This window comes from Dendropsophus ebraccatus, chromosome 13, assembly GCF_027789765.1.
Source record: "Dendropsophus ebraccatus isolate aDenEbr1 chromosome 13, aDenEbr1.pat, whole genome shotgun sequence".
Lineage (NCBI taxonomy): Eukaryota > Metazoa > Chordata > Amphibia > Anura > Hylidae > Dendropsophus > Dendropsophus ebraccatus.
The window spans coordinates 68,323,918-68,612,275 of NC_091466.1; the positions used below are offsets into that span (position 1 = coordinate 68,323,918).

General features: G+C 45.1%; 12 protein-coding genes and 1 pseudogene across 30 annotated transcripts; 7 read left to right on the top strand and 6 right to left on the bottom strand.

Moving 5' to 3' along the window:
- Positions 1-4,412: 4,412 nt before the first annotated feature.
- Positions 4,413-9,093, bottom strand: LOC138771117 (uncharacterized). Of its 2 annotated transcripts, none has more exons than XM_069950585.1 (6): positions 8,933-9,093; positions 7,149-7,219; positions 6,865-6,921; positions 6,659-6,721; positions 4,974-5,486; positions 4,413-4,492 (listed from the first exon to the last, which is right to left on the bottom strand). In XM_069950585.1, the coding sequence occupies exons 1-6, from the start codon at positions 9,003-9,005 to the stop codon at positions 4,487-4,489; spliced, it is 783 nt and encodes a 260-aa protein (XP_069806686.1). In that variant the 5' UTR covers positions 9,006-9,093; the 3' UTR covers positions 4,413-4,486. The 2 variants fall into 2 exon arrangements, with proteins under 2 accessions (XP_069806686.1, XP_069806685.1); XM_069950584.1 differs by having other exon boundaries at positions 4,413-4,495.
- Positions 9,094-13,800: 4,707 nt separating this feature from the next.
- Positions 13,801-19,620, bottom strand: LOC138771204 (heat shock protein HSP 90-alpha). The gene is made up of 10 exons (XM_069950758.1): positions 19,514-19,620; positions 19,260-19,425; positions 17,609-17,773; positions 17,141-17,507; positions 16,607-17,052; positions 15,762-15,927; positions 15,332-15,670; positions 14,684-14,952; positions 14,180-14,513; positions 13,801-14,064 (listed from the first exon to the last, which is right to left on the bottom strand). The coding sequence occupies exons 3-10, from the start codon at positions 17,771-17,773 to the stop codon at positions 13,955-13,957; spliced, it is 2,196 nt and encodes a 731-aa protein (XP_069806859.1). The 5' UTR covers positions 19,260-19,425; positions 19,514-19,620; the 3' UTR covers positions 13,801-13,954.
- LOC138771205 (heat shock protein HSP 90-alpha-like) lies at positions 19,182-29,617 on the top strand. Of its 2 annotated transcripts, none has more exons than XM_069950761.1 (11): positions 19,182-19,515; positions 24,955-25,105; positions 25,840-26,206; positions 26,305-26,438; positions 26,537-26,857; positions 27,012-27,177; positions 27,809-27,999; positions 28,113-28,260; positions 28,359-28,627; positions 28,712-29,045; positions 29,211-29,617. In XM_069950761.1, exons 2-11 carry the CDS (start codon positions 24,956-24,958, stop codon positions 29,318-29,320), a joined length of 2,190 nt encoding a protein of 729 aa, XP_069806862.1. In that variant the 5' UTR covers positions 19,182-19,515; position 24,955; the 3' UTR covers positions 29,321-29,617. The 2 variants fall into 2 exon arrangements, with proteins under 2 accessions (XP_069806862.1, XP_069806861.1); XM_069950760.1 differs by lacking the exon at positions 19,182-19,515 and adding an exon at positions 22,577-24,106.
- Positions 29,618-36,429: 6,812 nt separating this feature from the next.
- LOC138771540 (heat shock protein HSP 90-alpha-like) lies at positions 36,430-41,412 on the bottom strand. Of its 2 annotated transcripts, XM_069951347.1 has the most exons (11): positions 41,234-41,412; positions 40,345-40,492; positions 39,591-39,957; positions 39,348-39,481; positions 38,623-38,931; positions 38,313-38,478; positions 38,010-38,200; positions 37,716-37,863; positions 37,360-37,628; positions 36,935-37,268; positions 36,430-36,594 (listed from the first exon to the last, which is right to left on the bottom strand). In XM_069951347.1, exons 2-11 carry the CDS (start codon positions 40,489-40,491, stop codon positions 36,485-36,487), a joined length of 2,175 nt encoding a protein of 724 aa, XP_069807448.1. In that variant the 5' UTR covers position 40,492; positions 41,234-41,412; the 3' UTR covers positions 36,430-36,484. The 2 variants fall into 2 exon arrangements, with proteins under 2 accessions (XP_069807448.1, XP_069807446.1); XM_069951345.1 differs by lacking the exon at positions 41,234-41,412 and having other exon boundaries at positions 40,345-40,570.
- Positions 41,413-49,693: 8,281 nt separating this feature from the next.
- WDR20 (WD repeat domain 20) lies at positions 49,694-78,941 on the top strand. Its single transcript, XM_069949799.1, has 4 exons — positions 49,694-50,042; positions 65,574-65,756; positions 68,805-70,082; positions 77,812-78,941. The coding sequence occupies exons 1-4, from the start codon at positions 49,794-49,796 to the stop codon at positions 77,863-77,865; spliced, it is 1,764 nt and encodes a 587-aa protein (XP_069805900.1). The 5' UTR covers positions 49,694-49,793; the 3' UTR covers positions 77,866-78,941.
- Positions 78,942-81,233: 2,292 nt separating this feature from the next.
- Positions 81,234-101,098, bottom strand: MOK (MOK protein kinase). 2 transcript variants are annotated; one of them, XM_069949450.1, is made up of 12 exons: positions 100,862-101,098; positions 96,889-97,003; positions 93,381-93,470; positions 92,812-92,882; positions 87,895-87,973; positions 87,210-87,258; positions 86,551-86,729; positions 85,485-85,586; positions 83,845-84,018; positions 83,664-83,772; positions 81,682-81,876; positions 81,234-81,595 (listed from the first exon to the last, which is right to left on the bottom strand). In XM_069949450.1, the coding sequence occupies exons 1-12, from the start codon at positions 100,866-100,868 to the stop codon at positions 81,515-81,517; spliced, it is 1,251 nt and encodes a 416-aa protein (XP_069805551.1). In that variant the 5' UTR covers positions 100,869-101,098; the 3' UTR covers positions 81,234-81,514. The 2 variants fall into 2 exon arrangements, with proteins under 2 accessions (XP_069805551.1, XP_069805550.1); XM_069949449.1 differs by having other exon boundaries at positions 81,682-81,879.
- A 19,619-nt stretch (positions 101,099-120,717) lies between these two features.
- On the bottom strand, positions 120,718-207,678 carry LOC138770946 (alpha-1-antiproteinase-like). 10 transcript variants are annotated; one of them, XM_069950283.1, is made up of 6 exons: positions 207,364-207,678; positions 169,273-169,312; positions 128,747-129,456; positions 126,589-126,844; positions 124,696-124,843; positions 120,718-120,916 (listed from the first exon to the last, which is right to left on the bottom strand). In XM_069950283.1, exons 1-6 carry the CDS (start codon positions 207,464-207,466, stop codon positions 120,734-120,736), a joined length of 1,440 nt encoding a protein of 479 aa, XP_069806384.1. In that variant the 5' UTR covers positions 207,467-207,678; the 3' UTR covers positions 120,718-120,733. The 10 variants fall into 10 exon arrangements, with proteins under 10 accessions (XP_069806384.1, XP_069806386.1, XP_069806387.1 ...); XM_069950285.1 differs by having other exon boundaries at positions 169,160-169,312; positions 207,364-207,677; XM_069950286.1 differs by having other exon boundaries at positions 169,160-169,312; positions 207,333-207,677.
- On the top strand, positions 153,608-165,319 carry SOCS4 (suppressor of cytokine signaling 4). 2 transcript variants are annotated; one of them, XM_069950296.1, is made up of 2 exons: positions 153,608-153,743; positions 161,455-165,319. In XM_069950296.1, exon 2 carries the CDS (start codon positions 161,510-161,512, stop codon positions 162,791-162,793), a length of 1,284 nt encoding a protein of 427 aa, XP_069806397.1. In that variant the 5' UTR covers positions 153,608-153,743; positions 161,455-161,509; the 3' UTR covers positions 162,794-165,319. The 2 variants fall into 2 exon arrangements, with proteins under 2 accessions (XP_069806397.1, XP_069806398.1); XM_069950297.1 differs by lacking the exon at positions 153,608-153,743 and adding an exon at positions 157,241-157,331.
- LOC138770950 (MAPK-interacting and spindle-stabilizing protein-like) lies at positions 183,273-195,050 on the top strand. 2 transcript variants are annotated; one of them, XM_069950298.1, is made up of 4 exons: positions 183,273-183,357; positions 191,191-191,218; positions 191,967-193,158; positions 194,782-194,872. In XM_069950298.1, exons 2-3 carry the CDS (start codon positions 191,195-191,197, stop codon positions 193,110-193,112), a joined length of 1,170 nt encoding a protein of 389 aa, XP_069806399.1. In that variant the 5' UTR covers positions 183,273-183,357; positions 191,191-191,194; the 3' UTR covers positions 193,113-193,158; positions 194,782-194,872. The 2 variants fall into 2 exon arrangements, with proteins under 2 accessions (XP_069806399.1, XP_069806400.1); XM_069950299.1 differs by lacking the exons at positions 183,273-183,357; positions 191,191-191,218 and having other exon boundaries at positions 192,016-193,158; positions 194,782-195,050.
- Positions 207,505-230,861, top strand: ERO1A (endoplasmic reticulum oxidoreductase 1 alpha). Of its 2 annotated transcripts, XM_069950294.1 has the most exons (16): positions 207,505-207,792; positions 210,693-210,812; positions 211,785-211,868; positions 212,760-212,798; positions 217,430-217,512; positions 218,101-218,174; positions 219,684-219,804; positions 223,165-223,211; positions 224,321-224,332; positions 224,982-225,008; positions 225,769-225,861; positions 227,435-227,681; positions 228,277-228,346; positions 229,327-229,413; positions 229,783-229,916; positions 230,639-230,861. In XM_069950294.1, the coding sequence occupies exons 1-16, from the start codon at positions 207,664-207,666 to the stop codon at positions 230,694-230,696; spliced, it is 1,425 nt and encodes a 474-aa protein (XP_069806395.1). In that variant the 5' UTR covers positions 207,505-207,663; the 3' UTR covers positions 230,697-230,861. The 2 variants fall into 2 exon arrangements, with proteins under 2 accessions (XP_069806395.1, XP_069806396.1); XM_069950295.1 differs by lacking the exon at positions 224,321-224,332 and having other exon boundaries at positions 207,506-207,792.
- Positions 221,360-221,478, top strand: LOC138771603 (U2 spliceosomal RNA; annotated as a pseudogene).
- Positions 230,862-234,805: 3,944 nt separating the features above from the next.
- Positions 234,806-248,293, bottom strand: GPR137C (G protein-coupled receptor 137C). Of its 2 annotated transcripts, XM_069951197.1 has the most exons (7): positions 247,717-248,290; positions 243,951-243,994; positions 242,934-243,156; positions 241,907-242,056; positions 241,599-241,724; positions 241,404-241,528; positions 234,806-239,942 (listed from the first exon to the last, which is right to left on the bottom strand). In XM_069951197.1, exons 1-7 carry the CDS (start codon positions 248,032-248,034, stop codon positions 239,801-239,803), a joined length of 1,128 nt encoding a protein of 375 aa, XP_069807298.1. In that variant the 5' UTR covers positions 248,035-248,290; the 3' UTR covers positions 234,806-239,800. The 2 variants fall into 2 exon arrangements, with proteins under 2 accessions (XP_069807298.1, XP_069807299.1); XM_069951198.1 differs by lacking the exon at positions 241,907-242,056 and having other exon boundaries at positions 247,717-248,293.
- A 107-nt stretch (positions 248,294-248,400) lies between these two features.
- On the top strand, positions 248,401-282,056 carry TXNDC16 (thioredoxin domain containing 16). Of its 2 annotated transcripts, none has more exons than XM_069951194.1 (21): positions 248,401-248,536; positions 248,965-249,029; positions 252,274-252,470; positions 253,006-253,088; positions 253,246-253,307; positions 254,721-254,795; positions 255,131-255,252; positions 256,081-256,171; positions 256,605-256,761; positions 257,643-257,809; positions 258,060-258,117; positions 258,200-258,311; positions 259,766-259,912; positions 261,010-261,069; positions 266,177-266,345; positions 267,900-268,036; positions 269,341-269,422; positions 273,019-273,157; positions 275,169-275,329; positions 277,352-277,542; positions 281,004-282,056. In XM_069951194.1, exons 3-21 carry the CDS (start codon positions 252,317-252,319, stop codon positions 281,255-281,257), a joined length of 2,421 nt encoding a protein of 806 aa, XP_069807295.1. In that variant the 5' UTR covers positions 248,401-248,536; positions 248,965-249,029; positions 252,274-252,316; the 3' UTR covers positions 281,258-282,056. The 2 variants fall into 2 exon arrangements, with proteins under 2 accessions (XP_069807295.1, XP_069807297.1); XM_069951196.1 differs by having other exon boundaries at positions 248,968-249,029.
- The last annotated feature ends 6,302 nt before the right edge of the window (positions 282,057-288,358 follow it).

A 288,358-nucleotide genomic window follows, 5' to 3' on the forward strand; every position in this document is an offset into this window, starting at 1 on the left:
TTTATTTATTCAGGCCATTATCGCCCAGCCCTACTTTAAGGAGACCCCATCAGCCCCTACCGTAGCCATACACTGTATACGTCTTTTCATTAAAGTTTAATTTAAAAAAAAAAAATATATATATCTCTTATTACTTTGTAAAATTTTTAAGAAAATGTAATTTTATTTTTTCCCCTTTTTATATTGACTGGCAGCAGTAAGGGGCATGCCAATGGCTGTGCCAGGGCTTCTGCAGCGCTGCAATTCCCAACACTGTCACATACCGCGATGGCGGCTTCATGCAGCTGCACAGATACTGAGCCTCCCCTGATGTTTCTAGAATACATGTAGCATCTTAATAGACATTACACTTGAGGAAGCTAACGTGTTTTATATAGACATCAGGGGAGGCCCTGTCTCAGAATGCAGAAGCCCTAGCGATATCTAACTGTGCCAAGACTTTACGCCAAGTGTTGAGAATAAAAACTGCAAGATGTCAGGATTTTTCTGTAAAATGGAAAATTAGAAAAACATCAATAGAGATGACGAATTTACATTAATAAGGAAGCAAAGTGCTCAGTTATCCGCTCCTCCACAGGTGCTGGAAAAAAGCGGGATCCAGTCCTGGGGTCGTCGGTGGCCTCTGTCTGCTGCACTGGCCACCTTGTCTGGGCAAAGGAAGACCGGTGGGCAGAAAGAAATCCCCCCCCCCCTAGTGTAAGTTAGTCCAAACCTAGAAGTATCAGAATTTGATTACCAGTGGCTGACAACGAATCTGTGTTTTCCAAGACTCCCTAGGGCTGCATCCAACTTCTTCAGGGACAGGTAATTAAATGCAGAGACTTCCAATTGTGGACAAATTTGAGTATGCTCTACTGTACAGAACTATGCTATCTCCAGAGGGAAAAAAGATAATGAAAGCCAAGCAAAAGAGTCCAAGAAACTTTAAACCAGCCAAAGCGTAAAAGGAAGTAGTGTATCATCTCTTAGTAAATGCGCAAAAAAGTGCTTGATTACTTAACTAGACCATAGGGCAATGTTCTCCAGTTAAGGCATAATACAAAACTACAACTCCCAGCATGCCTTAACAGCCAAAGGCAGCAGCTGGAATACCACAGGTAGGGGAATACTAAGTTGCATACACACAGGGCAGATATTTTTGTCCAGATTTGCTTCAACTATAAATTTTATTGAGGGTTTAAACAAAGCAACCACTTTGAGCACATAGGACAGCGGCCAGTGATTGCCTTTGTGATATCACATGATCTTCCAGGTCCTCTTATACTTTCAATAACTGATGGCTAATCATCATTAGGATGTGTTCTCTCTCTCCCTCCTGCTACCCGTCCTCCCCACACACGGTAAGGGTAAGCTGCAACAGGAAAACTGTCACTGCGGCTTATCTCTGCTGAAACAAAGGGGTAAGGTGGTGATTTAGCTTCACAGTAACCCCTGTGTACACCAAAATTACCTGTAGTCAGTGGATGTTTGTGAGAAGCCCATACACCTTTGATTGGCGACATCCACCGTGACTGGCCAGTTCCTCCGTCTAAGGTGTACGATGACTTTTGAGGGGCAGTGTTACCGAAAGAGCACAGGGGAGCTGCTGACGAGACACCATGTGAACATGCTCTAAAGGGTCACCTTAACAAGCATTTCACATGTTCAGACTGTCACTGATCACTGGAATGAACAGGGAGAAGCGTTCTTCCAACCCCTTCTCTCTGCAAGAAACAGATTCTATAGTATGTTTATGGAGCCCACCCTACGCAAAGAGAACAGAGATGAGAAGTGAAAAACAGCCGGGTTTTTCTCTTGTGACCCCGAGTCTGGATTCACATGTTAAATAACCATATACACTCACCGGCCACTTTATTAGGTACACCATGCTAGTAACGGGTTGGACCCCCTTTTGCCTTCAGAACTGCCTCAATTCTTGGTGGTATAGATACAACAAGGTGCTGGAAGCTTCCTCAGAGATTTTGGTCCATATTCACATGATGACATCACACAGTTGCCGCAGATTTGTCGGCTGCACATCCATGATGCCAATCTCTCGTTCCACCACATCCCAAAGATGCTCTATTGGATTGAGATCTGGTGACTGTGGAGGCCATTTGAGTACAGTGAACTCATTGTCATGTTCAAGAAACCAGTCTGAGATGATTCTAGCTTTATGACATGGCGCATTATCCTGCTGAAAGTAGCCATCAGATGTTGGGTACATTGTGGTCATAAAGGGATGGACATGGTCAGCAACAATACTCAGGTAGGCTGTGGCGTTGCAACGATGCTCAATTGGTACCAAGGGGCCCAAAGAGTGCCAAGAAAATATTCCCCACACCATGACACCACCACCACCAGCCTGAACCGTTGATTACAAGGCAGGATGGATCCATGCTTTCATGTTGTTGACGCCAAATTCTGACCCTACCATCCGAATGTCGCAGCAGAAATCGAGACTCATCAGACCAGGCAACGTTTTTCCAATTTTCTACTGTCCAATTTCGATGAGCTTGTGCAAATTGTAGCCTCAGTTTCCTGTTCTTAGCTGAAAGGAGTGGCACCCGGTGTGGTCTTCTGCTGCTGTAGCCCATCTGCCTCAAAGTTGGAGGTACTGTGCATTCAGAGATGCTCTTCTGCCTACCTTGGTGGTAACGGTTGGCTATTTGAGTCACTGTTGCCTTTCTATCAGCTCGAACCAATCTGCCCATTCTCCTCTGGCATCAACAAGGCATTTCCGCCCACAGAACTGCCGCTCACTGGATGTTTTTTCTTTTTCGGACCATTCTCTGTAAACCCTAGAGAGGGTTGTGCGTGAAAATCCCAGTAGATCAGCAGTTTCTGAAATACTCAGACCAGCCCTTCTGGCACCAACAACCATGCAACGTTCAAAGGCACTCAAATCACCTTTCTTCCCCATACTGATGCTCGGTTTGAACTGCAGGAGATTGTCTTGACCATGTCTACATGCCTAAATGCACTGAGTTGCCGCCATGTGATTGGCTGATTAGAAATTAAGTGGTAATGTGCCGTTGGACAGGTGTACCCAATAAAGTGGGCGGTGAGTGTATATGCAAGCTCTTCATTACTGTACTGACACAGCCGTTCAGTAGCAAAGAGCTTTAAAGGGGTACTCCAGTGAAAAGTTTTTCCCAGTAATTGAAACGTATTACAAAGTTATATAACTTTGTAATATGCTTCAATTACCTATCTGTCCCCCTTCCCTATCTTTCTCCCCCTCAATCCCCCACCAGGAAGTGAACAAAAAAATGACACCAACTGGAGCTTTAGGGACCTGCAAACTGTGGGAAATTCAAACTGAGACAGACTCAGGAGGGAAAGTAAGTGACAAAACTTATGATTTATTTTTTTTTTTTTTTTAAATCAGCTCCATAGTACCCCTTTAACTGTTTTGGAGCACACTGCATCATAATAAAAGATGCAGGGAGTTCCAACAGTTCAATCCGTGACAGTCTGCTTATGGATTTCAGATACAGAACGTGTGAACACAGAAGAGAGTATTTTAATTTTTTTTTACCAATTTCTTAACCCCTAGGAAAATTATTCCAGAAATTGGGAACTCCTTTAAGTGATGGACTTATTATATCCCATAAAAATAATACAGCTTGCAAAGGTGTCCCCTGCAGCAAGCAGACTTGCCTTGGTCCCCATCCACTTTTTCCGATCATCCACCGACAGATGACATTGATGGAAAATCCCTGCCAGGGGTGGAACTACCACCATTGCTGCTGCTGTGGGCCCCCTGAGATTATTTGTAGCACATAGCGGCCAAGTGGGCCTCCCGGGTGCCTTGGATCCGGTCTTGTAACCACAAGCACTCGCAGTTAAAGAAGACCAGTCACCCCGGCTGAGCCCCTTACACTTACCCCTTCCTTTAAGTCCCTGTCCCGTTGCCGAGAAATCCCATGTGATGGCGGGAGCTCATCACATGGCTTCCAGCAAGCTCAGCCAATCGTGACGCGCTCTAGCCAATGAAAAGGCTGCTGGTGCGCAAGTGCACCAGCAGCCTTTTCCTCTCCCATTCAGACGCCGAGGAGGAAGAAGACCTGACCCCGACCCCGCCCCCGCCCAGGAGAAGAGGACGGGGATCGACAGTAAATGGGTATGTATAGTTTATTTAACTTCCGGGGGGTGGGGGAAGGGGGCCAGACCGCTTATTTACACACATTACAAAGTTATATAACTTTGTAATGTGTGTTAAATAACCTAAAAAATATATGTTCCTTCTATATGTTCCTGTATGAGGTGATATAGTTCTTTGTACAGTGGGTTTCATAATGATTAGATAACTGATGGCTGAATGACCTCCATTAAACCATAGGATTCTATAGTGATCTCAGGTTCACTTACACTATAAGTGGACCCAAGTCTTGCATTGTTTAGCCCTATAAGGACAACCACATGACTAAGTCTCATATACTTTTATTGCTTGAAATACGGCATCAGCGTCAATCCCCAGAGGACGTCTCACTGGTCACGGCCTCTACGTCTGCTGGGGGAAGGAAAAAACTCAAGTCAAGGATTCGGAAACACGATCTGATGGCAGGATAACAAGTAGGTGGCGAGACGGAATAAACCAGAGTCACAAAAAATGTGCAAATAAGACTCAATGCTGACTGTAAGCGGGAAAGTGCCAAAAGTGATGAGAACTGGCAAAAAAAAACAGTGGGGGTCACTGGTATTACTATCAAAGCTTGCTGGGAGTTGTACTTTTGTTACCAGGTGACGTTCTCTCAAATACTGGCTACAGTATCAACTTGAATTTGGTTAAGTTGCAATACCACACCAAGCCTATAAACAAGAGGGGCGCTGTAGTATGTGCCTGCTGTGTTCCTATTCTCTATACATAAGCATAGTGAGAGTAGTGGTGACTGGGGGGCCCTGTATTAGGATGACCACAGACAGGAATATACCAATGCATCACATAGGGGTCACTCCTGTTAGAAAAGACTAAAGGTTTTTCATCCTACCATGTATTCTGTGACACGCGGCTTCTTCCTTCTCATCTTCTCACCCTCAGTTCTTATCCCCCCTTTACGTTTGATCAGCGAGGTCTCGAACATACTGAAGTCTGTGTTCTCTTCAGAGGTCAAGCTGGTCGGTAAGACCGGTGAGGAGGACATCTCAACTCTGGAGTCCAGACCGATCAGCAGGAAGCGGCCGGCCACCACAGCGGCATCCTCGGTCACCATACCGGAGTCCATAGACAGGTCAGATGAGCCGGTGACGCTTGCCATGCTCTTGTTCGATTTCTCTGAAACATCTAGACTGTACCAAGACGTCTTCACCTTCTCTAGAGAGTCACTACAGGGGTTCGAGTCTTCGCATTGTGAGTCCCTTATGGGGTTTAACCCGCAGTCCATCCCCAGAGAATCGTCCCTGACAGAACAGGGGTCCCGGGGGTCATCACCCACAAACTTTAGGTCACACTCACTGCTGGAGTGTACGGTGTCCTCAGAGTCTCCATCATATGGATCCATGAACTACAGAGAAGCAGATATGTGTATAATATAATGTCTAATATCAGACACAGCAGCTTGCTATCTAATGCATCTCAATCTGATTAGCAAGAGAAAAGTGATGTAGCAGAGCCGATACAAACCTAAATTACTGATCCTGTACTGATCCTGTATTATACTCCAGAGCTGCACTCACTATTCTGCTGGTGGGGTCACTGTGTACATACATAACATTACTGATCCTGTACTGATCCTGAGTTACATCCTGTGTTATACCCCAGAGCTGCACTCACTATTCTGCTGGTGGGGTCACTGTGTACATACAGTATATAACTCAGGATAAGTAATGTAATGTATGTACACAGTGACCCCACCAGCAGAATAGTGAGTGCAGCTCTGGGGTATAATACAGTATATAACTCAGGATCAGTAATGTAATGTATTATACCCCAGAGCTGCACTCACTATTCTGCTGGTGGGGTCACTGTGTACATAGGATCAGTAATGTAATGTATGTACACAGTGACCCCACCAGCAGAATAGTGAGTGCAGCTCTGGGGTATAATACATTACATTACTGATCCTGAGTTATATACTGTATTATACCCCAGAGCTGCACTCACTATTCTGCTGGTGGGGTCACTGTGTACATACATTACATTACTGATCCTGAGTTACATCCTGTATTATACCCCAGAGCTGCACTCACTATTCTGCCGGTGGGGTCACTGTGTACATACATTACATTACTTATCCTGTACTGATCCTGAGTTACATCCTGTATTATACCCCAGAGCTGCACTCACTTTTCTGCTGGTGGGATCACTGTGTACATACATTACATTACTTATCCTGTATTATATTCCAGAGCTGCACTCACTATTCTGCTGGTGGGGTCACTGTGTACATACATTAGATTACTTATCCTGTACTGATCCTGAGTTACATCCTGTATTATATTCCAGAGCTGCACTCACTATTCTGCTGGTAGGGTCACTGTGTACATACATTACTGATCCTGAGTTACATCCTGTATTATACTCCAGAGCTGCACTCACTATTCTGCTGGTAGGGTCACTGTGTACATACATTACTGATCCTGTACTGATCCTGAGTTACATCCTGTGTTATATTCCAGAGCTGCACTCACTATTCTGCTGGTGGGATCACTGTGTACATATATACTGTATCAGTACCTGCATTTTCTGGAAATCTGTTGTCCTTAGAGCCACAGGAGATGACACATTGGTTCCACAACCCTAAACACAAAACAGTAAAATATCAAGGAACGAAATAATAATAATAATAATAATAATAATAATAATCTGTAATATTCTCAGTCTCCCCCTATATCTATAGGTATAGGCAGTATCCATCTGACAGATGATGGGGGGCCCCGTACCTCATTGTTGTTGTTGTCCGATTCGGAGTCCGTGCTGGATTCTACTTTGCATTTACTCTTAAGACACAAAAGAAAAGAAACCTATTACGAGGCTATAACCCGGACAGTGACACACAGCGAATCAGACCTAAGTAAGATCCCCCTATTGGTGGCTGCATGGAAACCAACAGCAGCAACAACTGACAGTCACTAGCAGCTTGCTGACTGTTTCCAGACCGCTATATGAGTGGTCCAGCACACTGCGGAGGGTAGTAGCTCTCCTTCCTCTGATCCCCATCACTTACCATGTACTTGGAGGCCAATCGCTCAACATAATCGGAATTTCTCCCAGAATCCATCACCACATCAGCCGCCCCTGGGGAGAGCGGAGACCTATGACAACCGTGGGTTTGGCCCATATTTGCTCCATCACTTAAAGGGTTCATCTGGGTAAATCTGCCTACAGGGAGGATACGCGGCCACGGGGAGTATACATGGCTACATGGGACATACCTGACTACAGGGAGTATACATGGCTACATGGGGCATACCTGACTACAGGGAGTATACATGGCTACAGGGAGTATACGCGGCCACGGGGAGTATACATAGATACATGGGACATACCTGACTACAGGGAGTATACATGGCTACATGGGGCATACCTGACTACAGGGAGTATACATGGCTACAGGGAGTATACATAGATACATGGGGCATACCTGACTACAGGGAGTATACATGGCTACAGGGAGTATACATAGATACATGGGGCATACCTGACTACAGGGAGTATACATGGCTACAGGGAGTATACATAGATACATGGGGCATACCTGACTACAGGGAGTATACATGGCTACAGGGAGTATACATAGATACATGGGGCATACCTGACTACAGGGAGTATACACGGCTACGGGGAGTATACATAGATACATGAGACATACCTGACCACAGGGAGTATACGCAGCCACGGGGAGTATACATGGCTACAGGGAGTACATGGGGTTTCCGCCCACGGGGGGGGTGGGTCAGCCCGACTACAGTGCTTCAGCCCGGGCCTGATGGTACAGTCACTTTAAAGCAGCTCTGTACCCACAATCTGACCCCCCAAACCCCTTGTACCTTCGGATAGCTGCTTTTAATCCAAGATCTGTCCTGGGGTCCGCTCGGCAGGTGATGCAGTTATCGTCCTTAAAAATAACTTTTAAACTTGCAGCCCTGTGTCCTACGGGAGTATCTGTGCCCTAACTTTGTGCCACCCCTCCATCCCTCCTCCCCACCCTCTTCAGCATTAGGAATGCCACTGGAACACTTTCTCCATGCTGAACACTGCACAGGTCCTTAAAGGGCTTATCCAGCGCTACAAAAACATGGCCACTTTTCCCCTACTCTTGTCTCCAGTTCAGGTGCGGTTTGCAATTAAGCTCCATTTACTTCAATGGAACTAAGCCTTAAAACCCCACCCAAACTGGAGACAAGAGTAGGGGGAAAGTGGCCATGTTTTTGTAGCGCTGGATAACCCCTTTAACGATCCAGCCCATGTGCCGGGCTAAACATGTGGGGAAATAAGGGCAATCTGCCTGGAGCATTCCTAATGATGAAGGGGGTGGAGAGGAGGGACAGAGAGGGTGTGCGAAGTTAGTTCACAGATACTCCCTTAGGGCACGGGGCTTCAAGTTTAAAAGTTGTTTTATAGGACAATAACTGCATCACCTGCCGAACGGACCCCAGGACAGATCTTGGATTAAAAGCAGCTATCCGAAGGTACAAGTGGTTTGGGGGGGTCAGATTGTGGGTACATAGTCACTATAATGTGCCTGCCTAACAGGATCACACAGGACATAACCCATTACCTGATTTTCCTTGTATTTTTAACCCTCAATATACACAGTGTGAACACAGGCTAAGTGTCAATCACGTGACTAATCTTTACTAATGTATAGGGGGAGGGGTGTGTACATATTTTCACCAGGACTCTCTGAAGCCCCCTACTCACTATATATACAGGCATTATCTCCCGCAGACTGCAGGAAGCGTTACCGCCGATGCTGCAGAGAGCACCTGTCCTCCTGCTATGCGGTACCTTCTCCTGCAGCAGCAGCCGCCCCCCTCGTGGTCCCCGGGGCTCCTCGGCCCCTCTGCCGTCTTCTGGGCATCTTGCAGCGGTTCCTCACTCCTGCGACTTCCTGAAGACACGCCCACTCACGCAGCGCGGGGGAAACTGTCTGCCGGGGGCGGGGCTATGAGCGTGACGTCAGGAGTGTCTGCTGTGGGGTAACGAGGACGGGTCAGGACACCTCCATATACAATGAATACAGCAGTATGTGGGAAGCCCTATATAGCAGGGATGGGGAAACAGCTGCCCTCCAACATGTAGCAGAACTACAATTCCCAGCATGCCTACACAGCCTCCTTCCCTGCTTTAAAGGGTCATTATAGGTTGTCACCTGGCCTCCACAGTTGGGCCTAGAGAGGCAGCTCATGCCTGGCATCCAGTTGCTAAGGCAACCACCCAGTGGTGGGAACTTGCTGGTTTTGGAATCTTCCAGCATGAGCTGCATCTCTCTACACAGCACTGTAGAGAGCATGGTCACATGACCCCTTAAAGGGGACCAGCACGATTGTACTGATATGGTTCCCTGCAGCACAGTATAGACCTACTGTGCAGCTGGCAGAGCATACCCCTGCCACAGTAGCTTCATTAAGGGGTAAAAGATGTTTTATTACTCCAGGAGAGGGGCGGCAACTAGTCATGTGGGCAGGGAGCCGTCTGTGACTAGTCATGGCTGTCTGCTTGTCAGCACGCAGTGCGGGAATGATTGACAGGCAGAAAACTGCGACTTCCCGCCCAGATGCCTAGTTGCCGCCCCTCTCCCGGCATTATAAAAAAAACTTTTTCCCCTTTACAGAGCTGCGGCTGGTATGCTCCGCCAGCTGCACTGTAGATCTATATTGTGCTGCAGGGAACCATATCAGCACAGTCATGCCCACTGGTTCCCTTTAAGCCATTTGGCTGCACAATCCACGGGCAGCATTCCCAGCCTGTGTGACTATACTCCTAGACATGGAGACTGACGGCTCAGCCAGAATAAGCTCATCCACAGGGCACCATGGTCAGTCCACCATGTGACCACAGCAGACACCAGTATGTTTTATGTGGTTTTTTTTGCTCTCGGTTCAAATCCCCATGAGAAAGTATCTGATTTTGGTGTATTTCTATAAGATTGGTCAGAAGAACACGACCTTTTTGGTTTGATCTGACAAAGTGTTAGGCGGGTGATATGTCTCCTCAAGGAAGAGATGGCGACCAAAGGCAGCAGAGTTGTGCTGTGGTGTTGGCTGCAGAAGCCTCACTAATATGGAGTCCTGGGTTCCTATCCCTTTTCTGCCACTTTTTGAAAGAAAAAAAAATTCTTTCATATCAACTGGTGCCAAAAATGTATTTACTTCTATTAAAGTGACTGTACCACCAGGCCAAGGCTGAAGCAGTGGAGGCGGCCGACCCACCCTTAGTGGGAGGAAACCCTAGCCCCCTCTATGATAGGGTTCCACTGATTCTAATGGAGTCACGCCATGGTGGGGCTGGGGTTTCTTCCCACTAAGGGTGGGTCGGCCCGCCTCCAGTTCTTCAGCCTGGGCCTGGTGGTACAGACACTTTAAAAAAACAAAACCTCATTTTCCAGTACTTACCAGCTGCTGTATGTCTTGCAGGAAGTGGTGTATTCTTTCATCTCTGACACATTGCTCTCTGCTGCCACCTCTGTCCATGTCAGGAACTGTCCAGAGCAGGAGAGGTTTCCTATGGGGATTTGCTGCTTCTCTGGACAGTTGCTGACATGGACAGAGGTGGCAGCAGAGAGCACTGTGTCAGACTGGAGAGAATACACCACTTCCTGCAGGACATACAGCAGCTGATACATACTGGAAGACAGGATTTTTTTTTTTTATCAAATCTCTTTTTATTGACCAGTTGATTTGATTTTTTTTGTGTTAACCCCTTGAACTTGGTCTATTGCATTGTTCAAAGGAAACCTGCTCCCTTTGTCATGATAGTATGCTGCTTCGGCTTGATCTAGATGCCATTAGGTTCATGTAGTCCAGTTTGAGCACAGATAGTGAGTGATATGTTAGATGTGGGTTCTAGTCCCTGGTGATTTATAATCACATTATGGACTTGTATCATAAGACCAGTGGCAAACACACAACCATTGAATGGTTAGTGACCAGTCTGCCAGTTCTAATCCCAGTCTTCTACTTTTCTGAAATCGCTCACAACAATCTTCTTAAGGGGACGTTCACACTTACCAGATCCGCAGCGTATTTTCTGCTGCGGATCCGCAGCAGGTTTCATTTAAATAACTGAACACAGCATCAAATCTGCACCATCAAATCTGCTGCGGACCCTGTAGGTGTGAACGCACCCTAAGGGTGCGTTCACACCTACAGGATCCGCAGCAGATCTGACGATGCAGATTTGATGCTGTGTTCAGTTATTTAAATGAAATCTGCTGCGGATCCAGATCCAGTAAGTTTGAACGCCCCCTAAAGGAGTTATCCAGCAATACAAAAGCATGGCCACCTTCTTCCAGAGACAGCACCACTCTAGTCTCCAGTTTGCAATTATGCTCCATTCACTTAAATGGATCCGAGTTACAAAACCTGGACCCAAACTGGAGACAAGAGTGGTGCTGTCTCTGGAAGAAAGGGGACATGTTTATGTAGCACTGGATAATCCCTGGATAATACTGCTGTCATGGCTTGAGACAACATGTTTTGTTTTGCTTAGTGTCGCCTCCTAGTGGCACCAGCCTATACCCACTGTGTCTGTGTCCCCCAATGACACGAGCGAGAAAAGACATTTAAAGGGGTTGCCCCGCAAAAAGTTTTCTTTCAAATCAACTGGTCAGAAAGTTTTATAGATTTGTAATTTACTTTATAAAAAAATATCAAGTCTTCCCATACTTATTAGCTGCTGTATATCCTGCAGGAAATGTTGTTTTAATTTTCAGTCTGACAAGGTGCTCTCTGCTGACATCTCTGGCCGAGACAGGAACTGTTCAGAGCAGGAGAGGTTTTCTATGGGGATTGATATAAAACAGAGACCTGTCTCGGCCAGAGAGCACTGTCAGACTGAAAATAAAACATATCCTGCATGACATACAGCAGCTAATAAGTACAGGAAGACTTGAGATTTTTTGATAGAATTACAAATCTATATAACTTTCTGCTACCAGTTGATTTGAAAGAAAAAGATTTAATGGATAACCCCTTTAAGGTGATGGTCCCTGGTTAGACTTGGTACCAGCTTCCTAGAGTAGTTGCCGCATGTGGCAGTCGGCTTGGCTACATAAATAACACAGATTTGAGGAAGGACAGGGGTACCAAACAGTGTCTCTCCAGCTGTTGCATAACTACAACTCCCATCAAGCCTGGACAGCCAAAGCATGGGGGTTGTAGTCTTGTACAGCTGGAGAGCCTGGGTTCTCTATCCCTGGTCTACAAGATGTTTTTGCAAAGTACAGAGTTGAATATCCTTGAAGACAACTGATGGCTTCTAGTAATATCTGTATTTTACCCCTCAGTGTTCTCCACCATTATTGTGCCTAATCTTCAGAGGTTTATAGGCCTTTGTTTAGTATTTGATGACACTGAGAATTATTCCCCATATCCCCAGTTCTGGCTGTGGTGCAGTGCAATAAGTAGCTCACATACAGTGCAGGGAAGTATATGGGAGACCAGGGTTCCCATCCGGATTTCCTATAACAAATGCGTGTCGCTCCAGGTTTCGTGAAACCAAACTTGCTTGGCTCATCTGTAATTCTATGACATTGTTGGTGTTACTGTCTGGGTGTATGCCTCTCAACTTTACACCTATTCTATAGTCGCCCCCTGCTGGCTACACATTGTCAAGACATGCTGGGAGAGGATTCTAGTCTGTAAAGAACAGATATAAAAAGTGCCCTATTTTCCGATGCACTTTTACTTCTGGGGTCAGGGGTGAGCTAAACGCCAACCGTAATGAACCCTGTCCATGAAAGTAGTAGCAATGGTCACCTCTCCACTTGAATATACTTCTCCTAGTGGAACCCCATTATAAAGATGTGTTTTGAGTTCTAGCGGCATCTGTTACAATCTGAGTCAGATTGTGGGTACAGAGTCGCTTAATATTTTCCAAATGTCATGAATGATAAGGTTTTTGGGGTTCTGTCAACTTTCATGTTCATACATAATGGATGGAAGTTACACCTTCCAGTGTCACCTTATCCCACCATTAGGGCTCCCTTGTATTTTGTCGGAGATGGTGTCCTGAAAATTACCTTTAGGGTGCGTTTACATGTACTGGATCTCAGCAGATTTGAACTTGCAGATTCAAAGCAAATTTGCTGCAGATCCTGTAGGTGTGAACACACCCTTAAAAAGGTAAATCACTTGGGGGGTGAAGGGCGCGATCAAAGGGTGTAATATTTAGACTGGTGCAAACTGTTCTCAGCAGCTAATTACAGATCCTCTTTCCTTCAGAGCTGAAAGCAAAGCTGTGATTGGTTGGTTGGTTTGGGCAGCTTACACCACTCTAAATTTTACACCCTTTGATGAATGATCTCCTTGGGGACCACAGCAGGTTATACTGAAAAATATCCCACAGGTGAGCGGTTCTCTTATGACGCACCACCAGAGGAGGACTGCACACCTGAAGGATCTTTTCAGCCTATCCTGCCGCAGTGCAAAACTGATAGGTACACGTCACTTCCCAATGTAAGTGCTGCATGCTAAGCAGGGCTGTAGACCCAGCAAAGTGCTGACACCTAGTGGTCATGTGATGTGCATTTTTACCACAAACAGTTTCTGGGTGGCAGCCTTATTGTAAAAACTACAGTTTATATTGGGGCACCCAAACACCCCCTTTTTCCTCAATGACATGAAGGTACTGTACACAACCAGTAGGAGGCAATGTTTCATTTTATTCTCATAGAACAATGTAATATTAACAAAAACATACAACATCCAAAAAAATAAATATTTTAGACATAATGCAGGCTGCAGGAATGCTGCACAAAGTACAAAAACCTAACCGGTTAAGATTAGAACTGGAACGTATTCAACTGATTCAGTCAACCTCTTCCATCCTTGAGGAGTCTTCATCTCCTTCCAGGGGTGGCATCTCTTCAGTAGCGGGGGCTGTCAGGTCTTCAGTGGCTACATCGTCCTCATCGATGCCTGTAGAATCAGAGGTAATGGTTACTGTACCGTCAGCACTTGCATACTGTTTGCAGAACAGACGTAAACCCGTTATATATTCTGGCGTTCATGGCGTTCATGTAACACAACTCACCTAAGCCAAGCTTGATCATCCTGTAGATGCGGTTGGCATGTGTCTGGGGGTCTTCCAGGCTGAAGCCTGAGGACAGGAGGGCAGTCTCGTACAGAAGAATAACCAGATCCTTCACAGACTTGTCATTCTTGTCAGCATCTGCCTTCTGCCTCAGTGTTTCAATAATGGAATGGTCGGGGTTAATTTCTAAGTGCTTTTTAGCTGCCATGTAGCCCATTGTGGAGTTGTCCCTCAGTGCTTGGGCCTTCATGATTCTTTCCATGTTGGCGGTCCAGCCGTATGTACTTGTTACAATACAGCAGGGTGATGTTACTAACCTATTGGACACTACAACCTGAAAGAAACGGAATAAGTAAATATTATAGCCTATGACACTATACTATGGAACCTAAAATTCTGATGTTAAGCAATCTACTGTTACAAGCCTGGATAACCACTTTTATATTATAGAGGGAAGAACTAGACTATGGGATTCCCACACCACCATCCATAGCAGACACAAACCTTTTCTACTTTCTTTTCCAGGATGTCTTTCATAATCTTGCACAGATTCTCAAACTTGGATTTCTTTTCCTCTTGCTTCTTTTTCTCTTCTTCATCTTCTGGAAGCTCCAGCCCTTCCTTAGTGACAGATACTAGAGTCTTGCCTTCAAACTCTTTCAGCTGCTGGACACAGTATTCGTCAATGGGCTCGATCATGTAGATGACTTCAAGGCCGTGCTTCCTGAGCCGCTCTACGAAGGCCGAGTGAGCAACCTGTTCTTTTGTTTCACCTGTAGAGAGAACGGAAAGTCAGTCATGCTGCAAATACCCTTACATCCAATACCATATGTCACTACAAGACTAATGACTAAAGACTACAAGACCATAGTTCTACAAGACTAATGAATATGCACGTGTGCTTTCTGCCAATTTGAAGTTAGCAGCGGGTAAATAATCAGATCACGCTATGCCAATTTCCAAGTGAGCCAACTCCTTGATGACACTTATCCAAACTCATATAAGTCTAAGACCACTGCCTCAAGTCCGAGCCTAAAACACTAACTTAGTGATTTACACTAAAATCAATATAAGATCTAGGGTCAGGATCTGTCTAAGAAAAGGACACCAGCAGACGTGTCCGCAGATCTGTACACCATTATATCCACACACCTGTGATGTAGTAGATGTGTTTCTGGTTCTCCTTCATCCTAGTGCAGTAGTCTTTCAGCGACACCATTTCGTCTCCAGATGCAGACGTGTAATATCGCAGGAGTTCGGATAGTTTGTTGCGGTTCTGGGAGTCCTCGTGAATGCCGAGCTTAATGTTCTTGGAGAATTGTTCATAGAATTTCTTGTAGTTTTCCTTGTCTTCTGATAATTCTGTGAAAAGTTCGAGACACTTCTTCACCAGGTTCTTTCGGATGACCTTCAGGATCTTGCTCTGCTGTAGCATTTCTCTGGAGATGTTCAGTGGGAGATCTTCTGAGTCCACAACACCTCTGATGAAGTCTGTAAAAGTTGAAATTTATATGTTAAGTTTTAAGTTGGAAGACAACGTAACCACTTGCATTACATAACAGAAGAGGCAGCTTTTACTTACTAAGATACTCTGGGATCAGCTCCTCACAGTTGTCCATGATAAAGACTCTGCGCACATACAGCTTAATGTTGTTCTTTTTCTTTCTGTTCTCAAACAAGTCAAAAGGCGCCCTCCTGGGCACGAAGAGCAGAGCTCTGAACTCCAGCTGGCCTTCCACGGAGAAGTGCTGCGGACAGAATCACAAAGGTCAGGGTTGCAGTTTTCACCAAGTGCTAAAGCCCAGAGCTGAATGAGCTGTATCCTCAAGAGGACAGGTGACAGATGGATGATCACTGATAACTAGAGATGAGCGAACCTCGAGCATGCTCGAGTCGATCCGAACACGAACTTTCGGCATTTGATTAGCGGTGGCTGCTGAACTTGGATAAAGCCCTAAGGCTATGTGGAAAACATGGATATAGTCATTGGCTGTATCCATGTTTTCCAGACAACCTTAGAGCTTTATCCAAGTTCAGCAGCACCGGCTAATCAAATGCCGAACGTTCGGGTTCGGATGGACTCGAACCCGAACCTGGTTCGCTCATCTCTACTGATAACCCAACATCTCCGCCATCTATGGAAGCCCTATAAACAATGTGTGGCAGTGCACACATGGCTACAACTCCATTCCAACAGACTCGGGATCACTGGGAGTATAATACTGTCAGCCTGTAGATGAAGGAGTTGTGCCAACACCACATTCCCCATTGAGCTTCAACTTCTATTATTAATAGACTATAGAGCCCCCTGAGATTACTACCTTTTCTAGATTCACACACCACAATAAACACTTACTATCCGTGGTGTCCATGTAAACCTGCTGTAGACAATGGCTCTGAAATGACTGTATACTGCATTGCTTTTACCTTAACAGCCAAATGATCCTCCCAGTCATTGGTAAGACTCTTGTAGAACTCTCCATATTCCTCATTTGAGATGTCATCAGGGTTGCGGGTCCAGATTGGTTTGGTCTTGTTCAGTTCTTCTTGGTCAATGTATTTTTCCTTAATCTTCTTTTTCTTCTTCTTGTCTCCTTCCTTCTTATCTTCCTCCTCATCAGAGCCCACATCTTCTATCTCTGGCTTCTCCTCCGTCTTTTCCTCCTCCTCCTCTTTCTTCTCTTCCTTTTCTTCCTCTGCTTCATCATCGCTGACTTCCTTATCACGCTCCTTCTCGACAAAGAGTGTAATGGGGTAACCGATGAACTGGGAATGTTTCTTTACAATCTCCTTAATCCGCCTTTCCTCCAAGTATTCAGATTGGTCCTCCTTTAGATGCAGGATAACTTTGGTACCTCGACCTAGGGGCTCACCTGCAAATATTGCATAGTTAAGAATTGGAAATATACACTAGATCATATTCCAATTGATATCCGCTTAGTAAAGATTGTGTATACTTACTGCTGTCTACTCTGACAGTGAAGGAACCTCCGGCTGAAGACTCCCAGGCGTACTGCTCATCATCATTGTGTTTGGTGATCACAGTCACTTTCTCAGCTACCAGGTAGGCAGAGTAGAAGCCAACACCAAACTGACCAATCATAGAAATATCTGCTCCGGCCTGCAGAGCCTCCATGAACGCCTTGGTTCCGGACTTGGCGATGGTGCCCAGGTTGTTGATCAGATCAGCTTTGGTCATACCAATGCCAGTATCAATAATAGTCAGAGTGCGATCCTGTTTGTTAGGGATCAGATCAATCTTCAGCTCTTTACCAGAATCCAGTTTGCTGGGGTCCGTGAGACTCTCATAGCGGATTTTATCCAAAGCCTACAATAAGATATGCACTTTAGAATATGCCACATATAGAAATCCTAGTTAGTTATGTAACGCACAGGTTAAAATAAACAACTAAAATAATAGACACTTACATCTGAAGAGTTAGAAATCAATTCTCTCAGGAAAATCTCTTTGTTGGAATAGAAAGTGTTGATGATCAAGGACATAAGCTGAGCGATCTCAGCCTGAAAGGCGAATGTCTCCACATCCTCCTCCATTTGTTGGTCCTGTGCTGCAGACTGCGCTTCTTCTGGCATCTGTGAAGAGTAAGATGTACAATTAGTACAACCAGGAGACAGAAAGATGGATGCCCAGACAGGTAATAGAGCTCCTATGGATCGATCCTATGATGCTTCCTCCCTCCTCACTGCAGCAAGACAAGGATCTTTCTAGATGCAACCATACAAATGAGGTTAGGTCGCCATCTAAAGGCCACTCTTATGTACTGCAAGCTTCTAGAAACTACCACCGGAGACAACAGCCCTCCCCCACAATCCTATAGGAGTTAATGCAGATAATTTCAGGAAGGTTCTGGATGCCATTGATACCGTCCTCTACCTTGAAGACTACGTTGTTGACTTGTGAAGATAACAAGTAACGACTCATATGTTATAGTATTCTTCCAGTCTCACAAATGGCTACAAAGACAATGAAGAACCCTGCGTCAAGTGCACCGCAGCCCTATAGTGGTCTCTTGTCAGCCGTGACTGCAGGACATGACCAAGGGCCATTTAAAGGACCATTCATTTTGGCATTCTAGACCAGACTAATCAATATCAGACACTGAAAACGGCACATAGACTATAGTGAGGATCCTGATTGCCTTTACAGGGATCCCGGAGCCCATAACTGGGTCAGAATGAATGACAATGCTCAGTATATATATATATTAGTTATAAACAGGCATCAAAAACATATATATATATTAATTATAGTATATAGGATCACATATACACTGTATACTCCCATATATAAACTACAACTCCCATTCATTACCTTTATTCCCTTACCCAGCTGCTGCAAAACTACAACTCCCATCATGACCTGATAGTCAGTGGTGTATCACAGGACTTGTGGTATTACAGCTGCTGGAAAGCCACCAGCAGGAAGAACATACACAGGCCATGATGGGAGTTGTAGTTTTACAGCAACTAGAGCCGGGATAAGGAACCTTTGGCCGTCCAGCTGTAGCAAAAACTACAATTCCCATCATGCCTGGACAGCCAAAGGCTGTCCAGGCATGATGGGAGTTGTAGTTTTGCAACAGCTGGAGGGCTGGAGGTTCCCCATCCTTACACTATAGAGCCAATGGTTCGAAAGACACTGCATTCAGGCTGTCAGGCCATGATGGGAGTTGTAGTTCAGCAGCAGATCAAACACGAGAAGACACATTGACAGTTTCTGACCTACAGCACTACAAGTCCCAGCACAACCCCAATATCAAGCTATACTGAGCAATCACCGCCCACTACATCTCCCAGCAGACTCAATTGAAATAGCAGGATAATATATTACAATGGCAACATGCTGGGACTTGTAGTTCTTCAAAAAACAGCCACAGGATACAGCACTACCATACACAACACACTGCTGTACATTCAAAACAATGGTTGCCCATAGCAACCGTGCTGCCGCAAAGTAGAGTAGGATGTCACCGGTTGCCATGGGTAACAGCAGTCGGATTTATGATTATCCATGACGTATTATCAGGCCTCGTTCATATTATAAACCATGGCCGCTTACCCTGTTTGGTCCTCAGTCTCTATATGCTGCCGCTCTCCGAGAAGTCAGCAATTACTAGTCTGCCAGTGACAGAACTCACCGCCTCTTATATAAACCACCGCCCCCCTCAACAGGCCCCGCCCACAGCTTCCAGAAACGTCTCGAACCTTCACTGACTTTTCCCGGGCTGGAAAAAAAAAGAAGAGCCGTTACAACTCGCAGCCAATCAAAGGGCGGCCCGTGCGCAAGCGCAAAGAGCGCTCCATCCAGCATACCGGTACTTTTCGTTAGGCGAGGGGGCGGAGCTTTCATGACGCGACAGAAACGGTGGAAAACACTAGAAGATGCTGCGACCATGTGCTTGTTACCCTGGCAACAGGGGAAGCATTATGGCGCAGTGCTGTATATGATATGTGGAGAATAAATTATAATAAAGAGGAAATAAAATGGCTGCTTTGACCCCAATTAAAATTAAGCTAGAACTATATGGGGAGGGACATAAAGGTGACATATTGACTGTCAATGGGAAACCTGAGAGGTGACCATGACACCACTGTCACTATGATTCTAGTCACACATTGAGGGAGATTTATCAAACATGGTGTAAAGTGAGACTGGCTCAGTTGCCCCTAGCAACCAATCAGATTCCACCTTTCATTCCTCACAGACTCTTTGGAAAATGAAAGGTGGAATCTGATTGGTTGCTAGGGGCAACTGGGCCAGTTTCACTTTACATTATGCTTGATAAATCTCCCCCATAGTTCATTGGAAATCACATGCGACTGTAACCTGCATGCATATCGTATATATTGTTGCAATTTCCTGTCGCATGGCTCGGTCTACAACATGGTGAAAGGGAATGGAGCCGCACTGCAACTCCTCCAGTGACGCCACTGGTGTTATGGCCCTATTACACTAAACGATTATCGGTCGTACTTGGCCGGTTGCTAAATGTTTGGTGTATAAGGTCATGTTAAAAGACTACAATCAGCCGATATGCACAATGATATGCTAATCGTGGTCTCTCAACACATCGAAACGGACCAAAGTGCAGCGACAGTCTGCTGCGCGTCGCACCGTACATCGCCTGGACGATCCTTAGATTACTGTTCCCCGCAAGCACAGACCTGACAGGTTGGCGCTGGCTTCCTCCTCAATATCGTGCCATGTAATACGCCCTTTAGGCTGGGTTCACACTGCGCTTTTGCCAGTCCGTTTAACGCATACATTTTATGGAGAAAAATGGATGCAGCAATGGTTGCGGTTGTATGCCACCCATCGGGATCCGTTCTCCATTGATTTGCAATATTTAAAAAAAAAGAAAAGAAACGGATCAAAGCGGCTCCATTTTGTTTTTCCATTTTTTAGCATACATAAAAAGGTGGTTGATGGATATGGTGAAACGGATGGAAAAACCCAGTGTGAACCTAACCTTACTGGTAGCGTTCACGTATATTTTCTGATCACCACATTAAACCATTCACCTTAAGTGTGACAGGACCATCATCTATATGTTTGGTTGTATATGCACGCTCACCATGGCCGAGTGTGTATGTGATTTCAGCAAGAGAGAACAAGAAACTGTTGTCAGACTCTTCCTATAGTCACATGTTGAAATTCATTATGTCTGACCTCTCTTTTCTCCGATATCTCTTGTCAGAGAAGAGTCAAGAGTCATAAGGTCAGGGTTGCTCTAAAATCCATGTACCTGATGGTTTAATGTGTATGAATACGTTTGTCAGTGTTCCCAATTTGGGACAACACTTTACTCTGGGCCACAGAAGGGCATTCCCACTGGCAGAACTTACCCAATTGTGGCAAGTGTATATCGTCACTAACGCTTTATGATGGTTATAGTGGGTGGAGGTCTGACCCCTGGATCCCCTAATCATCCTGAATAATGCTGCGTTTACACAGAACGATTATCGTTCTAATTTTCACGATGACGATCGCATTTGAGCGATAATCGTACGTGTAAACACAGCGAACGATCAAGCGACGAGCGAGAAATCATTCATTTTGATCTTTCAACATGATCTCAAATTGTAGTTGGTCGTTCACTGAAAATTCGCAGATCGCTTCGTGTAAACAGTATTTCACCGATTCACCCTATGTGTAAGATGGGCTGAAGTGATCTTAAAACGATCGCAATAACGATTTTTTCAAACGATATATTGTTCCGTCTAAACACTGATCGTAATAAAAAACACATCTTTATTTCAAAATCGTTAATTGTTCGATTGGCCGAATTATCGTTCCGTGTAAACGCAGCATAGACAGCACTGCGGACCCTTCACTTGCAGTTTTAGGGTGGGTTCAGACTGAGGAATTCTCGCGGAAAATGTCCGCGGAATTCCGTCAGCTGTCCGCCCGCACATCTGGGCGCCTTTCCGCTGGCCCCATATACACCATTCTATGGGCCGGCGTATTCCGCTATACGCTGAAAGAAGTGTCATGTCACTTCTTTCAGCGGATCGCGGAATACGCCGGCCCATAGAATGGTGTCTATGGAGCCGGTGGAAAGGCGCGTGCCCGTGCGGGCGGACAGCTGACGGAATTCCGCAGACATTTTCCGCGAGAATTCCTCAGTCTGAACCCGCCCTTATTGCAGTACCGATGCAGTACGGCACCATTTTCACTGAAATAAAGGTCCGTTCACACAGGTGGAAATTCAAAACGGAACCCCTGCCACGGACTCCGCTTTGAAACCCGCCTGCCTCACTGTCTCAATGTGATGTATTGCGCCTCCGCTCTCCACTCATAGAAATGACATGCCAATTCTTTGAGGGGAGAGCGTCAGAAAGCGGAAGCGCACAAGACATCACATTGACACACTGAGGCAGGCGGGACTCCGAGCGTAGTCTGCGGTGGGGGTTCTGCTCGGATTTTCCATCTGTGAATGGGCCCTTAGATTGGCGCTCTTTAGTGCCCATGTAATATATATACACACATATATGTATACTGGTCCAATATTTCTTCGACCATGATGTTACTAATAAGGATTAATCAGCACAATTATTAGCGAGCACCACACAGTGCCTGGTTTCGGACGCACCTTTTTGCATTGGTGCCCAGGATATTCATGTTACAACTACTGCCATGCCTTCAGGTTATAAGAAACAATAAAAAAAAAAATTTAGCGGTCGGATTGTAAGTAATAATGGGTAGGACTATGGCCGCCTCTAATGGTGCGTTTACACAGACAGATTTATCTGGCAGATTTTGGAAGCCAAAGCCAGGAATGGATTTGAAAAGAGGAAAAATCTCAGGTTTTTCCTTTATGACATGTTCCCTATTTATACGCTGTTCCTGGCTTTGGCTTCAAAAATCTGTCAGATAAATCTGTCTGTGTAAACACACCATAACCCTCCAGGTGTAACAGATAGTTAAACTCTTGCCCTCTCCCTGCAGCACAGATGGCCGTCGAGCTGACTGTTAACCCTTCATTAGCATTTCTTTAGCTGCCATTGTCATGGATCTTGCTCAGCAAAGGTGAAAACAAAACCAGTGAGGAGGCAAGGACTGATCTGTGGGCGGGAGGCAGCCATTACACTGGAATCCTTCTAGAAAAGTCTTCTGTCCTAACCCATATACTTCCTATAGTCAGCCTTCTCATACTTTGCCTAGTTATATAGTGATAAATCCCCATATACAGCAAGGGGAAAGCTGAGTGACAACACTATGGAGCCAGAATAGTGACCACAGACCTGATACTACATGATAGATACATGATCACATGATTACATGATCAGTTCATCCTTATTACCCAGCTTTCTCCAAGCCGCTATATCTGCCTAGGTCCCCAATTCTCACATTATAAAATCATACCTCCCAAATGTCCCTCTTTTGGAGGGACAGTCCCTACTTTTGAGCCAAGTCCTTCTGTCCCTCTTTCAATTAGATTTGCAACATATGTTGTATCCTAAAAATTGTTATGTTAGTTTGCCATTCAGGAGACAGGAAAAGCTGGGTTATAATTACTGGGAAGCTGTAAATAGTAAATATACTGTACGCTAGACCATCACTTGCATGTCTATATAGCTCCAATAGTCTCTATATTCCACAAACCTGGCTGGAGGTCCTGCTACTCCTCCATCATACATGGGATGATGGGGTAGTTGTGAAAACCCACTACAGACCAGACCACCTCTCCTCTATGTGCACCCATGCTAGTCCTCTTAGGGTACAAACACACAGCGTATACGCAGCAGATACGCAGCAGATTTGATGCTGTGTTCAGTTATTTAGATCTAATTTGCAGTGTATTTGCTGCGTATCGCAGCAGTAAATATGCAGCGTATACGCCGTGTGTGTTTGTACCCTAACTTATAATTTTCCCATATAAAGGATGGATTGATATGACAAGGGGTCATCCCATGCATTTATATTACTGTATGACCCAGAAAACATGCACATTCCCTGCAGGCAGTAAATAATGCATGCTTAATGGTGGGAAATGTGCATCTGATGCAGGATTATACACACTAATATACTGTAATCCCCTGATGTCATGGAGGCAGAACATCCACAGTTTTTCACTGCAGGACAAGCTCCCTCCCCCATGTCTGATGACACAATGCAAGTCTGGAAGCTTCTTCCCTCTTCTAGAATGCAGACTTTTCCAGAAGGCGGTTTCTCGGGCTATAAGAGCAGCCGGGGACACAGTGCAAGGTAGACACTACCCAGAGGCAAAGGAGGACGGAACTACATCCCACAGACCAGGAGAGATCACAGCCCCATCCCCCTGCCTACAGTGCGGAGAAGAGAGTTGGGAGCGGACGCAAGTGAGAGCCGGAGTTTGCAGAGTAGAGAGCGGACGCAGCGCAGTCTTCGGGGTTCAGAGCGGACAGAACATATACAGAGAGCAGGTAAGGGGAGAGGGCATCTGAGGGTTTGGGGAGGGGGACAGTCACTGCACCTACTGATTCTTCTACCCTATCTGCATATAGCTACAATATAGTACCCATTATAATAGGTAAAAAAGTTGAATAAACATAAAGTAGGTATACATAACAGCAAGTATACAAAGTACCGGGTCTAAGCTAATAGTTACAATAAATGGAAATATTATTCCAACAGTAACAATGATTTTCCTGTGTATGTCCATTAGCAATGAATAGTGTCATTCTATCATTATATATATATATATATATATATATATAGTATACTTTGTCTGAATGGTGGTGTAATATTTTGCAATTACTTTTGAGGTCCCCTATGACACTGAGGACTTAGGATGCTGGGTATTATATTAATAATATATTGATGTTGCACATTATAGTATTGACAGTCCTGACTGATAGCTTTGTAGATTGTCTGAAAGAATCTAGAAGGTTCTGTAGTTACTGTTATTGCTAATACGTATAGATCTCATTGGATTATTGTTTGTTGGATGGATTCAGTGAATGTACGCCAGATCATCGGGTGCCCTAATGCTGAGACCCTAGCTCTGGGTGAACCCGGCAGCAAATGTTTAATTTCCCAGCAGCACCGTAAGAAAATGTTACTCAGTCCTCATTGAAATCAATAGACTGTGTAACGCACGGACATGCCGGAAAGATGCTGTGTCATTGAGTGATTTGTTGTAACCTAAAGGCTTGCTGCTGAGACATGCGGTATATGAGAGTCATGGGATGAATAGCAGCAGGCTTCAGAATGGGTGGTGGTCACAGATCCCGTCACCATGACAAGGTTTAATTCCCGTCTTCCTTTCCAGGATGCCTGAAGACACCAGAGTCATGGAGGAGGAGGAGGTGGAGACTTTTGCTTTCCAAGCTGAGATTGCTCAGCTGATGTCCCTGATTATTAACACCTTCTATTCCAACAAGGAGATCTTCCTGCGAGAACTCATCTCCAACTCATCTGATGTAAGTCTGAATGAGAAGAACTTTATTTAGGATACCTGTTATAATCCTCCTGGTATGCTTCTGCATCAAAAGCCCCGAACCATCGAATGATGTCTGTGGAGCGGAGCGTCATCCAGGCCATTCATCTATAATTCACTATAATTCCTCACAGGTTGGGAGGAGTCTTATATAACATGGCTAAATGCAAGTCTTATTCCTATGAGTCACTACCATTATTGCATATTCCAATAATAGCGAGCGGTGGCGTATATTGCTAGGGTACGCCTTTACTTGCTGTATGGTCTGTAATTATATGAATGAAGCTGAGCGGCAGTACTTGGTACCTGGTGCACGAGAAAAATCACGGGGTGGTTACATAGTTTCTTTATTTTAGGCATCAGTGGGGGTTCCACTGGTAGGACCTTTAAATATACTAAGCAGCCCCCCCTAAAGTTTCACTGTGTATGAGTGAACTTTGAGTACATTCAGGTTTGTCCCAACCCAAACTCTTGTCAGTTGATTACCAGTGGCTTAAGAAGTTGGATGCAGCCTTAGGGAGTCCTGAAAAACATATATACGGACATAGCCTATGCTTGTATCCATGTTTTCCAGGCAGCCTTAGGGCTGCATCCAACTTCTTCAGCCACCAGTAATCAAGAGTTTTGAGGTTCGCTCATTTCTGTTCTTAAACTATATATGGTGTTTGTTTGCTAAAGCAATTGTTAGTTAATACTTGGCTTATTCCAAATTTGCAGGCTCTGGATAAAATCCGCTATGAGAGTCTCACAGATCCCAGCAAACTGGACTCTGGCAAAGAGCTAAAGATAAGCCTGTTCCCCAACAAGCAGGATCGCACTTTGACTATTATTGACACTGGCATCGGTATGACCAAAGCTGATCTGATCAACAACCTGGGCACCATCGCCAAGTCCGGAACCAAGGCGTTTATGGAGGCTCTGCAGGCCGGAGCAGATATTTCTATGATCGGTCAGTTTGGTGTTGGTTTCTACTCGGCCTACCTGGTAGCTGATAAAGTGAGGGTGATCACCAAACACAATGATGATGAGCAGTACGCCTGGGAGTCTTCAGCCGGAGGATCCTTCACTATCAGATCCGATAACAGTAAGTCCTCCAAATTCAGGGATCTGTGAACGTTCCTTTACGATACAACTTAATATTGATGCTTGTATACTGAGAACATCTTCACTTTTATCTTTAAGGTGAGCCCTTTGGCCGTGGTACAAAAATTATTCTACACATGAAAGAAGATCAGACTGAGTACTTGGAGGAAAAAAGGATCAAGGAAATTGTGAAGAAGCATTCCCAGTTCATTGGTTATCCCATCACTTTGTTTGTAAGTAATGTCTCTAAGTATGCTACCTGGTTTTACTGTCCACAAGGCCCTAAATGCATTAGACTCTTCCTGACTTTGGACTCTCTCGTGTTGTTCAGGTTGAGAAGCAACGTGACAAAGAAATCAGTGATGATGAAGCCGAGGAAGAGAAAGAGAAAGATAAGGAGAAGGAGAAGGAGATCAATGAGAAGGATGAGACTCCTAAGATTGAGGACATGGGATCTGATGAGGAAGAGGATGAGAAAAAAGGAGATAAGAAAAAGAAAACCAAGAAGATCAAAGAAAACTATATTGACCAAGAAGAGCTGAATAAGACCAAACCTATCTGGACCCGCAACCCTGATGACATTACCAATGATGAGTATGGCGAATTCTACAAGAGTCTTACCAATGACTGGGAGGACCATCTGGCTGTAAAGGCAAGTTGAGATATTTTCCCATTAACAAGTCTATTCAAGCTGTTTCTTCTATTCTAAGCTACTTTAGTATCCAGAGGTGAATGTAGACCATTTTGGATATCCAACAAGTTATCTTCTAAAAATGCTAATGTGATTTCCATTTTTTTGTTTCTAGCATTTCTCTGTGGAAGGCCAGCTGGAGTTCAGAGCTCTGCTCTTTGTGCCCAGACGGGCACCCTTTGACTTGTTTGAAAACAAGAAGAAGAAGAACAACATCAAGCTGTATGTGCGCAGAGTCTTCATCATGGACAACTGCGAGGAGCTTATCCCAGAGTATCTGAGTAAGTGGAATACACTAACAATTGGAGCTCCAAACACAAATTAGGACTGGATAGATAGTCACAATACATAGGGGAGAGAAGATGTATAGTGTCACTGGGTTGGAGAAGTAGAAGTCACACTCAGGCTCTGATATGTGAGGGGGCCCAAGGAGACACAAGAGAAGGCTATATAATATCCAAAAATTTTTGAAGGGATATTTATTAGGCCAGGGCTACATGACAACTTTGGCTGTGATATAAGATGCAATGTGTGTTTTGTCTGACAGTGGATAAAGTTGCATTGTAACTCGCAGATGGCTGTGACAAGGACTAAAAGCCCTTTGCAGATACAGCAATTTGCAGGTTGCAGAGTAACATAGCTCCCTATGGCCATAATGTAGGTCTATATAAGGGTTTTAATATATGTTTAGTCCTAACCTAGGGGAACACACATTTGTTTATTTTTTTTCTTCTCATAGTTGCTATTATAATTCTGCCATGTCATCTACTAAATGCTGTCAGGAAGGAACACATCTTAGGAAGTCTTTCAAATGAGCAGGAATTGGAACAGTCTCAGAGTCACATAAGATAGACTGATAATTCTAAGTGTTTCTTTCTCGTGAGAATTGACCGTGCATTGCATATTCCACAGATTTCATAAAAGGAGTGGTGGACTCGGAGGACTTACCTCTCAATATCTCCCGTGAGATGCTGCAGCAGAGTAAAATCCTCAAAGTCATCCGCAAGAACCTGGTAAAGAAGTGTCTGGAACTATTCTGTGAGCTGGCTGAGGACAAGGAGAACTACAAGAAGTTCTATGAGCACTTCTCTAAGAATCTCAAGGTACGTAGGAAAGGAGATAGAGTGATGTACAGTAAAATGCTGTATATCAGTAGTTAGGTCAAGATGGCTATGCTGTAGACTCCTTGTCTAATATCAAATCTTCTACACTACAGCTTGGAATCCATGAAGACTCCACAAACCGTAAGAAGCTTTCTGAGCTCCTACGTTATTACTCCTCTGCTTCAGGAGATGAGATGATCTCTTTGGGCGAATACGTATCTCGCATGAAGGAAAATCAGAAACACATCTACTACATCACAGGTAAGAGCGGATATACTGGGGTCTAATATGAGACCATCAAATGTTGTCTGACATCTTCTGTGCTTCCTTACTGATCACTTTGGTCTTGTTCATTGCAGGAGAAACCAAGGAGCAAGTGGTTCATTCAGCCTTCGTGGAAAGACTCCGGAAACACGGCCTAGAAGTGATCTACATGACCGAACCCATCGATGAGTATTGTATCCAGCAGCTTAAGGAGTTTGAGGGAAAGACTTTGGTCTCGGTGACTAAGGAAGGTTTGGAGCTTCCTGAAGATGAAGAAGAGAAGAAGAAGCAGGAGGAGATTAAGGCCAAGTTTGAGAACCTCTGCAAGATCATGAAAGACATATTGGATAAGAAGGTGGAAAAGGTACATCTTCCTCGTCTTTTGGTTTTGTTCATAAGTAAACTTTTTGCCAAATTTTGTGTCTTACACCAATGTCTATTATCATAGGTGGTCATCTCAAATAGACTGGTTGAGTCCCCTTGCTGCATCGTGACTAGCACCTATGGGTGGTCCGCAAACATGGAGCGCATCATGAAGGCTCAGGCTCTCCGGGACAACGCTACAATGGGCTACATGGCAGCTAAGAAGCATCTAGAGATTAACCCCGACCATTCCATTATTGAAACACTGAGGCAGAAAGCAGATGCTGACAAGAATGACAAATCTGTGAAGGATTTGGTTATTTTGCTCTTCGAGACTGCCCTCCTGTCATCCGGCTTCAGCCTGGAAGACCCCCAGACACATTCCAACCGCATCTACAGGATGATCAAGCTTGGCTTAGGTAAGTGCATGGTTCTCTTCCCAACATAATACAACAAACAATGGAAATAATGTGTGGATGTGTCAGAAGGGGTGGCTAGAAAGGTCCACGTACCTACATAATATGTACCTTGTCAATTTCTTAAGTTAATACATTAGAATTAATCATAGTAATTATGGTCCATAGGAATTGATGAAGATGTTCCTGAAGAGGAGACCACAAACCCAGTGGTGGAAGAAATGCCTCCTCTAGAGGGCGACAACGAGGATGCTTCCAGAATGGAAGAAGTGGACTAGGACCATGGACTCTATGAAGAGCAATGATATCCAGAGATGTAAATAGCTGTGTACAATCTTTCCTAAAGAAGGAACTTTGTGAGGCAATGTTTGCTTCTCATAGGCTTCACCTCTGCAGAGCGTTTTTCTAATATATTATTTATTTTAGGTTTATATTGTTCGTATTTTGCACCCAGCTGGTTCTGTTCTACTACCGATAGGTAATATGTTCAGGGAACATATACTTTTTGCGTCCAGCCAAATCTGCATTGATTTATTATATGAACAGAATTTAATTTGCACATTTTTAAATAAAACATTCCCTTTTTTTAATAAATATTTTTGTACGTTGTGGTTATTTAATCTTTTAGGTTCAATATTTTTTGGGATTAAAATAAAAGACAGTGAGCATATTATTGCTATATCATTGAGCCGGGGAGTGATTGGGAGGCAACCTAAACACTATAGACACGTTACTGCATTTTGCAACGGTTTGCACAAAATTATTATGAAAAAACATGATTTTGCGCAAATTGGGCAGATTATGGTAATCGTAATGCTTCTCAGGGCTTAAGAGACCAGGGATGGGGGAACCTGTGTCTTGGTGTTGCAAAACTACGATTCCCATCATGCCTGGACAGCCAAAGGTCCAGGCATGATGGGAATTGTAGTTATGCAACAGCTGAGGGGCCAAAGATAACCCATTCCTTCCATAGACACAAACATAGACCTGTGATACGTACTTCAATCTCCAATATGGCCCTCTGTCTCCTATATACAGGTCTATATGCACACACACACCCAGTCTGCTGCTCCTGTCCCTCTTTTACGGCCCTATTTCCCCCACCCTCCTAGTTTTCCCCATTTCCCTCTCCCTCTCTATCTGTAAGGACCTATCAACATCACAGGTCTATAGAAAAAAAAAGACACATTTGGTCAGCTCTCCTAGAACTTCATTCACACTAGCATAACTTCCAAATCACGGGTAATGAGGGTCCAGTCTCCCCCAATCCCATACCTCCCAACTTTAGGTGAGAGGAAAGAGGGACATAGACACGCCCCTAACCCCACGGAAAGACACGCCCCTAACCCACCCAAAGACACGCCCCTAAACCACAAGACACGCCCCTAAATCAGTTATAAACGCAACGTTTTGGCAAGACGATCGCCATTTTCACACTTCAAAATGGTGATTGACTCGCCGAAACGTAGCGTTTGTGACTGTTTGCTGTGCTGCACTATTTGTTAATGCTTTGCATGTTGATGGAATAAACACTTCTTTATCTATCTATCTATCTATCTCCTATCTATCTATCTGTCTTTCTATCTATCTATCTCCTATCTATCTCCTACCTATCTGTCTGTCTATCTATTATCTATGTCCTGTCTGTCTATCTATCTATCTCTCTATCTATCTCTCTATCTATCTATCTCCTATCTATAGAGATAGTAGATAGATAGATAGGAGATAGACAGACAGGTAGGAAATAGATAGATGGATAGATAGGAGAAAGATAGATAGATAGGAGATAGATAGATAGATAGATAGACAGGTAGGAGATAGATAGATAGACAGGTAGGAGATAGATAGATAGATAGACAGGTAGGTAGGTAGGTAGTCTATCTATCTATCTAAGTAAAGCCCCCCCTGTGTACCAGAAAAATAGAAAAGCATACTCACATGGCAGCACAGCAGTGGATTTCTCCCCAGTAGTGGCTATTTGTACACCTCACACACAGCTCCCAGCCCCCGCAGCTCCTATCTCCAGTCCCGCGGCCCCTGCACTCTCTTCTCTCCTGCTTGTCCCGGACATGTGACCTCATCAGCAGCGAGGAGAAGATAAGCAGGGGAGAAGATGAATGCCAGTGCCGCGGGGCTGGAGATAAGAGCTTCGGGGGCTGTGCGGTATGTGAGCTGCCTGCTCAGGGCTTTGAAAGGGACAGAGAATGTGACATGTCAGCGGCCACTGACTGATACTGAAGGCCGCAGCTGCTGAGTGTCAGATGGCCTTCGGTGTCAGTCAGTGGTCAGTGTGTGGCAGCAGCGGCACCCCCCTCCCACATGTAACTGCGGCACCCCCCAGGGACCCCTCACTATGTCCAACCCCTTCCCTGTCAGCTAGCCTCTCCCCACCATCCCTGGAATAAAGACGTACTCACTGCAGTTTTGTTCTTCAGCCCTCCATCAGCGTCTCCTTCCTCTCGGCTCTGCTGGTGACGTCACTCTCCTGCTCCGCGCCGGAACGCAGGGGGTGAGAGAGACCTCTTGTGACTGGAAGCAGAATGCAGCTTCCGGCCACTAGAGCGACCAGTGCACAGCCCCGCATCTGCGAGCGCTCACCAAGAGCAGTCGCAGTTAAAGGGACAGGTATGTTTTAGGAAGCGGGACACTTGGGGCCCGTTCCGGGACAGCGGGACAGGACACCGAAATCGGGACTGTCCCGCTGGATCCGGGACGGTTGGGAGGTATGCCAATCCTGATCTGACCCAGTGGTCAAAGAATAAATAGCTTCACCGACGTATTGGGACCACCGTAGGACAAATAATACTTAACTTTTATTGTAATCTTTAAAAAACACAGTCCACAAGACAAACGCATAATATTGTGCTCTATATACAGTGATGTTTTTCTCTGGGCACTCAACCGATGACAGGGGAGGATTCTCCACCAGTCTATTAATACAAAAGAGGTAAAAAGGAGGGGGTAAGGGGATGAGGTGCTCCCTATGCTTAAGATATCCGTTTACTCTCCCTGCCTTTTGGGGTGCCCACCTCCTTAGCAGGGTGGCCCCAACCACGAGGACGGTCCCTTACCTATTCAAGTGCCCAGGAAAAAAACAAAAAAGAAGAGAAGAAGAAAACAGAAAAAGTGATGTAGTGACAATAATTGTGTACTAAACACCTAAAAAAACACTTAAAATTCAGCAGTGATAGATACAAATGTTAAGAACGGTACTAGTTTGCTTCCTCTTTTGTATTAATAGACTGGTGGGGAATCCTCCCCTGTCATCGGTTGAGTGCCCAGAGAAAATCATCACTGTATATAGAGCATATAGAGTTGCTATGGCTGAAGTTGCAAACACAAAAAAAAAAGAAAAATGCTACAGCTCACCGCAATGGCAAGATACAGACCCACTACAGACATGAAAATAGTTAAAAGCAACCCCCCAAACTGCTAAAAAAAAGTTCCACAAAAATAATGAGGCTCTTGGTTACCACTTGAAAACGGTGTAAACTACCCCACCATGTTACGGTGGCCTCATACCGGGGCAGTCCTACACTGTACTATGGCCTTTGCAACTTCAGTCATAGCAACGTGCTCCTGCCTAGTGTGAATGGTGTTCTAGGAGAGCTGACCAAATTTGTCTTTTTTTTTTTTCTGTGTTCCAGATGGGGGAGTGGCTGCCTCTACTTGGTCGTGCACTCCACCTGTCCCACCCAGGTGGTGTAATTACTTTCGCCGGTATAAGAAGGATCTTGCATGCCCAGAGCATAGGTGTATTACATGCCATAGAGAGGCCATAGTACCGTGTAGGACTGGTAACCAAGAGACTCATTATTTTTGAGGAAGTTTTTTTGGGCAGTTGGGGGGGCTGCTTTTAACTATATCTTGCCATTGCGGTGAGCTGTAGCATTTTTCTGTGTTTTTTGTGTTTGCAACTTCAGCCACAGCAACGGGCTCCTTCCTAGTGTGAATGGTGTTCTAGGAGAGCTGACCAAATTTGTCTTTTTTTTTTCTATAGACCTGTGATGTTGGTAGGTCCTTACAGATAGAGAGGGAGAGGGTAATGGGGGAAAGGGGGCCGTAAAGGAGGGACAGGAGCAGCAGACTGGGGGGGGGGGGTGCATATAGACCTGTATATAGGAGACAGAGGGCCATGAAGAGTAGCATATTGGAGATTGAAGTATGTGGGGGGGGGGGGGGGGGGCATGAAAGCAATATATTGGAAAGAATGGCTTCATCGTGAGTAGCTCAAGGATGTGCGGGGGGTGGGGGCATGGGTGTAATATATGAAAGAAGGGAGTTATAAGGAGCAGTATATGGGTGAGAAGGGTGGTAATGGGGGAAAGGGGAGCAGTATATGGGTAGGGCATAGAGGCAGTATATGGAAGAAGAGGGGAGGGGGGCATGGGAGCAGTGTAAAAAACTGTTTCCCCTCCAAAAATAACCACCAAGATTTAGAAGCATAGCCTATTCATGGTATCCAAGGAATGGATGCCCTCATCTCCCGGGTGAATGGTGCAGCCATACCCATAATCACTTGACGCTACATTCAGTGACTCTTAGACTTATGAGCATTGCTGGGTGCTGAACTTATCAATGTATGGAAGTCTGAATAGAAAATGGAATTCATCTGGGGAACAAGGGGCCTCAGTGCTTGTGATCGGTGGGAGCCCCAGTGGTTAGACCCCACTTATCAGATATTTTCAGTATCCGCCTATCCCGTGGATAGGTGATTACTTTGAATTTTAGTATAAGTCTTTTAATTTTCTGGTTTGGTCTGGGGCCCATCATTTTGTAGTTATTCCCCTGCTTTGACCTCTGTTCCTATCCTCAGGATCTGTTATACCTGGAGTGTAATATTTATGGGTACTGAGCAGTGCTGTAGGAATGGTAATAGAGGCAAATGGGGCAGCGGCAGGCACGGTATTAGTGGTAGCAGCAGGATGGCAGTGTAAAAGATGGGGATGGATGCTAATGTTTAGGAAGCGTACACAACAGTCATCAAGACTTTGTCATATTTGTCTGAAAAAAAGACGCCTCCTATGGTGAAAAGAAGAAAAGACGCCCCCTATGGTGACCGGATGTGATAGTTCTGTATTCTGCAGGTCAGGACCACTCTAATTTGGACATAATATAGACACCTTTAAGCTTAATAAAATAAAATATTACCTATAGGACTTAGATCTGGAATGTGTGATATGGCTGTGTTACGGCCTTTGAAGCATTTCTCTTCATCTTAGGCCTTATTCACATGGGGTGTGATCAGTGACCAAGTGCTGTATATGCTATATCACAAAATTGATAGAGAAAAATTGCCAAAGATCACCATGTTGTGTTTCCTAAATACTTTGACAACTGAACTAATGTAGGCGAGGTCTACCGATATATTGCATTTTGTCACAGCCACTTGCTAGAGACACCACTCACGCAAAGGTACAGCTCAATGTAAAGCATAGCCCCGGATAGATACACCTCTAAAAGAAGTTAATTTGTATTTCCTTAAAAATCATCCATAAGTAATGGTGGACAAGTAGTTTAGTCCTCCCCAAACACAGCAACGTTCGGAACAGCCAAGGGTTCCTGTATTCTCTATGAGGAGGGGTAAGCTTTAGTAAGAACATTTCCACCGACATCATCTGTCGGTGGTCGTTCAGGGGAGCCCCATAAACCTCAGATTGATGGCTGAACCCACAAGTGGCGGATACAGCTGTCAATAAAGTGTATGGGGACCTTAAGACATGTATGGCCAGCTGTACCTATGACTAGAAGAACCATCTGGCTATGAAGGTCTATCCCCCTTAGCTAGCAACAATATGCAGTTGTATGTACCCTGAGTCTTCATCTTTAAAAACTGTGAATGTCTGATTCTAGAGTATTTAGGTAAGTGGAACACACAAGTCATCCTCCCACATGCCAACCTAAGATTTGGGGGAATATGGGGTGATAAATAACTGCACAAAATTGCATCTGTGCTATTAAACAAATTCAGGAGCGTTACTATAGGGGTGCGCAGGTAGCAGTTGTGCCCATACCCTAATACCCAAGGTGCCCCAAAGGCCCCTTATCAACTTAAAGTGTCACTGTAATTTTTTTCCCCCAGAAATCAATAGTACAGGCGATTTTAAGAAACTTTGTAATTGGGTTCATTAGCCGAAAAATGCATTTTTATCATGAAAAAGCAGTTTGAAGCTCTTCCACCTGTCTTCATAGTGTTCTATGGAGAGGGGAGGGTGGAGGGAGATGAGGCACCAAAACAGGACAACAAAGAGTTAATTTATAGCTACATCATCAGGCTATCTCCTCTGAAGTCAGCACTGACCTCTCTGACCTCTGAATACCGGCTTTCACATAGCTCTCGCTGTGTAATCCTTTGTTCTCTGCTCTCTGCTGCCGACTAATCACCCTCCTTCCTCCTCCTCCCCCCTCCCATCTCCATAGAACAGACAGGGGCATGTCTGATGTAACAAGACACAATTTCCTGATAATTTGCAGTGAATGGAAAAGAGGAGGGGGGGGGACATGGGGAAAGTCTTTTTGAATGCAGATAATGGCAAATTTGCCCAATTACAAAGTTTCTCAAAATAGCCTGGACTATTGATTTAAAAAAAAAAAAAAAAAAAAAAAATCACAGTGACTCTTTAAATAGACTCCAGCATTATAAATCGCACATGGTGGGTGGGGGCCCTGTTCTAGATTCAGCACTGAGGACCAGGCGCTTAAAGGGAACCTGTCACCCCCCGTGCCGGGGTGACAGGCTCCCGACCCCCCGTTAGAGACCCCTATACTTACCTCATCCCGCCGGGTCCCGCTTCTGGATTCGGTCGGGTCCCGGAGATCTCAGCCGCTGCAGCCCGGCGCGCGCGCTGACAGATAAGTCCAACGCTCATAGAGAATGACGGAGCGCTGGACTCTCCTGTCATTCTCTATGGGTGTTGGACTCATCTCTCAGCGCGCGCGCCGGGCTGCAGCGGCTGAGATCTCCGGGACCCGACCGAATCCAGAAGCGGGACCCGGCGGGATGAGGTAAGTATAGGGGTCTCTAACGGGGGGTCGGGAGCCTGTCACCCCGGTACGGGGGGGTGACAGGTTCCCTTTAAGGTTACTCCTTTAATCAGGCCAGTCTGATATCTACAAAAAATGACAAAACTGTAAATCTGCCACTCAACCTTTTTATTACCAAAATATATTAGCAAAAAGTGAAAATTACCTTTAGAAGGTGGCTCATAGAATAAACCAACCTGCACAATGCAAGTAACACATCAACAAGCTCAAACATGATGAGCAATAATAAAAAATTATTACAGCTCCAAAAGTCCAGAATTAGAGACTAAAAGATGATGTGTATCTTATGATCAGAGCATGACACCCCCTCCCCCCTCTTCAGTCCATAAAATACTGTATAAAAAATATTCACATCTGTACACAAGATCTTGAAGACAGTTTCTGCACCATCATTGCTCTTAGTCCACTTCTTCCATCCTGGATGTGTCATCCTCTCCCTCTAGTGGAGGCATCTCCTCCAGCGCTGGAGTTGGTTCCTCCTCTATGGTGGCATCGTCTTCATCAATTCCTGTGGACAACAGTGACATCATGAGCCTCAACTATCCAATCCATGTGTGTAAATCTAGAGTACTTTTTAGTATATCTCGGGTCGAGAATTGTCTAACAGAATTCAAGTGTGATAGAACTAATATTATTATAAAAAAAGAACAGTCTGGGACCCTAGTTACGAAGCAGGACATAAACATAAATGGCTACCACTATATTTGGCCCAACCCTTAAAGAAGCGTCAGTCAGTCAAGTATAGCGGTAATCAAGCCATGTTCTGACTCTGTCTGATTTATGTCTATGGGCAGCTATAAAGATGACCTACAACCCCCAACTCACATAAAAGCTCATTATAGACTCACCTAAGCCAAGCTTGATCATCCTGTAAATGCGGTTGGCATGTGTCTGGGGGTCTTCCAAGGTGAAGCCAGACGATAGGAGGGCAGTCTCATATAGCAGAGTAACTAGATCCTTCACAGACTTATCATTCTTCTCAGTTTCTGCTTTTTGCCTTAGATTTTCTATGATAGGATGTTCACAGTTGATTTCTAGATGCTTCTTGGCTGCCATGTAGCCCATTGTAGCGTTGTCCCGGAGAGCCTGGGCCTTCATGATGCGTTCCATGTTGGCGGACCACCCATAGGTGCTGGTCACGATGCAGCAAGGGGACTCAACCAGTCTATTTGAGATGACCACCTAAAATTATCATAGACATTGATGTAAGACTCAAAATTTGGCAAGAGTGTGGAGTTGACTTAAGGACAAAAATTCAATGGGGAAGACGTACCTTTTCCACCTTCTTTTCCAATATGTCTTTCATGATCTTGCAGACGTTCTCAAACTTGGCCTTAATCTCCTCCTGCTTCTTCTTCTCTTCTTCATCTTCAGGAAGCTCCAAGCCTTCCTTAGTCACAGAGACCAGAGACTTTCCATCAAATTCCTTGAGCTGCTGGACACAGTACTCATCAATGGGTTCGGTCATGTAGATCACTTCTAGGCCTTGTTTTCTGAGTCTTTCCACAAAGGCTGAATGAGCCACTTGCTCTTTGGTTTCTCCTGCAATGAATAAGGCCAAAGTGATCAGTAAGGAAGCACAGAAGATGTCGCCTCATATTAGACCCCAGTAGATCCAATCACTCTTACCTGTGATGTAGTAGATGTGTTTCTGATTTTCCTTCATGCGAGACACATATTCGGTAAGAGAGATCATCTCATCCCCAGAAGAGGAGGAGTAATAACGTAGGAGCTCAGAAAGCTTCTTACGGTTTGTGGTATCTTCATGGATTCCAAGCTATGAAATTAAACACAATTAGTTTATAGTTGAAAGTTTGTATAGAGTTTGACTATCTCTATACTTGAAACATTCATGTTTTAGAGGGAAAACTTTAAAGGCATATATGTTTCTGCATATGTAGCAATATATCCTTTGACTCTCACCTTAAGATTCTTAGAGAACTGCTCATAGAACTTTTTGTAGTTCTCTTTGTCCTCAGCCAGTTCTGTGAATAGTTCCATACACTTCTTTACCAGATTCTTACGGATAACTTTTAGGATTTTGCTCTGTTGCAGCATCTCACGTGAAATGTTAAGGGGTAAGTCCTCCGAGTCCACCACCCCCTTCATAAAATCTGTAGACAATGCGAAACTTGGTCAGACCACAGAGTTTTTCAAGGCCAAGTAAAACAGAGCATATTCAAAGAAGAAACTACATATATATGCTACAAATGTACACAAACTTACTGAGGAACTCTGGGATCAGCTCTTCGCAGTTGTCCATGATGAAGACTCTGCGCACGTAGAGCTTTATGTTGTTCTTCTTCCTCTTGCTCTCAAACAAGTCAAAAGCTGCCCGTCTGGGGACAAAGAGAAGTGCTCTGAACTCCAGCTGGCCTTCTACTGAGAAGTGCTGGAAACAAGAACATAGAGACATCAGAGCAATTCCAGAAAATCTCTCAGCTTTCATATTCAGTTTTCCTACAGAATACTTTTACCAATCCCCTATATCTATATGATTGGATTTCTGTATGTCAGATAGTGTCAGTCTACTCACTTTAACAGCCAGATGGTCCTCCCAGTCATTGGTGAGACTCTTGTAGAATTCTCCATACTCTTCATTACCAATATCATCAGGGTTTCGGGTCCAGATAGGTTTGGTTTTATTCAGTTCCTCTTGGTCAATGTATTTTTCTATGACCTTTCTCACCCTCTTCACTTTTCCATCTTTTGTGCTATCTGCCTCTTCATCAGATCCCACGTCTTCAATCTGAGGCTTGTCATCTTTGCTCTCTTCTTCCTTGGTTTCTGTGGTTTCATCTTCAGGGTAATCTAGACTGACTTCTTTCTCACGTTGCTTCTCCACCTGTCCGATGAGGACAAAAGATAGCTAAGTACAGTCCCATAGCAAGTAAATGGGTGTCAGTCAAGCTTTTACGTTCACCCAAGGGAAAAATATCTCTGGTCAGTGAGGACTGGGTTGTCTTGACATTTCATGTCTCAACATTTAGATATTCATCTTCCTGTGGGAGCATCGAGCGTACGGCATTTGATTAGCAGTGGCTGCAAAAGTTACATGCCCAAAAACTGCCTAGAAAACATGGATACAGCCATAGGCTGAATCCATGTTTTACAGAACTCCCTAGGGCTGCATCCAACTTCTGCAGCCACAATTAAATGCCATGTGATAGGGTTCAAACAGACCTGAGCATGCTACCATCAAGATGATTATCGCCACTGCTCTTGGGATAGTCTCTTTAGGGTACTATATTGTATACTTACATATAAAGTGATGGGGTAACCAATAAACTGAGAGTGCTTCTTCACAACCTCCTTGATCCTCTTTTCCTCCAAGTACTCAGTCTGATCCTCTTTTAGGTGCAGAATCACCTTTGTCCCACGTCCCAGGGGTTCACCTGACAACATAAAGGGGGATTGTTTTGACCCGTTGGCCTATTGATAGGCATTGATTTTGCCCAACAGGGCAATGAGTGATAAAGGAGCTATAACGGATCAATAACTTACTGTTGTCTAGTCTGACGGTGAAGGATCCTCCGGCTGAAGACTCCCAGATGTACTGCTCATCATCATTGTGTTTGGTGATCACTGTCACTTTATCAGCTACCAGGTAGGCTGAGTAGAAACCAACACCAAACTGACCAATCATAGAAATATCTGCTCCGGCCTGCAGAGCCTCCATGAACGCCTTGGTTCCCGACTTGGCGATGGTGCCCAGGTTGTTGATGAGGTCAGCTTTGGTCATGCCGATGCCAGTGTCAATAATGGTCAGAGTTTTGTTACTCACATTGGGGATCAGATCAATCTTCAGCTGTTTGCATGAATCCAGTTTGCTGGGGTCGATGAGACTCTCATAGCGGATCTTATCCAGAGCCTGAAATGTGGAACATGAAAAGATTAAAGAGGTTGAAGACATTGGGTTCAATTTAGCCTTGACAGTATGGAATGGAGACATCTATGGATGGAGGTATCCTTGCTATGGTGGGATTGTGGGAGTACATAGCTCATGTGCCAGGGCAGAAGAAGAACCCCATGTATAAGATTCTTAAAGTGCCCCTACACATTAGACATGTGTCAGACTGGTCAACTAATTCATGTGTATGGTGGCCTCCTGACTATCCCCAATGTCAGGTGTTGGAGAAAATGAGGATTGGGCATATAGGATCTTATTTGGGAGCTAGGCCGAGCCCAATTTTCACATGACAGCTGTTTGAACAAGTTTGGCCACCTTAAGGATCACGTTTACCAATCTTGAACTTACATCAGATGAGTTGGAGATAACTTCTCGTAGGAAGATCTCCTTGTTGGAATAGAAGGTGTTGATGATCAGGGACATCAGCTGAGCGATCTCAGCTTGGAAAGCAAAAGTCTCCACCTCCTCCTCCATGATCTTGCCGTCTTCAGGCATCCTGAACAATGGAAATATACAACATGAGATGGTTTTCATCAACCTTTTGGGTAGATATAGATAACCAGATGATTTCCTATAGAAGATTATCACTCAGAACACAGAACATTTGCTAAGTGAAACCTTGTAGAGCAGGGAAGGGGAACCTTTGGCTCTCCAGCTGTTGCAAAACTACAATTCCCATCATGCCTGGACAGCAAAAGGGCCAAAGGTTCCCCTTCCCTGTTGTAGAGGATCCAATGACCTGCAGCTGACTAGTGGCTATTTCTGGTACTGCAACATTCTCTATTTGTTTGAATGAGACAAGCTGCAGTACCAGGTACAGCTAGTCGTGTGTATGTGGGAGTGCAATGATAAATCATGAAAAAAGAGAACCCCTTTAAAGCAATGTATGCCTGCATTCTGCCTGCAGTCAGTGAATGAAAGGCCTAATTTCTTACATCTAGATGGCTGGTCTAAACCTACGGCTCCCAATCTGCTGTGAAGCCTTGCTGGGAGTTGTAGTTGTAGTCACAACTGCTGGAGACCAACAGGTTGGACACTACTGATCTTGTGGATGAAAATCATTGGAAATAAGAACTCAAGGATCCTATACAGCAAGCAGAAATCTTGAACACTGTACACATATGATCAGCACTAATATAGCCAAATTTTCTTTTTTTCATTATACATGTATTAAGCATCATTTTCTGAAACAAGAATAGCCATATAGCCTATAGCGTAGAACCATGTGCGCTCTCACCTGCTATATGTATATCTGATATACCTCCTGGATCAACGTTCGATTTTTATCGGTGCAGTCGTGCTGTGTCGACCTTTCCCTGGTGCAGTAGCTCTGAGCTGGCTCTTCTGTTCCTGGCTCTGTGTCGTATTCGCTGTCAGTCTATGTGACTGCTCTGCGTCCTCTCTGCTCTGTCTCTGCCCCACTCTGTGTTCTCAGCTGCTCTTTATACCCGGGGATGCCGCATTCTAGAAAAGTCTTACAACTGGAAGGGCCGAGAAGCAGAAGCTTCCAGACTCACAGGGTGTAGGGTGTCAGTACTAAATGGGATAAGGAGAGGGTGGGGTGGGGTGGGGGGTCTCATCTGCATTGCAACATGGCAAATGTTTATTTATAGCGACATCCATCTCCAATGGGTTGTAAGATGTCACGCTCTCCAGCACTTGCTCCATTCATACAGAAGAATTAGGGGATTGCAAAGGGTTGCAAAAAATTTACATGTGGTTATAGGAGGAATAGTTTTGCGTTTTGACATTAGGAAATTTGTCCATTTGCAATTGATATTAACAATACATTATTCTACAGTAGGGAAAATAAGGATTTGAGATGCTGCCGATTTTGCACATTTTCCCACTCACAAAGAATAGAGAGGGGTGTAATTTGTATGGTAGGTACACTTCACCTGTGAGAGACAGAATCTATACAAATAATGTCAAAAAATCACAATGCAGGATTTATAAATAATTATTTTCCATTTTATTACATGAAATTTATTGGATTCAATAGAAAACAGAAGTTAATATTTAGTACTAAAACCTTTGTTTGCAGTTACAGAGGTCGGACGTTTCCTGGAGTTCTCGATCAGGTTTGCAGAAACTGCAGCAGGGGTTGTGTTCCCCTCCTCCATACAGATCTTCTCCAGATCTTTCTATCACTGGGCGACATTAAGGGCCGTATTAGACAGCCCGATATTTAGGAGCAAGCGAGTGCCAACCTGTCTGGTCACAGCGCTCGCTTGCTCCTTGTTCCTCGCTCACTGTCTGTGCTATTACACTCACCAACATTGAGCGAGGGAGCCCAGGGAGCTGCGGGAGGGGCTGCCCGAACGATCTTTAGATTGTCTGGGTGGCCCATAGGAGATAGTGGCGGTCTGCTATTACACAGAACGACGGCCAGCAAACCATCGCTGTGGTTTTCAGAATTTTAGGTCAAGTTTTAAATCAACCATCAGCTGACATCCTGCATGTCGGCTGATTGTCAATTTAAAACAAGTCCTAGCACACAAAACGATTATTGGCTAGAACGGCCAGTAATCAGTGAAGTACGGCCAATAATTGCCTTGTGTAATAGTACCCTAAAAGAGCCCTAGTACACAGAATGACTATCGTGCAGAGAATCATTATGTTTTTCAAATGTAAACGATAATCGTTCTGTGTGTATGCAGGCAATGATCGAAAGATCATTTGTGTGTCGATGTTTAAACCTGACCCTAAAATCATGGTTAACCGATCACTAAATCTTGTATGTACACATCGTTCCTTCTTTTGATTGGATCTTAGTAACTATCGTAGTAATGATAGTAACTAATGACTATCGTTCTGAGTGTTATGGCGAACAATTTCAGGTCATTCCTAAAAATGCTCATTTACAATCGTTAACTTGTGAAAAATAAAATTCGCTTTGTCTAATAGGGCCCTATGTTTTAGCCCCCTCCATAGATTTTCTATTGGGTTCAGGTGTGGAAACTGACTAGGCCACTCCAGTACCTTGAAATATTTTTACAGGGACGTTCCTTAGTTTACCAGGCTGTGTGTTTTGAGTCATTGTCATACTGAAAGAGCCAGCCATAACCCATCTTTAACGCTTATACTGAGGGAAGGAAGTTGTCAAAATTTCACGATACATGGCCCCATTCATTGTCTCTTCAATACTTTGCAGTCATCCTGTCCTCTTTGCAGAAAAGCACCCTCAAAGTATGATGTTTCCACCCCCATGCTTCACAGTGGGCACTGTGTTCTTGGGGTTGTCCTCATCCTTCTTGTTCTTCTTCCTCTAAACACGGCGAGTGAAGTTGATACCAAAAAGTTCTATTTTAGTCCTATTTAACCACATGACCTTCCCCCATGCCTCCTCTGGATCATCCAGATGGTCATTGGGGAACTTCAAACAGACCTGGACATGTGCTGGTGTGAACAGTGGGACCAAGTGTACCCTGTAGGATTTTATTAGTGTTATTAATGGCAATCTTTGAGCCTGTGGTCCCAGCTCTCTTCAGGTCATTGACCTCACGCTTCTGATTTACCGTGATTTATGCAGAAATTTGATTTAACTAAGAGACGTGCACCTCTAAATAGATCCATTGGGGTGAATTGGGATGGGGCTTAATTTAAGACCGGCATGCAAGTACTCCGCTCTTAATAAATGTCCCCCTATGTGTCTCCAAAGAGCATGCTGCGAGCTGTAGTTGGAGTTCCAGAGACACAGGTTAGGGTACACTGGTTCATTTACTGATTAAAATTATTTGTAGGTGACAAAAAAAAGTAAAAAAAAAAAAAAAATGTGAAGAAAAAAAAATCTATTGCTCCATAGCAAAGACTTTAAACTCTCAATTTATCTGCAATCATCACTGAGGAGCAAGTGACCATTTTATGTTTAATGTCTATCTGCTTAGTTTTTCTTGTTTTGTCCTGTCCCTTTAAGTAAACATAACATGTATAATAGGATTACATAGCGTTCATAACCTGGAAGTTCCGCTGTGATCTTTTTTAGAATCTTCTGGATAACTATTTGTAGCCCTGTCTTCTAGATGTGTCTGTACTATATATATATCTGAAGTTATTCCCGTCGGCTTTATAAATAGGTAAAACAGTGACGGCTAGGTATGAATGTATGTAAGCAATGGAGAGGATCTTAGAGGGATTTAGGGATGGATGTGCACAATTTGTCTGACAAAAAAAAATAAACAAAAGTATTGTTTTTTATTTTGCAGTTTCCTCCGCATTCATTCCTTTTCAAAGATTGCAAGACAGCTTATTTATTATAATTTATAGTAATTACACCTGAAGTATACACACTGGAGGCTGGCATGAATTTTAAGTTAAGATTACAGCATTTAGGGGGTTGCCCATCATGTAAGACTTCCGCAATGTGGTCACCAATAACCCACATTTTATCAACCCAAATCATAGTACAAACAACCTCTAGAAACAAGTTACCATGGCAGCCAAAGGCCTTCTGCAGGCCTCATGCCTGTCACTGCAGCACTGCTATTACAACCAGCCTCAGGCAGGCTGTACTAGTCTATCAGTAGTAATCCGGCACTATTAGATTTGGTTGGCACTTGGATGGGTACTTCTACTTGCACTACCTCTTAGAGCAAAAACACACGTACAGTATCCGCAGCAGATTACTCGCTGCGAAACCTGCTCATTCACTACAATGGGATGACATACTCGCAGCGGGATTGTGACCCATCTAGTGTTACCAAATCAGTGCCCTTAAACCCCACAGCCTGGGTACATACTTTACCGGAGGGGGGACACGGTAAAGTATGTACCCGGGCCGTGGGAGTTAAGGGCGCTGACTTTGTCATCCTGCTGCGAGTATGTCAGCCCATAAGGCTACGTTCACACGTAGCAAAACTAGCGGAATTCCGTGGCGAAATGCCGTTAGCCACCCTCTCATAATGGGAGTCTATGGGAGGCACGCGCTGCTGTTCTCACAGCGTCTCTCTGCGCTGAAGAATGAACATGTTCATTCTTCAGTGCAGGGAGAGCAGCAGCACGCGCCTCCCATAGACTCCCATTATGAGAGGGAGGCTAACGGCATTTCGCCACGGAATTCCGCTAGTTTTGCTACGTGTGAACGGGGCCTTTCGACTGAATGGGCAGGTAACTGAAGCAGATTTCGCTGTGAATTTGCAGCGAGAAATCTGCTGCGGATACTGTACATGTGTTTGTACCTTTATTTGAAGTATTGTTGTGTTTAACTGTACAATTGCACACCACTGTCTGTTTATGACATGCCCTATAGGCTAGATGTCAGAGACTAATTAATATTATTGGGAATACATTGGCCTATAAGCCACAATGTGGAACTTTCTGGAAAGTTCTGGCAAAGAGGGTGGAACCATGTCTCTCAACTTCCTATAAGTAGCCCCCTATATAATTAGTTGAACTTAAGTTTGGAACCTGAGGCTACAGAGAGCTGAGTGAGGTGGCCCCCCGTTAGTGACCGCAAATACGCCTTTTTACTGACCTAAGAAGTGGGTATTATTCTGATACATACGCCCTTTTACTGACCTTTTGGAATAAGTAAATGCCGCACTCCTGTGTCCGCATCACAGGAGATCAGCTGTCGGTGTGACAGCTGGACTAACACTGTGAGTACCTGAGGCAGACAATCGTCCCCTTTAAGTAGTTTAACCCATTAAATGCCATTTATTCTCCATACAAAATAAATTGTTATATAAAATTTTTAAAAACTCTACATGTTTGGTATTGGCATGTCCGTACCGACCCAAACTATAAAATGCTTCTATCATTCCTACCGCATGGTTCAAGCTGTAAAAAAACAAACAGTGCCAGAATTGCTTTATTTTGTCAGCCTGCCTCAGAAAAACATAAAAGAGATCATATATGTGAGAAAATTGCTATCAATAAAAACTATACATCTTCCCACAAAACATGATTCTGCAAACAGCTATGTCAAAAGAGAAACACAAACACTATGGATCTTGCAATGTGGCGACAGTTTTTGTAGTTTTTTTTATTTCAAGAAAATAGTTTATACTGTGCCAAAGTGGTAATAGTGAAAATAAAAAACTGTGCAAATTTGGTATTGCTGTTACCCCATGCCGGATAGTGTAAGTTTAATATTAAAAAAGAAAAGAAAAATAAATGACATTTTTTCAATTATCCCTCCAAAAAAGGGTTAAAAAAATCAATCAATAACTTTAATAAAATTGAAAATGGCGGCAATAAAAAGTATAAGTTGTCCCGCAAAAAAACAAGACCTCATATGGCTTGTTCATTAAGGCCCAAAATAGGCCGGTCACTAAGGGGTCGAGAGGAAAAAGGTACAGGGTACAGGTTTTTTTTTGCATTTTGGGCTTATTCTGGAAACTATCTGAGGCCTAGTCAACCCAAGGAGGCTTCAGTGGATTTCAAAACCCCTGAGTAACCCCTTTTCGCCCCCTGAGCACCATCATATCATGTGCAGCCCTCCCTCTCTCTACATTGTAGTATCCAGAGCATAACAGCCACTACGACACCTCAAGTTGCTGCCTGTGTCGGACTACAAGTACTAGTAACAACACTAGTACTACCCCAGTGGGTGATTACCGATTTAGCATTTCAATGCAATGCAACAGCGCTGTACAGGCAATACGCAATATAAAAGTAAGAAAAACACCAACATATATGGTATCGCCGCATGTGGAAATGTCCATAGCATGAGGATATAGGGGCACATTTTTTTTTTTTTTCCTTGGCGTACACTAGGCGTAAGCCCCGCTCACCTAGTGGGTGGGAGGGCGGCTGGGGGAAGGCAGAGCAAGGTGGGGAGGAGGCGTGACCTCCCCCCTCTCCTAATTAACAAACCATGGCAGAAATCTACACCTGCCTGCTCCGCCAGATTTACTAAGAGGAGTGTGCCTCTTAGTAGATCTGGTGGGGTAATTTGGGGTTGCTCTCAAAATAATGCAACATACCACCATTAATGTCTAAACCCCTGGCAACAAAAGTGAGTAAAAAATGGCCAAACTGTGCCGAATTAGCCTTTTCTCTCCCCAGTGTCATGTGACTCGTTATTGTTACAAAGTCTTAGGTGTGAATAGGGAGCAAGTGTGTTAAATTTGCTGATATCGCTCTAAAGGCTTTATAACACCGCCCGGCTCTGAGGAGCAAACGAGCGCTGTCAGCGCTCGTTTGCTCCTCATTCCCTGCTCGCTGATGCCGCTATTCCACACGGCAGCAGCGAGCGGGTGAGTCCGGGGAGCTGCAGGGGGGCTGCCCGGGTGATTGCAGCCAAAGCCAGGAACAGACTATAAACAGAGATCAGGTCATAAAGGAAAGCCTGAGATTTCTCCTCTTTTCAAATCCATTCCTGATTTTGGCTTCAAATCTTTGGCAGATCATCTGTCAGATAATCTTTCTGTTTAAATGGACCCTAAGGGCCCTATTACACGGGACGATTATCGTGTGAAAAATCGTTAAATCGTTAAATCGTTCGAATTTAAACGATAATCGTTCTGTGTAATTGCAGGCAACGATCAAAAAATTGTTTGTATGTCGGTAATCGTTGATTTAGATCTGAACCTAAAATTATTGTTAATCGGTCGCTAATCGTTCGCTGTAATTCCACGTTCGTTTGCACAAGTTCCGCATTTTTTTCACCAATTGTTCAGTGTAATTGCACATTGTTCATTGTTTTTCTGGGATCAGAAGAAATAAACGATCATATTAACGATCGCAATAACGATCATAGTAACGATCATAACTAAAGATTATCGCTGTGTGTAATATGGTGAACGATTTCAGGTTAACGATAAACAATCTCGTTTGCGAACGTTAATCGTTAAAAATCGCTCAGTGTAATAGGACCCTAACCCTCTCTCATACTGGTAACCAATTCAACATGGCACCTCTTGGCAAAAAACTTTAAGTATCTGAAAAAAAAAAAAAAAAGAATTGTTACTCTACATAAAGATGGCCAAGGAAACTCCAATAAAGGACGCCTGGACGGCAATGAAATGATGCATTCACATTCGCATTTTGATAGCGTTACTGCACGGCAATAAGAAGATTAAAAGAGCCAGGGCCAAGATGGCAGCCTCCCTAAGTGATGTCACTTGGAAATACAGGTGGCCATAGAAACACTGTTCCTAATACTGTATTTCTCCAAAAATAATACAGGGTTTTTTTAATTATTATTTTTTATCTCATAAAAGGGCCAGGGCCTATTTTCAGGTTCGGTCTTATTTGTGGAGAAAAAGTATCTGGGACCCATAACTCCCATATATAAGAGCGGGGACAGGTACGACCCAGGCAACTGCTGAAGGATATCTGTCAGCAGCAACCTGTGCAACAGTGTCCTTAGCCAGAGCATCCTCAGTTTTCTCCACAGCACAAAGTAGGAAAGGACATATGCCTGGTCTGTGGAATTCAGTGTGGCCCCTGGGATTGTTCCCAGGAGTGGAATAGGAAGGAAAACATATGATGTCATCACCCTTTGAGACTCTTTCAGTTGAATATTGCCGTGCATGTAGGTTAGCGGGACTTTTAAAGGGGTTGGCCACTTTATAGTAAAATTGCTTAGTGTACAGTATTAGTGAACAACTCCCTGTGTACCTCACAGAGCTAAAATTAGGCTCCCCTCTTCCAGGCTGCGTTGCCCTGCTCTGTGGTGAGTCTGTCCATAAGATGGCCGACATGGAGAAGCATGTGACCATGCCCCACCCCCAGTGTCCAGCACTGAGCCTGTATATGGCTGTGGCGGACGCTGGGGGGTGGGGCATGGTCACATGCTCCTCCATGCCAGCCATCTTATGGACAGACTCACCACAGAGCAGGACAGCACAGCCTGGAGGAGGGGTCTGATTTTAGATTTTAGAGCTGTTGTCAGTATATACAGTGAGTACACTTACTAATACAGTACACTGAGCAATTTTACTGTAAAGTGGACAACCCCTTTAAGTAGAAGAAGAGTCCTGCTCCCTTTTGCCTCCACAGCACACCCTCAGGGTATGTTGACACTACGGAATCCACAAGTCTCCTTCAAGCTGACTCTGCCACGCGGCCTCCACTTAAAGTGACTGTACCACCAGGCCCAGGCCGACCCACCCTTAGTCGGAAGCCCCCCCCAGCCCCTCCATGTCGTGACTCTATTAGAATCAATGGAACCCTATCATAGAGGGGCGGGGGGATCCTCCCACTAAGGGTGGGTCGGCCGCCTCCAGTGCCTCTGCCTGGGCCCGGTGGTACAGTCACTTTAAAGTTCTGTCTGACCCATAGACTGCGCTCTGCACAAAGAATTGACAGAAATTTAGAGGGATTTAAATTTTTTATTTTTATATGGGACATAAGAATGGAGAGTGGTCCTGCTTCTCCTCATACAGGGCGGCTCCATTTTCCCCATAATAACCTGGTTTTGGTCCTGCTGGACAGCAGATTGAGTCGCCACTTATGTGTGGAGTGAAAGTCACTTTCTCTGTAACTCTATGAGATGCTAATTCCCATTGTGATATACATATAGCTGTCAATAACACTTACACCGGCTTCTATAGTGCATGGATCTGATTTGCATGTGGATGACCTCATAGGAGCGGAGATCTGCAACATCATCGCACCTTTAGAGACGTGCAGTTCCCCAAATCACCAACAGAGTGCGCTAACAATACACAGACGGCCGTTTACACCCTGCCACCAGTCCGCATGCGCAGTGCGGCCGATAACATCACAGGAGCCCCGCCCACCCAGGGGAAAGGCCGTCCGCTGTAGTGAGCGAACCCCTGAGGGCTTGTCTTGCGCATGCGCGCTCGGCCAGATCCGGGTATTTGGCAGGATGAGAGCTGCTTTCCAAGATGGCGGCGGAGGGAGGAGGGAAGGAAATGAACGAAATTAAGACCCAGTTCACCACCCGGGAAGGCCTCTACAAGCTCCTCTCTCACTCCGAGTACAGCCGCCCCAACCGGGTGCCCTTTAATTCGCAGGGCTCCAACCCTGTTAAGGTTTCGTTCGTCAACGTCAACGACCAGTCTGGTAACGGAGACAGGATCTGCTTCAATGTGGGCCGGGAGCTCTACTTCTACATCTATAAGGGCGTCAGGAAGGTAAGAACACCCGCGAGGGGGCGGGGCCGGGCGCAGGCCTGTCACTATGGGGCCGGAATGGCGGCCGTGTGACTGCAGAGTCAGGTTACAAAACACTGCCGCTCAATGGAGGCTGAGACATCACATGAGGCGGCTCCACACCCTGCACCGGCCTGCTCCGTGACTGCCTCCACCCTGCACCGGGCTGCTCCGTGACTGCCTCCACCCTGCACCGGCCTGCTCCTTGACTGCCTCCACCCTGCAGCTACTGACTGCCCCCACTGGCTCCACCCCACTGCCTGCATACTGACTGCCCCCACTGGCTCCACCCCACTGCCTGCATACTGACTGCCCCCACTGGCTCCACCCCACTGCCCGCATACTGACTGCCCCTACCCCACTGCCTGCATACTGACTGCCCCCACCCCACTGCCTGCATACTGACTGCCCCCACTGGCTCCACCCCACTGCCTGCATACTGACTGCCCCCACTGGCTCCACCCCACTGGCTGCATACTGACTGCCCCCACTGGCTCCACCCCACTGGCTGCATACTGACTGCCCCCACCCCACTGGCTGCATACTGACTGCCCCCACTGGCTCCACCCCACTGGCTGCATACTGACTGCCCCCACTGGCTGCATACTGACTGCCCCCACTGGCTGCATACTGACTGCCCCCCACTGGCTCCACCGCACTGCCTGCATACTGACTTCCCCTGACTGTCTCTACCCCACTGTCTGGCATACTGACTGCCCCCCATCTGCCTCCACACTGACTGCTCCCACTGCCTGTATACTGACTGCCCCCACTGCCTGCATACTGACTGTCACCACCCCACTGCCTGCATACTGACTGTCTCCACCCCTCCCCTCTGCCTGCTGCCTGACTGCCCCCCCACTGTCTCCACTCCTTTGCCTGCCTGACTGCCCCCCCCCCCACCACTGTCTCCACTCCTTTGCCTGCCTGCCCCCCCCCCCCCCCCTGTCTCCACCCCACCCCACCCTTCACCTCACTGTCTGCACACTCTCTGTCTCCACCCCACTGCTTACCACCTAACCGCCCCTAGTGTCTCCTACCCCCGGGCTGCCCATTGACTGTCCCCCACTGACTTCCTCCACCCCATCCTGACTCTCTCTGTTATACATCCTTTACTCTACTGCCTGCTTCCTCCCGCTCCTCCCCTCCACCCTGACTAGCCAGCCTCCATCCCAGCCTGCACCCTGACTTGGAATGTACCGCCCACTTTGGGGCTTTATGCTGGACGGGGAGTTGCCCCCTGTTATCAGCAGCACTGATGTATATTGGAGTCTCATGTATTAAAGGAAACCTCTGGTCCTATATGTGGTGCCGCCTTACATAGGTACCTGATGTGCTATGGGGCAGTGCGGGGGTCTTTTCATGGGGGTCATTCTCTGTACTACTTAATTCTTGCCCACCTGTGCCATATAGGAGATTGTGCCGGGCACTCGCACAGCTCTGGTTACCCACCTCCTGAGTAATAATCTGAGTATAATACGGAATAATCCTGCGACTGGCCCAGCACTGGGGGCTAATAACCACTGGTACCTGCTCAGTACTACAGTGTGCAATTCTGGGATACAGCCTTGTGGGCCAATAGAATTATTCTACCTGCACAGCACTGAGTAACAGTACTAGCTCCATGGGTAGTGTGGATTGTCCTAGGATACTGGCTACTATTACCAGACACCTGCATAGTAAAGGACTGAATTCACTTAGTACACAATATGGGGACTGGAAAAACTAGCGACGTACTGGTTAGCGTTACCAGGCACCTGCATAGTACAGAATTCTGCGATACTAGTAAAGTACTGGGCACCTGTCTGAGATGCAGGACTTTATTCTCATCCACCTGCAGTACTGAATAATTCTAGCGGGATACTGGCACAGAATGGCTGCTATCGCCAGGCACCGGCACCTTACCGGAATCTGGTGGTTAATTCCAGGTACCTACACAGTATCATGCTGGGGGATGCTAGCAAATTATGGGTTAATATTTCCAGCCACCTGCATAGTATGGGGTTCTGGGATGTTGGTAAATAACTGGTTCATGCAGTAAAGGATTCTGGGATACTGGTGCATTACTGGTTTATATTCCTGTGCAGTACAGGATTCTGGGATACTGGATTCTAGTGCATCACTGGTTTATATTCCTGGGCACCTGCGCAGTACAGGATTCTGGGAGACAGGCGCATTACTGGTTTATATTCCTGGGCACCTGCGCAGTACAGGATTCTGGGAGACAGGCGCATTACTGGTTTATATTCCTGGGCACCTGCGCAGTACAGGATTCTGGGAGACAGGCGCATTACTGGTTTATATTCCTGGGCACCTGCGCAGTACAGGATTCTGGAAGACTGGTGTATTACTGGTTTATATTCCTGGGCACCTGCGCAGTAAAGGATTCTGGGAGACAGGCGCATTACTGGTTTATATTCCTGGGCACCTGCGCAGTAAAGGATTCTGGTGCATTACTGGTTTATATTCCTGGGCACCTGCGCAGTACAGGATTCTGGGATACTGGATTCTAGTGCATCACTGGTTTATATTCCTGGGCACCTGCGCAGTACAGGATTCTGGGAGACAGGCGCATTACTGGTTTATATTCCTGGGCACCTGCGCAGTACAGGATTCTGGGAGACAGGCGCATTACTGGTTTATATTCCTGGGCACCTGCGCAGTACAGGATTCTGGAAGACTGGTGTATTACTGGTTTATATTCCTGGGCACCTGCGCAGTAAAGGATTCTGGGAGACAGGCGCATTACTGGTTTATATTCCTGGGCACCTGCGCAGTAAAGGATTCTGGTGCATTACTGGTTTATATTCCTGGGCACCTGCGCAGTACAGGATTCTGGGATACTGGTGCATTACTGGTTTATATTGCTGGGCACCTGCGCAGTAAAGGATTCTGGTGCATTACTGGTTTATATTCCTGGGCACCTGCGCAGTAAAGGATTCTGGGAGACAGGCGCATTACTGGTTTATATTCCTGGGCACCTGCGCAGTAAAGGATCCTGGAAGACAGGTGCATTACTGGTTTATTTTCCTGGGCACCCGCATAGTACAGGATTCTGGGATACTGGTGCATTACTGGTTTATATTCCTGAGCACCCGCGTAGTACAGGATTCTGGTGCATTACTGGTTTATATTCCTGGGCACCCGCGTAGTACAGGATTCTGGTGCATTACTGGTTTATATTCCTGGGCACCTGCGCAGTAAAGGATTCTGGGAGACAGGCGCATTACTGGTTTATATTCCTGGGCACCTGCGCAGTACAGGATTCTGGAAGACTGGTGTATTAGTGGTTTATATTCCTGGGCACCTGCGCAGTACAGGATTCTGGGATACTGGTGCATTACTGGTTTATATTCCTAGGCACCTGCGCAGTAAAGGATTCTGGTGCATTACTGGTTTATATTGCTGGGCACCTGCGCAGTAAAGGATTCTGGGAGACAGGCGCATTACTGGTTTATATTCCTGAGCACCCGCGTAGTACAGGATTCTGGTGCATTACTGGTTTATATTCCTGGGCACCCGCGTAGTACAGGATTCTGGTGCATTACTGGTTTATATTCCTGGGCACCTGCGCAGTAAAGGATTCTGGGAGACAGGCGCATTACTGGTTTATATTCCTGGGCACCTGCGCAGTACAGGATTCTGGAAGACTGGTGTATTAGTGGTTTATATTCCTGGGCACCTGCGCAGTACAGGATTCTGGGATACTGGTGCATTACTGGTTTATATTCCTAGGCACCTGCGCAGTAAAGGATTCTGGTGCATTACTGGTTTATATTGCTGGGCACCTGCGCAGTAAAGGATTCTGGGAGACAGGCGCATTACTGGTTTATATTCCTGAGCACCCGCGTAGTACAGGATTCTGGTGCATTACTGGTTTATATTCCTGGGCACCCGCGTAGTACAGGATTCTGGTGCATTACTGGTTTATATTCCTGGGCACCTGCGCAGTAAAGGATTCTGGGAGACAGGCGCATTACTGGTTTATATTCCTGGGCACCTGCGCAGTACAGGATTCTGGAAGACTGGTGTATTAGTGGTTTATATTCCTGGGCACCTGCGCAGTACAGGATTCTGGGATACTGGTGCATTACTGGTTTATATTCCTAGGCACCTGCGCAGTAAAGGATTCTGGTGCATTACTGGTTTATATTGCTGGGCACCTGCGCAGTAAAGGATTCTGGGAGACAGGCGCATTACTGGTTTATATTCCTGAGCACCCGCGTAGTACAGGATTCTGGTGCATTACTGGTTTATATTCCTGGGCACCCGCGTAGTACAGGATTCTGGTGCATTACTGGTTTATATTCCTGGGCACCTGCGCAGTAAAGGATTCTGGGAGACAGGCGCATTACTGGTTTATATTCCTGGGCACCTGCGCAGTACAGGATTCTGGAAGACTGGTGTATTAGTGGTTTATATTCCTGGGCACCTGCGCAGTACAGGATTCTGGGATACTGGTGCATTACTGGTTTATATTCCTAGGCACCTGCGCAGTAAAGGATTCTGGTGCATTACTGGTTTATATTGCTGGGCACCTGCGCAGTAAAGGATTCTGGGAGACAGGCGCATTACTGGTTTATATTCCTGAGCACCGGCGTAGTACAGGATTCTGGTGCATTACTGGTTTATATTCCTGGGCACCCGCGTAGTACAGGATTCTGGTGCATTACTGGTTTATATTCCTGGGCACCTGCGCAGTAAAGGATTCTGGGAGACAGGCGCATTACTGGTTTATATTCCTGGGCACCTGCGCAGTACAGGATTCTGGAAGACTGGTGTATTAGTGGTTTATATTCCTGGGCACCTGCGCAGTACAGGATTCTGGGATACTGGTGCATTACTGGTTTATATTCCTAGGCACCTGCGCAGTAAAGGATTCTGGTGCATTACTGGTTTATATTGCTGGGCACCTGCGCAGTAAAGGATTCTGGGAGACAGGCGCATTACTGGTTTATATTCCTGGGCACCTGCGCAGTAAAGGATTCTGGGATACTGGTGCATTACTGGTTTATATTCCTGGGCACCTGCGCAGTACAGGATTCTGGGATACTGGATACTAGTGCATTACTGGTTTATATTCCTGGGCACCTGCGCAGTACAGGATTCTGGAAGACAGGTGTATACTGGTTTATATTCCTGGGCACCTGCGCAGTACAGGATTCTGGTGCATTACTGGTTTGTATTCCTGGGTACCCGCACAGTACAGGATTCTGGGAATATGCTCATCTACCTGCTCAGTACTGAATAATAAATCTAGCCTTATGCTGGCTACCATTCCTAGGAACCTGTACAGTATGGGAAGCTAGTGAATTACTGGTTATACACGGACACCTGCACAGTGCGGGATTCTAGGATAGTGGTTAATCTTGTTTGCTTGAACAGTACAGGATAATATTTCTGCCACTATGAGCAGTATGGACAGTGCACAGTGAAGGATTCTGGGACACTGGTTAATCTCATCTACAGTACAGGATAACTACTTCCACTATAGCCATCCTGCCACTGTACAGGGAACCTGCACAGTGTGGAATTCTGAGATGCCAGTAAAAAAAAAAAAAGGAAAATCCCAGGCACCTGTGCAGTATGGACAATAGTGGGTTATTGCTTATATTCTCGGCACCTGCTCAGTATGGGATCTAGGGTACTTGTGGCCTGTTTGTCAGTCTTGACCTGTTATGCTACCTGTGTAGCATGAGACTATATGGACTGTTATAGTATAGTGGACGTCACTATCTAGCACCCTGGCCTGTGTGATGGCCACTGGGGCTCGTTCATATACAGTACTGTCATAGAGTGGGGTTGTCACATGACTTGTACCCGGTGCATAGTACAGCTGATGTTAGCATTTCTATGAATATTTAGATGCTGAATGCTTTGTGGTGGGGCATGCTGGGAGTTGTAGTCATATCGAAGAGCAATAATATCTATTTGACCAGAAGTTTTCTTTCTCCTGTGGCGATAGCGACATTGTACCATTGGCTAAGTGGTCCATCCATGCCATTCCCCAGACCCCTCTCCCATTTAGAGGCTCCTCCCTTAAAGTGTCACTGTCGTTTTTAATTTTTTTTTTTTTGCAGAAATCAATAGTACAGACGATTTTAAGAAACTTTGTAATTGGGTTTATTAATCGAAAAATGAATTTTATAATGAAAAAGCAGTTTGAAGCTCTCCCCCCCCCCCCCCCCCTGTCTTCAAGGTTCTCTTAAGGATAGGGGAGGGGTGGAGGGAGATGAGGCACCAAAACAGGACAACAAAGAGTTAATTTACAACCACATCACCGGCTATCTCCTCTGAAGTCGGCACTGACCTCTGAATACCAGCTTTTATACAGCTCCCACTGTGTAATCCTTTGTTCTCTACTCTCTTCTTCCGACTAATCTCCCCCCTCCCCCCTCCCCTCTCCATAGGTTACACAGGGCCCGACTGATGTAAAAGAGTCGAGTTTTCCTGATAATGAGCAGTGAAAGAGAGGAGGGAGGGGAGGACCTGGGGAAAGTCTTGTTGAATGCAGATAATGGCAGATTTGCCTAGTAAACCCAATTACAAAGTTTCTTAAAATCACCTGTAATATTGATTTTCTGAAAAAATAAAAAAAAAATTAAATGAAAATAAAATACGACAGCGACACTTTAAGCCAACTTATCTTCTGTCTCACCTGTGGTGAAAGTTATATTTTTTTTCTGCATGCCCAGCCTGAGGATATACACAACTCTGAACAATCAGAGTTGCAGTGTAAAGCATAGGGGAAGGAATATAGTAGAAGTCTGAGACAGGACTTGGATTACCCCCCAGCACTTTAGTGATTTTTTTTCCATTATGTTGACTAGTTGTATGCACCCTAACGCCATTCCACTTTAACATTGTTCTTCAAAGTCATTAAATTTTAGTGCGTCGTCAGATGACTTTAACATCCGCTGTACAATGGGGTCATTGGCGCCTCAGTGGACTTTGCTCAGCTTTACTGCAGTCTTTTCACCTTGTTAGGTTGTCACCTTAGGGCTGGGTTCACACTACGTATATTTCAGTCAGTATTGTGGTCCTCATATTGCAACCAAAACCAGGAGTGGATTGAAAACACAGAAAGGATCTGTTCACACAATGTTGAAATTGAGTGGATGGCCGCCATTTAATGGCGAATATTTTATGTTATTTTAAAACAACGGCTGTTGTATTGAAATAATGGCCGTTATTTACTCTTATATGGCGGCCATCCACTCAATTTCATTGTGTGAACAGATCCTTTCTGTGTTTTCAATCCACTCCTGGTTTTGGTTGCAATATGAGGACCACAATACTGACTGAAATATACGTAGTGTGAACCCAGCCTAGAGCTGAAAGAAAAAAAAAATTAATCGTTTCTTGATAGTGTTTTGCCATGATGGGTATAAGGGTAATGCTGTGACCCCCTCATACTCCATACACTGTGACCTAGTATGAGGAAGGACATAAAGGGAATTCTTGTCATGCAAGACCCCTTAAAGGGGTTATCCAGCACTACAAAATCATGGCCACTTAATTCCAGAGACAGCCCCACTCTTGTCTCCAGCTTGGGTGCATTTTTGCTGCTCAGTTCCATTGAAGTGAATGGCGCTTAATTGCCAACCGCACCTGAACTGGAGACGAGTCGTGCTGTCTCTGAAAGAAAGTGGCCATGTTTTTGAAGCACTGGATAACCACTTAAGTCCTGTACTAGGTCTAGCCACAGGTTCTATGTGGTATTGCAGCTTAGTCCCATTTACTTCAACAGAGCTGGGCTGCTGGGAGTTGTAGTTTTGCAGCAGTTTGAGAACACTGATATAAGGAATCAGCACTGCAGTGATATAGTGGGTGAGTTCATAAAGCATTTAGCTGTAAAATTAGACAACTTTTCTCTGTGATTGGATTTTTGAGTCTATTCTATGAGATGCAGCTTCATACTGCTGATAAAGTAGAAAGCTGCATCACATAGGGACGCACAGAGACTATGCAGAGGTGAGTTACAGGACACAAGTTCCGTTGCTGATCTGTTACCTATTTTAGTTGGATATGACCTTGAAAGTGTAGTGTAATGAGAGACTGCAACCTCTGCCTTCGGCTGTCAGGGCATGCTGCGAGTTGTTGTTTCACAACAGCTGGAGATCCCCAGGTTGGAGACTTCTTCCCAGGTGGCAGTCAGGCCTTTATCAGTCTCCTTTTTGTAACTCGAATCCAAGGCCTTTGACACTTTTTCTTCTTTCCAGGAAATAGTGGGTGTGTACAGTGTGTAGGAGAAAATCCACAAGATAAACCCAACGGCCGTGATGAAAGCGGGGCGTGCGTGAGGTGGTGTCTATAAAACCCTCTGCTTTGTACTGGGCGCTCCTCCTGTCATGTCCTTATATCCAGATGTAATCATCATAAAGTGTGCTGCTCTAAGCTAGACATAAATCCTGACTGGAGCCCCCCCCCCCCCCCCCTGCTGGATCAGTGTCTGCACTGCTCTGCTAAGTTGCATTGTGGAAGACACCTTCAGTGAAAGCTTTGATCGGAGGAAGCCATAGAAGGGGGCGTACCTCTCCTACACTGGCCACTACAGGTCGCATGTGGAATTGCATTTGTGGTAAAGCAGGGGGTCAAACTCAGGCTCTCCAGCTGCAGCAAAACTACCGTTTACATCATGCCTCGACATGGGTGGTTTAAAAATAAAATAGGATACTTACCTCCCTGGCTCCTTCAGCGCTGCCGGTAAGGTTGGGTTCACACTGCGTTTTTGCAATACTTTTTCTCATTCGTTCTATGCAAAAAAAAAACTTCTATTATAAAAGAAAAAAAGATCAGAATGCATCCTTTTTATTAATTTTTTTAGCTCACACAAAAACGTGGAAATCAATGGAAATATAAAAAAACGTCCATTTTCATCCGTTTTTTTTTTTTTTTTTAATTTTTGCATAAAACGGATGAAAAAAAGTATCGCAAGAATGCAGTGTGAACCCGGCCCAACTTACCACCTTGTCCCGACGTTCAGCCAATTCCGGGAATTTGGCAAGGCAGGACAGCACTGCGGGCACAGATGGCCTGGACGGGCCTGCGATGTCCCCATTAAAGCTCACCATCTAAATGCCAATTTAACCCGCCAGTATGTTTTGGGGTGTGGGAGGAAACAGGTGCAAACAAGGGAATAACTTAAACTCCTTGCACTTGGGTTCATCTTCCGTCTAAGCCTTAAACAAAGCATCTTAGGGATATGACATGTTCCTCTTTAAGGGTATGTTTATACTATAAAACATGCGCAGAAATGTCAAGCGGAAGCCACATGGCTTGAACTCACTGCACAGATAACAGGATGTGCAGTGGTACCTTGGTTTAGGAGTAACTTGGATTAAGAGCATTTTGCAAGAAGAGCTCAGTTTCTTTTCTTTAATTGTGACTTTGTTTAAGAGCATTGCTTTGGTTTAAGAGCTCCTTATACTGGGTGGGAGGGGAGTGGGGAGGGGCATGGTCTGCATAGGGTGGTCTACAGCACTGTACTCTGACCCAGGAAGTCTTCCTCACCTTCCAAATCATGGCAGATCCACTTCAGGCTGGGGCTTACATCAGGGGACAGGACTGTGGAGGTAATATCACCATAGCTGTAACCCCTCTCTTTCTCCGAATAGAGTGCTGCATTTATGTGGCCACATATGTCCTGCTTATTCCTTCATGCTCCCTGCAGTCTCTGTCAGCACTTGTGTTAGTTTTCCATTCGTGCTATAATGTGCCTGCACTTACACTCTGCCATTCACACTGCTGTATAGAAAAGTTTCTGTCTCTGTCCTCCTGCACAGCTCTGTGATTCTCACCTCATGATTGGTCCATGCTGAACAGGGGGTGTTCTCTGTATACAGAATTATGCAACAATTCTAATTGTTATGCAACAATGTAGAGCTTTTTACTTGTTGCAAAACTACAACTCCCAGCATGCTCTGACCGCCTCAGAGCATGCTGGGAGTTTTTGTTTTCCAACAACTGGGGGCTGACAAGTTTGGGTGGTCCTGTTATCACCGCTTCCTGTTTTCATACACCGAGCGTGCCCCGTGGGACGGCTGCCAGGCACTCTTATTCATTCTAGATGTGTTCTCAGGCTGGTGCCAACCCTCTCAGCCCGGCAATTTCCATAGTGTTATTTGTTAAGCAGGATTTATTTATTTATTTGTTTTTTAATACGGTAGCGTAGCTTTAAGGAAGAGGCTAAATCCTGCTCCTGGCTAAGGTGAAACCAGTCAGGGACAGCGCACGGTTAATGATCTGCTGAAAATATCCCAGCGACCGGGAAGAAAGGAGACAAAACGTTTCGGTTCTCGGAGCAGGGAAGACGCGGCGGGACGGTAAATAAAAATAGAGGCAGATTGTATCCGACCCTGAAGGAAACACAAAGGCGGCTCACCGCCGGCTCCAGCAAAGGGAAGGGGGAAGCCGGAGTATATGGTACAATCATGGCTGATTTAAAGAGGTATTCTCATCCCATCTCCATAGTATAGGGGACAACAAGCTGATCACTGGAGGTCCAACCACCAAGACTGCCACCGTTCCTGAGGACATGCACAGCGACTACCGCCAGCACTTTATTCTCCATGGGACTGCTACATGTTTTGACTGCGGGACAGATGCATCCCGCATCTTGGAATTGGGGGGATTTGGGCTGTGTCAGACCCTTAGCAATTAGAGATGATGGAACATCGCTGATGTTCAGGTTCGTACGAACTCGAACCATCGGTATTTGACTCCCGCAGTCTTCCTGTTTCATAGGGAAGGTGGAGACAGCCTGGGTCCCGCCTGGAAAACAGGAATACAACCTACAGCCCAGGCTGTATCCCTGTTTTCCAGGCGGGACACAGGCTGTCTCCACCTTCCCCACAATACAGGAAGACTGCGGGAGTCAAATACCGATAATTTAAGTTCATACGAACCTGAACATCAGCGATGTTCGATCATCTCTACTAGCAATCAGCTTGGTTATTGGATAGGGGATAACAAGCCTGGGTGAGAATACCCCCTTTAATTCCAGAAAGAGCGCCCTCCTGTCTACAGGTTGTACATGGTACTGCAGCTCAGCAATACTGATGATGATGGAGTCTTTCCATGAAGGAAACTGATCCGCTATGTGCATGGAGTGATGGACAGCCGGGTGGTACCACTTTATAGGCCTTTAGCATCCATGTCCAACCACCACTCTAGTCAGACAGGAGGTGTGGTGGTCGGCGGCGTTACACCAATGCCCAGCTTGTCATGAGTAGCAGGCCTAGTGGTCGGACCCCTATTGGTATCAAGGAACAAGGTGAACGGCCATAGAGCGGCGTTCCCCTAACTGTGGCTCTTGATGGTGCAGTTTTTCTGTTGTCATTAAACAATCTGTGTTTTGGCATCAGCCCTGCATCCATTGTGCCACCTCCCTTGTTTCTAATATGCTGCTTTCACTGTCTTCACGACTTTCTGAAACCTCTGCTTGCTGTCACTGAATAGAAGTGATCACTCAGCAGCTCTGATCTCTCCTGATCAACTTTATTGCTGCATCTCATCATGAACTATGTGCTACGGATTGGTGCAAAGAGTAACGTTTAGGTGTTGCCTATAGCAACCAGTCCCGATTTTTCAGCCGTGTAAGTGACTGCCCCCTTGGCGTTAGTATATCGGTCTGCACCTCTGCTCTTGTCAAGTGCTGGAAACGCTGATGCCTGCCCCCCCCCCCCCCTTCTGTCTCGTGACTTCATGTTTTCTGATAAATCATTAACCTTACGTTTGCCCTGCAGCCACCTCCCATCATGCATTGCTCTGGTGTGGATGTCAGAAGTGAGTATACCTGTAGATGAAAAGGACTTTGCTGCAGCTGTCGGAGGTGTAGTGGAGTGTAGGGATAGACGAGTTGCGTTAGTATGTAGACGGTTACATAACAGGAGATGATTCCAGAGAACAGCAGGCCGCCCGGCCCATGTGATGAGTCCAGGATAGCGCCGGCCTCAGCGACGTATTAAAAGGTTAATCCCCTTTGTGTGTTGAAAGCCGATGCCGCCGGTGTCGTCGGTCACCTCTCAATGGTTCACTTTGTCAGCGTTTATTCATGTAGGAATAAAACATGAGCGCGGTCTTACGTTTCATTGCTCTGGGCACGATGAGGAAAAATTCCTTCTAGTCTGGGACTTCCCCCCTCTTTGCTGCCATACACTTTCTCTCTTATTCATCTTCATATTGGTCATCGGTTTATACCAGGGGTAGGGAACCTTGGCTTTCCAGCTGTTGCAAAACTACAACTCCCATCATGCCTGGACAGGCAAAGCTTTAGATTCGGCTGTCCAGGCATGATGGGAATTGTACTTTTGCAACAGCTGGAAAGCCAAGGTCCCCTACCCCTGGTTTATACAGTATAGACCACTTTTGACTTTGCAGCATCTGATGGCGTCACTTATGTTAGTGACCCCACCGGCACTTTGTGTGGCTCTGACTCATACCAGGGACTTTTATCCGCTCCGGCATTGGTCTTGCGGCCTCCGGTCTGGAGACTATAGATTTTTGGCTTTGTGGATACAGACAGAAGCATTTGATCGCTCTAGCAGACTTTACTATAGCTTTTCACTTGGCAACATTGTCGCTCCTAACAATAGGTCAGATTTCTGGGATCAGCTTCCTGTTTTGGCCTTACTGGTCCTCTGTGCCAAGTGGTCGGGGCATAAGTGGTTAATCTGTAGCAAAACAAAGCCCCCCCACCGCAAATTAGAGTACCCCAATAATGCCCAATCCAGATGTCATTCTGGAAAGCTGAATGCTGCTAGCCACCTAAAGTGCCCTCCTTACCAGCTGTTAATGGACAAATATATATAGGGGGCTATCATATTATAATGGCTGGAGGAGTCTTGGATAGCAACAACTCATGTGAAAACAAGGTATCCAGTATCTCCCTGATTGGTTTCAGGTTGGTAGTCACTTTGATAAAAGGCGTAGCATAATGTGTTACTAATTCTGTAAGCACAGATAGTACTGCCTCCTTGTCTTTCCATATAAATAATGTAGGCTTAGTTAAAGGTGTACTTCGGCACTGATTAAAAAAAAAAAAAAAACAACAATCATAAACATAGTTTTTACATTTACCATCCCTCCGGAGTCTGTCTCCGTTTGAATTTCCCGCTGTTTGCAGGTCCCTGAACCTCCAGTTGGTGGCTTCATTTTTTCTTCTTCATTTCCTGGTTTGGGCTTTCCCATGATGCACTTTGTCTCCTGTGATATCTAACTGTTAGATGGCTTACATCTTGCTCAGCCAATCAGAGCTAAGCAACCTGAGTCATCTGAAAAAGGGAGGCTGGCCTTACAGGGCTTAGACCCGCCTCCCTCTTGATGATGTCTGTCACAAAATGGCTGCCACAGAGCAGCCTGGGGTCAACAGTCATTAGATAAGAATGAGTTTACTTCACTTCCTGGTGAGGGATTGAGGGGGAAAAGATAGGGAAGGGGGGCAGATAGGTGATTGAAGTATATTACAAAGTTATATAACTTTATAATGTGTTTCAATTACTGAGAAAAAGCTTTTTGCTGGAGTACCCCTTTAAGGCTGGGTTCACACTGCGTTTTTTTTTTTTTTGCAATCTGTTTAACATATATGTTTTATGATAAAAATGAGCACAGATAGTACTGTGTACCCTGCTCTTCCTGTGAATGATATAGGTTCAGATAATACCGTATGCCTCTCTCTAAATGATGTAAGCACAGTTACTACTGCATCCCAGTCTCAATGCAAATATAGGTAAAATAGTACTGCCTACCTAGTTCTTGGTGTGAATGATGTAAGCACAGATACTACTGCGTTGCTGTTTCTGTAAATGATATAGGCACAGGTACTACTGTAGCAACATTGGCCTTTTATAGATATCTGATGCCTGGCAGAGTTGTCCTTAAATTGTCTTGCTTTCGTGGCTTGTGTCCCCCTTTTCTCTGCCATATTATAGATGTGATAAATGCTGATATTATTTTTCTTCGTCATGGGGTGGAGGGCCCTCTCCTCCTCCATGTCAGTGATCTCGCCGGCGTTCTCTGACTCCTCTGGCAGCACTCACATAGCCGGAGCGCTGACAGTTGGCGCCCCACCGACTCCCCCAGTGATGTGAAATCCGATTAGCGTCCGCCAGCCGCGGATTTTCATCTCTTTCCTGTTCTGTAGATTTGCAGAAGGCATTAACAACGTGGAGGTTTAGGAACCTGGGAGCATTAGAGGCAGATTACTGCAAGGAGTCATTTACATGAAATGAATTTGGAATTAAGAAGCCATCTTCTTCCCTTCCAGTTCTGTTCTCTATGATCGGGACTGCCGATGAGAACATCTTAGGATGTGCTATGATTCTTTTTTTTTTTTTATCCCCCCAATGTAATATTGGTATTTATATATCCTAAAAACACAGTGTATTGTAGCTTCCTCCTGTGAATGGCATGCTGGAGCTGCAGTGAAGACTGACACTTGGGCTTCAGTCATTCCATTTAGGATGTCTCTTAGATGGCTTCTTAGGTAGCATCAGGTAGGGGGACAGTGATGTAAGGTTTTATGGGGTTAGTGCTTATGTGTTATTGTATTAGGTACATGTTTCCCCAAAAATAAGACCGTGTCCTATATAAATATTTGTTCCCAAAGATGCGCTCTGTCTTTTTCAGGAGGTGTCTTTATTTTTCTATGAAGAATTATTCACACATCCTATGAACAGCAGGGACAGGGGGTACGCTATGGCGGCGTGCAGCCACCAGGGGGAGCTCACCACAGCACACTCGTACAGCACAGCAGGAACAGCGTATGGTATGGCGGCTTCCAGCCACCAGGGGGAGCTCATCACAGCACAGCAGGGACATTGTATGGTATAGTGGTGGTACATCTGGTGGTAGGAGACAATGGGGATGACGACAGGCGACGGGCCTCTAGATGCCTTGCCTGCACGTTTACAAGTGGCGGTCACAGAAGGGAACATCGGGGTTGGCGGCAGGTGACAGTCTTAATGTCATGCAGGCAGCTGCTCTGCAACGGACAATGGCAGTGGGCTAAAAATCACATCGGGCATGCTTCCAAACAAGAACTTTGCTAGGTCTTACTCTCTGAGGATGCCTTATTTTTCATGCAATTCAGTAAAACCTCTACTAGGTCTTATTTTCAGGGTAACTGGGTATGATAAGTAAATGGAAACTTGGTAAAAGCTTTGATCTTTGCATTTAAGAGTTAACGTTAACAGCTTAGCCTATAATAAAACAAATGGCGGCCTCCATTGTGTGCCCTTTAAGGCGTGCTTCACCTGCAGAGCAGATCCGTCGCCTTCCCCCTTCCCGGCCGCTGATCTCCATAGCAATATCCACGTGTTGTAGCCCTGACCTTGGCTGCACGCTCCCAGCTTCTAAAACTGCAAACTAATGTAACTTCCCACGTCTGGACGGTTCCTGCTGGAAACACTCCATGATGAGTGACCTCCGATGATCCAGGGGTCGTTTGTGTATTATTAGTCTCAGTCTATGGATATATAGTAAATGTTCTTATTTTCTTTTCTCTTCCCCCAGGCTGCTGATCTCAGCAAACCAATAGACAAGCGGATCTACAAAGGGACGCAGCCCACGTGTCATGACTTCAATCATCTCACCGCCACAGCAGAGAGCGTCTCTCTACTCGTCGGCTTCTCTGCAGGCCAGGTCCAGCTCATAGACCCCATAAAGAAGGAGACCAGCAAGCTTTTCAATGAGGAGGTAAGTGTCGGTGGTGAGACCCTCGTCTCATATAATAAAGGGCGGATTCCACCGAGAGTTGGTCTCCTCACGTGTAGGTTCAGTAGCACCAAAGGCTGGTTCTTAGAGGGTCCCTATAAGGGTGAGGCTGCACAAAGTAAAGGTTTATTAGGCAATATTAAGTATATAGGGAAAATGGTACTAACAGACCTCAAACATGTGGCCGTAGGAGATTAATCTTTGTGGGATTTATGGTATAAGGTAATTGGATGCCATATTGTGGTGGATTCTCCTCTAGAAGTATATGGGAAATTGCCTGTGGCTCCAGTGTCTGGAATCATAGGGGACTTCCTGCTAAATTCGTGGTCTGGAAAAGTGTCAGAGAGATGACCTATTTCTCACCGATTCGTGACTGCAGCAAAGGTCCATATGGTTCCATATTTAAGGCATCAAATCCTTAGTATTTGCAGTGAAGGAGCCAATGACTTTATTAATGCCAGATATTGCAGCATAGGATATAAGATTCCTCCTGTTATTCCAGCAGTGGAGATATATCTGTAGTAAGATTCTTATGTTGCGCTCTCTATACCCTACACTGCAACAGCTGGAAGGTGACTCCTGAATTTTATCCAGACCGACTCCTGCTCCTACATAAATTGCCGGTCATATACCAGGGGAGTTATTTATCACACTGGCTCAGCAGCTTCTCCCTAATGTCCTACATGATCCTGGGGCGACTTCTGAGGGAATAAAGGAATACTGTATATGAAGCAGCTTCTCCTGTGTGTGCAGTGGATGCAGCCAGTCTCCAGCCTCCATGTCCTGAAGTATTTACAACTAGACTACATGGAGCAGGTGGTCTTTTCCTGCTGACAATCTTCTATGTTTCTAACTAAATATTCACCATACTTAAAGAGGACCTGTCACCCCCCGTGCCGGGGTGACAGGCTCCCCACCCCCCGTTACAGCCCCCTATACTCACCTGATCCCGCCGGGTCCCGCTTTTGGATCCGGTCGGGTCACGGAGATATCAGCGCCCGAAGCCCTGCGCGCACGCTGACAGGAGAGTCCGACGCTCATAGAGAATGGCGGAGCATCGGACTCTCCTGTCAGCGCGCGCCTCGGGCTTCGGGAGCTGATATCTCCGTGACCCGACCGGATCCAAAAGCGGGACCCGGCGGGATCAGGTCAGTATAGGGGGCTGTAACGGGGGGTGGGGAGCCTGTCATCCCGGCACAGGGGGGTGACAGGTCTCCTTTAAAAAAAAGGATGCTAACAATGGCAGATACCTGTAATATAAAGGTCAGTCATAGTGATATACAGGGGGTTACACATAGTGATATAGAGAGGGGTCACACTATAGCACGCACACACACAGCTTGCTGCAACCATAGCGCACACCACACGCGCGCACGCACGCACGCACACACACACACACATTCTCTCGGCCTGCTGTAGCCATAGTGCACACACGCACACGCACACGCACACACACACACACACACACACACACACACACACACACACACACACACACACACACACACACACACACACCCTGCTGCAGTCATAGCACACACAGGAAAACACACAATTTTCTCCCAGAGAGAAAACACCACACTGAGGACAGAGGTTACTGCTACACTACTTATGTCTCCTCCTCCTCCTCCTCTATATTACACAGGATACCTTCATATTACACTGCTGCTCATATACAGTCATCCAGCATCCAGGAAGAGAACAGCACAGATCTCCCCCCACACAATGGACTCTTCCAGCTCAGAAACAAACTGCCAAATAGTGACCGACAACTTTTCCTCGACCCTCCCCCCCCTTATGTAATAGGGCCAATGTCCTATTAGAATGTTGCTCATATATATTAATGAGCAAAACTTGTAAAATTCATATTAAATTCGGAGTCGGTAAATTATTTTCCCACTCCAGCCAAAACTAGCTCAGACTCCATGACTCCGACTCCACAGCCCTGTTGTTAACTACACTATGTCCTAGTATGAGGGACTCTTGTAAAAAGATTTGCCTATGGCTAGCCTTGGCTTCTAGAACAAAGAATTGTATTTGCATAACTGGTTATCAGCCCCTGTTCTCTGACAGTTTGCATGTAAGGGCCCTATTTATACTTGGGGTAAATTCACATGGGCATCTCGCACAAGAAATCCGCAGCTAATCCGCAATACACTTATTAGTATTATTATTATAATTATTAATTTCTTATGCGAGACGCCCGTGTGAATTTACCCTTAAAGATATTTTACAGAAGCTAGCACCATCTTGTCAGATCAGCACTTGATTTCCCCTCGTTTCCTGCCTGCTGCAGTGTGCTATTACACACACACAGACAGTGAGTGAGGAACAGCGGAAGGGGTTGACTGAACACTCCTTAGATCATTTGGGGGGCCCATTGAAGTCTGCTGCCGCCACTTTTATTACTTAAAGCGACATGCTGCAGACCACCGCTCATCGTTTCCTTTACATATGTGCTATTACACCAAACGGGTATCGCCTGAAGGTCTGTAATCAGCCAAGTAAGGCCGATAATCATTTTGTGTGATAGCACTACATTTTCTGCATAGGAAAATGATTCGGTGGCGGATTGACTTTTATACCTAGTGTACCTAAACTGGTGAGAAGTTGTGATGGTGAAGGTCTGGCTGATGATACCCCCACCTATTGCTAAAATAAATGGACCGAGCACACATACAGCACTTTGTTCCATTCGTTTTAGTTATTAGTGGGAGCCAGACCCCCCCCCCCCAATGTCCACAACTTCTTAGGTGTCACTATTAGTTGACCCGGCTTTGTCAGCAAATACAGTGTGACTGTATCACATGAACACAGCCTGGTGATTGAGGGCCTCTACTGTGCTGTGAAAATGGGTAGGACTATGTCAAGACTTGGACGTATCTATCCATACTTTTATGGGACTTCTGAAGATGACTTTAGCGTTGTATTCTTAGGTCTATACTTCCCAGTATGAAAAATCACATGTTCTTTACAGTATGTAAGTGCATCTCACGTCTAATTTTATTTTTACTTTTTTATCTCCCACAGAGGCTAATAGACAAGTCAAGAGTAACTTGTGTAAAATGGGTCCCCGGCTCGGAAAGCCTCTTTCTTGTAGCTCATTCCAGTGGGAACATGTACTTGTATAATGTGGAGCACACGTGCGGCACCACGGCGCCCCATTACCAGCTACTCAAGCAAGGAGAAAGCTTTGCCGTTCACACATGCAAGAGCAAGTCCACCCGAAACCCTCTGCTGAAATGGACTGTCGGAGAGGGAGCCCTTAATGAATTTGCTTTTTCCCCAGATGGGAAATTCTTAGCCTGTGTGAGCCAAGATGGCTTCCTACGAGTGTTTAACTTCGATTCTGTGGAGTTGCATGGTACTATGAAAAGCTACTTCGGAGGACTGCTATGCGTGTGCTGGAGCCCGGATGGGAAGTATATAGTAACCGGCGGAGAGGACGACTTGGTGACGGTTTGGTCATTCGTCGACTGTCGTGTAATAGCCAGAGGTCAGGGACACAAATCTTGGGTCAGCGTGGTGGCGTTTGACCCAAATACCACTAGCGTGGAAGAAACTGACCCTATGGAGTTCAGCGGGAGCGATGAAGACTTTCAAGAACTGATCAGCTTTGGTAGGGATAGGGCAAACAGTACGCAGTCAAGACTGTCCAAAAGGAACTCTACAGACAGTCGCCCAGTTAGCGTGACTTATAGGTTTGGCTCAGTAGGCCAAGATACGCAACTGTGTTTATGGGACCTTACAGAAGACATCCTTTTCCCTCACCAACCGCTGTCAAGAACACGGACACATACCAACGTCATGAACGCCACGAGCCCGCCAGCAGGAAGCGCCCCTGCAAACCCAGGAAGCAATGGCAACAGTATCACCACGCCAGGCAATGCCATACCTCCCCCACTTCCAAGGTCCAACAGCCTTCCCCACTCTGCCGTGTCCAACACCGGCAGCAAAAGCAGCGTGGACAGCGCCATCGCCTCCGGCGTCAGCAAGTTTGCCACCCTGTCCATTCATGACCGCAAGGAGAGGCATCACGACAAAGACCATAAGAGGAACCACAGTATGGGACATATATCTAGCAAGAGTAGCGACAAACTGAACCTAGTTACGAAAAACAAAACGGACCCTGCTAAAACGTTGGGGACCGCGCTCTGTCCCAGGATGGAAGACGTCCCTTTGTTAGAGCCTCTTATCTGTAAAAAGATAGCACACGAAAGACTAACTGTGCTTATTTTTCTTGAAGACTGTATAGTCACTGCTTGTCAGGAAGGATTTATTTGCACATGGGCAAGGCCTGGTAAAGTGGTAAGTTTTAACCCTTAATGCTGCATCAAGATTAGAATTTCAGTGGTCATTGTAGACCCGTCACCTGCCCACCGTGGGGCAAAACCCAATATGGGGCCGATCAGTCCCTGCTGGGACCTCCCGCCTTGATGTCACTGGTTCCCAGCAAATTGATTGGCCGTTTATTGTTTGGGCCTCCACGGTTCGCACGTGACTGGTCCGCTTCAACCTGTTGGGCTAATGCCGACGTTTCTTTCCATTCAGTGTAGAGAGCTGTTAAATTTAATTTTTTTTCTTTCTTTTTGAGACATTTTTTGGTTACTGCATGTCATACCGTTTTGAATCATTTGAAATTTTGCCACAGCAAAAAAAAAAATAGTATATTTGGAACTACAAAAAAATAAAAAATTACATGTAATATCAAAGCATATTGTGCCAACCAAAGAGGCGGGAAAAAAAAATCCAAAAAACCTAACGCTAACCAGAAGCACTGTACGTTGTGTGACATACTAAGATGTGTTATGGTCCGACCAATGTGCAGGCAGAATTTGCCCTGGTGGGGGGGAGGGGGTAGTGAGGCATGCAGATGACAGGGGGCAGGACGCGGCCCGGCTTACTGACGTGGAGGCACTTGTCAATGTACCAAAAGTGTGTTTATTGAGTCGATCTAAAAGCAAACGCAAGTTTATCCTATTCAGCTAATACGATCTGTATTTCTGTAAATAAAAAGGTTACCTTGATTTCTTTAGTATTCTTAATGTGTAACTCTTTCTTGACCGATAGTTAAAAAAAAAAAAATCCGTAATGATCCTAAAAAAAAAAAACAACTTTTTTTTTTTTTTTTTTTTTTGGCCTATTTTATTTTTAGCTGTATATTAGCTGTTTAGGGGCCTGACAGCGCAGTAGCCTAGATGCTTTCCTCACAGGCCTGGTGTACAGGGGAGCAAATCTTCAGTAAGGGTGTATTTATACAGAAAGATTATCTGCCAAAGATTTAAAGCCAAAGCCAGGAATGGATTTGAAAAGAGGAGAAATCTCAGGCTTTCCTTTCTGACCTGATCTCTGTTTAAAGTCTGTCCCTGGCTTTGGCTTCAAATCTTTGGCAGATAATCTTTCTGTGTAAATAGACCCTCAGAATCTGCCCTCAATTTCCTTTAGTCGTTTGGGCTTTCAAGTGTCCCCTTTCCTCTGAGACATCTGGTAGATCTTCTAGTACTATGATGTTCCAGATTTCCTTGAGGAACTGAAACACTTAGGGTATGTGCACACTGAGGAAAAGGCGAGGAATTCAGCTTGAAATTCCTCCTGTAAAATATGTACAGAGCAAAGTCCCATTGTGTTCAATGGGTTTTCTGCTCTGTTGTTCACACTGCAGAATTTCCGAGCAGAATTTTCTGCTGTAGATCTGCTAGAGGAATCCTATAGAAGTCAATGGGGGGCTTAAATTCTGCTTGAATTCTGCCTGAAAACTTTCTGCTTCAATTCCTCGAGAATTCCTCAGTGTGCACATACCCTTAGAAGGTGGAACAACTTTTGCCAGACTAAACAAATCGACTGATGATTTATTAGAATCCTGATGTAAATTTAGGTCAGTCCTAGAATCCAGTGTTATGTTTTTTTTTTTTTTTTTTTTCTTTTTTTTTTTTTTTTCCTCTCTCTTTCGGTTTAGTTTCCAGTTTGATCCAACATCATATCTAGTTTAATTTGTTTGTTATACTGATCCTGCTACCTTCTATGCTGGTCACATCCAAAGCTGCTTTTAGAGTTCCCTTGATGCTGCTTGGCTCTGAGCTTTTGTCTTGCTGCCATTCCCTGCTGGTTCAGGGTCTGTATTTAGCATGTGGATGGTGTTTTGTGTGTGTGGGTTGTGTTTTTTTTTAAGGGTTTTGCGTTACTGTGAATCTTCAGGAGCTCCAAGCAGAAATGCAGCTTTGTGTCTGACTGTAGTATTGGCCCAGAGAAGGTGGAAATAAATTTTAAAGTGTCTCCCCATATTAAACTCTATGGAAGTAAGAGGGAACAGTCACAGAGCATCAGTGGTTATTTTTGTGTTTTGTGTTTTTTTTTTTTTTTTTATATTTCCCACCTCTCCCCCCACAAACTTTAATTCCAGAATGTAGAATATGACAGACATAAATAAACAGGGCTACTGGGGGCCAGAGCTTAGAAACCACAATTATAAGGGTAATTTAATTTTTTTTTTCCACAAAATTTCTTTTTAAACATCTGAAAAATTATATATATTTAATGTTCTGACACCTCCAGTTGGTCAATAAGAAGTGACCTTATGTCCCCAGTGTGCATGTGATGGTCTGTAGTTTATGGCTGTAGTTTCCTATGGTACCAAAGAGACTCGGCAACAGGTGGTGGATGAAACTTTATTTTTTGTTAATTAAGGGTCAATACACACTGTGTAGTTTTTTTTTATTTTTTTTTTATTTTTTTTTAATTGTTGTTTTTTCCTTCCTGGGATTAAGATGGTTTTCCAGGAGGAAAATTGTTCTCAATCTCTATATGAACATCCAGTAGCTTAACGCTCATCCAATTCCCTTTCTGTGTTAATGCTGCACATATAGAATTTCTTTAATTATAATATATATATATATATATATATATATATATATATATATAATATATATATATATATATATATATATATATATATATATATTTTTTTTTTAAATGCAGTCTGCACTACTTGAATCCATTTTGTGGATGGAATAGAAGTCTATGGGGAGGGATTAAAATGCGGATGGGATTAGTACTGTAATACTAGTCTCCTGTCTAGAAGGCGCCTAACATGTGCAGAATACAGAAGTAATAATACTGATGGTATGTTATCTGTATTATAGACTTATTCCCATGTGCTTGTGCCACAGAGGCCGAAATATAAAAATGTATCTAGGGGGTTATCAAAGATAAGAAAAACATGGCTGCTTTCTTCCAGAAACAGCGACACTCTAGTCCTCAGGGGTATGTGTGGTATTGCAACTTTACTCCATTGAAGTAAATGGAGCCAAGATGCAATACCAAGCACAACCAGAGAACTAGAGTGGTGCTGTTACTGGAAGAAAGCAGCTGTGGCTTTCTAATTCTGGATAACTCCTTTTAATTCCCATTTTACTTTGATTAGAAATAAATCCGTTCACACCTGCAGTAGTAATCTGATCCCGGTTATAGATGTCTGATCAGCAGCCGGGCAGATCATTGTCTCCCCTGATGGCGGGCAGCATAGGCCGGGGCTGGCGTCTGCACTGGGGCGATGAAAGGGCCCACTAAGCTTTTTGGAGGCTGCAGTGATCTGGGGGAATATTCTCCTATATGCCTATGTATCTACCTGTATAACAATATAGTATCCACCCCTTACTGCTTGCATGACAATATAAGATTTGTGTCTATATCTTTGTGATGTCATCTTAATGTAAAATCTGTTTTTCGGCTCCTAAACTATAGCGCTCAATCTACCTCTTGGTGACGTTCTGGGTGCAATTTTTTATTTTTTTTGCTCTATATAAATGCGACACGAGGAGGGGAAAGATGTTGCTGGTTGGTAGAGGGAACTTCTGCTTTTATGTTTAAAAAAACAAAAAAAAAAAACAAAAGCTAAGCTGTAAGTATTCAATGAAAAGAAACCAAAATAAAATTTCAAATGCTTCTGAGAGATGGGTATGCAGTACCAAAAATGGTGCAGATCTAGAGTGTAGAGGTCGGAGTGCCGCTCCAGGTAAGTGCCACCTTCATTACCTGCTGTACTTAAATGTGCTTTATGCTTTCAGTGTAAAATCATGTGCTGTGCCTAATGTGGAGGGTTCAGGGGCAGAGCAGGACACACTCTGAAACAGTGTCATGCTCCACCCCCTGAGAACATGCAATAGGCACAGAGCAGTGTATATATTTTGTGTGTAGCATCCCTTTAATTGTAGGCGGCATTGTTAAAAAGAAAAAAAAAATCTGTTAGTGTGGGCTTAACTGGTTAAAGAAGCACTCCCCTCACTCACCAGCAATGATCGGTGTCCCGCGGCGCCGTTCAAATCTTGCACGTTAGCGTCACCGCTCCTCTGACCCCTCTCTTGTTTCCATGTAGATTGAATGCCGGAAGTCATGCTCTCCAATGCATCTCTATAGGAGAGGGTGGCTTCCGCCCTTCAATCGACATGGAAACAAAAGCGGGGTCAGAAAAGCGGTGACACGAACGCACGTGGGGTTTAAACAGCGTTCCAGGACACCAATAATAGCTGGTGAGTATATGCGCCAGCGCACAGCGGGGGGACAGATTAAAAAAAAAAATTCTGGAGTGTTTCTTTAAAATCTCCTCTGATCAGACCAGGTCAAAGCAGTTAGTTGTAACGACAGGTACACGCTAAACTTTGGAACAGCCACATTAAAACACTTTGCACCCCTGTCTAGAAGAGATTTTAATGTGGCTGTTCCAAAGTTTAGCGTGTACCTGTCGTTACAACTAACTGCTTTGACCTGGTCTGATCAGAGGACATACCTGCAGAGAGATTGCCGCAGCGCATTCCCTCAATATTTTTATTGTAAGTCTATAGGAAATTATTGAAGGAATGAGCAGCCGGCCCGGGAGCTCAGCAGCTGATCATAGTGGGTGTCAGCAGTGAGACCCGCTGTGATCAATAACTTTTGACAAGTCAAAAGTAATATGTAGTGACCGTGTCCATTTGAGAGTCATCTCTTATGCTCAGGATAGGGAAAACCTAGCTGATTTAGGGGGGTTCAAGCGCTGAAATTCCCTCACCATCATGAGAACAGAGGTTGATTGTCATAGTGCCATTGCACATGCTTGTTCACCACACAGGGAATGGAGCAGTGGTTAAGCAGTGTGCACTGTGGCTCTATTCACTTGGAGCATTTTTATCCTTTTTATCATTTGTGTGGGTCACCAGTGGTCATACCCCCTCACCTCTCCCTATTAGAGATGAGCGAACCTGGAGCATGCTCGAGTCCATCCGAACCCGAACTTTCGGCATTTGATTAGCGGTGGCTGCTGAACTTGGATAAAGCCCTAAGGCTATGTGGAAAACATGGATATAGTCATTGGCTGTATCCATGTTTTCCAGACAACCTTAGAGCTTTATCCAAGTTCAGCAGCCACCGCTAATCAAATGCCGAACGTTCGGGTTCGGATCGACTCGATCCTGGTTCGCTCATCTCTCTCTATTCCTTATACATTAGAACCATATTGACCATTTGTGGCACAACTATAACACTCGTCACATCACAACAGGTTGAGGGCCACGGCCATGGACAGTTTTAAGTGTGTTGGGGTCATTTAACTTTGAGGGTTTAGATCAGGATTACATCCCCAGTAAGAGCATCTCTACCCTCTCTTCTTGAGCATCATGTCTCTATGCTGTTCCTGTCCAAAATATTAAAGAGGTTATACAGTGCTAAAAAAACATGGCCACTTTCTTTCAGAGACAACATGATTCTTGTCTCCAGTTCAGGTGCGGTTTGCAATTAAGCTCCATTCACTTCAATGGAACTGAGTAACAAAAACCCACCCAAGCTGGTGCCAAGAGTGGGGCTGTCTCTGGAAGAAAGTGGCCATGTTTTTGTAGCACTGGACAACCCCTTTAAGGCATAGCCCCCTTCCCCCACATCTGACTGCTCTCTATGGTTAGAGCTCCCCAAGTCTGCTAATCTCAACCTATTTTCAGCTGCTCCTGTTAATGGGAATAAATCCCGTGTGAGCCCGGTCTAGATAACTAATCCATGTTGACCCCAGGAGGTGGCTTATGGACATGTTTGTAAGCAGAGAATAAGAACTATTTTTACCATTTAAACCTGTGTCTCACAACCCCTTCATGCAAACAATCGTGAGATTCGGGGATGTTATTCTGGACCATGCCTCTAAGATTTCTTAAAGGGGTTATCTAGGATAAGAAAAACATAACTGCTTTCTCCAAAAAAGCACCACTCCTACAAAGATACCTTTTATAGCCATAGGGGTAGTTTGCTGCATCACAAAGACATCAATCTGATATTCCCATGCCATGCATTACAGCTGCAAGTACAGGCATCCCTATTCCATGTTCTGTTTTAGAGGTAGTGTCCCTGTCACAAATGAATAAGCACATGGCTGCTGTATGTCAATGGAGACTGCTGTCAGCTTAGCTGCATGCTTCTCTCAACTCATTCTAATGACCGGGGGGTCTCTGTGACATGCAAAAGTTTTTGCAGATGACTGAGACACTTTAAAGCAGGGATGGGGAACCTTTTGGCCCTCCAGCTGTTGCAAAATTTTTTGCAACAGCTGGAGGGCCAAAGGTTTCCCCATCCCTGCTTTAAAACTAGAGATGAGCGCAACTCCGCTTATTCTGCATTTGATTATTGGTGGCTAAAGAACATTGATGTAGCCCTAGGGAGTCTGGCAAAACATGGATGTAGCCCTAGGGAGTCTGGCAAAACATGGATGTAGCCAATGGCATATACATGTTTTCCTAAGGTGACATCCAAGTTCTTCAGCCTCCGGTAACCCAATGCGGCATGCTCAGCTTGGGTAAAAGAAATATCTGATCAATAGGAAAAACGTGGGGAATGTCTCTAAAGTAGTTCTAATGTGAAGGGAATATAAAGGTATAGGCGAACGGCAGATTTAGTGGTGTAAATTGCAGTCAGTTCTATTCACCTGGATGAAGCTGTCCTGGTGCATTCAGGTGAACGGGACAGTGTATTCCAATCTAAACATTTCAAGGGATATGTCTCAAATGATGGAACCCACAAATATCCATCTGGAGATTAAAGTGTCACTGTCCATTTTTTTTAAGTTTTTTTGCAGAAATTAATAGTACAGCGATTTTAAGAAACTTTGTAATTGGGTTTATTAGGCTGACTTCAGAGGAGATAGCTTGGTGATGTAGCTGTAAATTAACTTTGTTGTCCTGTTTTGGTGCCTTATCTCCCTCCACCCCTCCCCTCTCCATAGAGAACCATGAAGACAGGGGGGAGAGCTTCAAACTGCTTTTTTTATGATAAAAATGCATTTTTCGGCTAATAAACCCAATTACAAAGTTTATTAAAATCGCCTGGACTATTGATTTCTGAAAAAAAAAAATAATAAATTAAACGACAGTGACACTTAAAGAGCATCTGGCCAAGCTGCAGCTGCCAAAAGTGGTCAGTGAGCCAAAAAAACAGCCTGTTTGACGCCATCTGCGTATCTCCTTTTGGTAATTAGGAGGTCGCAACCAATCACAGCTTATTGTGAGAAGTGAAAGCGGAGCTGTGACTGGTTACTATCTGTCCAAAGCAAACATCAGACACCAGATTGATACATTCTCTTGCTGGACTGGACTGGGACTGCGAGGACTGGGAACCATTGGCCCGGACAGCCAAAGCTGTAGTTTTGTAACCGTTGGAGGGACGAAGTTTCCTCATCCCTGTTACAGAAACTTCAGATCAGAACTTGAGATTGTTGGGGGGTTTGGGTACCAAGACCCCAGAATTGCTAAAACGAAGGGGCAGCAGTGTTCAGCTGACGATGTCACTTCTGACCGTCTGTATAGAAAGTCTGAGTAAGCCAGGAGAGCGAGAACCGTCAGCCGAGCACTTCTCCCTGTTTGTTTCAGCATCCGGACTCCCGTACATCTTTTGGCACATTACATCATGAATACTTTTGGGTTTATTGACTAATACTATATATTTTATTTTAATCTTGCAAGGCTGAATGTGTTTTTTGAATTTTTTTTTTTTTTTGTTCATGATTAATTAAAAAATGCTTTGTCCACAGGGTTTATTATCATCCCAAAACCAAGCGAATTCTCCAAGTGGAACAGTAGTATAGCCATGACACTACCGCTAGCGAGACACACACTACAGGAGCAGACGTAAGGACAGAGGAACCAGGAGCTGCTCTTCAGCCACAGAGCTTCAGAGTAGGACGTGGGCTGAATGTCTATTATGGATTTCTATTTAATAAGAAATATACAGGAAAAAAAAAAAAATCACACAATTGACAGGATTAACTTGGCAGAGAAATTCTTTGAGCTTGGTCTTTAGTCTTCACGACTACTCACCCAAGAAATATATACGTGTATATAAATTATATATAAAGTCTCGAATAAACACAACTTCCTTAGCCGTTACAGTGGAACTTGATACTAGTCCATTCATTCCTCTTTGCTTTATACTTTTCGACTTTAATGTAATTTAATCTTTATAAATATAATGTAAAATAAAGTCTGCTTATTGAAAATCCTCAGTAATTTTTTTTAATTATTAGATGGTTATTAAGAATTAATCCACCATTGTGTGTATTGCACTGATTTTTTTTTTTTTTTTTTTTTATTTTATTTAACCCACTATGGTTTCCACAACCTGTGGCTCTACAGCTTTTACTAAACTACAACTCCCACCATGCCTTGCTGTCAGGGCATACTGGGAGATGTATTCTTGTCACAGGTTTGGGAACACTGGTTTAGATGAGCGTCTGGAATGCACTTGATATGAAAGCAGAGTCATTTACCCCAGTGACTTAAATTGTCTCTTTTTTTTTTTGGTTTTCTATTTTTTTTTTTTTGTTCAGGAAGATGGAAGCTGCAATTTTTAGTTTATAATATATTTTTTTTAATTAAAAAATGTTTGCACTTAAAAATAGTTAAATGCAAGTTGAGAAAACTTTACTTTGGGTGTAAAAAAAATTATATTAAAAAGAGGAAAAAAAACTTTTCCCAGGAGAAAAAGGAAACTGTTGTGAAGATAAAATATCCTTTGTATCTATTAAACCTTTATTTTAATATTGTGGTTTCTAATGCCTCTGTATAATATGTATAAATAATGTAATGGAGTGGTGGGCTGCTGGGGTTTTGATCATTACACTAGTCATTTTCATTATATGAAAATAGTGATTTCTAATTAAAAGATACATATTAATATTAAAAGTTTTTGCATATGCCTTCTGTTTTATTGGTCAGCTGCTATTTCACTATGCTCCCAGCTCTAATAAATGTATTTGCCATTGCAGTAAGACGCAGGTTTCCGGATGGCGACCCTTTCTTACATTGTCAAATTCATAAGGAAAGTGAAAACCAGACAGGGCCGTTAACTTGTTCTGTGCAACCTACTGCCCTCCCAGCTGCAATTCTACAAAACTACAATGCGCGTCATGCCTGGACAGCCAAAACTGTTGGGAATTGTAGTTGTGCAACAGCTGGAAGGCTGTAGGTTGGATATTTTAAGTTGCTTCTATATTTTGACTATTTATTTTTGGGGCGTTGGGAAAGCTTTTTCTCTATTAGGGTAGGTTAACATAGAGAAGTTCCAGCAGATTCCGTTGCTCGTCCCATAGACTCAATTCTATGCACAGGCGGATTCCGCCGGAAGAATTGACAGTCAGTTCTTTCGGTGGATGGCGGAATTCGCCCCCTCCCATAGAATTTGAGTCTATGGGACGGGCGGGGATGAGAGCCTGAATCTGCTGGAACTTCTCTGTGTGGATTCATCAGCATGAACCCACCTTTAGGCCAGTGTCATAGGTACCATATTGCAACAGATCTTGCGATTGCGAGTTCCACAGTGATACTCTAGTGTCATTCCCTGTGGCTCAGCATTCTCGCAATGGATTTTCATTCTGCCCCTACCCACTTAACCCACCAGCTGCCGGACTAATACATTACCCGTCCGCACTTCCTCCCTGATGTCACCCAGATTGGATGAGCGGGATGTCAGGGAGCCGAGAATCCAGCTAGTGGGTTAAATAGGCTTATTTTCGCAGTGGAATGAAAATACGTTGCACGAATGTAGAGCGATAAGGAATGACACTACAGAGTACTCGGTGTGAAATCTGCTGTGATACGCTACACGTTAAACTTGGGTATATTCACACATTGCAGATCTGAAAATTTTCTGCAACTTAGCTTAAAGAGGATGTACCGCCAGGTACATCCCCTTTAATCTGAACCCACGAATCGAACGGCGCCGTCACGGGGAAGCTGGTGCCGCGGTCTGTTTTTCGGACTGTGGCCTGGTTCCCGTGCACGGCGCCGTTCTATGCAACGGAACCGGACGGTGCTCAAGCACTGGAGGCCGGCCGGGCCGCCCCCAATGGTAGGGAATTCCCTCCCCTGTATGACGCGGCTCCCTTAGAATGATAAAGAAAACGGACCACGGCACCAGCTTCCCCGTGACAGCGCCGTTCGATCTGTGGGTTCAGAATAAAGAGGATGTACTTGATGGTACATACTCTTTAAAGAGTCACTGTTATGGCAGTTTTTTGGAAAATTGACACTGCAGTTTAGCACCAAAGCCAGAAGTGAATTCAAATGGAATAGAAAATATTAAGGGAGGATGTGTGCTTGTCTTTCCTGTTACATCCACTTCTGCTTTGGGCAAACCTGGCCAAAAAAACACATGTGCAACCAGCCTAAGGGTATGTGCACACTGAGTAATTTAGACGGAAAGTCAGTCGCGTAATCTGTCGCTCGCAGTGGCGGGCGAGTGGCTCTCCTCCTGTGTCATAGACTCCATTCTATGCACGGGCGGATTCCTTCCTCTGTCCAAAGAATGAACTTGATCATTCTTTGGACAGAGGAAAGAATCCGCCCGTGCATAGAATGGAGTCTATGACACAGGAGGAGAGCCGCGAGCAGGCGCGAGCCGACTGATTACGTGACGGACTTTCCGTCTAAACTACTCAGTGTGCACATACCCTGACAAAGCATGCCTAAACTAAAAAGGTGTGGATAATCCATCTGAATTTTCAGATGTGTAAAAAGGAAGACAGATTAATTGAGCCTTTCTCTCTGTCTCTGCAAGAGGGGATCCATAGATAGACATACTAGGGGAAAAAAAAAAAAAAGGCTCTGACCATTTTCTCCACATGAGAGCAATCGATGGTGGTGGTGTGTCTCTCAACAGATCAAAGCTTTGAATGTTATATATGTATGTTTTATATATATATATACCATTATAATTTCAAAAAATACCTGGATGGTCGCGGTCTAAATACTCCATCAACATTCAAACACTTTTCCTGCTCCCGGCATGATATTGATAACATCATGCCGCATAGGAAAAGACTACACGACAGGGCTTCTCCATCTGTGTTTCACGGAATGTGGGAATAAGTGTTCAGCCCAGTAAGGTTACATATTCATAGGTCTAAACTTTACATTTTTTTATTTTTTTTCTACTCATCACAAACTACAGCAGTAGTCATGATAATGTTCAGATTTATTATAAAATATAAAAAAAAATTACTGTATTAGTAACACAATCACTGATGGCAAAGATTGGTGGAGAATTACAATTTTCAGATCTGCTCCTTTTGTAAAGTGCAAATTTGAGTTTAAAATGTAGTTGAATCTCAGGCCCGGTGCTGGGAGGAGGGCTCTGATAACACAGGGAGGAAGGATTTTGGCTGGTACAGCGACTGCTTTGTGTTTCTTCTCCTTTGCAGTTAAAGGCACAGTTTGCATTGGGTTAACAGACTGAGTTCAGAATCCTCCTCCTTTTCTCTCTAGGGAAGGTAAGTGATATGGCTTCATCATCGACTTCCCATGCTGGTGGATGTCAAACTGTTAACACATGAAGTAGAAGATTACAGCCTTGTGTTATTCCTGACCGATGCTACAATCAAAACAACCGAAGAGACTGACTTTACCTTGGTGTCTATATACTTCACGCTTGGGATGATGGGAAGTTTTCCGCCATTTACCGGAGTAGGGAAAACGGACTGAAACTTAAGTGTGGAGAAGGGTACAGTCTTTGAGGCCCCTGGTACATTAAGTTTTGGCAGCTCCATTGGGAAGGTAGGTCTATGGTGCTGAAAACCAAGTTCTGGTAGCGGCTTCAAGCCCTGCTTAAAAAATAAAAGTTAGACTTGCAAATGTATTGAAAAGATTGTGTCCATTTACATGATTGTGAATGGGACCCCCACAATTGGCTGTGTACTGCAATCACTGTGTCACTATTTTCAAGATCTCTGCTTGCTGTCAGACAGTACACAAAAATTTGTCCTCATATTGTATACATTGAATTCAATAATACAGCATTATGCATTAAGCTCTATGTATTTCTGCTATTGTTTTCCAAGATTGATAACCATCCAAAAGAAAAAAAAAAACAGTTAACATCTTGGCTGTTTCCTTACACAGCACACCTTGGGTGCACATACGTAGTCCTGTCTGGATGGATGGATGGATGGGTAAATATAGACTAGGATTGTGAGCCCTAATTGTGAATGAGTAGAGTGATGACAGTCCATGTAAAACGCTACCGGATAATTTGTCTTTACAAAACAATAGAGGCCACTTTCACTTATATTTAGCCAGATATACCCCCTGATTTTAAACCACTTGTAGTTAGTTGTTTCCCTCATAGCCAGAGATTACTTATTGGTTGGCTATCTATGCTCCAGCCAATCACGACTAAAAGATATCACGGCCATGAATGGCCAGCTAGCGCCATATCAGCCAATCAGCTGTAGATGGGAGGGACAGCTGGGTGCAAGCCCAGTGGCACGATGTGTCTTCTGTGTACGGGAACAATCACATCCCCGTGCTCTGTAAGATCAACGTAAGCGTGGAGTGAACCTAATAGGATCTCATTGGGCATGCATTCTGGGTACAGGACATAGCTGAGCCCCTCAATGCTGACATCACCGTACTCTGCGATCTACCAGGACAGCCCACAAAGGAAAGATAAGTCTATTAGGAAAGGGTTAATCTTGGTTAACCTTTTCTATTTCTTGAGAAAGAAATGGTGCCCCAATCGAACCTGTACCCACTGACTAACCCCTCCAAACTACTGGTACCGTGCCTTAGATGAGGTGAAGTCCTCCTTGAATGTATTTTCCAGAATTCTGTTGGTGCTGTCTTTTGGGTGAATAAATCATCTTTTATTTCTCACTAGTAGTGTCAATAAGTTGGGGCCTAGGCCTACACTGCCTCTGTGGTGATATTCTGAACCCCCTGAATTCTTGTAGCATCCCCAGGCCAGATCTCTGGTCTCCAAGGCTTACTTCTTCAGTTGCCCATGCGCCGTAGTGATCCTAGACGGCACAGATACAGTGACCCAGCCTGGCTTCACGTTCCACACTACCGTGTCATTGTGCTGTGCCATCTAGGATCACTGCAGTGCATACAAGATTGAAGAAATGAGCATTAGAGACCAGAGATGTGGCCAAGGGACTGTACGCGAATCCATAGACAATTTTTTAGCCAAAAGACTGCCCCAGCAAAGTTTTGGAAAAAACATCCGGGGAAGACTTCACCTCATCTAAGGATCAACTATCCACAGGATAGAAGTTAAGTATCTGATAAGTGGGAATCTGACTACTGGGATCCCATCCATCATTTAATAAAACAGAGGTCCCTTAGCCTCAGTGTGAATGAAGTGGCAGAGTGCACGCCTGACCACAGCTCCATTCACTTGCTATAGGACTGCTGGAGATACTGTATTAATCTATTGTTGACGTCTAGTAGTGAGTGAAGCATGTGTGCTGCTGCTATAATTACTCGAGGCAATGGACCTCCATTCTTGTGACAAGTGGTCAGACCTCAGATACTTGTGCCCTATTCTGTAGTTATAATCTTGGCGTAAGACATGCCCATTTTATAGTGATACAAAAAGGTAAAAATTTACCTGCCTTCGCCCCTGTCCTGCAATCCGCATGAGATAATTCATTGAGGCTGCAGTGTTGGACTTCTCAGATAGTCCTATCTTACGAGGTAGGGAATGCTTCTCTAATGTCCTGAAAATAGAGGAGTCAGACTACAACAGGTACTGAAATGACAGAACACACTAATCCACCAATATACTCTACCTGGGCTCTTCAAAATAGGGGTGCTGGAGGGTTTTACCGGCACTGAGCCTGTCATCAGGATCGTATTCCAACATGGCGGTGATCAGATCAATGCCATCAAGTGAGATGCCAGGTAACAGTTGTCTGATCCCGCTCCCCTTCTTGGGTGGAAAATCAAAATTCATAGCTCTTGACCTGTATATGAGAAACATTAATATTTTTTATTCCTTTCCTGCCAGCACAGTGATATTCCAGGGCTTAGCCGACTCCTGTCTTACTGGTTGCTATGGATGAAATTATACACTTCCTATATCATGTCAGACAAGACTCTCTTAGCAACCAATCTCACAATACTGTTCATATTCTGTGACTGTATTGGAAGTAACCGTAATCTGTTGACAGGCCCAGCAGAACCGACAGGAAAAATAGTAATGCAAGCAGTGCTATTGTTCCTATTATAATTGATGGACCCCCAGTATAAGGGTCCATTTACACAGAAAGATTATCTGACATTATCTGCCAAAGATTTGAAGCCAAAGCCAGAAACAGACTATAAACAGAGATCAGGTCATAAAAGACTTTTCAAATCCATTCCTGGCTTTGGCTTCAAATCTTTGGCAGATAATCTGTAAAATAATCTTTCTGTGTAAAGGGACCCTAATGGTGCGTTTACACAGGCAGATTTATCTGACAGATTTTGGAAGCCAAAGCCAGGAATGGATTTGAAGAGAGGAGAAATCTCAGTCTTTCCTTTTATGACCTCTTCTCTGTTTATAGTCTGTTCCTGGCTTTGGCTTCAAAGATCTGTCAGATAAATCTGTGTAAACGCACAATAAGTCAAAAAGGTACAAATGGTATCCATTATGCAAATAATCATTGTGATACATACAGATTCACCTCTATAAACGGAAGAGGGGAGATCTACAGTTGGAATGGTGCATATTTCTTTCTCCTTTTCCATATGGAACATTTCTGCTACATGTGGATGGTGTCAACAAAACCCCATTCATATGCACTGTATTATAATGAGAGGTGCTTACCTCTCCCCGTGCATCATAGGCCCCGGGACCCCTGGGGAAAATGTCCAACCCGGCTGATGGATTGCCCGCTTAGCCAATCAGCGACTGCAGCGGTGTCCCACCCCAGTCACTGGCTGAGCGGGCAGTCCAAAACTGGGTTTTGGCGTCTAGTGCTGCAACAGCACATGGAAAGGTGAGTTGTGATTGTTTATAATGTTCCCAGGTGCCCCTGCCAGATAAAAAAAAAAAAAATTCAAATCGCCAGACTTGTCCTTTAATGGCTTTAATAACCTGAAAGGGGTTATCCAGCACTACAAAAACAAGGCCACTTTCCTCCAGAGACAGCACTACTCTTGTCTCCAGTTTGGGTGGAGTTTTGCAATTCAGTTTCATTGAAGTGAATGGAGCTTAATTGCAAACCGCACCTGAACTGGAGACAAGATTCATGTTGTCTCTGGAAGAAAGTGGCCCTGTTTTTCTAACCCCTTGAAGAATATGAATGTATTAGGGGACCCAGGTAAATACAATTCTTGCCTATAAATTTATGTACGGATCTACAGGGCAAATGTGCATTAATTGTATTCAATAATGGAAGGGATGTGAGATATGGAGCTCACAGGTTATAGGGTAAAAGTTTCTTACTGTTTAAACTTCCGCAGCACGGCCGAGGCTGGTGTGCCCAGGATGTCATGGATTTTGGATATCTGGTCTAGTTCATTCAAGCCAGGGAAGAGAGGATGAAGGCTGAAAAAAAAATCCAGAGCGTGAGCAGCTGCCATTTATGGTGTTATTTTTACTGGGGAATGTAGTCACGCTTGTGTTCACAGTTCTCTGCAGGGAGAGCGTTTCTGTTGACACAGACAAATGGGAATGCTGATGCTAGGGTTGATACGCTGTGCTGGCATAAGCTGTCTGTACAAAGGCCAGCACTGGTTAAAGAGCCCAGGGAGTATGCACTTTAGTGAGTTACACTCTGCCAGGGTGAACAAGGTAGGTCAGGAACTGTGACCCAGTATCGTACTGATGCCAACATTAACATACTAACTCGTTTGCTGAAATCCCAGTAACACAGCGCTCTGTAACCTGTGGCACTACAATGCCGAGTATGACCAGAGAGCAGCTGGAGAGCCGCAGGCAAGGAGATCACTGTCGCCCCTGTAACCCACCTGCCTAATCTTCCTTTTCTGGGACAGCAAGATTAGTGCTAACACCATCTGGCTGTTTAAACCCCTGTATTCCATAGTGATGTCAGTATTTAAGCAATTAGAGGGTGCCAGACCATTGGGTACCTGGAGATGTGATTGTGGGGTACCAATCAGTCAACATGGATTTACTTCCCCTGGTCCTCTATTTCTGAACAGCTATTAGGCCATGAGGCGGGGTCAAACAGTGTGCCTTTATACAGAGGTATTATAGGACTAATCACATGATCCAGTTCCCTAGTGATACTAAAAAAAAGTTTAATTGATGTATCACCGGATCTACCAGCTAAAGGGGAGTCCTCAGCTGTGGACTCCCCATCTATGACACTGACAGGGGTAACAAGTTTTACCATGTGTTACAAATATGCCCTATAACATGTTCTATATGAGGGGGCATCTGAACTATAACACAACCATGGTCCAGGGGCTGATGTGACTAGAGTTTGCAGATGTGGGGTGTCCTATGTGTCACTGTGAAGCACAATGTGAGATTACTGTGTCTTTACCTGCAGACTTCATAGAAAACACAGCCGGCGCTCCACAGGTCCATTTTGTAAGTGTAGTATCCGTCTGTCAGGAGACATTCTGGGGCTCGATACCAGCGGGTAGAGATATACTCCGTGTATGGCTGCTTGGAGAAAACACTACGACACGAACCAAAGTCTGCGAGTTTTAGGACATCTTGCTAGAAAAATAAGATTCACATAAACTGAAATCTACTACTATGCCCACCAATAAGATACTGATTATACAGTAAGTAGTGTTGAGTGGACTTGCTGGACTGTTTGGGTTCACCAATGTTCTCCAAACCCGAATCCTTGGCATTTCACTCCTGACGGCTGGAGAAGTTGGATGCCGCCCTAGGATCCTGGAAACCATGCATACAGCCATAGGCTGCATTCATGTTTTTCTTGCAGCACTAGGGCATCATCCAACTTCTCCAGCCGTCAGGAGTCAAATGCCAAGGATTCGGGTTTGGAGAACATTGGTGAACCTCAACAGTCCAGCAAGTCAGTCGTCATCCTCAAGAACTGACTGATCCATTGACCCAAGATAATCCATGTTATTCCTTTCACCTGTCACTTGCTTTATGGTCACAGCTGACTGATGAGTAAATTAGAAGGATAGACTAAACACATATACATATGTATTAGAGATGTCTTACCTTTATTAGAATATTCTCTGGTTTTACATCACGGTGAAAAATTCCATTTCTGTTCCATTTTAGAAGAAAAAAAAAAAATTGAAAATATATTATGAAATGGCAGAAAAACGTATCTACCTTTGGTCAAAGAAGTTCCCTGTAGATAGCTGTCATTGCTGTTCAGGGGCTTATGGAAAACAGGTTTATCATTCAGGTCAATGGGAGCTATGGGTATCCTTTACAACACAGGTGTCAAACATACAGCTCTCCAGCTGTTGCAAAACTACAATTCCCATTATGCTTAGCTTTGGCTGTCCAAGCATGATGGGAATTGTAGTTTTGCAACAGCTGGAGGGCCACATGTTTGACACATGTTTTGTAGTGGATAGGAAGTTATATTCAGCACTAATTCACATGGATCGGAAACATTTCAATACATAATGATGATGACATGGGGATCTGGAGCCACATTTGCAGCCTGTGGCATGCTTGGAGTTATTATTTTCACAACAGCTGTAGAGCCACAGGTATCCACTTCTCTGGGATGGGAACGATCATATGTTTTTCCTCAGGCTAGAAGAGGCAGGTGTGAGGAGTGCAGGGTTAACAGGTTACTCAGGTTATACAATAAGGGATGTGATCATCAGAGAGGACAAAGAGTACAGCACATGACAATAAACCCTTCCGTCCGCCTGGGCTAAGCCACCTGTGTATATGCTCCAGAGATTTACACAGCTGGTACATGTAATTCCTGATCTTAGTCTCCGGCAGGGGCTGTCTTCTCTCTGCAAAGAAAACAGGGTAATTCAGTGTAAGGAAGACACCCCCTATCCATACACCCTACATCACAGAGTACCCCACTTGAGACCCCCCATCTAGGATAATACTAAGACAAAAGGCATCCAGTACAAATATTCCTATATCATCAGCAGCACGAATCCCATCCTGAGAGTTTGCTACAATCTATTAGTCAAGTAAAATCTATCTTTTGGCAGTCCAGACGGTGGAAATGTATTGACATAAACTGGTAGTGTGCTTCACCATTTGCTTTTATATTAAACACAGCGTCACCCTTGTCCATGGGGAGTGCCCAGTAGTTCACAAAACCAGAGAGTCCCAGAGATTTGTAATTTACTTCTATTAAAAAAAAAACCTCCAGTCTACCAGTACTTATTAGCTGCTTTATGTCCTGCAGGAAGTGGTGTATTCTTTCCAGTCTGACACATTGCTGTCTGCTGCCACCTCTATCCATGTCGGGAACTGTCCAGAGCAGTAACAAATTAACATAGAAAACCTCTCCTGCTCGCCAGCCTGGAAAGAAAACCACTTCCTGCAGGACATCCAGCAGCTGATAAGTACTGGAAGACTTGACATTTTTTAATAGAAGTAAGTTACAAATTTCTGGCACCAGAAAGAAAAAATCTTGGTGAACTACCCCTTTAACTTGATTGATGTAATAACAGCTGAGCTGCAATACCAGAAGCAGCCCATCCACAAGGGTGGCGCTGTTTCTCATCTAAAAGCAGTGAGAAGTAAAGGTTTCCAGACAGTATGGCATGGAATTAGAGGGTAATATGAAGTAGAATAACTATGGGACTACAACTACTCATTTCTGCAAGAACAGAGATAGATGACAGTTAGGGTGGGTTCACACTATGGAATTCTTGCGGATAATATCCGCGGAATTCCGCTGCCTGTCCCTGCGCACGGCCAGCCGCCTTTCGGCCGCCTCCATAGACACCATTCTATAGGCCGACGTATTCCGCTATCTGCCAAAAGAAGTGACATGTCCCTTCTTTCGGTGGATAGCGGAATACGCCGGCCCATAGAATGGTGTCTATGGAGCCGGCGGAAAGGCGCGCGGACAGCCGGCGGAATTCCGCTGATATTATCCGCGAGAATTCCGTAGTGTGAACCCACCCTAACTACTCTGTGCAAAGGGAATGCATGAACCAGGAGACTCTGGATGGAAGATGTAGAACAATCATAGTGAATGTAGATGGTGAGATGAAGGCATAGGAAGCGCTGGGTGCAGCGCTATTAGCCAGTCACATCAGGTTCTCCGCTGTCAGACGGATTACATTAAGTATATGACAAGCAGTGGAGAGTGACAGCCCGCTGAAAACATGGCTCTAAATAAAATGTGAGACAATTCAGCACCGCACCCGGCAATGAGCACCTTCCTATTATACTAAGCTGCCGGACCCACCACAGTGGAAAAAAACCCGCCCTGCAATATAAAAATCAGAGTGGCACACAATGCACCAGGAAGTTGGCAGAGAGCGAGAAAGTAAATCTCACCAGCCGAGCGGAAGAGAGAGCAAAAGCACAAAGGCTAAGCTCAACGTCTTAAAGAAGCCTGCAGCTCCTTCATGTCTGTATGCGGGTGGTGGGGTGAAGAGCCCCACAGCAGCCACTGACGCACTCTGCTCCACCAAAATGAAATCATCGGCATCACAGATTTTTCAGCTTGGAAAAAAGTGACGTCACTTGTTGGCATGTGTCAAAATCTACATAGATATCCGTGATGTTCTGAATTTTAAGTCCTTATATTTATCATCCATTTCTGGCTTGTATTAAAAAAAAGAAAAAAAAAAAAAAAAAAAAGAAAAAGAAAAACTGCCACAAAAACAAACTGCATGGTGGTGTGAAAAAAAATATTCTGGAGATGTACAATGTAAGTGTATCTGTCATGGCATCTGGACCCGGCTTGGTGTGCAATCCATTGGCTGTCGGAAGTTCGGTATCCATGTAGATGACTACACCAAGTGGGTACAGTGTGACCCACATTCTCATCCACTGGGGTTGTGGGTATTACTGACCCAGCATGGTTGTCTCCATTGATACCCAAACCGCATGCTGCTTCGGGTCCAGACTTTGTGACAGGTACACTTGGCTATGTTCTTACTTTGTATACCTATATATGATCCAATGGGTGTATAACCCAGGGTCCCTATGCACGCTGCAAAGTCTAAACCAAAAGAGAGGATAGAGGAGGGGGAACCGAACCCACCCCACTAACCAACCATGCAGGACCAAAAATCACAGAGTTTATATATCACGTATCTTTATTTGTATATATAAAAATATATCACGAAACAAAATTTAAAACATGTTTTTACATGGTAAAGGAACTGACACATGAACAGATCCCCAGAACAATGGTGGTGATAGAAAATATAGAACAGTAAATGTACAAAATACAGAGATAATAAGTTAATTTACTCAAACGGAGCACTGGGCATTGGGCATGTAGCAAACAACATTAAAGCATAGTGCTTAGTAAAGTGCATACAAAGTGCTACCCATATGTCCTTAATGCAACGACCACCATACCACTCACCCGAAACGCGCGTCGGGTGAGTGGTATGGTGGTCGTTGCATTAAGGACATATGGGTAGCACTTTGTATGCACTTTACTAAGCACTATGCTTTAATGTTGTTTGCTACATGCCCAATGCCCAGTGCTCCGTTTGAGTAAATTAACTTATTATCTCTGTATTTTGTACATTTACTGTTCTATATTTTCTATCACCACCATTGTTCTGGGGATCTGTTCATGTGTCAGTTCCTTTACCATGTAAAAACATGTTTTAAATTTTGTTTCGTGATATATTTTTATATATACAAATAAAGATACGTGATATATAAACTCTGTGATTTTTGGTCCTGCATGGTTGGTTAGTGGGGTGGGTTCGGTTCCCCCTCCTCTATCCTCTCTTTATGTTCTTACTTTGGGAACATTTCGGGCAAAGGTGGCCTTCTCGTTACATCCGCTAATTAACTTCATGATCATTATTAGCGGCCGTCTATATAACAAGACGGCCGCCTTTCCCCACTATGTTCCTAAACTGGGAGTATAGCCTAAAAGGGTTTTCCAGTGTTATATATTGAATGGCTGATCCCTGCTGGTCACATAGTAGTTTGTAAGGGATCACATTGGGGGTGCCATCTTTCTCCTTTCCCTGCCTGTAGGATCTTTACGGCGTCGTGTTTATCATTAGGTGACCCCCCTATCCTCTCTGATAGATGTGGGCCAAAAAATAGTCAATTTCTATCTCTGTAAACCATAAATAATGCTGGGTTATTAGATGGCCACAGTATAGTATATAGAAATCACTTTTAAGAAGCCCCCTGACACCCCCAATGTAAACAAACTCCATTCAGAATGTACAAGCAGCCACTGGGTATTGCGGACAATGATGTAACACACATCAAAGAGCCTGAGAGTAAATATGTACACAGTGCTGTTCACTGCGGAAAATCCTATCCCTATTCAACAACAACACGCAGCAACAAATCCCCGCTTGTGTTACAACATATAGGTGTAAGCGGCCTTATAATAAAGGAACTAAACACACAATAAAGCCTTGGGTGTCCCGGATTATAAAGAAGAATGTGCAAATCGCTCCTTGACAACTCATTTTGGAGGAAGCTTTCCCTTCAGTCAGTGTTCAGTATTTGACTCAGATTAGAAGCCTTATGCCCCTATTCCACGAGTCGTTTGGAGGAGCAAAACGAGCGCTATTAGCGCTCGTTTGCTCCTCGTTCCCCGCTCGCTTCCGCCGCTATTCAACGCGGCTGCAGCGAGCGGGTGAGTGCGGGAGGGGCGGCGGGGAGCTGCGAGGGGGGGGGGGGCTGCCCGGGGGATCGCTGATCGTCCGGGCAGCCCATAGGATATAGCAGCATCTGCTGCCGATGCGCCTATTCAACGGAGCGACGGCAGCAGATCGCTGCTATATCAGTCGCTTGTTTTTCAACATGTTGAAAAACAAGCGACTGCAACGATCAGCCGACATGAACGATGTCGGCTGATCGTTGCACTCTATTCCACGGGACGAATATCGTTCGTAGCGGCCGAATACGAACGATATTGCTCCTTTAAACGACCCGTGGAATAGGGGCATTAGAACATTCCTGAGAATGGTATTTCTGTGTGGGCTAAATGTATATATCGCTGAGGCAGGAAGTAGAGCTTATTATTATGTTCTCCCTGCCTGCGGCCAATTGGCCAGACTTCTCCTTTAGGGTAGCTTCACACGTACAGGATCTGCAGTGGATTTTACGCTGCGAGTTCCAAAGTGATCCAGTGTCCTGTCATTTCCCATTGGTTTACATACTTGAAGCGGATTTTTCATTCTGCTATGAGTATGTAAAGCCCCTTCCCACTTAACCCATCGCTGCCCGAATAATACATTACCAGGCCGCGCACCAGCCTGAGAAGCAAGCAAAAGCACTTTACATACTCGCAGCAGAATGAAAAATCTGCTGCGAGTATGTGAACCCATAGCAAATGAGAGGGCACAGGATTGCAGTGGATTTCGCTGGAGAAATCACAGCGTGAAATCTGATGCGATCCACCATGTGTGAAGCTACCCTTGAAGGGGTTATCCAGTGCTACAAAAACATGGCCACTTTCTTTCCGAGACAACACGACTCCAGTTCACGTGCCGTTTGCAATTAAGCTCCATTTATTTCAATGGAACTGAACAGCAAAACCCCTCCCAAGCTCCCAAGCTGGAGACAAGAGTGGGGCTGTCTCTGGAAGAAAGTGGACATGTTTTTGTAGCGCTGGATAAGCCCTTTAATTTCAGAGGCCCCCTGTATCGGGTCACATACTTACCTCTGATTAACTCGTAGATGTTCATGTCCATCAGTTCACAGATCAGGGCCAGGCATCCGGATTTTCTGTCGCTGCAAGAAAAAAGAATATATAAGGAACAGGGAGATTAAAGGGACATAAAGTTTCATCGCTGAATGAGGAAAAGTTCTGAACCTTTCTAATATATTGTTTTTTGATAGATCGATAGATATTCTGCATATTACTGTGTGTGTATATATATATATATATATATATATATATATATATATATATATATATATATATGCAAAAAAGGGGTCCGTGGAGCCTCAGTTACGAGTCTCAAAACACGTGAATAGCCAGATATCCCTCTCTCCAGAGAAGGAAGCCTATTGCCAAGGGTTGCCTCCTAGTGGGGAGAGCACCAAACCACCCTGATACGTAGTCCCTCAGGTCCTCACTCTGTTACACACACACTGTATTACTATATATATATATATATATATATATATATATATATATATATATATATATATATATATATATATATATATACATACACACTATCTGTACTTCATATAAGGATCACAGGATGCACCATAAACACTTACTAGAGGACTTCGTGCAGCATGAGGATATTGGGGTGTGGGCTGAGTCTCCGCAGGGCCTGAATCTCTCGCACATTGTTAACCTGTTCAATGCTAGAGAAAAACACTCTGTATTATTATTAGAAGAACAAGCAGCTAAGAGTTCACCAACAAGACAGGAACGGCCTATAACACTCACTAGAACAGGAGGAGAGGTGTATTCTTCTAGACCACTGACTAGGACTTTAGGGAGATGAAAGCTTAGAAATGGATCTACAGCACCCTTCCGGTTGGTTGCATTTGGAAACTACATTTACTTGCCAACCACCATCAGACATAAGACTTTAGGCTAAGGCTGGGTTCACATTACGTACATTTCAGTCAGTATTGTGGTCCTCATATTGCAACCAAGACCAGGAGTGGATTAAAAACACAGAAAGGATCTGTCCACACAATGATGAAATTGAGTGGATGGCCGCCATATAACAGTAAATAACGGCCATTATTTCAATATAACAGCCGTTGTTTTAAAATAACAGAAAATATTTGCCATTATATGGCGGCCATCCACTCAATTTCAACATTGTGTGAACAGATCCTTTCTGTGTATTTAATCCACTCCTGGTTTTGGTTGCAATATGAGGACCACAATACTGACTGAAATATATGTAGTGTGAACCCAGCCTAAATGTACACAAGATTTTTTTTAGTAAAAATCAAAGTGGATCACAGTAGCCGGCAAGTGTATGAGATTTCATACGTTTCATCTACATGATGCAATTTTTTTAAAAGCAGAAATATGATGTTGCTGTGGATCCTTTGGTGTGGTCAAGGATTCAATAGCTGCCAATGCAGTAGGTGCAAAATCTGGTAAGTCCACAGCAACATCTGCATGGATATATCACAAAAGCTTCACCGCAGATTTCTGGCAGAACCTAGAGCGAGGGAAAAATTCTGCAGTGTGTGTGTGGACCCGGCCTAATTGTGTAATGATCATCTGGGATCCCACAATGCATTGCTCTCTGATATCAGGAAACTGGCAGGATTCCGAACTTTGGATGAGAATGCAGAAGAGGACGTTTAACCCTTTTAACTGCAGAATACTGCGACTACTGGGGTAAAAACTTCCTGCCCAGTTTCTATATTGTCACCACATACTTTTTTCCTTGCCTTTCTGCACATTATATCTGCAATGCAAAGTAAGAGTCAGACACAAGGGTCATGCACAAAACCTGTATGGCAGCATACAAGGTCCACAGACACAGTGTGCCACCCTATGGTAGCCATCATGTAGAACACCTCCATACAATAACACATAGAGGGTACAAAACTCTGTGGGAAATCAGAGGAACAAGGTAAAGCATGGGTCCCAAGCAGCCTATAGGCATTGTGTTTTAGAACCTAATACAAGTGTGTGCATGAGCCCAAGGGATGTATTATCAGAATTTTTATACCAGACATCTAGCCTCCCTGCGCAGATAAAATCACACTTGTTTACTAATCATCGGCCTATGAACCTGTATGGGAGACACTGCCACCTGCTGGCCATAGTGAGGTATGACACATCACAATGGAGAACATGAATATCGTAGGTGTAAGTGACCTGTAATAGAGTATTGTGTGGCTGATCACTATGCATGACAAAAATTTGCATCACTGTTCTACTGAATGACAACTATATGATGTCAGAGAACACTGTAGCAAACGTGTTTTCATCGCAGTCAAGATGAGGTCGGTCAGCGTAGCGGCAATTGTCACCAAGGAATACTGGATGTGGGTAATACAGACATGTTGGCAAATCCAGTCTCAGTCAGTGACTGGCTGAGCGGGCTGTCACTCATGAGACGAGGGAGCGCGGAGAGGTAAGCATAGGATGTTTATTGTTTTATAAGCACCAGCAGCAATATGTTAAAAAAATGCTTAAAGCCAGATAACCCCCGTAACGGGGTATTTCACCCAAACGTAACTTTTCTTATGTTGCTGCCCATGGTGTGACTTGAGACTAACAGTTCCTTCCATACTTGTTATTATCTATTCAGTCTCATTCCCCCAGTTCTGAACTGCTGCTTTCTGCTGAAGACACAAAAATCTGTGTGTGAGCTTTTCTCTCCGTCTCCCCCTCCTCTCCCTTCCCAGATGGCCAAGGCAGGCTTTATCTGCAACTAAGCTGAGAACTGAGCTGTGGTAACCCAGCACCATCACTACACAATGTACAGGGCTGTCTGCTTCCTACCCTGTGTCACTATGTATGACTGTGCTGCAGCTCTGGCAAAAAGCTGACTGGTGGGGGGTGCTGGGTGTCAGCTCCCCATTATTTGGTATTAATGGCCCATCCTAATGCTGCGGTTACACAGAGCGATAATTCGCCGATCGCATGATTAACGATTTTGAAGTAACTATTTTTTTTTATAAAGATCAGTGTTTAGACGGAACGATATATCGTACGAAAATTCGTTTTGCGATCGCTTAAGCCTATCTCGTACATAGGAAAAATCGGTGAACAACTGTTTACACGGAACAATTTGCGAATTTTTTCCGAAAAAAGAACGACGATTTTAGAACATGTTGTAAGATCAAAATGAATGATTTCTCGCTCGTTGCTTGATCGTTCACTGCGTTTACACGTACGATTATCGTTCGAATTCGATCGTTATCGTGCAAATTCGCACGATAATCGTTTGTTGTAAATGCAGCATAAGGATAGCCAAGAAAAAAAGGGATGGTCTAGCAGCACACAGTTCTGGCAAGGTAGGATGCAAGTTTCAGTGGTGTTTCCTACTGACCACACGGTTCATGTAGCATGTGTTCATATAGCAAAGAAACAGTCTCCTAATATAGAAGATGAAAAAAAGTTTCTTGCAACACACCCAAATAAAGTGCTACGTGTTGGCCGGCAGTAAAGCATCGATATCACTTGATATAGCACTTTATTTGGGTGTGTTGCAATAAACCTGCACTTTTTTTCATCTATTTTTGGATGCTGTCTCTTTGCAACAAAATCCATCCTAAGGAAAGGTCATCAATAGTTTGTCCCCCCCCCCCCCCCAAAAAAAAAAAGCCTAAACATGTCTTTACTTATACTACCTTCCTGCTATTGTGAATGGTTTTGTGATACTGAGTGGCCTACACCAATGAATGCAGCTGTCTAATGTCAAATCAGCCTTTTGTACGGTAGTCACCATCAACACATCCCCATTTTGGCCAAACACATCTATTCCTTATCCATTATGATTGTTTGATCAGTGGGGGTCTGATAGCTGGGACCCCCTGCTACCCCCAGGCTGTTATTTCCATCACTTATATAGAATTCAGATGGATCAGCAGTGCACAAGCCTTATACCTGCTCCATACAAGTTGGCTGATGAGGTCCTCTGTTCTACCAATTCTGGTGGTCCCAGCCGTCAGACCCCTACCAATCTATAAAGTATCACCAGAACAGAACATTTGATAATCCAGCACTTGTATTGATGCCGGATTATGTGGATCTGGTATATAGCCTATTATGTGACCATGTGAGTCCAGACACACGCACCTCTTATACAGCTGCTTCATCTTCTTGCAGGCGTAGTATTGTCCATCTTTTAAACTTTGCGTCTTGACAACTTCTGAAAACGTCCCCTCCCCGATTTTCTGAATGGTTTTATATCCTGGAAAGAAAATTATAACGTATAAATTGTGTACAGCGGCGATCTACAGCCTGCGGCTCTGCAGCCATTGTAGAAAGTACAACTGTTAGTATGAGGACATGCTGGGTATAGTAGTTTCTACTAAGATGGAGAGAAACTAGTCTATAGCAGGGAACAAAATCCTTCTCTTCTTTTATGAGGTCCTGGGTAGCAATGCCATGTATTACAGTGGTCTCTGACCTGTAGCCCTCCAGCTGTAGTAAAACCTATGGCTGTATAGACATAGTGGGAGTTGTAGTTTTGCAACAGTTTTTGCAAGCTGTTTTTTTGCAAAAAATGGATGAAAAAAACGGATGCATTTGTGTGCATCCGTTTTTTCTATTGACTTCCATAAAAAAAAAAAAAAGAAAACATCACCTTCTTTTTTATTACCACACCCCTGACCTCTTTCCCTAATTTGTTAGAGGAATTGGGGACGTTCTCTGACCTTGCTAACTTTAAAATTAACTACCAGAAGTCGGAGGCTCTTAGGGCCCTATTCCACCAGACGATTATCATTTGCATAATCGTTAACGATTAACGATCTCAAGCGACCGCTATTGCGAAAGACCTGAAAACGTTCACTCATTCCATGGAACGATAATCATTACTTATGATCGTAATTGCGATCGTTTTTCTTCGCTATTGCGTTCGTATCTATTGCGAACGACCGAACAATGTCTTATTCAATGTGAACGATTTGCGAACGTTTTACAAACGAGCAACGATAAAAATAGGTCCAGGTCTTATAAAGTGATCAACTATTTCTTGTTCGGTCGTTAATCGTTAACTGCATTTCAACCGAACGATTATCGTTTAGATTTGAACGATTTAACGATAATCTGAACGATAATCGTCCGGTGGAATAGGGCCCTTAATGTCTCGCTCCCGTCCTCCCTACAATCTTCCCTAGCAGACTCCTCCTCCTTCCGCTGGTCTTCCTCTGCTATTAGATATCTCGGAGTTTGGATCACCAGGGATCTTTCAGAATTGTATGCCTGTAACTTTCTAACTTTGTATAAGACACTCCATGGGGACCTAGCTAGGTGGTCTAAAGGTTCGGTAGATGTTCCATTTATAAAATGAATGTGCTGCCCAGACTCCTATATCTTCTGCAGACCCTCCCAATTAAACTTCCTAACCAATTCTTTCGCCTTATCTCCAAGGACGTGACCAAGTTTATTTGGGCAGGAAAGGCGCCCAGAATCTCACGCACTCTTCTGTTCATACCGAAGCATAGGGGTGGCATAGGGCTACCGAATGTTAGGGCTTATTATGAGGCCTCTGTGTTGCAGAGAGTACTGGATTGGCACCGTCATGCCGGTCTTAAGCAGTGGGTCCGCTTGGAACAAACCTTCACCCCAGTGCCTCTCACGTCTCTCCCCTGGATCCACCCTGCGCACCAGGGGAATTTGTCTCGGCATCCCTCTATAGGCCCAACCTTAACTACCTGCCAACGAGTGTTCCCTAGAGCGGATGTTTCCCCTAGACCTTCTCCGCTCTTTCCGGTTTTGGGGAACCCTCAGTTTGACCCAGGGCTGTCAGGACCATTCCGGTCATGGTGGACTGCAGGGAAATACAGAGCACAGGATTTTCTTCACAATGATAGGTGGCTTACAGCTCAGGAACTTTTGGAGGTGCGGGACCCGATTAGTCTTGGTGCCTGGCGAGCACGACAATTATCGCACTTTTTGGGGGCTCTTCTAACGCCGTCAGGGTTCGCCCGCCCCCTTACTTCTTTTGAGACAATCTGCTTGGGGTCTGACCCATTGCGCCATTCCCTCTCAGTATTCTATTCCCTTCTGGTCTCACCCCCGGATGATTTTCGTCCTCCCTTTCTCCTCCCTTCGTCCTCTGCCTGGATGGCTTGGACTGTCTTTGAGAGTTCCCCCGACTACAAGCAGCTTTTAACCATCTGAGGGCTTTAGTGTGCGGTCCGGGAGTCCTGAGCCTTATTCTCTCTTCTCTCTTCTCTTTTTTTTCTCTTTCTTCTTATCTTCCTCTTCCCCTTCTTTTCCCTCTTTCTCCTCTTCGCTTCTCTCTACTTCTTCTCTTTTTACAACTAAAAATGGTTTAAGAGCTGCACCTGGTTTGTGGCGTTTGTTATTTCTTTGCTGATGTTTGTTGGCTTTCAGCGGTTGCTACAATATTATACGTTGATGTGCAGTTTATCCTTGTTTGTCTGCGGTTTGTAACCGCCTGGCTGATTTTCTTATTAAAAAATTTGATAAATAAAGAATAAAAAAAAAAAAAAAAAAAGAAAACAGATCAAAACGTAGCTGATCCTACTTTAGTGTTTGTTAAAAAAAAAAAACAGATTTGTTTAGTTCCGTTTTTTTTTTTTTTTTTTTAACAATGGAAGTCAATGGAAAAATGGATCAAAACAGATGCACACAAATGCATCCATTTTTTCCATCCGTTTTTTTTTAAAAAAAAAAAAAAAAAAAAAAGGAATGCAAAAATGGAGTGTGAACCCAGCCTTACAATCGCAGGCAACTTACAGAAGTAATGGTGGCTATGTTGTATGCAACATAAAATCTTGTATGAGACCATAAAATCTTGTTGTTTTTTTTTTTTTTTGCTACTGTTATGTCGCAGTACGTTGCATGTGTCGCATTAACTTACATAAGGTTAGGGCTATAGAGCGACTTTGGTAGCCTGACACAAATAAATTTTAATTATTATTTTTTTTTGGTAGAGGGTCACTCAGAGGATAGTCAATATTTTAGCTATTGATCGGCACTCCACAATGGTGCGGGGTACGTGAATAGAATACTTGGCGATCTTCAGACAATCATGCAAATAATAATAATAATAATTTTTATTTGTATAGCGCCAACAGATTCCGCAGCACTTTACAATTCTGGGGGCACATACATAGACAAAAAATAGACATTACAGAGATCTACATATAATTATCCATACATGCAAAGCAGAAATTCCCTGTGATTTCATTTATTCCATGAACGGAAAAGTTTTTTTTTAACAGGTCCTGTGCAAAGGAAAAAAAAAATTCTTCCGTTCAAGGAATAAAAGAAATTGCGGAGAATTTGCGAGCGCCATGAATTTCCTATTTGCACCAACATTATAGTCATTTGCTGTGTGATGGCTTAGCATTGTGACGTGTGACGTGACAATCTTTGATAGATTTTGGGTCGCCCCCAACAGCCGCCATTGACCTCCATGCAAGTCGCATGTAACCAATATAACCTGCAGACGACTTCTATGTGTTTTTTTTACAACCAAATCGCAACCGTAATAAAGTCGCAGGTTGCACAAAGTGTTTTGTTGTCGCACGACATGTCCTTATGTGTAAGATCACATGACCAAAGTCATCATAGAGCCCCAACCTAACCTCTAGCTCTCCAGCTGTTGCAAAACTACAATTCCCATCATGCCTGGACAGCCAAAGCTTTAGCTCCCCAGGCATGATGGGAATTGTAGTTTTGCAACAGCTGGAGGGCGGAAGGTTCCCCATCCCTGTCATAGATACAGGGGGGTCTGTTGAAAAACTACAATTCCCATCATGCCTGGGCACATTTGTAGTTTTATAACAGCTAGAGGGCCTGAGTTTGACACCTGTGTCATAGAAGCATGGCTCAGTCACGTGACCGGGTCATGTGACTTCACCTTTCTAGGAGCTTTTGCGCCCTCTATGAACCGATCACGTGACTGGCTTCTTATGCGCCACCCGTCAGCCCCAAGGAGGTGAATTATAATAGACACTAATGTTATAGGATCAGGCTGGAGAATATAAGATTTAAATAATAATAGTTACGCTTAACGCTTAATTCCTGCGACTTTTTGCTTAGCGCACAGCCCGCAGGCTATGACACTTACTATTCATGGTGGCCGGTCACACGGAGGAGGCTCTCACACTCGGGGCCGGCTCTGTCATGTCTTCCTCTTCTTCTCTCAGTCGCGCTCAGTCACCTCAGGAGAGCAGAGAGCTGCAGTCAGGGCGCCATGTTGTACTGTCGTCTCCTAGGCAACCGCACCCTGACACCACGGCCTCTGCCGCCTCCTGTCACTAAGGGAAAGGCTAACTACTCCAGTCGTCAAGGGCCCGGGTGACGTCACCAGCTCACGTGACGCGCTCGAGTCACGTGATTCTGCTGCATGGGCGGGAACTGGGAAGGTGAAGTTCATTGCAGAGCTGAGCGCGCCTGAGAGGGAAGTATGAGGAGAAGGAGGAGGAGGAGGAGGAGTGCACAGTGATGGGGGATTTATGTTACCAGGGTTTCTGTGCATGCTGTTATGCAGGGACTGCGACCACCCCCAATCACTTACTGGCTTAGCGGCCAATCCATCAGCCGGGTAAGTGCTGGGGATCCCAAGGCCGGTCTGACCGGTCACCGCAGGCACGGGGAGAGGTAAGCCTGGACTTGTGATCAATTTTTCTCCTGAATTTCCTCCCAATTTTTCTCCGAATTTTAAAAATGGCCGGCCTTCTCCTTTAATTATCCCCTATTTCTACAACAGGGGTGTCAAACTCAAATGGGCCAAAATTAAAAACTTGGACAAACCCGCGGGCCAACCTTGATATTCATTGGAGCACAAACAGCGTTCCTGGCACTGTCAGAGCGGCGCGCAGCGTTCCTGGCACTGTCAGAGCGGCGTGCGTCACCAAGCACTTTGCACTACGATAAATGATATGGTAAATCCCCACAATAGTCGTCCCCATGTAGTAGCCAGCCCTCCCACAATAGTGCCCCATGTAGTAGCCAGCCTAGTACAATAGTGTCCCATGTAGTAGCCAGCCTTCCCACAATAGTACCCCATGTAGTAGCCAGTTTAGCACTATAGTACCCCATGTAGTAGCCAGTCTAGCACTATAGTGCCCCATGTAGTAGCCAGTCTCCAACAATAGTGCCCCATGCAGTAGTCAGCCCTCTCACAATAGTCCCCATGCAGTAGCCAGCCCTCCCACAATAGTGCCCATGTAGTAGCCAGCCCTCTCACAATAGTGTCCCATGTAGTAGCCAGCCCTCCCACAATAGTTCCCATGCAGTAGCCAGCCCTCCCACAAAAGTGCCCATGTAGTAGTCAGCCCTCCCACAAAAGTGCCCATGTAGTAGTCAGCCCTCCCACAATAGTGCCCATGTAGTAGCCAGCCCTCCCACAAAAGTGCCCATGTAGTAGCCAGCCCTCCCACAAAAGTGCCCATGTAGTAGTCAGCCCTCCCACAATAGTGCCCATGTAGTAGCCAGCCCTCCCACAATAGTGCCCATGTAGTAGCCAGCCCTCCCACGATAGTCCCCATGCAGTAGCCAGCCCTCCCACAATAGTGCCTATGCAGTAGCCAGCCCTCTCACAATAGTGCCCATGTAGTAGCCAGCCCTCCCACAATAGTTCCCATGCAGTAGCCAGCCCTCCCACAATAGTGCCCATGTAGTAGTCAGCCCTCCCACAATAGTCCCCATGCACTAGCCAGCCCTCCCAAAATAGTCATCCCCATGTAGTAGCCAGCCCTTTCACAATAGTGTCCCATGTAGTAGCCAGCCCTCCCACAATAGTGTCCCATGTAGTAGCCAGCCCTCCCACAATAGTGCCCATGTAGTAGCCAGCCCTCCCACAATAGTGTCCCATGTAGTAGCCAGCCCTCCCACAATAGTGTCCCATGTAGTAGCCAGCCCTCCCACAATAGTGTCCCATGTAGTAGCCAGCCCTCCCACAATAGTGCCCATGTAGTAGTCAGCCCTCCCACAATAGTCCCCATGCACTAGCCAGCCCTCCCAAAATAGTCATCCCCATGTAGTAGCCAGCCCTTTCACAATAGTGTCCCATGTAGTAGCCAGCCCTCTCACAATAGTGTCCCATGTAGTAGCCAGCCCTCCCACAATAGTGCCCATGTAGTAGCCAGCCCTCCCACAATAGTGCCCATGTAGTAGCCAGCCCTCCCACAATAGTGCCCATGTAGTAGCCAGCCCTCCCACAATAGTGCCCATGTAGTAGCCACTCCTCCCACAATAGTGTCCCATGTAGTAGCCACTCCTCCCACAATAGTGTCCCATGTAGTAGCCACTCCTCCCACAATAGTGTCCCATGTAGTAGCCAGCCCTCCCACAATAGTGCCCCATGTAGTAGCCAGCCCTCCCACAATAGTGCCCCATGTAGTAGCCAGCCCTCCTACAATAGTGCCCATGTAGTAGCCAGCCCTCCCACAATAGTGCCCATGCAGTAGTCAGCCCTCCCACAATAGTGCCCATGTAGTAGCCAGCCCTCCCACAATAGTGCTCATGTAGTAGCCAGCCCTCCCACAATAGTGCTCATGTAGTAGCCAGCCCTCCCACAATAGTGCCCATGTAGTAGCCAGCCCTCCCACAATAGTGCCCATGTAGTAGCCAGCCCTCTCACAATAGTGCCCATGTAGTAGCCAGCCCTCCCACAATAGTGCCCATGTAGTAGTCAGCCCTCCCACAATAGTGCCCATGTAGTAGCCAGCCCTCCCACAATCGTGCCCATGCAGTAGTCAGCCCTCCCACAATAGTCCCCATGCAGCCTGATCCTGTCACCCCTGGACGGCTCCCAAACCCACCCTACCCCTGGATACGGCCCCTATATTTATGCCATGCTTCCGGTCCCGCTCCTGATGCCGCGGAGAAATGGTCGTCCATGCAGATGAGCGGCCAGCTGTATCTCAGCAGGACCGGAAGGATGGCATGAGTATAGGGGCCGTATCCAGGGGTAGGGTGGGTTCGGGAGCCGTCCAGGGGTGACAGGTTCCCGGCGCACTTCGCACCATATGATACTATGGGCGGCCCAGAAGACCGCCCCACTCAGTGTTGGTCATGGGTCCTCTAGTCTTCTTTGTCTATACAGATGGCCTAGGGTAGATTAGAATCCCATGGCTTCAGGTACCACTTCTCTGCTGATGACCTCACAACTACCCCTCTCTGCTGTCCAGGCTTGCAGAGAGTCCATCAGCTATATCTTCCTTCTTCTCCTCCTGCTTCCTAAAAGTCAACCTGGACAAACCAGTATCATCATCTTATTTCCCCCATCTTGCTTCACTACATCATCTTATCCAGTGTTTCTCATCTCCAGTTCTCATGCACACCCAACAGATCATGATGTGAGGTGATCCCATCCCTCCTCTGTTGTCCAGCCAATTCAGTTTATACTGTTAATGGAGAAGTTCAGCCAAAAGTATTTTTTAATGTTTTTTCTTATGGAAAGTTAGACAAATTCCTAATGTACATTAATTATGGGAAATGCACATATAGGGCTATATCCCTTAATTTAGTAGATCATGGAGTATTCATATGCTCTCAAAAACCGTGATGTCACGAATCAGGTGTAATTCCTATGGAGTGTCCAGCAGAGGGCGCAGTATATGTTCAAGTATATGGAAGATGTAATGTAAAAACTACACTTTATTGATGGACTATGTTTGTGTCAGGGATGGGGAACCTTTTCCATGTCAAGGGCCAGTCAGGCATTAATAAAATCATTCAAGGGCCGAGTACCGTGCGCGGCAGTTAGTAGCGTGGGTTTGCAGCACCCGTGGCAAGGCAAAGTATTGTTCCCCTTGTGCCCCTGCTATTGTAGTTACAGTCCCCAGTGATGTCCCTGGTAGCCTAGTTAACCCCCCCAGTCAGGTCCCTGGTAGCCTAGTTAACCCCCCCCCCAGTCAGGTCCCTGGTAGCCTAGTTAACCCCCCCACCCCCCAGTCAGGTCCCTGGTAGCCTAGTTAACCCCCCTCCCCTCCCCCACCAGTCAGGTCCCTGGTAGCCTAGTTAACCCCCCCAGTCAGGTCCCTGGTAGCCTAGTTAACCCCCAGTGCATGTCCCAAATTAAAAAAAAGCATAAAAACATCCCACTCACGTCCGCTCCCACGCTGCCCAGGTCCTCTTCTCTCTCCTCTAGGCTGTGCCTGTCTTCTCCTGCAGGCGCGGGCTGTGCCTGTCTTCTCCTGCAGGCGCGCAATGAAATGATGTAATCGCACGTGGCGTGCAGGAGAAGGAAGATGTGCGCCGCTCTGGTGGGTAAGGGGACGGCACTCGCAGCATCCGCCTGTGTCTGGCAGCTGTCAAAGAGACAGGAAGATGCTGTGTATGCCGGCTCCTGCCTCACCACAGCGGCGCACATCACAGGGGAGCCACGGGCCGCATAGAGAAGCCCCAGGGGCTGGATGCGGCCCGCGGGCCTGAGGTTCCCCTCTGCTGGTTTATGGAATAATTTGGGGAGAAAGGGAGGGAGAGAGGTGCCAGTGCATCTAACTACCTCCTCCCTCCCTGCTTGGTGAAGTGGGACAAATAGACACTACTCCTCCTCCCATCATCTGCTCATAGTATGAGCAGATGATGGGAAGAGTAGTACCAGGGAGATCCCCCTCACCAAACATCAGGTACATCCTCTTTAATCCTTCACAGGGATAGAATGGCGCCGTCATGGGCAAGCCGGTCCCGCGGTCTGTTTTTCGATCTGCGGCCCGGTTCCCGTGTGCGCCGCCATTCTATCCACGGTTACTGGGCCGGGGCTGAAGCACAGGAGGTGGGCTGGCCCGCCTTCAGTGGGAGGGGATTCCCTCCCCTCTATGACGCAGCTCCGTTAGAATCAATGGAGCTGTGTCATACAGGGTCGGGGGATTCCGCCCACTGGGGGCGGGCCGGCCCGCCTCCTGTGCTTCAGCTCCAGCCCGATACCCGTGGATAGAATGGCGGCGTACACGGGAACCGGGCTGCAGATTGAAAAACGGACCGTGGCACCGGCTTGCCAGTGACGGCGCCGTTCTATCCCTGTGTCACATTGAAGATGGTACATCCTCTTTAATGTACATTAGGAATTTGTCTAACTTTCCATAAGTAATAACATATTAAAAAATACTTTTGGCCGAAGTTGTCCTTTAACCCTTTCAGGACCAAGGCAAATTTTATGAATATGACCTGTGTCACTTTATTCATCAATAACTTGGGAATGCTTTTACCAATCCTTCTGATTCCAAGATTGTTTTTTTTGTTACATATTCTACTTTATGTTAGTGGTAAATTTGAGTTGATAGCTTTAGAATTTTTTTGTGAATAACTCCAAAATGTTGTTAAAAATGTAAAAAAAAAAGCGCATTCTCTACATTTGAAAGTCTCTGCCAATAAGGAAAATAGTAATACTACATTCATTATTTATTAATTCATATCTATAACATGTCTACTTTATTTTAAAAGCATTTGGTGAACATGCTTTTACTTATTTGGGATTTTAAAGCCGTAAATGTTTAGTAGCAATTTTCAAAATGTTCGTGAAAATTTCAAACTCAGAAATTCTTTAGGCACCAGCTCAGTTTTGGAGTATATTTTAGAGGCCTGTATACTAAATCCCCCCACAATTCAACCCATTTTGAAATCTTCACTCTTTCAAGTATTTAAATTTACATTCCTTCAGTTATTTAACCCTTTCTGCATTTCACAGGAATAACTGCAAAGTAAGAGTGAAAAGTTAAAATTAGCATTTTCTTTCCAGAGATTCCAATGTAATCCTATGTGTTTTTTACAAAAGCAATTACCGTTACTGATCCACCAAAGCCAGCAATTGCCGATGCTGGATGCCCTTTGGGGGTCTAGTGGCAGTTACACTAAACTGTCAGCTATCAGCTGAAAGTTTAGTTGCAGCTTCCGGTCACTGTTTTTCTAAACAGTGAGCATCTGAAGCAGGTCAGTAAATGTACTGACTTTTGTTTGAAAGGGTTGGCTTACAAGGCTGTCCACACCCTGTCCCCTCCATACGTCTCTGACCTGATCCACCAATACCACCCCACATGTAATGTCCAAACTCACAAGAATTCTGTCTGTGTTCTGTCTGTGGCTCTCCAGGCATAATGGGACTTTTGGTTTTGTAACAGCTGGAGAGCCTGAGTTTGACACATCTGTTCTAGAACTACCTGACACATCCGGCTCTTATCCACCATCAAGACAACTTGAAAACCCATTGTGTCGTACTAGTCTATAACCTAGAATAACCCTGGGATTACCTTACTGCACTTGACACTGTATGTTGGAGGAGGCTGAGAGGAGGAGGACAGTGATGTGATTTTACATTGGACTGTATGTTACAGGAGGCTACGGTGGTGTGTGGTTGGGGGGGAGAGAATGATCTTTACAACCGTCCCTTCTAACACAGTCCCATGTAATGTTCTTTGTTATAACGTTGCCTCTTTTCCGTCCCGCAGCCTCTGCTAGGTCTGGTATCGGGGATGTCAGAGTTGCAGACTCTTCTCTCCACTCCAGGATGGACTTCTCAGCTGACATATCACCACATATACCTCGCACAGTTTCCTGTGAGCTCTATTCAGAGTATTGTCCCAAGCAAATTTCTGGGCATTGTTTGCATGCAACCAGGCAGCAGTAAGTTTTTTCACGCTGCGTGTCTGCTCTGGATGTCATACAGTGGATTTAGCTGCCTAAAATCTGCAGTGGATTCACCACTAACTTGCATTAATGGCATAGCAATAGGGGTCAAAAAGGTCGCAATTGCCTCCCACCTAGCAGCAATATTTGGGCACAGGGGTGCACTGCTGTACATTAGGGGACAGTGGTCTAGATATTTGGGCACAGGGATGCAGTATATTAGGGGACAGTGGTCTAGATATTTGGGCACGGTGCAGTATATTAGGGGACAGTGGTCTAGATATTTGGGCACAGGGATGCAGTATATTAGGGGACAGTGGTCTAGATATTTGGGCACAGGGATGCAGTATATTAGGGGACAGTGGTCTAGATATTTGGGCACAGGGATGCAGTATATTAGGGGACAGTGGTCTAGATATTTGGGCACGGTGCAGTATATTAGGGGACAGTGGTCTAGATATTTGGGCACGGTGCAGTATATTAGGGGACAGTGGTCTAGATATTTGGGGACAGGGATGCAGTATATTAGGGGACAGTGGTCTAGATATTTGGGGACAGGGATGCAGTATATTAGGGGACAGTGGTCTAGATATTTGGGCATGGGGATGCAGTATATTAGGGGACAGTGGTCTAGATATTTGGGCATGGGGATGCAGTATATTAGGGGACAGTGGTCTAGATATTTGGGCACATCGATGCAGTATATTAGGGGACAGTGGTCTAGATATTTGGGCACGGTGCAGTATATTAGGGGACAGTGGTCTAGATATTTGGGCACGGTGCAGTATATTAGGGGACAGTGGTCTAGATATTTGGGGACAGGGATGCAGTATATTAGGGGACAGTGGTCTAGATATTTGGGGACAGGGATGCAGTATATTAGGGGACAGTGGTCTAGATATTTGGGCATGGGGATGCAGTATATTAGGGGACAGTGGTCTAGATATTTGGGCATGGGGATGCAGTATATTAGGGGACAGTGGTCTAGATATTTGGGCACATCGATGCAGTATATTAGGGGACAGTGGTCTAGATATTTGGGCATGGGGATGCAGTATATTAGGGGACAGTGGTCTAGATATTTGGGCATGGGGATGCAGTATATTAGGGGACAGTGGTCTAGATATTTGGGCACAGGGATGCAGTATATTAGGGGACAGTGGTCTAGATATTTGGGCACATCGATGCAGTATATTAGGGGACAGTGATCTAGATATTTGGGCACAGGGATGCAGTATATTAGGGGACAGTGGTCTAGATATTAGGACACTGGGTGTAGTATATTTGGGCACAGTGGTCTAGATGTTTGGGCACAGGAGTGCAGTATATTAGGGGTCAGTGGTACAATTCAGTAAGAGATGGTTGCACAGTTGGGGGGGGGACAGAAACATTATTAAACAATTTAATGAGGTAAAGTAGTACAATATCTTGGCTCTCTGGTCAAAATCAAAAGTGGATTCAAAGTAATGGGTAAAATTAAGAAAGCACTTATGTCTCCTACAGTACCTGCTGGATCCAATCCTGGTTTTGGCTCAAAAACTGCAGTGGCAGCATTCCAAAAAACTGCCATGTGTGAAAACAGCCTCACTACTCTATACTCAACGGTTTTATCCCCACCCTGTCTAGTGCTGCTGCTCGGATCCATGTGGCTGTCATTGGCTTTTTTTTTTTTTTGTGCCATCTACTGCTGAGGCCGGTGATTGATTACAAGTTTTATTGGTATATCGTCTCTGCGGGCACCTAATTAGAGGTCAAGGGGAGGTGTTGCAGCATTGGACATAGCAGGGATAAAACAGGTGAGTGTGTATGTGATAGATATATATATAGATATATATATATATATATATATATATATATATATATATATATATATATATATATATATATATATATATATATATATATATATATATATTTATATATATATATATATATATATATATATAAAATAAATATGTGATCGGTGCTCCATAAACACTATACTATCCCATAACACAATTTTCACTTTAAAGGCGGATCAAAAATGAGTTGTCAAATTCTGTGCAATGAAAATATGCAACTTTTTCTTACACAGAAACCCATGGGATTTAGTCAGATTTATTTTGGCAATGGACAACGTGTTTCAAGAGGAACCCTCTATATGGTAGTTCTTAATTCCTAGCCGCTGTACATTATATATCCAATAGCGCTAGATGGATGGACAAATCGATGGGAGATGGATAGAAAGATAGACATGCATTTATACATATATAAACACACACTATACTTGTATAAAATACAGTACAAACACAGTATGCACACAATACTATAAAGACACATATCCTGCACTTAGTACAATTTACACACAAATGATTGCTTACAGAGTCTGTTATATAGCGTGATTATCATGCAGCAAGAGCTGTGTGTGTGTGTACAGTGGTGCCTTGGATTACGAGCATAATTTGTTCCGGGACCGTGCTTGTAATCCAAATCCACTCTTAAACCAAAGCACATTTTTCCATAAGAAATCATAGAAATGCAGACAATTGGTTCCACACCCCAAAAATAATGATTTATTATTCTGAATAACATGTAAAACAGATGAAACAAACTTTTAGAAACAGCAGAATATGTGATATTATAAGTTACTGTACAGTAATGGAGAGGATGGGAAACACAAAGGCTGACAGAGACTGCAGGGAGCAGGAAGGAATGAGCAGGGCAGATGTGGGCGCAGTATAGCAGCACTCTCTGTCCACGGAAAGAGGGGTTACAGCTATGGAGAGATTACCTCCACAGTCCTGTCCCCTGATGTAACCCCCAGCCTGAAGTGGATCTGCTATGATTTGGAACATGAGGGAGACTTCCTGGGTCAGAGTACAGGGCTATAGACCCCGCTATGCATACCATGCCCCTCCCCCACTCGCGCTCCCACCCAGTACAGGGAGCTCTTAAACCAAAACAATGCTTTTAAACCAAGTTACTCTTAAACCAAGGTACCACTGTATGTATGTATGTGTGTATATATATATATATATATATATATATATATATATATAATCATTAGCGATGTTCATGCAGCCTTTGCTTTGGTGTAATATAATAAAGATATACTTATCCGTCCAGGCTCCCCTGGTGTCCTGCTGGTCCATTCCTGTGTTCCCTGCTCACCGCAACCGTCTCTGACACTTCTAATCTGGTCTTTGAGGTGACAGATCGCTCAGCCAATTACTGGCCGAGAGGGGAAAACGCCCCTGCCAGTGATTGGCTGAGCGGCCTGTAACTTAAGAGACTGGTTTGCAAGTGCCGAGATAGCTCCAGTGAGCGGGAAACAGAGACCAGGCAGCAGGACATCAGGGGTACCTGGACAGGTAAGTATAATAATTTTTTTTTTTTTTCTTCTTTACCCGCACATCGCTATTACACGTAGCAATGTGCGGTCAGCAGGTGATTATTTTATAACATGTGGAAAGACAATCATAAGTCAATCGACTCCTTGACTGATCGTTGTCTTTATTACAACTTGCTTCAACCATACTGCAAACCTCATTGGTACCCCAGCATGTCATTAAAAATTCACGTATTGGTGAGTTTGTTTTCAGTCCTTCTCAGAACACACATTTGTATGTACAGATACTGAGAAAAGCTTTTTGAGTAGAGGCTATCCTCCAGCTAATGTAGACCTTGTGATATCACATAGCAGGGAATACCATCTGGAGGATAGAAATTGTAAAGCTCAGTCTATGCAGGAGAGGAATATGTGAACTTTTTCTACACTTTTTTTGTTCCAGAAAATACATTCTGATCCTATTACAGGGTGATATTTATGATATGATGATGATGATGATAGAGGGAATTAGATGTGTAGCTAAGAGAGGGAGATCCCTATATCTCGTTCCCCTACAGACAGCATGGTTGTCTTGCAGTTACAGGTTGCTATGTGTGTTTCTCCCCTAGGTGTCCATTGTGTAATTATGTATAATGGGAGATATTTGACTATTGGATCTATGATTGACTGTTACACGTCCCATATTGTATATTTGGCCGAATGCTCTTGCTATGCATCGCAATATGTGGGGTGTTTAATTGTTTGTAATCATGGTTATGTTTTTGTGCCGTCCATAAATTTCCCTAATATTATATGTTCCCATTTAAATGGGTACTCAACTGGTGTCAGAAAGTTATATAGTTTTGTAAATCACTTCTATGTTAAAACTTCCAGTCTTCCAGTATTGATCAGCTTCTGTATGTCCTGCAGGAAGTGGTGTATTCTTTCCATTGTGACACAGTGCTCTCTGCTGCCACCTCTGTCAGGAACTGTCCAGAGCAGGAAAGGTTTTCTATGGGAATTTGCAACTGCTCTGGACAGTTCCTGACGTGAACAGAGGTGTCAGCAGAGAGCGCTGTGTCAGACTGGAAAGAATATACCACTTCCTACAGGACATGCAGCAGCTGATAAGTACTGGAAGCGCTGAAGGTTCCCCATCCCTGTTATACACCTTTTACCCCCCCCCCTAGCATCACATGAAAGACAGAGCATAACCTCAGAAAATTATACCCCCTACCATCCCTTCCGTAGACTACTGCAATAGCGCCACCTGCTGTGCATTTCAACAATGTTATTTTCTGTTGAGGCATATACTGAGCTGGGAGTAGCTTTAAAGGGGTACTCCAGTGAAAAATCTTTAACTTTTAAATCAATCTTTCATAAAGTTATATCGATCTGTAATTTACTTCTATTTAAAAAATCTCCAGTCTTCCAGTATTTATCAGCTGCTGGATGTCCTGCAGGAAGTGGTGTATTCTCTCCATTCTGACACAGTGCTCTCTGCTGCCACCTCTGTTCATGTTCAGAGAAAGAGAGGTTTTGCTACTTCTGGATTCTTTGTATAAGAGGATCCACCCAAAATGTACAATTCCTCTATCAGACTGTAACACAGAGGTATGTGTCCAGAACAAAAATCATCATCTGGTTACTCTGATGTAAATGGTGACTTTCTCATTGGTTTGCTTGACTGCCGTGGTTAAAACCAATGAAACCATCGCCCCCCCCCCAGCTGTTGCATAACTACAATTCCCATTGTGCCTGGATAGCCAAAGGCATTGTGGGAATTGTAGTTTTGCAATGAGATGAGAAGATTTTATGACCTGTGACTAAATTCACAATCCAAGATACAAACATTGAGGAAGCTCTAATAAGGGCTGCGGCCTGGACAATTGTGGAAAAGGTTAAGCTTCTTCTTTTGACGCTGAAGGTATAGTAAACGGAGTGGAGTTCCGGAGCGGCGGACAATGAGACAATGAGGCAGGCGGAATTCTGAGCAGAGTCCGCGGTGGGAATTCTTGGGATTTCTGCCTTTTTTCCTTAATGTGCATGCTTCCTAAGCCTGCATTCACACGTGCGCAAATTCTGTGGACCTACTGACAGTGAAGGGCCAGCCTGGATGGTTTCCCTGTCCGTCATGAATCATGATGTATCAATATCATGATGGCAGAAGGGAAACTCAATCTCCGCGGCTGTGTCACTACAAATATTTTCCCCACTGCCGTCATGATATGGATACATCATGCCATATGGGGAACCATCCAGGCTCGCCATTCACTGTCCAAAGATTTGCAGCCTAATACACACATATAGGATATCTCCTCTTATAGCATAGTCCTTCTCAGACCTGGAACTTGTGGTTGATGGTCCATTCCCATAGAATGTTGGAATGTAGTGTAATTTTCCTCACATGCTGGAGACTTAGAGATGAAGATCATTGGGAACAGTAACAGATCTCCCAACTCCACTGCCAGAGGCTTCGGAAAAAAAAAAAAAAAATTTCAAATGACAAATCAAATATTCCTATGATCAGTGGTGAAAGGGCAGGAGAACCATGGTGTAACATACTGCAAGACAGGGGGCGCTATCACTGCCAAAGAAAAGCCAAGACAAGTGGAGCTCACAGCTTTAAATGAAGATGATATAAGTATGTCTAGTGCAGGGTCTGCGGGGGTGGAGCATGTCACAGGGAGTACCAAATAGACTCATGGTGTCATGCTCCGCCCCCAAGGAGCATACACTTAACAGAGCAGTGTTCCTGAGTGTTCTTTAAAGTATGTCAGATCAGACCTGATACTATTCTGCTGGGGGGTGCACAGTGAGCTCTGGAATACAGGATGTAAGTCCTGTTGCTGTTCTGAGAAGGAGTATTTCATCTAGATATTCTATATGCAGTAGATGAAGAGTCTGTTAGTAGTTCAGTGAGTGTCAATAAATATTCATCTTAAAGTGATGACAGGCAGCTTCCCCCCTCAGTTGTATAAGGATTTATGTGTACTAGGTCTCTTTAGGTCTCTTTACCAGTCACCAACAATGGGCTTTGCCTGATCATTTCATTACTGTAGACACCTTAGTAGAGAGTTCTAGAAGCATGACCACAGATTTTATACAGAGGTTATCCAGCGCTACAAAAACATGGCCACTTTTCCCCCTACTGTTGTCTCCAGTTCAGGTGCAGTTTGCAATTAAGCTCCATTTACTTCAATGGAACTGAGTTTGAAAAGTGGCCGTGTTTTTGTAGCGCTGGATAACCCCTTTAACCTCCTGAGCCAGCAACTGCCCGGAGAGGTCAGATAGATAGGTGAAGGTCATGGTCAAAATAAAAAAATCTAAGTGAGGGGGAGACCAGGATTAGAACCCAAGAACCTTGCACTTGATGAGGCCTGATACCTAACCCTCCAAGCCACAGACACATTGGACATTTATCCCCCCTATAAGCAGTAATGTTTCTCTATAGTGATGTCACTATGTGGCCACATCTAATGTCATGATCACTAAAATTACTTTCCTAGCTGTGAGCAGTGTGATAGCTCAGGGCTATGTGATCTGCCTCTCATGCTGGAGACCTGGGTTCAAATCCCTAGCTTTGCTGTTTCTCATGAAGAAGAATAATAAGAGCATTGTATGTACTAACTATATTATATCAAGTGTTCGAAACAAGTATACTTCCTTTTCTTGATTCTCTTCATGTAGTTTAAAATAAGTTAGAGCTGCCCACACAGGGCAGCTCTTTTATATAGAGTACATGTAGTCCCTAACAAACAGGGACCTTGCACTGCTATTAGCAAGGAGCCAGCACAGGTGAGTACACCAGCCTAGCATTGGGTACTGAGCCTGGGTTTCTAACACCAGTCCCCAGCATTGGGCATCAACCAGAGAGTCCAATACATGATGCATTGGGTCCTGGACCCAGGTCTCTAAGCCAAGCCAGCAGGGACTGTATCTGGGAACCGCAACTCCCAGATACATCAGGGAGACACAGCTCCCCCAACATCCCAGCCAGCATTGGGTATTAACCCGGGTCGCTCACACCAAGCCAGTATTGAACCCAGAGAGGCCAACACCTCACCAGCACTGGGTATTGAACCTGTGACTGCAACACCACATCTGGGACTACCAGGTTCACAACCCCCTGAGCCAGCTCCTGCTCTGAGACCTCAGGGAAATAAGTCAGGGTCATGGTCAGAATAAAGGAAGGATGGAAAGACATTTCTAAAAGGGAATAGACCAGGATTAGAACCCAAGGACCTGATACTTGTCCAGCCTGACATCTAACCTTCCAGACCACAGCCACATCTATATTGCTGTTTATGCAGATGTAATATTTCTCTATAGTGATCTCACAATGTGACAATATTTGTCATGATTACAAAAATGGCAGGTGGTGTAGTAGCTCAGGGAGTATGTGATCTGCCTCTCCTGCTGGAGACCTGGGTTCAAATTTGCTACAGTCATGTTATTGCTGCTATGAAGAAAAGTTCTATCCATTAGTAATGTTACCAGTGTCTCCAGCTACATCTCCTGGCCTTTTATCCCCTGAGCCACCTCCTGCTTTAAACAATATGCAAGTGAAAGTAAATTTAATTCCTTGAAAGCAGATTAGAACCCTGGTCACCCACATACAATACAGATGTTACACTCCACAGAGCTATAGCCATAGCTGGAGAGTATGGTTGATACTTGAAAAATTAACAGAAAGTTTGCACAACAGTGAATGGAAAGTTGAGGAACTAGGATTAGAATTCTGGTCACCCACATATAATACAGATGTTACATACCACTGAGCTATAGCCATAGCTGGAAAGTCTGGTTGATACTTGAAAAATTAACAAAGTTTGCACAACAGTGACTGGAAAACTCAGGAACTAGTAGGATTAGAACCCTGGTCACCCACATACAATACAGATGTTACATACCAGTGAGCTATAGCCATAGCTGGAAAGCTTTGGTTGATACTTGAAAAATTAACAGAAAGTTTGCACTACAGTAAATGGAAAATTCAGGAACTAGGATTAGAACCCTGGTCACCCACATGCAATATAGATGTTACATACTACATAGATGTTACATACCACTGAGCTATAGGCAAAGCTAAAAAGCTTGGTTGATACTTGAAAAATTAGCAGAAAGTTTGCACTACAGTGAATGGAAGATTATGGAACTAGTAGGATTAGAACCCTGGTCACCCACATACAATACAGATGTTATATACCACTGAGCTATAGCCATAGCTGGAAAGCTTGGTTGATACTTGAAAAATTAACAGAAAGTTTGCACAACAGTGACTGGAAAATTCAGGAACTAGTAGGATTAGAACCCTGGTCACCCACATACAATACAGATGTTACATACCACTGAGCTATAGCCATAGCTGGTAAGCTTGGTTGATACTTGAAAAATTAACAGAAAGTTTGCACAACAGTGACTGGAAAGTTGAGGAACTAGGATTAGAACCCTGGTCACCCACATGCATTATAGATGTCACATACCACTGAGCTATATTCATAACTAGAAAGCGTGGTTGATACTTGAAAAGTTAACACAACAGTAAATGGAAACTTCAGGAACTAGTAGGATTTGAACCCCAGTCACCCACATATAATACAGATGTTACATACCACTGAGCTATAGCCATAGCTGGAGAGTATGGTTGATACTTGAAAAATTAACAGAAATTTTGCACAACAGTAAATGGAAAATTCAGGAACTAGTAGGATTAGAACCCTGGTCACCCACATACAAAAAATGTTACATACCACTGAGCTATAGACATAGCTGAGAAGCTTGGTTGATACTTGAAAAATTAACAGTTTGCAGAACAGTGAATGGAAAATTCAGGAAGGCCCAGGATTAGAACCCATAGCTAACCCTTAGCTAAGATACAACTATGCCTCCAGCTTTGGCTCTGTTACCTGCTGTGATGATAACATAAACCGCTATGAGGAGATAGATCCCACACGCCTCACATGATGCTGAATGCAGATCCCCCAAGATGATGACAGCAATGCCCCTCAATAATAATTTCATAATGTGATAAAATAACCAAGACCGTACACCACAGGTTTCACCCTCAGGCCCTCCAGCTGTTACAGGACTACAAGTCCCATCATGCCCGGAAAGCTAAAGCTTTGTCTGTCTGGCTTGATGGGAATTGTAGTTTTGCAACAGCTGGAGGGCCTGAGTTTGACACCCCTGGACTAGACAAAGCTTATCATAAGTCAGTCCACAAGATAGCATAAGGTTTCCTTTTAACAATTAAGTAAACCAGATCCTTACAATAATCTAGTGGTAGGAAAATGGATTAGAACCATGGGCTCCATGTTAAAGGGGTACTCCAGCGGGGGAAACAATGTTCAAACCAATTGGTTTTAGAAAGTGTCAGAGATTTGTAATTTACTTCTATTTAAAAATCTCAAGTCTTTCAGTACTTATCAGCTGCTGTATGTCCTGCTGGAAGTGGTGTATTCTTTCCAGTCTGACATTGCTCTCTGCTTCCAAAAATAGGGGGGAAAAAACTGTTGTACTCACTTTAGTTAGACCTTCCTGCCATATTCAACTTCAAATGAAAATCAATAGCAGCAGATGCACATAGTTACAAGTCGGAGTGTCCTAAGAGGGACTAAACAGATATAATGATAGTATAAGGCATGGATCTCCAAACTGCGGCCCTCCAGCTGTTGCGAAACTACAACTCCCATAATGCCTAGACAGATAATGCTTTGGATTTGGCTCTCCAGGCACGATGGGAAATGTAGTTTTGCAACAGCTGGAGGGCCGCAGTTTAGAGACCCATGGTACAAGGTAACAGCATGCCATAGGCAGTGTTAGATAAAAGAAGAACATTTATTCCAACATGGCAACATACACAGCAATGTTTCAACCCTTGAAAAAACTCAGGGGTTGAAATGTCGCTATGTATGTTGCCATGCTGGAATAATAAGGAGGTTTTTTTTAATCTAACACCGCCTGTGGGATGCTGTTACCTTCTAATATGATAACTGTGCTCTCTGCTGCCACCTCTGTCCATGTCCGGAAATGTTACTGCTCTGGACAGTTCCTGACATGGACAGAAGTGGAAGCAGAGAGCACTGTGTCAGACTGGAAAGAATACACCACTTCCTGCAGGACATACAGCAGCTGATAAGTACTGGAAGATTTGAGATTTTTTTTTAAATAAAAGTAAACTACAAATCTATATATCTTTCTGACACCAGTTGATCTAATTTTATTTTTTTAGTGGAGTACCCCTTTAAGCCCATACACACAATTTGCCGGCTGAAGCTAGCGCCAACCTGTCAGGTGAGCGCTAGCTTCCCCCTTGTTTCCCATTTGCTGTCTGTGCTATTGCATCAAAAGAAAGCAGTACAGGGGGCATGAGGGTATTTCTTAGATCGTTCAGGCAGCCCATTGCAGTCAGCACCAGTCTGCTGCCGCCTCTGTTGCACAGGAAGAAGGAGTTGAGAGCAAAAATGGACTTTGGTGTCTTCAGCAGAAAGCAGCAACTAAAAAATCAGGGAAGGAGACAGAATAGGTAATGACATGTATGGAATAAATTGTTAGTCTCCAGGAGAGGGGATGATTCAACATGTATTTAACCTAACTGGATAACCCTTTTAACACACACATCACCTCTCAGGTCATTCCTTACTGCTGCTGCTGGTTTACAGAATAAATTTAACAACACAATAACTTATCTAATGTATTGTTTCCATATTGTAAGGAAAGTGGTGATCAGAGTTAACACAACTTTATAGAAAGGCACAATACTCATATAAAATCCCTGGGGGATTCTAACCCGGAGCAACAGAATCACACAGACAACTAGAGCTCAAAGACAAGATCCAGCCAAGCCTCCGGGGACATCACAGAATCGGTCAAGATAGGGAGGAGCTGTAGCCAGTAGTAGTTTGTAGTTCTTTAATTTTCTCTTTCCTGTCTGGAGTGAGGCACTGAAGGTTTTTTTTTGGGTCCTGTTCTTTTTAATAGTAAGTTACATAGAAGAAGGTTTAGTAGGTAAGGTTAGTGGCATAGGAGAAGGTTTGGTAGGTAAGGATAGTGACATAGGAGAAGGTTTGGTAGGTAAGTATAGTGACATAGGAGAACGTTTGGTAGGTAAGGATAGTGACATAGGAGAAGGTTTGGTAGGTAAGGATAGTGACATAGGAGAAGGTTTGGTAGGTTAGGATAGTGACATAGGAGAAGGTTTGGTAGGTAAGTATAGTGACATAGGAGAAGGTTTGGTAGGTAAGGATAGTGACATAGGAGAAGGTTTGGTAGGTAGGGTTAGTGGCATAGGAGAAGGTTTGGTAGGTAAGTATAGTGACATAGGAGAAGGTTTGGTAGGTAAGGATAGTGACATAGGAGAAGGTTTGGTAGGTAAGGATAGTGACAGGAGAAGGTTTGGTAGGTAAGGATAGTGACATAGGAGAAGGTTTGGTAGGTAAGTATAGTGACATAGGAGAAGGGTTGGTAGGTAAGGATAGTGACATAGGAGAAGGGTTGGTAGGTAAGGATAGTGACATAGGAGAAGGTTTGGTAGGTAAGGATAGTGATATAGGAGAAGGTTTGGTAGGTAAGGATAGTGACATAGGAGAAGGTTTGGTAGGTAAGGATAGTGACAGGAGAAGGTTTGGTAGGTAAGTATATTGACATAGGAGAAGGTTTGGTAGGTAAGGTTTGTCTGTTTTCAGATTACACAAAAGTGTGCAATAGGGTTGACTGCAGTTTAATGTTTCCAAATGTAAAATAATGCACTTTGATGGATGATTCCTCCTCCCAGAGTACCATAGGGCTGGGCGGTATACCGCAAAATTACCGATACAGTCACTTTGCCAGGACGGTATCTGCAATATATTTCCCGGCCTGTCAGAGCGTCCCTCGCACCCAGCCCGTTAGAGCGCTATCAAACCCCCGTTCCGTGTCCGTCCAGACCCATCAGAGCATTCCCCACCTCCCCCCAGCACCCGTCCCCTCAGAGCGCGCCCTCCGCCCAGCCCGTCAGAGCGATATCAAACCCTGTACCCGGCCAGCCCCATTAGAGCATTCCTCCTCCCTATGCCTATATACTGTGTGCCCTGCCCATATACTGTGCGCCCTGCCCATACACTGTGCACCATGCCCATATACTCTGCGACAAATAATAATAATGATTACCGCGGCTACATGTGCGATTTACCGCGATATAAATTTAGGCCAATATCGCCCAGCCCTAGAGTATCATATTAGCAGTTCTTCTTTCAGGCTATGTTCACACTACGTAAGTTTCCGGCCGTAGCACGTTCCGTGAATAAGCGGCCGGAGATTTACGTAGTTTGCGTACAATGGAAAGTATACGATCTACGGCTGCACAGTTCACACTACATAAGAACTTACACCAGGATCGTATGCGGCGCCGTAAAAAATGAACCAGACCATTTTTTGAGGACGAAAATGCTGTAACTTACGCCCGTAGCATAACATGCGGTCCCGTACGGAGTGGTGATTTCTTCATTTTTGCACTTTGAATCGCTGATCCAAAAGGTTCTGTGGGGTGTCCGGGGCTAGCCGAAGATTTCCAAGTAAAAGTCCGCTGTCAGATCACTACGTAGGGCGCTCGGGAAGCGTAAGTAGACTGAGGCGTAAGTTCGCGGACCGTACGTAACCGGCCGCAACTTACGTAAATCCCCGTCCGGAGTTTAACATGTATATGTCCGGCCGCGAAAATATGCGGCCGGACATATACGTAGTGTGAACATAACCCCAAAGACTTCAGAGGAGAAGGATTTAACCCCTAGATGACCCAGGACGTAAATGTACGTCATAGCGTCACTAGGGCAGTTCAGAGGGGGGCCACAGCAATTAGCGATTAGTCATTTAAATGCAGCTGTCAAAGCTGACAGCTGCATTTAAATGGCTTCTTTTGGATGCTGGTTTGTATCTTCTTTGCTCTCTTCCAGTATTGGAGACATCACCTCCGTATGACTTCAGGCATTTGGTCTGTAGCTGTGTCTGTATTCTTACAGCAATATAAAATTATAATAAAAATTTATAAACTAACATTTTATTGAAGGAAAGTTATGAAGACATTTATTTCTGCGGGTTGACAATTCTACCAGCAAGAAGGACACTTCTGGTTTTCTGATCATAAAAACAAAGCATAAAAGGACGGTTAAAGGCAATAAGAAGTGGTAGCGGCAGAGGAGGCAATGTAGGTGGTAGGAAGCTCGCGTCATTTATCTCATCAACACGGAGCACAGTTTTATGGACAGCCTATGAGGGCAAGAGAACAAAAAAAATTAGGATTTTTGTAAAGGGGTATTCTGGTGAGAAATAAATATATTGTTTTACAAGTTATATAATATCAAGTAATATAACTTACACATTTTTACACATGCAGCAGTAAGGTTACACTCAGCCCCTCTGCTGCCACCAGTGGCTGTGTCAGGAACTGCATGTGTGGGGCACTGCTGTGAAGTGTGGCCGGTCACTTGCCAGGTGGTGACACAACTCCTGTGGTGGTTGGCCGAGCTATAGCCCTGCCCATTGGTGGTTTGTGGGCACACAGGTATTCTAACACATGCTTTTATATTGAGTAGGCTGGCTATACCTTTTCCCCTGTGGACAGTGACCTGACGGGCTGTTGCGGGGTCCCTTGTGCAATTATCATGGTGGTCCGGAGTGGAGTAGTGACCCACCCGGACTATTGGCACTGCCACCCACAGAAAGTGGAGATAACCCAAGGAAAGTGTGATTACTGTGTCGGTGCTTAGTGAAGAACCACAAAGTCCGGTCAAAATAAATATACTCTTGTTTACCATGAAGATACTTGATACAGAAAACATATAATACACTTTCGCCTTGATTCGTTACTTTAGACTAGAGTCCAGATCTGTGCTGAGAGGTAGAAAGAGTTACACAGCTGTGCTGGTTCAGTTGTGTGCTGAGAGATAGGAAGGTTCATAAGTGTAGAGAGGAGGATGTTGAGAGAGTCCCAACCCAAGTAGTACTGTGCTCTGCTGGAACTTTACTTGTAAGAGAATACTTGTGCCCGTGTTTTGACTCCTTGGTCTTTGCACGACCTATTGCCCACCAGTGTCGGGCGACCTGTCCTAAAGGGTGACCTTGTTACCTGGGATGAGCAGAGTGGTCAAAGTTCTCTGATTACACCTGCGCTGCAAGATAGAGTGCATAGGCTTCTAGCAACTTTGCTCTATCCGGATCAGTTTCTTTACTTCTTGTGGATACTGTCCTGCACTGTGTTACGACATCCTCGGCCTGGGTTGGGATTATCCCTGACTTGTCCTCTCTATTAGCGACAACACTGCATAGTGTGCAATAGCGCTGCTTGGGGGAAAACTGTGTCTAGGTCTCGTATACAGGGCTCCAGACTAAAAAATTTACCTAGGAGCCATTGGCTCCTAACCTGAAAAATTTAGGCGCCAAATAGAATATTTGGTCGCCAACATTTTAAACCATGTAAAATTAATGTTATGTTACATGGGACTTACTGTGTGCAGAGGCCACGGCAGCATCCTCCTCCTTTAGATCCTTTCTTTTCTTAGTTTGAAAATGTTCAACATGGAAACTTGCAACTTGACAACCATATACAGTCTGACAACCACATACAGTCTGACAACCACATACAGTCTGACAACCATATACAGTCTGACTCAGTACTTCAGCCTCACTTGGCTAGCCTTTTAATGAGGCTTACTCTTCTGAACTTGAACTTAAAGGGAACCTGTCACCCCCGGTGACGGGGTGGCAGGCTCCCAACCCCCCTATACTCACCTCATCGCGCCGGGTCCCGCTTCTGAAGATGGTCGGGTCACGGAGATCTTAGCCGCTGCAGCCCGGCGTGCGCGGAGAGATGAGTCCAACGCTCATAGAGAATGACGGGAGAGTCCAGCGCTCCGTCATTCTCTATGAGCGTTGGACTCCTCTCTCAGCACGCACGCCGGGCTGCAGCGGCTGAGATCTCCGTGACCCGACCATCTCCAGAAGCGGGACCCGGCGCGATGAGGTGAGTATAGGGGGTTCTAACGGGGGGTTGGGAGCCTGTCACCCCGTCACCGGGGGTGACAGGTTCCCTTTAAAAGCTTGCAACAGTCTATACATACTGAGCTAGACTTATGACTGCAGCCATAGTGACCCCCACAAGATGTGTATATAGATAGATATATCTCTCACCTAGTGACTAATGCAAGTGACCCCCTACAATACAGACACCTGAGGGGCCCTGGTAATAATAATTGTGCATATATCTATCTCCCAGTGTCTGCAGCCAGTTTGCCCTACACTTATAGATGGCCCCCTCCCCTTATAGATGACCCCCTCCTTTTATAGATGACCCCCTCTACCCCCATTATAGATGCCCCCTCCTCCCCCCCATTATAGATGCCCCCTCTCCCCCCCATTATAGATGCCCCCTCTTCTCCCCCCCTTATAGATACCCCCTCCCCTTATAGATGACCCCCTCTACCCCCATTATAGATGCCCCCTCCTCCCCCCATTATAGATGCCCCCTCCTCCCCCCCATTATAGATGCCCCCTCTCCCCCCCATTATAGATGCCCCCTCTTCTCCCCCCATTATAGATACCCCCTCCCCTTATAGATGCCCCCTCCTCCCCCCATTATAGATGCCCCCTCCTCCCCCCCATTATAGATGCCCCCCCCCCCCCCCCCCCATTATAGATGCCCTCTTCTCCCCCCCTTATAGATACCCCCTCCCCTTATAGCTAGCCCCCTCTCCCCCCCTTGAAGATGGCCCCTCTTCTCCCCCCATTATAGATGCCCCCCCTTCTCTTCCCCCCATTATAGATGGCACTCTCTTCTCCCCCCATTATAGATGCCCCCCCTTCTCTTCCCCCCATTATAGATGGCACTCTCTTCTCCCCCCATTATAGATGCCCCCCCCCCCCTTTCCTCTATGCTAAGCAGTATTTAAAAAAAACAAACACACAAACTCACCTGACAACCCGCTCCCCCGGCGATCCTCTTCTTCTTCGGACGCTGTCCCCGGCTGATGCGCGGCTGCCGGGGGTGTCCCGTCCTATCCCCGGCAGCGCGGCGCATCAGTGAGCTCTCTGTACGCCGGGGCTGTGACTTCTGACACAGGAAGCGTCTCTGACGCGCGCTTCCTGTGCCGGAAGTCAGGGCCCCAGGCAGCTCACTGATGCGCCGCGCTGCCGGGGATAGGACGGGACACCCCCGGCAGCCGCGCATCAGCCGGGGATACTTAAAGAGACAGCGCGCCGCCGCCGGGGCCAGTCGCAAATGGCGCCCAGATTAATAAATCTGGGCGCCATTTGCAAAATATCAGTCGCATTGGCGACCATTTTGGTCGCCATCTGGAGCCCTGGTATATATATATATATATATATATATATATATATATATGTGCTCTGCTCAACGTCTAGACCACAACTGAATTGGGGACCTAGCAGGAGCCAGGGCCCAACTTGACTGCTGTAGGGAGCGTCCTATCTTGCGTCCTTTACAGAATCCAAGGTAAAAAGACCCCACACTTCCTCTACCCATGTGACTTCCTTCCTACAGCAGGTGTAAACTGTGCTGTGAGTGGGTGAAGAGGGCATATAAAAGATGTAAAAAGAAAGATGATAGGTGAGGAGAAGAAAAAACTCTCATTGGTGCACAGATCCATGTGGTACAGAAGAAAACAATAACCCTTTGCTTCCTACAGCTGTGCGATATCTAGATATAAATACTTGTAACACCGACATCTAGTGGTAAAACTTTGGCACTACTTTATTACCACTAACACTTAGAAGTACAGACTTTTGGGAAGGGTGTAACCAATAGCAACACCTGTGGTGGGACACCACACATGTCTCACAAGCTCTGGGCCCAGCACAGTGACATATTGCTAGGGCTGCCTCCTGCAGATACTGAGGTTCCCCTGATGTCTGTAAATTGCATATTAGCAATAGAGAAAAACAAATGTAATAAAAAAAAAAACTTTTTATTTATTAATTTATTTTTGTTTTTCAAAATACCCCCTTAAAACCTATACATAGGTTTAACTCACTGTAGAAATCTTCATGTTGGCTTCCTCAGTGATAGCAGAAAGACCAGCCGTGTCTGAGAAGATGTCTGCTAGACCCATTTTGCTTAATGTTTCTTTAAGGTTGATAGTGCTGGAGATGTTGAATTTAGGTAGGACTAATTTTAGCAACCTACAGAAAAAAAGAGAAACATATAGGAACTTTCTCAGCGGTCTCTCATGACAATGATCTGAAAGGCAGGTGGGTACATGTGGTGGTGACCGTTAAAGGTATTAAAGGGGTACTCCGGCCTGGGGGCATTTTTTTGATATGGCCGGGGAGGAGGTGGCTCAGGGCAAAGACGTCCACTCACCTCCCCAGTTCCAGCGGCGGGTCCCGCATCGCGGCACTCCGGTCCCCGCTGCCCGTCCGCTTCCTGGTGTCTGATGCGCGCTCGAGATGTGACGTTTCAAGTCCACTCAGCCAGTCAGTGACGGAGGCGGGAGGTTACTGACAGATGCAAAGAAAGGCATTCAAAAACGCTAGGTGGGACTGGCTCAGGATGGTGCTAACAAGGGTGGGAATCACAGGAGCATTTCAGATTTTTACTTGGCGTTCTCTACAGAGATCCCTAGGCGCGAATAGTGCTACCTTCACAGTTATCCCCTAGTTTTTCCTTCTGCAGTGGGACTAAGCAGGGCTGCCCATTATCCCTTTTCCTCTTCAATTTGGCTTTGGAGCCTTTGGTGCGACATTTGCGCCATTCCTTACTTTATCAGGGCATTAGAGTGGGTAAGATGGCGTTGTTTGCAGACAATGCTTTGTTGTTTTTGTCCAAACCACAACAGCAATTGCAAGAGGTCATTCAAACAATTTCTAATTTTGGCCAATTTTCTGGATATAAAATTAACCTGTCAAAGAGTGAAGTACTTGAGCTGGGTACTAAGCTTCCGAGGACCTTTTGGTGGGTGTGACAGGGGCTCCGAAGTTACATATTACTTACCTTGGTATAAAAATATGAGCCGATCCCCACTCTATCAGCTAAAGCATGGGTCTCCAAACTTTAGTCTTGAGAAACTCTGGCGCCTCATGTGAGGAACAGACTATGGATAGTTCATATCCAGCTATCCAGCTGATCACCTTTTGTTTATTAATAAAACCAACATTTGTTATATTGTACGTTTGCACTCCGAAAAAATGAAAAATTAGCGCTGCGACAATGCAATGGTTTGTCTTCCTTGTCTTCCATTTTGTAGAAGCTCCAATAAAAAATTATTTAAAAAAAAACAAACGAAAAAAACACAGTAATATGTAATCTGTGGACCCCATAAGATAATGGGCAGATCGTTTATAGCGCATATACATCCTAAGATGGACCGTAGAGAAAAAATGAATACACCTCACTATACCATCCCTAAGCCGTCACACTAGTCATTGCTTGTGTGCTGGGAGAGGGCCATAGTTCTACCTGTGGCCACAAGAGCGTTTGGCAGAGCGAGAAGCCAATGTCACATTTAACTGTTAACACTCATTGGGTGCGCTTGCAGTAAAAGGGCCACTGTCTGCCAGGTGCTGACAATGGCCCAGGGGGCCGAATCTAGCTCAAGGCCCACTAGGCGTTTCTTCCGGTTCCCCAGTGGGCCATTCCAAGCCTACATACCCTGTTTCCCTAAAAAATAAGAAGCCTGGTGGACGATTTACAGGATAGCTTAAAATAAGGCATCCCCCTAAAAATAAGCCATCCCCTAAACGTAAGACCCCCCTCTGCCACCAGAGTTATGCTGGTTTGTGATGACAACTACTGTACGGTATATAATAAATGTTAATTTTTTTGTTCAACAATTGGTGGGAATTCCTCATAGAAAAATAAGACATCCCCTAAAAATAAGACACTCTTATTTTTGGGGAAACACAATAGATAGATGGTAATTCCTTACCCCGTATGCATTGATTTCTTCCATTTAATTAACAATTCTTCATTAAAATTCTGTTCTACTTCAGAGAATTTCCCCTTTCTAGGTAGGATGAATAAGGCATTGGCGTCTTCATTGTAGGGTATGGAGACCACGGTGGCTTCATCAGTGAAGGCCACATTGTGCCATCCAGTGTTGACCATGAAAGGCACCTTTACAGTTGTGCTCTCACTGACGTGAAAATCTCCTTCTTTCTTATCAAGCGACTTTTTCCATTTTCCTAGAGAGAAAAATCATATATGTTCACTGTATATGGAAAGCAGCCAAGCTGTGATATTATATAGCATTTCTACTAGAGATGAGCGAACCTGGAGCATGCTCGAGTCGATCCGAACCCGAACGTTCGGCATTTGATTAGCGGTGGCTGCTGAAGTTGGATAAAGCCCTAAGGCTATGTGGAAAACATGGATATAGTCATTGGCTGTATCCATGTTTTCCAGACAACCTTAGAGCTTTATCCAAGTTCAGCAGCCCCCGCTAATCAAATGCCGAACGGTCGGGTTCGGATCAACTGGAACCCGAACCCAGTTCGCTCATCTCTAATTTCTACATCTAAAAAAACAGACCGAGATAGAATTAAGCTTGCAGGGCTCCAGATGGCGACCAAAATGGTCGCCAATGCGACTGACATCTTGCAAATGGCGCCCAGATTTATTAATCTGGGCGCCATTTGCGACTGGCCCCGGCGGCGCGCTGTCTCTTTAAGGACTTCCGCCTTCCGTACGCTGCGCCGAATCACGTGGCGCCTCTGCGGCTGTCCGTCCAATGAATGACGGACGTGCTGGATGACGCGTGCGGGGACACGCTTCTCCAGTGACGTCATCCAGCACGTCCGTCATTCATTGGACGGACGGCCGCAGAGGCGCCACACTCCTCCAGCGCTTCTCTCCCGCCTCTCCTCACCCGGCGCCGCGGTTCTTCAAGTTCACCCCAGCGGCACCAAGCTTAGATAGTGGGTGAGTACAACCGGAGGGACGGCAGGGGTGGCGGCCGGCCAGTAATGTGTGTGGGGGGACAGAGGCCTGGGCGGGGGATTGAGGCTACTCGCTCATGGACGAGATCGCCTCTTGTAGGGGGCGGGGCTATGAGGCTGCAGGACATGGAGGGTTCGCTGCTGAAATGGACCAACTACTTGTCTGGTAGGTGCTGTGCTGCAGCCAGGGACTGGGAGCTGGCGGGGTTATAGATACAAGTGCGGCTGTGGGCATCGCTGGGGTGGAACTTTATTTTTACAGGTGGAGAAATCCTTTTTGTAGGTGAGCTGGGACTTGTAGTTCTTTGTCGAGGCAGCCTAAGAATGACATAAAATATAGCATGCTTCTGTATAGGCGTTTCCAAATCTATGGCCCTCCAGCTATATATAGACTGCACAGTACCACTTCCCTCAGTGTGTATGTATAGACTGCACAGTACCACTTCCCTCAGTGTCTGTATGTATATACAGTGCACAGTACCACTTCCCTCAGTGTCTGTATGTATATACACTGCACAGTACCACTTCTCTCAGTGTGTGTGTGTATGTATACACTGCACAGTACCACTTCCCATATACATTGCCACAGGGGCTATATGTCATCGGCTGCCGGGGGCTATATATATATGTATGTATGTATATATATATATATATATATATATATATATATATATATATAGTAGATCATTGCCGGTAAGATGGCAGCTGGCTGAGGGAACACACCGGCAGCAGGGGGGTATATGGTTGTCAAGTTGCAAGTTTCCATGTTGAACGTTTTCAAACTAAGAAAAGAAAGGATCTAAAGGAGGAGGAGGCTGCCGTGGCCTCTGCACACAGTAAGTCCCATTTAACATAACATTAATTTTACATGTTTTAAAATGTTGGCGACCAAATATTCTATTTGGCGCCTAAATTTTTCAGGTTAGGAGCCAATGGCTCCCAGGTAAATTTTTTAGTCTGGAGCCCTGGCTTGTCTCATTTTCTAGTGCAGCAACCATGACCAACCCCACAGCACCACTTGACCAGTCATTAGTGCCAAGAATACTCCTTTTTTAGTTGCTTCCATTATATAGACATCTCTGAAAACCTTTCCAAAAAATAAGCCCTCATGGGACCATCTAGGTTCTATCAGGTCAGAACTTGGCATACCTTGTGGGGTGGATGTTATAGCGTAAGGTAAATACATGTAGTTGATGAGGACCATAATGGCGTCCTGGTCTACGCTGTCTAGAAGCTTTGAGATTTCGCCATCGGTATTCTTCTTTATGTAACTATTGATCAGGTTTTTTGCTTCTTCTGTGTTCTTGAAATCAGTAGGAAACACATCGGAGTCGAAGAGCCTCTTGGCATCATCTAGGAATGTCTGGAGAATCTTGTGTTCCTTGGAAATGAAGAGAGCGTTCCCAGCATATAACTGCACGTCCCTGTTCACATTACTCAGAACATACAGAAGATGGTCAAAGACTTTAGCCATTTCTTTCTCCGAGATCTCAGAAGGGTTGAAGCCTAATCTTTCTATGATCTGTGAGTGGGTCTTAGAATTAGCACTAAGGGGCAGGAAAGCAAATGCAATAGAGATAGTAACAGGGCAGAAGACAATATTTTCAGAGGGATGATCCAGAGCTACCTGCCGATACAGGGCAAAGGAGAATTCGGAATTGTATGGAGCTATTTTTTGGCAGGGTAAGAGCTCATTGTGTGGATGTTGATGCTTCCTATCATCTTTCTCTCCTTTCTGGTAATGGCTGCAACTGTGGTCATGGTGGTCATCCTTGTCATGTCTATTGTGGTCCTCATGATCAGCAAAGGCCAATGTGAAAAGTGCAACTGCTAACAAAATCAGAGGAGCCCTCATGTTTCTGAAAGACAAAGAAAAATATATCATCACACCAGTTCAGGTTTAACTGAATGTGATTTAAAGTTATGTCTTCTATATACCGTATCTTTTAGTATTACCCCACATTAAATGTATAGTTTTGGAAACTACTTTAAGGCAATTATTTTTGACACAAAAACACTGTGTTACTTTAACTATGTTGTCAATTGGAGAGTCATCTGTGATGCACTGGTGTGCTAGAAGTGAGGACGAATATGTAATATGGAAGTAGAAGTTTATGTAGTCTTAGGGTTAACACATGATGCTCATTTAAAAAAATCTTGACATATGACTCAAAAGTTTTGGTCGGCCAGAGTCACATGTTGCTGAAATACAAACAGATCACTTTACTGCAGCCTCTTCTTATCTCTACAGACACAACAGGAAGTCTCAGTTTAGTTTTAGGCCCAGCGGTGTGAATGAAAACTGCAAGATATCAGGGATTATATTATGATATGTCTAGCTTTTTTTTTTTACAAGGAGCAAATAGTATCACAATATCAATATTACCAATAATACCATTATGTACAGTACAAGGACCAACGTTTACCACCACACCATGCTATTGGATAATACCACCAAACTGGTACTGTGAACAAATCCCTATACGAAGACCAACATTACCAATTATACTAGCATACAAGGGCCTTCTAATACTTTGATATGGTAAACACATTACCATTACATAGTGATTGACTTATCACCATACTGTTACTGACTGACCATTGTAAGCCACCTATACAGTGACCAAATTGTGGTAGGTATCAGCTCTATACAGACTCCATAGGTGACCTCTGCTGTGATCAGCGTCATCCTCTACTCTTTCCTTCTAAATTCGGTAGGTATGTCCCCCAGTAGAAAGGTAGTTTTCCTACACCAGTAGGTGAATCCTTAGGTAGGTAGTTCATCCAGTTTGCATGTATGTCATTAGGTAGGTAGTGCTCCCCAGTAGGCAGCAAGTGACATCGTACCCGTGTCAGAGGCAGCCTGTTCACTGTGGAGACAGCAGGTACATCGCTACCTGTGGCTTACAATACCAGCTTTAAACTGTGTGTATCTGTGCACTCCTTTTAAATTGCCACTTAGACAGTGGACAGTGTTTTATTGCAATATGCAAACATTATGCAGCTGACCAGGAAAAGGTTTTACAGCACTAATGATTAATAAAAAAAATAGTTCTCAAAGCATGGAGCAATGCAAACCATGGTTTAAATCACCATGTAGCTGCAGGATGTCATAAAAGGTTGCAGCGCATCCCAGACCAATACCTTCAGCCAAAATAAAAACAAGGAAAGGCTTTGCTGGTGTAATATCTCAGATATCACTAGCTGCCTGGCTCTTGGTGTGCACTTACCTGGGATTGCTCCCTGGCATGGTCACAAAACATATCCAGCTATCCTGGATGGGGACAAACCTACCATAACTACTGTTTTTAATGGACCTTGGAGTAGGCACTAGAAGAAGTGTGTTCTCTTACATGCTGCAACACAAAAAAAGGGCTAATGCAGAAGACAATTAGCTCTCTGCTTCACTACTCCTGCACTGATAAGGGACCTCTGCAGGAGCTCAGAGGTTATCAGAGCAGTGAAGCAGAGAGCTAATTGTCTTGAGCTTATTAACCCTTTTTTGTGTTGCAGCATGTAAGAGAACACTGGGTCACTTACACACTGCAGTACATAAGGGGTTAAGCAAAAGGACACAGGAGGCTCTTATCTTCCCTGTGCATCCCTGGGCCCCCCTCCCCCCACGGGCCCCATAGCTACTGCCTTCCCTGCCTCTATGGTAGCTACGCCACTGCTTTTGCAGCATAACCTTCCCAGGTGAGTGCACTCCAAGATAAAGGTTGTTGGACATCACCAATATATAATAAATGTATGTGCATTGTGACCACTATTTAAAGCATTTTTATTAGAGTTGAACAAACTTCGAACCCAAGCGTGCGGCATTTGAGCCATAGGCTGTATCCATGTTTTCCGGGACTCCCATGGCTTCATCCAATTACTTCAGCCATCGTTATTTAAATGCTGCACGTCCGTGTTTGGATAAACCCGAGCGTATGCGAAGTTTGCTCAACTCTAATTTTTACAAAAATGAATATGAAGATGTTCTTCACTGCCCTGTGCACTGGACAGATGTCATTGTATACAGAAGCTATAGAGATATACATAGAGTGTAATACTCACCGGGGCCCCTCAGGATATCTCAGTGCCAGTTATGGTTTCTGCTGCTGTATATATGGGCAGATCCCTGCCATTGCGAAACTGGTAAAAGTATTTCACAATGGTGCCCGGACGATACGTAAGGCATCTCTTCAGAAGAGATTACCACGGATTGAGTTTCCATAAACATCTTATTGTATCCCTGATGCAGAACATATCATATGTCTTATTACAGGAACTGCCAGAACCGTGATAATAAGAGGGTTGTGATCTCACTTTGTTATCTCCACCGGCTGAACTATGAGCCCATTCAGCTGGACATTATAATGTAGATGCAGCTTCTCCTGACACTTCTAAATAATTCCCTCATGTTTGGGTAATCTTGGTGCAGTGTAACCTATCTGTGCTGCTGCCTGGACTATGGGAAAGATAATTCATAAAGAGAATAAAGACAGAAGATATTGGTCCTCTAGATATCGCCAACCAGTGAGGTCACAGCCACAAGAACCACTATCCCTGATACACCACAACCGCTGAGACCTTCCCCCCCAGACTTTCCTCCCAGACTATCAGATGTCTAATACAATAATCATATCACCATAAATCCAACCATGTATATTCCTAATGTACATTTACTACCTGCATTACTTCTCTGTAATAGGAAACAGAACCTTTAACCCCTTAAGGTCCAAGCCAATTTTCATTTTTGCGCTTTTGCTTTTTCCATTTTATGTTTAAAAGTCCATAGCGCTTGCATTTTTTCACCTAGAGACGTATATGAGCGCTTATTTTTTGCGAAACCAATTGTACTTTGCAATTACAGGCATAATTTTTCCATAAAATATGTTGTGAAACCGGAAAAAAATCATTTGCGCTGTCAAATTGAAAAAAAAAACGAATTTGTTTTGATTTTGGGGAGTTTTGCATTTACGCCGTTCGCCCTATGGTAAAACTGACTTGTTATGCATGTTCCTCAAGTCGTTACGATTACTATGATATATAACATGTATAACTTATATTGTATCGGATGGCCTGTAAAAAATTCAAACCATTGTTAACAAATATATGTCACTTAAAATCGCTCCATTCCCAGGCTTATAGCGCTTTTATCCTTTGGTCTATGGGGCTGTGTGAGGTGTCAGTTTTTGCGCCATGATGTGTTCTTTCTATCGGTACCTTGATTGCGCATATACGACTTTTTGATCGCTTTTTATTACATTTTTTCTGGATTTGATGCGACCAAAAATGCGCAATTTTGCACTTTGGGATTTTTTTGCGCTTACGCCGTTTACCGTGCGAGATCAGGAATGTGATTAATTAATAGTTCGGGCGATTATGCGCGCGGCGATACTAAATATGTTTATTTATTTATTTATTTATTAATTTATATTTATAAAATGGGAAAAGGGGGGTGATTTGGACTTTTATTAGGGGAGGGGATTTTTTATTAATAAAAACACTTTTTTACTTTTTTTTTTACATGGACTAGAAGCCCCCCTGGGGGGCTTGTATATACATAGCACTGATCTCTCATAGAGATCAATGCTGTGTATATACACAGCAAAGATCCATGAGATCGGTCATAGATTGCTATGGCCTGCTGCAGGCCATAGCAATCTACTGCCGAGCTGGGATCAGCGTCATTCCGACGCTGAGGCCCGGCACGGCCAGAAGAACGGATCTCCCCCCCGCGATCGCATCGCGGGGGGGAGATCCGACCCACTAGACACCAGGGATGTTGTGCATAAAGCACTTCAATGCAGCTGTCAGGTTTGACAGCTGCATTGAAGTGCTTAATTAGCCGACGCGGCAACGGGACCCGCGCCGGCTAACAGAGGCACTGCCTGGCTGCAAGTGTCAGCCGGGATCAGCGCCGTTCAGAGCGGGGTCCCTCCAGGACCCCGCTCTGAACACCCCCCGCGGCGCCATGACGTATCAGATACGTCATGGGTCGCTATGGGGTTAAAGGGGCACTCCAATATCCAGTAAAATAATAACCATAGCCGTTGAAGCATATAGCATGTGAGGGTGGGGGTGGATTTGTGGTGAGCCCCCCGCGGTGCTTTGGTGGAGGTGCGGCTGGTCACTCGCCAGATGGTAGAGTGTGACACCACTCCAGTGGTGGTTGGCTGGAATACAGCCTGGCTCAGTGATGCTATGTCGTGACGCCAGTGCCGGTTGGGCACACAGGTATGGTGGCACACCTGCTTTTACTTTAAAGGGCCGGTTGTACCTTGTGTCCTGCTGAGTTGCTACAGGGGTCCCTTGGGTTGTTATCACAGTGGGCCAGAGTGGTGTAGTGACCCTCCTGGACTATTGGTACTGCCATTCACAGAAAGGGGAAATGTCCCAAGGAGTGTGTATATACTGTGTTGGTGCAGGGTGAGGAAACACAGAGTCTCTTTACCATAAATAATCTCTTGTTTACTCAGAAAGTACTTGTGTGCAGCAGAACATACAGTTGTGCCTTGACAGGATACTGTACACTTGACAATACACTTGCTAATACACTTGAAAACACAAGGTCCAGATCTGTAATAGGAGTATAGCGAAGAGTACAGTTGTGCTGACTGGGTTGCGTGTTGAGAGATACGTAGAAGAATCAGAGAAGCAATGAGGAGGATGTCGTGAGAGTCCCAATCCAAATAGTACTGTACTCTGCCAGGATGTTGGAGGATGAGGTAGAAAAATACTTATGAAGAAAGAGAGAATACTTGTGCTCATGTTTGACCTTTGGGTCTTCGCACTACCTATTGCCCTACCAGTGTCGGGGGACCCGTCCTAGTGGGTGACACAAGCCCCAGACCTTGTTACCTGGGATGAGCGGAATGCTGAGGGTTTCCCGCTGACAATCACGCTGCAAGATAGAGTTCATAGGCTTCTAGCAGCTTTGCTCTATTTGGATCAGTTCCTAGCTTGTTTGCTGTCTGTGGATACTGTCCTGCACTGTCACTCTCCTAGTCCACGGTGTTAGTTGAGATAATCTCTGATGTGTTCTCTCCTGTGAGGGGTCTAACAATGCATAGTGCTTAGTAAGGTTACTTGAAGAGACACGGTTAGGTGCGTCTTGTCTCTACAGAGTCTAGCACTAGTACTAGGCATCACCAGTATCCAGGTAATTACAGGTACTAGGCATCACCGGTATCCAGGTAATTACAGGTACTAGGCATCACCAGTATCCAGGCAACCACAGGTACTAGGCATTACCAGTATCCAGGCAAACACAGGTACTAGGTATCACTGCCATCCAGGCAACCACAGGTACAAGGATAACTACTGTGTGCAGACACTATTAGGGGTTCACTACTGTTTGGGCGTACCATTGGGGTAACTATAAGTGTTAGGAGGCCTGATGCAGCCAACCACAGGTACTAGGTATTACTGGTATCAAGGTAACCACAGGTACTAGGCATCACTGGTATCCCGGCAACTACAGGTATTAGGTATCACCAGTATCCAAGCAACCACAGGTACTAGGCATCAACGGTATCCAGGCAACCACAGGTACTAGGCATCACTGGTATCCAGGCAACCACAGGTACTAGGCATCACCGGTATCCAGGCAACCACAGGTACTAGGCATCACTGGTATCCAGGCAACCACAGGTACTAGGTATTACTGGTATCCAGGCAACCACAGGTACTAGGTATTACTGGTATCAAGGTAACCACAGGTACTAGGCATCACTGGTATCCAGGAAACCACAGGTACTAGGGATCACCGGTATCCAGGTAATTACAGGTACTAGGCATCACTGGTATCCAGGCAACCACAGGTACTAGGCATCACTGGTATCCCGGCAACTACAGGTATTAGGTATCACCAGTATCCAAGCAAACACAGGTAATAGGCATCACCGGTATCCAGGTAATTACAGGTATAGACATCACTGGTATCCAGGCAACCACAGGTATTAGGCATGACCAGTATCCAGGCAACCACAGGTACTAGGCATCACTGGTATCCCGGCAACCACAGATATTAGGTATCACCAGTATCCAGGCAACCACAAGTACTAGGCATCAACGGTATCCAGGCAACCACAGGTACTAGGGATCACCGGTATCCAGGCAACCACAGGTACTAGGCATCACCGGTATCCAGGTAATTACAGGTACTAGGCATCACTGGTATCCAGGCAACCATAGGTACTAGGCATCACTGGTATCCCAGTAACCACAGGTATTAGGCATCACCGGTATCCAGGCAACCACAGGTACTAGGTATGACTGGTATCCAAGCAACTACAGGTACTAGGAATCACAGGTATCCAGGCAACCACAGGTACTAGGCATCACTGGTATCCCGGCAACCACAGGTATTAGGCATCACCGGTAATCAGGCAACCACAGGTACTAGGCATCATTTGTATCTAGGTAATTACAGGTACTAGGCATCACCGGTATCCAGGCAACCACAGGTACTAGGCATCCCTGGTATCCCGGCAACCACAGGTACTAGGCATCACCGGTATCCAGGCAACCACAGGTACTAGGCATCCCTGGTATCCCGGCAACCACAGGTACTAGGCATCACCGGTATCCAGGTAAATACAGGTACTAAACCTCAATGGTTGTGTAAAGACTATTGGAGTAACTACTGTGTGCAGACACTACTGGGGGGGATTGCTATTGTAGAAATACTATTGGAGATACACAGATGTGCAGAGCAGCAGGGGACACAAAACGGAAGGAAATTATTAATAAAGACTATATAGAGAGCTGCATTATTTTATTTATTTTTTTTTTTAGATGCACTGGGACAATTGATCGGTGGGAGTGTAAGCAGCAGGACCCCCACTGATCAGCTAGGGGGATGATGTTGGGCTAGAACCCCTTGTACTTCCCATATTCCTCTTACTGTATGTGGAATGATGACTGCACCACTAGATGGCGCTGTGCTGCTGCGAGTTATCATGATATACTGTGTATATAAATAAGTATAATATAGCATCCGTAGTATATATACACCAGCCAGACCACTGCTTTTAGAGCAGAGTGGTGGTCGGTAATCTAGACAATGAGATGTCAACAATGGAAGGGAAAGAGCAGCATATGAGAAGATGGAGGGAAGTTTGATTTATGTGCAAAACTATTTAACTATATTCGTTGAGCTGGGAGTACCCCTTTAAGGACTCCGCATGTAGAAGCGCGTGAGGCCCGTACATGATTTCTTCTCATTCTTTTTTCCTCCCACAATTAAAGTCATAAGATCTGACTCAATCCCCGTGATAACAATTACTCACCAGGCCCGGCACATAGATGTACAGTATACACCGCTGATCCTGAATATAATACCAAAAGGCAGTGAGGACTGACACCGCATACATATACAGTATACACCGCTGATCCTGAATATAATACCAGAGGGCAGTGAGGACTGACACCGCATATATATACAGTATACACTGCTGATCCTGAATATAATACCAGAGCACAGTGAGGACTGACACTGCTTATATATACAGTATACACTGCTGATCCTGAATATAATACCAGAGCACAGTGAGGACTGACACTGCTTATATATACAGTATACACTGCTGATCCTGAATAAAATACCAGAGCACAGTGAGGACTGACACCGCATATATATATATATATATATATATATATATATATATATATATATATATACACAGTATACACTGCTGATCCTGAATATAATACCGGAGCACAGTGAAAACTGACACCGCATATATATCCAATATACACCGCTGATCCTGAATATAATACCAGAGGGCAGTGAGGACTGACACCGCTTATATATACAGTATACACTGCTGATCCTGAATATAATACCAGAGCACAGTGAGGACTGACACCGCATATATATCCAATATACACCGCTGATCCTGAATATAATACCAGAGCACAGTGAGGACTGACACCGCTTATATATACAGTATACACTGCTGATCCTGAATATAATACCAGAGGGCAGTGAGGACTGACACCGCATATATATATATACAGTATACACTGCTGATCCTGAATATAATACCAGAGCACAGTGAGGACTGACACCGCATATATATCCAATATACACCGCTGATCCTGAATATAATACCAGAGCACAGTGAGGACTGACACCGCATACATATACAGTATACACCGCTGATCCTGAATATAATACCAGAGCACAGTGAGGACTGACACCGCATATATATATATACTGTATACACTGCTGATCCTGAATATCATACCGGAGCACAGTGAGGACTGACACCGCATATATATACAGTATACACTGCTGATCCTGAATATAATACCAGAGCACAGTGAGGACTGACACAGCATATATATATATATATATACAGTATACACTGCTGATCCTGAATATAATACCGGAGCACAGTGAGGACTGACACAGCATATATATACAGTATACACCGCTGATCCTGAATATAATACTACAGCACAGTCAGGACTGACACCACATACATATACAGTATACACCGCTGATCCTGAATATAATACCAGAGCACAGTGAGGACTGACACCGCATATATATATACAGTATACACCGCTGATCCTGAATATAATACCGGAGCACAGTGAGGACTGACACGGCATATATATATATATATATATATATATATATATATATATACACATACACAGTATATACCGCTGATCCTGAATATAATACCGGAGCACAGTGAGGACTGGCACCGCATATATATACAGTATACACTGCTGATCCTGAATATAATACCGGAGCACAGTGAGGACTGACACCACATGCATATACAGTATACACCAGGGCCGTCTTAACAGCAGTATAGGCCCCTGGGCAGAGGTGCGAATTGGGCCCCACCCCCCTCGGCCGCCGCCATCAAAACCCCCTATCTTTGCAACCCCGCCCCTAGCCAGTACAGTTACGTACAATAAAAAATACAAATTATTGTTAACATAAACTTTAATTCACAACACAGTCTTTCAGCAGCGCAAAAACAAAAAATAACCGTGCGTGCCTCACCAAACCAGACCAGGTTGGCTTCAAAGTATCCGAAAAACGCAATGGAGACAGCATTTCCAACAGCAATCTGCAGGGTTTATTGTCACACCAGTGCAACATATCTCATATATACAGAGGGGCAACAACATGACTATTATATATGAGAACCATGTTGTCTCCCTGTATGTATACTGTATAATACAATATACAGGGAAACAACATGGCTTATATAGAGAGAAGGGCAAAACAACATGTCTCATATATACAGAGGGGCAACAACATGACTATTATATTATATATGAGAACCATGTTGTTTCCCTGTATACAGAATACAGGGAAACAACATGGTTCATATATAATATAATAGTCATGTTGTTGCTCCTCTGTCTATATGAGACATGTTGTTTTGCCCTTCTCTATATATATGCCAGATAACAAGCAACAAATATTACCACCGCATACTGACTAACACCACCGCTGCTACTGACTAATCCACTGTACAACGATCACTATCACCTCATCCAGTCATATAGAGGTACCCAGCTCTACACAGGTTCTGTACACCATATACCCCCCCCTCTCGTATAGATGGCTCCCCCCTGTATCCCCCCCTATAGATGGCTCCCCCTGTATCTCCCCCCTCGTATAGATGGCTCCTCCCTGTATCCCCCCCTATAGATGGCTCCCCCCTGTATCCCCCCCCCTCGTATAGATGGCTCCCCCCTGTATCCTCCCTATAGATGGCTCCCCCCTGTACCCCCCCTCGTATAGATGGCTCCCCCCTGTATCCCCCCCTATAGATGGCTCCCCCCTGTATCCCCCCCCTCATATAGATGGCTCCCCCCTGTATCCCCCCTTATAGATGGCTCACCCCTGTATCCCCCCCCTTGTATAGATGGCTCCCCCCTGTATCCCCCCTATAGATGGCTCCCCCCTGTATCCCCCCCTCTCGTATAGATGGCTCCCCCCTGTATCCCCCCCTATAGATGGCTCCCCCTGTATCCAGGGCCGTCTTACCCATTGGGCATGGTAGGCGGCTGCCCGGGGGCCCTTGCGTCCTAGGGGGCCCCTGCCCGCTGTGACAGCGGGCAGAGGCCCCCTAGGACGCAAGGGTCCCCGGGCAGCCGCCTCCCATGCCCAATGGGTAAGACGGCCCTGCGCGCCCCCCCTTCCCCTTCTCTTGCGACCGCAAGCACTTTTTTGCTTGCGGTCGCAAGAGGAAATCCCGCCCCGGCTGATGCGTCGCTCCCCGGGGGATTCTCCGGGTGCGCACGCATCAGGAACCTCAGTGCGCGTCGCTGGGGCTTCCTGTACCGGAAGTCCCGGCCTGGGCGCACACTGAGCTTCCGGATGTGTGCGCTCCCGGAGAATCCCCCGGGGATCGACGCATCAGCCGGGGGCAGAAGAGGAGAGGAAGCAGCGACGGGGGAGCGCTGGTAGGTGAGTTGGGTGTTTGTTTTTTTTTATCTGCTGTGCAGGGGGGAGCCATCTATAAGGGGGGAATACGGGGGAGCCATCTATAAGGGGGTAATACAGGGGGAGCCATCTATAAGGGGGGAATACGGGGGAGCCATCTATAAGGGGGGAATACGGGGGAGCCATCTATAAGGGGGGAATACGGGGGAGCCATCTATAGGGGGGAATATGGGGGAGCCATCTATACGGGGGGGGGATAGAGGGGGGAGCCATCTATAAGGGGGGAATACAGGGGAGCCATCTATAGGGGGGGGTACAGGGGGAGCCATCTATAGGGGGGATACAGGGGGGAGCCATCTATAGGGGGGGATACAGGGGGGAGCCATCTATAGGGGGGATACAGGGGGGAGCCATCTATAGGGGGGGATACAGGGGGAGCCATCTATAGGGGGGGATACAGGGGGAGCCATCTATAGGGGGGGATACAGGGGGGAGCCATCTATACGAGAGGGGGGGATACAGGGGGGAGCCATCTATAGGGGGGGATACAGGGGGGAGCCATCTATACAAGGGGGGGATACAGGGGTGAGCCATCTATAAGGGGGGATACAGGGGGGAGCCATCTATATGAGGGGGGGGGATACAGGGGGGAGCCATCTATAGGGGGGGATACAGGGGGGAGCCATCTATACGAGGGGGGGTACAGGGGGGAGCCATCTATAGGGAGGATACAGGGGGGAGCCATCTATACGAGGGGGGGGGGGGGGATACAGGGGGAAGCCATCTATAGGGGGGGATACAGGGAGGAGCCATCTATACGAGGGAGGAGATACAGGGGGAGCCATCTATAGGGGGGGATACAGGGGGGAGCCATCTATAAGTGGGTAATACAGGGGGAGCCATCTATAAGGGGGTAATACAGGGGGGAGCCATCTACAAGGGGGTAAAACAGGGGGAGCCATCTATAAGGGGGTAATACAGGGGGAGCCATCTATACGGGGGGGATACAGGGGGAGCCATCTATAAGGGGGTAATACAGGGGGGAGCCATCTATACGGGGGGGATACAGGGGGAGCCATCTATAAGGGGGTAATACAGGGGGAGCCATCTATAAGGGGGTAATACAGGGGGAGCCATCTATAAGGGGGTAATACAGGGGGGAGCCATCTATAAGGGGGGGGATACAGGGGGAAGCCATCTATAAGGGGGGGATACAGGGGGAGCCATCTATAAGGGGGTAATACAGGGGGGAGCCATCTACAAGGGGGTAATACAGGGGGAGCCATCTATAAGGGGGTAATACAGGGGGAGCCATCTATACGGGGGGATACAGGGGGAGCCATCTATAAGGGGGTAATACAGGGGGGAGCCATCTATAAGGGGGGGACACAGGGGGAAGCCATCTATAAGGGGAGGATACAGGGGGAGCTATCTATAAGGGGCCAATACAGATGTGCAGTGTGTAGAGAGATGAGGATAGTGACAGAGTGTGGAGCCTAATATGTCTGTCTGGCAGATTCTGTGGATTTGTGGCTCGGAGAAGTTCTCATAACGGCACAGGGCAAATGGAAAAGAAGATGAAAAGGGAAGAACTCTGATCAGAGAAGACGTCCCATGTGAGTCACTTGATGTATCTGCACTGTAATGTATATGGTGTACAGAACCTGTGTAGAGCTGGGGCCACCTCTATATGACTGGATGAGGTGATAGTGATCGTTGTACAGTGGATTAGTCAGTAGCAGCGGTGGTGTTAGTCAGTATGCGGTGGTAATATTTGTTGCTTGTTATCTGGCATATATAGAGAAGGGCAAAACAACATGTCTCATATAGACAGAGGAGCAACAACATGACTATTATATTATATATGAACCATGTTGTTTCCCTGTATTCTGTATACAGGGAGACAACATGGTTCTCATATATAATATAATAGTCATGTTGTTGCCCCTCTGTATATATGAGCAGGGCCGATTCTGGGGTTTCTGCCGCCTGAGGCAAACCTCAGGCGGCCGCCCCCTGACAACCCCCGCCGTAACCGAATCACCCGCGCCTGGACGCCAAGCACCCCCCCCCCCCGCACCCCCCCCCCCCCGGGCCGGCCCTGCAGCCACTCACCTGTCCTGCAGCAGCCGTCCCGTCCCGCTCACCGCTGTCTCCCGACCCTGCAGCCGCTCACCTGTCCTGCCGCAGCCGTCCCGTCCCACTGCTGTTCCTTTCCGCGCTCCCGTGCCGTCAGTCAGCAGCTGTCATCGCCCTCCAGAGAGTCGCGGCCCCCGCTGACCACGGGCACTCACGACTCGCTGGAGGGCGATGACAGCTGCTGACTGACGGCGCGGGACAGCGGTAAGCGTTGGCGGCGGGACCGGACGGCTGCGGCAGGACAGGTGAGCGGCTGCAGGCGCAGGGCTGCTGTCTGCCGCCCCCTGCAGGGGCGCAGAATCTGCCGCCTGAGGCGGAATACTCATTCCGCCTCATGGCAGAAACGGCCCTGTATATGAGACATGTTGTTTTGCCCTTCTCTCTATATAAGCCATGTTGTTTCCCTGTATATTGTATTATACAGTATACATACAGGGAGACAACATGGTTCCCATATATAATAGTCATGTTGTTGCCCCTCTGTATATATGAGATATGTTGCACTGGTGTGACAATAAACCCTGCAGATTGCTGTTGGAAATGCTGTCTCCATTGCGTTTTTCGGATACTTTGAAGCCAACCTGGTCTGGTTTGGTGCGGCACGCACGGTTATTTTTTGTTTTTGCGCTGCTGAAAGACTGTGTTGTGAATTAAAGTTTATGTTAACAATAATTAGTATTTTTTATTGTATGTAACTGTACTGGCTAGGGGCGGGGTTGCAAAGATAGGGGGTTTTGATGGCGGCGGCCGAGGGGGGTGGGGCCCAATTCGCACCTCTGCCCAGGGGCCCATACTGCTGTTAAGACGGCCCTGCCTGTATCCCCCCCTATAGATGGCTCCCCCTGTATCCCCCCCTATAGATGGCTCCCCCCTGTATCCCCCCTATAGATGGCTCCCCCCTGTATCCCCCCCTATAGATGGCTCCCCCCTGTATCCCCCCCTATAGATGGCTCCCCCTGTACCCCCCCCATAGATGGCTCCCCTGTATTCCCCCCTTATAGATGGCTCCCCCCTCTATCCCCCCCGTATAGATGGCTCCCCCATATTCCCCTCTTATAGATGGCTCCCCCCTCTATTCCTCCCCCCCCGTATAGATGGCTCCCCCATATTCCCCCCTATAGATGGCTCCCCCGTATTCCCCCCTTATAGATGGCTCCCCCGTATTCCCCCCTTATAGATGGCTCCCCCCCTGCACAGCAGATAAAAACAAACAAACACCCAACTCACCTACCAGCGCTCCCCCGTCGCTGCTTCCTCTCCTCTTCTGCCCCCGGCTGATGCGTCGCTCCCCGGGGGATTCTCCGGGAGCGCACACATCCGGAAGCTCAGTGTGCGCCCAGGCCGGGAAGGAGAATCCCCCGGGGAGCGACGCATCAGCCGGGGCCGGATTTCCTCTTGCGACCGCAAGCAAAAAAGTGCTTGCGGTCGCAAGAGAAGGGGAAGGGGGGGCGCGCAGGGCCGTCTTACCCATTGGGCATGGGAGGCGGCTGCCCGGGGACCCTTGCGTCCTAGGGGGCCTCTGCCCGCTGTCACAGCGGGCAGGGGCCCCCTAGGACGCAAGGGCCCCCGGGCAGCCGCCTACCATGCCCAATGGGTAAGACGGCCCTGGTATACACCGCTGATCCTGAATATAATACCAGAGGGCAGTGAGGACTGACACCGCATACATATACAGTATACACCGCTGATCCTGAATATAATACCAGAGGGCAGTGAGGACTGACACCATATACATATACAGTATACACCGCTGATCCTGAATATAATACCAGAGCACAGTGAGGACTGACACAGCATATATATACAGTATACACCGCTGATCCTGAATATAATACCAGAGCACAGTGAGGACTGACACCGCTTATATATACAGTATACACTGCTGATCCTGAATATAATACCAGAGGGCAATGAGGACTGACACCGCATACATATACAGTATACACCGCTGATCCTGAATATAATACCGGAGCACAGTGAGGACTGACACCACTTACATATACAGTATATACCGCTGATCCTGTATATAATACCGGAGCACAGTGAGGACTGACGCCGCATATATATATATATATATATATATATATATATATATATATATATATATACAGTATACACTGCTGATCCTGAATATAATACCGGAGCACAGTGAGGACTGACACCGCATATATATATATACAGTATACACTGCTGATCCTGAATATAATACCGGAGCACAGTGAGGACTGACACCACTTACATATACAGTATACACCGCTGATCCTGTATATAATACCGGAGCACAGTGAGGACTGACACCACTTACATATACAGTATACACTGCTGATCCTGAATATAATACCAGAGCACAGTGAGGACTGACACTGCATATATATACAGTATACACTGCTGATCCTAAATATAATACCAGAGGGCAGTGAGGACTGACACCGCATATATATACAGTATACACTGCTGATCCTGAATATAATACCAGAGGGCAGTGAGGACTGACACCGCATATATATACAGTATACACTGCTGATTCTGAATATAATACCAGAGGGCAGTGTGGACTGACACTGCATACATATACAGTATACACCGCTGATCCTGATTACAGAATATTTCCACCATAGGTTTCTTGGTCAAGTCTTGGATTTTACCTAAAACAAACTTGCAGTGGAAAAACATCCCTAACACTGCAAAAGTCTGAAAAAAATTCAGAAGACGTTCCAGGGAATCCACAGAATCTTGCTCTGCGCTGTGGTCGGGATTTCACAAGAATTTTTCAGGGACAATTTTTTGTCAGTGTAACTGTGTCATGTGTAAAAGAGTCCTCAAGAAGGACAGTACTACAACTCCCTAGATGTCATTCTAGAAAACATTCCTGGGGACTGTGAGCCTATTGTGTGTGATACTTCTGTATGAGCTGGCGTATCTAAGCTTACTATATGAGATTGTCTGTTAAGCCTGTGAATATAGTCTACGTGTAAAACTATCCAATTAGCTGGTGTATCTAACCCCAATTGTGATACTTTCTATTGAGCCAGTGTATCTAAGGTTTCTAATCTACTGTATCTAAGCCTATCATATGTGATACTGTCTGATGAGTGGTGTATCTTAGCCTGCTTATGCCATGTATCTAAGCCTCTCAGTTAAGTCAATGAATCTAAGCCTGGTGTCTGTGATACTGCCTGCTGAACTGCTGTATCTACATCTACAAAGTGTGATTCTTTTTCTGATGAGTGGTGTATCTCAGCCTATCAAGTGTGATACTGCCTAATGACTGGTGTATCTAAACGTATCATATATGATCCTGTCTGATGAGCTGGGGTATCCTACTTATCATCTGTGATACTGCCTGAAGAGTGGCGTATCTTAGCCTATGATGTGTGATACTGCCTGAAGAGTGGCGTATCTTAGCCTATGATGTGTGATACTGCCTGAAGAGTGGCGTATCTTAGCCTATGATGTGTGATACTGCCTGAAGAGTGGCGTATCTTAGCCTATGATGTGTGATACTGCCTGAAGAGTGGCGTATCTTAGCCTATGATGTGTGATACTGCCTGAAGAGTGGCGTATCTTAGCCTATGATGTGTGATACTGCCTGAAGAGTGGCATATGATATGTGGTACTGCTTAGCTACTCAGCTATGTATCTAAGCCTCCCACTCTTTGTTAAGCCAATGTGTCTAAGCCTGTCATGTGTGATACTGTATCTAAGCCTATCATGTGTGATATTGTGTGCTGAGCCAATGTATCTAAGCCTGTTATGTATGACACGGAATAAAAACCTTCTGCATTCCTGCTTATCTAGTGTGTCCAGAATATTGGCTGAATCATCCCACAGTAATTGCCCCCGGGGCTGTTATACCACAACAGAGGGCATGTCGCCATTGTGTGCACAAAACACTCTGCTAACACATACAGGTCTCTATATAACAGGTGCCCTTACAATGGATGGTCTGATTCTGGGAAAGCTGGGTGACTGGCTACTGTGAGAGGTAGTCCCCATCTTTCCTCTTGACTGACCAGTCTGCCTTGTAACACAGTAATACATCCCACATTAGGCAGACATGACAATCAGGAGTCTGGGAAAGCTGAGTTGCTACTTATGTAGTAGCTGAAATGTCTGTCACCCATCTCTCCAAAGCAAACATCACAAATGCTTGACTAGGGCTAAGCTACAGAATAAATGTTAGCAGGAAGTGACTAGGGAGAGAAGAGAATATGATCAGACTACACAGGGTGGGTTTGTAGTCTGTAACCATGGAGATACATAGGTCTGTGAAGAAGCTGTATACACAAAATGGTAGCAAGACTTTTAACTTGGTTCTTTTTGAATGTAAGGCAGCAATATGGAGTGGTGGGCTGCATGAGGCCAAAATTAGTTACCAGTCTGACACAGTGCTCTCTGCTGCCACCTCTGTCCATATCACGAACTGTCCAGAGCAGGAGAGGTTTTCTATGGGAATTGCTGCTGCTCTGGACAGTTCCTGACATGGACAGAGGTGGCAGCAGAGAGCACTGTGTCAGACTGGAAAGAATACACCACTTCCTGTAGGACATACAGCAGCTGATAAATACTGGAAGACTGGAGATTTTTAAATAGAAGTAACTTACAAATCTATATAACTTTATGACACCAGTTGATTTTAAAGAAAACAGTTTCCTCGGAGTTCCCGTTTAAGGATTGACAGTCGATGTTGAAGTCCCTCCATCTGACTTCAGTAGAAGGTGTATGGACTCCTTCAATCTTTAGACTTTCTGTACAAAGACAAATGTATAACTCCTGCGCCCCAATACAGAATCTACAACAGGTCCGCCGATATAATACCCTTGTCTAATGTAGCATCTGGGCCCCCTTGACCACCAGGGCCCGAGGCATCTGCTTTCTCTACACCCCCATAGCTGATTCATTCCAGTATTGTTTTCCAACCTTTCTCCTCCAAATATTAGGAAAGTATCAGACCAGGAGCTGCAGTTTTGTGATTGTGAAACCGTCTGCTAGATTTCCGTAACATGTGATTCACCGATTTTTAACATTCTTTCAAATTTAGTATTTTCCAATGGGAATAGAAAAAAAAAACATTAGCGGACCAGCCCAGTCCTCCCTCTAGTAATAAGCTGGTTATAACAGAATCGGTCTGGTCACTCAGCTTTCCAGGAGTTCTGAATGATAAACGGGATTACTTATGCTGGAAAACATCGAATTGTTTACGTCATTTTCTCAGACAGTGTTAATATATACAGTATATAAAAAAAAATATATATATATATATATATATATATATATATATATATATATATACACAGGTATATATATATATCTGTGCAGAAATTACCGCCATTCATGCGAGTCCCTGTCCCCTATGGAGGTCACAATGTAATGTCTCCATCACACTCATCACCATCCATCTAGTTATCTATTTACCGATACAGCATTCTGTCTCATACCCATGTGTTGGTCTGGCTATCTATCAGGAGGGTAACGATCATGGTCGCAGAGGCTGCAATAGACACTAGGTCCGCAGAGGAAGAGGAACCTGCCTGGGAATCGGAGGCACATGCTCAAGATCCCTAGGCGAGTGCTATTGTATGTGCAATGCACACCTAGAGAATAAGAAATGGCTGCACCTCCCACCTATGGCTGACACTAATGCCTCTCGGCTACATTTAAAAACCAACGCCAGGATGTTGGTATATAATTTGATCAAACCATATTGCCTCATGTACCACGTGCCGGTCTCATGGATCACATGAGTCCCTACACTAAAACAAAACTGTGTCGGTTAATGACCGCTAACCCCACAAAGCGAGCACAAGCAGGGAAGGGAGGCCACGGAATGGCCCTGCAACCCCAATGTCACAGGACCAAACCCCAAGGGCCCCCCACACCCTGCCGGCGCTGATGTGCAGCCATTTCTTTTCTCCAGGTTTGTGAATTTTATGGCAACTGTATGTGCGTCCTGAGCATGTATAAAGTACCACCCTGTCTCCATCAGTATACAGCAGGGAGAGGTGACTGTTTTTCATTTTCTTGGATAATAATCATGTGGGGCGACAAATGGACATAACTACTATATGGGGCACAGTGGAGGCTTAAAGGGGTAGTGTGGCGCTAAACAATTATTCACAAAATAACACACATTACAAAGTTATACAACTTTGTAACGTATGTTATGTTAGTGAATGGCCCCCTTCCCCGTGTTCCCCCCACCCACGCTAGACCTGGAAGTGTTGTGCATTATACTCACCGCATCTCGTGTCGACCCCTGTCTGCCATCTTGGGACAATGACGTAGTCTTCAGGAGGCCGGCTGAACCGCTCCATCCGTCCATCATGCCGGCCCCCCTCTGTCGCGTCATAACTGTGCGGATGGAGCGGTTCGGCCGGCCTCCCAAAGACGTCATTGTCCCAAGATGGCGGACAGGGGTCGACACGAGATGCGGTGAGTATAATGCACCACACTTCTAGGTCTAGCGTGGGTGGGGGGAACACAGGGGGCCATTCACATACATAGCATTCATTACAAAGTTGTACAACTTTGTAATGTATGTTATTTTGTGAATAATTGTTTAGCGCTGCACTACCCCTTTAACTACTATAGGAGGGAATAGAGGGTTGCTAACTACTATGTCTGGACACAGAGGGGCCTAACTACTAAATGGGGACATAGAGGGGCCTAATTATTATGTGGGGGCACTGAGGATACATTACTACTATGATAGGCATGGGGGGGGGGAACTATCATATAAAGCACAGAGGGGCCTGACTGTTATATGGGGGCCTAGCTAATATTTGTAGTCATAGAGGGGCCTGACTACTATATAGGAGCACATAGGGGGTCCTAATTAATATGGGGGAACAGAGAGGGGATACAACTACTATATGAGGAACAAAGGGGCATAATTACTATCTGGGTACACAGAGTGTTCTAGGTACTATATGGGGGGCACAGAGGGCCCCAACCACTATATGGGGCCACAAAGTGGGCACTATTACTGTGTGAGGCAGTACAGATGGGGAGTTTGTATAGAGATAAGTAGCCTGAAATGTCTGTCTGGCAAATTCTGTAGAGATTATTCCTGTCTGTATAGGAAAAGGAACGACTCACCTGAAGTCACTGAATATAACTGCACTGCATAGGCCCTATATCTCTATCTTTTCATCTATCTCCTATCTATCAAACAATCAATCTATCTATCTCCTATCTATCTATCTATCTATCTATCTATCTATCTATCTATCTATCTATCTATCTATCCAGTATCTATCCAGTATCTATCTCCTATCTATCTATCTATCTATCTATCTATCTATCTATCTACTATTATCTATCTCCTATCTATGTCCAATCTATCTATCTCCTATCTATCTATCTATCTATCCAGTATCTATCCAGTATCTATCTCCTATCTATCTATCTATCTATCTATCTATCTATCTATCTATCTATCTACTATTATCTATCTCCTATCTATGTCCAATCTATCTATCTATCTCCTATCTATCTATCTATCTATCTATCTCCTATCTATCTATCTCTCTATCTATCTATCTGACTATCTATCTATCTATCTATCTATCTCCATATCTATCTACCTATCTATCTCCATATCTATCTATCTCCTATCTATCTATCTATCTATCTATCTATCTCCTGTCTATCTATCTATCTATCTATCTATCTATCTCCTATCTATCTATCTATCTATCTATCTATCTATCTATCTATCTATCTCCTATCTATCTATCTATCTATCTGACTATCTATCTATCTATCTATCTATCTATCTATCTATCTATCTTCTATCTTTCTATCATCTATCTATCTATCTATCTCCATATCTATCTACCTATCTCCATATCTATCTATCTATCTATCTATCTATCTATCTATCTATCTATCTATCTATCTCCTATCTATCTATCTATCTATCTATCTATCTATCTCCTATCTATCTATCTATCTATCTATCCAGTGGCGTAGCTACAGGGGTCGCAACGGTCGCAGTTACGACCCGGCCCGCCAGCCAGGGGGGCCCGGCTGGGCCCCCCATGCCACCTTGCTGTGTCCCCGAAGCTGCTTGCAGTGGCGTCCCGCCAGCGCGCCAGCGCGCTTGCAGAAGCCCGCCAGCGCGCGTGACTAGAAGACTAGAGGAACCATTCAGGTGAGTAAAGATTTTTTTGTTTTAAAGGACATGATGGGGGTGTAGTGGTATGGTGGTGGAACAAGAGGATGATGGGGGGTGTAGTGGTATGATGGAACAAGAGGATGATGGGGGGTGTAGTGGTATGGTGGTGGAACAAGAGGATGATGGGGGGTGTAGTGGTATGATGGAACAAGAGGATGATGGGGGGTGTAGTGGTATGATGAAGGAACAAGAGGATGATGGGGGTGTAGTGGTATGGTGGTGGAACAAGAGGATGATGGGGGGTGTAGTGGTATGATGGAACAAGAGGATGATGGGGGGTGTAGTGGTATGATGAAGGAACAAGAGGATGATGGGGGTGTAGTGGTATGATGATGATGATGGAACAAGAGGATGATGAGGATGTAGTGGTATGAGGATGATGGAACAAGAGGATAATGGGGGGTGTAGTGGTATGATGATGGAGGGCAGGAGGATGATGGGGGTGTAGTTGTATGATCATGGAACAAGAGGATGATGAGGGGTGTAGTGGTATGATGATGATGAAACAAGAGGATGATGGGGGGTGTAGTGGTATGATGATGAAACAAGAGGATGATGGGGGGTGTAGTGGTATGATGAAGGAACAAGAGGATGATGGGGGGTGTAGTGGTATGATGAAGGAACAAGAGGATGATGGGGGTGTAGTGGTATGATCATGGAACAAGAGGATGATGAGGGGTGTAGTGGTATGATGAAACAAGAGGATGATGGGGGGTGTAGTGGTATGATGATGAAACAAGAGGATGATGGGGGTGTAGTGGTATGATGAAGGAACAAGAGGATGATGGGGGGTGTAGTGGTATGATGAAGGAACAAGAGGATGATGGGGGTGTAGTGGTATGATCATGGAACAAGAGGATGATGAGGGGTGTAGTGGTATGATGAAACAAGAGGATGATGGGGGGTGTAGTGGTATGATGATGAAACAAGAGGATGATGGGGGGTGTAGTGGTATGATGATGGAACAAGAAGATGATGAGGGGTGTAGTGGTATGATGATGAAACAAGAGGATGATGGGGGGTGTAGTGGTATGATGAAGGTACAAGAGAATGATGGGGGTGTAGTGGTATGATGATGATGGAACAAGAGGATGATGAGGGGTGTAGTGGTATGATGATGAAACAAGAGGATGATGGGGGTGTAGTGGTATGATGATGAAACAAGAGGATGATGGGGGTGTAGTGGTATGATGATGGAACAAGAGGATGATGAGGGTGTAGTGGTATGATGATGGAACAAGAGGATGATGGGGGTGTAGTGGTATGATGATGATGGAACAAGAGGATGATGGGGGTGTAGTGGTATGATGATGAAACAAGAGGATGATGGGGGTGTAGTGGTATGATGATGAAACAAGAGGATGATGGGGGTGTAGTGGTATGATGATGGAACAAGAGGATGATGGGGGGTGTAGTGGTATGATGATGATGGAACAAGAGGATGATTAGGGTGTAGTGGTATGATGATGATGGAACAAGAGGATGATGGGGGGTGTAGTGGTATGATGATGATGGAACAAGAGGATGATGGGGGTGTAGTGGTATGATGATGAAACCAAAGATGATGGGGGTGTAGTGGTATGATGATGAAACAAAAGATGATGGGGGTGTAGTGGTATGATGATGAAGGAACAAGAGGATGATGAAGAGTGTAGTGGTATGATGATGGAGGGCAGGAGGATGAAAGGGGTAGTAGTATGGTGATGAAGGGGCAGGAGGAGGGGACAACATGGGGGGCATCTGTAAGGGGGATAAAATGGGGGGCCATCTATATGGGGGATAACATGGGGGGCATCTATATGGGGGATAACATGGGGGGGCATCTATAAGGGGGAAACATTGGGGGGCCATCTATAAGGTGGACTACATGGGGGGTGTATACAATAGGGCATGCACAGAGGAGGATATGTACTATAAGGGGATCACATAGTGTCAGGGCTAGCTACTAAATGTGGGTGTAAAGGGGCCAATACAGATGTGCAGTGTGTATAGAGATGAGGATGGTGTCAGTGTGAGGAGACTAATATGTCTGTCTGGCAGATTCTGTGGATTCGTGGCTCAGACGTTCTCATAATGGCCCAGGGCAGATGGAGAAGAAGATGAAAAGGGAAGAACTCCGATCAGAGAAGACGTCCCCTGTGAGTCACTTGATATAACTGCACTGTAATTTATATGGTGTATAGAGCCTGTGTGGAGCTGCATCCACCTCTATATGACTGGATGAGGTGATATTGGTCTATGTACAGAGGATTATATTCAGTAGCAGTGGTGGTGTTAGTCAGTATGTGGTGGTATTAGTAAGTAGCAGCAGTGGTGTTAGTCAGTATGTGGTGGTATTATTTGTTGTTATCTGGTACTGTGTTTTATTGGATTTAGTATACTGGATTTGGTCAGTAACAATATGGTGGTGAGGGTTGTGGTGTGGCAGTAATATTTCCCCTTGTGTACTGGTAATATGGGTCTCAGTAAACAGGATTTGTTTAGTAACAGTATGGCGGTAATATGTACGGTGATAATATTTCCTGTATACTGGTATTATTGGTAATATCAGTCTTGAGATATATATCTACCAATAGCATCGAGAAAGGGGGGGGGGGGGGGGGGGGGGCCCAAGTTGACCTCTTGCACCAGGGCCCAAGAGACATTAGCTACGCCCCTGTATCTATCTATCTATCTGACTATCTATCTATCTCCTATCTATCTATCTCTCTCTCTCCTATCTATCTATCTATCTATCTATCTCCTATCTTCCTATCTCTCTATCTATCTATCTATCTATCTATCTATCTTCTATCTTTCTATCATCTATCTATCTATCTATCTATCTATCTATCTATCTCCTATCTATCTATCTCCTATCTATCTATCTATCTATCTATCTCCAATCTATGTATCTATCTATCTATCTATCTATCTATCTATCTATCTCCTATCTATCTCCTATCTATCTATCTATCTATCTATCTATCTATCTATCTATCTTCTATCTATCTATCTCTATTATTTATCTATCATCTATCTATCTATCTATCTATCTATCTATCTATCTATCTATCTATCTATCTCCTATCTATCTATCTTCTATCTCTCTATCATCTATCTATCTATCTATCTATTTGTCTTTCCTTCAGTTTTTTTCTTTCTTTCTTACTGTAACAATTAAAGACAATTAAAAGAAAACAGGTCAAGTTGTTGCAAAAGTGAGCAAGTGAAGAGTTAAAAAAGAAAGTAGCATGCTGCAGTGCATGCTGGGAGCTGTGGGCTGCCTGAGTCTGGGTAATGTAGTTGTGTGTACAGGAAATGGCTGCTGGGGCTGAGAGCTGGGGCTGCATCTCCCTGTCTGCCTGCTGGAATCCTCATTCCTTTGTTCTCCTGGATACATAGCAGTGTGTTTAGTGCTGGGGCCCAGATACAAGGTAAGAGGGGCCACAGGGGCTGCTGGGGGATGCTACAATGTATCAGGCTGCTTCCTATTCCTCAGGATAGGTGTGTTCCCTGTGTGCTGTATTATGTACTGTACATTATCATCCTGTACCACAGACCCCCAGGCAGATATATGGACAGAGCTGATATAGAGGTCCAGACTGATCCCAATTATACAGCACATGCATGTTATCCGCACCCTGTATGTACAAGTCCATGTGTAGCTGGGAAATCCACAGCACTGGCGCTTTATGGAAGACTTTCCATTATGTATACAACCAAAATGTATTGATCTACAATATAGCGGCTGTAATAGATATTATTATGTACGTCGCTGTATTACAGCAACTCCGAAACTTTCCATCCTATATAGTAATACATATAGAAGCTTTAGGTTGGCGGTATAGTTATTATAATATTTATTGCCTATCTGTAACTAGGTTATACTTGTTGTTTAAACTGACATTTATACTTATTTTTTCGGCTTTTTTAAAAAATAATAAATTTTGCAATATAAAAATATAATAATAATTATTATTTATTATTTCTTTTATGGGTTGACATAAACAATAATATAAACTTTTAATATAAAGTATTATTTTTTAAATGTATTTATTAATTTTTTTTTTTTTTTTTTTTTTTTTTTACTCTTTTAGTATATAATTTTTTAAAATTCTCCTTAGGCCTGGGTCCCACCGGCAGCATTTGCATCACTTTTTGTAAACTAGAAGTTGGTCTATAGCACAGAAGAGATACAAATCATACAAATCCCATGATATACAAATCATTATAGTTTTTCTCTTTGTAGGTTTCTCTGATTCTGATCAAATTTCTGACCTACATTTACTTAGCCGTACTCCGGATCAGTATTTGGCATTAGTACTGGACTTGGTCCCTGGATCAGTATTTTGCATTAGTACTGGACTTGGTCCCTGGATCAGTATTTTGCATTAGTACTGGACTTGGTCCCCGGATCAGTATTTTGCATTAGTACTGGACTTGGTCCCCAGATGAATATTTTACATTAGTACTGGACTTGGTCCCCGGATCAGTATTTTGCATTAGTACTGGACTTGGTCCCAAATATAAGAAGGGCAAATCTTTCTATTATAGTTTTTTCTGTGTAGATTCTATTTTTTGGTTTTGTATTACGAATACTGATGCCAGATAGTGATCTGTGAACGCTGTGATGTTGTATTTTGTTTCTAACCTTTGACATGTCGGTAAATGGTCATTACCCAATTGTGGGACTTTCCAAACTGATGGCAACCTGACCTTTACTCCGCACACTGGGTAGATGGTGACAATTTTTTTATGCATCCATATACAAATGACTGTCATCCTTTTATTTATTTATTTTTATTTATTTATTCTTTTTGTTATTAGTCTTTATTTATTTATATTTGTTCTTAATATTTATTTATTATTTTATAATTACTATTTATTTTTGTTATTAGTATTTATTTATATTTGTTCTTAATATTTATTTATTTTTTTATAATTATTTATTTATTATTTTTTACGATTATGATTATTATTTTTTCTTTTAAAAAATTAAAACGAGTTCAGCAGGCCGAGGGTACTGGGAAGCTTACACAGTCATAACTCCCATCAGCCGAAAGTTGTCAGGGATTCGTAACGCTGTAGTTTTGCAACAGCTGGAGAATTGTCAGTGAATGATGGGAGTTGTAGTTTTGCAACAGACAAAGAGTCTTTGGTTCTCCAAACTTTGATGGGAGTTGTCAGTTTGTCATAGCAGGAAAGCCTTTGTATGTTGGGGCATAATAGGAGTTGTAGTTCTATAACAAGTGGTTAGCCTTGGGTTGTCAGGGCATTAAGGGAGTTGTAGTTTTGTAACAGCTGGGAAGCCTTTGGGTTGTCAGTGCATGCTGCGAATTGTAGTTTTCTATGATTGCCAGGGTGGGATGGGAGTTGTAGTTTAGCAACAGCTGGAAAGCCTTTGGCTGCCAGAGCATAATGGGAGTTGTAGTTCTGTAACAGGTAGAGGGCCTTAAGCTGTCAGGGCATGGTGAAAGTTGTAGTTCTACAACAAGTGGAGAGTTTTGGGCTGTCAGAGCATGGTGGGAGTTGTATTTCTACAAGTTGAGGGTTTGGGGTTGCCAGGGCATGATGGGAGTTGTAGTTCTACAACAAGTGGAGAGTTTTGGGTTGTTAGAGCATGGTGGGTGTTGTAGTTCTACAAGTGGAGAGTTTGGGGTTGCCAGGGCATAATGGGAGTTGTAATTCTACAACATCAGGAGTTACACAGGATGGGAAATGCTGGGTTAATAGGTCATCAGGGCACAATATCCCATGACTACCCTTTACTTTCTGTGAGACCAGCAGCAGTAAATATGAAGAGACCGCAGAGCCGTGTAAATAAAACTCGATTATTTAGAGCTACGGGCGGAAGCGTCAACCACTGAGGAACTACAGAGGCGAGATCTCGTGTCATTTACCAGCAATGGCAGCGGAAGCTGCAGATGAATTATTCATTGTGATCAAAGTGGAGCCAAAGGCGAAAATATATACATGGTACGAGCATGGAGACCGCACTGCGTGGGTTTCCTGGAACGTGACGGGTCATTTACAACACTGATCCGCTATACGGCTGTGTACATGAGGCTTCAAGTGTTCCCCTATGTATATACAGGGTTATCAGAATGTTCATTCTTAAAGGGATATTTCATCCTAGGTTGTTACGGCATATCGCTGGAGTATAGCATGACTTTCTGACCACTGGGACATATAGCATAGGAAAAGGTCCCTCTGGGAGTACAACACAGCTCCATTTAAGTGGATGTAGTACCCTACCTAGCCAGTGACTACCAGTGGCGCTGTTTCAATTAAGTTATGGAGTCCAAAAGCAGCAGTGGAAAACTGGTAGCCCTTCTGCTGCTGCAAAACTACAATTCCTATCAAGTCTGGTCAACAAACCCAAAGGTTTTGCTGTCCAGGCATGATGGGAATTGTAGTTTTTCAATTGCTGGAGGGCGAAGGTTCCCCATCTCTGTTCTAGAGGGTCTAGGCAAGGGATAGGGGACCTTCAGCCCTTTAGCTGTTGCAAAACTACAATTCTCATCATGCCTGGACAGCCAAAGCTAAAGCTTTGGCTGTCCAGGCATGATGGGAAATGTAGTTTTACAACAGCTGGAGGGCCGAAGGTTCCCCACCCCTGGTATAGGCTATCAGACTGCCACCAATGAGCATGTTATGGGCCATGTTGATATGCTATCATGTCCTATCGTACAAAAACCTTGGTTACTGAGCGCCGAAGAAAGCAGACCACTGTACTTTGTGCAAAAAGAACATGTTGCCCATAGCAACCAGTCACCCGCAGAGGTGTATGGGTACTGTGATAGATGACTCCCTCCAGAGAGAGAATTACTAGTACAAAAGTGGGTGACCACCCTGGTCTCCATAGGATTATGTAGTCACCAACTGGACATGGCTTCTGTTGCTAGGCAACTGCAAGTGCTAGCGAGGCTATCATTTGCAGGCTGATAGATAATCTGCATGGTCGCATCACGTCCTTGTCATATGATGAGAATAATCCGGACCCTGTTCTCAGTTGCAGCCATGTATGTGCGTCCTCCCTCTTCATGCTGAGTATCCTTCCATTGTCTCAATAACACACAATAGAAGTCTGTCTTATGTAAGACATCTTACCGAGAAGCCTGGCTGGGCTTCACGGGTCGCGATTGCGCTATTTCCTGTTCTTTAAAAAAGACTTAAAGCCCTTTTGTCCTTGGCCGTGACTCATTCGTCTTCAATTGTGGCCCCAAGGCCTTGTTCACACCATGCAGATATGGTCAGAATTCAGCGGTCAGTTGTGAAGCAAAAAACAGGATTGGATTCTATAATACCATTCACTCCTGGTACTGGCTGTAAAACACTGACCACATCTGCCCTGTGTGAATAAGGCCCTATAGCTAGAGCCTGCCCGTCCAGCATGTTGGAGACAATCAGTGGTGTCAAACATGCGGCCCTCTAACTTTAGCTTTGGCTGTCCAGGCATGATGGAAATTGTAGTTTTTCAACAGCTGGATAGTTGCATGTTTGACACTTGTGCTTTAGTGGCTTAAAGGGATTGTCCACCTTGGGCAACCCTTTCTATATTATATACTGCAGGCACTACGCAGAGTGCTTTTGTACTATAAAGTCCCATATTGATATCATTGCATCAAATAAGGCTTGGTTCATGGCGGAAACTCACCTCGGTGCATTAATACACAAATGGATCTCATAATTTAAAGGGGTTATCCAGTGCTACAAAAACCTGGTCACTTTCTTTCAGAGACAACACGACTGTTGTCTCCAGTTCAGGTGCGGTTTGCAATTAAGCTCTATTCACTTCAATGGAATTGAGCAGCAAAACCCTGCCCAAGCTGGAGATAAGACTGGGGCTCTCCCTGGAACAAAGTGGCCATGTTTTTTGTAGTGCTGGATAACCCCTTTAACCTGACAAAATAATACTGCATTTTTGTCCGGTCAGTCTCTGCTGAGGTGAGCCTAGCTTTAAAGCGACTCTGTACCCACAATCTGTCCTCCCCAAACCACTTGTACCTTCGGATAGCTGCTTTTAATCCAAGATCTGTCCTGAGGTCCGTTCGGCAGGTGATGCAGTTATTGTCCTAAAGAACAACTTTTAAGCTTGCAGCCCTGTGTCAAATTGGTGTGGACTAGAGTGTCTGTGCCCTAGGCCTGCACCGCCTCTCTGCCCCTCCTCCCTGCCCTCCTCACTATTAGGAATGCCCCAGGCAGGATTTCTTCCTATTCATCACTTGTCTGAACACTGCACATCGTTAAAGCCCATGTGCAGTGCTCAGACAATTGATGATTAGGAGAAATCCTGCCCGGGGGCATTCCTAATGATGAAGAGGGTGGGGAGGAGGGGCAGAGAGGCGGTGCAGGCCTAGGGCACAGACACTCTAGTCCACACCAATTTGACACAGGGCTGCAAGCTTAAAAGTTGTTCTTTAGGACAATAACTGCATCACCTGCCGAGCGGACCGCAGGACAGATCTTGGATTCAAAGCAGCTGTCTGGTGGTATAAACGATTTGGGGCAGATTGTGGATACAGGGTCACTTGGTTGGTGGGCACAGCAGAATTTTTGAAGAAATCCATCAGTCTGAAAAGCCTAATAAAAGAGGACAGTCCCTTTAAGGCTTATACCAGATCGTTAGCACCTATAAAATCCATACATTCATCTCTCCCATCATCCGTCGGGCGGCTTCATTGATATTCCCTGCACATCCTCTCTTACATGAAGTCAGCAGAAAGCTGAATGTGATGTGAGCGGATGGTGTAGGTGACTGGAGCGCCTATGAATGAGCGCCCGAGTCATTCACAAGCTGCCGCTCTCTCCATTCAGGAGAATGGGATTTGTCAGGCGCTCCGGGGGCGCCATGGCTGTACACATGCGGGAAACGGTTAATGTTAGAAAGTGCTTTACTGGAAGACAGAACTATTTATTGCCTGTGTACATTGCCCCTTCTTTCCGCTGCCTATTTTCTCTTCTCTTTTGTCTTGCTTGTTCTTGCCTGGACTTGTACAGCAGATTATTGCTATAAGATGTCTGAGAGAGCGTTCTTACCATCACAGGGGCTCTGTTCACACTATGAGCGAGTTTGTTGCGGTTTAAAAAGGCAATAAAAATGCACAATGTGAACTGAGCCTTACGGAAGATAAGTGTTTGATTGGTTGCCCCAATGATCACTAGAATGTCAAAGGTCATAGGTGTCAAACATGCGGCCCTCCAGCTGTTAAAAGACTACAATCCCCATCATGCCTTGACAGCCAAAGCTAAAGCTGCGGCTGTCCACGTATGATGGGAATTGTAGTTTTGCAACAGCTGGAGGGCCGCATGTTTGACACGTCTGATCTACACCATGGTTGATCCATACAAACTCAGCCGGGTGCTGCATAAGATTATCCTAGACTGAGTGTCCCCCTCTCATCAGCTTCTAAAATTTAATCTGCATAAGAAAGCCAAACCCCCATACACATACATACCAGGAAACAAGGGAAAACCTCTTTCTGACTCCTTTTCCCTGTAAAATGGATAGGGTGTTCAAAATTCAGCCTGCTTCTCATCTCCCCCAACATCTGCCATTGAGGGAGAGTCTGGAGTTTGTATACATATATACAGCTTCAACTTTGCCATCTCTATCTATGATGGATCTGCATGCACCTGCATCAATCCAGTTTTCTTTTGGGTTGGGTTCCATACACTGTAATGTAATTTCAAATTGTTGCAATAACGGCTGTTGTTTATTGCTAAAATACAGTGTGTGAACATGGCCTCACATTGCATTTCAGTTAGCTGCAAGAATCTACCATGCTTCCCTACAGCCCATACAATGGCAAAAGCCATCATGTAATCTGAGTCCTATATAAGCAAATAGAAATGGGCTTCAGTATTGGACACAGACTATATACATTAGAGACACTGGGGGAGATTTATCAAAGGGTGTAAAATTTAGACTGGTGCAAACTGCCCACAGCAACCAATCACAGCTCAGCTTCCAGCTCTGGTGAAAGGAAAGCTGAGCTGTGATTGGTTGCTGTGGGCAGTTTGCACCAGTTAAAATTTTACACCCTTTGATAAATCTCCCCCATTGATTCTAATGGAGTTGCGTCATAGAGGGGCGGGCTGGCTTGCCTCCAATGCGCCCCCCCCCCCCCCGGGAATAGAACAGTGCCGTACATGGGAACCAGGCCGCGGTTCAAAGAAAGACCGCGGCATCGGCTTCCCCATACTGGCGCCATTCTATCCATGTGCAAAGCTTAAAGCTAATGTACTGATGATACTTTCATTTTAAGGAGAATTATTATCCCTTGGTTCCCTTAAGAATGATGACTCTGGTGACGTCAGGTGTGAACAAGGACTTGTAGCTGTCAATCACATTACAGGTTTTTTTATGCAAGGTGGAAATTTTGGTGTTTTTGTACATGACGTTCGCTCTGTTTACCGCTGGGGTCTATACCATGCAAAGCATTGTGGGAATGTTGTAAAATTCACAATATGTTCTTTCTCTATGGGAGTACCAGTGAGTCATTTCCACAAGGATGCGGGAGGTTTCGGGAACTGGGCAGGTGCCCAGTGGAATCATTTAGTCCAGCAGCTTCCTCAGTGACTGCTATAAATAATATAGTAGGGTGAGGTTGCCATGATCATCCAGGTGTGACCTCCAGGGCGAGACTCCTGGCTGCTCGGTCGTAGAGTGGTCACTGACTAACAACAGCTAAACTGGATTGTAGTACAGTGTCCCTTATGGACCCCTAGTCCAGACATCTAAAACAGGTTTGTATATCAGGCTTGGTCCTCTTCTCTATACAACTCCGGGAAACTACTGATCCCATCATCGGCATGATGGGAGTTGTGGTTTTGCAACAGCTGGGGAGCTACAGGTTAAGGAACAATATATTTAAGTTTTCAGATTTCTAATATACTTTGATTCCTCACAATTTCTAAGATCTCTGCTTGCTGTCACTGCCTGAGAATCCCCTTCAAAGGCTGCAGTGTGACAAGCAGTCATCCAGGCCTAAATCAGGTTTTCAGCCTTTGAAGGTGAACAAGAGAATCTCATTCACTGACAGCAAGCAGAAATGTTGCATAGTGAGAAATTTTAACCAACGATTAGGTGAAAAAAAACAATAAAATTCCTATCTGAATATTTTATTCTTTTTTAATACACAGATCCTGTTGGAATCCAGGAAAGGAGTGAAAATCGGCAGCATCCAGAGGGTTAACCATGGCGGATAACATCGAGGAGAAGCTCGGTGACCTTGATGTCAGGCCGAAGAGTCGTAGTCGCAGCGCAGACCGGAAAGATGGATATGTTTGGAGTGGGAAGAAGCTTTCCTGGTCAAATAAAGGCGGCCACGCATCCGATGGGGGCTCTGTACGGGCCTCAGACAAGGCAGAGGGACCTGCAAGGAGCCAAGAGAGGAAGCACAGTTGTTCCTCCATAGAACTTGATCTAGATCGCTCCTGTGGACATAAGCTCTTAGGTCGCTCTTTGAAGCAGAAGCTACAAGATGCTGTAGGCCAGTGCTTCCCCATAAAGACGTGCAGCAGCAGCCGCCACCAATCCGTATTGTCTTCCAAAAGGAAAATCCATATAAGTGAACTGATGCTGGACAAGTGCCCCTTCCCCCCGAAATCAGACCTGGCCTATAGGTGGCACTTTATTAAAAGACACACGGCTCCCGTAAGCCAGCCACACACCCAGTACGTGGTTAAAGACGCTCCAAGGGTGGAACCTCTAGCCATGGCTGAGGGGGAGGAGGACAGTTTATCAGAGGGACAGGCCCAATCCTGTGAGGTAAACATGGCCACGGTAGAATCGGTCACCACCAAAGCCTTAAGGAGCAGTAAGGTGGACAGCGACCTTGACTCGGACGACGAAGTCCTGACTCTTTGTACTAGTTCTCGAAAGAGGAATAAACCCAAATGGGAACCGGATGATGAGATCTTTCAGGCCGCGACCCCTCCGAAGTATCACACCCAGATAGATTATGTCCATTGTCTGGTTCCAGACCTGTTTCAGATCAATAATAACCCGTGTTACTGGGGGGTGATGGACAGGTATGCAGCCGAGGCCTTATTGGAAGGAAAGCCAGAGGGGACATTCTTACTCCGGGACTCTGCCCAGGAGGACTACTTGTTTTCTGTCAGCTTCAGACGTTACAGCCGCTCCCTCCACGCCAGGATCGAGCAGTGGAACCATAACTTTAGCTTTGACGCCCATGACCCCTGCGTGTTCCACGCGCCCAATGTCACAGGATTGCTGGAGCATTACAAAGACCCCAGTTCTTGTATGTTCTTCGAGCCCCTCCTCTCCAGCCCCTTGCACAGGACATTCCCCTTCACCCTCCAGCACATATGCCGAACCGTCATCTGCAGTTCCACAAACTACGACGGCATAGACGCCCTCCCCGTCCCTTCTTCCATGAAACTTTACTTGAAGGAATATCATTACAAATCTAAAGTGCGGGTCCGCCGCGTCGACATCCCGGAGCGGCATCACAAGTGATAACTGGACATAATAATAGTGATTTTTCTTTGTATTTTCTTTTGCTCTTTCACTCGCTCCCGCATTGATACATCCTTAACCACACAGCCTAGTATATCATGGATGAGATTCACTAATGTGGCATTAGCTTCCAAGTTATGTATAGTGGTCAGAGCTTTATTTTCTAATATAAAGGTCCAAATCGGCCGCATAGACATATACAGTGTTGGACTGGCCCACTGGAGTACCGGAGAATCCTCCGGTGGGCCCCCAGCTCAGAACCTGCACTAACACTGCCTAACGTGTCATTTCTCACTGGTCCTTTATTGGTGGGCCCCCGGGATCATTTCCTCTGGTGGGCCCCAGGTACCCCAGTCCGACACTGGACATATACACAATAAAGTTCCACCACTAAAGGAAGGATTACTGTCCATTTATACATTGACTGCAGTAAGCTCCCCCTAGTGGTAGCTGTAGGCAGCCATCATTTTACTATTTGACTGTCTATGCAGAGGATTTGGAGATCTCTTTCTAGAAAACATAGCTATAATGCACATAATATTGGACCTAGTGACATCTTTTTGGGTTGCGAATGTCCCACATGTTTCAAACTGGGTACGGCAAGGTCTAGTAATGACACTCCTAGTATTTAACCCCTTGTTGTCAGGCCACATTAGTGAATTCCCACATGATGATCAGTTGTTGCACAGTCAGTGCCTGGACGGTCATTGATTTCTTTGGCGCTCTCTCTACCTGTTTGGCACACAGGGTATTACTATAAAGCTCTACACAGGTAGAAGGTGTGTGATCATAGTGGTCTGTCATTTCAATAGGGGGTTATCCTAGGTCTCTAAACTGTGACCCTCCAGCTGTACTATAACTATGGCTGTCAGGGCATGCTGGGTATTGTAGTTTTGCAACTTTGTTAAATTTTCCAGGTGCATTCTGGGAGTTGTAGTTCTGCGCCTCTGCAACTACTGTTGCATACTAGGAGTTGTAATTTTGCAACTCTGCATGCAACAGGAGAGGTGTGGATGTGCAAACTACATGTAGTTTTGAAACTTTGCACAGTTCGCAACTACGGTTGCAAAACTACCCCTTTCCAGCAATTCCTTTAAACTGGTTTCTGATAACCCAAATTATGGGGAAATATATGCAGTTTAGGTTTTGTGAATTTTAAAGACATTTGTGGGTGAAGTTTATAGATTTCTAATCATCTGACACGTAGGAGGTCTCACGGATACACTGATACAATTTTAAAGGGTTTATCCTAAATTTAAAAAAAAAAACAACAACAGTGCCACCCCTGTCCTAAGGTTGTGGGTGGTATTACAACTCTGCTCCATTAACTGCAATGGAACTGAGCTGCAATGCTACAAACTGAGGACAGGAGTGGCGCTGTGTATCGCCATGTTTTTCTAATCTTGGATAACCGGTTTAATATCAGTGTCCTCCTCTGGCAACAGGGCTTGGTTGGAACTGCAACGTCTCCCCCTCCTACAGATAGCATTTTATGATATATTCTTTAGGCCTCAGATCGTACTCAGGGGTATAACAATTGATTCTTTGGTCTGTACGAACATTCATTACCCACCCACTTTCTTTCCATCACCCACAGTAACAGTAAGGATGGGGAACCTTCGGCCCTCCAGCTGCTGGAGAGCTACCATTCCCATCATGCCTGGAGAGCTAAAGCTTTGGCGGTCTACGCATGATGGGAGTTGTAGTTTTTAAACAGCTGGAGGGTGGAAGGTTCCTCATCGCTGGTGTACAGGGAGGCCCATGAACAGCTTCTATTCTAGGTAGTACGTCCTTTATCATATTGTCTATTTAAATTTTCAGTCTAGTACATGGCAGCGTTGCCCATGACACATGATCACACAACGTCGCATGTCTGCATCACATCACATGCCTGAAAGTAAATGTGACTGCAAACAATCTGCAAGGTACGGCAACAAGAAATCAGTCCTGGGTGGCAACTTGCAGTCGCCATCACATTCACTTTGCAACCGTCCTTAGTCACGTCACTGTGATCTTTGACCTGTGTCCCTGTGTAGTCGTAGCCTAATGCAAGTAAAATTCCTATAATCCAGCAATTCCCATAGTCAGACCTATTGGTTTCTTGCATGAACTGACATACATTTTATTACACCTCCATGGATTAAGAAACTACAAATCCCAGCATAAAATGGGTTAATAAAGTTGCAGCGTACAGAGTATTTTGAGTACCTTTATGATAATCTTTATTGTACACCCTACAGTCTTCCCATAATGCTCTGCTCTTAATCACACGTCAGCTACTTTATGCAAAGTTTACATTAACTCTTTCTCTGCCACTGGCCAGCAACAGGATAAGTGAAGATAACCTTGGTTGTGATTGCCACAGATGCCTGAGATATATGTATATGTGCCCGGATGCCTTGGTACTAGGGATGGTCCGAAACTGCCGAGGTTCGGGTTTGTATGAACCCGAACGCTCGCCATCAGATTCCCGCTGTCTGCCCGCTCCGTGCAGCTGGTGGATACAGCGGGAGGACCGCCTGGAAAACTGGGATACAGCCTATGGCTATGGCTGTATCCCAGTTTTCCAGGCGGTCCTCCCGCTGTATCCACCCTCTCCACAGAGAGCGCAGACAGCGGGAATCATTGCCGAGAGTTCGGGTTCTTATGAACCCGAACCGAACTCGGTTCGGTCCATCCCTACTTGGTACCTTAGTGGAAAGCCCCTTCAGGGTCAATGCTGACTTTGGTCTTTAGTCCCCCGGCTCCATTGCTGCAGTAACAGTGACTTGTAAACAATATGTAGCTTTCTGAAATTGATCAAAATAAATGATGTTTATGGTAATGTGACGTGTCTGAGTATAGAACTGTCTATAACTATTAGTTGTGTAATGTGAATGACTTGAAATTACCCATGCAGGCAAAAAATAGTTTTTCTAAACATAGTAATTACACAAATCAGGACTCGGGAGAGGAAGAACCCCCTGAGGAGGAAACCGCTAGGGAACCATGGCTTAATGAGCGCTATTTCAACCAACTGCCATTAAATAAAAATGTACATGGCATTAGATATATAAATAACCATATCAACCAAATAAGAGATACAAAAATAAGTCATCATTATCCAGGTAATAGATAAAATGTAGAATTGTGATTAAAAACAAGGAAGGTGAGAGGGAAACATATTCTCCAGATCTTCTGTGAGATGAAAGAGACATCAGACAGGAAGTTACATCTATTCCTAAACCTCTCTTCCTAGTAATGTACATATTCCTCACCCTTCTTGTAGTAATACACATATACTTCACCCTCCCTGTAGTAATACACATATACTTCACCCTCCCTAAATGACTTAAAATGACCCATGCAGGCAAAAAAGGGCTAGTTTTTCTAAACATAGTATTTCCACAACTCAGGACTCAGGAGCGGAAGAACCCCCTAAGGAGGAAACCGCTAGGAAACCATGGCTTAATGAGGGCTTTTTCAACCAACTGCCATTAAATAAAAATGTACATGACATCAGATATATAAATAACCACATCAACCAAATAAAAAATACAAAAATAAGTAATCATTATCCAGGTAATAGATAAAATGTAGAATTGTGATTAAAACAAGGAAGGTAGGAGGGAAACGTTTCCTCCAGATGAAAGAGACATCAGACAGGAAGTTACATCTATTCCTAAACCTCTCCTCCTAGTAATACACATATACTTACCCCTCCCTGTAGTAATACACATATACTTACCCCTCCCTGTAGTAATACGCATATACTTCACCCTCCATGTAGTAATACACATACACTTTACCCTCCTCGTAGTAATACACTAGACACACATATACCCAACCTCCTCATATTAATACGCTTGGTACACATATACTGTACTTCACCCTCTCTGTAGTAAAACACATTTACTTCGCCCTCCTCGTAGTAATACACTAGGCACACATATACCCACCCTCCTTATATTAATACACTAGGCACACATATACCCACCCTCCTTATATTAATACACTAGGCACACATATACCCACCCTCCTTATATTAATACACTAGGCACACATATACTTCACCCTCCTCGTAGTAATACACTAGGCGCACATATACCCACCCTCCTCGTAGTAATACACTAGGTACACATATACTTCACCCTCCTCGTAGTAATACACTAGACACACATATACCCACCCTCCTTATATTAATACGCTAGACACACATATACTTCACCCTCCTCGTAGTAATACACTAGGCGCACATATACCCACCCTCCTCGTAGTAATACACTAGGTACACATATACCCACCCTCCTCGTAGTAATACACTAGGTACACATATACTTCACCCTCCTCGTAGTAATACACTAGGTACACATATACTTCACCCTCCTCGTAGTAATACACTAGACACACATATAACCACCCTCCTTATATTAATACACTAGACACACATATACTTCACCCTCCTCATAGTAATACACTAGGCGCACATATACCCACCCTCCTCGTAGTAATACACTAGGCACACATATACCCACCCTCCTCGTAGTAATACACTAGACACACATATACCCACCCTCCTTATATTAATACACTAGGCACACATATACTTCACCCTCCTTGTAGTAATACACTAGGTACATATACTTCACCCTCCTCGTAGTAATACACTAGGTAAACATATACTTCACCCTCCTCGTAGTAATACACTAGGCGCACATATACTTCACCCTCCTCGTAGTAATACACTAGGCGCACATATACTTCACCCTCCTCGTAGTAATACACTAGGTACACATATACTTCACCCTCCTCGTAGTAATACACTAGGTACACATATACTTCACCCTCCTCGTAGTAATACACTAGGCACACATATACTTCACCCTCCTCGTAGTAATACACTAGGTACACATATACTTCACCCTCCTCGTAGTAATACACTAGGTACACATATACTTCACCCTCCTCGTAGTAATACACTAGGCGCACATATACCCCCACCTTCCTCAAAGTAACACACTTGACACACTGATATTACTAACTTTGCCTAAATCTATACCACCATATAAAGCCACCATATTACAGGTACTATAGCCTCCTCTCCCAAAGTCATGTCCCTATTATCCTATGGAGAATTGCCTTTCACCTAGGTTTTGTATGTCTTTCTTATCTGCAAAGGTTTTCTAGAATGGATTCTACATTGTGGCAGTCCTGATACACATGCGTAGGCTGTCAACCAAAGGACAGGCCTCTGTGCACACTGGATAGTGAGGTCAGCATGTTCAGCCTCTTTATCTCTTATATGCATGGTGGCCTGGAGTGGCTGATGGCTGACTGCTATTTTTGCACATTTTTGACTTCTCCATTGAAGTTAAAGGGGAAATACTATAACATATCTGTATATCGAGAGTGTGAAAGAGGATCGAGCTTGATTCTTGTTCCAGACCGCGGCCAGTTTCATTGTCTATAAGGTTACAAGTTCTGCTTTACTTTCTTTCCTTTACCATAGATTGTGGCAGGAAGTGACCTTTCATGGGGGTCACAGATTCCCTGTATGAGCTGTCAGTCCTGACTCATCAGCCATGCTGCGGTCCCATTCATTTAGACCGAATGACCCGTGAGATACCATAAGACCCCTGTCCTGGATGGTTTACATGACACATCACTCATATCCTGAAGTCGGTTCTCATAAAGACGTCTCTAAGGTATATAGATGTCAAAGAGGGGGTCCCCGTAACTACTTTCACACCATTCACTTCAATGGTACAATGTAATACTATATTCCACCTGCAGGGGGTGGAGTTTATCCTTATCTGCAGCTGTCTAGGTATGCTGGGAGTTGTGGTTTCTAAAGAATACTACCCTAGATTTACCAAGGGGATTGAATTCATACTTAAAAATGGGTTATTGAACCTCACCGCTCCTGTTTCGGTGCTTCCTGGTAACTCTGGTAATGACCAGGGATTGGGGCTGGATTGCAGCAGCCATCTATCCCTGTAGAGAGGGACCGAGAAGTACAGATACAGGCTGGATATGGACACTGCCAGAATGGGAGCAGCAGGGGATTGGTACAATGAGCATGAACTTTTTTATTTTACTGGCTACGTACACCATACTGTTCCCATGCAGCTCCTGTTCCAACATTTCCTGATTCCACCGGTCCCTGTACTTTCTGTACCTGTAAGCAAAAGAGTTTCCTTCTGTACTCAAAAATCTGTTTTGCAGCCTCCCACCTCACTTCAGAAGAAGCAGCTTTTCTGTCCATTATGATCTATGGAGGGGGGAGGGGCCGAGGGGGATGAGTGAGCATGGAGAGGAGAAAAGGCAACCCTTCACAGCACATCATCCTGCAAGCTTATCTTACCAATTTCCCAGAGCAGCACTGACCTTTCTGACCTCCAGCATTTTATGTGCCCAGACAGTCTCCAAACTGCATAGCTGTTTGTCTCCTTTTCCTGCTCACTCATCCCCCTCCATAGATTATAACGGATTCAGCAAACCTGTCTTCACTATGCTCCTCTGTAATGTAGACGACTTTGCCTGATAATGAAAAGATAAGAAGTGAGGGGGGAGGCTGTAAAACAGCTTTTTAAGTACAGAAAGAGGTTTATTTCACCTAATAAAACCTATCAGAGTTTCTTAAAATCGCTTGTACTATTGATTTCTGCAAAAATATTATAAATGACAGATACACTTTAAGTACTGAATAGACAGAAAGCTGCTGTCACCCTAAACCACAGGTGTCAAACTCGTGGCCCTCCAGCTGTTACAAAACTACAATTCCCATCATGCCTGGACAGCCAAAGCTAAAGCTTTGGCTGTCCAGGCATGCTGGGAATTGTAGTTTTGCAACAGCTGGAGGGCCATGAGTTTGACAAGCCTGTCCTAGACGATAGGTTGTACGCTGTCCAGGCATGATGGGAATTGTAGTTCTGCAACAGCTGGAGGGTCGTAGGTTGTGCACCCCTGAAGTAAGGAATCATCAGCACAGCATTTAGTCGTCCTCATGCCCCCACACTATTAGCATATGAGAACGCAGCCTAACATGGGAATTATATTACTACCAATGAGAAGTAATGCAGACGTCCCGGTCCCGAGGGGCTCACATGCTAAATTGCTCAATGCAGAAATTCCGACACAGATAGGAGAGAAGTTCCGGGAATTTCCTACAGCCCGACCCTGGAATATAAACATCACAAATCCAGTCCCCGGGGGCCGGAAGAGAGGAAGCTTTCAGGGCATGGATTTATTGACTGCGGACAATTCAATAGTATTTCCTCCATTTATAAGCAACTATGGCGGCTTTTAAGAAGGAGGTTATTGTGTCCAATACAGGAAATCTGACTTCTGTCTGACATCTTATCTGGGGAGAGGAGATTCTATTATCCCTGACCTATTTCTGTAAAAGATAAAAGAGCGTGTTCAAGTGTAGCGTGACGCAAGAGGACTGATGGCTGCCGGCTATTAGGAATAGGGACTTATAAATGTCTCATGAAGGACTGGGATCAGGACTGCCAGGAATGGCTGCAGCCTATGGCTGTATACCTATTTCAAAGACTCTGTATATACCAACTCCAGGATGTTGGTATATAATTTGTTCAAACCATATTGCCTCATGTACCACGTGCAGGTCCTCTGGCCACATGAGTCCCTAAACTAAATCAAAACCGTGTCGGTCAGCGACCGCCAACCCCTCAAAGCGAGGGCAAGCAGGGAAGGAAGGCTACGGAATGGCCCTGCAACCCCATTGTCACAGGACCAAACCCCAAGGGCCCCCCCAAACCCAGCAGGCACCGCCGGTGGAGAAAGCGGCCACCAAGCAACACAAGTGTGAACAAGGTCTTATCACTCACCACTGCATCGGAGGTAGAATGGAAGAACTAGGGTCTTATCAGGAGAAGTGCTAGCCACTCAGAAAGGGGAGAAAAGTAAAATACGGACATGGAGAGAAAGGAGCTGCTGCACCTCACACCGATGGCTGACACTAATACCTCTCGGCATTAGTGGCCAGAGCATACTTGTGATTAAAGAACATCACACAATGAAAGTCGGATCGTTCTTTTTATTTGCAGCGCGTTTCGGCCTGATACATATAATACAGGCCTTTCTCATACAGGAGGATGCACTAATATTGCATTCTTCTGTATTGCCAAGTTCACAACCCTGGACACAGCATATCTGGTTCTTTACCATAACATTTTTTCTTGAGAAAGGCCTGTATTATATGTATCAGGCCGAAACGCGTTGCAAATAAAAAGAACGATCCGACTTCCATCGTTTGATGATCCTTGATCACAAGTATACTCTGGAACTATAGTACATCTGTGCTTCTCCACCTCTGTGAGTTTCCCTTAGTCCAGTGATCGTTCCAGATCACACTGTTGCATGTTTTCCTCCGGTGGGGTAAGCCCTAGGAACAGCTGCGATGTACATTTTCACAATGTCTTCTATAGAGCTGTGCCTATGATTTGCACAACTCGTTTAGGTGAGTGCCCCCTTATAGCACCCTGAGGAATAGGGACTACAGGAACTAAGGGTGGTATAACACGGAACAATTATCGTTCGAAAAATTGTTAGATCGTTCAGATTTGAACGATAATCGTTTAGTGTAATAACAGACAACGATTAAACGACCAACGAGAAATAGTTTTTGGACATATTTTTATCGATGATCATTCGCATATTGTTCGCATGTAATAAGATGTTGTTCAGTCGTTCGCAGTGGCGGTGACAGGACGAACGCAATAACGATCATAAATAACGATCATCATTCCGTGTAATTGGGTGAACAATTTCAGGTTGTTCGCCATAGCAGTTGTTTAAGTTCGTTTATCGTTAATCATCAAAAAATCGCTTTGTGTAATAGTACCCTAATATTAACTGGGAATCAGGAGAGGACTGATAACTGTCAGATGGACAAACAAGAATGGGGACTGATAATCATAGCAGAGGAAGCTGGAGGTACTTACAGTATATAGAAGGGGAGGACAATTACTTGAGCCTTTGCCCCAGATCAGTACTCGGAGCGGGAGCCAGGACTAATGGTCAGAAGATAAGCCATGAAATTGCTCATTGTTGTCTGAACAATCAGTGAACAGTGAATAATCGTTTCCATGGGACGATTATCGTCCGAATATGGACAATAATCGTTCTGTGGAATAGGGCCTTGAGGTTAACCCTTGCCTTCTTTGTATCCTTATCTTTTCTCTAGACCCCTTTTCTCCCCCTGTATACAGCTCCCTGTCGGGCCCAGTGCAGAGATCTCATCCTATTTACCGCCTGCTCTTATATATTGTCTGACTTATAAAGTTGCCAAATACTTTATAACCCGTCCCGAGTGGCTTGTTAAGACTCCTCAGTGTTAAGCCCACATCATCTGGACGGAGGCCAGGGCGTCTCTGATAGCTGGGATGGTAATGTGATGGTGGACCAGGTCATGTGACTTTACACCCATTTCACTGACCACAAGCACAAGCTTTATTTTCAATATGTTAACAAGCGACCATAAAATGAGATGCAGTAAAATGATGTATAAAGTTAATGACCCCGGTGAGACTGCACTAAATGCCCTTCCGTATGATTTCTGCCCTACCCTACTATTCTAATGGGGGCACATTACTAGATTAACTCTGCTTTGACATGCAGTAACATAGAAGCTGGGTATCATCGTATATCAAGGTTGTTTTGCTACCCAGCTTTCCCATAATCCTTAAAGGTAATGTATCATCTTTTTTTTTTTTTTTTTTTTAATGATTGGAGCCAAACACTGAAACATGTTCTAATTTGATTCTACTTTCTGTCATTTTTTTACACATTTCACATTTTCGCACATTACTATGGGAGCAGCCATCTTGCCTGAGCTGTCTGTAACAGCATTCAGTGATATGCTTTACAAGCTCCATGGACATAGATAACAAGAGATATAGATTAAATGAATGGGAAACATTACTGGGCATGCTCTGTGACTGTTAAAGAGGTCATTCCACAGAGAGGGAGAGGCTGAGCAGTGAGCTTCATCTATAGTCTCCTCCTTATAATCTAAGACAGAACAGGAAATCTCAGTTCAGTTTTAGATCTAGTGGTGAGAATGGAAACGGCAAATTTTCAGGGCTATTTAAAAACATAGATAGTAAATTGGAAAATTTGAAGAAAAAAAAATACCAAAAATTATATTAGTGATAGAAACGTAATTTAATCAGTAGGTAAATTTCAGATTACACTTTCCCTTTAAACAGGTTGTCCAGTTTAGACTGAAGTGGAATCTCATATTCACCTCTTTTTCTTTTTAGCAGAATCCCTCTAACACATATTGGTTGTCAAAAGCAGAGAACAACCTTAAAGGGGTTATCCAGCGCTACAAAAACATGGCCACTTTTCCCCCTACTGTTGTCTCCAGTTCAGGTGCAGTTAAGCTGCATTTACTTCAATGGAACTGAGTTTCAAACCCCACCCAAACTCGAGACAACAGTAGGGGGAAAAGTGGCCATGTTTTTGTAGCGCTGGATAACCCCTTTAAGGGCAAACCTGACCTATATGCGCAGTAATACCACTATGTCATTGAGTCTATGACCAATTCCATGAGTTAAGGTCCCTAAACACTTTCAATAACTAAAGGCCCGAACAATCCATCCATCCCACCCGCCCGCCACCCGTCCTCTCCATACACAGGAACGTTTGGCGGCAGGGCAGAGAACCCCATACACCTTAGATTGATGGCTGAATCTGCTGCAAGTGGCAGGTTCAGCTGCTTAAAGTCTAAAGTGTATGGGAGTCTTAAAGGGGAACTCTGGTTAAGAAAGATTTAATCCTGTTCAATCATCACCCATCATCTAAGTTGGTGAGTAATAGGTTTCTGTTACATGAATTTGACCATTTGTCTGCCGCCCATCCTGATTAACACCCTGAAGCTGCTGAAAATCCTCACTTCCTGGTCCACTCTGTCTCCACTCCCCTGTCCTCCCACTCCCTTCTGAGACAGAGGTCACATGATCTGTAACGCCTCATCTGTAACCCCTGGATTTCTGGGGCTCCCTGATAGTAGCCAGGGTGGCAGCTGTGACTATGGATGGATGTATCCTCTAGACTTTCGGACTATCAGATCCGGAATCTCTCCTGCACCAGGGCGGCTGTCAGGCTTCATGTCTGGGACACAGCGCAGCCTGCGGTTTGCTTTATGTGAATCTGGAATTTGAGGAATATTTTCTTCCCCTTTCAATTGTTTTACAGGAAGATAAATAACCTCAGTGATTACTTATTTATGAAGTGCATCCATTAAGATGATAAATTAGATTATCGGCTTCCTGACTTGCTGCCGCTACAATCATCTTTATGGATCATGTAATGCAATGACAATTTCCTTCCTGTGAATCCGTGACCTTTGGAGACCTCTCGGCGGTAAGTGCAGCCATGTTTCCTCTCTCCGCTGAGGAGACTGGACTAATTACGCTTTCTGCCAGTCCCATCTGTAATGGCAGGAACGTGCTGTAATATGGTTACAGACAGGCAGGATACCATGACCAGATTAGATCACTGTCAAAAGTCATCATAATGCCTTTATTAATATAGCACCAACATAGTCTGTAGCGCTGTACAGGGCTCATAATCTAAATTCCACATTAACCATCACTATTGAAAGACATAGAGACGCCACAGGTGGGTGTTAGTGTGATGATGTGAGGAGGACACCCCTGCTGGTGTGATGAAGTGAGGAGGACACTCCTGCTGATGTGATGAAGTGGGGAGGACACACTGTCCCCTGCTGATGTGATGATGTGGGGAGGACACACTGCCCCATACTGATGTGGGTGGGACACACTGCCCCCTGTTGGTGTGATGATGTGGGGAGGACACACTGCCCCCTGCTGGTGTGATGATGTGGGGAAGACACACTACCCTTTGCTGGTGTGATAATGTTAGGATGATACACTGCCCCCACTGGTGTGAAAATGTGGAGCACACACTGACCCCTGCTGGTGTGATGAAATGTGTGTGTGTGTGGGGGGGGGCACTGCTCCCCACTGGTGTGATGATGTGGAGAACACACTGCTCCCTGCTGGTGTGATGATATGGAAAACACACTGCCCTCTGCTGGTGTGGTGATTTAGGGTGGACACACTGCCCCCTGCTGGTGTGATATTGTAGGGTGGACACACTGCCCCCTGCTGGTGTAATGCTGTAGGGTGGACACACTGCCCCCTGCCGATGTGACGATGTAGGGTGGACACACTGCCCTCTGTTGATGTAATGATGTAAGGTGGACACACTGCCCCCTGCTGATGTGATGATGTAGAATGAACACACTGCCCCCTGCTGGTGTAATGTTCTAGGGTAGACACACTGCCCCCTGCTGATGTGACGAAGTAGGGTGGACACACTGCTCTCTGTTGATGTAATGATGTAAGGTGGACACACTGCACCCTGCTGATGTGATGAGGTAGAATGAACACACTGCCCCCTGCTGGTGTAATGTTCTAGGGTAGACACACTGCCCCCTGCTGATGTGACGAAGTAGGGTGGACACACTGCTCTCTGTTGGTGTGATGTAGGCTGGACATACTGCCTCCTGCTGGTGTGATGATGTAGGGCGGACACACTGCCCCCTGCTGGTGTGATGATGTAGGAGCCATCATACAGGACAGTGTTCCCTCCTAGTAGTGATACAAGGATACTAAGAGCTCAATGATATGTACAGAGCATGGTGCAGTCACATGTGTTGTCTCTCATGGCTTCCAGCTGCAGGATAATGCTCCCACACACAGCACGGGTTTCCCAGAAATGTCTCCACCAGACTGTAACCCCTTGTTTGGCAGCCGGGTCACCAGATTTATCCGCAATGATAGGATGTGCGGGATCTACAGGCCGCCCAGCTGCAACATCTGTGGGGATATGTGCCGCAAGACGCCAGGAGCTGTATACCACCATGGCCAACCGTATCTCATCATTTATTCAGGCTGAAGGCGTCACACTGTATCTCATCTCTTACACAGGCTGGCGGCGCCAACAGGGTCCTAGAGCCTTCACACAACTGTACAGTTTTCCCAAATAAACTTTTCCTTTCTCTTTAATATTCTAATCACATATATCATCACTGTATCATCATATATCATCAATATATACAGCCATACAGCCCAGAGACTCTTCAAAGTGAACGTCTGCTGTCTTCTCTGCCTAGTGCGTTTACATCAGGGGTGTGAAACTCAAATACACGGTGGGACAAAATTAAAAAATTGGACAAAGTCGCGGGCCGACCCTGATAAGTATTGAAGAGCGCATGCGGCAGTTCTAGCACTGTCAGAGCAGCGTGCGTTGTTCCTGGTACTGTCAGTGGAGTGCGTCTCCCAGCGCTGTGCACTATGATAAAAGACATGATAAATTGCTATGATTAATCCCCAACCCATGTAATAGGCGACTCGCCCAATATTGCCCCATGTAGTAGCCAACCTAAGCAAAATTGCCCCACATATTAGCCAGCCCACCCAATAGTGGCCAAATAGTAGCCAGCCCCCCAAGTGTCCCATATAGTAGCCAGCCCTCCCCAGTCTCTTATATAGTAGCCAGCCCCCCAAGTGTCCCATATAGTAGCCAGCCCCCCCAATAGTCTCATATAGTAGCCAGCCCCCCCATAGTCTCATATAGTAGCCAGCCATCCCCCATAGTCTCATATAGTAGGCAGCCCTCCCCCATAGTCTTTTATATAGAACCAGCCCTCCCCCAGTCGGTTATATAGTAGCCAGCCCTCCCCCAGTCTCTTATATAGTAGCCAGCCCTCCCCCATAGTCTTATATAGTAGCCAGCCCTCCCCCATAGTCTTATATAGTAACCAGCCCTCCCCCCAGTCTCTTATATAGCAGCCAGCCCTCCCCCATAGTCTCTTATATAGTAGCCAGCCCTCCCTCATAGTCTCATATAGTAGCCAGCCCTCCCCCATAGTCTCTTATATAGTAACCAGCCCTCCCTCATAGTCTCTTATATAGTAGCCAGCCCTCCCCCATACTCTTATATAGTACCCAGCCCTCCCTATAGTCTCCTATATAGTAGCCAGCCCCCCACGTGTCCCATATAGTAGTCAGCCCTTCCCCATAGTCTTATATAGTAGCCCCCCCCCCCCCCATAGTCTTATATAGTAGCCAGCCCACCCAATAGTCTTATATAGTAGGCAGCCATCTCCCGTAGTCTTTTATATAGAACCAGCCCTCCCCCAGTCTGTTATATAGTAGCCAGCCCTCCCCCATAGTCTCTTATATAGTAGCCAGCCCTCCCCCATAGTCTCATATAGTAGCCAGCCCTCCCCCATAGACTCTTATATAGTAGCCAGCCCTCCCCCATAGACTCTTATATAGTAGGCAGCCCTCCCCCATAGTCTCTTATATAGTAGCCAGCCCTCCCCCATAGTCTCTTATATAGTAGCCAGCCTTCCCCCATAGTCTCCTATATAGTAGCCATCCCTCCCCCATAGTCTTATATAGTAGCCAGCCCTCCCCATAGTCTCTTATATAGTAGCCAGCCCTCCCCCATAGTCTTATATAGTAGCCAGCCCTCCCCCATAGTCTCTTATATAGTAGCCAGCCCTCCCCCATAGTCTTATACAGTAGCCAGCCCCCCCCCATAGTCTTATATAGTAGCCAGCCCACCCAATAGTCTTATATAGTAGCCAGCCCTCCCCCATAGTCTCTTATATAGTAGCCAGCCCTCCCCCATAGTCTCTTATATAGTAGCCAGCCCTCCCCCATAGACTCTTATATAGTAGCCAGCCCTCCCCCATAGTCTCTTATATAGTAGCCAGCCCTCCCCCATAGTCTCTTATATAGTAGCCAGCCTTCCCCCATAGTCTCCTATATAGTAGCCATCCCTCCCCCATAGTCTCTTATATAGTAGCCAGCCCTCCCCCATAGTCTTATATAGTAGCCAGCCCTCCCCCATAGTCTCTTATATAGTAGCCAGCCCTCCCCCATAGTCTCTTATATAGTAGCCAGCCCTCCCCCATAGTCTTATATAGTAGCCAGCCCTCCCCATAGTATCATATAGTAGCCAGCCCTCCCCCATAGTCTCATATAGTAGCCAGCCTCCCCCAATAGTCTCATATTGTAGGCAGCCCTCCCCCATAGTCTTATATAGTAGGCAGCCCTCCCCCATAGTCTTTTATATAGAACCAGCCCTCCCCCAGTCGGTTATATAGTAGCCAGCCCTCCCCCCAGTCTCTTATATAGTAGCCAGCCCTCCCCCATAGTCTTATATAGTAACCAGCCCTCCCCCAGTCTCTTATATAGTAGCCAGCCCTCCCCCATAGTCTCTTGTATAGTAGCCAGCCCTCCCTCATAGTCTCATATAGTAGCCAGCCCTCCCCCATAGTCTCTTATATAGTAGCCAGTCTTCCCCCATAGTCTTATATAGTAGCTAGCCCTTCCCATAGTCTCTTATAGTAGCCAGCCCTCCCCATAGTCTTATATAGTAGCCAGCCCTCCCTCATAGTCTCATATAGTAGCCAGCCCTCCCCCATAGTCTCATATAGTAGCCAGTCCTCCCCAATAGTCTCATATAGTAGCCAGCCCTCCCCCGTAGTCTTTTATATAGTAGCCAGCCCTCCCCCATAGTCTTATATAGTAGCCAGCCCTCCCTATAGTCTCTTATATAGTAGCCAGCCCCCCACGTGTCCCATATAGTAGCCAGCCCTCCCCCATAGTCTTATATAGTAGCCAGCACCCCCCCATAGTCTTATATAGTAGCCAGCCCACCCAATAGTCTCATATAGTAGGCAGCCCTCTCCCGTAGTTTTATATAGAACCAGCCCTCCCCCAGTCTGTTATATAGTAGCCAGCCCTCCCCCATAGTCTCTTATATAGTAGCCAGCCCTCCCCCATAGTCTCTTATATAGTAGCCAGCCCTCCCCCATAGACTCTTATATAGTAGCCAGCCCTCCCCATAGTCTCTTATATAGTAGCCAGCCCTCCCCCATAGTCTCTTATATAGTAGCCAGCCCTCCCCCATAGTCTTATATAGTAGCCAGCCCTCCCCATAGTCTCTTATATAATAGCCAGCCCTCCCCCATAGTCTCTTATATAGTAGCGAGCCCTCCCCATAGTCTTATATAGTAGCCAGCCCTCCCCATAGTCTCTTATATAGTAGCCAGCCCCCCACGTGTCCCATATAGTAGCCAGCCCCCCACGCGTCCCATATAGTAGCCAGCCCTCCCCATAGTATCATATAGTAGCCAGCCCTCCCCCATAGTCTTATATAGTAGCCAGCCCTCCCTCCCCCATAGTCTTATATAGTAGCCAGCCCTCCCTCCCCCATAGTCTTATATAGTAGCCAGCCTTCCCCCATAGTCTCATATAGTAGGCAGCCCTCCCCCATAGTCTTATATAGTAGCCAGCCCACCCAATAGTCTCATATAGTAGGCAGCCCTCTCCCGTAGTCTTTTATATTGAACCAGCCCTCCCCCAGTCGGTTATATTGTAGCCAGCCCTCCCCCATAGTCTCTTATATAGTAGCCAGCCCTCCCCCATAGTCTCATATAGTAGGCAGCCCTCTCCCGTAGTCTTTTATATAGTAGCCAGCCTTCCCCTAAATCTGTTATATAGTAGCCAGCCCTCCCCCATAGTCTCTTATATAGTAGCCAGCCCTCCCCCATAGTCTCATATAGTAGCCAGCCCTCCCCCATAGTCTCATATAGTAGCCAGCCCTCCCCCATAGTCTTTTATATAGAACCAGCCCTCCCCCATAGTCTCTTATATAGTAGCCAGCCCTCCCCCATAGTCTTATATAGTAGCCAGCCCTCCCCCTATAGTCTCATATAGTAGCCAGCCCTCCCCCATAGTCTTTTATATAGAACCAGCCCTCCCTCATAGTCTTGTATAGTAGCCAGCCCTCCCCATAGCCTCTTATATAGTAGCCAGCCCTCCCCCTATAGTCTCATATAGTAGCCAGCCCTCCCCCATAGTCTCTTATATAGTAGCCAGCCCTCCCCCATAGTCTCTTATTTAGTAGCCAGCCCTCCCCCATAGTCTTATATAGTAGCCAGCCCTCCCCCTATAGTCTCACATAGTAGCCAGCCCTCCCCCATAGTCTCTGATATAGTAGCCAGCCCTCCCCAATAGTCTCTTATATAGTAGCCATCCCTCCCTAATAGTCTCATATAGTAGCCAGCCCTCCGCCAGGCTTATATAGTATCCAGCCCTCCCCCATAGTCTGTTATATAGTAGCCAGCCCTCCCCCGCAGTCTTTTATATAGTAGCCAGCCCTCCCTATAGTCTCTTATATAGTAGCCAGCCCTCCCCCATAGTCTGTTATACAGTAACCAGCCCCTAGAACAGTTGTTAAAGGGAACCTGTCACCCGTGGACGGCCCCCCGGAAACCACCCTACCCCTGGATACAGCCCCCCATACTTATCCCATTAGTTTGGACTCGCCCAGCGCAGGAGGTGTGTGATGACGTCACTGCAAAGCCGGTGTTGGGAAACCGCTCACAAACTCCTAGGCTGCAGGCTAAAAACTGTCTGTGCCTACAAGATTATACTATGGGTGGTCCGAGCGGCTGTCCAGACCACCCATATTATAATCTAGTGCGGTGGGCCAGATGCAATTCAATCTGTGAATTGCCTGGTGGGAAAAAAATAATGACTGGTCCACATCAATGTTCATACCTATTAGCCATTCTCCAAGCCTGGCAGGATGTAGATATTGATGTAGATGGTGATTTTTATCCTTCTCCTCACAGGTTAGATAATATATACTTTCTTTACTTTTTTCTTTATTTTTGCCATGTTGATAATTGAAACAAAAGGAAACAAGTGATACAGGATAAACCGGTCCTGAAGATCCGGCCTGTGCTTGTGTGTGTGGCAGGATCTGTCACTCGCACATGGTAAAATAGGGAGAGACGGCAGGATACAGAACATCAGTGGCTTCCTAGGAAGGACGTATTACATGCACTGCATAGAGAGAGGGACATCTGGGAGGTGTACAGAAATGTTGCAACCTCTGTCCATATCAGGGACTGTCCAGAGCAGTAGCAAATCCTCATAGAAAACCTCTCGTGCTGTGGACAGTTCCTGACATGGACAGAGGTGGCAGCAGAGAGCATTGTATCAGACTGGAAAGAATACACCACTTCATGCAGGACATACAGCAGCTGATAAGTACTGCAAGACGAGATTTTTAAATAAAAATAAATTATAGATCTATATAACTTTCTGACATCAGTTGATCTGAAAGAAAAAGATTTTCACTGGAATACCCCTATAAAATGTGCACTAAAAAATAAAACACGCTGTGTAAACTACAACGGAATATAGCCTCAATGTAAAAAGTGGTCAGTCACATGTCTACTGGTCAGAGATCATCAGAAACCCTGAAGGGGGGACAGAAATAAAGGGATGTATATGGTGTAGTAGTAATAATAATAATAATAATAATAATAATAATCACCATCATCCTCATCAATATAATAAAAAATAATAAACAAACCTTAATATACTCATAATAAATCAGCAACACAGTAAATAATAATAATCAGACCTTAATTTACGATTGATAAAGAAAAAATAATTGTAGGCAAAATGATAGCACTGTTTGCATGCAGCAGATAGGTAACACTGGGTAGTTTTTGCAGCATGTGCATGGATTCTGACACAGATTTGCCTGGTGTGAACATGCCCCTTTTTTTGTTAACATGTGAAAAAACCTATTTAAAGGGGTTATCCAGGATTTGAACAAAGCACAACTGCTTTCTTGCTAAAACAGCGCCACCCCTGTTCTCAGGTTGTGTGTGGTATTACAGTCCAGCTTTATTCACTTCAAATAGAACGGAGCTATAAAACCCCACACCCAAACTGAGGACAGGAGAAGTGCTGTTTCTGGAAGAAAGCGTGCATGTTTTTCTAACACTGGATAAACTCTTTAGCATAAAGGGACATTTATTAAGACTCAGGTACGAATTGGGCCCCACCCCCTTTGCCTCAGTTGGGGTCACTTAGGCTGCGTGCACACTACGGAATTCCTGCGTATGACCCGCGGCGGATTCCGCCGCTCGTACCGCACGCATCTCTGCCCGTGTCATTGACACTATTCTATGCACGGGCGGATTCAGCATTCCGCCGAAAGAAGTGACATGTCAATTCTTTCGGCGGAATGCGGAATCCGCCCGTGCATAGAATAGTGTGCGGGTACGAGCGACGGAATCCGCCACGGGTCATACACGGGAATACTGTAGTGTGCACGCACCCTCTGGGTCCATTTACACAGAAAGATTATCTGACAGATTATCTGCCAAAGATTTGAAGCCAAAGCCAGGAATGGATTTGAAAAGAGGAGAAATCTCAGACTTTCCTTTAGGACCTGATCTCTGTTTATAGTCTGTTCCTGGCTTTGGCTTCAAATCTTTGGCAGATAATCTTTCTGTGTAAATGGAAGAGGTGTCTGGTCCAACAAATCAACACCTGCTTCCAGATTTACCCAAATCATGATAAATGAGGCGCGGGAGGAGGACACGCTTCCTCCTCGCCTTGCTGCATCCTCCACACATTTTCATCCTCCCATCCTGTCAAGCGTTATTGCTCGAATATTCGACTACAATTGAATAGGTTGAATAGCTATTCGATTGAATACTATTCGCTCATCACTACTTATCAGCTGCTGTATGCCCTGCAGGAAGTGGTGTATTCTTTCCACTTCTCTGCTGCCAACTCTGTCCATGTCAGGAACTGTCCAGAGCAAGTAACAAATCCCCATAGAAAACCTCTCCTGCTCTGGACAGTTCCTGACATGGACAGAGGTGGCAGCAGTGAGCACTGTATCAGACTGGAAAGAATACACCACTTCCTGCAGGATGTACAGCAGCTGATAAGTATGGGAAGACTTGAGATTTTTAAATAGAAGTAAATTACAAATCTGTATAACTTTCTGATACCAGTTGATTTGAAAGAAAAAGATTTTCGCTGGACAACCCCTTTAAAACCATGGACATGAATGAAAAACCTGATGGACCCAATAAACTCAATGTTACGCTCATGTCCATCCGGCTCTGTATTTCGTGCTGCATAGACTTTACGATGGAGGCTTGTGATAAATCCATGTTTCTCCACCGTCCGACTCTAATGTATATGGAGGTCTCCTAACTTTATCAGGCGTATTGGATTTTAGTTACCTGCCCCTTCTGTTTTCTGGAGATAAGCCACCACCCCCGGTATCTGGCAGCGGCTCCCCATTCACAAGACTGAAGGTGTATGGGAAACACCTGGGCTGTGGAGCCCCCAGCTGATGATAATTACAAAGAAGCATCTATCGTTTACTGTGGTCATGAAAGAGTTAAAGGGGCAATGCTGACGGACAGACACAATGCAACTTTTACATACATACATACATATATATATTTATATTCAGAATAAAAACCAGTGAGTCTGAGTTTTTGGTGAGTGTTTGTGCTGTGGGTCTCTCTCTATATAGAGAGCCAGCAGAGGGTGGGACACATTCTCAGCCTTTGAACCTGGGCTGGGTGATGAGGACGGGCGCTTCCTCTTCCTGGGAGGATCCACTCAACTTCTCGGCTCAGACTCCACTGCAGACCACAGGAGACCCTGCCTGTCCTAGAGGTACTCTATCCTTCTCTCTCCATAGGTTACACTGTATCTATAATATATCCTGGTCTCTTATATATCAGGCTGGGAGCTGGACACGTATCACCGTGCCGACTGTATATAGAGTCGCTATAGGTGAAAGCAAACAAATCTCTCTTAAAGGGACAGTGCTATGGTAGAGACCTGCGAATTTTAATAATAATCATCATCTATAGTTGGACGCTATCTGTTATCAGCCCCGTAGCCGTTGCTTTATCCGGCCTCCATGATAGACACCGGTCTTTTGTAACGTATAGTAGACGATTTATCGGTCTCTAATGTGTCTTTGTACCACAACTCCCAGCACTGCACTGTGTTAGGGACTACTCCAGGAAGATGATGGAAACCACGGCTATAGAATACCGACATGGCAATTGTCTAATACCATCGCATGCAATAAGATACTAGCTCTATAGATTGAGCCCATTCCTGTACGGCTGGGATGGAAAGGGTTAAGTAGTGTGGTGACAACCCTGACTAGCAGCAGGCGGGTCTGGTCCGACCTGTTGGTCTGAGTCAGGTTATTTGATTATCAATACTTTAACTTTCCCCTTGAAATAGCTTAATGGCCCGTCCTGGCGTCTCTGGGTCAAAGGTCGGGAAAGCCCTAAGAATGTATATACCTACTCTGAACTTTGTCCTGCCGTATACGTCTCTCTATCCGGAACGTAGAGATGTGTTTATTAGGGATGAGCGTACCAGCTGAGGTTTGGGTAGTATGAACCTGATTCCCGCTGTCTGTCCGCGCCGTGGAGAGGGTGGATACAGCCTGAGGACCGCCGCCTAGGCAGCAGCTGGTTCGCTCATCCCTAGTGTTTATACACACACAAAAAATTACATTGTTGGAGTTAACTGCGCTAAATTTATTAAAGGCCATGTACTTCTTAAAGGGGTTATCCAGGCTTAGAAAAACTTGCACCTTTCCAGTCCTAAGGTTAGGTAAAGGTTTTGCAGCTCAATTCCATTAAAGTGAATGGAGCTGAACTGTAATACCACCCACAACCTGAGGACAGGGGTGGCGCTGTTTTTGCAATAATCTTGGGGAACCCCTTTAATAAATTTGGGCTGTCTGTGAGTGAATCATGTGTGCATGTATAGATGGCAGGTTTGGGCCACACCCCTCCCAGTAAACCACACCCACTCCAACTTTTGTGCAATTTTGCTGATGCAAAACTACAATTCCCATCATGCCTGGACAGCCAATGTGAAAGCTAGGCATAATGGAACTGTAGGGCAACAGCTGGAGGCCTGTGAGTTTGACGTAAAAAATGCAACAAATCCACAATTAAAGGGGCTATACAGATGTAGGAAAAATAGGCCGTAATTACTTGGGACTCCTGCTGCACCCAGTGTGATGTCTCACAATCCTCCACTTCCTCCTGACTGAGGTAAGACATCAGCGGGCCGACACTGCCATGATGTCTCCATCTCAGAAGCAGGAAGCAGCGAGATGATTGTCACGTCATAGCTGGAGCTGCAGGGGAGCCAGGGAGGTGAGTACTCTTAAGTAGCTACCCAGCTCACACATTGGTTGGCATGGGTCACAGAGCATGACACATGGATTCTATCCAGTACTGAAGTGGTGGGGGCCCCAGGAGTCAGTGTTTTTACATCCTATTTGCTCACTGGCTCCCCCTAGTCATACCAGTGCATTACTGCGGCTGGTATGGATGAAAGGGATCTGCTGAGTGTGTGGAACGATGATGTCATGTCTATTTTAACCAGAGTACAGATGCCATCTCTCCGCCACGCTTAATCCCACGTTTAAAGGGAATCTGTCAGCTCTCAGATATGACCCCGGCTGCTGTGTTTTTTTTTATACAGCGGGTCAAGATTTGTACAATCACAGTTCATGCCTGAGAGATGACAGATTCCCTATAAAAGTTTTCTGGGCATACATAGGACCTTTAACATAAAATCCTATAAGACACAGCTACTTTCTTGCAAAAACAGCGCCACCCTTGTCTTTAGGTTGTTTGTAGTATTACAATTCGGCTCCATTCACTTCAATAAACTTCTGCTGCAGAACCCACATCCAAACAAAGGACAAGAGTGGTGCTGTCTTTGGTAGAAAGCGGTCATGTTCTTCTAATCCCTTTAACAGAACCGACTGCTTCCATATCTGTGTGGTGCGGGCACTGTTGGCAAACCACAGAGTCCACTTAGTGATTGACAGCTTCTTCTGTGTAGGTGTACAGACAGATGGCTGTCAGTCATTGATTAGGACCGCCCACTGGACTCCTAACCCAGATTTAATTCAGTAATAAACAAGTTATGCGAAATCTAGAAAAACGATATATGAATCTGTTCAGCTTCTCCCATTACGTAACAGACTGCTGGCAAATTGGATAATGTTTTAAAGGGGAACTCCAACGAAAACCTTTTTTCTTATAAGTCAACTGGTTTTGGAAAGTGATATAGATTTGTAGTTTACTTAAATTTAAAAAAATCTTAAGGTCACCAAATCTCTTCCCATACTTATCAGCTGCTGTATGTCCTGCAGGAAGTGGTGTATTCTTTCCAGGCAGAGACAGTGCTCTCTGCTGCCACCTCTGTCCATGTAAGGAACTGTCCAGAGCAGGAGAGGTTTTCTGTTTCAATATATTTTATTGAATTTTCTCCATAAATTATTGCATACATAGCAAGTTTTGCAATCAAAAAGGAAAAATATTTTCAGCACATTATATAGTTAAAGTATAAAGAAAGGCAAAGAAAAGTAAACAAAAAACACAGTATGACATATATTCAAGCAATGTGTGTCTTTAGGTGTTATTCATAACAATATGGTAATTCTGCATGTATTGTGTTCATACACGCAGTTATCCTATGTTCATAAACAAATAATAAACAAATGGTAAAAACTATTAGAAGAATATTAAGGTGAAAAGAGTGAACTTGACGTCCATGGTGACCACATCTCTCTAAATTTGACAATAGTATTGTTGCCATAGGCTATAGCCTCCTCGTATTTATAAGATCTGTTTATCTCCTGAACCAGCTCAGTTTTGGATGGTATATCAGGTGTTTTCCAACGTCTAGTAATTAGTAATTGTGCTATTGTTATGAGCAGGCAGAATAGTAATCTGTGTTGAGGTACAATATTTTGTATTCCCAGAAATAACATCGCTAGCTGTGGTGTAATAGGCATTGGATATCTGAAGATTTCGTGGATTATATCCAAAACTTCTGACCAGTACTTAGTCAAGAGAGGGCAACTCCAAATAACATGTATTAAAGACCCTTCATTACCACAATTCCTCCAGCACATTTGCGAGGAAGAGGGGAACATTTTATGAAGTTTTAGAGGGGTGTAATACCATTGTAGTCTGGTTTTAATGCTATTCTCAACATGTGAGACGCAGTGGAGGGCTTTATGTGACCAACGAAAAGCTTGTTTCCAATCATTTCCGGAAGGTGATATATTTAGTTCTGACACCCATTTTTCAAAGGGGCCTATAGGCTCAAACATCATTAGGTTACCTAGTAGATTGTATATATGTTTAATGCCTTTCGGTTGCAAGTTAAATAGTCGTGTGAGCTCCGAACTATATTTCAAGGAGGTGTGTTTCTTTGTCATTAGGTAGTGTCTTATCTTTAAAAATTTATAAAGGTCTTCTTTGGGTAAATCATAAGTATTTTGTAGTTCTAAGTACGAGTGGAGAATGCCCTCTCGGAACAACTGGTTTACTTCAGATAGGCCACGTGAGATCCAGTTAGCTAAGTCTATCGTAGGAATAGCAATATGAAGTACATCCAATGGCACATGAGGTAATATAATATTTTGTCTTTTGCCTACTGCAGTATGTGACACAATCCAGGTTTTTAACCCTGCCATTGTGGTGCATGAACAAATTTTTGGGGTGGGTAGGTGCCATAGATACGCATACATTAGAGATTTTAGTGTATATGGTTTGACCAAGCACTGCTCAATAGTCATCCAAGGAGGAGTTGTGCTGTTTTTAAACCAAGCGTAAGTTTGAGACATAATAATAGCTCTGTGATACAATTCAATATCTGGTAATCCAATTCTGCCTGCTGAATTGTGTTTATAAAGTAATTTGTATGAGATTCTGGGTCTCTTGGAACCCCATAAATATGTTAATAATATGGTTCTGGTAGAGGAGAAGAACTTCTTTGGCACACCTATGGGAACATTACGAAATATATACATCAATTTAGGGAGCAAAAACATTTTAAATGCATTGAGTCTACCAAGCCATGAAAGTTCTACCTTGTTAAATTGAGTTATGTCGGATCTCAATGTATGTAAAAGCGGCACATAGTTTTCATTATACAGGTTTTTGACTGGAGATGTCAGGGAGATGCCTAGGTAAGAAATTTTTGAGTTTTGCCAATCAAGGGGATATAAAGATTTTAGTTGGTTAGATTTTTCTATAGGAACATTAATTGGGAGAGCTTGTGTTTTATTAGTGTTTAATTTATAATAAGAGATTCTTCCGAATTTTTCTAGGGTGAGTAGAATATTAGGGAGAGAGACCAGAGGGTCAGATACCGTTAATATTATATCGTCTGCATAGAGGGAAAGAGTATGTTTCTCTTCTCCAATAGCTATCCCCTTAATATTTTCAGACGATCTAAGGGCAGTAGCCAGCGGCTCCAACGTCAAAACAAAAAGAAGCGGGGATAACGGACATCCCTGTCGGGTTCCATTAAGTATTTGGAATGGAGATGACAGGGATCCATTAGCAAAAACCTGAGCCGTTGGTGCTGAAAAAATAGCGCCAATGGCCCTATCAATAGGTCCAACAAATCCCAACCTCCGAAGCACCGAGAAGGCATAGGACCAGTTGACCCGGTCGAACGCCTTCTCGGCGTCCAACGAGAGAACCAGCGCCTCCTCCCCAGTTTTTTCCAAGTAGTGTACAATATTTATTAGGCGCCTGGTATTTTCTGTACCCTGACGGCCCTTAACGAAACCTGTTTGATCATCGCATATTAATTTGGTCATTATTGGGGCTAAACGTTAAGCAAAGATTTTTGCATATATTTTCATATCACTGTTTAACAGCGATATCGGGCGGTAGTTTTGGGGGACATCCTGGGTCTTGCCTGGCTTGGGAAGGGTGATTATTAGCGCTTTTTGGTTTTCTGTGGGAAATTTTCCGCTGTCCACTACGCCCAAATAAAATTTGAGTAAGCTGGGGGATAAGATATTACTGAATGTTTTATAATATAGGTTCGTAAGTCCGTCAGGACCAGGAGACTTCCCTAAAGGAAGTTGCTTTATAACCTTTTGTATTTCTGTTATGGTGATTGGAGTGTTAGTAAACTATCTATTTGTTCCTTAGACAGCTGTGGGAGATTAATTTTTTCCAGGAAGTAGTTAATCTCCTCCTGAGATGGGTGATGTAAGGATGGATCTTTTTCAAGATTATACAGTTTAGTGTAATAATCTCTAAACAGGTTAGAGATTTCCTGTGGGTCTATCACCTTGCCCTTGCCCGAACTGTCTATCATATAAGGGATTTTGGTTTTGAGGTGTTTAGCTTTTAGTTGGTTAGCCATTAATTTATTTGCCTTGTTACCTTGGGAATAATATTTGATTTTTAGTTTTCTCATGTGTTTTTCAAAGTCGGACAGGAGACATTCAGCTAACTGTCTTCTTAGTGTGTTGAGTTTTTCTAGGTGATGTTTTTCCTGTTGTTTTTTGTTTAGGGATTCATATTGCTTTATTTCTTTAAGTATTGAGTTAATTTTTTGTGATTTTTCTTTTTTGATTTGGTGTCCTAATTTAATAAATGTTCCTCTAATAAAAGCTTTATGAGCGTTCCAAATATGGGCAGGGTTGATATCATCAGTAGAGTTTGTTGCAAAATATTCAATTAAGTCTGATTCAACTATTTGTCTATAATGGGGATGTGATAAAATAAAAGAGTTACACCTCCAGAGGTAGGTTGGCACAGTTTTGGTGAGCTCATGAATAGACAACGTAATTGGAGCGTGGTCAGACCACGAAATGTCCCCTATGGTGGTGTCTTTAATCTGGTATAGTGTATTTCTATCAGTTAGAAAAAGGTCTATATGTGTATAGCTATTGTGCGAACATGAGAAAAAAGTATAATCTCTTTCACTACTATGTTTCGCTCTCCAGGAGTCAAATAAGTCTTCTTTCCATAGAAATTTGTTAAATTCCTGTGAGGAATGGTGGGTATTGGAAGTCGTATCAAGGTGGGGGTCAGGCACCAGATTGAAGTCCCCACAATATATTACTCTCTCTTGTTGGACTTTGGAGACATGTCTATGTATTTTTTGGATAAACTTTAGCTGATGGTTGTTAGGTGCGTAAAGATTGATTAAAGAGCAGGAGAGGTTTTCTATGGGGATTTGCTGCTGCTCAGGACAGTTCCTGACATGGACAGAGGTGGCAGCAGAGAGCAGTGAGTCAGACTGGGAAGAAAACACTTCCTGCAGGACATAAAGCAGCAAATAAGTATAGGAAGACTTGAGACTTTTAAATAGAAGTAAATTACAAATCTATATAACTTTCTGAAACCAATTGATTTAAAGGAAGATTTTAGCTGGAGTACCCCTTTAATAACCCTGGAAATCAATTTAGAAAGAACCAAACTTCCAGAAACGGCGCAGCTCCTTCATTTCCCCAGTTAGTGTGTGATATTGCAGATGAGTTCCAATGACTTGAATGGAGAAGAGCTGTAATACCACACACAACCTGAGGACAGAGTATGGCGCTGTTATTTCAAAAAGGCAGCTATGTTTAATTCATGAATATACTGGATTTTTGCCCAAAAGAACCAGCTTCCACTTGCTGGGTGACATAACTAAGTTTATTTAGGTATCTTCCGATGTTGGCGTCACTGCCTTCTAGTTAGATCCCTGGATACTTTACATTTTTACAGAACTACGCCCAAGCTGTCAACTAATACTGCAGAGAAATGGTGGAAGGAGGACGTTAGTCATGGAAACAAATACCAGTGTGCAAAAGGCTTGGTGTGTAGGTCACCGAAGTGGAGATCTATGTTATATGTGACACAGATGTTTCTTAAAGTGACGGTGTCCATTTAATTATTTATTTTGTCAGTGTGATTTAGGCAGGACCACATAGAAACATGTCCACTGCAAGTCTGTGAGGGGTAGTGTTTCTCCTTAAAGAGATAGTAAAGGCCTTATTCCACGGAACGATTATCGTCCGATATCGGCTGTTACGGGCGATAATCGTCCCGCGGTATAGAGGGCAACGATCAGCCGACCTAGTTTACTGATATAGCAGCGATCTGCTGCCGACGCTTTGTGGAACAGGAGCGGCGGCAGCAGACCGGCGCTATCCTCTATGGGCTGCCCAGACGATCTAGCGATCACCCGGGCGACCCCCTCCCACTTGCTGCTGCCGTGTGGAATAGCCGCGTCAGCGAGCGGTGAACGAGAAGCAAACGAGCAACGCTCGTTTGCTCCTCTCCGTCGGGCCGTGAAATAGGGGCTTAAGGGCCCTATTACACGGGACGATTATTGTGCGAAAAATCGTTTTATCGGCCGAATTTAAACGATGATCGTTCTGTGTAACTGCAGGCAATGATTGTAAAATCGTTCGTATGTCGTTGATTTAGATCTGAACCTAAAATTATCGTTAATCGTTCTTTGTAATTCCACATTTGTTCGCACAAGTTCCGCATTTGTTCACTAATCGTTCAGTGTAATTGCACATTGGTCATTGTTTTGGAATAATCGATCATAGTAACGACTGTAACTAACGACCATCGTTCGGGCCGGCTGCATATACAAGGTAAAATCACAACATAACATTGTAATTTTTTTCCCCCTTGTCTTTTTCAGTGCAATGTCTGGAGCAGATGATTTTTCGGTAAGTGATTTTTTTTTTCCGCCAAAACTACAACTCTCATCATGCCTGGACAGTCGAAGCTTTAGCTTGGGCTATCTGGGCACAATGGGAATTGTAGTTTATCAACAGCTGGCGGGCCTGAGTCCCTGGTCTGACACCCCTGGTTTGGGGTTTTTGGAACGATAATCGGCCTTATCCGGCCGATTATCGTTCTGTGTAATAAACACAACGCTCAGCCGTTGACAGCGATGATCGGCTGATCGTTGATATTGGTGTGGACCTATAATTGTCGGGCACCGACTGCGCATCGCTACATGTAATAGCGGTGCGCGTCCGGTGGCTGACGATTTGCAAAGTGCGTACATTATTTATCCATGGTCCAGGGCTGCTCCTGCGCTCTGCTTCTCCCCGGATCCTGCGTGCTGCAGCTTCGGAGCGTCCTGTCTTAGCTGACATGCCGCTCAGCCAATCCCTAGCCTGGACCACTGTGGCCAGTGATTGGCTGAGTGGCCTGTCAGCTAAGACAGGCAGCTCTGAAGCTGCAGCATGCGTGACTGGGGGAGAAGCGGAGCGTAGAAAGAGCCCTGGAACATGGATAGGTAATGAATGCAGTTTAGCAAGGGCTGCAAGGACATTGGTAACTATGTCCAGGCAGCCCTTGTTAAACGATTATCGGTCCGTGTAGTAGGCCCAGTAAACGAGTTATTATTGGTCCCCCATCGGGCCATGTAATAGTACCCTAACTCTTGTACCTTCTCTTTCTCGATAGCTGCTGGATGCATTATCAGATACTACTCCTGCCAAATCTAAGAATGTAAGCAACCCAAAAGATAGTCAGCAACCAGGTGGATCAAACCCCTGGGGAACAAATCCAAGTGCTCCTTCCGCCCCTGGTTTCACACCATATGGGCAAGGCCAAGGAGGAGGATCCTATCCTAGTGGTGGATCTCAGCCAGGAGCCCCAACACACCCATACCCCTCTGCTCCTCAGCCAGGAGCACCATCACAACCATATCAATCCGGACCGCAGCCAGGAGCACCAACAAACCCATACCCATCTGGACCTCAGCCAGGAGCACCATCGCACCTGTACCCATCTGCACCGCAGCCAGGAGCACCGACGCACCCATATCCATCTGCACCCCAACCAGGGGCTCCATCGCAACCATATTCATCTGGGCCACAGCCAGGAGCCCCATCGCACCCATATCCATCTGCACCCCAACCAGGGGCTCCATCGCAACCATATTCCTCTGGGCCACAGCCAGGAGCCCCATCGCACCCATATCCATCTGGACCTCAACCAGGAGCACCAAGCGCACCTTCAGGTCCTGGTGGGCCTTACCCAGGAGCTGCACCTGGACAACAGCCTTCTGCGCCAAATGCCCCGTATCCTGGAGGACCCACTGGACCCTATCCAGGAGCCCCTGCGGGACAACCAAATGCCCCATTCCCTTCACAACCTGCTGGGCCTCATGCAGGAATGCCCACAGGGCCACAACCAGGAGCTCCCACTGGGCCTTATCCAAATGCACCTGGGCAATACCCTTCAGCTCAATATCCTTCAGGTCCCACTGGAATGCCAGGACCCTATCCTAACCCTTCTGGGGCTCCAGGTCAACAATATCCAGGTGCTCCAGGGCAAGGTCCTGCACCAGGTGGTTCTTATCCAGCACCTTATGGTCAGTCAGGTCCAGGACAAGGTGGGCCTTGGTCTTCTAATCCATGGGGATCACAGGGTGGCAGCCAGTATCCAGCAAACCCAAGTCTGCCATACCCAACCACTGGCCCATTCCCAACTCCTGGTGCTGCATCATCTGTACCATGGGGTGCTGTGCCTCCTGGTCAGTGGGGGCCATCTGCACCCTTTCCTGGAGCTGGTGGATCGTACCCTAAACCAGGCTCTTATCCATGAAGCGGACTATCCCAGCATCTGCCTCCACACCCCAGAAACCCACCAAGTGAGTACATGAATTCTTTTTTTTGTGTGGTGGTGTTACCTTGAAGGGAACTTGCAAAACACAAAGTTCGTATGGAAAGTGGTAGAACAATAAATGGTATTCATGTTCTGTACTGTAGATAAGGCTCAGGGAATATTGGGTCACAATTCACTAGGAAAGTTATTAAAGGGGCGTTCCACAGAATCTCACCTGCTGTCAGATTTGTAATGGTGCTGTTCTGTTGGGGCTGGTTTATGCCTTTAGTGCAGGGATGGAGAACCTTGGACCCTCCAGCTGTTGCAAAACTACAATTCCCATCATGCATAATGGAAATTTTAGTTTTGCAACAGCTGGAGGGCCCAAGGTTCCCCATCCCTGCTTTAATGTGTCCTGGCACATAGGAAACACCCTTTTAGCCAATGTGATGGCATGAGAATGGGATGCGGGGGCTGGTACTGACAGGAGATAAGGGCAGGTGAGTACAGGTTTTATTCCTACCCCACCCTGAGCAGCATTAAATGTAGAAATATTTCCCCTTTAACATTAAGTTGTGAACTTATGTTAAAACTACGACCATACGTGCTGGAAATTATGTGGATTTTCCACAGCCAAAAAGTTCAGAGTATTTCTACACAGCCAACAATTTTGGTTGTTTTGCAGTTACTGGGACTCTACAGACCCTCTATACTACGCAACACAGGACACGGCCCTCCTCCTATACTACACCACACAGGACACGGTCCCCCCTTTATACTACACCACACTACACAGGACAACACCTCTATACTACGCAACACAGGACACGGCCCTCCTCCTATACTACACCACACAGGACACGGCCCTCCTCCTATACTACACCACACAGGACACGGTCCCCCCTTTATACTACACCACACTACACAGGACAACACCTCTATACTACGCAACACAGGACACGGCCCTCCTCCTATACTACACCACACAGGACACGGCCCTCCTCCTACACCACGCCACACAGGACACGGCCCTCCTCCTATACTACACCACACTGTCTGTGGGGTTTCCCGGTCACTGCAGCTGTAGCTCTTACTTCTAGTTTAGTCTCTGATGTGACAGGCTGCTAGTTTAGTCTCTGATGTGACAGGCTGCTCAACCAATCACTGGCCGAGACGGGACAGCACTGTGGACAGTGATTTGCTGAGCAGCCTGTCACTTCTGAGAACAGGACCAGAAGTGAGAGCTACAGCTGCGGTGACTGAGGAATCTCACAGACAAGGCCTGAGGACACCAAAGCAAGGGCTGCACGGACATCGCTAACTATATAATCTCCCTTTCTGCACAATAACCATCTGTGTAATAGGCTCTGTAATGGTGCGTTTACACAGGCAGATTTATGACAGATTTTGGAAGCCAAAGCCAGGAATGGATTTGAAAAGAGGAGAAATCTGTCTTTCCTTTATGACCTGTTGCCTGTTTATAGTCTGTTCCTGGCTTTGGCTTAAAGTTTTTGACACAAAAATCGCTAGCTTACAAATATACAGTATATAGGTATATATCGAATGATGGGCTCTATTATATAGGGAACTGCCTCTATCTAATATGTTATGATTATGTACTATGTAGGTTATGTACTTATGTGTAGTAATTTATTTTTCCTCCTCTTAGATTTCCCTTTATAGAAGAATATGCGATGTAACTCGGCCATCGTACAACAGAGACAATCGGAGACAGCCAAAAAGAAATAAATAAGTAATGGAGGATGTGAATCCGGCTACATCGGCTCTGCTTCACCGCTCTCTAGGGTGCCAATATACTGATGGTGTGGCCGCTCCTCCGGATACATTATATAGACTGTCTTACTATTTCTATAGATACAAGGAAAATATATTTGGATACAAAGATTATTCTGTAACTTCTTTTTGTATATATATATATTTTTTTTTTTTTGGTTGTATATTGACTAGGAATATTTTTAAGGGATTCTCCAGGAGTATAAAAACATGGCTGCTTTCTATTAGAAACAGCGCCACTCTTATCCTCTGTGTGTGCACGGTACTGCAGCTCAGTTCCATTGGAAAGGCAAAACCACACACAACCTGAGGACAGGGGTGGTGCTGTGTGTGAAAGAAAGCGGCTATGTCTTTTCTAATCCTGGATAACCCCTTTATAAAAGGGAATTCCACCTAAAGGTGGCAAATAGGCAGAGCATTGGTGGAGGCTAAAAAAATGCATTGATGTCATTGATTCTACATGGAATTATTCTCCATTTGAAGGAGATGTCTAGTAATGGACATCTGGAGGACTCCTAGCTCTATATACTGTGTGTATGATTTAGGTGGTATTCCCCTCTAATTATGGTTACATTCTTTCCTATTTGGTTACGGTTTACTGGGATCTCTAGTCATCACCTAGGTCACTTTCTCTATAGCGCCACCACTGGGGAAATTTGGCACTGCACAGTCCAGTTGAAATGAACAGACTGGTAATACTTTTTTTAATAGGTTTGGTTCATGACAAATTTAAAGGGAATGTCCATTGGGAATATAAAATTGATAGGAATGTACTAATCATGAGGTTCTGTAACACTAGTGTAGAAAAAATATCCTTAAAAACACATATACGTCTACTTTTAAAAGGGTTGTCTGAAACTAGAAGAAAAGTCTTGATTACTATAGGATTGGGTTGTGGTTGTATCTGGTGCTGCAGAATTTACTTGAATAAGCTGCAATACCGGGTACAGCCACAAGTGGCGATATTTTAATAAAAAAAAAAATTACATGACCCGTTTTCCAGGATAACTTCCCCTGATGTGTATACATGCTATTAGCCCCCATATATATATATATAATTTTATTCTCTAGCTTTATTCTCTAGCTTTTCACCAAAGATCTGTGGGTCACAGGCAGGGTGACGTGGATGGCAGTATTTATTGTGTGCTGTTGAAGAGGTTTACACATTCTATCATTGCTGTGTTACTGGCCTGGTTGATTTACCGCTTGATATTAATATATATTTCTGAATTTATTATATATTTTTGGATAGTCGTAGAAGATTTTCAGCATATATGATGTTTGCACTGTGTTTTTATATTAGTAATTCAATAAAGACAAATGCGTCTGTGCCATATGAGGCGGGAGGATAGCCTTGAATTTTATATATGTATATGAATAAAGGAATGAGAATCGGGCTTGAGATTTCAGTTGTGATCAATTTCGGGGAGCGGGATTAAAGCGTTGCCAAAGATTGGAAAAAAACATGGCTGCTTTTTATTTACAAAGGGCGCCACGTTTGTGCAGAGGTTGTATCTGGTATTGCAACTCGGACCCATCAAAGGAAGGGCGCTGAGCTGTAATACCATCCACAGCTCATAAGCAATTCTACATATTAGATGTTGATCCATAGGTGACTGATCTTAAGGACAGTGAACACTATAAGATGCAGAAGCAGGCACAGCAGCCTATGCGTATGGGTATGGCTATGAACCATTCTAGTAAAAGTCCTTTTTAGGGTGCGTTCACACCTACAGGATCTGCAGCAGATTTGATGCTGTGTTCAGTTATTTGAATGAAATCTGCTGCACAAAATCAGCTGCAGATCCTGTAGGTGTGAACGCACCATTAAAGGGAATCTGTCACTAGGCTTATTCTAGTGTAAGAGCCCTTTTCACACTACGGATTCGGCACGTAGATTCCGCCGGAAACCTCGTCCACGGACTCTGCGACGAATCCCTCCTGCTATGTCTTTTGAATGAGAGGGCTCATGTAAATTCTTTGAACAAGAGGGCTCATACATCTCTCCGCTCACAGACATAGCCAGAGGGAGTCTGCAGACAGTGGTTCCTGCCGGAATCTCTGCACCGAATCCGTAGTGTGAACGGGCCCTATATGAGGGCCGCTTAAACTAATGGCAGAAATGCTGAACAGAGTGTATTACTTGTAGTAGTCTGTTTAGCTGTTCTCCTAATATGCAGGAGAATAGGATCCTTGCCACACCCCTCCCCCCACCCTCCAGCTACTGATTGACAGGTGACTGCCTATACACAGCATGGATAATTAACTGCCAATCAGCAGCTGCTGGGCGGAGTTTTCTGCTTCTCATGAATACTGAGGACTACTGGGCTCATGCACAATGGAGAGGACTACTTATGTTATTCAGGAGGAGATCTCTGGACCAGCTGCACAGTACAATGTAAGTGATACATCATTCTGTTCAGCTTCTCTGTCACTAGTATATGCTACCCTTAGATAGGACACCATAAACCTTTACGGTGCTTCTGGACACTTCATGACCATCTATGACAGCAGGTCCTAGTGCCCACATCTGTTATGTATGACTCCAGTCAATTTGCATAGTCCATATCCCTGTCCATATCACTCCTCCTATGCACCCACCTCTACAATAGGAACAAGACCAACGGTGTCCACTAGAGAGCACTAGTGCATCACATCATGTGCAGTGCTGGTGTAAAAACACTAGTCAAAGATTATTGTTAAATTGTTCAAATCTAAACGATAATCATTCGTTTGGATAGCAGTTAACGACCGAACGAGAAATTGTTGATCGTTCAATAAGACCTGGACCTATTCTTATCGTTGCTCGTTGGCAAATCGTTCGCATTGAATAAGAAGTCGTTCGGCCGTTCGCAGTAGTGACGACCGCAAGAATTATCATAAGTAACGATTATCTTGCCATGTAAATGGGTGAATGATTTCAGGTCTTTCGTAATAGCGGTCGTTTGGATAGTTTATCGTTAACGATTATGCAAAGGATAATCGTCCTGTGGAATAGGGCCCTAATGGTTGCGGAGCATTGCAGGTACCAAACTGAACTCATTGTGGTAATGTAGTAAAATCTCTGTAAACTTTACCAGGATATATCATTATTTTTCTCCTGCTAATTGATTCCTTTCGAGTACAGACATCTTCTGCTGGCAAATCTGCAAAGTTTTGTTGGTCTGATGAAAGTTGGTGAAACGCTGGAGAACAGTCTGAGGCTACGTTCACACAATGTCGTTGTGCGGATGTCTGTTTGGACTGGCGTCATTGTGACACCAAAAGACGTCATGACCGTTATTTGCGGTTGTAATGATAAACTGCTGCAAAACGGCATAGTGTGACCATAGGCATATGCTGACTATAGGCTATAGGTGTCCCCCATAAACATGCACGCTCAGCGCATCCAAGTGTACGTGTATAATATTAGTCGAGAGATGGGAGAAAGTCACTGCCAGACACCTGAGACAGCAGACTGAAATCTAGGAGACTGACCCTTCCTTCCCCCATGATCTGGGGGAATACTGGGGAACTGTAGACATGTAAGATGTTTAGCTGGTCCCGCTATGCTCCATCATAGTCAATGGTGGCTGATCTGATGCAATATCTGGTATTTTTGCGGAATCTGCTAGTGGACCCTCCAGTACAGATATGAAAAGGACCTTAGTAATGTATATGGTCAACTTTAGAAAGTGTAATTGTCATCTGCTATTAAAGGGGTAGTACATATTATTATTATTATTTATTTATAAAGCGCCCTTAATTCCAGAGTGATATACAAGTGATAGGGGTAACAAACAGGAACGTTACAGGGTCAAAGCACATTACATGAAGGCGAATGGCAGACTGGTACATGGTGGAAGAGGACCCTGCCCGCAAGGGCTTACAATCTATAAGGTGCGGGGAGAGAAACAGGAGGTAAAGTGCAGCCAATCAAGTGTGATGCAGAATTATAGGTTGTAGGTTAGAGATGGGTTTTCAGGTTACTTTTGAAGGACTTGATGGTGGATGAGAGACGGATGTGTCTGGGTAGCGAGTTCCAGAGTATGGGGGAGGCTCGGGTAAAGTCTTGGAGGCGGTTGTGCGAGGTACGAACAAGGGGGGAGCGGAGACGGAGGTCACTGGAGGATCGAAGGTTGCGTGAGGAACGGTAGCGGGATATCAGGTCAGAGATGTACGGAGGGGACAGGTTGTGGACGGCCTTGTACGTCATGGTCAACAATTTAAAGTGAATATGTTGGGCAATAGGGAGCCAGTGGAAGGATGGGGAGAGGCAGAGGTTAAGTGAGGGGAAAGGTGGATTAGTCTGGCAGCAAAGTTAAGGATAGACTGGAGAGGAGGATGTTACAGTAGTTCAAGCGGGAAATAATGAGAGCATGGACCAGCAGGTTTGTGGGTGTCAGGGGTGAGAAAAGAGCGGATTCTGGAAATGTTTTTGAGATGAATGCGGCAAGAGGTGGTCAGGGCCAGAATATGTGGTTTAAAAGACAGGGCAGAGTCAAAGGTGACTCCAAGGTAGCGGACTTAAGGGACAGAGGACAGAGTGCAGCCATTGATAGTGATTGGCAGATTAGACGTCGGGGTGGAGCGGGATGGGGGGGAAAGATGGAGAAGAGGCCCAAGTACAGAGCCTTGGGGAACACCAAGTGAGGGGACGAGGAGAGGAGGTGGTGTGGGAGTGGGAGACACTAAAAGTGCGGTTAGAGATGTAAGAGGAGATCCAGGAGAGGGCTGAGCAAGTGACAACAAGGGATGAGAGAATTTGTTAGAGGAGAGAATGGTCAGCTGTGAGGAAGGCAGAAGATAGGTCAAGGAGAAGGAGCATAGAGTATTGGCGTGAGGCTATGGCAGGTAGCAGGTCATTGGGCACTTTGGTTAAGTCATCTCTTCTGGATGGAGTATGAAATCTTTGTGTCACCGGTCGTCATCTGACTGCTCTAAACATATTACGTGTATGAACTGTGACAGTAGAGGGAGTGTCCCTTTAAATATGGTGATGAATGTGTGTCATACAATAGATGCATTATCCTCGCCTCCACACATGTATGATCTAGTTCCAGGGCTGGTTGGTCATACTCTGTTGGTTCACAGGCGTGACCGAATTAAGAAAATCCAGGGTGTAAGATCCATCTTTCTGCCTGTTATGTACAGACTCTAAGGGACCTATTCCACCGGACGATGATCGTTCAGATTATCGTTAAATCGTTCGAATCTAAACGATAATCGTTCGTTTGAAATGCAGTTAACAATTAACGACCGAACGAGAAATCGTTGATCGCTTTATAAGACCTGGACCTATTTTTATCGTTGCTCGTTCGCAAATCGTTCGCATTGAATAAGACATCGTTCGGTCGTTCGAAGTAGATACGAACGCAATAGCGATCATAAGTAACGATTATCGTTCCATGGAAATGAGTGAACGTTTTCAGGTCTTTCGCAAACGATAATCGTCCGGTGGAATAGGGCTCTAAGGTTTGGGAATGGTCAACCATGTCAAAATGTCCCCTGACCATAACCAAATCCCGTTCCACCCACCTAAACATTCATTTTTTAAGTGTGTAATTTCCATTCGCTATGCAGGTGCGTGCTAGATACAGTCGCCTCTTATCAGTGGTTTCAGCTAGTCGCAGTAGTGTCAAACTCGTGGGACTCCAGTAGTTGTGTGACACCTGTGAGCTGGTGGAGAGGGATTGCTGACAGTAGGTTGTAAGCGGGATGTGTAAGAGAAGGTGTCTATCATAGTGGGCTAATAGAGGCGACAGACGTGGTCTGGACCCCCCCACTAATATGGTGGACAGGGTCAGACTACAGATAGCAGCATATCTGCTTTTCTGCTATCATGTGTACACACTGTGTTGGAGTGGATCGTCCGAGCATGGCCTGGACGGTTATGAAGTGGTGAGTTGGCTATCTTCTTTTTTCTGTATCGTACTATGGTCCTCTGGGCTCAGCTATATAGTACATGTACTGTGGGCTCAGCTATATAGTATGTGAACTGTGGGCCCTGCTATATAGTACATGTACTGTGGGCCCTGCTATATAGTATGTGAACTGTGGGCCCTGCTATATAGTACATGTACTGTGGGCCCTGCTATATAGTATGTGAACTGTGGGCCCTGCTATATAGTACATGTACTGTGGGCTCAGCTATATAGTATGTGAACTGTGGGCCCTGCTATATAGTACATGTACTGTGGGCCCTGCTATATAGTATGTGAACTGTGGGCCCTGCTATATAGTACATGTACTGTGGGCCCTGCTATATAGTATGTGAACTGTGGGCCCTGCTATATAGTACATGTACTGTGGGCTCAGCTATATAGTATGTGAACTGTGGGCCCTGCTATATAGTACATGTACTGTGGGCTCTGCTATATAGTACATGTACTGTGGGCTAAGCTATATAGTACATGTATTGTGGGCCCAGCTATATAGTACATGTACTGTGGGCCCTGCTATATAGTATGTGAACTGTGGGCCCTGCTATATAGTACATGTATTGTGGGCCCAGCTATATAGTATGTGAACTGTGGGCCCTGCTATATAGTACATGTACTGTGGGCTCTGCTATATAGTACATGTACTGTGGGCTCTGCTATATAGTCCATGTATTTTGGGCCCTGCTATATAGTACATGTATTGTGGGCCCTGCTATATAGTATATGTACTTTGTCATATCACTCATGATGTGCTATGTCACTGTCTTCCTAAACTCTGCTGTATCTAAGCACACTTAAAGGGGTAGTTCATCCAAAATAACTTTTTTTTTTTGTTCAAATCAACTGCTGCCAGAAAGTTTTATAGATTCGTTATTTACTTCTAATAAAAAAAAATCTCAAGTCCTCCAGTACTTATCAGCTGCTGTTTGTCCTGACGGAAGTGGTGTATTCTTTCCAGTTTGGAGAGCAAGAGAGGTTTCCTATAGGGATTTGCTACTGCTCTGGACAGGTGGCAGCAGAGAGCACTGTGTCATACTGGAAAGAATCCACCATTTCTTGCAGGGCGTACAGCATCTGATAAGTACTGGAAGACTTGAAATTTTTTAATACAAGTAGAAAAAAGATAAAAAAGAAAACATTTTTGGATGAACTACCCCTTTAAAGGGCCAGTCTGGTATTGGGAACAATAACTGAAAGACACTATATCTTAGTGTACGGTATAAAGGCCGTCCTGTTCACTCTCCCCGCAGCATTTAGCCTCACTAAGTGCCTGTAAATCATTAATGGTCGCTCATCTGTTGCCTTCCCGTCTCCTATTACGTTCGCTGTATCCCGGGGCTTTATTCCCGTATCCAAGCACAATGGTAGAATTCACCTGTAATAAGGGATGGTGTATTCAGCGGCATGGAGTGTGCAGTGATGTGTGCCGCCTAATGGCCTGTGTCTCCATCTCCAGAAGGCATAATGCAGTCAGTCCTAAAGGAGTTGGTGTATCTAAACCTGTCATTTGTGATACGGGAAAGTCGAGCTGGTGTATAGCAGTACTATGTACTTAGGCCTATATAACAAGGATGGTTAACCTTCGGCCTTTGGCTGTCCAGGCATGATGGGAGTTGTAGTTTTGCAACAGCTGGAGGGCCAAAGGTTCCCTATACCTGCTATATAGAATGATACTATTGAGTCGTTGAATCTAAGCCTGTTATGTACCATACTGTCATGAGTGATTCTGTATACTGGTGTATCTAATCCTATCAATTTTGTGTGATACATCTGTCTAAGGAGTCGGGGTATCACATTATGTGTGTATCTGAACCTGTGTACCTAACCCTGTCATGATACTGTCTGATGGACTGGTGTATGTATCTATGTATGTACCGTATTAGTATCTAAGCCTACCGTATATATCTCAATGGTGAACCTGTTGACTATCTGATGAGTATGGGGGCACCCCGACCCCCCTATGGTGGATGGTATTAGGAGAGAGAAGGATCGGCATGTTAAAATAAGGCACTGCTGTGTCTGGTTGTGGATTTTTCCACCACCAAGTGAAACATGCACATTCATTTGAACTGAACATGCATGTGTATGGGGGGGGGGATAGATATTTGTGAAATTAGACCTTAAAGGGTTGATTTTTTTTCTTCTTTTAAATCAAATGATACCAGAAAGTTAGACGGATTTGTAATTCACTTCTATTTAAAAATCTCTAGTCTTCCAGTACTCATCAGCTGCTGTATGTCCTGCAGGAAGTGGTGTATTCTTTCCAGTCTGACACAGTGCTCTCTGCTGCCACCTCTGTCCATGTCAGGAACTGTCCAGAGCAGTAGCAAATCCCTATAGAAAACCTCTCCTGCTCTGGACAGTTCCTGACATGGACAGAGGTGGCAGCAGAGCACACTGTGTCAGACTAAAAAGAATACACCACTTCATGCAGGACATACAGCAGCTGATAAGTACTGGAAGAATTGAGATTATTTAATAAAAATAAATTACAAATCTATATAACACCAGTTGTATAGATTTGTAATCTCAGAGCACCACATAGCAATACATTCCCCATCATTTAATTTCCCAGAAGACACCTGGTGAGTGGAGTCTCATCGTATACACACGGAAGGGATAAGAGGGTTGACACCTTTTGTTTGCAGCCGAATGTAGACGGGAATCCTGCACGTATGCAAAACCCATGAGTCAGCCTCCTGTAACATCAGGCAACACACCGATGACTCCTCATACCATGTCTCAGTACTAATATTACCAGCTCAGCTACATCTGAATTGTGCAAAGTGCTGATAAAGATGGGATGCTAATGTTCCAGCAATCACTATGGGCCCAAATGTATGTGATACTTATACTGGAAAATTCTGACCAGCTCTCCTACAACGCCATTCACACTAGGCAGGTGCATGCTGCTATGGCTGAAGCTGTAAACACACAAAAACACAAAAAATGCAACAGCTCACCGCTAATGGCAATACACAGAGCCAATACAGAGATGAAAATCACTAGGTCTGTATGTAGGTGGTCTGGTCTGAGGTCTGTATGTAGGGGGTCTGGTCTGAGGTCTGTATGTAGGGGGTCTGGTCTGAGGTCTGCATGTAGGGGGTCTGGTCTGAGGTCTGTATGTAGGGGGTCTGGTCTGAGGTCTGTATGTAGGGGGTCTGGTCTGAGGTCTGTATGTAGGGGGTCTGGTATGAGGTCTGTATGTAGGGGGTCTGGTCTGAGGCCTGTATGTAGGGGGTCTGGTCTGGGGTCTGGTCTGAGGTCTGTATGTAGGGGGTCTGGTCTGAGGTCTGTATGTAGGGGGTCTGGTCTGAGGTCTGTATGTAGGGGGTCTGGTCTGAGGTCTTTATGTAGGGGGTCTGGTCTGAGGTCTGTATGTAGGGGGTCTGGTCTGAGGTCTGTATGTAGGGGGTCTGGTATGAGGTCTGTATGTAGGGGGTCTGGTCTGAGGTCTGTATGTAGGGGTCTGATATGAGGTTTGTATGTAGGGGGTCTGGTCTGAGGTCTGTATGTAGGGGGTCTGGTATGAGGTCTGTATATAGGGGGTCTGGTATGAGGTCTGTATGTAGGGGTCTGATATGAGGTCTGTATGTAGGGGTCTGATATGAGGTCTGTATGTAAGGGGTCTAGTTCAGGTCTGTATGTAGGGGGTCTGGTATGAGGTCTGTATATAGGGGGTCTGGTATGAGGTCTGTATGTAGGGGTCTGATATGAGGTCTGTATGTAGGGGGTCTGGTCTGAGGTCTGTATGTAGGGGGTCTGGTCTGAGGTCTGTATGTAGGGGGTCTGGTATGAGGTCTGTATGTAGGGGGTCTGGTCTGAGGTCTGTATGTAGGGGGTCTGGTATGAGGTCTGTATGTAGGGGTCTGGTATGAGGTCTGTATGTAGGGGGTCTGGTCTGAGGTCTGTATGTAGGGGGTCTGATATGAGGTCTGTATGTAGGGGGTCTGGACTGAGGTCTGTATGTAGGGGGTCTGGTCTGAGGTCTGTATGTAGGGGGTCGGGTCTGAGGTCTGTATGTAGGGGGTCTGGTCTGAGGTCTGTATGTAGGGGGTCGGGTCTGAGGTCTGTATGTAAGGGGTCTAGTTCAGGTCTGTATGTAGGGGGTCTGTATGTAGGAGGTCTGGTCTGAGGTCTGTATGTAGGGGGTCTGGTCTAAGGTCTGTATGTAGGGGGTCTGGTCTGAGGTCTGTATGTAGGGGTCTGGTATGAGGTCTGTATGTAGGGGGTCTGGTCTGAGGTCTGTATGTAGGGGGTCTGATATGAGGTCTGTATGTAGGGGGTCTGGACTGAGGTCTGTATGTAGGGGGTCTGGTCTGAGGTCTGTATGTAGGGGGTCTGGTCTGAGGTCTGTATGTAGGGGGTCTGGTCTGAGGTCTGTATGTAGGAGGTCTGGTCTGAGGTCTGTATGTAGGGGGTCTGGTCTGAGGTCTGTATGTAGGGGGTCTGGTCTGAGGTCTGTATGTAGGAGGTCTGGTCTAAGGTCTGTATGTAGGGGGTCTGAGGTCTGTATGTAGGGGGTCTGGTATGAGGTCTGTATGTAGGGGGTCTGGTCTGAGGTCTGTATGTAGGGGGTCTGAGGTCTGTATGTAGGGGGTCTGGTCTGAGGTCTGTATGTAGGGGGTCTGGTATGAGGTCTGTATGTAGGGGGTCTGGTCTGAGGTCTGTATGTAGGGGGTCTGGTCTGAGGTCTGTATGTAGGGGGTCTGGTCTGAGGTCTGTATGTAGGGGGTCTGGTCTGAGGTCTGTATGTAGGGGGTCTGGTCTGAGGTCTGTATGTAGGGGGTCTGGTCTGAGGTCTGTATGTAGGAGGTCTGGTCTGAGGTCTGTATGTAGGGGGTCTGAGGTCTGTATGTAGGGGGTCTGGTCTGAGGTCTGTATGTAGGGGGTCTGGTCTGAGGTCTGTATGTAGGGGGTGTGGTCTGAGGTCTGTATGTAGGGGGTCTGGTCTGAGGTCTGTATGTAGGAGGTCTGGTCTGAGGTCTGTATGTAGGGGGTCTGAGGTCTGTATGTAGGGGGTCTGAGGTCTGTATGTAGGGGGTCTGGTCTGAGGTCTGTATGTAGGGGGTCTGGTCTGAGGTCTGTATGTAGGGGGTCTGGTCTGAGGTCTGTATGTAGGAGGTCTGGTCTGAGGTCTGTATGTAGGGGGTCTGGTCTGAGGTCTGTATGTAGGGGGTCTGAGGTCTGTATGTAGGGGGTCTGGTATGAGGTCTGTATGTAGGGGGTCTGGTCTGAGGTCTGTATGTAGGGGGTCTGAGGTCTGTATGTAGGGGGTCTGGTCTGAGGTCTGTATGTAGGGGGTCTGGTCTGAGGTCTGTATGTAGGGGGTCTGGTCTGAGGTCTGTATGTAGGGGGTCTGGTATGAGGTCTGTATGTAGGGGGTCTGGTCTGAGGTCTGTATGTAGAGTCTAGTCTGGGGTCTTTACTACTTCATGGAGTCTGGTCTGCGGTCTGTATTGATTTTGGGGTGTAATGATGGGGGTCCCTGCACTGTGACCACCAGATAGGATAAAGGAAAAAAAGCGAAAGGCGGGAGGCGGCGCCTCGTGTGATACCGTAGGCAGGGCCGATTCTGGGGTCTCTGCCGCCTGAGGCAAACCTCAGGCGGCCGCCCCCTCACTAGCAACAACCCCCCCCCCCCGCGCCTGCACAACCCCCCCCCCTCCCCGGCCGGCCCTGCAGCCACTCACCTGTCCTGCAGCAGCCGTCCGGTCCCGCCGCCAACGCTCACCGCTGTCCCGCGCCGTCAGTCAGCAGCTGTCATCGCCGCCAACGCTCACCGCTGTCTTCCCGGCCCTGCAGCCGCTCACCTGTCCTGCCGCCGATGGGTTGTCCTGCCTCCAACGCTCACCGCTGTTCCCTTCCGTGCTCCCGCGCCGTCAGCCAGCAGCTGTCATCGCCCTTCAGCGAGTCGTGAGTGCCCGGGGTCAGCAGGGGCCGTGATGCCCCCACTGACCCCGGGCACTCATGACTCGCTGGAGGGCGATGACAGCTGCTGGCTGACGGCGCGGGACAGCGGTGAGCGTTGGCGACGGGACAGCTGCGGCAGGAAAGGTGAGCGGCTGCAGGGCCGGGAAGACAGCGGTGAGCGTTGGCGACGGGACAGCTGCGGCAGGACAGGTGAGCGGCTGCAGGGCTGCTGTCTGCCGCCCCCTGCAGGGGCGCAGAATCTGCCGCCTGAGGCGGAATACTCATTCCGCCTCATGGCAGAAACGGCCCTGACCGTAGGTACCAACTATCTGAGGAAGACAGCTTATGCTTTTGAAACGCGTAATACTCTGAATAAATAAACTTTTTAAATATTACCATCATCGTTCCTGTGATTCCTCTAAGGCAGCGCTGGCATCTAGGAGTTTGAGGCTTATTTTCCGCTATTTGCCTGTGACCACCAGGGCATGCTCTGTATCTATGGGTAGGACACAGTAACAAACCTTTCTGAATCTCCCTGGTTGCTATGAGCAACAACCCTGTTCTCCCTCTCTCATTCATGTAGCTAACAAACCTGTTTCCCATAGCAACCAATCACAGTTCACCTGCCATTTCTTCACCTGTCCTGTAACAATGAAAGCTTATCTCTGATTGGCTGATATGGAGAACTCCACCAGCCGCATAAGTCATGTATTTCCCGGCAGCCATCGTTGTGTGGAGAGCGGAGAGCGGTAGATATGAACCATGATGCAATGTCTCCCTCCTCCCGAGGAAGCGGGGGGCGTGGCGTCCAGTGTTTACAGACACGTACCGCTCGCTGCACACACTTACGTCACGTGTGATGTCACGAAGGCCACGCCCCCTGCTGAGGGCCTCTTCCGGGTTGTGCTGTAGGACTGTGAGTGATGCTGCTGCAGGGAGACAGTGTGGACATGAGAGCCGTCATCCTGCTGCTGGCCGTGCTGTGCTGCCTGCTGCCATGGGGAGACCCGCAGCACACCCCGGGCTCTGCTGCCCACAGCTGCTTTTGCCAGGTGAGCCAGCACAGGGCACACACATAGCTGCCTCTCTGCCCTGCTATTATTAGCATCACATGACTGCTGTGACGTCACATGGCTTCATGATGTCATTTTCATACATTTTCTAATTTTTCTATGGGCATCCTTATGCATTTGTCATTTTTACTTCATTAAAGGTGTGGCGGAAAGGTAAAGTATGGCGGATGATGGATATGTGCCCTAGTGATGCCTGTGCCAGTGTTCTTCGTGGTTTGGTTTCTAGAACTTTATTAGTTATTAATGTTTTTTACTTAAGAAGTTTGACGGCAAGAGATGACGGACGTTGTGGCTGTAGCGGTTGTCACCTCTTGTGCCTGCTTAGGTGTCAGTGCTTTGTTGTGATTGTTGGTTTTCTGTATAGGAGAATTGGAAAAATAATGGATGACACCTATGGGAGTTGTGGTGAGAGCCATGAGCAACATAGAAAGCATATCGGTACTAGATGTGCGATTTAAAGGGGTGTTCTTATCATAATATTTATACACGCCAATATTATATATGCGATTTAAAGGGGTATTCTCACCATAATATTTATACACGCCAATATTATATACGCGATTTAAAGGGTTATTCTCATCATAATATTTATACACTCCAATATTATATGTGTGATTTAAAGGGGTGTTCTTACCATAATATTTATACACGCCTATGTTATATATACGATTTTAAAGGGGTATTCTTATCATAATATTTATACACGCCAATATTATATGTGCGATTTAAAGGGGTATTCTCATCATAATATTTATACACGCCAATATTATATACGCGATTTAAAGGGTTATTCTCATCATAATATTTATACACTCCAATATTATATGTGTGATTTAAAGGGGTGTTCTTACCATAATATTTATACACGCCTATGTTATATATACGATTTTAAAGGGGTATTCTTATCATAATATTTATACACGCCAATATTATATGTGCGATTTAAAGGGGTATTCTTACCATAATATTTATACACACCAATATTATATGTACGATTTAAAAGGGTATTCTCATCATAATAATTATACACGCCAATATTATATGTACGATTTAAAGGGGTATTCTCATCATAATATTTATACACGCCAATATTATATGTACGATTTAAAGGGGTATTCTCATCATAATATTTATACACGCCAATATTATATGTACGATTTAAAGGGGTATTCTTACCATAATATTTATACACGCCAATATTGTATATGCGATTTAAAGGGGTGTTCTTACCATAATACTAATGGATATCTGTATTATATGTGTGATTTAAAGGGGTATTGTCACCATAATATTTATGCCCATCAGTATTATATGTGCGATTTAAAGGGGTATTCTTATCATAATATTTATACATGACAATATTATATGTGCGATTTAAAGGGGTGTTCTTACCATAATATTTATACACGCCAATATTATATGTACGATTTAAAGGGGTATTCTCATCATAATAATTATACACGCCAATATTATATGTACGATTTAAAGGGGTATTCTCATCATAATATTTATACACGCCAATATTATATGTACGATTTAAAGGGGTATTCTCATCATAATATTTATACACGCCAATATTATATGTACGATTTAAAGGGGTATTCTTACCATAATATTTATACACGCCAATATTGTATATGCGATTTAAAGGGGTGTTCTTACCATAATACTAATGGATATCTGTATTATATGTGTGATTTAAAGGGGTATTGTCACCATAATATTTATGCCCATCAGTATTATATGTGCGATTTAAAGGGGTATTCTTACTGTAATAAATGACCCCTATGGATTTGTGGTGAGCATTGAGAAAGTAGATCAATATTAGATGTGTGATTTAAAGGTGTGTCCTTACCATAATATTTATGCAGGTCAATATATGTGCAATTTAAAGGTGTAGTCCTACTATAATATTTATGAACATAAATATTATATGTGTAATTTAAAAGTGTTTTTACCATAAAACTTACGCATGTCAATGCTATGCCAATTTAAATTACACATATAGTATTGACGTGCGGTAATATTATCTCAAGAATAACCCTTTAAATCGTATGTATAATATTGGCATGCATAAATTTTAGAGTAGGACTACCCCTTTAAATCACACTTCTAGTATTTACATGCATTAATATTGTGGTAAGGATTCCCCTTTAGATTACACATATTCTCACTAGTATATTTATGCACGTCAATATTTATATATGTGATTTAAGGGTATGTTCACACATACCGGATCCGCAGCAGATTTCATCTAAATAACTGAACACAGCATCAAATCTGCTACGGATCCTGTACGTGTGAACGCACCCTAAACGCACTCCTGTAGTAACCTATACGGCATAGCTATGGGTTACAGAGCTTGGTCATAGGAGGGCATATGCCATGGAGGTGCCTCCAATTACCAATCTCCTCCATGTACAGCCCACACTGCTAACAAATGCATCTAGATCAATGATTCCCAACCTGTGACCCTATGACAACTCTCATCATATCCTGACAGACCTTCAGACGCATTACAGCAGTGTTCTCCAAAATTTAGGTTTCTAGCTATTAGAAAACTACAAATCCCATCATGCCTGGAGAGAACCCCCATATACAGTGGCTCATTGTTCTCAAACCTGTAGCTTGCCAGTTATACCACCACTACAACTCCCATCATGCCCTAATAGACCGCTATATACAGTGTTCCCAAACCTGTGGCTTGCATGTTATAGAAGACTACAACTCCTGTGTCCCTCTGCAGCCCATACATAGATAGCGATGCCCTTATACCATTTGCTGTAATAGTGCTGCCTCCTAATAGGAATGATCTAGTAATCGCTTGCACAGCTGTGACGTTGTACATATTGTGTAACACCTATACTTCCTCTTTATAGGTGGCCGGCTACCTGGATGATTGTACGTGTGATGTGGAGACTATAGACGAGTTCAATAACAATAAGTTATTTCCCAAACTGCAAAAACTACTGGAGACCGACTACTTCCGATATTACAAGGTAATTCGTCTGTGACGCAATAGTTCTCGCCTATATGGGATGGACTAGGGGTAGGGAACCTTTGGCCCTCCAGGTGTTGCAAAACTACAATTCCCATCCTTCCTGCACAACCAAAGATGTGGCATTGTAGTTTTGCAACTACTGATGAACCATAGTTTCCCACCGTGCCCTTTGAACAGGTTGTCTATGAAAACAAGGTATTCCCTATCCTTACAGGGTTACAGGGGATCTGAATGCTGGTGATCTCTTCTGAGAACAGATCTATGGTGGGATCACACGCTCAGTTAGTTATTTTCCCTATACAGAGAATAGGCCATAACCTGTTTTCATAGGACAACCCCTTTAAGATTTTTTGAGTCCATTACTCATTGTTCCACTGGTGTTTATTGCCACATTGTTGTATTGCACTATATAGTATAGATTACTGACTGCCAGGGATGTAAATAGACTAAAGGACTAGAGCTTGGATCTTGTGTGATGTCCATTGCCATATTTTATGTGTATATTAAATCTTTTAAAGGAACAGCGGATGCTGTTCTCCTTAGGCGTCCTGATTACTCAGTCCCCTGGTTCCGCCTCTAAGTTGTGATTGACAGCTCTGACTATCCTGATTGGACGCAAGGACTGTCAGTCATAGCTCAGAGGGGCACACATGGCAGTCACAAGGATAGAGCTCAGTAAATGAATCTGTAGCGCCCATGTTCGGCCATTGGACCACCATTTATACAACTAGTTATATCTCATGCTGTAAATCCGGGATTGGGGAACCTCCGGCCCTCCAGCTTTTGCAAAACTACAATTCCCATCATGCCTGGACAGCCTTCGGCTGTCCAGGCATGATGGGAATTGTAGTTTTGCAACAGCTGGGGGGCAGAAGGTTCCCCATCCCTGCTTTAAATAGATAGGGGATAACTTTTACCTTTAGAACAACCCCTTTAAGTGCGATTGAAACACCATGTTTTCTATTTGTAGGTAAACCTTAAGAAGCCATGTCCATTCTGGAAGGATAACAGCCATTGTGGAATAAGAGACTGTGCTGTGCAGCCTTGTCCCACGGTAAGCACCGCTGCCTGCCCATAATCCCCTGTGCGCCGTCCTGCACTGTAACATCACGTGGCCATATTTGTAGAACTACAAGTCCAGACTTTTCTGGTTCCACAACAGCTGGAAACCTGCAGGAGTTATAGATCTGATCTAATTCCCTATTTGTACCGTTCACTCCTGGGATACAGAAACCTTTATTTACCAGCTGCTCCTGAGCTGAAATCTCCCATGGGGAATTGTAGTTTAGCAACAGCTAGAGAGAAGGGGACTACCTGCCGGTAATAGCAGCGTCTGGATGCGTGCAAAACACCTAAAGATAGATACAGGGTTATGTACATGTATCATGGGTCTAGAGACATGATGCCAATGCATAGAGATGTATGAGAACTATAAGGAGCCATGTGATAGGAAGGGGTGTTAGAATTTATCAGGCTCAGGATAGTATCTTACTGCTAGGGATGTATACAGGTTATAACGTGTACCATGGGGTAAGTGAACGGAGCTTATTGCAGAGCAGTGCTACTGCAGACAGCCATTAAAATGCATGTTGGGTGCCTGTCGGTGGCACCACTGCTATGGGGGGAGCTCAGGAGGAGGAGGGGAAGAACGTGTGGCCTCACTAGGAAAGTTCTGATGATGTCATTGTCTATATATGGACAGTTACACCATCGGATCTTCCCTCTGGGAGCGAGTAAGGATACACTGTATTCCACAATGAGGCCTACTGGAGGCCAAACGTAATGATAACAAGACCTTGTATAGTCTCCATTGACCCCAGGGGTGGGATTCAGGAACTGTGCATCATGGTATCACCTTGAAGATAGTTGATCTGTTCATCACATTTTATTCACTATGAGAGCTGTGTATATTATTGTTCATTAATCTACCTTGTTATGCTTGTAGGATGCGGTTCCACCTGGCATAAAGTCTCCGGGATTTAAGGTTAGTAAAATTCTTTTAATCCAGCATCTGATGATCCAGAAAGTCAGATAGACTGGCACAGAGATGCAATATAATGTGGCATTTTCCAAGGCCTGTAGTGAGATAGAATTACCCCCACTGGGAAACCATCTTCCCCTCCCACCCTGACTAAAAAATATGAAGCAAAGAACAAAGTTCCTCCAACCTGTGGCCTTCGGCTGTCAGGGCTTGATAGGAGTTGTAGTTTTGCAGCAGCCGGAGAGTCACTGGTTGGAGAAACGCTAATCTAGATCAGGGATAAGAAAATTGTGGCCCTCCAGCTGTTGCAAAACTACAATTCCCATCATGCCTGGCTTTGGCTGTCCAGGCATGATGGGAATTGTAGTTTTGCAGTAGGTTCCCCATCCCTGATATAAAATATTCAGCAAATCTGGATACATTTTTCAATTATTGCCAGGCTTGACAGATGACGTTATAACTTATTTCATGCAAGGTTTAGATTTTAGGGGTAGCGGTTTATCATAAACCTGTAAGATAAAGAATCTTTATTTTGCACACCATCAGATACACGAGCCAGCTGCTGTGTCAGCCATATTCGGTTTCCTCTAGATACAGTGATTGTATCAGCAACATCCTGAAACTTGGGACCACTCCTTGCCAGATGCTCCATAGGTCCGGTCTGTGCCCTGCCCCATTTTAGCCTATGGGGTATCAGATGCAAAAAAAATCCAGCTCGGTGCTTCTGATGTTCTGCGATGGCTCTAAATATCTAAAGAGAAGATGGAGACCGCACTTCCAAAAAAGAGTTCACACTTTATTCACACCAGATGCATCTAAATATCTAGTCGTATACATATTCATTCATGTATAAATGTTAGTACAAAGGAAAGACATGAAAAGCAAAAGTCTGTGGTTTGCAGTTCACATCACATTTGTGACAGTATCCATAGGGTTAAATAGCGTTATCCAGGATTAGCGAAAATCTACTTTCATCCAAAAACGGCGCCACCCCTGTCCACAGGTTGTGCATGGTATTGCAACTGGGTTCCATTCACTTCAGTGAAATTAAGCTGCAATACCACAGCTAAACTGAGGACAAGAGTGGTGCTGTTTCTGGAAGAAAATCGCAGAGAAGTGGTTTATTAGTTTTTATGTTTTACCCTTGGCCTTACCAGGGCATGATGGGAATTGTAGGTTGGTTAGCTATGACTTTATGAATGTATAGCGCCCGCCGTGTAAACAGCGTGTTTGACACCCCCCGGTGCTCATTGTGAGAGCCACGTATATATGTCGTCTTCTCGCTTGCTTTTAGCAGGACATTAAGGGGAGAGCAGACCCATCTGTGAAGCTGCTGATCAATATCCGTTACTAATGGCGTCTTTCGTAACCATATGAGGGTTTAGGTTTCCTGTATGTGTAAGAAGAATAATCTCTCAGTAAAACTTCCTTCCTTTGATTATCTTCAGCAGCAGAAGCCTGCCCATTGCTCACTTTAAGAGACACATCTACTGAGCTGAGATTTTGACAGTGGAGGTCATTTTGGTTTTTATGTTTGTTTTTTTTTATTTTTTTTTATAGCTACATGAATGTGACTGATAGAGTAAATAAACCCTGAGACGATATGCGATATGTAGAAAAGAGTCATGTGTCTGTGGTGTTACATGAGGCCTACACTGCCACATAAAGCCTGATGTAGAAAATCTAGTGCAGAAGGGAAGAGAGCAGTTGCCGATAGCAACCAGTCAGAATGCTGCTTTCATTTTCTAACCTACAGTGGTGCAATGCAAGCTTGAATCTGATTGTCTGCTAGTGTTATGTCTATGTATTGAGAGTGGAGATGCAATTCAATAGAATAAGGACCCTGTCTATTGAAGTCCTTGTGTCACAGTTGTTAGTATATCCATTCGTCCCAGCAATTCAGTATCTATTTGTGAGACATTTTAAAAGGGGTTATTCAACATGGCCAATTTCTTAAACAGCGCCACACCTGTCTTCAAGTCGTGTCTGGTACTACAACTCTACACTCACTTTGGTGGAACTGAGCTGCAATACCACACACATACTGAAGACAAGAGTGGTGCTGTTTCCTTTAGGATCTGTACAGCCAGTGATGTAAGTGAATGAATGGAAAGAAAAGGACAAAGACCTGTATGATGGCATTATCTCTCATGCACAGTGAAGGATATTGCGCCATATGTCCAGATGAAGGGAAAGTCTGTTCTGAAGAGGAACAGGATACAAGGTCCTCCTGGCAGCGCTCAGTAACCTGATATAATGAGAGATGAATTATAAATGATGTTTTGTTTGGTTGATGACACCTGGTATAACATAGTCACGTGTACGTGTGAGTGTGTGTGTATATATATATATATATATATATATATATATATATATATATATATAATACACACACACTCATAGCTCCCACATGGCTGATTTTATTAGCTAGACAGCAAGAGTGGTAAAGGTGGCAAACTGGGAGACCATAGTAGGTATGTAGTTCTGAATTTCCAGGAATGAGGGATCAGGAATATGGCGACTGTTATGTGTTAGGGAAATATTTGGGGGAAGGATACCCCCCCACAGAAAATCCTTGCCCCGGGCTGTTTGCCTTTTATATTTGCTCACGTGTGTAATTTGCAGTTTACATTACAAATAATTACAGAGAAACCACAAAGGGGAAATAAAGGTGGTGATTATAGCGTGCGGCTGGCCAGGTGCCCCAGGTAATGTGTACACTGGATAGTTACTGTGGCGATATCCCTAAATCTAGTACAAAGCAGGAGCTATTAGTGATTGTATTGGGATTGTATATTATGATTTTTTTTTTCTTGCATTTATCCTACTATAAAGCTGTACTCTAATTCTGCAGAGATATAATCTTCCAGTGTTCCCTGCACTGTGAATCCACCAGCAGAATAGTGAGTGCTGCTCTGGAGTATAAAACAGGATGTAAATCAAGATCAGTACAGGATAGGTAATGTATGTACACAGTGACCCCACCAGCAGAATAGTGAGTGCAGCTCTGGGGTATAATACAGGATGTAACTCAGGATCAGTACAGGATAAGTAATGTAATGCATGTATACAGTGACCTCATTAGCAGAATAGTGAGTGCAGCTCTGGGGTATAATACAGATTGTAACTCAGGATCAGTACAGGATAAATAATTTAACCAGTGATTTTTATAGAAATTTTAGAAGGCTTGCTGTATTTGTGGTGGATGTTGTATTTGGCGCTTCACCCACACAGATTTGATCTCTTGTATGGTTCTAGTCTCTTCTCTGTTATCTTTGGTATCTCTGACCTTTCTTTGGGTGTTGATATTACTGGTTAGTCTTGTCTCTCTTTATTTTCACATTGCCTTGTATAGTTATCAGCAGATCATTTATAACTGGTGACATTTACATCACTGCCTTCTATCATTGCACTTTACTGAATTGCCTTTACTGAATTTCATCCTCTTTGTGCAGAGGGGTGCATATTTGAGTCCCTCAACAGTATATAGTCTGTAATGGGCAGAACATATTCACTAGTAAATATACCCAAAACTGAGAGAATGCATCTCATCAGGTGTGGACATAGCCTTGTATAACTCCTCCGAGTCACGCTGTCTTCTCTGATATCTATGAGTGCAGAATGTCCGGTATATTCCTAGGAGATGCAGCTGCTCTCCCTACCTAGGCTGAAGCTGCATCTCATAGGATTACACTAAAACTCTGCTAGATCGTTTAGCAGACAGACGTTCTGTGTCATCGATATATCACTTGCTTTTATCTTTCCTGGACACCAAGCAGACATCTTCTAACTGTTGAGGAATTCATACTGAAAGTGTATTATAATATGATGACATGCTGACTATACATGTGTGATCAGTGGTGATCTGCTATCTGCAAAAAGGCATGAGATTTTGTTCAGCTTAATCGGGTTGTATTCACACAGTGCAGTAGCAACACTTTTTGCATGTGGACTGGATACCTAGGGCTGTACCACAACCTCCACAGACACATATATAGCTGTACAGACAGGTCTGATCCCCCTCACATCTTACTTGGAGAGGCTTTATCACACGTACAAGGTCATAGAAGGTAAAGTCTCCTCTGCCTCATGTTTCTTCTGTTCTAGAAGGTTTGTAGAGCAGGCGGGGTAGGGGCCAGGGAGATTTTGGAAAGGCATGAAGGAAAGTCTTATCCATGTTTGCCGAATCAAAGTAAATTGTAAATGGATCATTGTATTTATCGCTGGTGATTTAATACCATTTACATTTCATTCACCTCTATGGGAGAAGACGTCAGGAATCCTAAGAACATTTCTGGTGCTGCCAATGGTGATTTTACCTGTACTGATACACTGTAGCAAACTATCAGGACTAGATAGATGTATGCTCTGAGGATTGTTTAGAACATGCAATTGTGACAAATCTTCAGCTGCTAGATATGAACCAGGTCTGGTGCTGCCCCATTTCACCCTATGGGGCAATGGATGGGAAGTTGGATTCAGCTTGTGCCGTCTACTCCGTTCCTATTGAAGATGGTGTTGGATGGCCAGACATGTTATCCCAGCCCAAGTATATTGACTAACGGAGCTGTAATACAATGATATACAGTATATGTGCTGCAATGTAATAGTATGGTTTCCTATGTGTTTTACAGTACACAGAAGCGGCCAACGTGGGCAATGGAGAACTGGAGTGTGAGAAGGAGAAGAGGCTGGGGGCAGTGGATGAATCTTTAAGGTAAGGTGATGTGTCGAGTTATATTCTCTTTGCATCAATGCTAGGATGCCACCATATATAATATAGATATTACTGCATCGGTTCTACAGTTCCCATCATATTTCAGGGCATGATTGGAGTTGTAACTTTGCTACAAGTTGGGAACACAGACCGTGTCAGCTCCAGGACATCTAATATGATAGGGCTATTATATAGGTTTGGGACTCTGTTAAAGGGGTTATCCATGATAACTCTTGTCCTCTGAGTGTGGGTTTTGCAGCTCAGTTCCATTGGAGTGATTGAAGATGAACTGTAATACTACACACAAGCAAGGGGCAGGGATGGGGCAGTTTTTCGACTAATTGCTTTATTTTAACCCTGAATAACCCCTTTAAGGTGCGCACATAGTTTCTGAGTTGTACAGCTGTTTCTTCCCATGCTCTTTTAGAGATAGGGTCCTCCGGATGCGATGGCTTTTTTAGTGTGCATAGGCTCTGTTACAGCTTAGTTATCCTAAAGCCCTGCCAACCCTTATGGTTCATGGTATATGATAAGTAGCTATAATCTACATGTGAAACGTTTATTAATGGCTCCTGTTTTCTCTCACAGTGAAGCGGCCCAGGAAGCTTTCTCCCAATGGAATCAACATGACGATTCAACAGATGACTTCTGTGAACACGACGGTATGTAAAAAGGCATAAGAATAGATCTGTTAGTTTTTCTACTATAGGAGGAAAAGTTGAGACCGTAGTGAGAACTCCAATATGGATGGAGCTCCCGCCGACACTTTTCGTCGTATTGGCAAAAACTGTGTATATGGGGGGGGGGTGTTATTTATATTAGGGCTGGGCGGTATACCGTGAAAATACACTCTGCCAGGACGGTATCTGCGGTATTTTCACTATCTTCCCGTCTGAGCCCTGAGCTGCACAGGTTTGAGGATGTCTCGTGTGCTGTGTGTGCAGGGACGCCCAGACAGCACATAAGAGACTAACCCCCACCCGGCATGTCAGAGCGGTCCAGTCGTCTCAGCACCCACCGATCCGGCACAGCGGAGCCCCCACCCGCCTGTCTCAGCACAACCTCCCGGCGTGTCAGAGCGCCCCGCGTCACCGGCTCGGCACAGCGACCCTGCCCGTCTCAGCCTGTTCCAGCGGCGCGCACCTGCCTCTCTCAGCAGCCCATCACAGCGGAGCAGCCACCCGCCTGTCCCAGTGCCCAGCCTGCCCGTCCCAGCGGCCCCACAACCTGCCTGGCGTGTCAGAGCAGCACAGCAGTCACTGCCGTCTCGAATGTAAGGGCAGTCACTAAAACAGTCAGCAAACCATGTGAAAACAGCGACGTTTCTGACCACAACCGTGGTCTTTTCTCAAGCCAAATGTCTTTTGGCTTGAGAAAAGACCACGGTTGTGGTCAGAAACATTGCTGTTTTTGACATGGATTGTGAATAAATCTACACTTTTTTTTTTCATTCAATTGGAGTGGTGCTACTTTTTGGATCTATAGACAGATAGATTAGGAGATTGATAGATAGGAGGGAGAGATAGATGGAGATATAGATAGGAGATGGAGATAGATAGATGATAGATAGATATCTTCACAGTGTGTCAGCACAGTGCCATCTACAGCCCCCCTATAATGTGCCACTCATAGTGACCCTATAACAGTGCCTTTGTACTGTCACCTATACATAACATACTATATACCCATCATATATACTGTATGTCCCTGTACTGTCACCTGTATATAGTATATACCCATCATATATACTCTGGGTCTCTATAGTACATAGCTATATACCTGTGTATACACATACTGTAGTGTGTACATAGCTGTATGCTGTATACCTATATATACACATATTGTAGTGGGTACATAGCTTGGGATGCTGCTCATTGAGTTTCTGTACTTTTTTTTTTTTTTAACTTTATTGAAACAAAATATCCCCAGTTTGGCATGACCAAGTGAGTGTGGCTTGTGAAAAGGGGCGTGGCTTACAAAGGGCGTGTCCTAGTTATCGTCCAATTATCGTTACCGCAGCTACATATGTGATAAACCGCGATATTGACTTAGGCCAATATTGCCTAGCCCTAATAAATATATATTGCAAATCATTTGCAGATAAAGTTGCAGGATGGAGCACAATAATATAAAGTGACTGTGAGCTGAATGACATCTTCTCTCTATTTTAGATGAGGAGTCACCAGATGCAGAATACGTGGACTTGCTCATAAATCCTGAACGGTACACTGGTTACAAGGGACCAGATGCCTGGAAGGTCTGGAACAGTATCTACGAGGAAAACTGCTTCAAGTAAGAGACTGTATTATACACTGCTTCTGGTTCAGCTCTCGCCTCCTCTTACATATTGGTGCTAGAGTTAGCAGCAGGGAGGTAAGGAAGCTGTATATGGCAGGTCAGAGAGTGAAGAGAGAGCAGAAAGCATATAAGTTATCAGAGATAACAGATCATACAGGCTGTATATGGGGAGGATGGGCAAGGTGTGAATTACACAGGCTGTGTATTAGTGTAGAGTGCTAGAAGCGAACCCATAAGGCAAACTCTGCAGTATCACACCTCAGCATCAATGTCTGTCAGCAGACAGAGCAGAGATCCTTCATGAGTAGTGATGAACGAACTTCCTGAATGTTCGGGTGCATCTGAACCCGATCGTTTCGCATTTGACTCCTGTGGCTGGAGAAGTTAGATGCAGCTATAGGAAGTCTTTGAAAACATGAAATACAGCCATATGCAATAGGCTGTTTTTGTGTTTTCTTTGCAGCCATGGGAGTCAAATGCCGGGCAATTGGGTTCACTACTCATGAGCTATGGAATAGGGAATCAGTCCAGGCTAGTGAATGCAGTAGCCTCCTGAGCACACATACATCACATATCCATATGAGAAAAGTCTAAATCCAGGAGCAGGTTGCAAACTGCACAATGATCAAAAATAAAGTTTACAACCTGACACAAGTGCAAGATCACAGCATTTTTACTCAAGAAATCTATGAACATATGTAAAAAATAATATTTCCTTATCTTTCTTGTTGCCGTGTCCATAGCCTTTAAATGTAAGCATGTCTAGGTTTGTTTAGTGTGCGCTCTGCTTGGCACATTTCCCTTTATTTGCCTATTTAGACAAACATTAATCTCTGCCTGTAGCTTCGAATGGCTTCCCTCCAAGTCAAATATCCAAGTTAAGAACACCGCAGTTACCATGAGGGACAACCATGACCTCATGTCTTTGCTGTTGATGTACTCGTAGCATGGAATTCTCATGATTGCATGTCCATATAATTCCCGATGTATTTATATAGAAGTCTATTCCTGTGTGTTGCAGAAAAGAAAAAGTATGTGACCCCCCACCTCTGCACCTTTTTAGAAAACAGTGGGACCCTTGATAAATTCTTTGTTGTACCGCAGCCACATATAGTTAGTTGTGCTCTCAGTCTCACAATGATGAGCGGAACTTCCCCTTTAAATATTTTGGTTCCTCCACAGAAAGAGTTGAACAACTTAGTAAATACTTTCCTTATCTTTGGTCCATTGACTTTTCCTTCTGCTATTAACACCCACACCGAAAGTAAAAATAGTTCTGGCCCCTCAGTATTTGGTCTATCTCCATGAAGCTAAAGATAACCTCATTGTCAGGAGCGGACTGTGTGTATGGGAGCTGGCTGACTGTTTTCTAGTGTCAGGTATAGAATTTAGGGGATGTGTTTTAATATGCTGGATACTTTTCTTCTTCTGGAACTTTCTTGTAGTCCATAAGAACTTAAAAGTAGACAGCAAGCTTTTTGACAAGGCCTAGCTGGCCTATATAAATTTGGTCAGACCCCCATCTATCGGCTTCAGGACAGGGGGTTTAATATCTGATACGTATATATTAAATGGATTTTTAGAACAGGGAGATTAAAAAAGAGCTTGCCCTGTCCTCTCCAGGCATTGACCCGGTATTGCAGTGCTTCCAGGTTCAGTGTGCACAAAAAAAAACAAAAAAAAAAACCCCTCCAGAATAATGTTTATTTCTGTGCATCTGCAGAACATCTCACAGTATTACTGGGTTATGGTAAAACTAATGCAGAAACTTTAAAACTGCAGAAGTTTCCAGCATCGCCTCACAGCAGACTTCCTAAGCCGGTCAGGGCACATTTACATAATGCCGGCCAATTGCCGCCCACTGATTGGCCCGGAGGAGGCTGCGGCAGCCAATAAGACGAGACCATTTGGCAGCTGTTACTTCTATGTTGATGGTGTCATGGGAAGTCTATCCCTGAAAGGTCAGGCTCTGCAGCATCTGGCAGGAACGCAGAGAGTTCAGTGAGCCTTATGTAACTGCTCGTAGTGCATGGTAAAAATAGCTGCACAGAGATATAGCCACCATTCTGATCAGGATTATGGGGAAGGGCTCGAGATTAAACAGCGGTTTTGGTATTTTATCTGCCTAGTACTTAATGACCACAATGTTATTGTACCCAGAGCTGCGACAAGGATATATCCATTCACATCATGCCCAATGGATTCCCTATCTGCATCATATCAATAGCTACTATGAATAGCAACTATGATGTTGCAGTGTGGTTTTACAGTGTGAGTTTACAGCAACTTTTAACCTTGCAAAACTGTGGTTCCACTGCAATATGCAAATTCATTGTTGACCTAAGAGGGTCACTTTATGACCATTGCACAAGATCCACCTAGGCTTAAAATGACACAATATTTAGTTTTTTAGCAAAAACAGCAGTCACATCTATCTATCTATCTAATCTTTCTCTATCTATCAGTGTCATTAATACTTGTGCAACCTCCTCTGTTGATAATGTTAAGCAATCGTGTGGCTTACAATTGTCCTGATAAAAGTATTTGAGTTGAATTTCTCAAGGTTTAGATTGGCCACATGGTCGCCGTTTTTTATATTGCATCACTTTACTATACGTTACACAAGTAACAGTCGCCATCTGCCAGATTGTGGAAGGAGAGGGAGGATGTTAGCCTGGTTACATCCACTTCCTTTCCTTACTTCATCCATCCCCCCCCATCCATGTCCCTGTATTGATCCAGAGTATGTAACCCTCCCCCACATAAGGTTTTCATTGTATCTCTCCAAGGTGCTATTCGTGCGCCTTCAAGCCCTTAAACAGCCACCATGTAAACACCTCTTTTATTGAGTTATATATATGTATTCCCATGGCATATTAGCTCCTGCAGTGTCTATTAGACTAATGTCTAATACGCGTCAGATAATAAATATATTGCAGATTTAAAGGGGTGATGATGTAGCCCATGCTGGACTCCTCATTTAGAAGTACAATCTAGGCTGTATACCAGCAACATGTGTGAGCATAGCCATAGACAGGAATAAATCTCCCTCCTAGTTTATTGCAGGACTATGTTATGGGTCCATAAATAATTATGCAAATCTGCCGCCATAGTGTAGGTCAGGGATAGGGAACCTTGGCTCTCCAGCTGTTGAAAAACTACAGCTCCCACCATGCATAGACAGCTAAAGCTTTGGCTGTCCAGGCATGATGGGAGTTGTAGTTTTGCAACAGCTGGAGAGCCAAGGTTCCCTACCTGTGGTGTTGGTGGGTATTGGGGTGGAAGATTCACATGTTAGGATGTATAAAATTAATTAATACTTTATTCGGTGATCTGATATTTTTATTTTTATAGGCCTAAAGCAGTAAAGCGGCCATTGAATCCTTTGGCAACTGGACGAGGTAAATATAACATCGGCTTCACTAGGCCTCAGGCCTGAACGCTGTCCTTAGCAACCAGTTTAGTTGCTGCCACTAGCAACCAATCTCATTCAAACTTACATTGAAATGGAAAGCAGAGTTGTGATTGGTTACTATGAGCATCACTAAATCGAATGGTTGTTTATACCTGAGGCTTTTCGTGTTTTATATTATAACTAGGCATTGTGGGGTAGAGGAATCCAAAGTGAAAGTAAATTGGGACCACTGCCCATAGAAACCAATCACAGTGCAGCTCACATTGTACCTGAACGTTTTTAAAAAATGAAAGTCTGATTGGTTGCTATGGGCAACAAAGACTTTCTTCACTTCTTCATGGTTGTGCCATCTGAGATATGTATAGTTCGTCATAGTACGATGACAGTATATATGAGCATGGACCCCACGGACATCTAGGGAGTATGTACCGGTGACCTCTTGTACGTATATATAAATATATATACATTTTGATTTGGACTGAAAGCGTGGTGTGCTGCACTTAAAAAAACCATGAAGATGTTTGGAAAATGACCCAAATGTAGTCACTAACTGACCGGGCCATTGAAGTCAATGAGACCCATACCCCTCTCTGCAGTTTTGATAAATGGGGCCCTATATGTGTGTTTGTGCAACAAATAGGCGGCTTTCCTACCACGTTTACATGAGATTAGCCATACAGTGATGGACCATGATCCTCTAAATCTATAGTCTGTTTGACTGAAGGACTGGTGATGGTCAACATGGCTGTAGTCACTGCTCCTGTAAAATATACTCACCCGGAGTCCTGAAGGGCCTGTTTATGGGAATGAAGCAGCACATAGCTATGGGGAAGATGGGTGACGCTGCCTGAGCAGCCACTGAGGGGATGTGGGCCGCACGTGCCACTTTGGTCATCTTATAACATATTAGTGTGGTAATTTGTGTTCTCTGGAAGGATGCCCGACATGCCGCCTGAGGCAAGGTGCTCACACGTGACGGCCATTGTTTTATGAGATGTGTGTTATGCGGTAAACAGTAGAGTAATAGCCGGTGTCATGTATCCCCTATTGTATGGCTTTAGTTTAATCCACTTATTTCTTTTCTTTTGCTTTTAGGTGAAAATGACGGTAAGGAACATAATACTGTATAACATACTTCATACCTGTTTCTCAGAAGCATGTGTTACAACAGGGGTAGGGAACCTTAGCTCTCCACCTGTTGTAAAAATACAACTCCCATCATGTTTGGACAGCCAAAGCTAAAGCTTTCTCTTCTCACTGTAAGACCTGTGCCCTTAGCTATATGGGGCAAAATACCCCTTTCAGCTTTTGCGATACTGAGCCTCCTCTGATGTTTATTCTAAGGTATATTGGCAATAGAATAGACTTGGAGAAGCTGCCTGCATTGGTAGCACTGCAGCTATGGCACAGTGTGACAGTAAGCAGCAATCATGGTCAATCATTTATCTCCATGACTGATATTATCAATAATAAAAGTAACTATACCGCCATACCATGATTACTACTATTACCGACATATAATGACTGGTACTGAATAATAGCCACTATATAGGCACCAATATTACCAATGATTCCAATATATACAGGACAAATAATATCCACTACCACTACCATCATCATACATACTTGATGACTTTTTTTCTGTGGAATACATTACTGTGTAACAAAGTGACAGTAGGTGACTTTGGTAAGGGAAGTTGTAAGACTATAATTTTTGTGGTATATCCATATAACCATTTCTTCTGGTGTTTTGCAGAGACCATGTTCTACAGCTGGTTGAAAGGTAGGTCCTCTAAAGTTCTTATACTGCAAATGGAATCCTATTCATTTAAAGGAGTACTCCAAAAATCCACATTAATGGTGCAACCTTAATTTTTTTTTTTCTTTCAAATGAACTAGTAACAGAAAGTTATACAGATTTGTAAATTACTATAAATCATCCAGTACTTATAAGCCACTGTATGTCCTGCAGGAAGTGGTGTAAGAATGAGCATTTGTTGGATTTGGTGCTACAACTCAGCAATAGTATACAATAAGTGCCCACAGATACAAGCTGTAAGTACCAGGGCCTGCTGACTGATCGAGGCAGTGTAGGACCCCCACTAATAATACATGTTTATCCTGAGGGTTGGACATATTCCATTTATCAGACAACCCCTCTAACCTAAGCAGTGTCTGTAGGGGATGGAATCAAGTCATGATATGAAGAATTCAGTGCAACAATATCCCATATGTAAAGAGGCTGCCTGGTCTCTTTCAGTAAGCAGATCCCTAGGAGTGATCTGTTCTCTTCAGGAGAATTACTTATTCCCTATTAAAACCAATGATATCCATTGACTACTTTCAGCGACCATGATCCTCCATAGTGAGCACTACTCTGTACAGCCCTTAGTTTTGTGGCTCACGTCCTATTGGGAGAGAAATCCTTCTTTCACCTTAAATAACAACAACCCATTTAAACTGTAATAATGTGATGTCAGAATCCTTTTTTTGCCTGAAATTTATTTATTTATTTTTTTAAATAATTTTTGTCTCCTTTTCAGGCCTTTGTGTTGAGAAGAGAGCTTTCTATAGACTTATATCAGGACTTCACGCCAGCATCAATATTCATCTCAGCGCAAGATATCTGCTGCAAGGTAAAGAGAGGGTGCATTAGCCGCAGGCCTAGAACATGAAAGCCGCTATATAAGCTTCTTGTATCAGGCACATATCACTGGGAAGTTCCTTTTAAGAATCCTGTATTTGCCTCTGAGTTAATGGCATTGTACACTCACCGGCCACTTTATTAGGTACACCTGTCCAACTGCACGTTACCACTTAATTTCTAATCAGCCAATCACATGGAGGCAACTCAGTGCATTTAGGCATGTAGACATGGTCAAGACAATCTCCTGCAGTTCAAACCGAGCATCAGTATGGGGAAGAAAGGTGATTTGAGTGCCTTTGAACGTGGCATGGTTGTTGGTGCCAGAAGGGGTGGTCTGAGTATTTCAGAAACTGCTGATCTACTGGGATTTTGACGCACAACCATCTCTAGGGTTTACAGAGAATGGTCCGAAAAAGAAAAATATCCAGTGAGCGGCAGTTCTGTGGGCGGAAATGCCTTGTTGATGCCAGAGGTCAGAGGAGAATGGGCAGACTGGTTCCAGCTGATAGAAAGGCAACAGTGACTCAAATAGCCAACCGTTACAACCCAAGGTAGGCAGAAGAGCATCTCTGAACGCACAGTACGTCGAACTTTGAGGCAGATGGGCTACAGCAGAAGAAGACCACACCGGGTGCCACTCCTTTCAGCTAAGAACAGGAAACTGAGGCTACAATTTTCACAAGCTCATCGAAATTGGACAGTAGAAAATTGGAAAAACGTTGCCTGGTCTGATGAGTCTCGATTTCTGCTGCGACATTCGGATGGTAGGGTCAGAATTTGGCGTCAACAACATGAAAGCATGGATCCATCCTGCCTTGTATCAACGGTTCAGGCTGGTGGTGGTGGTGTCATGGTGTGGGGAATATTTTCTTGGCACTCTTTGGGCCCCTTGGTACCAATTGAGCATCGTTGCAACGCCACAGCCTACCTGAGTATTGTTGCTGACCATGTCCATCCCTTTATGACCACAATGTACCCAACATCTGATGGCTACTTTCAGCAGGATAATGCGCCATGTCATAAAGCTAGAATCATCTCAGACTGGTTTCTTGTACATGACAATGAGTTCACTGTACTCCAATGGCCTCCACAGTCACCAGATCTCAATCCAATAGAGCATCTTTGGGATGTGGTGGAACGGGAGATTCGCATCATGGATGTGCAGCCGACAAATCTGCGGCAACTGTGTGATGCCATCATGTCAATATGGACCAAAATCTCTGAGGAAGCTTCCAGCACCTTGTTGTATCTATGCCACCAAGAATTGAGGCAGTTCTGAAGGCAAAAGGGGGTCCAACCTGTTACTAGCATGGTGTACCTAATAAAGTGGCCGGTGAGTGTATATGTATCCTTGGTGATGATATAGAAATGGGCTTCTGCTTATATACACTGGAGAGCCCACAGAGCAGCAGTGTAAAGCATGGGGGCAGGACAGAGCAGCTGCACTAGGTGGATTCTCCAATACACAGCGATGTCTTCTGATGTTATTTTGGGTTATTCTGCACCATGGTAAGCTGTGATACAATCTATATCTCCCGTCTTTGTTTCATGTTCCTGCACAGACACGTGGATGAATAAAATCTGGGGCCACAATGTGACAGAATTCCAGCTCCGCTTTGATGCCACACACACCCAGAATGAAGGTCCCAGGAGACTGAAGAACTTGTACTTTATTTATCTGATTGAGCTCCGAGCAATTTCTAAGGTGCTGCCCTTCTTCGAGAGGCAATCGTATCTGCTGTATACTGGAAACGACACAAAAGACCTGAAAACCAAGGAACTACTGCTCGCCATTCTCCGGGATGCCAAGTAAGAGCCATGTTACTAGTACAATCACTGTCCTGGCTCCTTCCTACATTGTCGCCTGCCTACCCTCCTTCTTTACTACTCGAGCACTAACCTTCCCTGCTTCTTTACTATTCGAGCACTCACCTACCCTGCTTCTTTACTTCTCGAGCACTCGCCTACCCTGCTTCTTTACTTCTCGAGCACTCGCCTACCCTGCTTCTTTACTTCTCGAGCACTCGCCTACCCTGCTTTTTTACTACTCGAGCACTCGCCTACCCTGCTTCTTTACTTCTCGAGCACTTGCCTACCCTGCTTCTTTACAACTCAAGCACTCGTCTACTCTGCTTTTTTACTACTCCAGCACTTACCTACCATGCCATTTCCTTTGCTGATGTTTTGTTCTGCCTCAGGATTCTGTAGGCCGCACTTATTACACTGCTCTGTCTATTGCAGGCTTCCTTAGGACCCCACAAGGTATTTTATACAATAACTGTAGTGAGGTCCAGGACACACCAGAGTGGCTGTCTGTAGTACATTAGTAGAAGAGCCTATGTATATATATATATATATATTCAATGTATCCTGTAGTAATATTTATGCCTTTTTTCACTTACAGAGATTTCCCTCTACACTTTGATGAGAACTCACTGTTTGCCGGGGATAAGAAACAAGCCGACAGATTAAAGGTAACATTCAGATTGTCAGCCATTCGTCTGAGGACATGCTGTGGCTATTGCACTTACATTCTAATATCATGTAAAACATTACACCCATAGCCAGGATCTTTGCATATAACAGCAATGTAAGCAATAAGTATCAAGATCTGAATGAGGAAAGAAACCCAGTGGCGTGGTGATTGTTGAGGATTTGTAGAAATGGCGTCACTAGTCACCACCATTAAAGGGGTTATCCATGCTACAAAAACATGGCCACTTTCTACCAGAGAAAGCACCACTCTTGTCTCCAGGTCCATTTACTTTAATGGAACGGAATTGCAAAACTCCACCCAAACTGGCGAGAAGAGTGGTGCTGTCTCTGGAGGAAAGTGACCATGTTTTTGTAGTGCTGGATATCCCCTTTAATCATGCAGGACATTGGGGGTTGGGGAGGAAGGAGGCATGCATGCTGCAGCTCAGCCCAGCCTCTATGACTCAGGAGCTTGGAAGGAAAACATTATTTTATAACTTTGAAAAGAAGTTTGTTTGTTATATCCCTATAAGCTAGCTCTTCCCATACTTTTCTATTGTGGCCTCACCCTACAGACAAGATGATGCCTGGGCCTCACCGTCTATGGTGGAAGTCCATGCAAAAGTAAAAACTATTGTTCAGTACCCTTTATTAGTCTCCTAATCTCTATAAAACATGGAATAAACACAAAATGAGTTAATAATGTTCCAGAGATTGTTGCAGTCAGGGAAAGGACTGTGCAGCTTATAGTCACTTTTGTGAAAGTTGCCTCCCTAGCAGCTAGGGGGCGTCTCACAATTTGAGAGGCACTGCTATACGCTATCTGCCCATGTCTGCAGCCCTGAGCATAATATAGAGCTGACAGATTCCCTTTAAATATACAGCATGGTAACCTTGATGGAAGACCTGTGGCTCCAAAATGTAATTTAACATTGTGTTATCTGTAGACAACAAACACAGTAAGGCTTTCTCTTTACAGGAGGAATTCCGACAACACTTCCGAAACATCTCTAAGATAATGGACTGTGTTGGCTGCTTTAAATGTCGGCTATGGGGGAAGCTGCAGGTAGGTGATCTGACCGAAGGGCTAGTGACACCAGAGCTTTGTAATGCCTGAGTCTGAGGCTGAAAAAAAAATACGACAGTGGCACTTTAAAGTATCTGCCAGGATGTTTCATAGTGACAGTACATAGACTGAACCGGTGACATCTGCACCCCCTGTGTGACTGTCCTAATGGGCACCAAGGTGTCCATTGCTTCCCTCTATTAGTTATGAGTTATGTGTTATTATGCATCAATGAACAGATGGGACTTTTGGTGGTGGTGGTGATGGTGGGGGGTATCAGCATTGCAGCAATGTTACAGGTGGGCATAGAATTCTTATTAGATTTTTTTTTTTTTTTTTAACAAATGATTCACCCTTTCCATCCCACAGACCCAGGGGTTGGGTACAGCTCTGAAAATACTTTTCTCAGAAAAACAAATTCAGAACATGTCAGAGACTGGACCGTCGTACGGATTCCACTTGAAGCGACAGGAAATCGTGGCTCTTCTTAATGCTTTTGGAAGGTCAGTGCGGATAAGGGAAGAACACGTGTAATAAAACATATCAATGTTCAAGATTAAAAATGAGAGAACCTCGAGCATGCAGCATTTGAAAACCAGAGGCTGTAGATGTTGGATGCAGCCCTAGGCTATGTTCACACAACGTAAGTTCCGTGGGAATCATGGCCGTTGTTACAATGGACATAATTCCCACGGAACTCACGTAGTGCTGCCTTCTGAGGGAATCCTGGTTGGAGTGTATACACACACACGCTTCATAGTGGGCTGTGGGGAGTTCTGATGTGGGCGCGCACGGATGTGCCCGCATCAGAACTTTGTGGCGCTAAAGATAATCCGGCTGGTACTGCAGTACTGCCCGGGATGATCTTTTCAGAAATCGGCCCGGGTGATCGCTAGATCGTCCAGAGCAGCAGCAGCAGATCATTGCTGTATGAGTCGTTTGTAATTCAACATGTTTGAAAGACAAACGACGCAATGATCAGCCGACATGAACGATATCTGCTGATCGTTGCCTTCTATTCCACGGGACAATTATCGGCCGATAATCGTTCCTTGGAATAGGGCCTTTACGGGCCCTGGCTTTCAGGTTCTAAGTGTAAACAGGAATTTTCCATTCGCTGACTGCAAGCACATGAGAGGAATTAAAAGCAGGAAATATCTTAAAAGGTTGGCAGGTGACAAACTCTTCTCTGCTCCATCTGACAACTCCTTTTCCTCTTCTGCAGAATTTCCACAAGTGTAAAGGAACTAGAGAACTTTAAGAGCCTTCTACAGAACGTTTGATGAGAAGCGGATGTGGGAGGACAGAACTTTGCACTATCGAGGCCCCTACGTGTTTGACAATAACTCTTGGTCAAAGTCTGAGAATGTCCCATTCTCACTGTGAAAACTGGTCCTTGCAGGACCTTCCTGTGTATATTGTAAAATAAATATGCTTCAGATTTTCTATATAGTGTGACTTCTAGCTGCACTTCTACTGAACCACCTGATGAAGCGCTATTCACCTTTATAAAGCTAGGATAGGTTTTTCTATCCTAAAAACGTTATGCCCCGTATATACCATTTTGCCCGTTTCTGTCCGGTGTCCATTATCCAGTCCTAAACTTTTGTCCGTGCCTGATAAATTCTATATAGTTTCCAACCCTAAAAATTCTGCAGCTTGGGTCTAGATTAGGGCGTATTTCACAATCCCCTATGACCGCAGCGCTGCTCTTCTCTATAGCAAATGAGGTGATTTGCTAGTCACTTGATCACATCCCATGATGCGTTTTTAGCTTTACGTTACCCAAAATGCATTGTAATCTGTAAATCTGTTCTCCCTGTGGAGGTTTAGGGGAGAGATTGAAGGTGTTGTATATACTACTGGTACTCAGGGACCACTAACAGTTCAGATTCTTATTATACACCAGTTTCTGTGCTGTTAAAAAAAGAAAAAAAACAAACAAAAAACACTTATCTGCATGAATTTTTCAATGTCTTGTTTACCAAGTACATAGAATTGGAATAAAGACTTAGTGTGTGCTAAGGCTGCCCTCTAATGGTTCCACTGTGGAACTGCATCCCTGAATGCTTTTATTTACACGCAGTTCCACAGATTTACCATTAGATGGCGAGCTTGTGCAGGGGCACTAAAGAACAAATATTGCTTAATTTTATTGTCTGCATGTATTTGTCTATGTCTTCCTTTTTAACCCCCCCCTTTTTTTTTTCTTGTCTATTCCAATGTCATGATTCAGGGCTTTTTAGGAAGATCGCTGAACGCATTATGTGTATATTGTGCCATTTATTGCTGTTAGACTATGACATATGACTTGAATTTTCTTGCAGTTAATGCATAATGCCTCTTAAGAAGGAAATTGGAGGAACAGGAAAGCTTTAAGGTCTAAGTTTGCCACTTGATATTATGATTTACATAGGACTGCAGGTAAATGCGTTGCATTTTCTAAGCTTAGATATGGCCATGCATGTAGAATGCTGCCTTAAAGGGGGTTGTCTTAAGATTGACACATGTCCGCTATTCAGAGGGTTAGTGTTTTAGCACTGGGGTCCTCTGCTGTCCTTAAATAAGGGTCCTGTGGCCCCACTTGAATGGAGAAGACTGATTGAGATGGCTAAATCTAGCACTTTGCTGTCTTCAGTCTTACAGCTCCATACAGATTAGGACATGGGATTCATGAGCATTCGGGGTCACATCATTCAGACATTTAGCCAGATGTCCCAGCATGCCTTGTGGGTCTCCAGCTGTAGAAAAACTACAGCTCCCAGCATGGCCTGAGAGCCAAAGACTGTCAGGGCATGCTGGGGGCTGTAGTTTTGCAATAGCTGGAGACTAACAGGTTTCCAAACTGACCAATCCTGTAAATTGGTGCTAAATGTCTGTCTGGGATGAACTTTAAGGATATATTGAACTCTGCTACATCTGTACATATCACCATGATGCTTAGATCTATGAGTTATTGTCTATACGGTGCACATGAAGCTATTGTACAGAGATCAGATGTGACCACCATGCTTGTACATGATGCTTTGGTCAGTGGATTGTAAAACTTCCTTACTGTATAATGCCGGGTCTTGTAGAATAAGTCACAAGCTCTTACTGATGTGCAGTAGTGCAAGTGCAGATCATGCATGTGTGAATATATCCTTACACTGTGCATTTTAACCTTAATGGGTAGTTACTATGGGATTGAGTGAGCAGTTTTATTATTATTTTAAGATTATAAAGGAACATGCCATGAAAAACTTGTATTCGAGATAAGAAAATGCACAGCTACTTTCTTGCAAAAACAGCCCCACCCCCTTGCTAGCTCTCACACAAAGTCAGCTTTACACGGAGTGTCCCTTTAACAGCTGCAGCCTTATAGTTCAAACCAATAATGTTTCCATACAGCTAAGGTTTTGCAAGTTGTTGCTATGGTCTAGAATTCCCAGGGAACAGGACAATAAGAGCCAATGATCTTTAAGGGGGAGTCCATTCTAACTAAACAGCCATATTATTGTGTGGGCACCATGACTGTTCCCCAGCTTAATGTGATACAGAGCATCCGCCATACCAGGTACTGCGACCACCTCACCTCGCTCTGGCTCTAGAGTGCAAGCTCCTGTGCACAGAATAGTCCGCACCATTTTGTAACTTGTATGTGATGTTTGTGTATTTATTAACCCCTACCCCTCCAACTGTACTTCAAAATAAATTTCATGTTGATAACCTGAAGTCTTGTATCTGGTTACTTTGCATTGTGTGTTATCTTGCCTGGAGGTGACAACCATAGCTCTGACCTGAGAATAGGAACAATGTGAAGTCCTTTCAGTTGGGTGAGCCTACTATATCATCCAGGACACTTGTTACATATGGTGCAGCCTTGGTGCCATTGTATAAGCAGCATATGCACAGCCATAGGATGCAGGAGCTGTCACATGCACCACTAGATGGCGGTACTATTCTACAAGTTTACAGTACAGGCTCCATCGAGCATTAAGACGTGGTTCACACTGGTGTCATGGACCCTATTATAATTACATCCTACAACATCTGACACCTAATCTATGTAGGAAATTCGGCATATTCCCCCCCTCCCTCTTTGTGGTATACATTGGTATTGAAGTATTGTATTGCCCCCCAAAAGTTATACAAATCACCAATATACACTTATTACGGGAACTGTTCAGAGCAGGAGAAGTTTTCAATGGGCATTCCCCATAGAAAACCTCTCCTACCTTCAATAAAAGATTTGATAAGAAAACCTTTCCTACTTTGGACAGTTCCTGTCTCGACCAGAGATGTCAGCAGAGAGCAGTGTGTTATGCTGCGTTTACACGTAACGATTATCGTGCGAATTTGCGCGATAACGGTCGAATTGGAACGATAATCGTACGTGTAAACGCAGCGAACGATCAAACGACGCACGATAAATCGTACATCGTGATCTTTCATCAGGTCAGCAAATCGTCGTTTATCGTACGCAAAAAATTCGCAAATCGTTCCTTGTGAACAGTCGTTCGCCGATTTAACTAATGTGTGAGGATTAAACGATCGCAAAACGTTAGCAGTGCGAATTTTCGTACGATATATCGTACCGTCTAAACGCTGATCGTTAAAAAAAAAAAAACGTAAATCCGACATCGCTAATCGTACGATCGGGCCAATAATCGTTACGTGTAAACGCAGCATCAGAATGGAAATAAAACATTTCCTGCTCTACATACAGCAGCTGATAAGTGTAGGAAGACTTGAGATTTGTAATTCTATTTAAAAATCTATATAAAACTTTGACACCAGTTGAGTTCAAAAGAAAAAGATTTTTGCTGGACAACCCCTTTAGAATCTTGGGGTTCCTCTTCCCGTGCACTGCTATCATGCTACATTTCCCAGCATCCGCAAAACAAACAGACTGCGGTTACATGATCTTTGTCTCCTTAAAGAGGTTGGGGGCAGGAGACAATGGATTGCAGGGAGGCTGGTTTTCTTCACTTCCCTTTAATAATGCAGTACCTGATCTTTACAAGCACTATGGGAAGATTTATCCAACATGGTGTAAAGTGAAACTGGCTCAGATGCCCCTAGCAACCAATCAGATTCCACCTTTTATTTCTCACAGACTCTTTGGAAAATGAAAGGTGGAATCTGATTGGTTGCTAGGGGCATCTGAGCCAATTTCACTTTACACCATGTTTGATAAATCTCCCCCAACATCTATACACACCTCCTAAAATACTCTGTGCTGCTGGAGACTGTTTGTTTCTTCCACTGTGGGTCATATGTGTGTGTGCAGGCGCCCAACATACAGGGACTATTGGGAGGTGTAGCATCTTCCCAGTACATTATCACCCCCATCCTCTTGCATCATAGGCCATACTGAAGCAAATACACACACACGACTGTTTTAGTGCAGATAAGTTTTATTTCAGTACGGTAGTGCTTCATTACAGGTTTAGTGAAATTACTCAGTACATTCATCGGCCACTGCAGGCTAAAACCAGCAAGTAGAAAACACTGGTAAAAACCTCTGCTAGCAGAGGGCTGACAACATTAGTTTGTTGCTGGCAGTCACAGGGTTAAACAACATCTTAATAAAACACTAAGCCTAAAAAAAAATTATGGAGGCGGGGCAGGAGGCGGTCTCCCCAGCAGCCAATCAGCTCTTATTTAACATGCACTAAAGCCCCATCTGGAATCTGATTGGCTGCCATTAGACTCCACCCTTCCCTTGTGCCAATCAGAAAAAAAGGAGGCCTGTTTTCTACAGGACCACAAGAAATGGCTACCACCGCTCTACGGAGAACAGTGCTATAAACCTGCCGACAATTAAAAACTAGTACACAGAATTGTACAATTATTTCCTTAATAGCAGGAGGGGCCGTTATGGAAATAAGAAAAACACTTTATTCAAAAAATATACACACCCTTGAACTCTGCTCTTAAAGTGCATTAGAACATATAGGGGTAAGAAGCCAATTCAAAGTCTTTGGCGACAACCTATTATAACACGACACGCTCCAGTCTGAACGGAGCGCATCTAAAAGACGCAATGACTGGTCCGCTCAGGCGTGTGCCGCGTTCCATCCACACAGACATCACAGCCTAGTGCAACGATTAGAAAAACTGTGCAGAGAGGGGGTTCACTTGTCTGAGGAGACGCCGCACCCCCTCTTATATTAGGACTTATTATTGCTAGCCTACATCAATGAGAATATAACTAGCAAACAACTAAAGTGAAACTCCGCCTAAGAGTAACAGGACACAGACTGCAAGCTGCTGTTACCAGATCCTTCGGACACCTTCTTTAATCACAATTGTATACATGTCCTTCAGTTAACCAGAGTTGGAAAAAGCACCCCCAAAAATAGCACCATCCCTGTCTCCAGGTCATGTGCAGTATTACAGCTCAACTCCATTCACTTCAATAGAACAGAGTTGCAATACCCAAACCAAGAGAAAGAGTGGAGTCATTTCTGGGAGAAAGCAGCCACATATTTTAATCATGGATAATCCCTTTAAGTATCACTTGTCTTCCAGCAGCTTGCAGACACAAGGCAGTGCTTCACTTTTAAAATGTTTGCTAGCGATTGAAGATTTTATATATTTTTGGTGATCATGAGGCCACGTCCTATGAAAGGGAACATTGCCATAATTTCCGGCTGGTGGGACACCAAAATTAGTTGGCATTACCCACACAGACCCTTCACATTATATGGATGTTCTTGTATTAAACTGTATTACATGGCCTGATAATATGGGGAAGTGAGAAATAGATCAATGGATAGAAGAAAAAAAAAATTTAGAGGGTGGAACAAGACAAAGATGTGCAAATTATTCTCCAGGTATAAAAAAAATTAGAGACTACAGCAAGAACCGCAATACTCTGCAGAATTACAGAGGTCCTCCTGAATATTGGTAGCACTGCTAGGATCACTTGTAACTTACCCCAATTTAAAGGGGGATGTACATCAGAAAAAAATTTCACTTCCCCAACTTGTACACAGGTTGTGTGTTGTATTGCAGCCCCATTCCCCTGGCTGCCACTTAGGGTGCGTTTACAGAGATATTTATGACAGATTTTGGAAGCCAAAGCCAGGAATGGATTTGAAAAAGGATAGATCCCAGTTTTTCCTTTATGTCCTGATCCCTGTTTATAGTCTGTTCCTAGTTTTGGCTTCAAAGATCTGTCAGATAAATCTGTCTGTAACCACACCCTACACACACCAATGATCCATGTCCCATGGTACAGCTTAGATGCCACTGGCACCCATGTGACCTCTTCAGCTCAGGTTGGAAGTCAGGGTCTTCAGTACATCTCTATGAGGATGATCTCAGAAATGCATTGGAGACCCTTACTTTTATTCTACAGGTCTAGTGAAGGCCAGAAGGTGTGTGGGAGGAGCAGTGATGTCACGGCCAGTGGGGTGTGATCAGTGCCGTAGGATGGAAATAAAGCCATGCCACAGGACACCAATCATAGGTTAGTTGCTTGCAGTTGGGGGAAACAAAATAATTGCTGCTAAAGGGGCTATCCAGTGCTACAGTGGCCACTTTCCCCCTACTGTTGGCTCCAGATTGGGTGGGGTTTTGAAACTCAGTTCCATTGACGTAAATGGAGCTTAATTGCAAACCACACTTTAAGCTGTGATACCAGTCTCCCTATAAACAGGAGTGCTGCCCTTCCTGGAAAGTTACCAGGTTTCCCCAATTCTGAGCTCAGCAGCTGCTGTAACACAAGACGGAGGAGCCATAACAAATGGAGTCTGGGCTTCTTTAGTACAGTCCAACATGGTGCCAGGCAAGGACTTAGGGCCCTATTACACCAACAGATTATCTGAGATTTTTTTTTTTTTTTTTTGAGCCAAAACCAGGAATGGACTATATAAGACTGAGATTTCTCCTCTTTTAAAAAAATCTGCGAGATAATCTGTTGGTGTAATGGGGCCCTAAGGCTTAGATACTTTACTGTAGATACTTAGTGCCTCCACCTCCATGAAGGCACCCGATTATCTGCAGGGACACACACAGGCCTCTCTCCCCCACAGGCCTCTCTCCCCCACACAAGCAGCTGACATGAAGGCGGCCGTTGTACACAGCACAATGCAGGATTTGTTCATTTGTTTGCATTGCAGAATTTCTAGGAACTTTTAGTAATCGGTTAACAAGTTATATATGGAAATTTATACCACGATGGGGGAGATAAGATTATCCATGGTGCGGATAGTACATGCAATCAAAACCCCAACAGCCAAATCACATGGCCTGTATGCAAGTTGCATGTGCACCATGGGACCCCTTATCCACACGCTGCTGTAATGGTCAGACATATCCAATGAGTCTATAGGTCTGCTCACTGCATGATACAGAAGGAGTCTATGCAGCCAGGGAAGGAAGTTATACTGCACAGTTCTAATACATCAGGGATGAGGAGCAGTCAGGCCCTCCAGCTATTGCAAAACCACAATTGTAATCATGCCTGGATGATCTTTATTAGACCTTCACATGTATAACGCTGAATTACATTGCCATCCTAGGACACAGGCATCAAAGCTCTGGCCCCACAGGCATGATGGGAATTGTAGTTCTGTAACAGCTGGAAACATGCAGGTTTGACACCTGGGAGTAGAGATGGGATACTGTTTAGTGAAGAGTAACCATAGGATGTAGCAGTCAGTATATGGCTCATACCAGGACGGGGTGGGTGGTTAGTTCATGGTGGGCACTTATTGCCTATCATAGCTCTGGATGCTTCTATAAAATCCCAGCTGTCACAACTACAACTTTTATCATGCCCTAACCACCAAAACCAAAGTTGTAGTTTTGCATTAACTGATTATTATATCTGCACAGATAAATGTAATACCCAAGTGGTTAAAGGGACCTTAAGAGTCCTTGTAAAAAAACACTGGGTAACTTTTAATGGGGGAACAGATCCTCTCCCCACCACCCACAGGGACAGGACTGGTAACCATAGCCACTTCCCCTAGACTATTTTATTTTAACCTGTTGCAGAAACAGTGACACCCCGGTCCTCAGGTTATGTGCAGCTTTACAATTCACCTTCATCCACTTCAATGGAACGGAGCTGGAAAACCCACACCCAAACAGCAAGAGAGGTACTGTTTCTGGAAGAAAGTGGCCATGTTATTCTAAACCTGGATAATCCCCTTCAATCTAACTGCCTTCAGCCACCACTAGAGGGAGCTTCCTGCATACTGTGGTGGTATGGACTGCAATATATGATTGTATGCTCCCTATGGTGGTGGCTGCAGTTGTAAAGTAGTATATAAAAAAACAAAAAAAAAAACAAAACTCTTGCAAAACAGTACCACCCCTGTTTATGAAGGTTAACTGTAACACCCTTTACAACCTGAGCTGCAAAACACACCCAAACGGAGGACAGGAGTGATGTTTCTGGAAGAAAGTGGCTATGTTTTTCCAAGTCCGGACAACCCCTTTAAATGGGTTATACAGTGCTTTAAAAATGTGGCTACTTTTGCACCACTCTTGTCTCCAGATTGGGTGGGGTTTGAAGTAAATTGAGGTTAATTACAAATCACACCTTAACAGGAGACAAGAGTAGGGGGAAAAGCAGCCATGTTTTTGTAGCGCTGGATAACCCCTTTAATGTAAGCCTAATCTGGTTTTTACAGTGCGCAGTTGACATCTGTATCCATGCAGGAGACTATGTCCAACTATGGGAAGTAAGTAAGTGCCCCCTAGTGGTGAGATTGCACTATGCAGCTCAGAGAATCAGAGAATTCAGCTTATCACTAGATGATTTTTTTTTTTTTCTTTCCATACATCACCAATTCATCTGATGGGTAATCGGACCACCACGGTCTACCAATAATTCTACAAACACCTCCTAGTCTTGAAAGCGTTCATAGCAGACAGTATCCATATTATTAACTTGCCACAGATCCAAGTTGGTTGCTCCTCCATTTTATTGTAGCATAAATTGAAAAAAAAAAAAAAAGTTAAAAGTTTGTAGGCAAGTTACTAGTGAAGAACATGGACCTCATTCATCCCTCTGAAGAATTCGTCTGCAACAATGATTTTCGGCATTTTTAATCTTTTTTTGGTTTGTCGTGTCTGGAGATGTAAGAATCCATCTTATCCACATGAAACATTAAAGTGTGCAAAAAAACCCTGCACGGTTAAGCGATTCCTTTAGCGAGAGCTGCCGGCTGCCATTCCGCTCCTGAAGACCTCTCTAGTACCACAGCAAGTCTTAAGGACGAACGTATCCAAGACTAAATGACAGTCTTGAAAAAAAAACAAAAAAAAAACCGGAATGTGTATTCGCAGAGGCGGCGTTAACGTAAACATAAGGTATTGGACGCGCCTTACGGTGTCCTAACAGATGGCTGCAGAAGGTGCACATGTAACTGTCCTGACAGTAGGGTCACGCCAGTGTATTGCCTCCACATGTGAACAGGATGGGGGTCCCTGATGCCGGCTCACTCAGTAGAGGGGGCGCCAGTGCACAGCTGCTGGTCGGACATATTGCTCCATACCATCCAGAGGACTTCGGAGTTGATGACAAGCTGGAGGATAAGAGATAAAGTCAGTATATACTAGTCACAATCCGTAACAACTGATGTGCAATCCTGTACCCACTAATTCTAATAACTTTTTTCATGCTGTAGTTCATTCTGTAGTGTGAACCCACCCTTAAAGGGGTATTTCTAACCAAGAGCATTATCCCCATCCATAACAGATCTGGGAAACCCCCCTCAGATGCAATCAGCCCACAATGAATGGAGTTCAGGGTGCCTGCACAGAGATTACAAGGTGCCTTTTCAAGCGGATCCCTGACCAGTTCCATGGCATGAACTTGAGGGCAAGTAGGTGCCCCCCCTCCTCATGTGAACATACACTATTTACTGCTCACTCCCTGCTCCTGCACAGTACTTTACAGCAACACATACACTTTACTGAACTAGGTTTAATGGGTGTTTAACTAGATTTACAAGGGACACTGCCCCTGCCCACAGTACCTGTCCCAGACCAAGAAATACACAGATCTAGAGTTTGCTGCAGCCCTCTTCTCCAGGAACTCCCTCTATTGTCTAAAGGGATACACCTTTAAGTTTTACATGCACTTTTTAATGCAACCATTACACATTTTATATCAAAAGGAAACTTTCCAGGTGGCACAACTTACTATATGTTCATTGTTTTCAACAAGGGGTAAAAATCTATTCTGTAGAGCAGGGATGTAGAACATTTAGCCCTCAATGCATTGTAAAACTACAGTTCCCATCATGTCTGGACAGCCAAAGTATCACTGGAATAGTTTAAAACGGACATTTGACTTAAACATAAAGCCTTATAGGTTGCTGCCCATGGTGACACCAACAATTCCTTCCATACTTAGCTATTCAGTCTCCTTGCCCTAGTTCTGAGGTGCTGTTCTGTTGAAAATTCTCCATCACCCCCTTCTCCAAAGACAGCTGATGTAAACAAGTCCCTGGCAGGCTGTATCTGCAACATTGTAGCTTCGTAATGCTGGGAGGATTAATCTGAGGTCAAGTTGCTGATAAACCTGATGGGATTAACCCTCCTTGCAAATTTACTACAAAGTTGCAGATAGGGACTTGTTTACATCAGCTGTCTCAGAAGGGAGGGGGGAGATTGAGAAAAGCTCACACAGATTTTTGTGTCTTCAACAGAAAGCAGTAGCTCAGAACTGGGAGAAGACCAAATAGATAAGTATGGAGTGAATTGTTAGTTTCACCATGGGCAGCAACATATGAAGTTATGTTTTAGCAGAATGCCCCTTTATGGTGCGTTCACACCTACAGGATCTGCAGCTGATTTTCTGCAGCAGATTTTATTTCAGTAATTGAACACAGCATCAAATCTGCTGCAGATCCTGTAGGTGTGAACGCACCCTTAAGTCGAGGACTGAAAGTTCCCTATGCATGCTGTAGAGCCAAGGGTTTAAAAAACAAAACAGTATTTTCCTCTGATGGTTTGCCTATAGTAAGTGGCTGGGGTCTCACCTTCCTCTCTCCGCTCTGGCACCCGCCAGTCTCGGCAAGTCATCGTCACTGTCATATCTTCTAGGATTGTCGAAAAAGTAAGCTCTTGAGCCAAAGCTGTGACTATTCACCATGCCAGCTGGTTCCTGCAAGAATAGAGACTGTGCTCAGCGTGGCATTCAGGAGAGCATTATCGGCCGCGGCGTGTGAACTCACCAGGTTTTGGCTCAGCTTCTTAGCCCGGAAGAAGTACACCATCAGGCTCATTGGCAGGAACTCGCAGATCAGGAGAATAATCCCAAAGATGAGATATTCCAGGCTATCAGTCTCTTCTGTAACAGCCTGGAGGGGATGGATACGTTACATGCATTAGCTCCTGTACTGATCATTGTAGCCCCCTCTATTACTGCCTCAACATATACAAAGACAATAAGCCACATAAATCCACTAAAATGTTTCCAATAAGTAGCGACCCCATAATCCGGCATTGTATCCTTATAGACATAGCATTGCAGATAACTCACATGATCAGAGATCCCGCTCCAGCCGTAGCTGAAAGGACTTGGCTTGTTTTCTGGCTGGATGGAAACCACCACCAAGTTGTACAAGGCTCTCAGAATATAGAGAACGCTTATAACCGAGCCGGTGACCACCGCCAGGCTTCCAGAGGTGCCCTAGACAACAGACAGGTATATAGGCAATTAAAGGGTAGTCTCCTGGGGGTGAATATTAAAGGGTACTCTAGTACTGGTTTTAGAAAGTTGTATAGATTTGTAATATACTTCTATTTAAAAATCTCAAGTCTTCCAGTACTTATCAGCTGTTGTATGTCCTGCAGGAAGTGGTGTATTCTTTCTAGTCTGACAGTGCTCTCTGCTGCCACCTCTGTCCATGTCAGGAACTGTCCAGAGCAGCAGCAAATCCTCATAGAAAACCTCTCCTGCTCTGGACAGTTCCTGACATGGACAGAGGTGGCAGCAGAGAGCACTGTCAGACATGAAAAAATACCCCACTTCCTGCAGGACATACAACAGCTGATAAGTACTGGAAAGCTGGAAACTTTTTAAATTAAAGTAAAATTATAAATCTATACAGCCTTCTGAAACCACTTTATTTGAAAGATTGTCACTGGAGTACCCCTTTAGGCCTTTAAAAGCTGCATATCCTTGTTATTCCCTCCCCTTGCCAGTGGTTTTAATGTTATGGCTGATTACATAATATACAAAACAGTCACCTATATTGTACATCCCAGGGTTACATACTATATTTAGCTGTAGGACTTTGTTCGCCTGACAGATTCCGAGAAGTCTTGGAATATTTTATTTCCATGTCTACTAATGCAGTTAGTCACACAGTCACAGATTTAAAGGGGAAGTCCTACATAAAGCTCTACTACAGTGTGTATTACTGACTTTACAGCAACACAGATCCAACTGCATAGGTGATGGAGTTTATGCCCTATACGACTTTCTGGATCCAATTAGCTGCTGAACGCCGCTAGGTCCCCATGATAACACTGACAGTCAAGACAGTAAATAGCTGAGCTCTTACCTTTGATTCTAAGTAGACGTACGCAGGAGACATGTTGGCAATCCTATAGGCGTTATTGGCCAGGGAGATGGAACAGGCGGCAAAGAGACAGTCACTAAATATCAGCCTGATCATGGTGATCCATCCGTGCTGCTCGTCGGCCCCGTCACCCAGCAATATACAAGACAGGTTCACGATTAGGAAGGCGAGACTAGTGAGAAGAAAGCCAAAGTGTAGAGGGATCCTGTACAGGGAAGACAAAGGAGTAGGATCAGCTCAGGGTCAGGAGAAAGCAGAGTATAGGGGGATTCCCTCCCAATATAACAGGGAAACAAGAGAGTAATGAAACCCCTTCAGCTATTCCTTTATGAGACAAGAGGCCACCAACTCCTGGCTGAAATAACCTGCCCAGGTCGTCAAGCCAAGATGGAGAGCACTTAAAGGGATTGTGTGCTTTAATTTTTCATCGTTTTATTTGTTAACTAAAATGCATAAAGGCCTAAGTAGAAAAAAAAAATAAAAAAAAATAAAAAAAATGTATCCTTACCTCTCTGCGCTCCCCTGATGTCACAGAGAAACTCTTTTCAGGAGTGACAGCCCGCTCAGCCAATCACCAGCTGTGGGGCTGTCAATGACTGGCTGAGCAGTGTGTCACACCCGAGAAGAGTTTGTCTTGGAAGTGCAGGCTCTGCAGTTAGCTGGGGACACCAGAAGAGGACAGAGGGAGCATGGAGAGGTAAGGATAACAGGTTTGTTGTTTTATATGCACCAGTATATTTACCAGATGCCAGATGACCCCTTTAAGCAAAACAGGTTACCCCAAAGCAAAAAAGGCCACACCCCTGAGGGGGGGGGGGACTTGTTCTCCTTGACGAGATCCGGAAGTATATACAATGCAGCTTTTCACCAGAAGGAAGGTAGTACTAGAGGTAGCCTGACTTAGAGGCGTTATCTCAAGATTATAACACGGACATCTTAAAGGGGATCTGTCTTTAAAACATCTATAATACAGTAAGACTGTCAGATCTATATACTCACTTGTATCTATTGAATTCTGGGGAGCAGCGGGCTTTAAAAATAACCTGTGACGGGAGAAGAGACAACATTAGTCGACAGTCACAAGACCTCTACATGGTTGGGTGCTACAGGATCTATGGTTAGTGTGCCGGGGACCACTAGATCTTGTGGAATGTGGCTTTAAAGGGGTTATCCAGCCCTACAAAAACATGGCCACTTTTCCCCCCTCTCTTGTCTCCAGGTCAGGTGTGGTTTGCAACTAAGCTCCATTTACTTCAATGGAACCGAGTCCCAAACCCCACCCATTCTGGAGACAAGAGAGGGGGGAAAGTGGCCATGTTTTTGTAGCGCTGGATAACCCCTTTAAGGCTGCAGCCATTGGCCCCTTAGCACTGACTCCTGCAGAGAATATGGTCATGATGGACAGGACACACAGTCTATCACGGCTCCTGTGCGAGTGCTGATGCCTCCTCATTACTTACAGGATCAGCATGTTTGGTAGCAGCTTGTCCTATTGACATCGCAATACCACCTATGTACAGGTGTGGCGCTGTTTCAGATAGAAGCAGCCATGGTTTTTTTTGTAATCCTGTAGAATCCAATACACATTAGAGCAGGGGTAGTGAACCTTGGCTCTCCAGCTGTTCCGAAACTACAACTCCCATCATGCCTGGACAGCTAAAGCTTTGGCTGTCCAGGCATAATGGGAGTCATAATTTGACAGCCTGAGAGCCAAGGTTCCCTACCCCTGCATTACAGCATCCACTAAAATAAGCCTGTGTGCCTACTCATGGCATGACTTGTAGGGCGGTATGGATTTGCAACTAATGCAGAACTACAACTCCCAGCAGGTTGGAGTTTACCATTTAGTATGCGGCTACTGCTGTCCCTTAAAGGGGTACTTCCAGTGAGTTGTTTTTTGTTGCAATCAGTGCCAGAAAGTTATAAAGATTTGTAATTTACTTAGTCTCCAGTCTTTCAGTACTTACCAGCTGCTGTATGTCCTGCAAGAAGTGGTGTCTTACTTTCAAACTGGCACAGTGCTCTCTGCTGCCCCCTCTGTCCATGTCAGGAACTGTCCAGAGCAGGAGAGGTTTTCTATGAGGATTTGCTGCTGCTCTGGACAGTTCCTGACATGGACAGAGGTGGCAGCAGAGAGCACTGTGTCAGACTGGAAAGAATACACCACTTCCTGCAGGACATGCAGCAGCTGGTAAGTACTGGAAGACAGACTATTAAAAATAAATAAAAAATAAATAACTTTCTGCCACCAGTTAATTAGAATTTTGGCTGGAGTTCCCTAGGAGTAGTGCATTCCTAAGACTACTATAGCAGTGCTCGAAAACTACATCTCCCAGCATGCCCTGACACTGATGGCTGTCGGGGCCTGCTGGGAGCTGTAGTTTAACAGGTGAAGAGCCAAGGGTTAGCACCCGGTGTACAGTAACAATGTAGCTTATTGTGCAGAGTTGTGGAAAACCTCCGACCCATCACCGATCCATTGTTGCACCATTAACCATTTAGCTGCCACAAAGCGACCAGCTCTAAGCATTGACGTCTACCATGACGGACACAAAATCCCTGCGTTCAGCACCTGGAAGAGCACAATGGAGGAGGGAAGAAGAATACAGATCCTGAGGGTGACGTAATGCTGGCAGAGAGCCGACCGTACCCATCGAGGGGGATCACAGTCACTGCCAGGGAGACTATGGGGAGTACAGGGACCTCATCCCATTATAGGATCTGCTGAGGAGGGGATGTATTCTATAAGATAGGGGGCTGCACAGACTGTTATAGAGGTGAAGGGGGTCTACAGCTCCCCCTACCTCAGACCTAAAAGGGACTAACCCTTAAAGTATTTGGGTGATGAGCGGTGGTGCCTGGTCATGTGACCAAGAAGTCACGTCACCTACTGCCCTTCTACCAAGTGACAAGCTCAGCTCTGCTACACAGGACCAGTGTAATCCCGGCCATCACATCGCAGGCAGCTGTATGAGGAGCCGAGAGCATCACTATAAAGGAAACAAGGAGCAGACGAGCCCCCCAGAGAGGCGGCGCAGCAGCTGAGGCCCCTCAGACATAACTCAGCATCTATCACACCATGAATAAGCAGCCAGGAGCTACACAGGGAGGAGGGGGTTAACCGATGAGCTCACCCTCTGCTGCACAGATTCACCTGGTGTTACTGGAGAAGCAATACGCCCCCTGCAGGCCAGAGAGCAAACACTCACCAGGGAGGGGGCAAAGGGTTAAAGAGTGACATCACCAAGTGCTGCATACAGGGGAAAGCAGAACTCATCTAAGGAGATCAGGGTGACCTCTGCAGGTCAGAGGGGGAACTGCACCAAGGCTTTGCTGGAATATTATATATATATATATATATATATATATATATATATATATATATATATATATATATATATATATATATATATATATTATATATTTTTTTTATTTATTTATTTTTTCTGCTATCACAGAGGTAATGAAATACTACCGCACAGACAGTAGAGGGGAGCACAGCGCCTCCAACAGGCCGCAGGGTGTAGAGATGGGAAAACAAGCTCACATAACTGCAGGAGGTAGAGTTAACTAGAGATATCACCCATAGGAAACAGTATCACCGCACTGATGCTAGAGGGTAGCAGAACGCCCCCAACAGGGCACCACAGGACAGACAACACGGCTGCATGCAGTAAAGGGTTAAGTGTCATCACCCAAAGATACAGACAAGATCAATGTATACTGCTCCAGAGTAGACAGGTTTACCCAAGACATGCACGCCCCCTGCGGGCCACTGAAATAACTGCAGGGAATAGAGTAAACTAGTGACATCACCTATAGGAAACAATCACTGCACTGATACTACAGGGGTGCACACACGCCCCCCACAGGCCACAGGGTGAACAAGCAGAGGAACTCACATTTACCAAGGGACAGAAGAGGAACAAGTCTACAAAGCTGCAGCAAATAAGGGGTTAAGCAGTGACATCACCCATACAAAGATATATGTTACTAAAGGGGGGTTTAATGGCCCTAACAAACTGCTGGGGGACATACACCTACTACTGCCCCCTGCAGGTTACAGGAACAAGCTCATAAGTAGGGAATAAAGGGTTAAGTAATGACATCATCCATAGGAAGCAAGCAATATCATTGCATGGAGCAGCACACCCTCAACAGGCTAAAGGGGGTAACACACTCACTGCTGCACAGATTTACCTGGGAGCAGGCACGCCCCCTGCTGACCACAGGAGGAACAGACACACAAAGCTGCAGGAACAACAAGCATTGCAGTGTACTGAGACTGGAGGAACACGCCCCCAACAGGCCACAGGAGGAACAACAAGCACTGCAGTGTACTGAGACTGGAGGAACACGCCCCCAACAGGCCACAGGAGGAGCAACAAGCATTGCAGTGCACTGACAATGGAGTAACACGCCCCCAACAGGCCACAGGAGGAACACTCACTGCTGCAGGGACTAGAGGGTATCTGTACAATACTACAAGAGGGGAAGCACACGCCCCCAACAGGCCACAGAATGAACAGCAGCAGCAGTGCTGCAGGGTAACCTGGGACCAGACACGCCCCCTGCAGGGAGTTAAGGGTTAAGCAGTGACGTCACCCCCTTCTGCACTGTAGAAAACAAGAAGTTCTCCATGAATAAGGAGACGGCAGCAGCAGCTTAGTCTATCCCTGACAGAGCGCCCCCTGCAGGCCGAGAGCAGGTACTGCACCCCCTGTGAATAAACAAGTCAGCAGAGACGCCCCCTATCAGCACTCACCTGCGAAAAATAGAGGTTGAGGAGACAGAGGGTGAAGAACTGCAGGCAGATGGGGGAGCAGTAGAGCAGCCAGTGAGGGAAGGGCTGCAGGCCATTAGCCTGGGCACAGTTAGTCAGGTAGAAGGAGAACAGGACGGTCCTGAAGCCAGCCCAGAGCAGGCACAGGAAGAGCAGCAGGCTCTGGTAGCTGAGTCTCTTCTGCTTGTAGTGCAGCAGCAGCCAGAGCTGCACATAGACCAAGAGGAAGAGCAGGGAGCACAGCACCGTGCACAGCACCGTCAGCCCCAGCTCCAGTGCCCAGGGGATGGCGGCTGTCATGGTGAGTCACAGCATTGCCCCGAGCCCGGGCTCCATCTCTCCAAAACAACTCCACTGGAAGACATCAGCTGAGCCCGACCATTTCAGGCACTCTGCCTGCAGCTGATTGGCGACTCCCAGTCCCGCCCGCTCTAGTTTCTGCTTTCTTATAGGACGCGCCATCTGTCAATCATAATAACCCGGACCGGCCTCTCCAGAGCATGGACAGGGCTGACAGGTGATTGGAAGGAGAAAACCCCGCCCATTAGAGGAAAAGGTTATGATTGGCTGGGTATGACGTCTGTCACTCCTTTGTCTAGGCTTAGGATCTGCCCACTGCCGGTTGGTGGTTGGTCCGGGGTGATCGCTATGGCGACGGTGTGGGCGGAGCTTGTAGGTGGCGCTGCTGGGGACAGCTGTCAGGCTGGGAGGTAGTGGTACCCGGGCGGCGGAGGAGGCAGGAAGTGGTGGTAACAGCCAGGAACTACATATCCCATCATGCCCTGCAGCTTGCTTCTTGCAGGTCAGTAACCAGCAGTACTATTCACTACTGTATAGCAATATGTAGCACAGATCTCCATCCTGCGGTCCCCAGCTGTTCAGAACTACAATTCCCATCATTCCCTGCTGAATGATGTCAGGGCATGCTGGGAGTTGTAGTTTAGTGACAGCTGAGGAACCACAGATTGCCTAATGCTGCTCTATGGCAAAACATTGCAGTCATCTCCATAGTGTGCAAATCCTGGAGCATGCTGGGAGTTGTAGTTTAGTGACAGCTGGAGATCACTACTGCATGGGTCTTCTAGTCATTGATGCGGTGTCACCATATATCAGTTTGGGGGGCTTGTAGGAGTCCCAGTATATAAGTGTGTGTATGGTGGAGTTCCCCTTTAAGCTGTCTTGTTGTTACTGCTCTGTACATCACATTGATACTTTGTTTCTGTTTTGTAGCAGGCGGCTGAGTAATGGCGGACGTGACACAGGTGTAGCGCCCTGTTTACATTAGTGCTGCGCAGGTAGGTAAAGTTCACAGACGCGGCCGGAGGGTAAAGTATAGAGACTGATCCGGGGCCTGAGGCAGATAAGAGGCGTCTCCTGCACGGATTATGGACTCTCTTATCCTTGTTACTTACAATAAGGAAGTGTCTGTGGGTAAAGGCTCATATGGTTTGAGATAAAACTGGGAGGGTCCTGAGATGCGGAGGACTCTTACTGTCTCCTATTCATTTCAGTCAGGGAAACACAACTGTGCACGCCCACAGATGCAGGGAAGAGCATGATCACAGATAAAGGGATGAGCATGCCCACAGGTACAGGGATAAGCATGCCCACAGATGCAGGGAAGAGCATGATCACAGATAGAGGGATGAGCACGCCCACAGATATAGGGATGAGCATGCCCACAGATATAGGGATGAGCATGCCCACATATATAGGGATGAGCATGCCAACAGATATAGGGATGAGCATGCCCACATATATAGGGATGAGCATGCCCACAGATATAGGGATGAGCATGCCCACAGGTACAGGGATAAGCATGCCCACAGATGCAGGGAAGAGCCTGATCACAGATACAGGATCAGTATGCCCACAGGTACAGGGATGAGCATGTCCACAGATATAGGGATGAGCATGCCCACATATATAGGGATGGGCATGATCACAGATACAGGGATGAGCATGATCACAAATACAGGGATGAGTATACCCACAGATGCAGGGATGAGCATGCCCACAGATATAGGGATGAGCATGCCCACATATACAGGGATGAGCACGCCCACAGATATAGGGATGAGCATGCCCACAGATATAGGGATGAGCATGATCACAGATAAAGGGATGAGCACGCCCACAGGTACAGGGATAAGCATGTCCACAGATATAGGGAAGAGCATGATCACAGATAAAGGATGAGCACACCCACAGATATAGGGATGAACATGCCCACAGCTACAGGGATGAGTATGATCACAGGTTCAGGGATGGGCATACTATAAAATTAGAGGAATGAAGATGCCCACGGGTACAAGAATAAGCATGCCCACAGGTATAGGGATGAGCATGTCCACAGGTATAGTGATGAGCATGCCCACAGGTATAGGAATGTCCATGCCCAAAGATACACAGATGTCCATGCCCACAGGTACAAGGATGAACATGCCCACAGGTATAGTGATGAGCATGCCCACAGATATAGGAATTGTCCATGCCCAAAGATACACAGATGTCCATGCCCACAGGTATAGGAATGAGTATGCCCCCAGGTACAAGGATGAACTTGCCCACAGTTATAGGGATGAGAATGCCAACAGGGACAGGGAAGAGCATGCCCATAAGTACAGGGAAGAGTATGCCCATAAGTACAGGGATGAGAATGCTCACAGGTACAAAGATGAGCACGCTTACCGGTACAGGGATAAGCATGATAACAGGTACATAAATGGGGATTCCCACAGATACAGGAATGAGCATGATCACAGGTACAGGGATGAGCATGCGCAAAGGTACAGAGATGTCCATGCCCATAGGTACAGGGATGGGCATCCTAAAAGATATAGGAATGAGCATGCCCACGGGTGCAAGAATGAGCATGCCCACAGGTACAGGAATGTCCATGCCCAGAGATACACAGATGTCCATGCCCACAGGTATAGGAATGAGCATGCCCACAGGTACAGGGATGAACATGCCCACAGGTACAGGGATGAACATGCCCACAGGTACAGGGATGAACATGCCCACAGGTATAGGGATAAGAATGCCCACAGGTATAGGGATGAGCATGCCCATAGGTACAGGGATGAGCATGCCCATAAGTACAGGGATGAACATGCCCATAAGGACAGGGATAAGCATGCCCATAAGTACAGGGATGAGCATTCCCATAAGTACAGGAATGAGAATGCCCACAGGTACAGGAATGAGCATGCCCACAGGTACAGGGATGAACATGCCCACAGGTATAGGCATGAGAATGCCCACAGGTATAGGGATGAGCATGCCCATAGGTACAGGGATGAGCATGCCCATAAGTACAGGGATGAACATGCCCATAAGGACAGGGATAAGCATGCCCATAAGTACAGGGATGAGCATTCCCATAAGTACAGGGATGAGAATGCCAACAGGTACAGGGATAAGCACGCTCACAGGTACAGGGATGAGCACGCTCACAGGTACAAGGATGAGAATGCCCACAGGTACAGGGATGAGAATGCCCACAGGTATAGGGATGAGCATGCCCACAGGTATAGGGATGAGCATGCCCACAGGTACAGGGATGAGCATGCCCACAGGTACAGGGATGAGCATGCCCACAGGTACAGGGATGAGCATGCCCACAGGTACAGGGATGAGCATGCCCACAGGTACAGGGATGAGCATGCCCACAGGTACAGGGATGAGCATGCCCACAGGTACAGGGATGAGCATGCCCACAGGTACAGGGATGAGCATGCCCACAGGTACAGGGATGAGCATGCCCACAGGTACAGGGATGAGCATGCTCACAGGTACAGGGATGAGCATGCCCATATATACTTGCTGGGCATAGTAGTTTTATCACAACTGTGGACCCACAAAGCGTCAGGCATAGATTAAACATGGAAATCCTTATGAAGATTTCCTAATTGCACTGAGCATTACATACACGAGACCCCGACACAGAACTCGCATCACGTCTACAACAGGCGAATCTCTGCACCATGTCATCATTTACAATGAAGCCATTTACAGAATGGATGGGTCAGTTTTATTCTATGCAGTCCTATGTCAGGCATGTCATGCTTGTGGTTAGTATGGTGGATTATGTAAGAAGAGGTGACCGGATTCTTAAAGACACAGTAACTCCTCCAGCAGAATAGTGAGTGCAGCTCTGAAGTAAAATGAAGGATCTAACTCAGGATCAGTACAGTATAAGTAATGTAATGTATGTACACAGTGACCCCACCAGCAGAATAGTGAGTGCAGCTCTGGAGTATAATGCAGGATGTAACTCAGGATCAGTACAGGATAAGTAATATAATGTATGTACACAGTGACCCCACCAGCAGAATAGTGAGTGCAGCTCTGGAGTATAATGCAGGATGTAACTCAGGATCAGTAATGTAATGTATGTACACAGTGACCCCACCAGCAGAATAGTGAGTGCAGCTCTGGAGTATAATGCAGGATGTAACTCAGGATCAGTAATGTAATGCCAGCTGCACTATTGTAACAGTATCTTGACATTTCATCCCTCTATCTCTGTTTCAGCTCTCTTCTATGTATCTGCTGCCGTCTCCCTAAATATGAGAAGATGATGGGGTCGCCCGTATTTTTTATGCTGCTTTTCTACGTATATAGATTTTTGATCATCAATGCTGAACACGTCCTCCCTGAGCTGACCACCGATAACTACTCAGACAGTCTGGTGCCTGGGAAGACATCACTCTTGTATTTTAGCAGCTCAGGTAAGTGAATGGTCAGCATTAATCTTCAGATCACTGTCCTGTGCTGATAGTTTGCTTCAGTTTATCTGTGCAGGGAAGTTTTACATTGTTATAGACTCCAGTAATATGACAGATATGAATAGTATACCTGGCAGACCCCATTAAAGTCGACTGTGCTGCCGCTGCCCCTGCCCCTGCTCTGTGTCCGTGACCTAGATGGCCCTATAGACTTGCATTGGAAATCCATCTAGGACATATGACACAGAGCCAGGAGGTTACAAAAAACACGTCCCAGCTTTCCCAGACTTCTGAATGGTAAATGTGCCCAGTTATGCGGCAATACAGCGTGCATGACAGTATTACCCTATCAGGACTATAGGAAAGCTGAGAACAATCCAGAACAGTATTGGCAGCTTTATTGGTTGTCCTCCATCATTTCTAGAAGCACATATAACCTCTATAGAGAGGATGACCCTGGGGCTGTATCTCTAGGGTGTAGATGGTGCAGGGTATAGGATACACCGTATCAGTATTTATGTAATAACTCTCATTACAGATCATTCCAGTAACGTCATATTCCTGGAAGAGCTACAGAAGTCCTCCAGTATTCTACACGACTATGGGATTTCTGTGGCCAAGGTAAATATGTTCACACCAGGTAATGCAGTGAGTATAGGAATCCTCAGAGCTTACAGAACTACAACCCCTAGCATGCCCTGCAGAGATAGTGTCCCTTCAGGCAGCAGGTTTAATACACAGCGACTCTACATTCACATGTTCTCTTCTTACTTCTCAGGTCAGCTGTGTCCAGGATGTGACGCTACGGTTCTGTGCAGAGGAAAATGCCTATTTATTCCGGTATGATAAGCATGGGGGGGGGGCGAGTATAGGCATTATATATAATGATCTATGTGAAAAATGTTTAACCAGACAACCCCTGTCTTCCTCCCCTCCTCTGTGTCTGCGACCTAGATGGCCCCATAGACTTGCAATTGGACATCCATCTAGAGCACAGCCACACGTGACACGGAGCCAGGAGTGTCCCTCCTCCCTCCCTCCCTCCCTCCATTCCTTCCATCCTTCTTTTTTTCCTGCCCTCCTCTACCACTTCCTTCTTCCTTTCCCTCCTGTTCCTTCTTCTATCTATCCTCCCTTCCTTCCTTCTCCTTTTCCTTCCTTTCTTTCTTCCTTCTGTCCTTTCCTCCTTCCATCCTTGTTTCCCTTTTCCTTCCATCCTTTGTCCCTTTCTTCCTCCCTTCTCTATACCTACCTTCCTTCCTTCCTTCCTTCCTTCCCTCTTTCCTTCCTTCCTACCTTCTTTCCTTCCTCCCTCCCTCCCTCCCTCCCTCCCTTCCTTCCGTCCTTCCCTTACTTCCGTCCTTCCCTTCCTTCCCCCCTCCCTTCCTTCCCCCCTCCCTTCCTTCCTTCCTTCCTTCCTTCCTTCCCTCTTTCCTTCCCTCCTCTCTCCCTCTGTCCTTCCTTCCTTCCTCTTTTACTTCTTCACTTTCTTTCTCTCTTCTTTTTATTCATCCTTTATCCCTTTCCTCCTTCCCTCTTTCCTGCCTACCTTCCTTCCCTTCCTTTCCTTCCTTCCTTCCTCCCTCCCTCCCTCCCTCCCTCCCTCCCTCCCTCCCTTCCTTCCGTCCTTCCCTTCCGTCCTTCCCCCCTCCCTTCCTTCCCCCCTCCCTTCCCTTCCTTCCTTCCCCCCTCCCTTCCCTTCCTTCCTCCCTACCTCCCTTCCTTCCTTCCTTCCTTCCTTCCTTCCTACCTTCCCTTCCTTCCTTCCTTCCTTCCTTCCTTCCTTCCTTCCTTCCTTCCTTCCTTCCCTCCCTCCCTCCCTCCCTCCCTCCCCTCCCTCCCTCCCTCCCTCCCTCCCTCCCTCCCTCCCTTCCTTCCTACCTTCCCTCCCTTCCTTCCTTCCTTCCTTCCTTCCTTCCTTCCTTCCTTCCTACCTTCCCTTCCTTCCTTCCTTCCTTCCTTCCTTCCTTCCTCCCTTCCTTCCTTCCTTCCTTCCTTCCTTCCTTCCCTCCCTCCCTCCCTTCCTTCCTTCCTTCCTTCCTACCTTCCCTTCCTTCCTTCCTTCCTTCCTTCCTACCTTTCCTTCCTTCCTTCCTTCCTTCCTTCCTTCCTTCCTTCCTTCTTTCCTTCCTTCCTCCCTCCCTTCCTTCCTTCCTTCCTTCCTTCCCTTCTCTCCCTCCCTCCCTTCCTTCCTTCCTTCCATCCCCAGGTGCAGAGTATGCTGAATAATCCTCATCATTTCTCCTTCTTCAGGGGAACTAAGTTACTGAGAGAATTCCTGACAGACACGCTGTTTGATGTCAACGCCATTGTCGCCAACGTGTTATTGTGAGTAGCACCGGGTCACATAGATGTAACAAGCAGCCGCTCTTCTGTCTGTTTGCTCTGTCGTCTCTTTTCAATCATTTTGTGATAAAACCAGAATTCTGGAAAAACGTCATGACAACTGATAGGTGATAGGGCAGCACTGACAGCTGATACATGGGCTGTGACCGCCATCTGCTCGACAAGGACCCCAGACTTTGGATGCCTACTGATCATAAAGTGATAGCATATCCTAGTGATAGACCAGCCCTTCGTTAGTTAGAATATCCCTTTAAAACATTATCTTTCTTTATGGAGAGGACAATAATCACCAACCCTCTTGTATCTGTATATTACAGCGTTCTACTATATAATGAGGTCAGATACATCACCTCTGTACCGGAGCTCCAGAAAATAGAAGACGCTGCAAAAGGAAAGAAGAACATTGTTTTTGCTTACGTCCGTGCTATCGGAACGCCAGGTATAAATATTATTCGTTTTCTATATTAAGGAGTAACATTAAAGGGCCACTACACCTCTTGTCTGTCTGGTATAGTTCTGCCTTGCAGTTCAGTAATAGCTGTTGTTCCCTGTTATCAGCCATTTCTTGCTGACTTTACACATGCATGATAAAGTAAATCCCCTTGTAATTTGTTTGTTATATACCAAGATACTGTATATAATATTAGTCTCACTGACAAAAAAATATATAGAAATGTTGGATTGCTGCAAAACGTGTCCTGCAGTTCTGGCATATATATAATAATTGCAGATGTGCTCAGATCAGACACTGGGTCTGGCCACAAGATGGCGTAACTCTGCCTCCTGTTGGTGTGATGATGTGGGGAAGACACTGGCCCTGCTGGTGTGATGATGTGAGGAGGACACACTGCCTTCTGCTGGTGTGATGATGTGGGGAGGACACACTGCCTTCTGCTGGTGTGATGATGTGGGGAGGACACACTGCCTTCTGCTGGTGTGATGATGTGGGGAGGACACACTGCCTCCTGCTGGTGTGATGATGTGGGGAGGACACACTGCCTCCTGCTGGTGTGATGATGTGGGGAGGACACACTGCCTCCTGCTGGTGTGATGATGTGGGGAGGACACACTGCCTCCTGCTGGTGTGATGATGTGGGGAGGACACACTGCCTCCTGCTGGTGTGATGATGTGGGGAGGACACTAACAGCTCAGTAATATGTACAGGACGTCACTAGATTTCCAGCATCTCCTTCTCGGTGCGGTATTGTGTTTTGTCAATGACTGTACATTACATCAATTCAACCTTTTCCTTCCTGTTATCTTTAGAGCACCGATATGTCATGGAAGCTGCTTTTGCGCACGGATCGACGCATCAGTTTGTGGTAACCACAGAGAGTAATGTGCTGAAGAATATGAGGTAAGAATTTAGCCTTTTAAATTTAAGATATATATATATATATATAATGCCAAAAAATATATTACATCTCCTCATACAGATGAGTTTGTTTTGTTCTTGTTGCACTTCCCCCTATCTGCCAGCAGATGGAGCCGTTGAATTATTTACTCATCATATCTGCTCAATGAGCTAAATATCTCCCCATAGTTTGCAACTTCCAGCTGTGGAAAAGCAAGTGCTGGTGTGGAGGGATGGGGAGCTCAGGACCCCCATCCTGGGTTTTCCTGAGGGGGGGGAAGCAATCGGACACATGTATAATTTTTGTGCCTTTAACTGCAGCTAAGTCTGATATAGAAGGAAAACACTAACATATTACCAGGGCAGCTACAGGTTTCTATTGTGTCTGCTTGTACTTGTTCTATAAAAATTTCCACTTATTGGTTATTTATTATAGCACTGAAGACACCAGCCTGATACCCGCCCGCCTTGCCTTCCTCCATTGTAAATCCGTGACAGACGCCAGTCAGAAATGTCGGAGAACGTTGTCAGATGAGCCCCTGACCACAATCCACATCCGTCACTTCCTGAAGCTCATGGCGCTCCCCGTAGTGGTATGTGTGAGGCCTGTAAAGGAGGAAAAACCTATTTCCTATCTACAGTTATGGAGAACTGTGTCCCTCTTCTGGAGATCGAGGGCAGACCCTGGAATCCTGTGGATGGGGGATAAGTTACTATTGCTGGAAGACCCCTTTAAAGGGGTAGTCCACCCAAAATTTTTTTCTTTCAAATCAACTGCTGCCATGAAGTGACAGAGATTTGTAATTTACTTCTATTAAAAAATCTCAAGCCTTCCAGTACTTATCAGCTGCTGTATGCCCAACAGGAAGTTGTATTATTTCCAGTCTGGAGAGCAGGAGGGGTTTTCTATGGGGATTTGCTCCTGCTTTGGACAGTTCCTGACATGGACAGAGGAGGCAACAGAGAGCACTGGGTCAGACAGGAAAGAAAACACCACTTCCTGCTGGACATACAGCAGCTAATAAGTACTGGAAGACTTAAGATTTTTTAATAGAAGTGAATTACAAATCTCTGGCACTTTATGGCACCAGTTGATTTGAAAGAAAAATTTTTTGGGTGGACTACCCCTTTAAGAGTTTCTTATCCATCACAAAACTTTTAGGGGGAGATTTATCAAACATGGTGTAAAGTGAAACTGGCTCAGGCAACCAATCAGATTCCACCTTTCATTCCTCACAGACTCTTTGGAAAATGAAAGGTGGAATCTGATTGGTTGCTAGGGGCAACTGAGCCGGTTTCACTTTACACCATGTTTTATTAATCTCTTAGTGTTCAACTTTATTTCCTATAAAATAAAATGTCTCTGTCTCTCTTCCTGTCAGTGTAATCTAAGTTATTGCCCCCCTGCTACATGACGTAGGTGGGACACCTTTGGTAGAACGCGGTTTGACGTCACTGACATCCCTCTCTCTAGGTCGAGGCTTCGGGGAATCCCGATACATTTAGCAGCGTTCACCTCCAGCTCGGTTTACCCGTAGTTTTCATTCTGAGTCAGCAGGAGACCTATGAGGTGGATATGGAGACGGCGGAGGATGTGGCCTGGCAGCTCCTGGGGAAGGCCGGCATGGCGGTATTATTAAGGTAACGGCCGTTGGCGTCTGTACATCCAGCTCCAGGCCAGGTTATAGAATTAGTAGGACAAACAAGGATTAGACGGTTTGATTCTCTATTTCCATATGGATATGTGGGATGGTCCTGTTTTCTCATGCACACTCGGCCAGTCGGAGCATGCATACTCATGGATGGGGAGGGATCATGTGTACGGACAGCTTTACCTGTTGGTATGATAAGTGTTCTGTATTTCTCAGCTCCAGTCTCTGTTATTGTCCAGGGAGAAGTCCTCGGTGAACATTCCTGTCACTTACAATGTGGCCGTGAAGAGACCAGACGTAAGTACCCGCTGGGTGTACGACCCTTCAGTCCTCCATTATTTTCCGCTTTATTTGGGTCCCTATATCTTCCTGCTTCCAGAACTCACCAGTAAAGTACCTGACCCTGGAAGAGACTCGGCAAATCCTGAACCTCATACATATGAGCAAAGAGGAGCAGCCTGAGGAGCCTGATGAGACTCCGGGGGACCCAGGTAATCCTCTGATGCCTTCCTGTATTTATTGTAGCACTGATGCATCCTGGGCAGCTGGCGGGCATGAAGCTTTTAACCATGTGCCACTTCTGTCCCTGCTGATTGGTTACCCCTTTGTCCTCATTCTGTGCTTGGCGCATACACAGAGGATACAGTGAACACGTTTGCTCTTACTATGGTGGATCCTGCCCTCCTTTTGTGCAGGGACTGGTACGCCACATTTATTTATTTATATACTGGTACCTTGGATTACGGCCATAATTTGTTCCGGGACCGCGCCTGTAATCCAAATCCACTCTTAAACCAAAGCAAATTTTTCCATACAAAATCACTGATATGCAGACAATTGGTTCCACACTCCCAAAATAATGAGTTTTTATTCTTAATAACATGTAAAACAGATGAAATAAACATTGAGAAACAGCAGAATATGTCATATTATAAGTTACTATACAGTATAGCAAACAGCATGTGATATATAATGTATAGTAACTGCACAAACCTAAAAAACAGCAGCAGTTTGTAGATACAGGATGGAGATGCAGATGCCCATGATGCAGTAGCGTAGTACAACAGGCTAGAATAGAGAAGCAGGGCTGCTGTCAGAGGTCTCATGAGAGCAATGGGGAAGGTGTGTGTTCAGCATGGACCAATCAGGAAGTGAGAATCAGTGTGTGTAGCTGAGTGTGAGTGCAGACACATTATAGCAGTAGTATGTATTGCTGAGTGTGAGTGCAGGCAGATTCTAGCAGCAGTGTGTATAGCTGAGTGTGAGTGCAGGCACATTAGAGAGAAATGGAGAGGATGGGAAACACAAGGGCGGACAGAGACTGTAGGGAGTATGAAGGAATGAGCAGGGCAGATGTGGGCACATACATGCAGCGCTCTCTGTCCGGGGAAAGAGGGGTTACAGCTACGGAGAGATTACCTCCACAGTCCTGTCCCCTGATGTAAGCCCCAGCCTGAATTGGATCTGCTATGATTTGAAAGGTGAGGGGGACTTACTGTGTCAGAGTACAGGGCTGTAGACCCCGCTATGCAGACCATGCCACTCCCCGACTTTCCCTCCCACCCAGTACAATGAGATCTTAAACCAAAGCAATGCTCTTAAACTAAGTTACAATTTTGAAAAACTGTGAGCTCTTAAACCAAAATGCTCTTAATCCAAGTTACTCTTAAACCAAGGTACCACTGTGTATATATTTATTTATTCTTCAATATTTTTGTGAACATTTTCCTGCCTGAATTTGTATCTTTGCATCAAAACTCCTGAGCATTTTCCAGTTGTCCCTGTCCCCCTCCCCTATATAACAGTTGCCGTGCCCCACAGCCTGGCCGTCCCGTCACGCCCTTCTGATTGAACAATCACCATTTCATCTTTCTCCTGGGGATGGGTATAAACACGTGTCAGCCCCATGTAAATATTTGGGCTGTGCATACTTTCTATATCATAGACATCCAGGATGATGAGGTAGCTGAGAAAGTATACAGGAGCAGAAGGCCCAGGCTTCCCCTGCAGCTGGTAGCGTCACTGACAGATGACACGTTCAGGATGGTCTCCTCCGATGCTCGTCCTACGGCCGTTCTCTTCTACATGATCTGTGAGTTTCCAGGGGTGGACGTGATGTTATAATGTATATCTATGTCACAGTGTTTAGATATCCTCTAATCCCGGTTTGGCGGAACAAATAAGTCATGTCAGCGAGGGCTTCTTAATGGGGGAAACATATGTGAACCATTTGCCTTGGAGAAATTTGAGATGCTCTCGGGTGCTCTAAGGCCCTGTGCACCCTCATGCAGCTTTACTGCATATGCCTCTCATTTTATGGAGAACCTGTGGCAATCTTACCCTTGCATCGATATATCCTATCATGTGATTAACTCGCGCTGACATGGCTGCAGATATGGTTGTGCTATAATGGCAGGATAAGTGACAAGTGTCTGATGGGTGGTGGTCCCAGCAGTCAGATCTCGAGGTTAGGGGGGGGGGGCTATAAGGTTGTTAGTGTTTACTTAAAGGGGTTGTCTAGCAAAAATCTTTTTCTTTCAAATCAGCTGGTGTCAGAAAGTTATATAGATTTGTAATTTACTTCTATTAAAAAATCTCAAGTCTTCCCATACTTATTAGCTGCTGTATGTCCTAAAGGAAATGTTTTATTTTCAGTCTGACACAGAGCTCTCTGCTGACATCTCTGGCCGAGACAGGAACTGTCCAGAGCAGGAGAGGTTTTCTATGGGGATTCAGAGAAAACCGAGACAGAGTTCCTGTCTCGGCCAGAGATGTCAGCAGAGAGCACTGTGTCTAACTAGAAATAAAGCAACATTTCCTGCATGACATACAACAGCTGATAAGTATGGGAAGACTTGAGATTTATTAATAGAAGTAAATTACAAATCTATATAACTTTCTAATATCAGTTGATTTGAAAGAAAAAGATTTTCGCTGGACAACCCCTTTAAGCTCCATTCAGACTCTGTGTAAGTACCAAAGTCCTCGCTATCAGTTGCTGTCCCATAGAATTTCTGTGGACCACCTCTCCTTTAAATCAGGGGTACTCAGGATGCCTGTTCTTTTGATCGGTGGGGTTCCCTGCAGTCAGACACTTATCACCTATCTACATGTTGTCTTTGTGATGACCCCTATAAAGATGGCTGAGGGAATATTATAGTATTGATCTATTACATTTATCTTCTACAGGGGAACATGTGTCTTTAACATTTCTTCAGTCCTTTTTGGAGGTTGCTGAGAAATATAAAGGTAGGCAGCTTCACTCCTGTTACAAACCAGCAATGATTGTATCTCCATATACGTTGGCTGAGATCTTAAAGGGATTCTCTGGAGCTTTACATTTAGAGGCAATGATAGGCCATCAATATGTGGTCGGCAGCACTCACTGGAGCCCTCCCCTATAGAACATTGTACCACTGACAGTGAATGGAGTAGTGATTACATAAGTACAATACAGTGCTATTCAGAAGGGGCACTCATGCCGCGTTTACACGGAGCGATAATTCGCCCGATCGTACGATTAACAATTTCGAAAGAACGATGTGTTTTTTAGAGCGATCGTTTAGACGGAACGATATACCGTATATAAACATTGCATTGCGATCGTTTTTAAGCTTATCTCACACATAGGGTGAATTGGTGAAAGACTGTTTACACGGAACGATCTGCACATTTTTTGCAAACGACGAACGACCATTTAAGAACATGTTGTAAGATCAAAATGAACGATTTTTCGCGCGTCGCTTGATCGTTCGCCGTTATCGCTCAAATGCGGTCGTTATCATGCAAATTCACACGATAATCGTTCTGTGTAAACGCAGCATTAGACACCACCATTTTGAGACTGTGGGTGATTCTGGTGGTCAGACACCAAGTGATCACATGGTTGTCACATGTCACATGATTGCTGTTAGTGGTACAGCCCCTTTAATAGTTTCATCATGGAAAAGATTGGATTCATGGCCCTCAATGTGAGAAAAGAGATGTATGTCCTTCTCAGACAGGTCCTATGTAAAAGCGCAGAGTGCACACATCATTGGATATTCCATTTGACAAGCTCGGCTCTGCTACATCTGTACATTATTGCCGTTTCGAAGTCATAAAAATATTTTCTTCCTGGAAATTGCTTTAAAGTGGATTTTCTTTTCCATTTGAAACAACAAAGGGCTGAAGAGCAGGAATTAAATCTTCACAGACGTCGCTCGGCCTCTCCCGAGTCTCCATCCTCTCACCTTACAAGGGGCTTTTTTCTGAGAAGTAAATATTTAGCTCCTATAAAGACATGAGGGAAATCCGAGCTCTATAGGATTTTGCCATAGATTCGTCACAGCTGAAATAATATATGCCATTGCTGCGTGCACTGATATGTAGGTCATTGACTGGCAGGATCTAGTCACTTAGAAGGTCACATGCTTTGGTCTGAGGCCAAGTACTCTATACACATGGCAGAAGCCATGTGCGCTGTATACATTTCCATAGTGCACTTAAAGTTTTCACCAAGTCCCGGATACTTACAAAGCCCCGGTCACAAGTGCTGACAGTATTTAAAGGGGAACTCTGCTGCCCAAAGTTACATATCCCTCAATGCCTCATGCCAAACCAGCACTGAGCATAGAGGGGTTGTAGGCGTAACTCCAGGCGTTCCCGAAGAACCAAATATCTAGGTGTAAATCATAGTAAATCAGGCACAGGAGGAAGCCACGTCTCCTTGCCACCCCTCCCCCTTCCCAGCCTCCCATCAGGTGAGCAGGGCTTATGGCTGGCGTGCGCTACGGAACAGGTAAGAATCTGCGCCTTTTCTGTGTCGTACACCAGGGACACAGGTTTCATAAATGTCCCCCCAGATGTTTCTTTGGAAATAAAGGCCCAATAAATAAAAGTTTGTTGCTTTGGTCTGTTAGAGCTGTAAGCTAGCTGTTTTGGGGCCTCTCCACGCTCTGTGTCTGAAATCTAGATGGTCCCATAGGCTTTAATTGGAAGTCTGTCTAGGTCATGTGACACAGAGGCAAGACCTTCTCTCGGCCGTTCTCTTGATGGGTTGAGTCTGAACCTGACCTGACCAAGACCGACGTACTCATACTTGATAAATGTCACCCTTTTGCTGTGGCCAAAAAAAGGATCTGAAAATATAGACAGTATATAAAAACAACCGAAGAGGCCAAAAAAAAACTTCTCAAGGGTGAAAAATGTTAACTGTCCAAGCATGATGGGGATTGTAGTGTTGCAACAACCTGCCACATGATATCACAGGTAAGGCGGTGTGGGGCGCGACACAAGCTGGAGAGAGGGGAGCGGAGGCTAGATGTTGGGTGAGCAGGCTGCAGAGGTGCGGTGCCAGCGGCCTCCAGCTGCTTAACAGCGCCGCCGCTGACCTGCCCCCGCTCCTTCCGCTGAGGGTCCTGCTCGCCTCCGGGCCAGACATGGAGCTCCCCCGTCTCTGGAGAAGGTGATCACGTCGCTGCGGGTCATGGAGCTGTACAGCGGAATCGGGGGGGTTAGTGCAGACCCTCGATCCCGCTGTACAGCTCCAGGACCCTCAGTGACGTGATCACCTTCTCCTATAGTCCCTGCGGCTGCCTCCAGAGCCCGGGCACTGCATGCCTGGCCGGGAGGAGAACGTGTGTGCGGAGGTGAGAGGAGAAGGTGTATGTGCCCTCCTGCTCCAATCACCCCCAGCGGCCCCAGTCCCCCTCAGCGTCACCCCAGTCCCCATCAGTGTCCCCCCAGTCCCCCTCAGTGTCCCCTCAGTGTCCCCAGTCCCCCTCACCGTCACCCCAGTCCCCTTAGCCCCCCTCAGTGTCTCCCCAGTCCCCCTCTGCGTCCCCCCAGTCCCCCTCAGTGTCCCCCCAGTCTCCTCAGTGTCTCCCCAGTCCCCCTCAGCGTCACCCCAGTCCCCCTCAGTGTCCTCCCAGTCCCCCTCAGTCTCCCCAGTCCCCCTCAGTGTCTCCCCAGTCACCTTAGTGTCCCCCTAGTCCCCCTCAGCGCAATGTCCCCCTCAGTGTCCCCCCAGTCCCCTCAGTGTCTCCCCAGTCCCCCTCAGCGTCTCCCCAGTCCCCCTCGGTGCCACCCCAGTCACCTCAGTGTCCCCCCAGTCACCTCAGTGTCCCCTCAGTGCCACCCAGTCCCCTCAGTGTCTCCCCAGTCCCCCTTAGTGTCTCCCCAGTCCACCTCAGTGTCCTCCCAGTCACCTCAGTGTCCCCCCAGTCCCCCTTAGTGTCCCCCCAGTCCCCCTCAGTGTCCCCCAGTCCCCCTCAGTGTCTCCCCAGTCACCTTAGTGTCTCCCCAGTCACCTCAGTGTCCCCCCTGTCCCCTCAGTGTCTCCCCAGTCCCCCTCAGTGTCTCCCCAGTCCCCCTCAGTGCCACCCCAGTCCCCCTCAGTGTCCCCCCAGTCCCCTCAGTGTCTCCCCAGTCCCCTTGAGTGTCTCCCCAGTCCCCCTGAGTGTCTCCCCAGTCCCCCTCAGTGTCCCCTCAGTCCCCCTCAGTTCCCCCCAGTCCCTTCAGTGTCTCCCCAGTCCCTTCAGTGTCTCCCCAGTCCCCCTCAGTGACCCCCAGTCTCCTCAGTGCCACCCCAGTCCCCCTCAGTGTCTCCCCAGTCCCCCTCAGTGTCTCCCGAGTCCCCCTTAGTAACCCCTCTTCTATACCTGTACTACTACACCCCTTAGTCCCCCTCAGTGTCCCCCCAGTCTCCTCAGTGCCACCCCAGCCCCCCTCAGTGTCTCCTCAGTCCCCCTCAGTGTCTCCCCAGTCCCCCTCAGTGTCTCCCGAGTCCCCCTCAATAACCCCTCTTCTATACCTTTACTACTACACCCCTTATCCACTACACCTTTACTACTAAACCCCTCATATCTACCTGTACCACTACTAAACCCCTTATCCACTAGACCTCCACTACTACACCCCTTATCCACTATACCTCCACTACTACACCCCTTATCCACTATACCTCCACTACTACACCCCTTATCCACTATACCTCACTACTACACCCTTTATCCACTAGACCTCCACTACTACACCCCTTATCCACTGTACCTCCACTACTACACCCCTTATCCACTAGACCTCCACTACTACACCCCTTATCCACTGTACCTCCACTACAACACCCCTTATCCACTAGACCTCCACTACTACACCCTTTATCCACTAGATCGTATATGCACACAGAGTAATTCTGTCAGAAAATTATGTGTGGCATCTGCCACTCATCCCCGTGCACTCCTGCTTCACTCCCCACCGGCTCCATAGGCTCTATTATATGCTCCGGCAGATTCCGCTGTCCGCCCAAAGAATTGACATGTGTGGTATTACAATTTGGGCCGTTCACTTCAGTGGAAGTGAGTTGCAATACCACACACAAACTGAGGACAGGGGTGGTGCTGTTTCTGGAACAAAGCAACTATGGTTCTCTAATCTTGCATAACCCCTTTAAATTTTACATGGCCATATATGTGAAAAGTAGAAAGCCTTTTACACTGCTCTCAATTCCTATTCTCTATGAGTAATTTAGTCGAATATTCCCTTTATTATTTGGAAAGCAGTGTCGTCTGCTGAGGTTCCCTATGGGTAATTTAATCGGTTGGGGGCCCACTCAGACTTGCTCGCTCCCCTTAGACTGAACCCCTAGCTACGCCCCTGCAACCATGCTAGTGTTTCTCTATAATTTCAACAAGTCAGGTCGCAGCTTTCATATTCCAAAGGGGCTGTGATATCAGAGAGCTGGGATCTGACTGGTTGCTATAGGCGACTGCTTAGCACCAGTGAATCTCCATCATGGCTTCCTGTTATTATGTGTGCCCTTATGTTTATCCAGTCATTGTGAGGTAGAAGTCACTCCATGAAGATGACGTGTGACGATGGCGAGAAGTGATGGTTGTGTATGTGACGTGGCCGCAGAATTTCCATCCTTACTGTATACACCTCCGGCACGGTGTTTATGTGACTCACATAGCGGATTTCACTAGATACCCATCTGTATATATGAGCTGGCGCAGGGTGAGCGCTCAGTCACTCAGGTCACCTGCTACTGGTTTTATATATATATATATATATATATATATATATATATATATATATATATACAGACTATTCAGTTATTAAGACACATATATACGTCAATGGACGCCATTTTTATTCCACATGGTTGACTGTTCTCACTTTATGCAGTCACAAAATTCAGGGAAGCATTTGCACATAGGGTGATCAGTAGTTATTACAGCGCCCCCCATCATTAGCACTGATGCCTTGCAACCCCCAAAGATGAAGACCCACATGACCTGTTGAATATAAGGAAGCACCAGTTATAGTCAATGATGTGTAGTACTATGACTAATCTCTTCTTCATGTCCCCCTATAGAGATACTGGAGGTGTCTTTGGCCTCGGTGAACTGTGCGGACTGGACAGATGTTTGCACCAGGGAGAATATCACAAGTTTTCCCTCTGTGAAGATATACCAGTCAGGACAGCCACCATTCCTGTACAAGGGCATGATGGGCACTGATGAACTGGCAAGGTTTCTCATGTTGTAAGTATTTATTTTTACTATAGCGACCATAGGGGTCATCATCACCCAACTTTCCCAGTTACCCAGTAATCCTTCATATCTCAGATGGGGAATGTAATCTAACAGAATCCTATATATTTGTTTAGAGTGAGTTGAAATGCTCAAGAAGTGACTACAATAAGGATCACCATCCAGCTTTCCTAAACTCCTGAATGTCAGATCTGCCTATGTATCTAATACTGCATTCCAATTCCAATGCAGCAAATAAGACATTCAGATGCTTGGTAACAATCCGTGTGATAGCAGCCATCTTGGTTTCCATCCATCTTTTCCATGAAACAGCTGAAACACTCTTTGTTTATTTTTAAAGGGGACACGGTGCCATTTGTGAGAACGAGTCACGCAAGGGACACATTAGGATCCGATTCTCTGCTAATCCAATGATAGATAATTGTATGAGAGGATGCTGCTCCTCTCGGCTCCTCGCATCCTTATTTTATTATAGCGTGATTTAATGGCAGACTTCCCCCTAATTTGCCGGGAATTGAAGGGTATTGTCATTTACAGGCATTCAGAATTATGTGCAATTATACATGTGAGGACCAGGTCAGCACTGCCATGTTTCGTGTGTCTTATTGTGTCTGTTATACGAATAATACAATACAGTGAGGGAGAGGTATCACGGCGAGTGCAAAGGAGAAGAGAAGTTGCCCATATTAACCAATTAGGTTGCAGATCTGGAGTATAACAGTGACTCCACCAGCAGAATAGTGAGTGCAGCTCCGAAGTATAATACAGGATGTAACTGAGAATCAGTACAGGATCAGTAATGTAATGTATGTACACAGTGACCCCACCAGCAGAATAGTGAGTGCAGCTCTGGAGTATAATACGGGATGTAACTCAGGATCAGTAATGTAATGTATGTACACAGTGACCCCACCAGCAGAATAGTGAGTGCAGCTCTGGAGTATAATACAGGATGTAACTCAGGATCAGTACAGGATCAGAACCGTAATGTATGTACACAGAGACCCCACCAGCAGAATAGTGAGTGCAGCTCTGGAGTATAATTTAGGATGTAACTCAGGATCAGTACAGGATCAGAACCGTAATGTATGTACACAGAGACCCCACCAGCAGAATAGTGAGTGCAGCTCTGGGGTATAATACAGGATGTAACTCAGGATCAGTAATGTAATGTATGTACACAGTGACCCCATCAGCAGAATAGTGAGTGCAGCTCTGGAGTATAATACAGGATGTAACTCAGGATCAGTACAGGATCAGAACCGTAATGTATGTACACAGAGACCCCACCAGCAGAGTCAATAGAATCTCCCAGGTATCTGTGTGCATCAGTTAGTGTCCGTCGGTACTGTCTGGCTCAGCTCTGGCACAAGTGGGACTCTCCGACAAAGCCCTGGCAGAAGTGTGAGCCTGGCCGAATTTGGTTCTATGTGTAGACTGCAACCCAGTGTTCAGATATTGATGTGCACTTCATGTGATGTCTGCTCAGTGTCACTATCGTCTTGTTACATCTGCAGGGCCATCATGGTTTCTTATGTTTTCCAGGTTTAGCCTGGAATGTCCCCAGCAGTTACATACAGTGGAAGAAGCAGAAGAATATATACATGGGACAATGCAGAAGCCATTACTACCCTATGAGAACATTTCGGTATTAGGATTGTTTACCCCTGGGATGAATGAAGGTACTGGATCTGGACTGGACCAGCCAAACTAAGTCTTATGCTTATAAGTTATCAGGAGGTGTGCGCCAGGAAAGTGGGAGCAGGGCTTTATTTTCTATATTTGGCCATCCTGTGTGATTGAATGTGTGATACTAGCCTAACAGGGCACATGGTTGTCATTTACAGGGATTGTCTGGTTTTATGTGAATTGAAGCTCATTCACTGGACAATGAAGTTCTGACCTTGCTAATATACTTTGGATCAGATTTATCAATATGCGCCCTGGTGTATACCAGGGGAAAGGTGGTGGTTTGTGCAAAAATCGACATCTTTTTCCTAATATAAGCCCCACTCTCCTCATGGGTGCGGGGAGGAGACGTGGCCTCCCTCTGCACCTGTGAACGGGTCTAAATCATGGCAGAAATCTGCACCTGCTCTGGATTGCGCCACTTAGTAATTCTGGCGGGGAGAATGGGGGCAGGGCTTTATTTAACACAGATGTATAAGTATGCGGATCCTGTTTTAAGGGGAACTATCAGCAGGTTGGACAAACCTAATCTGCTGATAGCTCCCTAGTGAGCAGTGGAGGCTGGAGGTATATCTGTTACCTCCATCCTCTGAGCTGTTTCCATGTTGTTAGCTGTGAAATCCTCATAGCCGTTAAGAGCACTGGGGCAGGGCTACGGCCTAAACTGGCCCGCCAATTCTAATGATTATCAATGGAGGGGGTGGGCGGATCAGCGCTCAGGGGCTAACGGCTTACCAGGCAGAGGATTTCAGAATAAACAGCACAGGGATTGGGCCCAAGGTTGAAGGTAAGAGACATACATTCATACTTAGCTCCCAGTGCGCTATAGGGAGCTATCATCAAGTTAAATTCATCTAAACTGCTTATAGTTCCCCATTAATCTCCCCCTTTGTGTTTTGACTTTGCACCACTTTCAAGATTGCTGCTTGCTGTCAGAGAATAGGAATATTCTAATTTACAACCAAATACTGAAAACCTCATCCTGACCTAGCTCTGCTCTCACTTCTGAGGGTTTGCTACACTGGTATTCCCTTCAGAAAGTCCTCTGTGAGTTGAACAGCTTAATAGACCACAGGTTTTTCTAAATTGCGCTCACAGAGGATTGTCTAAACTGAAGCAAACCAGAACAGCAACGCTATTCACTGATAACGAGAAGATACAAGCAGGTATGTTAGAAAGGATCAGAAGCTTTTCCCTGTGCCTGATGATACAACCCTTACTGTAGATCAGGTTTTTGGTCCATACTGTTGCACCATCATCACTTTCTCTTTCCTTCTTTTATTTCTACCTGGAGCAGCTGAAGATTTTGTCAATGCCGCAGGAACTCTAAGAGGCTTTGCAGGAGTGGGAATTTACATCGGAGAAGGATCCTCTACCCTGTAAGACCTTGAGACACAATGATATTTTTGCATATACTTTATACATTGTGCAGCGCTTTCCACCAGTGCTGTACAATACACCAGGACTATTACTTGACATGTGACATCACTATAATAGTACACAGCACCATATGGCAAGATAGAGCTCATATAAATTGCTACAAGTAAAGTGTACTTGTTAGAGATGAGCGAATCGCTCATCTAAAAGAAGTGAAGCGCTTTGTTTGATCAGCGATCCGCTCATCAAGTCGTCTGCCAGTCAGCACTGCTCTGCTCCCTGCTGCTCCTCCCAGGATACCAGGAAAAGCTGGATCCAATCCCTGGAGCGGCAGGGAATGGAGCAGCGCTGACTGGCAGCTGAATTGATGGGCGGATCGCTGATCAAACAAAGCGCTTCACTTCGTTTAGATGAGTGATTCGCTTATCTCTAGTACCTGCCATTTCAACAAATTTCTGACAAATTATAGAAGTCTTTGTAGATAAGGGGTCTGGGTGCTGAGACCCCCGCCAAAGGGGCAGAACCACTTAGTAGAATGCCCTCTGCCCCGTCATCTCCTCTCTCACTACTGAAGTAGTAGGGGACTAAATTATAATGGAGCTTATTCAGCTTTCACGTCCACCGGCAGTTCCATAGGCTCCCATTATAATTCCGTCCACTGATCAGCAGGGGTCCCAGCACCCTGACCCCCACCCATTCAAACTTTTGATAAGTGGTTATAACATGTCAGTGGTACTGGAGATACATACATACTTTTTCTGAAGTGCAGTGCACACATTATACTGCTATATAGGGTCCACTTAATACATATACATACATACATACACATCCTGCATAATACTTTCATAAATTGCCCCAACAATGCTGCCATATAGTACCAGCACAGTATTGCCGTACGTAAACCACTGCTAATAAACAGCCTACTCGGTACTGTCACAGACAATACCAGCATAACTTGCATATGTACTTGTTACCCTGTATTCATTTACCCTGAGCCAACCATCTTATTTCTGTGCACACGTCAGGGTGAGTCTCACGTCCTGACAATTAAGAATCCATCAGGATTGTGGGAGGAAACTGAAGGATCCGGAATAATCCCACATGAGAAAATGATGCAGACCAAATCTAGCAGCGCTTTTCATTAAACCACTGCATGGTTACAGAGACGGATGTTATGGGTCCCGTGTTAATGTTGCATGACCAGTAACAACAGGGCATCCATTACAGACTGGTTCCACCACAGTGATGGAGCCCCTATAGGGGATGCCCTTTGAAGACTGATTGCGGAGGAAACCTTATACAGTCCTGTGGTCAAAATATTCAACCTATAATGTGGGAAAAAACTTTTAATTCGAGGAAAGTTTTCTCATTTCATGGAATTTTCTTCCTGCTGCCAAAAGTTTGATAACCTAGATTAATGGCGGTGAGGGGCCGGGTGAACATTCATAGCATGACATGCTGCTCAACCATATGGCTTCTCTGCATCCTCCTGACCCCAGATCATAGCAGCATTTAGGAGTCTGGTTCCTCTAAATGACACAGAATTCCCCAGGCTACACAGGATACATCATATAGACATCAGAATATCTGGGAAATATGGATTGCAGGGAGGGTGTCACATGTGGAAGCTGCCGCATCCTGGAGTGTAATGTCTACTAGATTCAGCAGATTGTCAGGAATTAAGTTCTCTTTTTATATTGCTCTGATCCAGGCCTTGGCATCCTACCCAATAGTCATGGCAGGCGTTCCCTTACTTATGTATAAGTCACAGTAGCCAACCTCGCCAATTCATCAATCAAAAGTCTAGCCCTCTCCACTTCTCCAGTAGTTACCGCACACCCCTCCATTTCACTGTCCTAGTATTCATACCTCACTTTTCCAGTAGTCACAGCAGCCGACTAGTGCGTGTGTTTTCAGTGGGGAACAAAGAATAAGCCAGTGCCATACACACCTGCCTGTGGCCTATTTCTAGGGAGAACGAAGGGATCGTATGTTAAAATTCAACGCCCCTGCTCCTTCTTTACTTAAAGAAAGCTTCCATCCCGTGTGCATAAAATACGTGGCTGGTCCCACTGAAATAGGAAGGTTTGTACCACTTTATATTGATGTGCATATGGACCTACAATGGGGTTATCCAGGCTTAAGAGTCACTGTCGTTTAATTTTTGTTGTTGCAGAAATCAATAGTACAGGCGATTTTTAGAAACTTTGTAATTGGGTTTATTAGGCAAATATGCTATTATCTGCATTCAAAAAGACTTTCCCCAGCCCCCCCCCCTCCCTCCTCTCTCTCATCCACTGCTCATTATCAGAAAATCTCGACTCTTTTACATCAGTCGGGCCCTGTCTGTTCTATGGAGAGGGGAGGGGGGAGGAGGAAGGAGGGAGATTAGTTGCAGCAGAGAGCACAGAATACAAAACAAAACAAAGGATTACACAGTGAGACCTGTGTGAAAGCCGGTATTCAGAGGTTAGAGAGGTCAGTGCTGACCTCAGAGGAGATAGCCCGGTGATGTAGCTGTAAATTAACTCTTTGTTGTCCTGTTTTGGTGTTTCATCTCCCTCCACCTTTCCCCTCTCCATAGAAAACCATAAGGACAGGGGGGAGAGCTTCAAACTGCTTCCTCATGATAAAAATGCATTTTTCGGCTAATAAACCCAATTACAAAGTTTTTTAAGATCGCCTGTACTATTAATTTCTCCCCCCAAAAAATTTTAACCACAGTAACACTTTAAAGAAACATGGGCGCTTTTTTTCAGAAACAGCATCACTCTTGTCCTCAGTTTGGGTGTGGTTATGCAGCTCATTTCCATTGAAGTGAATGGTGTTAAATTGTAATACCACACACAACCTGGGGAGAGGCCCACTGCCCCCAGTGTGTTGATATCCCCTCCCCTCAATGGAGCCACGTCACAGATGGGAGGGGATATGAGCCCACTGGGGCCTGCAGGCATACAGCCGGGCCTAATGGTACCTTTGTTTTAAACTGTACCCTACTTTAAAAAAGAAAGAAGCAGCATAGAGGCAGCCAACCAATCGTGAGAACCAACAGCTTACGAGCGCATCTCTCTCCATTTTCTCTGCATGTGAACTGGTAGAGAGCTGGGAGAAAATACACTTAGTGGGACTTTATCTAGATTGGCGTACCCTTACACTGGTCTTACATAAAACCATGCCGCATTTACTAATCATGGCTGTCAGTAAATCCGGCAGATCTGTGGCTGCTGCGCGTCGGGTGTAAAAATCTACACCTGCTTTGGAACTGGTTTATATTTTTGCCATGATTAATCATAATGCGGTAGGAGACCATGGCCTCCTCCTTGGCATGCCGCACCCCCTTGCCCGTCCATCAGGTGAGCAGGGCATAAATTTAGGATTTCGGTTTGCATCATTTCCATGAATTACGCCCGGGCGCGTGTTAGTGAATTCCCCCCACCATCGAGCACTTTCACTGGCTCATTCTAGTAGCCTCCCAGACCACAACTGATCAGAATTTGTGACATGTCTCTACGCCATTTAAGATGAGAGCAAACGTGACAAGGGCCAATTAGTGATAATATGGAGCATATGGGTGACGTATCCTTGTATCTTCCTCTAGGGCTCAGCAGTATGGCGTCCTTCCTCCCGCCGTCCTGTTTTCCAGGCACTCCTCACAGAAAGTCAATGCCGTCTCCATACGCAACGTTCCTGCCCATGAAATCCCCCCACTTCTGAGATGGGAACTTCTTGGAGAGTTTGTGAGTAACTTTAATAAAAACCTGTTTCCTTCAATTATAAATAGCAGAAAGTGAGTCACAGATTAGCTTGTCCCTTGCATAATGTATATCATAAAATACTCTGTGCTGCTGGACTATCGTACTTCTTCACTCAGGACACAGTTTACAGAACTGGCAGACTATCTGAAGTATTCTGTACTTCTAGGATGTCTTTCACATTGGCACTGTTCACTCAACGTAAGTTCCGTGGGAATCACAACTGGTGTTACACATAGAGTTACGTAGTGCTGCCCTCTGAGAGAATCCCGGCCGGAGTGTATACACATGGTATACCCTCGGTCCGGGATCCCTAGTTGCGCCGTAAAAACTGACATGTCAGTTTTCTGCGCCCGCTATTCATTGAATAGCGGCCGCAGAAAACCTTGTTGGTGCACACAGTGGAGCGAGTGGTAGGTACCTCCTCCCGTGCCTAATTTACCATGATTTACGCCTGCTCGCAGACATAAATCATGGCAGAAATCTGCGTCCACCATGCAGCAGGCACAGGTCAGGGCTGGGCCTTAATTTAAGACCCGCATACAAGTATACCAATCTACATAAATGTCCCCCAAGGAGTTGAATTAGTCAGTAGCGACATTTAACATAAGCCAGTGTACCCAGATTTTTGTGAAATTTTTGTGGCCATTTACAATGATCATATAGAATTTGATACAAAGAGACGTACTTATTGCCCAGCTGAATCCATCTACTTAGAAAAGGAACATCAGGACTTTTCTGTTCCATAAACTGAATCCTTCTTTAACAAATTAATCTTCTAAAATACTCTGTTCTGCTGTTTGTCAAGAAGACGGTCACCTCCCACTTATCTCCCTTTCTCGGCTGGCTCAGTCCGTTTATTGTATCCTTTTTATGGGAAAAACGGATGTAAAAATGGATGCAATTGTGCGCCATCCATTTGGATCAGTTTTTCCATTCTAAAAAAGAAAGCGTACACAAAAACGTGGTTAAAATAACCATTTAAAAATCCAAATCCATTAGACGGACTGCAAGAATGCAGCGTGAACCTAGCAGACTTGTTCGTGCTCTGTACTGCTGGAGGACACTGCTTCTCTCACTATGTAACTTTCAGTCTCTGACATCCCACTGCTGACATCATGACACCCTTCTGTCCTCTCTAAAATATTCCAGTTACTTTGATCACCCCCTGTAATACTCTGTGCTGCTTTTGTAATTGTACATAAAACTCTGCCAGTTACCTATGGGAGAGAAATACCGATAAGTAGAAGACTTCAGTTCTATGCGGACAATTAGAATTTTTTTTAGTCGGAATAATATTGGCTTCCAGAGTCGGTCACAGCTGGGAAATTGAATTTGTCTTGGATATTCACAGACGGACTTAAGAATATTGACCCGCACCCTCTCTTCCCATCATGCTCGCCTTCCAGTAATGGTTCCTGCAATTAAAGTGATCATACATTTATCTTCGAGACCCCGTTATCCTGCCGCAGCCGCCATGTACACACAGAGAGAATGGCTCCATCCCTGGCACACTTCACATGTACAACTGTGCCAAGGGCTTCATTAGGGGAGGTGATTCTGGCACTCGGATCCTCATGGGGATCATTTCCAGTCACTTACATCCCGTCTGTCACGAGACAAGGAGTGAATCACACTGTAATTGCCTTTTATCATTATTTTTATTTTTTTGCTAAATTTTCCATTGCCAAACATGACTGATTGTGAAGGGTAGACTATAGGGCACACAAATAATTGTTAGAAATAATGCACATGTATCACTGGGGTCAGTACAGCAGGTGTGTTCTGATATCATAGACATATTCCTTGCAGATATCCGGCAGCGCATGCCCCTTTAACAACCAGCGTTCTATATATCTAAGGCTGGGTGGCTCGCTCTGTTTTTGTCGGCTATCTTATTTTATTTGGACTAGAGATCACTAGTTTACCCTGTGCAGGTTTTGGATCTGAGCTCATTGAGAGTCCAACACAACTTTTCTACTTTGTGTTTCTGCAGCCAGAGGTCAGCGTTGAGTCACTTCCTGCCCTCATGAAGCGCCAGAAGCCCCTGCTCATCCTTTTCACTGATGGCGTCCCCAGCCCCCGCAACGAAAAACACATTTTAAGTTTGGTGAGAGGGAAATACTTGGAGCAGTTTGTGACTGGCTGGTTAAATGTGTAAGTAACAGGGGGAAAGTACCTCTCATGTACGTAGGGTATATATACATGGGTATGATAGCATGCCTAGTCTTCCCTGCTTGGCTTCCAGCATTGAGCCCCATACATCAGTCATGCACGGTAGAGACAGATGGGGGAGGGAGTAGGCGTGCATGCTGCAGCCCAGTCTCTACAACTTTAGAGCTTTTTTAAAAAAAAAACATGATTTTGCAAACAGCCAACAACTAAGATATAGGTATCATTAGTTTTATCTTAGTTATGATCTATCTGCCTCTGTCTGCAACCCTAAGCTCAAAACAGCGCTGACAGATTCCCTATCAGCAGTGCTTCTTAGGAGCACTGAGGGCGTTTCTCAATCCCACAGAGCACCCTCCTCAGACCCCCCCCCCCCCCACTGCCCCTTTGGTTACACCCATTATGCATAGCGGCCAGCGGCAAGTTTAAACAGTGGCCACTCCTGCCTCTCTCCCCGCCGCCATTCTCCACCAGCTTGGGGACACCTCACCCGGCATGCCCATACTGCTGCCACCTGCCCCACTCGGCCACCCCGGTCTGTCAATCCAGCACCCACCTGGCTGGACTTCCTCAGGTGCCCCTGATGAATATGTATAGTTGTAACGCCTGGAGTAGTGGATCCACTGGACCGGCACCAGCGATGGCACAAACCTCACCAGGGAGCGGAGTCTAAGGGGCCGCTGGTTTTCACCAGAGCCCGCCGCAAAGCGGGATGGACTTGCTGCGGCAGGCGACCCCCAGGTCGCTACCCCTGGCTTGGTTGCTGGTGACGGCAGGCGAGGCGTGGCAGGAGATGGCACAGGCAATAGTCTGCAGATGAGAGAGCACGTGACAGGCTGGACACGGGAACAGGTGGAGTGACAGGGGAACAGGAACCAGGAACAGGGACTTGGGACCAGGTAACGGACAGGACTCAGGAACAGGGACTTGGGACCAGGTAACGGACAGGACACAGGAACAACAGGGAGCTGGGCCAAACGCTATGGGAAGCATGTAGAGGCTCCAACACAGGGAACAGGGCAAGCTGGGATTTATAGGGGAGTGATTAGGTGCAACTACCAATTAGGAGCGCACTGCCCCTTTAAATCTGAGACAGCCGGCGCGCGCGCGCCCTAGGAGGCGGGGACGCGCGCGCCGGCCGGCACAGCGGGAGACAGGAGCGTGGAGAGGTGAGGCGCCCCCCGGGGCCGAGGTGATAGCAGCGCCGGGTCCCCGACTATGGACACCGGCTGCTGCATGGGGCAGGAAGCGGTCGCGGCGGCGGCCCGGAACGCGGGACGCCGCCGCGGCTGTGACAGTAGTAGGTGTCACCGAAAGAGGTGGCGGGCGAACCAAGGGGGTGCTTTGTGGGGCCAGGAACGCCCCCAGTCCTAAGGAGCTGGTTAGCATATTTGATCTTAATGAGATTGCTTAAAAATGTGCGGCAAAAAGACCGGAGTCAGAAACATCCGGTACTCAGCAGCAGAGGGATATCGGCAGGTTCATTTGCTCGAACCAACACATAGGAGGGTCTCCCCTCTGGACTTTCCATAAAGCCAGGGCTATACTTTGGTGACATGACATGGAAATTGCAATGTCACATTGCAATATCATATCTAATGTGTGCCAGTGTGGTCTTATTGCAATCCCCCTCCAGCCTAATGTGACCACGACGCCAGTGTTATAAGTAATCCAAACCAGATGGGATCTAACCAGAAATAATCCAAACCAGTCATACGTGACTTTGCCAGCCTTTACTTAAGTGTAAATTGGGATTGATGGCGACCTGCTTGAGACTGCTCTAGAGTCGGGCTCTTAAGGTTTTTTACCAAAATCACAACATGGTCACATTCTTGATCACTACTTGTTATATTGCATCATTACAATCCTTATTTTGGTCGACTAAAGTACTGCGATGCTGCAGCGGCTCTTGCTCCGGGGGTCTCTGTCACATTCAGGGACACCTGAGACTGACGTATCTTTGTATCTGTGCACTTGGCGTAACTCCAGCTTTCATTTCACTTACAGTAAGAACACGCCAGCGGGGCTCTTCATACTAAAAACGTATTTCAGTGTCATCCCACCTTTGCCGCAGCTTGTTCTGATCCCCTTCGATTCTCTGGGACAAGTCTTTGCTCTTCCCGTAGACCAGCAGATCAATGAAGTCAGTATCTTGTATTGGCTGGAAATGATAAAAGCCGGAGAGGAAGTTCCCGTCTGTGAGTAATAACCATAAGATGTTTTCTGCTCTTCACACGTCCTGGTGTGCGTGCTGGAAAATCTCCTGATGTATATGATGAACATTGCCATTGACTCCTATTAACATGCAGCATATACATTTGTATTGAAGAGCATTGTTGACGACACTATTCAGCACTGCAGTAGTCCATTCTACTCTATGGGTGCATTTAGCGTACAATTCTGGAGCATGCCGAACATACAAACCGCAGTGTGAACAGAGCCTAACCACTGACCTTCTACAGGACTATCATATCCTATAGATTTTATTTCTCAGACACTTAGGAAAGCTGGGTCAGAATCCCTGTGGGAACTGGCAAACTGGCAGTCATGCTGCTTCTTATCCAACTTTCTAAAAAACAAATAGAAATGCTGAAAGGAGCCAGGGAGGGGGAAGATAAAAGAAATAACATGCTGTCACCTCTCCAGCACCAGCACTGGTGGTTCCATACCGCCACTCCAGTCCCCGGGTCCCCAGACGCTTTCTGGTCTCATGCCCCTATTCCACGAGTCGTTTGAAGGAGCAAACGAGCGCTATTAGCGCTCGTTTGCTCCTCATTCCCCGCTCGCTGCCGCCGCTATTCAACGCGGCTGCAGCGAGCGGGTGAGTGCGGGAGGGGGCGGCGGGGAGCTGCAGGGGGGCTGCCCGGGGGATCGCTGATCGTCCGGGCAGCCCATAGGATACAGCAGCGCCTGCTGCCGATGCTCCTATTCAACGGAGCGACGGCAGCAGATCGCTGCTATATCAGTCGCTTGTTTTTCAACATGTTGAAAAACAAGCGACTGCAACGATCAGCCGACATGAACGATGTCGGCTGATCGTTGCACTCTATTCCACGGGACGAATATCGTTCGTAGCGGTCGATATCGGCCGAATACGAACGATATTGCTCCTCTAAACGACCCGTGGAATAGGGCCTTTAGTGGGGACCTGGGTCATGGTGTGTCAGGTCAGTTCAGCCAGTTAGGGCCCTATTCCACCGGACGATTATCTCAGATTATCCTTAAATCGTTTGACCCTAAACGATAATCGTTCGGTTGAAATGCAGTTAACGATTAACGACCGAACGAGAAATCGTTGATCGCTTTATAAGACCTGGACCTATTTTTATCGTTGCTCGTTCGCAAAACGTTCGCAAATCGTTTGCATTGAATAAGACATCGTTTGGTCATTCGCAATAGATACGAACGCAATAGCGAATAAATAGCGAAGAAAAAACGATCGCAATTACGATCATAAGTAACGATTATAGTTCCATGGAAATGAGTGAATGTTTTCAGGTCTTTCGCAATAGCGGTCGTTTGAGATTGTTAATCGTTAAAGATTATGCAAACGATAATCGTCCGGTGGAATAGGGCCCTTAGTGGCTGAGGCATGACCCTGGGATCCTGTAGACTGATTAGCTATCCTGTGTAGACTGATACTATCCTTTAGACTGATACTATCCTGTACACTGATGAGCTATCCAGTAGACTAATACTATCATGTAGCCTGATGCCAGTGGCGTAGCTACCATAGAGGCAGGGTAGGCAGTTGCTATGGGGCCCGTGCAGAAGGGGGGTCCAGGGGAGAAGGTAAGAGCAAGGTAAGAGCATTAACCCCTTATATACTGCAGTGTGTAAGTGACCCAATGTTTACTTACAGGCTGCAACACAAAAAAGGGTTAACAAGCAGAAGACAGAGATCTCTGCTTCACTGCATTGATAACCTCTGACCTCTGTTCTCCAGCTGGCAATCAAGTAGGAAAGAAAAATGTGCGGAGCTCTGTGCAGAGATCAGGGGTTATCAGTGCACCAGGGATGGGGAACCTTCGGCCCTCCAGCAGTTGCAAAACTACAACTCCCATCATGCCTGGACAGCCGAAGTGCCACACCTGTCCTAAGAATATGCATGGAATTACAACTCAGTTTCTTTCACTGGGACATCAGAATGACATCAGAATGATGAGTGGTGAACTGGTGCTGAGACCCCAGCCGATCACAAAACACAAGGGGCAGAACCTCCCTATTTTATTCAACAATCAATGAAGTGGGGGGGCAACCACCTATTATAACTTCTGACATGTCTCTATGACTTGCTAGAAGTTTCTTGAAGTGGCAATTACTCCTTTATATCACAGCGATGACTTAGTGATGGAGTTTGCTGTGTGTTATGGAGTCTATGGCCCAGCGGTGGTGCAGCAATTTTCCTCTGAGCATTTTGGTTTCCTTCCCTTATTATGTGTAATGAGCCATCTAGCCATTACTTCTGTCTACTCTGGATTTGTTAAGATGAAGGGAAGAGCTGCAGAGGTTTTACTGAAACATTATCCTGAATAATTCACCAGTATAGACAGCAATTCATCTGCTATCACTCGAGCGTCATTTATGACTGTGCAGGGGATTGTTCTCTGTTTTCTTGTTCACTTTGGTAAATTTGCAAAGGTTTCTGGGGTATAACATTGATGGCCTATCCCGGGGTGTCAAACCCAGGACCCCAGCTGTTGCAAAACTACAACTCCCATCATGCCTGGACAGCCAAAGCTTTAGCCTTGACTGTCCAGGCATGATGGGGGTTGTAGTTTTGCAACAGCTAGAGGGCCTAAGTTTGACACCTGTGGCCTATCCCTAATGGTGGTTGCCTATCCCTATCAGTGTTGACTTTGTGTCAAGTCTGGCCCTTGGAACTCCATCCGTATAGCAGTAACTGATACAGCATATAGCGCCATCTATGCCTTTATGGATGTGTCTGGTACTGCAGCTGAGTTCGATTTCAAGTGATTGTATGAGAGTAGACAGTTGCTTTCCTTCAGAAATAATGCCATTTTTGTTTATTGGCTACGAGCAGAATTGCAGCTGCACCCTGTATCTACCTATTTTAGAAACAGCACCACTCTTGTCCAAAAAAAAAAAAAAATCCTGTTCCTTTAAGTGGGGCAAAAAAAAAAAAAAAAGCACCACCTCAGGTTTTGTGTGGTATTACAATTTACTTCCATTCGCTTTAAAAAAAAAACTGAGCTAAAAAAACCCACACCCAAACTGAGGACAGGAGTTGCGCTATTTCTGGAAGAAAGCAGCCATGTTTCTCTGAGCCTGGATGACCTATTTTAAGGGAACCCATCACAATGAAAATGCTACCTAAGCTATTAGCATCATGTTATAGAGCAGAAGGAGCTGAGCGGATTCATATATATCTCTATTGGAAAAGATTTAGTATAACTTGTAATTTATTGATTGTACATTGAGTGACTCCACCCACTGGACTCCTTAACACAGAAGAGCAAGGATTTCAATCAACATGTTACAAGTTATACTGAATCTTTTCCCGTAAAGATATATATCAATCTGCTCGGCTCTTCCTGCTCTATAACATGATGCTGATAGATTAGATAGCACTGTCTAGGTGACAGGTTCCCTTTAAGTTCTCTAATATGAATCAACATTTTCACTGATGTCTTTCCAGACTTTCTATCTAAAGAAGACTGGGGGGCTCCGCTTCCACACTACGATTTCCTTGCCATGATGGACGAGGCTGACCCTAGCTTAGCTGCTCAGAAAATTCGGATCCATATGAAAGCCGGCGGAAGTAAAAAAGCTGCACTGTGCAACGAAGACAACAAAGAAGAGAACGGACAAAGGAGAGCAAAAAGTCTGTGGTTAACCATCCCAAAGCCGTTAGACAAGGAAAAAGAATCCAGTCATCATGAGGAGTTGTGAACAAGGGGATGAACAAAGGTATCCAGAGTCTGGAGGAAAAAGTCTAATATGGCCACCATGCTTTACACTGAAGCTTAGGGTCCTATTACACGGAGCGATTTTTAACGATTAATGACTAACGATAAACTATCGCAAACGAGATTGTTTATCGTTAACCTGAAATCGTTCACCATATTACACAGAGCGATGGTCGTTAGTTATGATCGTTACTATGATCATTTATTCCTTCTGATCCCAGCAAAACAATGGACAATGTGCAATTATACTGAACGATTAGTGAACAAATGCGGAACTTGAGCGAACGAATGTGGAATTACAGCGAACGATTAACGATAATTTTAGGTTCAGATCTAAATCAACGATCAACGTCATACGAACGATTTTTCAATCGTTGCCTGCAATTACACAGAACGATTATCGTTTAAATTGGAACGATATAACGATTTTTCACACTATAATCGTCCCGTGTAATAGGGCCCTTAGTGTACTCAGATTAACTCTTCTGTATAAATTCACCAGTGAAATTTAGACCGTGCAACTAAGCTGTAGTCACTGATCATAACCCTATAACCCTGAGCCGGAGTTTCACTAATGTTATATGGACGCATGTGTGATCTACCAATCATAGCAATGCTAAAAAAATAAAGCGGATTTCATGTAAGGTCTTTGGGTTTCTGCCTTTAGGATTGTGCCAAAAAAGTGTTCCAGCCTGCTGGGATATGTTTAACTTGTAAGACACAAAAACATGGTGGTTTGTGTTTGGTCTATGGCAGGGGTAGGAAACCATGGCTCTCCAGCTGTTGCAAACTACAACTCCCATCATGCCTGTCCAGGCATGATGGGAGTTGTAGTTTAGCAACAGCTGGAGAGCCAAGGTTCCCTACTCCTGCTCTATGGGGATACCACAGAACCTTTTTTTTGACAGTATACCCACATATCCTGACAGTGCAGACCCCCATGAGGAATAAGCAGAATCTACAGACTAGTGATTTACATATATTTATTACATTATAAATGGAAATCTACATGTGGCTGCAGCTATAGCGGGTGCAGAGGCAGTAGCGCAGCACATAAGAAGACACTAGTATTATAAATGACACATGAAAGGTGGTGGGCCCTGGTGCAGATTTTACACCGAGACCCCAAAGCTTCATAACTTTATGACTCTTAATCACCCGCTGCCACATGGACTCTGCTGTTTGCAAACTTAATAAATGTATTTTCCCATTAAGGATCCTGGTGGATTTGTTCTCTTTATGGATTTTCTTTCTTGAGATCTGCATAACCGTACTGCAGTTACATTGTAAATAGCAGACAGGCGTCCTCACTTATCATATGTATGGATGGTGACAGCTATTATCCTGGGGGCCCTATACACAGGCTGATAATCTCCCTGTGTAACAGGCCCAGAGATCAGCTGATGAATGAGCGAATATTTTTTCTTAGGCAGACTGCATAGTGTTGACATAAGAAAAATCGTTCTTCATCATCATCACCCTGTGTAATACATAATGTGCGGCTGATGAACAATAGAAGCTAAGGACTGCATGAATGATCCAGCAATGATTTGTGGGGCTCAGTCTGCAGATTCCTCAGTGTGAACCCACCCATAGACTTCCATTGAGGGGGGAGGACCCATCATGTCTTTATGCATATTGGTGTTAATTCAATACAAATCCTGGAATCAGATAATAAAGAATGACACAATTAAAATACCTATACTAATATACACTAAAATGAGAATAATCCAGAAAAACGGTCAGAAAAAAATGCCAGAAAGCAGAAAAACACGCTGGCAGTTTTTTTTTTTTTTAATATACCATGCAAAATTTTGTCTGCCGGAACTCTCAGGGCAGCCTAAGGCTAGGTTCACTTCACGCAACGTCTTTTTTTGGCTGATCGACATCTATCTTTGTGGATATTCGTCATTTTGAGGTCAAATAACGTCTGTCATTTAGGAATCATAGACGTTATTTCAAAATAATTTATTTGACCTCAAAAGGACGGATGTCGAACGGCCAAAAAAAAAAAAAAAACCGTTGTGTGAACCTAGCCTAAAGGTGGGTTTGGCCATTGGTATTAGGTTATGAGGCTCTCCCTTACGGCTATTAACAGATAATGGCACAATGGAAAGGTCGTGTTCTGGATAGGTCGCAGTCAGAGCTCTCTGGCTGTGGCTTAACCCTCCCCATAGAGAACACAGGAACACTGGGCCCGTGCCGAAGATTCCTGTGTGGGGTAGATCGGCGCAGGCGCAAGAGAAAGCTGACGACCAAACAGTGGTATGGTGTATGGCCAGCTTAAGGGTGCGTTTACACAGACAGATTTATCTGGCAGAATTTTAAAGCCAAAGCCAGGAACAGACTATAAACAGAGAACAGGTCATAAAGGAAAGACTGAGCTTTCTCCTCTTTTTGAATCCATTCCTGGCTTTGGCTTCAAAAATCTGTCAGATAAATCTGTCTGTGTAAACGTACCATTAGTCACTCATTATTACCATCAACTGCTTCGCTAAAAGTCCATTTGCATGCAGAAGTTTAATAGGGTCCCTACAGCTATGTGTCAGTAGGACACCAGAGTCTGCAGTGGCTGTAATGGGGTTATTCTCAGGGCCATGAGAGCCCCCGTAGCCGGACCCCACTCTTCATGTATACATATAGTAATTTTATGATTGTAATTTTTAAGGGTGTGAAATTAAGTGCATGGCCATCTATTTCTGCTTTTTTATGGCCAAAAACCCAGTAATGTTTAGGGCCGGTATTTCCAATCTTGCAGAAATGGCTGAAAAAGTGGTCAAAATGTATCAGAAGTTTTTGCATGTGTGAATACAGCTGTAAGGAAGACCTGTCAGATCTCATCTGACATATAAATAGTTGCAACCTATGAAATAACCATTATGGAGCATAATAATAATAATAGAAATGCATGGATAACCTGACAACTGGGTGTTATCATTCCCCTCGTCAAGAGGGTGTGTCTCTATATAGAAATGACTGTTTCCATAGATCGGACACTGGCTGACTGTGCTGGGACAGGACAAGCAGAACAGTGATGTCCAGTGGTCAGTTTATATTTCCAGTAGTAGTAGTAGCAGAGTAACCAGAAGACATAGGAAGGGCTGGAGGTCTTGTGCATCTGCTTCTAGATAATCCAGAGGGACTCGGCTTAAGAAAAAGACAACATAAGAAACAGATGTGAGTTTCTGTTGTTTCTCCAGACAACATGTTCTCATGTTCTGTAGTGTGACAGCGCTGTGTTCCAGTGTCCATACATAGGTGCAGGCTCTCTGCCGTTCTATAAAGCAGCAGCTGAGATTTACTGCATTCTGTATACAGTTGCTCCTCAGCATCTGACAACATGGAGCCTATAATGGTGCGTTTACATGGAACAATTATCGTTAGAATTTTCGCGCTAACGATCGCATTCGAAAGATAATCAGCTCTCACTTTATGTTCACTTTGCAATCTTTAAAACATCAGGTGAACAATGTGAACATATCAAACTGTGACCTCAGGCTGGGATCACACCATATTCTGTCTCCAGGATGAGGATACCAGCAAGATGGGATGCCGCCATATACAATGGCGTACCTGAAGCCTGCCCTTTCACTTTACTAGACCTAATGCATTCTACTAGTGATTGTTCAGTCTATTTCCCGTTGTATATGTATATTTTTATTTTACAGGAATTAAACATGCAGTCTGCAAAAACTCTCCATCTGTTGCAGGACTACATCTCCCAGCATGTCATTACAGGGCATGCTAGAAGTTGTGGCTTTCAGTAGATAAAACCATTGGCTGAGTGAGCTGATGATCAGTCCATAGTGGTTACAGCTGTCTACAATGAGCAAAGCCCTGCCTGTGTAATGTGCAGGTTGTAGATCAAGATCCAAGAATGGAGAGGTAAGTGGCTGTAAATATACAATGAGCTCCGCGCCCCCCCCCCCAACAAAGCCCCCTGTACGTGCCATGGTACATGTGATTTGTTGTTCCAGGATAACTGATCTTATTATAAAGTGACTGAAACACGTCGTAAATTTGTTGCTCGCTTTGCAGTTTTTTTGTACTGAACATTCTTTATCCTGTGATGTGGTTGTTATGTAGTGAGATCAGGACTCTGTATTCTCATATTCTTCTCTATACGAGATCAAAGGACGACATCACAGCAAAATATCACTTTAGAGCAATGGCCGAATACTTCAGTTTTTCGGCCTAGGGTGAGGATGTTCCTTAAAGGGGTTATCCAGAATTGGAAACCAGGGGACAGGGGTGGTGCTGTTTTTGCAAAAACAGCACCACCCCTGTCCCCAGGTTGTATGTGGTATTACATCTGAGTACGAGAGTGGTGTGGTTTCTAAAAGAAAGTGTCTTTCTTTTTCTAAGCCTGGATAACCCCTTTAGGGTGCCTTCACATGTACTGTATCTGCAAACACACAGGACGTATATGCAGCAAGCTTCTCGCTGCGTAAACGCAGTGAAACTCGCTGCATATTCCGTCCCTGTGTAGTCAATGAACATCCCTGCTGCGAGTTTGTCTGCAGCCTGCCCTTTTAACCCCCGGCCGCCGGAGCGTATACTTTACCTGATCCTGGCTCCGGCGGTTCCCGGTGTCTTCAGCAAGCCGGAGTGGGGACCAGGTAAAGTATATGCTCCAGCCAGCCTCCTTAACACATCCTGCAGCCCCGATCATCCCCTCGCCCGCCCGGCAGCCCTGATCGCCAGCCCGGGGGGGTGATCGGGTGCCCGTGGGGACGATCGGGGCTGCAGGATATGTTAAGGAGGCTGCGGGCGGCAGCTGGCTGGAGCATATACTTTACCTGGTCCCCGCTCCGGCTTGCTGAAGACACCGGGAACCGCCGGAGCCGTGATCAGGTAAAGTATACGCTCCGGCGGCCGGGGGGTTAAAAGGGCGGGCTGCAGACAAACTCTTTGCCTGCCATTGACTGCACAGGGACGGGATATGCAGCGAGTTTCACTGTGTTTACGCAGCGAGAAACTCGCTGCATATACGTCCTGTGTGTTTGTACCCTTAGGGTGCCTTCACATGTGCTGTATTGCTGCGAGTTTCTCGCACATAAATCTGCAGCGATACTGATTGCTATCAAGTCAATGTATATGTATTCTTGCTGCGTGTTTGGTGCGATTTTTATATACGAGTATTCAACACCACAAAAAACGCAGCTACTTTTGTGCGAGTTCGGTGCAATAAATACACAGCGATACGGTACGTGTGAAGGCACTCTTAAAGCGACTCTGCACTGACACCTTGTCGGCGCCGAACCTCCAGCACATTGTTGTAGAACTCCTCACGCTGTGCCTGGTTCTTAGGTCAGCCAGTCTCGCAATGCCGGTATTTGGATGGAAAACGACTTTTTGTGGCAGGTCAGGCAGTCAAACTGGCATTGGCCTAGAGCATTTGTGCCCTAAGCCTGCAGCGCTCCTCTCTTCCTTCACTTTCAGAATGCCCCTGGGCTGGATGGAGGCGGGGAGCGAGGCGCCATAAACCTAGGGCACTGATGTTCTAGGTCACACCAGTTTAACTGCCAGCGCCACATTGATAAAAGATTTTTTTTTCTTCTAAATACCTGCATCAGGAGACTGGTGGTCTTTAAAGTGACTGTACCACCAGGCCCAGGCAGAAGCACTGGAGGTGGGCCAACCCACCCTTAGTGGGAAGAAACTCCAGCCCCTCCATGAGGTGACTCCATTAGAATCAATGGAACCCTATCCCTGCCATGATGCGCTCCCACACGTTCTCCACAGACACAGTTCATGCCAGGGCATCGTGTTGCCATGCCAGACTGCAAAGTCTCCAGAGACTAACTTGTCTTGGTAGTCACAGACAATCACTGACAGACCTAATGCCAGACAACCCCTTAAAAAAAAAATAACAAAAAAACATAATTTCATTGGCCTATAGACTAGAATGGGACCACGAACTGTCTGCAAGTGTGGACAGTACAGATGCACATATCAGATGTTCACGTTCTATCGGATTCTGTATGTACAGGAATATTAATATTCTATAGGGGAGATTTATCGTACTGGTGTAAAGTAGAATTGGCTCAGTTGCCCCTAGCAACCAATCAGATTCCATTTTTCAAAGAATCTGTGAGGAGTAAAAGGTGGAATCTGACTGGTTGCTAGGGGCAACTGAGCCAGTTTCACTTTACACCAGTTTGATAAATCTCCCCCTATATTCATACAAACATGGAGGCCTTGCGGCTGTGCAGCTTCATACAATGCTGCTGGGATCGTCTACAGTCATAGGAAATAACCCGTGAATAATTTATTATTGCCCTATGAGGCCCCACCATCTGCACCTTTGTTTTCCAGAGACTTCTCCCCCGCTTACATTTTATTTGCGCCCTTGGACTATAGGAAATCCCCGTTATTTTAATCTCTCCCCCCGTCCTGCCGGCCGCCATGTTCTTTATGTGCGGCCTTCGCTGTGTGAATTACAATGCTTGCTTTCCTTCCTCTCTCTTTTGCATTGGGCCGAGCTGATAGCGTATCTCCCACAACAATGTGCCGGCCGCTGGAAGGATGTGGTACCCCGGATTTAGACTGGAATTAGAACAAAAATGTCAGAAACGGGAATGTTTATTATAGGGAGCTGCCTAGGAAAACAGAGATAGTAATATAATGTGGCTGGCCGGGATGGGGAGGCGCACCTTGAAGTATTGTGTGAGAGCGAGGAGGATGGGGTATAAGGGAAATGGTGTGTGCGGTATGATATCTATGTCACAGGGCAGCATTATACACATAGGGGAGAAGATTCTAGGGCAGAGGTGTCACGCAGGCCCTCCAGTTGTTGCAAAACTACAATTCCTATCATGCCTGGACAGCCAAAGCCTTTGGCTTTGGCTGTCCAGGCATGATGAGAATTGTAGTTTTGCAACAGCGGGAGGTCCTAAGTTTAACACTTGTGTTCTAGGGCATAGATGTGAAACCTGCAGTCCACCAGCGGTTGAAGAACTACAATTCCCATCATGCCTGGACAGCTAAAGCTTTAGCTTTCCAGGCATGATGGGAATTGTAGTTTTGCAATAGCTGGAAGGCCGTAGGTTTGACACCTGTCTTCGATACACTACTACAGATA

Bases quoted from the DNA above. Each gene is read 5' to 3' on its own strand.
- LOC138771117 (XM_069950584.1), bottom strand. From the start codon at position 9,005: ATGCCCAGAAGACGGCAGAGGGGCCGAGGAGCCCCGGGGACCACGAGG. The intron at 6,922-7,148 runs GTAAGTGATGGG...TTGTGTCTTAAG, and splicing joins GATTGGCCTCCAAGTACATG to AGTAAATGCAAAGTAGAATC. The intron at 6,722-6,864 runs GTACGGGGCCCC...TTTTGTGTTTAG, and splicing joins CGGACAACAACAACAATGAG to GGTTGTGGAACCAATGTGTC.
- LOC138771204 (XM_069950758.1), bottom strand. From the start codon at position 17,773: ATGCCAGAAGAAGCGCAGTCTGCAGCACAGGACCAACAAATGGAGGAG. The intron at 17,053-17,140 runs GTAAGTATACAC...CAATATTTGCAG, and splicing joins CACTGTCAGAGTAGACAGCA to GTGAGCCCCTAGGTCGAGGT. The intron at 15,928-16,606 runs GTAAAAGCAATG...TTCTGTCCGCAG, and splicing joins AGGATCATTTGGCTGTTAAG to CACTTCTCCGTGGAAGGCCA.
- LOC138771205 (XM_069950761.1), top strand. From the start codon at position 24,956: ATGCCTGAAGACACCAGAGTCATGGAGGAGGAGGAGGTGGAGACTTTT. The intron at 26,439-26,536 runs GTAAGTAATGTC...CGTGTTGTTCAG, and splicing joins GTTATCCCATCACTTTGTTT to GTTGAGAAGCAACGTGACAA. The intron at 27,178-27,808 runs GTAAGTGGAATA...CATATTCCACAG, and splicing joins GCTTATCCCAGAGTATCTGA to ATTTCATAAAAGGAGTGGTG.
- LOC138771540 (XM_069951345.1), bottom strand. From the start codon at position 40,530: ATGAAAACCATCTCATGTTGTATATTTCCATTGTTCAGGATGCCTGAA. The intron at 38,932-39,347 runs GTAAGTATACAA...CTCATCGGACAG, and splicing joins GTTACCCCATCACTTTATAT to GTGGAGAAGCAACGTGAGAA. The intron at 36,595-36,934 runs GTGAGTCTATAA...TGTTGTCCACAG, and splicing joins GATGATCAAGCTTGGCTTAG to GAATTGATGAAGACGATGCC.
- WDR20 (XM_069949799.1), top strand. From the start codon at position 49,794: ATGGCGGCGGAGGGAGGAGGGAAGGAAATGAACGAAATTAAGACCCAG. The intron at 65,757-68,804 runs GTAAGTGTCGGT...TATCTCCCACAG, and splicing joins GCAAGCTTTTCAATGAGGAG to AGGCTAATAGACAAGTCAAG. The intron at 70,083-77,811 runs GTAAGTTTTAAC...CTTTGTCCACAG, and splicing joins GGGCAAGGCCTGGTAAAGTG to GGTTTATTATCATCCCAAAA.
- MOK (XM_069949449.1), bottom strand. The intron at 83,773-83,844 runs GTAGAGTATATT...CTCTATTTTCAG, and splicing joins CCCTATTTTGAAGAGCCCAG to GACATTAGAGAAGCATTCCC. The intron at 81,880-83,663 runs GTAAATTTTTAC...TTATTTTTTAAG, and splicing joins CAGGACAGGGGCGAAGGCAG to CAGGGCTTGAAGCCGCTACC.
- SOCS4 (XM_069950296.1), top strand. From the start codon at position 161,510: ATGGCGGATAACATCGAGGAGAAGCTCGGTGACCTTGATGTCAGGCCG.
- LOC138770950 (XM_069950298.1), top strand. From the start codon at position 191,195: ATGTCTGGAGCAGATGATTTTTCG. The intron at 191,219-191,966 runs GTAAGTGATTTT...CTTTCTCGATAG, and splicing joins CTGGAGCAGATGATTTTTCG to CTGCTGGATGCATTATCAGA.
- LOC138770946 (XM_069950283.1), bottom strand. From the start codon at position 207,466: ATGGCTGCCGGGAAATACATGACTTATGCGGCTGGTGGAGTTCTCCAT. The intron at 129,457-169,272 runs GTTTGCTGAATC...TTTGTCTTTCAG, and splicing joins GAGGAGCATAGTGAAGACAG to AAACATGAGGGCTCCTCTGA. The intron at 124,844-126,588 runs GTAAGGAATTAC...TTTTTTCTGTAG, and splicing joins AAGAAATCAATGCATACGGG to GTTGCTAAAATTAGTCCTAC.
- ERO1A (XM_069950294.1), top strand. From the start codon at position 207,664: ATGCTGCTGCAGGGAGACAGTGTGGACATGAGAGCCGTCATCCTGCTG. The intron at 217,513-218,100 runs GTAAGGTGATGT...TTTCTCTCACAG, and splicing joins GCAGTGGATGAATCTTTAAG to TGAAGCGGCCCAGGAAGCTT. The intron at 225,862-227,434 runs GTAAAGAGAGGG...GTTCCTGCACAG, and splicing joins CGCAAGATATCTGCTGCAAG to ACACGTGGATGAATAAAATC.
- GPR137C (XM_069951197.1), bottom strand. From the start codon at position 248,034: ATGACAGCCGCCATCCCCTGGGCACTGGAGCTGGGGCTGACGGTGCTG. The intron at 243,157-243,950 runs GTGAGTATATAG...TTCCCTGTACAG, and splicing joins CCAGAATTCAATAGATACAA to GATCCCTCTACACTTTGGCT. The intron at 241,529-241,598 runs GTGAGTTCACAC...CTATTCTTGCAG, and splicing joins AGAAGCTGAGCCAAAACCTG to GAACCAGCTGGCATGGTGAA.
- TXNDC16 (XM_069951194.1), top strand. From the start codon at position 252,317: ATGATGGGGTCGCCCGTATTTTTTATGCTGCTTTTCTACGTATATAGA. The intron at 256,762-257,642 runs GTATGTGTGAGG...CCCTCTCTCTAG, and splicing joins TCATGGCGCTCCCCGTAGTG to GTCGAGGCTTCGGGGAATCC. The intron at 261,070-266,176 runs GTAGGCAGCTTC...GTCCCCCTATAG, and splicing joins GGTTGCTGAGAAATATAAAG to AGATACTGGAGGTGTCTTTG.